Source organism: Erinaceus europaeus, chromosome 7 (genome assembly GCF_950295315.1).
Source record: "Erinaceus europaeus chromosome 7, mEriEur2.1, whole genome shotgun sequence".
NCBI classification, from domain to species: domain Eukaryota; kingdom Metazoa; phylum Chordata; class Mammalia; order Eulipotyphla; family Erinaceidae; genus Erinaceus; species Erinaceus europaeus.
Genome location: NC_080168.1, coordinates 116,558,751 through 116,844,949, shown reverse-complemented (window position 1 = coordinate 116,844,949; position 286,199 = coordinate 116,558,751). Strand labels below are relative to the sequence as shown.

Below are 286,199 nucleotides of genomic sequence, written 5' to 3'. Positions count from 1 at the left end.
CGGACTTCCCGCTGGGCAGGCGAGAATTCTACCACTGAAGATAGAGTGGGTCTGGGAGTGCGGCAAGAGCCAGATCTTTCCAGTCTTGTGGTGTATTGAGATGCTGGTAAAAGCTCCTTAAGACGGACTTGGTCCATGGAGAATGCATACCGCTTGCCTGAGTGTTCCAGATTCTTTAGTCTTTAGAGGAATATGGCTGCCACGGCTGAGGGTTTTGTTTAGAAGGGACCAAGTTTACCGGGAAGGTGTGGATTTGGTCCGATGGCATGGGAGAGGGAGCTACAGAAGTGGAAAGTGCCGTAGAAACTGCTGTAGTGGCCACAGGGTAGACTGAATGCATATCTATGGGGACGGAGCTCCCGGGGTGGACTGCACATGGTTTAAAGTCCTTAAATGCTGAAAAAATATCCTTTAGCTCTCGTATCTCAGCCACTAGGTCCCTTAATGATGATGTATCAGCAGGGGGCAGGGTCAGGGACAAGGAAGCCTCAGGCAGAGCTGAAACCGCGGCACTTGAAATGAGGCTAACAGAACCAGGAAACCTAATTTTGTTTGGCTTTGCTTGGTTTCAAATGGGTTAGGCAGCCAGATGTGGCAAGTGTCTGCCTTAGTGAGCCATGCTGCTCACCCTTGCTATCAAAGATTGGCCTGCAGACCAGCGGCCTCACATCAGCAGGGAGCTTGTTTGAAATGCAGAATTTCGGGAGCTGGTAAGATGGCTTTCCTGGATGCACCTGATTTGTCCAACATGAAACCAGGTCTGAGCTCTGACCCACAACACTAGAGAAAGCATTGATGTTGTGCTGTCTTTCTCTCTCTCTCTCTGTTTATCTAAAAAACCAGCTCAGAGTGGTGAAACTCTGGAAACAGAAGAGAAGTAGTGCAGAACCTCAGGCCCCTCTCAGATGTACTGAATCAGAATCTTCACTTGAACCAGATCCCAAGGTGACTTGTTTGCAGTTGAAGCCTGAGGAGCACTAGTCCAAGGCAGTGCTGTTTCAATCTTGACAGCACAATTGAATTACTTGGAGAGTATCTAAAACTGCCAGTGCAGTGAGTGTACCCCCAGATAAGTCCAAATTTGGGAAGAGGGAAGGGTGGCACCCAAGTGGTCCTGTTTGTTAAGTCCCTCCAGTTGGTTCTGTTGAATACCCAAGATTTAGGATGGGTACTTTCAAGCCACCCACTGGGTCACACTCTGGTGGCTGAGTCCCCACCCCCACCCCAGCACATACACAGACACCCACGATGAAGGGTCAGTAATGTTCATATCAGACTCAGAATCCTGGGCCTGGCTGACTGGAAAGCCAAAGGGTCATTCATCTTCATTAAGTGTAAGAATTGGCTGAGGCTTATGTTTGTTTCCAGTGCCCAAGTGAGATGTTCATTAGTGTTTGACAAAACACATCCAAATGCCACACCACCAAAGGGGATGGAATCAACCCGGCAGACTGAAGGTTGGAGAGGCTGATTCACTTCCTCACTCTGGGCCCTGGATAACCCTGGCAGCCCCATGAAGGGAGCTATTCTTCCCGTCCGGGGGGAGGTGGCTGGCCATTCCAATGCTACTAGTCTACAGCTGCTCTCACCCCTGCCCCAGGGTGCATAACAGCAAATTTCAGGGGGTCACCAGGGCCAAAGAGGAGAAAAGGTAGGTTTTCTTGAAGACTTGAACTCTCTCAATGCATGAATCTGAACAAGGGCTTCACAGTCATTTTCTAAAGTTGAATGACATTTGTGGAGATGAAGCTTTGCCTCCAAGCCTGCAAGTGTTTGGAAAAATCTTGTGTGAAGTCAGGCCCTAAGGAGCCAAGAGCAGTGAGGTGTCCCATGAGATGGTTGTGCAGCTTCTGGTGCATCGTGGAATGTCCAGAGCCTCACCAAGGAGCAGCACCTTTGACTTGGGTGAGCTGGAGATAGAAGAGACTCACTCAGTCAACAAGTTCCCCAGCTGCTTGATTGTCCACTGGTCTGGCATGTCTGACCACAGGCTACCTTCAGTTTTGTGTGCACAACTCTTCTCATGAGTCCCACACCAACCCCAGGAGACCTAGGCAGGACAAGGGCATCCACAGGAAGGTGATAGGCCCCCTTGAGGGAAGGAGGGAGAAAGGACCAGTGCAAGGACGTCCCAGATCAGGCGCCTCTGCTGTTCTCCCATCTCCTTACACTTTACCCCACTTGCACCTCCAGCCAAGCCCATTCCCACTCCTGTGGTTAATCAAGTGTCTTGCAGACATTTTCTTCCTTAGAAAATGTCCACAGCTAACAGGTCCCTGGGTCACAAGTCATGTCTGAAAGAGGGTTTGTGTATTCAGACTGGTCATGGGACATTTTCTCAGGGAAAATTGGGCAAATAGAGGGAGGATCCAACTTTTCCAAACTAGAGATGGGGAATGTCCTGTATAGAGGATTTGTATTTTAACTTAGGAGATGATGAATTGTCACATTGAATATTTAGAGTTTTACCTTAAACACTCAGTTACTTTAATGAATTGATTTTACCTCTTCTCGTAAGAATGTAGCTTCGAAGTTACAATTTAACCGTTAAGTTAATGTTTACCAAACTTGAAACACGCATATTAAACATATAGTTTATAACACACAGGAGGAGAAAAACTTGTAAATAAGACATATCATTTCAAATGCGAATTTAGATCTACTGTCATAGTTGAACCATCTTTACTCACACAGTTTAATACTAAACATTTCATATTTATATCAAGACTTAAAAAAGAAATCAAAAAGGGGAATGAACAATTTTTGGACTGTTTCTGGACATCTCCAGAAACCATGGCTGCATCCAGCCATTTTTTTTTATAAAGTCAGTTAACTTTCAGAGTACTCTGAACACAATGGGTCGTACAAAAATTTTGGTCACTCAACTCACTCAATTTTTTTTTCACTCACTCACTCACAAAACACAACTGGCCAGTCATAGCATAAGACATTTGGGGGAGGGGGGAGTTCTCTGAATTATATATATATATATATATATATATATATATATATATATATATATATATTTTTTTTTTTTTTTTATTCTGCCATGCTGTATTATGGATCCTGGGGTGCATCCTGCAGCCAGTCCTCTTGCAGCCAGTCTTCTTGCAGTGTTTCTTGTTCTTCAGGGATATCAGCGCCATCATGTGGGTATTGCCAGACATGGCAGGCAGGAACCCAAACAGGCTTGGAGTAATTTTGTGGAAAAATGCATGTGAAACCCCTCCCCATAGTCAACAGGGGGTCAGGTCCTTTCCAAATTTTATCAAGTGGGTCTTTCCATTTGACTTTAATAGCTGGGAGGGTGGGTGGTGTTTGCCAATGAAGAATAATAGGAGGTTGGTCTGAGTTTTTGTAAATATTAAAGAGATTTAATGTAGTTAAGGCTTTTGCCAGCTGGATATTGGGGGGTACATTTCCCCTTTTTCTTTATTTAATTGAGCCTTAAGAGTTTGATGGGCCCTCTCAACAATGCCTTGTCCCTGTGGATTATACGGAATGCCTGTAGTATGAGTAATGTTCCAGAGGGAACAAAAATCTTTAAATTGTTTGCTTGTAAAAGCAGGTCCATCATCCGTTTTAAGTTGAAGAGGTAAGCCCATTACAACAAAACAGGAGAGCATATGGCTTATAAGCTTTTTTGAGTTTTCTCCAGTCTGAGCTGTAGCCCACATAAACTTAGAGAAGGTATGAATTGAGACGAACACATATTTTTGTTTGCCAAAGTTGGGTATGTGGGTAACATCAATTTGCCAAAGAGCGTTGGCTTTTAAACCTCGAGGATTAACCCCCAGAGTTTGAATAGCAGGTGTTTTGATTAGACCTGCACAGGAGGAACCTGTAGCAAGAATACGTTTTAACTGTGGCAGAGGAATATCAGGAAATCGAGCTCGAAGACTTTTAAGATTAACATGGGTTAGGGAATGAAAGTCAGCAGGATTAGAGACAGAGGCTAGGAGAATTCCTGTGGAGGCAAGGTGGTCGGCTGCAGCATTCCCTTTGGACAGGGGACCAGGAAGAGGGCTGTGGGAACATAGGTGCTAAACATACAGTGGTTGGGTTCGAGAACAGAGCATAGAGGCAATTTGAATTAAAAGAGGAGAAAGTGGGTTGTCATCAATTCTTACATAAGATCGAGCAAGCCATGGAAGTAAGTTAACAGTATACACACTGTCAAAAAAAAAGGTTGAAGGATCCTGGTACAACTTTTAATGCAAGGAAAACAGCATAAAGTTCTTTGTACTGAGGGGAATTATCAGGAAGTTCAGTAAAGAGAGGTTTGGGGTATTGCTGGTCTGGATAATATATAAGGGCAGCAGCTCCCTTTTTTCCACCATCAGTGAACACTGTAGGAGCAGAGGGGATGGGATCTCGAGAGAAAAGTTTAGGTACTAGTAGAGGCAACAGAGGTAAAGAAGCTATCAAATTATTAGAGGGAAAATGATTATCTAATTGTCCTGGAAAACCCATTAAACTTATGGCAAAACGAGAATGGTGGCGTATGAGCCATTCTGTATCTGTGAGAGAAAAGGGAAGAATGATTGAATCTGGTTCCCTTCCTAAGACCTGAACCGATCTGTTTCTTCCTTGGCAAACCATAAATGCTAAGGCATCAATCTTGGTAAGGAGTCTTGGAGCTCCACCTACTGGCGTATGAAGCCATTGGAGAACACCATGTTTCTGCCACAATGCCCCCACTACCTTGGGTTGGAGTTAAAGATTAGAAGATTTACTGGAGAGGAGGGGGAGAACCGAACGAGGTGCATGTCCTGGAGAGCCTGGTTAACTTTTTCCAGTGCCAAGGAGGCTTCGGGGGTTAACATATGCTTTGAGGAGGGCTTTTTGTTTCCTTTTAACAGATCAAACAGTGGTTACAGGCAGCTCGTAGGCAGATAAAGATACTGCCTAAGCCAATTCAAATTTCCAAGAAAACTTTGTAAAGAAGCAAGAGTGAGATTAGAAGGAAAAGTAACACAAGGTTTTAAAGGACGAATCTGTGTTAGGGAAATCTCTGAGCCTAAGAAAGATATTGGAGGAATTAGCTGTATTTTCTCAGGAGCTACATTAAATCCACTTCTCTTTAAGGCAGGGATTAGAAAATCACGTAAAAAAAATCACGTAGAAAATCAGGCAGAGAGATCTGTATCTAATTCTCCCCATATTAACATGTCATCCATATAATGAAAAACCTTAAGGCCCTTATGAATATATGGAAAAAGGGCAGATTTAACAGCCTCGACAAATAGTAGGACTATTAGCCATGCCCTGGGGCAGTACCACCCATTCAAATCTATCGGCAGGGCTGGCATTATTAATAGAAGGAACAGAGAAAGCAAAACGTTTACAATCTTGTGGGTGTAAGGGAATAGAGAAAAAACAATCCTGTATATCAATAGCTATGATTGGAATTCCTGTGGGAAATGTGGAAGCAAGAGGCAAACCCCTTTGGGGGGAGCCCCAAACCTGCATGGTTTTATTAACTGCACGAAGATCTTGGAGGAGGCGCCATTTTCCTGAGCGCTTTTTAATCACAAAGACTGGAGTATTCCATGGGCTCCGAGAATGACGAATTTGTCCCAAAGATAACTGCTCTTGGATGAGTACTTTTTAAATTTCTAGCTTCTCCCTAGGCAAAGGCCACTGTTCCACCCAGACAGGCTCATTAGAAAGCCAATCTAAGTGGGGAGTTCTGTTATGAACAGTGGCAGTTAGTATTGGGGGTGCTGGTTGGGTCTAGCAGTCTCACAGGAGTGAGTGTGGTGTCCTGCAGAGGTGTCTGAGGATATTACTACATCTAAAGATTCCAGCAAGTCTCTTCCCAATAAATTGGTGCTTATATCAGCTATTAAAGGCTGAAATCGTCCGGTAGTCCCTTCTGGATCTTCCCACACAAGGGAATCTCATGTGCAGAAAGCCTGAGTCAATCCTCCAACACCATGTAAGCGTGGTCCTGGGAGGAGTTCCCAACTCTGGGGAACCTCTGCTTGTCTTAATATTGTCTTATCTGCTCCCATGTCAATCAAACACTTAAAAGGAATATTACCAATCTTTACTGTCATAGTTGGGTGACCCCTTTCTAAAACAGGGGTGGTCCATAAAATCTCAGGCTCCGAATTCGAGCTGTTCTCTTGCTCCAGCCGGTTATTTCTATGCTGGAAGTTCCCACATACCGCGGGTTCCTCCTTCTGCTCACCCTCTGTTATTGTTACTTGGCGTGGTGGGTGTAGCGACGGATTGGGTCCCAAGCTGGGCTTCTGTTTGTGGAAGAAGGGCACAGCACCAAGCGGGTGACCTGCTTCTTTCCCTCTTGGGGGTGGGGCTAAGGGAAGCCCCACACCTAGTTTAAATCCCTGTTTACATTTGGCAGAGGCGTGCCGTTCCTATGGAACCTTGACCAACAATTTCTCCTCCAGTGAAATCCTTTCTGGCATCTGGGACAAGGCATTCATGGTCTCTGATTCCCTGTCTGGAGGCGGGGTTGCCCTGACTGGAGGCGGGGTCTCCCTGACTGGAGGCGGGGTCGCGGTCTATTTTCTGGACATTGGTTACGCCAATGCCCTTGGCGACCGCACTGAAAGCAAGCCCCTTTTTGCTTATGTAAGGTAGCTGCATAGGCCTGTAACATAGGTCCTTGAAAAGAGCTTGATCTGAGATCCTGTGTAGCTATAATCCAAGTATCTGGGTGTTCGTTTTTAAGAGTGATACAAGCCTGTCGAAAATGCGGAAGCATTCCATCCCAGACTATGGATTGCAGGAGGAGAAAACGAGCATCAGGATTATAAATCTTCCTTTCCAAACTCGACTGGACCCTGGCAATGAATTTAGCGAGGGATTCATCAGGTTCTTGTTGAAGGGAGAGAATTGGGGCTGAGGCCGCTCCCATGGGTGGTGTTCATCGCTCCCATGCTTTTAATGAACACAGGCATACCTGATCAGAATACCCCAGTGGAAACTTGGCTTCCACCTGTTGAATCCCTGTTTCTAAATTGGCCTGTTCCAAACAATGCATCGAAATTCCCCTCTGGCTGATTTTGAATATTTTTCCGCAATTGTTGTAAACATTCGTCGTGAAAGAATGCCTCCCATTGCAGGAAGAGGGAGCCTGGGAGTGTAGTGCAAGTTACATCCCTCCAAGCTTGGGGGGTATTAAGGTTCTGAAGCAGGCCTTGTAAAATGGACCTGGTCCATGGGACATAAACACCGTCATCCTTGATAGCCTGGCGTAGTTCCTTCAGGTCTGTGGCGGAATATAGATACCAGGCCTGAGGTTTTTGTAAGCAGAAGCCAGGGGGAGCTGGCATACTATCCAACACCTATTTTATTTTTTTATTGGGGAAATCAGTGGTTTACAGTCTACAGTAAATACAGTAGTTGGTACATGTGTAACATTTCTCAGTTTTCTGCATAACATTCTAACCCCCCACCTAGGTCCTCTGCCATTATGTTCTAGGACATGAATACTCCCTACCCTGTGAGTCCTTTACTTTGGTGCCATACACCAATATGCATTATTTTTAAGACTTATTTATTCATGGTAGAGAGAGAACCAGAGCATTACTATGGGACATAATGCTGGGGACCAAACTCAGGACATGATTTTTTTTAAAAATATTTATTTATTTATTCCCTTTTGTTGCCCTAGCTGTTTTATTGTTGTAGTTATTATTGTTGTTGTTATTGATTTCATTGTTGTTGGGTAGGACAGAGAGAAATGGAGAGAGGAGGGGAAGACAGAGAGGGGGGAAAGAAAGATAGACAACTGCTTCACCGCCTGTGAAGCGACTCCCCTGCAGGTGGAGAGCCGGGGGCTCAAACCGGGATCCTTACGCGGGTCCTTGCACTTTGCACCAGGTGCACTTAACCCGCTGTGCTACTGCCCGACTCCTGACATCATGATTTTAAGTCCTGTACTTGGGCCACTGCACCATCTTCGGGTCAGCAGCTACTTGTACTTTGATCAGAACTGGGGCCTCCACTCCATGACACCTCCTTCTCAGTAAACTTCACATGCAAAGTTCTGTTTTTCTGAAGAAGCAGAGAGTTCCAGAAAGTTGGAAACATGACTTATGGGATAACAGCCCATTCATACAGTTGTTGCAATACTTGAAAATCAGTGAACTTGTAGAAGTGATTCTTCAATAAAGGACTGTAAAGATAGAAGGAGGAAGAGGAGAATGAGAATAAGACTTTGGGGGGCTGGGTGGTGGTGCACCTGTTAGAGTGCACACATTACAGTGCACAAGGACCTAGGTTCAAGCCCCCCGGTTCCCACCTGCAGGGGGGAAGCTTCACAATTGGTGTAATAGGTCTGCTGGTGTAACTATGTCCCTCTTCTTCTCTGTTTCCCCCTTCCCTCTCAGTATATGGCTGTCTTTCTATCAAATAAATAAGGATAATAAAAAAGAGGGGAGAGGATTGCTGTGGACAATCATTATTGAATTGTTGATTTTGCATGAGATAGCAGGAGCTATCAGGGACACCTGCCAAACATGGGCCAGCTTGCCAGTTCAGCACTCTCTTTGCCCACACTACATGGGAAGCTAGGAAGCCTCTCTGTCCCTTCCAAAGCCTGGCAGACTGTGTCTCCAAAAGACAGTTGTTCCTTTGATCAAGTGTCACTACACGTGGCTCTTCCTTTCAGCCTGCACTCAAGGCACAGAGCACAGCCCTCAGTCCACGGAGGAAGCGAGCGACAGCGGCTGAGCTCAGAGGGTGTTTTCTCTGCGCTAGCTGCAGCATGCGGTCGTTCATGGAGTGGTTGCATGGTGGCAACTCATTCAAGAACAGACTTCCACTTCTTTTGGATCCCTCTCTGCCTTTTCTACTGCTTTCTGTGCCAGTCTCCCACCACCTGCAGCCCACCAACTTTTCAGCTGGGACTAAGATCCTGTCTTTTTCTCCTAGGCTCTTCACTGCACAACTGGGTGATGCACAACTTCATCAGAGGGGCGATGTGTTCCCTGTGGGTTCTGGTGGGCTCTGTCTTTTTTCCCCCCCTCTTTTGTTGCCATTGTTATTGTAGCCTTGTTGTGGTTATTATTGTTGATGTTGATGTCATCATTGTTGGATAGAACAGAGAGAAATGGAGAGTGGAAGGGAAGACAGAGAGAAGGAGAGAAAGATAGATGCCTGCAGACCTGCTTCACCACTTGTGAAGCGACTCCCCTGCAGGTGGGGAACCGGGAGCTCAAACCGGGATCCTTCCACTGGTTCTTGTGCTTCACGCCATGTGCGCTTAACTGCCTGCGCTACTACCCGACTCCCGGGCTCTGTCTTTATCTCTCGAGTCAAAAGTGCTCCACTCAGGGAAAAGGCTTGGAAACATAAGTTTGTGGAGATTAGTTTGATGGAGTGCTCTTTACTTGTTGCTTCTATCCATCCATCTATCTTTCCTTCCTCCCTTCCTTCCTTCCTTCCTTCCTTCCTTTCATTTTTTTTTTCCTCTCCCTCACCACCAAGGTTATTGCTAGGGATCAGTGACGCTGTTGGGATGCATTGGATCGACCTTCTCGTGGTGCATCCCGTGAGGACCCATTCATTGGGGAAACTGACGATCCTTCCTAGCCGACTGAATCCACATGGATCCCAGTCACTTTCAAAGCCAGCAACAAGCAGCTCCTGACAGCTTTCAACCTGACACTGTTGACTGGCTACGGAAGAAGGGCAAACGCTGGAATAAGAAGTGTCTGATGATCCCATTGCAGCTGGTAGCCTCTTTTTCTTTTCTTTCCTCTAGATATATAGAGGGTAAGAAACAGAGAGAGAGAGACAGAAAGGGAGAGATACTGTAGCAGACTGCTTTATTACAGACTTCAACCAGTAGTGAAGCTTCTGGCACACACACACACCTTCACACGCCAGCCACACCCATGAGGTTGCCTTGGTCCTTGTGCATGGTAACAGGTTTGCTTTGCCTGATGAGCCGCCTCCCAGCCTCTCAGTGTGGTTCTGATTTCTATTTTTTCATTAACTAAGACTGAGGTGTGTGTGTGTGTGTGTTTCCTAGAAATGCTCCATGTTCTTTGTCTTTTTATTTTTTTAAATAAGCATTTTTTAAATGTTTATTTATTATTGGATAGAGACAGAGAGAAATTGAGAGGGGAGAGGGAGATAGGAAGAGAAACAGAGAGACACCTGCAGCTCTACTTCACCACTTGTGAAGCTTGCCCCCTGCAGGTGGGGACCAGGGGCTTGAACCTGGGTCCTTAGGCACTGTCATGTGTGAGCTTCACCAGGTGCACCATCACTCGACCCCCGTCCATTTTTCTATTTTGTTCACTCTGTTTTTATTTAAATGTCATTTGGGTAGTGGCACACCTGGTTGAGGACACATATTACATTGCACAAGGATCCGGGTCTGAGGCCTCAGTCTCCTCCTGTAAGAAGAAGCTTTTCTAGTGGTGAAGCAGGGCTGCAGGTGTCTCTCTGTCTCTCTCCCTATCGCCCCATCACTCTCAATTTCTGGTGGTTTCTATCCAATAAATAAAGATAATAATTTTGTAATTAATAGTATTTTTTGCATTACGTATTAGATTAACTGTATATGTTCTCTTTATGCAATTCAGACCATGTATGCACTAAGAGTTGCCATCACTTCCAACCAATCTGACATTTTGTTTTTTGACTTTGCTTATGGTGATTTTTTTTTTTTTTTTTTTACTATCCAAAGACTTATTCTTTTTCACTATGTGTGCTTAGCCCAATGCGCCACCACCCGGCCCCAACTTTTTCTTTTTCATGGTAAAAATTATCATTATTATGGGGCCAGGTGACCTAGTTGAGCGCACATGTTACAGTACGCAAGGACCTGGGTTCGAGCCCCCCACCCCCACTTGCAGGAGGAAAGCTTCACAAGTGGTGAAGCAGGGCTGCAGGTGTCTCTCTGTCTCTCTCCCTCTCTATCACCCTCTTCCCTCTCGATTTCTGACTGTCTCTATCCAAATAAATAAATAACGATTTAAAAATTATCTATGTTTTATTCTCACAGTTTCCTTGAGTTCTTTTAGGATTTAATTTTCAGATTTAGAAGTTGGACCCACATGTGATTTATTTCATCTTGAAGTCTGAAGAATGGATCTGATTTCACTCCTCCCTGCAAATGTCTGACAAGTTGTTTCCAAACATGTAATGAAAAGTTTCCCTTCCCTCTCTGCATGAAATGCCATCTTTGCTCTTATGAATTCCTGTCTGTCTGTCTGCCTATCTCAGTACTTCCTCTTATGCCCCCCCCCAATGATGTAGGCAACTAGAGTTGCTCTCTCTTTCTCCTAAGCTGCATATTGCTCTTGACTACAGCTCATTGGGTGAGATGGAGAGGAGGTGGGGGGATTGCAAACAGCCCGGGATGTTGACATCAGAAACCTTCTAAGCGGCTCCAAAGAACTCCACATCTAAAACTACTGCCATCCATCCCATCCCTCCTCTCAAAAGAAAAACAAGAGAGAACAAAGAAGTTCGATCCTTCACTTTAAAATCTCTTTGTTTGCCTGACCTAGAGTGAACCCCCTCTCCTCTGTGCACTCTTGGGGTGCCTTTCCTTCCCCGTACAACATGGGGAGCTGGGGAGACCTTGAAGTCAAAGCTTTCATCTCCAGCTTCCTCCCTGGCTTCCAGCTCCAAGCCCTGGACTTGACAGCCCAGTGTAAACTGAGCTGGTCCTTATCTTAAAGACATTACAACAGGCCCTAAACAAACATATTAGCAGCCACTCAGAAGCCTAACTAATGTGAGCTAATAAACAAGTCCCCAGGAGGGGAAATGCAGAGGAGGGGTTTCTCCTTTCTTCCAGGGCCCAGAGCACATGCACTCAAGATACAACTATTATCAATGAGACAAGAAAGTAGCTCTCAGTTGGAGCAATTTAGCAGCTTCAAGCTATCAAAAGGAATGTCTTCCTCTTGGAGCTGGAAGGGATCCCATATTATCAGAAGGTCCGTCTTTATTTTTTGTCATTGCAGGGATTTCATCACTCTGGTCCATCTTTTTCAGATAGAGCAGTGAAGGTAGATAGGTAATGGTTATGCAAAGAGACTCTCATGCCTGAGGCTCTGAAATCCCAGATTTAATCCCCCCCCCACACACACACACACATATACCACCACCATAAACCAGAGCTGATAAGTGCTGATAAGGAGGGGTAGGGAGTGGAGGGGAGAGGGGCTGGGTGGTTCACACTTGTATGATCGCACATGTTACAATGCACAAGGACCGGGTTTGAGCCCTCAGTCCACACCTGCAGGGAAAAAGCTTTGCGAGTGGTGAAGCAGGGCTGCAGGTATAATTCTGTCTCTCTCCCTCTCTATCACCCCTTCTTTCTCAATTTCTGGCTGTCTCTAGACAATAAATAAATAAATATAATTTTTGAAAAATTTAAGAAAGGAGAAGGATACAAGCCAATGGACCACAAAAAAGGGCAGGAACAGCTATTCTCAATCTGACACAATAGACCTTAAGATAAATAAAATTGGGAGTCGGGCAGTAGCACGGCGGGTTAAGCACAGGTGGTGCAAAGCACAAGGATCGGCATAAGGATCCTGGTTCGAGCCGCCGGCTTCCCACCTGCAGGGGAGTCGCTTCACAGGCGGTAAAGCAGGTCTGCAGGTGTCTGTCTTTCTCTCCCCCTCTCTGTCTTCCCCTCCTCTCTCCATTTCTCTCTGTCTTATCCAACAACAATGACATCAATAACAACAACAATGACTACAACAATAAAACAACAAGGGCAACAAAAGGGAATAAATAAATAAATATTAAGTAAACAAATTTTAAAAGATAGGGATGGACATTACCTAATGCTCAGAGGATCAGTCAACCAAGAGGACTTCATGATTATTCACGTCTACACACCTAAGGAAAGGTCACTTAAATACATCAGCATCTACTGAGAGAGTGACAGCAATATGTTAACAGCAACACAGTAACAGTAGGGGATTGCAACACCTTTTGGATGTCAGACCAGAAACTATCAAATACTTAGAGGAAAATATTGGCAGAACTCTTTCTCATCTAAATTTTAAAGACATCTTCAATGAAACGAATCCAATTAAAAAAAAAAAAAAGTTGAACAATAAACACAAAGCAGAACTTGGACTGCATCTGGTGTATTGCACCAAAGTAAAGGACTCTGGGGTGGGGGGGGTTCAGGTCCTGGAACTACATTATGTTAATAGGTAAACAAAATCATAAATAAATCATTTTAAACAAATACATTAAATTTCTATATATCTATGGACAAAAGGATATGATTATTTTTTTATTATTTTTATTTTATTTTATTATTTTTTTTCTTGCCTCCAGGGTTATTGTTGGGGCTCAGTGCCTGTACCACAAATCCACTGCTTCTGGAGGCTATTTTCCCCCCTTTTGTTGCCCGTGTTGTTTTATCACTGTTGTGGTTATTGATGTTGTTTTTGTTGTTGGATAGGACAGAGAGAAATGGAGAGGGGAGGGGAAGACAGAGAGGGGGAGAGAAAGATAGACACCTGCAGACCTGCTTCACCACTCATGAAGCAACACCCCCCCCCCACAGGTGGGGAGCTGGGGGCTCAAACCAGGATCCTTACGCCGGTCCTTGCACTGTGTGCCATGTGCACTTAACCCACTGCGCTACTGCCCAACCCCCAAAAGAATGTGATTCTAGACTTTGACTCAAAATATCCCTGTGAGAAGACAAGGAGTGAGTGCATGGGGTATGTGTAGTGGACATGACTTGAGGGGGTTAGGCAGTAGTGCACTGGGTTTAGAGCTCATAGTGAGAAGCACAAGGGCTCATGCAAGTATCTTGGTTCAAGCCCCCCATTCCCACCTGCAGGGGGGTCACTTCACAACGGTGAAGCAGGTCTGCAGATGTCTATTTTTTCTCCCCCCAGCCCCTTGTCTTCCCTGCCTCTCTCAATTTCTCTGTGTCCTATCCAACAACAACAATAGCAGCAACAATGGGAAAACATGGCCGCCAGGAGCAGTGTATTCACAGAGCAGGCACCGAGCCCTGTGATAACCCTGGAGACAAATAAATAAATAAAGTTTAAAATACTAAAAGAGAAAGAGAGAAATGACTGGAGGTGAACTGTGTAAGTCAATAATTAAAGGCAGTGACTGGTGCTTGGGAATTCATGATCTCCTCTCATGCGATGCCTGGAAAGAAGAAAAGAGGAAGAGAGGGAGGGGAAAAGAGAGGAAGTCGTTGATACAGATGATATTGAGGAAGCAAGGGAGGGAAAGAGAGGAAGTCATTGATACAGATGATATTGAGGAAGCAAGGGAGGGGAAAAGAGAGGAAGTCGTTGATACAGATGATATTGAGGAAGCAAGGGAGGGAAAGAGAGGAAGTCATTGATACAGATGATATTGAGGAAGCAAGGGAGGGGAAAAGAGAGGAAGTCGTTGATACAGATGATATTGAGGAAGCAAGGGAGGGGAAAAGAGAGGAAGTCGTTGATACAGATGATATTGAGGAAGCAAGGGAGGGGAAAAGAGAGGAAGTCGTTGATACAGATGATATTGAGGAAGCAAGGGAGGGAAAGAGAGGAAGTCATTGATACAGATGATATTGAGGAAGCAAGGGAGGGAAAAGAGAGGAAGTCATTGATACAGATGATATTGAAAGAACCAGAAAGTAGGTGCCTCCACCTCACACCGGTCACTTTCCAGGAATAACTCCACCCAGTGGGTTCACTCTTGGGAACCTGGAAGAGGTGTAGGTGCAGAAGCATGGTGTCCCTCCACACTCATGTCCGCCCTCTGTGCCCAACGTCCTTCAGTGAGAGGCACCAGAGTCTGTTCGGCCATCTTTGAGCAGCTGCCTCCTCTCGGCTGAGCTCCTTCCTTCACCCCCGTGGCAGGCTTCCTGGGGGACAGGGATCGGTCATCCAAGGCCCTTGGTCCTGCACACCTCCCCCCCACCTCCACCCCCACCATAGGCTTTGGAGCCTGGGGAGTTTGAGCCAGTCTGTGCTTACAAGGGACTGTGGCCGCACCGTTTGGATGAGCTTGAGGTAGCGGCTTCACAAATTCCAAGCTCTGCTCCCAAAGCAAACCTGCCCACCCCAGGTGGCTGCACCCTTCTGATCCCCTCCAACTAGCTCTGCAGACAGCCAAGCCGAGGCTTTGAAAACCAGCTAGTGTTAGAGTTGTGAAAGCACCAGTGTTTGCAATGTTTGCCCAACAGAGGAGCATATTTCTCCCTTCCAAAGGCAGACTCCGAAGATGCTCCTTGGAGTTTTCTTCAGACTTTCCACGGGAAACATAAATAAGGAAGAGAAATGACTTTAGATGCTGAGACCTGAAGTGGAATTTTAACCCCGAAGGAACGGTTTGGAACAAACATTCTCTGTCTCTCACCGAAGCCTTCAAGGGCCTGGCTCCACATTGCCCTCCTCTGAGCAGCCTTCCTAGCTGAGGCAAAGGCAGGGCAGGATCTGACTCCTGTCCAGATCCTCACCGCCATCTCACCGACAGCTAGTGTTTGGACACATCCATCACTGAGGCTCCTGAAGCCAATATGTCACCTTTCTATCTTTCTTGACTGTGTGAGAATGGAGAAAACCTGGGTGCTCCACGCACAGAAACTAAGCACCACTGTGAGTCAGATGTTAAGTCAGAGCTTGATGTGTGGGGCAGGCATCCCACCGAGCCCGCGGCCAGCATGAGACCAGCCCCCGCTTCTTGGGCTCCGTCTTGGAAGGAGAAGGGCATCCCGACTCTGTGCTCTGCCCTCAGGGAGCTACTGGCTGTTTGAAAGCTCAAGTTAGAGAGGCCATAAAGCAGTGTCCGGTGGGGACGGGGTAGGGGGTGTTGACTCGCCTGGTAGAATATCTGCTTTATTATGTGTCTGGAGGGTCCCACGTTAGAGCACGGCATCACATGGAGGCACCAAGACACAAGAGAAAGCTCCACGGTGGAGCTGGTGTTGTGGTGTCCCTCCCCATCGCTCTCTCTCCCCCTTCCTCCCTCCCTCTTTCTTTCAGAAATAAGATAGAAGACAGCCTGGAGGGAGGCTGGGCGGTGAAGCACTCTAATAAGTGCACATATCACCATGTGCAAGGATCTGGGGTCGAGCCCCTGCTCCACACCAGCAGGGAAGATGCTTCAGCTTTCTCTCTCTCTCTCTCTCTCTCTCTCTCCTCCAGGGTTATTGCTGGGTCTTGGTGCCTGCACTACGAATCCACTGCTCCTGTGGACATTTTTCTGTTTATTGGATAGGACAGAGAGACATCGAGAGAGGAGGGAGAGACAGAGAGGGAGAGAGAAAGACAGACACCTGCAGACCTGCTTCATCACTTGTGAAGCGACTCCCCTGCAGGTGGGGAGCCAGGGACTCGGGTTAGGATCCAAACTGGGATCCTTGCATGGATCCTTGAGATTCCTACTATGTGTACTTAACCCAGTGCACCAACAGCCCGGCTCCCATGTCTATCTTTCTCTCTACCTTCCCCTCCCCTCTCAATAACGACATCAATAACAACAACAATAATCACTACAACAACAATAAAAAAAAACGGGGGCCAGGTGGTGGCGCACCTGGTTGAGCGCACATGTTACAGTGAGCAAGGACCGAGGTTCAAGCCCCCAGCCCCCACCTGCAGGGGGGAAGCTTCACAAGTGGTGAAGCAGGGCTGCAGGTGTCTCTCTGTCTCTCTGTCACCCTCTTCACTCTAGATTTCTGTTTGTCTCTATCCAATAAATAAAGATATTTAAAATTAAAAAAAAAACAACAAGGGCAACAAAAAGGGAAAATAAATAAATATTTTTTAAAAAGCCTTACAATACTGGCACCTGCCTTCCATGGTGACTGTGAGGGTGAAGTAAGATAAACATGTCCAGTGGAGAAACAATTACAGAAGCCAGACCCTCCACCTTCTGCACCCCATGATGATCCTGGGTCCATCCTCCTAGAGGAATAAAGAATAGGAAAGCTTTCAATGGAGGGGTGGGGACACGGAACTCTGGTGGTGGGACTTGTGTGGAATTGTACCCCTCTTTTTTTGTATATATTTATTTTCCCTTTTGTTGCCCTTGTTGTTTTTCCTTGTTGCTGTAGTTATTATTGTTGTCGTTGGATAGGACAGAGAGAAATGCGGGGGGAGGAGACAGAGAGGGGGAGAGAAAGACAGACACCTGCAGACCTGCTTCACCGCCTGTGAAGCGACGCCCCTGCAGGTGGGGAGCCGGGGTTCGAACCGGGATCCTTATGCCGGTCCTTGCGCTTTGCGCCACATGCGCTTAACATGCGCTTAACCTGCTGCGCTACAGCCCGACTCCCAATTGTACCCCTCTTATCCTATGGTCTTGTCGATATTTTTATTTTATAAATTTAAAAAATATATAAAAAGAACTCAGCACAGGACCTTAGTCACAATGCAGCCAACTGCAGTGATTCTAATCGTGGTAAATAGAGAGACCCAGAGGACAGGCAGGGGATGGGTGGAGGGGGTTACTGGTCCCAGGGCGCCTGGAAGAACCTATCTCCCTCCCCAGACGGACGGGCTGGGCTGTTTATAAAGAAACCATCCATAAAAGTTACTGGAAGCAGCAACTGCAGCAGGTCCCTGGCTGCTGGGCGCTCAACAGGGCCTCATTGACCTCACCTCGCTCAGGCGGCCCCCAGCCCCCTGCTCAGCCCCGCCCACCAGGGTCCCCTGCTGGGTCTGGTTTACAGAGGCCGCTCACTGCCTGGCCCCCTCCTCTCTCTAACTCCTAACTCCGAATGAGTTCTGACTCGCCTTTTCCAAATGCACAACTCTTTGAATGAGGTCACCTCGGTGGAGGGGGAGTGCGGAGGTCTGGGGGGTGAGCTTCGGTGTAGCCTAGATTAATATTCCCATTTCTCATTCTCATCCTTCTTCTTCTTTTTTTAAAAAATATTTATTATGTATTTTTTGTTGCCCTGGTTTCATTGCTGTAGTTATTATTGTTGTTGTTATTGATGTCGTCATTGTTGGATAGGACAGAGAGAAATGGAGAGAGGAGGGGAAGACAGAGAGGGGGAGAGAAAGATAGACACCTGCAGACCTGCTTCACTGCCTGTGAAGTGACTCCTCTGCAGGTGGGGAGCCGAGTCTTGAACTGTGATCCTTATGCTGGTCCTTGTGCTTTGCCCCAAGTGCGCTAAACCCGCTGCACTACCCCTGGCTCCCTCCTCCTCCTCCTTCTTTTTCTTCTTCCTTCTTCACCTTCACCCTGTTCTCATTCTTCTTTTTGTTTTTTATTTATTTTTAAGAGGTTGTTCGTTTGTTTTTACCAGAGCACTACTCAACTCTGGTTTATGGTAGTGTGTGTGTGGGGGGATTGAACCTGGGACTTTGGAGCCTCAGGTTTGAGAGTCTCTTTGTATAACCATTATGCTATCTCCCCCGCCCCCATTCTTCTATTTAGAGATTGATCTATTATAAAAGAGAAAGGGAGCACAGCTCATCTCAGGCATAAAGTGACACACGGGGTTGAATCTGTAGCTTCTGGGGCTTCGGCTATGCAGTGCCCCTTTTATTTATTTATTTATTTATTTTAATAGCTATGTATTTATTTTCTCATGTTTAAATGTGCATTGGAGGAAAAAGTGGGCTACCCATTTCATATGATAGAGTTTTCGGTCCAAGTAAATGAGTGAAACAAGAGGAGAGCTATTAAACCAGTGCTAGTTAAGGTGGTCCTCGGGAAAAGCAGACGTGGACACAATATGCACCCCACCTCCACCCTCACTAAGGCTTCCTGGGCTAGACAGTCCGAAGGACGATGTTCTGGCCTGAGCTGGATGGTCCTGCCTCGGGCAGGCCAAGGAGCTCCAGGGTCGCCCAGGTCGGTCCCCGCCCTCCCTCTCAGCAGCTGGCTGTCCTCAAATGCTGCCGTCAGCACATCTCACGCCATGCCTATGTCCCCGTCACCCGCACTGCTCCATCCATCTTCTTGGCCTCTGCCCCCATGCCCAAAGTGCTCAGCACCTGAACACCTGGGCCCCTTCCGTAGTCTCCACTCTGCTCACACTGAGCTGCCCACCATGTCCAGGCCTGCCCTGCTCCTGCTGCAGGTGAGGTCGCCGAGGCCACTGAGCATTCGCCATCACTCAGGAATCCTGATCGTAGCATGATCATCTGCCAGCTGTGTGTCCAGAAGCCAGTCTCTTACTCTCTCTGGTATCTAGCTGCCTCATCAGGAATGAGGGGTGAAGACAGCAGCCTCTGCCTCCCCCCCAGGTTCGTGGGGAGAACCGCAGTGAGCTCCTGACATAGCCTCAGGAAGGAAGCAACAAGTCAGCTATAAAGACCGCGTCTTCCTTGACAGAGTCTAGTTCTTTCTAAGAGCAGCCTTTTGATACTGGTCATACAAGGCATTGTAGGACAAAATCTTGTTGTACAAGTTGAAAGAAAGATAGGAGCCAGAGCGTCCCTCTGGCACATGCGATGCTGGAGATCAAACTGGGAACCACTGGCACCCAGGTCCCACACTCAGCCGCTCTGGTGTGTCTCTTCTCCACACATCACTCTTGAGCAGAGAAGCTAGTCAGTCCTGAGAAGCACCACCTTCCTGGGTCTAGGAGACCTTTAGAGTCTTGACAACATCTATTCCTGAGCCTTTCTGGGCCCAGTGACTTCAGGCTTCTACTTTTTCTTCCTCTTTTGGCCTCCAGGGTTATCACTGGGGCATGGTGCCCGCACTACAAATCCACAGCTCCCGGAGGCCTTTTTTTTTTTTCCTTCATTTTACTGGATATGACAGAGAGAAATTTAGAGAGAAGGAGGAGTCAGAGAGGGAGAGAGGAGAGATAGAGACATCTGCCACTAGGAGTATGGACCGACCAGTCAACGCCCATGTTCAGCGAGGAAGCAATTACAGAAGCCAGACGTTCTACCTTCTGCAATGACCCTGGGTCCATGCTCCCAGAGGGATAGAGAATGGGAAAGCTATCGGGGGAGGGGGTGGGATATGGAGATTGGGCGGTGGGAATTGTGTGGAGTTGTACCCCTCCTACCCTATGGTTTTGTTAATTAATCCTTTCTTAAGTAAAAAAATAAATAAATAAAATAAATAAATAAATATATTATAAAAAAAAAAAAAAAGCAAAATGGTAGGTACCATGGGAGAGAAGAGATAAAACAGACTTTAAGAGCACAGACTTACAGGTAGTAGTGGTACATAAATCTACAAGATTTAATGTATAGTATAGGTATTGTAGACAGTAGTAGAGACTTACTGAGAGATTAGTTATTAGTTACCTTCAAAAAAAAAAAAAAGAGACATCTGCCAACCTGCTTCGCTGCTTGTGAAGTGTTCCCCTGCAGGTGAGGAGCAGGGGCTTGAACCCAGGTCTTGCTCAAGTCCTTGCGCTTCGCATTGCGTGCTCTTGCCTGGGTGTCCCACCACCTGGCCCTGGGGACCTCAGGTTTCCAGGGCTTTTTGTAGAGCTGCACCTTTTCCCTTCAAGTTTGGCCTAAGAGCTACAATCTTTCCAGGAGTGACCCAGGTCCTGTGGAGGTGGCACATAAGTTCTCCCCACCCCCACCCCCAGGAGGTGAGTGTGGGTCAGAGCTGATGGAGGGAGACTCACATGACCATCTTCTCTGAATTCTGGCCACACCACCCTCCCTTACCTCCACCATACACAGACTAGAGAGAACCCACCCACACACAAGAGCCAGCGTCTCCTGTGCTAGGGTGCTTCGTGAGCCTTGCTCAAGGGACTACAAAGACAGCTCCACAGCCCAGCAGTCAGGAAGAACTTTCAGACACCCAGCCACCCTGCAGCAGACCTGGAGCTAGCCGCCTGCCCCCTCCCCCCCCCAGCCCTCAGCCTTTCTTGAAAGAAACGTTATACTCCTGGGCCCTCCCCGCTGCCACATCCCCTTCCTCCCACAGAGACAGGTCCCCAGGCCGCAACACAGCAGCCTCTCTGTGAGCAAACTCCAGCCATGCACGGCTTTGTTCACAACCCTCATTAGCAGAGACAGAAAAGCTGAGGCGGCTGGGAGCAGCATTCCAGGTGTCAGTTGAGAGGGGCCGCGGGAGGAAAAAGGCCATGAAGCCAGACTGAGGTCAGCCCCTTGCAGAGTGAAAAGAATTTACTGGGGCCTGGAGGGGGGCTGGGGAGTGAACTGTGGAGTTAAAAGGGGTGCCCAGTGCCCAAGCTGGGGAGGGAAGGTCGTGGGTCCTAGAAGGACTCCTAGCTTCTCCTGCCTGGTCCTGGGACTCCTGGACGCCAGCTTCCATTATGCAACTTTTAATTAATTTCTATTTATTGGATAAAGACAGCCAGAAATCAAGAGGGAAGGGAGAAACAGAGGAGAGAGACAGAGTGACAACTGTAGCCCTGCTTCACCATTTGCAAAGCTTCCCCTCTTCATGTAGGGGCCAGGGATTCGAACCTGGGTCCTTACGCATTGTAATGTGCACTCAACCAGGTGCACCACCACCCGGCCCCCATTATGCAACTTCTTGAGGTGAGGGTGGGGGTGGGAGTCCAGTCGACACTGAAGCCTCAGAGCCCAGCAAGTGCTGAGCACATGTAGGCATGCAACAAACATATGATGAATGAATGAATGAGTGAATGAATGAATGAATGAGTGAGTGAATGAATGCTTAGTCTATCCCCAGGAAAAGCAGCTATGGTTAAACTTCCTGACTGTTAGGAGCTCTTAGTAATGCAACAGACGTTAATGTTGCCAGCTCTATTTTATTTGTATGTTTATTGATTTTTGCAGAGCCAGGGCCTTGAATGTGTGTGATTTCATTACTCCAGAGCTGCTTTTTCTTTTCTTTTCTTTTCTTTTTTTTTTTTGCCTCCAGGGTTATTGCTGGGGCTCGGTGCCTGCACCATGAGGCCATTTTTTCCCCTTTTGTTGCCCTTGTTGTTGCAGCCTTGTTGTGGTTATTATTGTTGTTGATGATGTCATCTGTTGTTGGATAGGACAGAGAGAAATTGAGAAAGGAGGGGAAGACAGAGAGGAGGGGAGAGAAAGATAAGACACCTACAGACCTGCTTCACCGCCTGTGAAGCGACTTCCCTGAAGGTGGGGAGCCGGGGGCTCGAACGGGGGATTCCCTACGCCAGTCCCTGCACTTCGCACCACATGCACTCAACCCACTGTGCTACTGCCCGACCCCCAAGGGCTGCTTTTTTCATTGTATATGGGGGGGGGGGCAGAGAGAGGGAGGGTGAGACCACAATACCAGAGCAACTTCCAGGGCCATAACACCTTCCATGTGATGCTGGGATCGGAAGCTGGGCTGCATTCGTGGCAAGACACGTGCCCTACCTGGTAAGCTATCTCTCTGTCTCTCCAGGCTCCATTTTAAAGAGAAGGAAATATAGATCCCAGCATGGGTTGTTTAGGGGATAGCTCTGGCTCTTGAAGAACTCTCCTGTGGGTCAGGTATAAATGCCCGTAGTTAAGCACACACATTACAATGTGCAAGGACCCAGGTTCAAGCCCCTGGTTCCCACCTGCAGGGGAAAAACCTTCATGAGTGCTGAAGCAGGGCTGCAGGTATCTCTCTGTCTCTTTCCCTCTCTATCTCCTCCTCCTTTTTCAAGTTCTTGCTGTCTCTGCCCCATAATAAATAAAAAGAAAATTTTTAAAAAGAAATTGTTAAGAAGAAGAGGAAGAGGTAGGAGAAGGTGGAGAAGAACTCTCCTGAACTCTGCCTGATGATACTTGGAACTTCTGGACAGAGACACATTCCTTCATTCCACAATTAGTCATCAAAGGACTGAGTGGTAGGGCTCAGGCAGGCCTCCTGAAAGGTAATTAGCGTGAACATCTGGATTCCTTGTCCAAGAGGGTGGGGACCGCTCTGCCCAGGGAAGCTGAGGACAGTGCCGGGCTGTGTGGACGTCTCTGGCTTCAGGGATCCACTGTCTGCCCTCTTGGGCAGGGACTCACTGGGCTGTGTATTTTCGTCCTGCCCTACAGGGAAGACACATGATTTATGAAGCTTTCCTCATCCGAACCTCCCTCATAAAGGACCTTTGAGAACATAGCAGCCCAGTTATAAAACACCTTCCTTTCTGGGGATCTGTCCATGTTAGACAGTGGTGCTGTCCACTGCTGCTGGCTCTCAAGGACCAGGAAGTGTATGAGCCCCACTCTGGTCTGCAATGGTGGGGACCCCAGGAAAAAATGAAGGGGATGTGCAGTGACCCCCACCCCTGCTCAGACTTCCTGCGCTCTGCACACTCTCAGCTGGAACTTGACTCGAGAAATCTCTGCCTCCCCAGCTCGGATGCACTTGACTTCCAAGGCCCATATTTCTCCCAGAAAAGTCACGCCACCTCCCTGGGTCTCTGTTTCTCACCTACCAAGTCAGAGTCACAAGGCCTGTCTCTTGAGTCTCTCTTATAATGCATGTGGGAACCCTTACAGGTGGGAAGGTCTTTGAGAGAGAGGGAGTCCTCTGCCTGCCCTCTTTACAGTTGTCTTGCTTTCTGAGAGCATTAACACTAGGCACATAGCAGTGCTATCATCTAGTCTGATTCCAAGTGCTCACGTGTTGAGAACAGAAGTCATATAAGAAACTTTCAAGGTAACTCTCCTCACCTGCTTTGTCCTGTGTGCAATCAGGGTTTGAACCCAAGCTCTCACTGCACTGGAGGATGGTTTGGTGCTATAGTGTCTTTCCCTCTCCCTGTGTCTTGTTTGTTTGTTTGTTTGTTTGTTTACCAGAGCACTGCTCAGCTCTGGATTACAGTGGTTCAGGGGATTGAACCTGGGACTTTGGTGCTTCAGGCATGAAAGTCTTTTTGCATAACCATTATGCTATCTCCTCATCCTGCTGTCTTTCTTTCCTTCTTTTTTTTTTTGCCCCCAGGATTATTGCTGGGGTTCAGTGCCTGCACTATGAATCCACTGCTCCTGGAGGCCGTTTTTCCCATTTTGTTGCCCTTATTATTATTACTGTTGTCATCAGATAGGACAGAGAGAAATCGAGAGAGGAGAGGAGACAGAGGAAAAGACAGACATCTGCAGACCTGCTTCACTGCCCATGAAGTGACACCCCTGCAGGTGGGGAGCCGGGGGCTCGAACTGGGATCCTTACTCCAGGATCCTTACGCCGGACCTTACACTTTGCACCATGTGAGCTTAACCTGCCTGGTGACTCCCATCCTGCTGTCTTTCTTAGGCCTCTTGGAATACATTGGGTAACAACAGGGAAATTTAACATGATGTCTGTTATAGATTTAATTTCATTTTTATATTTTTTAAAATCAGGTTTACCAAGATGAAGTTTATGTGGGGGTTGTAGTGTTATGTGGAAAACAGAGGAATGTTTGTACAGAGGAATGCATGTACAAAATATTGTCTTTACTGTCAAATGTAAATCATTAACCCCCCCCAATAAAGGGAAAAATTAATTAAAAAAAGATGAAGCTTACACACATTAAAATTTAGGCGAATTCACTTTTGCCTTTCTCTTTCTTCCTTTCTTTTTCTCACCAGAGCACTTCTAAGCTCTGGTTTATGGTGGTGCAAGGGATTGAACCAGAGACTTTGAAACCTCAGGTGTGAGCGTTTCTTTGCATAACCATTCTGCTATCTCGACCCACCACCCTCTGCCTATGTCTCTATCTGAAAGAAGTCAACTCAGAGAGGTGGAGTCCCAGCAATGACAAAAGAAGAAAAAGAAGGAATAGAAGGGTAAAAAGAAGAGGAGGGGGAAGGGAAAAGAGGGAGAGGAGAAAAAGGAGAGGAAAGCAGAGGAGAGGAGAGGAGAGGAGAGGGAAGGGGAGGGGAGGGGAAGGGAAGGGAGGGGAGGGGAGGGGAGGGGAGGGGAGGAGAGGAGAGGAAAGCAGAGGAGAGAAGAGGAGAGGAGAGGAAAGCAGAGGAGAGGAGAGGAGAGGGAAGGGGAGGGGAGGGGAAAGGAGGGGAGGGGAGGGGAGGGGAGGGGAGGAGAGGAAAGCAGAGGAGAGAAGAGGAGAGGAGAGGAAAGCAGAGGAGAGAAGAGGAGAGGAGAGGAAAGCAGAGGAGAGGAGAGGAGAGGGAAGGGGAGGGGAGGGGAAAGGAGGGGAGGGGAGGAGAGGAAAGCAGAGGAGAGGAGAGGAGAGGAAAGCAGAGGAGAGGAGAGGAGAGGAGAGGAGAGGAGAGGGGAGGGGAGGGGAGGGGAGGAGAGGAGAGGGGAGGAGAGGAGAGGAAAGCAGAGGAGAGGAGAGGAGAGGAGAGGAGAGGGGAGGGGAGGGGAGGGGAGGGGAGGGGAGGAGAGGAGAGGAGAGGAAAGCAGAGGAGAGAAGAGGAGAGGAGAGGAGAGGAGAGGAGAGGAGAGGAGAGGAGAGGAAAGCAGAGGAGAGGAGAGGAAAGCAGAGGAGAGGAGAGGAAAGCAGAGGAGAGGAGAGGAGAGGAGAGGAGGGGAGAGGAGAGGAGAGGAAAAGCTTGAGCTCACTACGATTCTCCCCTACAGATGCAGAAACTGAGACCCTGACCCAGATCTTTAGGTGGTACCCTAAAGTTCCAGCTCTGTCCCCTCCACTCCTTGGGGGCCAGCCTCAGAGGACCTCTGTCTCCTTCCCAGGTGCCCCTTCCTCCAGCCCAGACCTCCAGGCCTCTCCCCAGCCCGCAGCCTCTGCCGGCCCTCTGGGTCAGTGGGCGTCCCTGTGTCGGTCCAGCCTGGCTGGGCCCCTCTCCAGGAAAGGAACTGAAGGGTGTGAAGGACTGGTGTGTGTGACTTTGTTTATTTTCTCTGAAGGATCCTGCCTGGGCCCTGCTATAAAAATAGCCTGGAAATCTCATCTCTGAGGGGGAGAAAGAGGCTTTTGTATCCTGACAAGCGGCTGTAAGGCCTCCCTGCACCTCCCCTCAGCCCCTCGCTTCAAGGAGGAGGTGGCTGGTGGGGGGGCCTGGGGGGCTGGAGGGGCAGGGCTGAAGAGCTGCTGCTGGAGGGCAGTGGGGGTGGGGAGCAGGGGCAAGGAGTGGGAGGTGGTGGGGCAGCCTGTAGTGTATACCTCTGAGCCTCTCCCTCCTTGTTCACAGGAAGATCTCCGGGAGGAGTGAGGGAAGAGAGAAAAAAGGAGAAATTAACAAGAGATGAAAACCAACACAGATGCACTGCATACAGGAGACAAAGAGGCCTGGGGACAAGGAGAGGTGGGGTGTGGGAGGAGAGAAAAAAGTCAAGGGAGAAAGAATGGCGGGGGGGGGGGGCTCAAAGGGTCAGAAAGAGACTGTGGCCATATTTACAGAGGTGCTAAGGATTTGGTCTCAATTCCCAGAGCCCTCACTCCCCCCCCCCACCCCTCCCCACACACACACACAGGGTCAGAACTGTCCTTGGGAACCTCATCTCATTCCTGCTTGGCCATGCCGCTCAGCTCTGGCTCAGGCTCAGGCTCAGGCTCACCCGGGACCAGGCGTGAAGACACAAGTCCCATGCAACATTCCTTCCCCAATGCAAGAAGTGCATTTGCCCAAGTGGAGGCATGTGAGCACCTAGTGTCAAGTCTCAGTTGTACCACCTTTCAGCTGGGTGGCCTTCTACAAGTCACTAGAAGTCTTCTAGCCTGGTACCAAACCTACAAACTACAAATGATATGCAGTCCTCCCCATCTGCGGCCACTGGGCGGGCCGTGGACAAGTATTCAAATGAGTTGTCCGAGTTGTGTGTCATCAGCAAGACAGGGGGCTGATGGTGACCTAGAAGCCCCTAGGGGTCTTAGTAGCCAGAACTACTCATGTCACCTGATCATGGCGGGAGAGGCTGTCTCTGCTGTCACAAGAGGGTCCAAGAAAAACCTACACAGAAGGGCTGGGGAGACAGCATAGTGGTCATGCAAAAGACTGTCATGCCTGAGGCTGTGAGGTCCCAGGTTCAATCCCCAGCACCACCATAAGCCAGAGCTGAGCAGTGCTCGGGTCTCTCTGTCTCTGTCTTTCTCTGTATCCCTCTCATAATATGAAATAGTAACAAGATGGCTTTTCATCAGCAGGACTCGGGATCTACGCAAATAGAATCAGAGGCTGGTGGAGCGCATACCACTGAATACTTGACTCTCCTCTGGAAGAGAAAGTTTCCATCTCCTGGGATGACGCATGGGGAGGCACAGTGTGACAAAACACCTCCCCTGAGGCTCAGAATCCGAGGGACACAGATCAAAGGGGAGACTGGAACCAGGATCCAGGATTCAAGCAACTTTGGAAGACAAGAGGTAAAGTGGAGAGACTGGGAAGGACACTCTGCTCTGGGAACAAGGAGCCAGGCAGCACAGCCTGCTGAAGCCAAGAGAGGGTCAGGGCACTTCTGCAGCCATGGTCAGCAGCAGGCCTTAGGGGCTGGGCAGTGGGGCACTGGGTAGGGTGCACACTTCAGCATGAACAAGGGCCTGGGTTCAAGTCCTTGGTCCCCATCTGCAAGGGGAAAGCTTCATGAGTGGCGAAGAAGCACTGTAGGTGTCTCTCTTCCTCTCAGTCCTATCAAATGAAAGAAGGGGTAGAGAGAAAGAGAAAAAGGGGAAACATGGACATCAGGAGTGGCGGTTTGTCCTGCAGCCACCGAGCTCCAGTGACAGCCCTAGTGATAATTAAAAGAAAAAAAATGAAAAGGAAAGGAAAAAGAAAACAGGGGGGCCAGGTGGTAGCACACTGGGTTAAGGGCACAAGGTGCAAAGCACAAGGATGGTGTAAGGACCTGGGTTCAAGCCCCCGGCTCCCCACCTCCAGGGAGGTCACGTCACAAATGGTGAAGCAGGTCTGCAGGTGTCTGTCTTTCTCTCCCCCTCTCTGTCTTCCCCTCCTCTCTTCCTCTCTGTCCTATCCAACAACAACAATGACGGAAATAATAATGACAACAACAAGGGCAACAAAATGGGAAAAATGGCCTCTAGGAGCAGTGGATTCGTAGTGCAGGCACCGAGCCCCAGAAATAGCCCTGGAGGCAAAAGAAAGAAAGAAAGAAAGAAAGAAAGAAAGAAAGAAAGAAAGAAAGAAAGAAAGAAAACATTTTAAAAAATTAATTAAAAAAATGAATGCATATAGTTCACACCTACTGTGTGTCAGACACTGCTCTGCTCTCCTGAGCTTTGGCCTTGACACGGGTCCTCTGCAGAGGACATGAGGCTGCCTCCCCCAGTGCCTGGCTCCCACCACCACCACCACAGGGTGGTTCACCTTCAGTCTGGGTAGCATGGACTGTAGTCCCAGTGCCAAGAATAGATCTCAGCTTTGCTCAGGGTCACCGCATTGCTTGTGCCAGAGTCACCCCTGGAGGTGGGGCCCTGCATAGGTCTGTTTCCCTGGAGTGTTAGCAGGTGTTGTGAGCAGGTGTGAGGCCTGGCACCATGGGGAGCCATTGCAGGGTCTGAGGTCAGACTGAGTCGGCATGTCCAGAAGCAAAGCCTTCACAGAGAATAAGCTGAAGGGGGTCAGGTGGTAGCAGCAGCGCAGCGGGTTAAGCGCACGTGATGCAAAGCGCAAGGTCCGGATTCTTGTAAGAATCCTGGTTCGACCCCCGGCTCCCCACCTGCAGGGGTGTCGATTCACAGGTGGTGAAGCAGATCTGCTGGTGTCTGTCTTTCTCTCCCCCTCTGTCTCCCCCCCTCTCTCCATTTCTCTCTGCCCTATCCAACAATAACGGCAGCAATAACAACAACAATAATAATAACAACAACGATAACAAGTGAACAAAATGGCCTCCAGGAGCCCTGGAGATAGAAGAAGAAGAAGAAGAAGAAGAAGAAGGAGAAGGGGAAGGGGAAGGGGAAGGGGAAGGGGAAGGGGAAGGGGAAAAGAAAGGAGAAGGGGAAGGGGAAGAGAAAGGGGAAGAGGAAGGGGAAGAGAAAGGGGAAGAGGAAGGAGAAGGGGAAGGGGAAGAGAAAGGGGAAGAGAAAGGGGAAGAGAAAGGGGAAGGAGATGGGGAAGGGGAAGAGGAAGGGGAAAAGGAAGGAGAAGGGGGAGGGGAAGAGAAAAGGGAAGGGGAAGGTAATGGGGAAGGGGAAGGAGATGGGGAAGAGGAAGGGGAAGAGGAAGGGGAAGAGAAAGGGGAAGAGGAAGGGGAAGGGGAAGGGAATGGGGAAGGGGAAGGAGATGGGGAAGAGGAAGGGGAAGAGGAAGGGGAAGAGAAAGGGGAAGAGGAAGGGGAAGGGGAAGGGAATGGGGAAGGGGAAGAAGCTCTGACAAAGCAAGTTTAACTCCTGCATGACCTTAGAGGTTTTGATCCATTATGACTGAAACAGTTTAGATGAGTGTGTGTGTGTGTGTGTGTGTGTGTGTGTGTGTGTGTCTTGTCACTGAAATTATCTAGACTAATGGAGCCTATGAGGCCCAGGGAAGTTGAGGAACTTGTCCAAAGTCAGGTGAGACGCACAATAAGTGGTGGAACTGGGGTTCAAATGAAAGCTGTGAGGATTCAGTGCCGACACGCTTGCAACAGCATCAAGGAAACCAGCACAGGGGGCTGGGCGGTGGTGCGCTGGGTTAAGCATTCCTAGTAAAGCTCAAGGACATGCTCAAGAATCCTGGTTCGAGCCCCCAGCTCCCCACCTACAGGGGGATCATTTCACAAGCAGTGAAGCAGGTCTGCAGGTGTCTGTCTTTCTCTCTCCCTGTCTTCCCCTCCTCTCTCAATCTCTCTCTGTCCTATCCAAAAAGACATATAACTAACTGATGGCCGCCAGGAGCAATGGATTCTAGTGCTGGCACCGATCCCCAGCGATAAACTTGGAGGCAAATGAATTAATCGTCAGGGCTGCAGCTTGTGGCCTTTACCTGACATGACCTACTCTGTGAGCCTCACGTCACCTCACTGTGCACCCCGAGGTCAGCTTTGGTGTGTGTATGGGGCATCCACCGGTATCTCTGCTTTCTTTACACCTGAGAGGATTGAGCTGAGCCACGTTACGTAACATCTTGCCTTCACATGGCTCTTGAGAATTTTTTTTCCTCTCTTTTTTATATATTTGTTTTCCCTTTTGTTGCTCTTGTTGTTTTATCGTTGTTGTGGTTATTATTATTATTGTTGTTGCTGTCGTTGGATAGGACAGAGAGAAATGGAGAGAGGAGGGGAAGACAGAGAGTGAGAGAGAAAGACAGACACCTGCAGACCTGCTTCACTGCCTGTGAAGCAACTCCCCTGCAGGTGGGGAGCCGGGGGCTCCAGCGGGGATCCTTACGCCAGTCCTTGCGCTTTGCGCCACCTGCGCTTAACCCGCTGCACTACCGCCTGACTCCCGGCTCTTGAGAATTAAAGTGCAATTTGTATCCGGGTCTCTGCCACTGGGATGCTGGATCTTCTCTCTAGCCTGGTGGGCTGGAGTTGCCCACGAATAACTCAACCACTCAGGCTGAGTCACTCCTGTCAGGGTGAACTGATTTCCAATGGTCGTCTCCAGCCCAGTCCTGGAGGAAACGACAAGTAGGTGAGCATTAAAGGGAGATGGGAGGCCAGTTGAAGCTCACATGGTTAGGTACACCATTTCTTTTGTTCCAGCTACGGTGGAGCAGTCTAGGCTCTCTGGCTAAGTGACCAGCTGGGCTCAGAGGGAAGTCTCTCCTCTGCCTGGGCCTCAGTCTCCCCACCTGCACATTGGTTGGGGAAGGACCAGGTGAGGGCTGAGCTTTCTACCAGCTCTCACATTCTAGAATTCTGGAATTCCCGGTGGCAGTGCTCCAGGCCCCAGGGTCTGGCCAGGAGAACAGAGAGGCGGCTGTTTGGCCAGCTGAGAACAGTGGGGCTTATTGAGCTCTGGGTCCCTGAAAAAGAAACAGCCGCATGGTGCACACAGATAAATTCATCTGTGGGCCTGGGTAAGTGAAAAAATGCAGTGCTGGAGGGCCATCCAAGGAGAGCCAGCTTGCAATTAGAAGGCTCCCACGTGTGTGCAGGCGACGGAAACGGCACACCAGGCTGCATTCTGCCCCACCAGATGGAGGACAGGCCCCACCAGCACCCCAGGGGCCAACAAACCCTACCTGGTTGGGCTCTAGAATGTAGATCCTACTTCCCCTAGGCCTGGCAGGGTCATGTTTGTAATGAGCAGTGGGATTCCTTTTGGAAATGTGCCTTAAATTACACTGAGTACTTATGCCCCTTGTTCAGATAACCAACACGTGATGTATTCAATGTTTCAGAACTACAGAGACCACCCACATGAAGCAGGGAGGCCCGAATGAGACTGAAGAAGCTCAGAGTATCCTTCCCTGGGTATCTCTGGGTTAGGCCAGTGCTAAGAGAGTTAGAGAGGAGGGTAGGCTGTCATCATTAAGCTCTAGAGGACTCTCCCTTGTCCCTTGCTGTCATGATGACTAAAGTTGACGCAGGGACTGTTTTCAACATGCTTTGACATCTGCAATGCCATTCAACATTCATTCCATTCCACTGAGGCAGGGCATTGGACAAAATAGTGCTCATCTAGGCAGGAGAAACTAAGGGCCTTCGGGGGCCCAAGCAGCGGAGTACCAAGTTGAGCCCACACAGTACCTTGCACAAGGACGTGGGTTTAAGTCCTTGGACACCATCTACAGTGGGGAAGATTCGTGAGCAGTGAAGCAGTGCTGCTAATGTCTCTCTGCCTATCTTTCTTTCCTGTCTCAAATTCCCTCTGTCTAAATAAGTAAACCAAGGAATGAAGGAGAACAAAGGGAAAAAGAGAGAGAGAGAAAGAGAGAAGGGATCCTCAGTTAGTGGATGGTTAACTTGGCCCTAAATACTGTGCCCTTTTCCTAAGGCACTTTGATATTTTATTTATTTATTTATTAGGTAGATACAGAGAGAAATTTAGAGGGGAGGGGAAATAGCGAAAGACAGAGTCACCTGCAGCCCTACTTCACCACTCATGAAGCTTTCCCCCTGCAGGTAGGGACCAGGAGCATGAATCTGGGTCCTTGCACACCGTAATGTGGGCACTTAACTAGGTGTGCCACTGCCTGGCCCCAAGGTACCTCAGGCTTATTTCTGTTCATATGTCTCACAGTGCAAAGACTGAAGTCCATAGGGGCTAAATAAATTGCTTGGGGACCTACTTAATATATATATGATATGGCAGAGGAAATAGCATAATGATTATGCAAAGAGACTCTCATGCCTGAAGCTCTGAAATCCCAGGTTCAATCCCCCCTACTACCATAAGCCAGAGCTGATCAGTGCTCTGGTAAAGGGGGAGAGGGAGATAAGCAGAACATCACTCTAGTACATGCAATGCCAGGGACTGAACTTGGGGCTTCATTAAGTGCAATATTTTAGCCACTGCACCACTGCCTAGGTTACAAAGGACGTACTGTTTAAAACTGGCACTGCTGTGACTTGAACCCAGCCTTTTAATAGCCCTCCCTCTTCTGACGGGAGAAACTGCTTTCATCCTATTATTTGCTGAGATTGCATTCATTTCCCTCCTCAGTAAAGGGAAGGCTTTGCAAAGCCCACAACAGGGTCTCAAGGAGGTAACTGTTCAAGGTTAACTTAGGAGGATCCAGGACGAGGTAAACAAGACTGTAAAAGGCAAGTCGAGAGCCCAGGTTCAGACCCCAGAGCCGCCCTGCATGTGGTGGCAAGGGGTTAATGGTGCTGAGGTAAAGTGCTCTCCAGGCTGCGTGTGCTGAGCTGCACGTCTCACTCTGCTCTGTGTGTGGGTCTGCAGGACCAGGCTCACAGGCTAGCCCGGGAGAGAGGTACCGCAGTGTCCCGGGATGAATGGGCCTCTGTCCTCAAAGCTGTGTGAGCCTCTGTGTACAGGTCCCATTAGCTCGCTCTCAGCCACACATAGCCAGGGGAGGAGAGGCCGAGGGGAGTCCGCCACACATTCCTGCTTTTGGAATGAAGTGCAAGGCTCAGAAGGAAAACTAAATATGAAGCACACTGTGTGACAGCAGAGTGGGGTGTGGCTGGGAGGTGGGAGGCCGAAACTTTAAGAGCACTCTTTTCGACTCATAACAGTATTTCCTATCTTGTGCCTGCAGGCAGGGAAAGTGTACAATATTTATTTTGTTTCTGTTGCAAATGTGTCTTACATTGGTTATCATAGGGGAAGACAAGTGACTTGTTTAAAGTTGTATTTGGTATTCTTTTCAGATTTCTGTATTTTAAAAATATTGAGATTAAAAGAACATTATTTTGGTTCTGATTTATTTTTTAGCATTTGGTGTAAATTTTGCTCATTTTTGTTTGAAAGTACAAATGTTGAGAATTGTATAAAAATGTGTCTTTGGAAGAAAAGAATTGAATTCTATTTACAAAAAAAAATCTAAATATGCTCCTATCAGAACTTTTTTTATTATTATTTTTTAGCTTATTATTAAACCAGGACACTACTCAGCTCTGAGCTATGATGGTGCCAGGATTGAATCTGGGACTTAGAGCCTCAGGGGCAAACGCTAGAAGAAGAAGAGCCTCAGGAATGGGAATCTTTTTTTTTTTTTTCTTGAGGTTTTGTATATATGTGTGTGTGTGTGATTTAATAATAACTAACAAGACTGTTATCAATAATAACTATTAATAATAAATAACTAACAACCCTATTATCAATAGCAGCACAATTGGATACAGTTCCCCCACCAAAGTTCCATGTCCCCTCCCCTCCACTGGAAGCTTCCCTATCCTTTATCCCTCTGGGAGTATGGACCAAAAAAGAATGGAAGTCTTTTTTTTATATATATATTTATTTTATTTATTTATTCCCTTTTGTTGCCCTTGTTGTTTTATTGTTGCAGTTATTATTGTTGTTGTCGTTGTTGGATAGGACAGAGAGAAATGGAGAGAGGGAGGGGAAGACAGAGAGGAGGAGAGAAAGATAGACACCTGCAGACCCGCTTCACTGCCTGTGAAGCAAGTCCCCTGCAGGTGGGGAGCCAGGGTTCGAACCGGGATCCTTATGCCGGTCCTTGTGCTTTGCGCCACCTGCACTTAGCCCGCTGCACTACAGCCCGACTCCCAAGAATGGAAGTCTTTTGCATAACCACTATGCTATCTCCCTGGCCCCACAGAAGATTGTTTTGTTTCATTTTATTTTCACTGTCACAAGGATAATTGTCGGAGCTCGGTACCCACACTACCAATCCACTGCTCCCAGTGGCCATTTTTCTTTTTTCTTTTCTTTTTTCTAATTTTTACTAGATAGGACAGAGAAATTAAGAGAGGAGGGGGAATAGGGACCAAGTGGTGGTGCACCTGGTTAAGTGCACGTATTACAATGCACAAGGATCCAGGTTCAAGCCCCCTGGTCCCCACCCGCAGAGGGAAACACTTGAGTGGTGAAGAAGGGCTGCAGGTGTCTCTTCTCCCTATCTCCCCTCCCCTCTCAACGTCTCTACCCAATATTAAACAAATAAAAATATATTTAAGGGGCCGGACAGTGGCACAGCAGATTAACAGCATATAGTGCAGAGTTCAAGGATCCCAGTTTGAGACCCCAGGTCCCCACCTGTAGGGGCTTGAACCCGGGTCCTTGCATATGGTGGTATGTGCGTTTAACAGCGTGTGCCACTGCCTGGCCCCACAGAAGAAAGTTTTATATCAGACTCGTTTGTTAATAGACTGCACACACCCACCCTATCAAAACTTTCTCAACCCTATTATCAAATCCCCACTATCCATCTGAATGCTTCTGGGGAGAGAATCTTAGCTAACATCCCAGAACAGACTTTGGAGAGCTGACCCTAGTGGTTTCTGTGACCGTTTCTCATGCCGCAGACTTCTAACTTCTGTCTGGATGTGACTTCTCTTTCCCATGCCACTGGTGGCTCCCAGGATGTGCGCTCGAGCCTCTCTCCCCCTCACTGAACAGGCCTCACCTGCACTGTGATGTGTGTGATGGACAGCCTGGGCTCTCACCCTGTCCTGGGCCCCATGATCCTGCTCGCCCCCTCGACTCTTTTCTGAGTCGCTGTTGCCCTTGGCTGTGGGTTGTTTAGTGGAGCGGCTACTGTCTGGGAGTAACCCAGAGCTCAGGGCACAGGGTGACGCTGGTCCAAACTTGCTATTTTTTTTTTCACCAGAGGAGCCAAGCCACAGTGATGGGCTCAGCAGCCTGGCTGGGTGCCTTCCTCACCCCTTCTACCACCATCCTGGCTTCCAGCTCCCTTTCTGGCAGTGTTCCAGGGGCCTCTGGTTCAGGACTTGGAGCTACCCATTGGGAGACCTCCTTTGTTGAAGTCTGGTTTGAGAAGAGAAGGGAGGTCTGGGTTCTGAGGAAGAAACTGAGGTGCAGAGATAGCCTGGGGACCGATGGGTAGGCACCCAGAGACCAGTGATAGTCACGTGTCCAGCCCTCCCCCCCCCCACTGCCTGCAACAGAGCAGACCCTAAAAGGGTGAGTGAGTGGACAGCTGAATGGATGAGTGATAGATGGGTGGGTAAATGGGGTAATGAAATGAGTGAAGATGTGGGGGTAGATGGCATAATGATTATGCAAACAGACTCTCATGCCTGAAGCGCCATAGTCCCAGGTTCAATCCCACCACACCACCATAAGCCAGAGCTGAATAGTGCTCTGGTATACAGTGCAAAAGAAAATTAAAAATAAAATGAATGAGTGAAAACACTTAAAATCTAAGCAGACAGTCCATATACTGGCTCCTTGGTCCAAATGCAGTGAAGAAGGGAGAAGAGGTCCAGCTCTACTGGTAGTCATCCTGTCCCTTCTTCTTCTTCTAGCGTTTGCCCTTCTTCCGTAGCCAGTCAACAGCGTCAGGTTGAAAGCTGTCAGGAGCTGCTTGTTGCAGGCTTTGAAAGTGACTGGGATCCATGTGGATTCAGTCGGCTAGGAAGGATCGTCAGTTTCCCCAATGAATGGGTCCTCACGGGATGCACCACGAGAAGGTTGATCCAATGCATCCTGTCCCTGCGTCTGAGGGAACCCTCTCAGCCCAGCCCCCTTATGATGTGCCTTTTAGACTTCCAGGAAGTCTGGGGATCCATGAACCTGGCCTACTCTCTGTCCTCATGTCTGTTCCTCGAGCCACCTTTTGCAAAGGCTTTTGTCCACTAGCAAAGGTGTTCCTTAGCTGGGAAAACAACCACAAGTCAGGGAGATAAGCAGGGAGAGCTGAGGGGCAGGTGGGGAAGAGGGGTTGCCCTGGAATACGTCCCTGAGACTAAACCTTCTAGGCCAGGAAATGGAGAGAGAACTTTCCAGCACCTGTCACAGGGTCCTGACACGCACTAGGCACTTAGTATTTACAGAATGAACAAAACACGGCCATGTCTCCCTTCTGGTTGATACCCTAAAGTCTCTTTTTCAAGGGGTACCTAGTATTCTGAAAACCGAGACTTGGGCGGAAGTGCAGCGGGTTAAGTGCATGTGGCGCAAAGCGCAAGGTCAGGCAGAAGGATCCCGGTTGGAGCCCCCGGCTCCCCACATGCAGGGGAGTCGCTTCACAAGCAGTAAAACAGGTCTGCAGGTGTCTATCTTTCTCTCCCCCTCTATCTTCCCCTCCTCTCTCCATTTCTCTCTGTCCTATCCAACAATGACATCAGTAACAACAACAATAGTAACTACAACAATAAAACAAGGGCAACAAAAGGGAATAAATAAATCAATATTAAAAAAAAATTCTTAAAACCTCTGAATCACAAAGGACTGTCCTCTGGGGGGCTTGTAGAATGAATCAGGGACATCAAGTCTGGGGGGTGGAGTGTCAGTGTCCGCACCTCCGCTTGACTCTCCTCAGTGTACATACCTCCACCTCACTCTCACTGTCCTCCACCCCCACTGTCTGTGGTTACCCTTCCTCTCCTTCTCCAGGCCTTAACACAAGATGTTGTGTGAACGTCTACACATGTGCATGTGCACATGGCTACAGGATCTGACTCCTGCTCAAACCCTTGACTGGGGGCATAGAGTGGACGAGGATGTGTGTGGGGGGGCAGTCCTTCAGTTGGGGAGGAAGCTTGACTGACGAGATGGCTAGATCCCCATCACTATGGGGGCTCGCAGAGACACCATTCAGGCATCTTTCTCCCCGACAGGATGTGGTAAACTTCTCTGGTGCTGAGAGTTTGGAGGAAGGAGACTCTCAGTGTGCCTCGTGGGGCCTCACTGCCGGAAAGCGCTCTTGGTACCTGCTCTCTCGTCCCTGCTATAGTGTGCCTCGAAAGAGCTCAGGCTGAGCAGGCAGAATAGTTCACTTGGACAGTGTGTTGCTTCATCATGTGAACCAGGTTCAAACCCGGCCCCCACCACATGAAGGAGACTTGGGTGTTGTGGTCTCTTTCACTCTCTTTCTGCCTTCTCTGTATCTAATCACACACACACACACACACACACACACTCCCATGCAAGCGTTCATGTCCCAAGTTTCATCCATGGTCAAAGCTACATTAGATCTACTGATAAAAAGCCTGAGCTCCGAGGCCCCAACACGCTGGCTGCTAGTCTGATTAGAGGCAGAGCAGAGCTGTTGGCTCAGGGAAGGCAAGGAAAAGCCTTGTGAGCCAAGGGAAAAACAATTAAGAGTAATTATCATCAAGAGAGGCCCCGAGGGAGGGCTAAGAGTGGGAAAGGGCATCTGTTTAAAAGGGATATTTAAGTGGCGGCCTGATTTGGAGAGAGGGTCCTGCCCCCTCCACCTCTGCCCCCAGTTTAAAGCAAGTTCCACCTCTCCAGGGGCTCTGTGCATGGAGGAGTGAGGGAGGGCACAGTGCTAAGCATTCCTGAGATTCTTAACTGGTCCCAATGGTGAGGTAGAGGAGAAAATATCACTAGACAGGGACAAAGCATGGGACACAGAGGCCGAGAGATGAAACAGTGTGGAGGCAGCTCTTACACACGTCGGCAGGTCTGCTGTTCGCCACCATATCCACCCAGTCCTTAGACTTCTTCCGGGGCTGAGCCAGAAGTTGCCAAGGAAAATCGTGCAGAGTTGGGGAAAAGAGTGGGAGGTCATAAGATAAAGGACAAGGGCAATGGGTAGCCCTGGGAGGGGTAAGAAGGAATCTGGACAAGTTAAAGAGGAACTGGGGGCGGGGGTAGACAGCATAATGGTTATGCAAAAAGACTCTCCTGCCTGAGGCTCCAAAGTCTCAGGTTCAATCCCCCGCACCACCATAAACCAGAGCTGAGCAGTGCTCTGGTGTCTCTCTCTGTGTGTCTCTCTCTCTGAATCTCTCTCAAAAAATAAAGTATTAAAAAAAAAAAAAAAAGAGGAACTGGGCACATAAATAGACAGGCCCTGCCATTCCCTTAACCCTCCAACCCAAGGGACAGAGAAGGGCCTCGGTCTTGAGCATGGACTCTGCACACCTCATGCACTGTTCTCTCTTCGGCTTTGCACCGGCAGAGCCCCTGTGGAGATGGCACCGCCTTGTTGAAGCAGATGATCCGAGAGCTCTTCAGGGCTTTGGGGACATACACTCTTGACTCAGATGCTTGTTGTTGTTTTTTTTAATTTATTTTTATTATCTTTATTGGATAGAGATAGCCAGAAGTTAAGGAGGGGGAGCTAGAGAGAGAGAAAGAGAGACACCTGCAGCCCTGCTTCACCACTCGCAAAGCTTTCCCCCTGTAGGTGGGAACCAGAGGCTCGAACCTGGATCCTTGTGCATACACAGTAAAATGTGCACTCAACCAGGTGCAGATGCTTGTTTCTATCATGGACAATCTGCAAGACTCTCTAGGCTCTTCCTTTTCTCAGCTGAGAAATGAGGATAACCCAGCACTGGAGAGAGCTCACCTGGTGCAGTGCGCACATTAGCAGGCTGAAGCCCTTGGCTACCACGTGGGGGCACCATGCGAAGGGGGAGCTTCATGAGCGGTGGCGGAGCAGCACTGTGCTGTCTCTCCATCCCTGTCTCTTACCATCTATCTTAAACAACAAAAAAAAGGGCCGGGTGGTGGCGCACCTGGTTGAGCACATGTATTACAATGTGCAAGGACCTGGGTTCGAGGCCCCGGTCCCCACCTGCAGGGGGAAAGCTTTACAAGAGGTGAAGCAGGGCTGCAAGTGTCTCTCTGTGTCTCTCCCTCTGTCTCCCCCCTCCCTCTTGATTTCTGGCTGTCTCTAGCCTATAAATAAAGATAATAATAATAATTTTAAAAAGTCCACTGGGAGGCATGAAATGAATCCTGGGGGGTAGGGTGGAGGGTAGAGAGGATGCACACTTGAGAAAAGGAGTCAAGATAAACTGTCTGAAACATAAAGCTGAAACCAAGAGCCTCCACAGATGCTGGCTGTCATCAGCATCATTGGGGAATGACAGCTGCTGACTGTTCGGTGGCTGATGACTTTGCAGCCAGAGACCCAGGGTAGGGTGTGCGGTCAACCAGAGTGAGGGCCTTCACGGCGTGCAGGTTGTCAAAAGTGAAAGGGAAGCACAACTCTAAGACGAATGGCGGCTCATTCACACACACACACATACACACACACCGGCAATTCTCTGCCACTGTGCTAGGCACCTGGGATGCAGAAGGGACAGACAGGCGTGTCATGAGCAGACAGATCAGCAGTGTGTAGTTAGAGGCTAGGTGCTGCGGAGAAACAGTGAAGATGTGAGAACCAAGGTGGGATGATGTCGGCTTGCAGAGCCAGAGCCAGAGCCAGGAGGCTATCTGGGGACAGCCCTTCAGACAGGAAGTAGCAAGCAGAACTGATGAAGCAAGCAAGGGTGCCTTGTTAGACATACAACCAGCCAGTGCGGAGGGGTGAGGGTTTCATTGGTGAGGAGGGCTGGCCAGACAGGGCCTTAGTGGGACACAAGTACACAAGCCATTTCCCAGGGTTCGAGAGCAGTAGATATGAGGAACACAGCCCTCCTAAAAAGCACAAAACTTTCCCCTTTCTCTTAACATCTTGCAGCACCCAACAACAGACCAAGTATTCAGGGGTTATTGGGCAACAGGTCAACTCTCCCATTCTGAGGATGACTTCTCCCCATTTGGTGACAGACCTAGATATGGGCAAGCACTTTTAACTACATTCAAGAATCATAAAAGAAAGTGGTTCGGGAGCCGGGCGGTGGCGAGGCGGGTTAAGCACACGTGGTGCAAAGCCAAGGACCGGCGTAAGGATCCGGGTTTGAGCCCCCGGCTCCCCACCTGCATGGGAATCGCTTCACAGGTGGTGAAGCAGGTCTGCAGGTGTCTGTCTTTCTCTCCCTCTCTCTCTGTCTTCCCCTCCCCTCTCCATTTCTCTCTGTCCTATCCAACAACAACAACATTAACAACAATAATAACTACAACAACAATAAAAACGAGGGCAAAAAGGAAATAAAAGAAAGTGGTTCAAGGGGAGTCAGGCAGTAGCACAGCGGGTTAAGCGAAGGTGGCACAAATTACAAGGACTGGCGGAAGGATGCCGGTTTGAGCCCCCCGGCTCCCCAACTGCAGGGGAGTCGCTTCACAAGCGGTGAAGCAGGTCTGCAGGTGTCTTTCTCTCCGCCTCTCTGTCTTCCCCTCCTCTCTCCATTTCTCTCTGTCCTATCCAACAACAACATCAACAACAATAATAACTACAACAAAACAAGGGCAACAAAAGGGAATATTCTTTAAAAAAAAAAAAGTGGTTCAAAGATTTCCCTCCTCGTGTTCAAGTGGCTGAAAATTTCTAATCATGCTGAGAAAAAAATGTTAGAAGGGGCTGGGTGGTGGCGCAACTGGTTGAGTGCACATTACAATGTGCAAGGACCTGGGTTCAAGCCCTTGGTCTCCACCTACAAGAGTAAAAGCTTTACAAGTGGTGAAGCAGGGCTGTAGATGTCTCTCTCTTTTTTAAAAAAACTTTTTTATTGGACAGAGACAGCCAGAAATTGAGAGGGAAGGGGGAGATAGAGAGGGAGAGAGGGAGAGAGACACCTGCAGCTCTGCATCACCAGCTGCTAGGCTTTCCCCCTGCAGGTGGGGACCGGGGGTTTGAATCTGGGTCTTTGTGCACTGTGACAGGTGTGCTCAACCAGGTGCGCCACCACCCAGCCCCTTTGTCTCTATCACCCCCTTCCCTCTTGATTTTTGGCTGTCTCTATCAAATAAATTAATTAATTAAATTTAATTAAAAAAGAGAGAAAAACGTTAGAATTCAAGAATGTCCTGAAGGCTTCAAGGGGCTCTTTTAACTCAGCAGAGACAAAAGTCACCAACATTAGGGGAGATTTTTCAAGAAGTTAAGTGCTTGCTTAGTTTTTATTCTCTGGAGTGTGAGTTTTACAAGAACACTCTTCTGAGGTTAGACTGTGAGGGGGAAGGGTTGTAAGGGGCAGAGACAAGGGGTGCTGTTAACAGCGTGGGTTGGAAGCCTTGACTGGTGTGTTTGGCTCAGGAAGGCTCTCTGGCGGGCTCCACAGACGGGTCTGGTTTTAACAAGTGCCAGGGAGCCACATTTGCATGTTATTTGCGTTCCAGCTTCAATTCCAGGTATGTGGAATGAAATGAATGAATGAACAGTATTCAAACTCCTGGTTAAGGAGTGGACTCAGGAATCCGGACCACACTGAGGACCCAATCACTGGTCCAGCTTGGATCAGGAGACATACAGACAGACAGAGACAGAACAAACAGTCAGAGACAGAGACAGTTTTAGAGATACAAACACCAGCGTTCTTTTACCAGGGAATTTCCAGTGAAAGCAAAAAAGATAAATAAATAAAATTAAAAAAAAGGAAAATCCCACAGAATTTATTTTGAATATATAAAAGTTTTAAAGCGAGGGAGAGTCACACAGACTGATAAAGGCAGTATCTCCTGTCGGCTACTTTCACTTTTGCCTCTCTCTCTCTCTCTCTCTCTCGCTCTATCAACCATCCAGCTTTAACAGGATCATCTGCTATGAGGCTGCCAGAAGGAAGATTTATCTAGAAAGATAAGTGCAGTTTTTGGTGTCTGCCTGACCTCCCCAACTAGACAGTAAGGTCCTTGAGGACAGGTGACTCTTAGTGCCTTGGTCAAAGCCCCTTTTCATTCCATCTTTCAGGGCCCTCGAAACTAGTGCCTAAGCACCTAGTCTAAGAAAGGGGCTTGAAGAGACATCCTACGTGGTAACCGCCCCCCCCCCCCCCAGGAACATAGCTCTGGTTTGGGGACTAGACAGAGTCCTAAAGGGCAAGGCAGATGGAAAGGGAGCGGTCTCGACTAAGAATGTGCAATATAACTGGAAATAAAAAGGCTAGAAAAGAACTGTATGCTGCAGAAAGATATTCAGGTAGAAAAAAAACCCAGAATTTAATTAGTCTCTCAGGGATAGAGACCACCATAGGGCAGGTTTCTGCCTGCTGAAGGAGACATTTTTTTAGAGGTAGGCACTTTTTTAGAGGGGCACTAGGTTTGGTTAAGTGCTCGCTCATGAGTGGTGCCCCCTTCTCACGGTTAAGGGGTGGACTCCCAGGGATCCCGACCACATTGAGGACCCAATTGCTGGTTCAGCCCTGTAATGCTGACTTTTTAAATGTCTGATCCAATTATCCATGCTCCTCCCTGGCAGACTAGAGAGAAGCAGCTCACATTGCTGAGCCATAATTAATCAGTGCTTTAGTGGTGATAAGGTCAGTCCATTCCTGCTGTGAAAAATATTTCAAGCAATGGTCCAGAAGATGGCGCAGTGGATAAAGCACTGGACTCAAAAGCATGAGGTCTTGAGTTCAATCCCTAGCAGCACATGTACCAGAGTGATGTCTGGTTCTTTATCTTTCTTTCTCATTAATAAAGAATGTATTCTTGGGGGTGGGGGTGGGGGTAGATACCATAAAGTTTATGCAGAGAGACACTCATGCCTGAGGCTCCAAAGTCCCAGGTTCAAAGTCCCCCACACCACTATAAGCCAGGGCTGTGCAGTGTTCTGTGTGTGTATTTTTTAAAAAATACACAGAAAAAAAAAAAAGTAGAAAAGAAGAAAAAAAAAGTAGAACCTGAAATGGAATTGGTGTATCGCACCAAAGTAAAAGTCTCTGGGGTGGGTGGGTGCGGAGAATACAGGTCCATGAAGGATGATGACATAGTGGGGGTTGTATTGTTAAATGGGAAACTGGGAAATGTTATGCATGTACAAACTATTATATTTACTGTTGAATATAAAACATTAATTCCCCAATAAAGAAAAAAAGTAAAATAAATAAATAAATAAGAAAAAAAAAGAAAAATATTATAAGCACTATAAGGACTTCTATTAGTTTCTAAAAGCTTCAGATGTCCAGAGATTTTAAATTTGTGATCAGGGAGGGCGACAGGATGAGCGTGCGTGCTCTGCTGGTAGTTGTGAATGGAATCAGTGAATCGAACAAGTGTGCCAGCAGACTGACGGTGCTGGGCCCCTCTGCATGTCTCTCTCCTGCCTGCATTCCCTCCCCAGCACCTGAGCTCTCTCCATCGGCAGTTGGGGTGGGGGTGGGGCTACCCCTTGGTTTAAAGTGGAGAAAAGCCAGCAGTATGATGTCTTATTTGGACAAGATTCTGACGAAGCTGGGGATTAATCCTAAGACCAAATCAGTGTTAACATTTTTCTTAGAATTTTTTTTTTTTTTTTGTATTTTCTACTTCCAGGGTTTTCACTGAGGCTTTGTGCCTACACTATTCCACTACTCCTGGGAAACTTTTTGTTTCCCCCTAGATAGAGGGTGAGAGGCAGAGGGAGAAAGGGGTGATGCCACAGCACTGTTCCACTGTTCATGAAGCTTTCCTTCCCCGCACGGTGGTCCCATGTGGCACTGGGCCGATCTGGGCCTGGTCACGTGCGAGCTCTAAGTCCTTGCCCTTAAACTTTTGAATCTCCACCATGACCCACTTCTATTCCAAGCAATGTCACGGCCCTCAATTTTTCAAAATCCTAAACTGACAAACCTGGACCATCTAGTCTACTCACAGCTGCAACTATTCCCCCCCCCCCCCCCCCCACTGACAGGCTGGCCAGTCTGCTCTAACATTTCCCCAAGGCTTGTCTTCTAGTTCCTCTCCCACAGACTTGTGGCAAGCAGCACAACTCCACATGGCCGCTAAGTGGTAGTCAGCACGGTAATGGTAGTTACAAGCTCTTGATAGAAAGGTCAGAATTCAGCATGGATGAAATAAGGATGGCTACTGGTGCTGAGCCTGACTTTTTCTTTCCAAAAGTTGCTTTTTGGCACTCACTGCAGTTTAGTTCCTGGGTAGAGAACTATGCCAACTTTTGCAGACGCTCAGCATGTACATTGGCATCAACAGGGTCCTTAGCCTTAAGAACTTAACCTTCAGGAGTCGGGCGGTAGCGCAGCAGGTTGAGTGCACGTGGCGCAAAGCACAAGGATCAGTGTAAAGATCCCGGTTTAAGGCCCTGGCTTCCCACCTGCAGGGGAGTCGCTTCACAGGTAGTGAAGCAGGTCTGCAGGTGTCTGTCTTTCTCCCCATCTTTCCCTCCTCTCTCCATTTCTGTCCTATCCAACAACGACATCAATAACAACTACAACAATAAAACAAGGGCAACAAAAGGGAATAAGTAAATAAATATTTTTAAAAAATCTTTAAAATAGAACTTAACCCTCCTGGATCTGTGAAGTCAGAGCTAAAGCATATTATCCTACCTTACCTTGATCCAAGTGACAGTAGTTTCTCTTATTCTGGCAAGACTTATTGGACACCAGGAAGGATAGCACAAAAAAACAGGAACAGATGGGAGTTGGCGGTAGCGCAGCAGCTTAAGTACAGGTGGCGCAAAGCACAAGGACCGGCTCAAAGATCCCAGTTCGAGCCCCTGGCTGCCCACTTGCAGGGGAGTCGTTTCACAAGGTGTGAAGCAAGTCTGCAAGTGTCTAGCTTTCTCTTCCCCTCTGTCTTCCCCTCCTCTCTTCATTTCTGTCCTATCCAACATCAATAACAACAGTAATAACTACAACAAAACAAGGACAACAAAACGGAATAAAGATGAAAAAAAATAGGAACAGATACCAAACCAAGCTTTTTATTTTGGGTTCAGGATTGTAATCAGGGTCTCCTCACAAGAGCCATGTGCTCGCCACTGAACTGCATCCCCAACCCAGCCTTTGGGGTTCAGCCAACCCCCCCAACTCAAAAGCAGCCTTTTTTTTTTTGCCTCAAGGGTTATTGCTGGGGCTCAGTGCCTATACTATGAATCCACTGCTCCTGGAGGCCATTTTTTTTTCCTTTTGTTGCCCTTGTTCATCCTTGCTGTTTAATTATTGTTATCACTGTCATTGTTGTTGGATAGGACAGAAATTGAGATGGGGGAGACAGGGGGGAGGGAAAGAGACACCTACAGACTTGCAGGTGGGGAGCTGGGGGCTCGAACCAGGATCTTTGAGCCAGTCCTTGTGCTTCACACCACATGGACTTAACCCACTGCGCTACCGCCCGCCCCTTCCCAGCAGGGCCTTTTATGGATCAGGTGTGACAAGGTGGTAACTGAGACTATGGGGTGGGATGGGAGGCTATGCTCAAGATTATCCATTCCCACGTGGGACCCCTAAAACTTGGGGCCACTACTCATTATGAGGTGCAGTGGGGCAAAGATAATAGAAGAGGCTAGAACTCTTAGACGCACCCCAAACAGGGCTTCTCTTGGGAGCAACTGTGGATTCTAGGTGACAGATTAGAGAGAACTAGCCTCTGTACCTCTCACTCCATGCGGTCTCAAGGCGGCGGCTAAGGCCTATCAGGTTTTCTCTGGCCAGGAAGCAGGAGTGATTGTAGAGCCGTGTGGTTTCCGCTGAAGACTCTATCTGGCACGAGAGCTTATCATCTCTCAAGTGTTCCCTTTTTTAGCAGAGGGAGGTGATCACGAGCACTCAGCACAGGGGAGAGAAGCTAGGAGAGCAATGGGCTTACTTAGTTTAAAGCAGATTAGAGGTACTGGTAATATGCCCTTGGTCATGGAAAGCAGGAGGTCAGTCCCCCCCTCCCCCACCCAAACCCTTCCTTTAAGGAAGGACAGAGTCCCTAGAGGCTCATCTGCTGCTGGTGGCTAGCTCTCGAGATAGGGAGAGTGCCCCACAATTCTAAGTATATCTTGTTCCCATTGAACCATACTAGGCCATATTCTATGTCTTACTTTGGGCTACTCCTACCCTGTGGAGTAGTTTTAAGAACCTTACCGCCTACTTTGCAAAAACTTCATTGGTCAAAAAGGGGAGGGGGTCAAGTTCAGACAAGCTAAACGATTTCTTAAATATATTTTTTCAAAGTGCTTTTGTTGCATGTCTCATTTTCTGCTGTACATGGCAATAAATATTTGTTGCTTTGGTCTGTACAAAAGATTTGTGAGGCAGGTAAGACAGGTGTTGTCTAAAAAGACATACAATACATACAAAGAACTACAGTGTTCTGAGTTCCCTAGACAACAGCAAGAGACTCTGGAGAATCCAGGTCTTTGAGCCACAGTCCACATCTAGACCACACCGTGCCACCTTGCAAGCTGTCACTGAAGAACACTGGCACTGACTGGCTGTTCAGAAGTCCTACACTGAGGCTGCAGTCAGTTTTCAAGGAGAGATGTGAAGGGTTCCGGGAACACATACATAGAAAGCTATTTATTTCCTATAGAAAATGCCCCCACCCTCCCACCCCACTCCCCCAAAAAAGAAGAAAGAAAAAGTAAAGAAAAGAAGAAAACAAAAGGTGAATTTCCCTTTGAAGTCAGGCAGTTATGAAAAAGGTAGGGCATCTAGTTGCTGGAGTGGAAACAGTAACATTCAGGTAACAATGGGGTATTTAAAAAAAATAGTTTTCTTTTCAAATTGTAACCTGTGGTAAAACATAGAAAAATGTACTAAACAAGCTTGGTATAAAACAGAGTAAAATTGTCAAATAAGTCCAGGGGAAAAAGCACAATGCTGGAAAGGGTGGGGTACAGGGGAGAAAAGGTTTCATACAAAACTATCTATTGCAATACAGAAAAAAGTATAAAATGTTCCTACTTTGGAACTTAAGTACAAAATGACACTGGCATTGGATTATTTCACTATCTAGCTCAAGGAGCTCTTAGGTAGGAAGGAGGAGGGGAGATGCTAGAAAAGACAAAAGGAATAGAAGATTTTAAATCTCAAGTTCATCAGTCCAAATTCCACCCGTTTTCCAGTTGAAAAAATAATCACCTCCCTCTGTAACCTCTACCCCTAAGTCCAAGTTCATCCAGGCCTCAAAATACTCTGTGAGGAAGTCCACAAACACCCGACACATAGGGGCTGGGATCTGTGTGTGCTAGAGTTAATTTTGGAAAATGAAAATAAATCTACAGGCTAAAAACATGAACACATTCAGTCTAAAGGAAAAAAGTATATTCCTGTGAAATATATATATGTGTATATATATATGTATATATATATATATTAAATTCTCTGTGGTTAGAAACACATTTAAACTAACTAGCCACAGACCAAACGAGACCTGCATTCATCCAATACTAGAATTTTATGCTAGAGACTGAGGTCCTTCTTCTTGGTCAGAACCTAGGCAGCAGCCCCATGAACCTGCTCCATGGGTGGGGTTTCCCTATATAGTGTGTTGTGAGCACAGGCAAACCCTCACTGTTAAAGAAAGGGCTGCCTAGGACTTTGGGGTCCACCCAAGGCTCATGTGTCATGCCTCAGGATGGGAGAAAGCCACAGATGACATGACAGCCTTGTAGAGCAGCAGATGAATTTCACACAGGGCGCGTATAAGTAGGAAAAGTCCTGGGGCAGAGGCCAAAGCCTCTGTTTAAGTCCAGTTTATAGTCACTTTACTGACTATATATCTTGAAAATCGTGTGTGTGTGTGTGTGTGTGTGTGTGTGTGTATGCTGGTGGTTTTTATCTTTATCTTTTGCCCAGGCCCTTTCCTGTCTCCTTAGTAAGGCCTAACAACATGAGTTTATATGAAACCAAAAATCCTTCTAAGCTTCTCTCAGTACTCTAATTAGGGACTGAGCGAGGCTGGAGCCCTTGGAAAACAAGATGGCAGAACTGAAGAAGTGAAAAAGCAGTCTTTCTCTTCAGCTTAGGGATGTCCCTCACCCCTTTCACAGCACCAAAATTTCTTTGCAAAAATAGTATCTGAGATACAAAAGGAAAGGCAGATGTGCTTGTGAATGCATCTCGCCAGGGCCTGGTCCAGAATCAAGCGCTTTACAAGAACAGAGGACTGGGAGAAGCTGTTTCCAAGGTCTCTGGCTACAGGTGACAAAGAGCTGGTCCCCCACTAGGTTCACGTCTGTTGGTCGAGTCAGTCTTCACAAGAGCTTTCTGTGGAGGATCTCCCACGCCATCCGCTTCCGGAAGTACGGCATGTGTTGCTGTAGGACAAAGAAACATCCTTAACTGTCATTTCTTTTACCCAGGCCAAATATTCTTCTCTTCCTCACTGGCCTTTTCAAAGTTTTCAACTAAAACAGCCTTGGTCGCAGTTCTGGTATTCCAAATTTGTTCATTCTTGATTACATGTGATATATACATATATATATATATATATATAATCTTTACCCTTTTTTAGGGTGTTTTTCCTCTAAATGTTTATCTTTATTACTGGATAGAGACAGAAAGAAATTAAGAGGAGAGTGGAAGACAGAGAAGGAAAGAAACAGAGACACCTGCAGCCTTGCTTCACCACTCATGAAGCTTTCCCTCTGCAAGTGGGGAACAGAGGCTTGGACCTGGGACCTTGTACACTGTAATGTGTGCGCTTAACCAAGTGTGCCACCCCCTATCCCCGGGTGAGAGATTTTCCAATGCTGTGACCTTAGCAGTTTCACTGGCGCTGCCTCACAAATGTCTTCAAAGCTTTGAGAAAGGCGCCTATCAGACCATTTAAGCCGACAGTTTATGTCAGACTTTGTTTTTTGATTTCTCTTCTTTTTTAATTATCTTTATTTATTGGATAGAGACAGTCAGAAATCGAGAAGGCAGGGGGAGACAGAGAGGGAGAGAGACACCTGCAGCCCTGCTTCACCACTTGTGAAGCTTTTCCCCTGCAGGTGGGGACCAAAGGCTCGAACCCGGGTTCTTGCGCACTGTAGCATGTGCACTCAACCATAAGAGCCACCGCCCAGCCCGTGTCAAATTTTTTAAATGCGATCTGAGGCCTGAAAATAAAAAAAAACCTCACTTTTTAGGGAAAGAGAGGAACTACAAGAGTCAGTTCGATCCAAGAGCTTTGGGAGGAAAATCTAGAACGGCCGCTACATAGGAAGCCCTAAGTGCAAGGTGCAGGTGATCACCATCTCTAGGCTCAATCTACTCCTAGTCTCTGAAGGAGCACGTGGACAGAAGTAGCCAATCACAAACGAAGACAAGACTTAGCAGCTACATCAAATGAGGAGAAGCAGCGGAAGAAGGAAGAAGGCAGCAAAGCGTGTGACCCCTTGCAAAGCCTGACTATTAACCATAAAAAGGAGGATTTGCTCTGAATCGAATTGTATTTCTGACTAGAATCTGAGGTAGGGAGGTGGGAGAGACAGGCAGAGAAGGTGGCTGTGCTATTGGCTGCAATAAGAGATGTACAGTAACCCTGAGTGCATGCTGCCACTACTCAGGGTGGCCAGTATAACTGCCAGTACAGGTTGGAACAGTCCCTTAGGCAGAACAAAGGCTGATACGGGCTGTCTGGAAACAGAGTTCGCAGACTTCTCACCTGTGTGAAGTTGATTGGTCTGTCTTTGGTAATACAGTCAGCGTATTTGCAGGCAAACATTCCACAGTCACTTCCATTCATCTGCTGTGGAATTTCCTGAAAGACCAAATCCAAAAGGTGACATCTTCCAACTCCCATCTTTTTATTAGGAAGAACCAAAAAAAAAAAAAGTAAATTTTATACTTTCCTATAAACAGATGACCCTGACCTCTCACTCAGAAGGAAAAAAGAAAAAAGAAAAAAAAAAACATCTCAGCCAGGCCTATCCATAAGATATTCATCATATCAGGAAACTGTATTAGATGGCCATGGCACCCACAGGAGCTGAACAATTAGCAAACACTCCCATAGGAGTGACAAGTTTCAGCAAAACTGTTGAGATATTTATTTGTTTTTGTGGTGCAGGTGCCTTCAGCAAGAGAAATTTCATCACTTTGAAGCTGCTTTTTTTCTATCTATTTCTTTGAGATAGAGGGAAATGGGGGACCAGGCAGTGGTACACTTGGCTGAGCACACATATAACCATGCACAGGATCTGGGCTCAAGCTTCCACTTCCCACCTAAAGGGGTGAAGCTTCATGAGTGGTGAAGCAGGTCTACAGGTGTCTCTCCTCTCCCCTCTCTATCTTTTCTTCCTCTCTCAATGTCTATTTGTCCTATTAAATATAATAATAAAAAATAATAACAACAGTAAAATAAAGTGGGGGGGGGGGCAAAAGGCCACAGTACCAGAGTTTCCCCCAGTGTCCCACGTGGCAGGCTCAAGCCTATGCCATATGCATGTTAAGGCATGTGCTTGACCAGTCAGCTGCCTTCTGGCCCCCAAATAGCCAGGTATTCAGAAAATCTGGTTCTACCTGAGTTGTACAATATCACCACCCCAGGCCCCAGCCCCAAGCAAGCTGAAATTAGGCCAGTGAGAGTGACAGAAGGCCTCTGGGAACTAGTCAAATCTTCTCCTTCCCAAATGCCCCAGTTTCTCAGAATTTCCATCTCATCCAGATGAAATGTACCTGACTTTTCTTGCTGAAGAGCTGCCAGCCATTGGTGTCAAACTCTTTCCTTTTCTTGTCAATACTTTCTTGTTTTAGGTATTGCCTGGAAGTATTAGGAGAATGAGACACAGACCATGAGGAACACTAGTGATAGCCACCACTCCAAGAATGGAGACGACAATCTTCAGGAAGGGTTTTGCTTCTGTACTTCTGAAGAAAACACTTTATCATAGGGAATCTGTGGACTGATGAATTGCCTTTGGAGTTCCCACAATTCACACCCTACTGACTAAGAATAACATGACTTCTGTGTCCACACCCAGGCCACTTCTACCCCGTTCCCACAAGTCTTGAATCTTTTCCTTGAATAATATAGCCCTTTAGAAATCAGTCTAAAGGAAGATGTGTTTCCAACGGTATCAAGGCTTTTATTTACTACCTTTAGTCTGTGCGGAATGTCAACTGGAATCAACCATTTGCTGAGTATGTACTTTAGCTTCTCTAGAAATTTAGGTGCAAGCTCTTTACCATTTTGAAACCTACTTCCCCCTGGCTGGTACAGTGAGGAATAAGCAGGTTGCAAAGGCAAACAGATGGAGTCCAAAGAGATTCCAGATAAGTCACTAACTAGTAGGGCCTGGGAATCAAAGTTACTTCTTTTTTTAAAAGAAATTTATTTATTCATTCATTCATTCATTTATTCATCCCCTTTTGTTGCCCTTGTTTTATTGTTGTTGTTATTGATGTCGTCATTGTTAGATAGGACAGAGAGAAATGGAGAGAGGAGGGGAAAACAGGGGAAGAGAAAGATAGACACCTGCAGACCTGCTTCACCACTTGTGAAGCGACTCCCCTGCAGGTGGGGGGATCCGGGGGCTCGAACCGGGATCCTTATGCCGGTCCTTTGTGTACTTTGCGCCATGTGTACTTAACCCACTGCGCTAACACCCAACTCTCTCAAAGTTACTTCTATGCATCTAGTGTCCTCACTGGAAAAATTAAGAGGCTGCATCAGATGAGCTCTCCGTAGCTACACGTGCACATGAAGTCTGCCGGGCTAGCACGGGCGGGAGACAGACGACCAGGGACTCATGGCTGAGCTGGGAAGCAGTATCTCTTTATTCATGTGGAACGCAGTTCAATCTAAGCTAAGCTATATTCACAATCCTGTCCTTATATATATACTCGCCAAGTAGGGTGGAAACAGGATGTGACGTAGAGAGGGTGGGGCAAAAAGACATGGTGAACCAGTGGGGATTAAACCAATGCCCTGCAGCCAGGGTGGTGCTTAGTTACCAGTGGTTATGTAAATAGAATACAGTGTTAAGCAGGGGGGTTAAACCAATGAAACAGAAGGGGTCTCAGTAGCAGACCAACAAAGTCTGTATATAGTGGACGAAGATAGCGATTGTCTCCATTTGGCCATATTTTTGGTGTTACCATAGGATTCTTACATTTACTTCCTTAGACATAAAATACCCATTCTTATTTAACATGAAGATTTCCTCTATCACTCTACCAAAGGTATAAAAGAACCGAGTTCACTAGCTTGACAACTGCAACATATAGCTAACACGAAACTTCAGTTCTTAATTCCCTACTTACAAGAGGATCCTGCAGGCTTCATTGTTTAGCCCGCCCATAGAGTCGTAATAGGTAATAGTCTTCTTTCTGAAGTCCACAACCTGAAAACGGAAAACACTGAAATTCACAACATAAAGTTAACTTTTTTTTTTTTTTAATTTTTAATGTTTCCCTCCCCCTGGTACTTGGATCCTTTTGCCAGATTTCCTGTGCCATTATGACGAGTTTGACAAATCCTTTGCACTATTCTAGTTTGATTTGCAGACAAAAGAGGTGGAATATTTATATACAACGGGGCCAGGTGGTGATGCATCTGGTTGAGCGCACATATTACAATATGCAAGAACCTGGTTTCAAGCCCCCAGTCCCCACCTGCAGGGGTGAGCTTTACAAGTGGTGAAGTAGTGCTGCAGGTGTCTCTCTGCCTCTCCCCCTCTCTATCTCCCCCTTCTTCTCAATTTCTAGCTGCTTCTATCCAATAAAGATAATAAATTTTTTTAAAACAATATATATTTTTTAATTTATTTATTCCGGGGGTCGGGTGGTGGCACAGTGGGTTAAGCGCATGTGGCGCAAAGCGCAAGGACCTGCGTTAAGGATCCTGGTTCGAGACCCCGGCTCCCCACCTGCAGGGGAGTCGCTTCACAGGCGGTGAAGCAGGTCTGCAGGTGTCTGTCTTTCTCTCCCCTTCTCTGTCTTCCCCTCCTCTCTCCATTTCTCTCTGTCCTGTCCAACAATGAATAACATCAACAATGGCAATAATAATAACCACAACAAGGCTACAATAAGGGCAACAAAAGGGGGGAAAATGGCCTCCAGGAGCGGTGGATTCATGGTGCAGGCAATGAGCCCAGCAATAGCCCTGGAGGGAAAAAAAATTATTTATTCCCTTTTGTTGCCCTTGTTGTTTTATTGTTGTAGTTATTCTTGTTGCCGTCGTTGTTGGATAGGACAGAGAGAAATGGAGAGAGGAGGGGAAGACAGAGAGGGGGAGAGAAAGACAGACACCTGCAGACCTGCTTCACCACCTGTGAAGAGACTCCCCTGCAGGTGGGGAGCTGGGTCCTTACGCTTTGTGGCACCTGCTCTTTTTTTCTTTTTCCTCCTCCAGGGTTATTGCTGGGCTCGGTGCCGGCACCATGAATCCACCGCTCCTGGAGGCCATTTTTTCCCCCTTTTGTTGCCCTTGTTGTAGCTTCGTTGTGGTTATTATTATTGCCCTTGTTGATGCAATTCGTTGTTGGATAGGACAGAGAGAAATGGAGAGAGGAGGGGAAGACAGAGAAGGGGAGAGAAAGATAGACACCTGCAGACAAGCTTCACCGCCTGTGAAGCGACTCCCCTGCAGGTGGGGAGCCGGGGGCTCGAACCAGGATCCTTAACGCCGGTCCCTGCGCTTTGCGCCACATGCGCTTAACCCACTGCGCCACCGCCCGACCCCCGTGGCACCTGCTCTTAACCCACTGCACTACCGCCCAACTCCCTAAAACAATATTTTTTAAAACAACTATGCTGAGGGTTGACTGACTGCTGGCCGATCAGCTGTGCTGAAGCTTTTTTCTAGTGCCCAGGTTTTGTCTGCGACGCAGGGGTCAGGGAAGTCACAACACACTCATCAGAGAAGGTGAACTGCGCAAGGCCTCCAAGTGGAGATCAGGTTTGAGCCTGGGTTGCACGCACAGCAGAGCAGCACTGTCTCCAAATGAGTGGGTGGGGGTTGGGTTTTTTTTCTTCTTTCTTTTCTTTACCTAGAAATTTTGTCTCTGTACTTTTCACAGAATAGACTGTGAAATAATTTTCATAAGTTTATGACTACACTAACCTAGTGGGTCCACACTCTCAGGAGCCATAAAGATTTTAAAAATTACAAGTATGCAACGCAAGTCATGATTAGGCAGAAAATAACAGTCATAGACTCTGAGTGGGCAGCATCATTCTTTTGGTGTCTGGAGATCGTTTACCTGACAGGATGCAAACTTCACCAAGTACCAAGTCCAGGTTCAAGCCCCATACCACCTGGGCGTACCAGGACACTAAGGGACACTCCATGGATGGTAGAGCAGTGCTGTGGTGTCTTGCCCTCCCTCTCTCTCTCCTTTCCATCTATTGGGCTGTCAGGAAAGTCATGACACATTCTTTGCACAGAATAACTATGTTCTGACTTTTCCGACAACCCAACAGAACAGAAAGGGAAAAAAAAAAAATCCTTTCTTCAAAGTCTAAGTATCTCCCACTCTCGACAAGCAGTTCATTATCTAATGTCTAGCCAATTAAACAATACTTTCAATTTTCAGTGAATGAATAATTAACATATTCTCTATATTTAACGATTTTGAAAATTTTATTAAAAACAAACAAACAAACAAACGTGAGGTACTCACAGCAAGACACCAATGCACTCCCAGGTGGATGGGCACCAGGAGGATGTCAACAGAAAACACATCCGCTTTCTTTGTCCAACGCTTCACCGCCTGGTAACCAGCTGTTTTTAACTTAGTGAAAAAAAAGGTGTTGAATGCGTGCACACTCGGCAGCCCCTTCTCTTTGCTTCGCTCCATCAGCATATTCATGTAGAAGTTGATGATCTGTAGGAAGAAATTAAATATATCTATTAGAATACTTGATTTTTCAAAATGTGTGTTTAAAGGAAGAGCAGTCACTGTATTACACAACATATATTATTATTTCCTGATGAAATAAATTAGAACGTCAATAACCAACAGCTGCAAACCCTTGTAGCAAATTTTGACTAGAAGGGGAAGAGAGTTGAAGTAGCTATGAATACAGATAAGAGAGAAAAAAGTCATTGGTCATCACCAAAGTGCGCTGGAACCTCACCTCTCCAGAGCCCTACCCCACTAGAGAAAGACAGACACAGGCTGGGGGTGTGGATTGACCTGACAATGCCCATGTCCAATGCAGAAGCAATTACAGAAGCCAGAATGTCCACCTTCTGCTCCCCATGAAGACTCTTGGTTCATACTCTCAGAGGGATAAAGAGTAGGAAAGTTTCCAGTGGAGAGGACGGGACACGAAACTCTGGTGGTGGGAACTGTGTGCAATTATACCCGTTACCTTACAATCTTGTTAATCATTATTAAATCACTAATAAAAAAATTTTAAAGGGGCCAGATGGTGGCGCACCTGGGTAAGTGTACACATTAGTTCAAGTTCCTGGTCCCTACCTGCAGACGGAAAGCTTCTCAAGTGGTGAAGCAGGGCTGCAGGTGTCTCTCTCTATCTCTCTCCCTCTCTATCTCCTACTCTTCTCAATTTCTGGCTGTCTTTATCCAATAAATAAAGATACAAAAAATTAAAATAATGATTTAAGAAACAAAACTGGAGGATGAGGGGCGCGAAGGTGAGCCTTAAAGAGAAAAGGAAAAGCAGAGCAAGCACTTTAACAGGGCACAACTGAAGTTACCTGACTGTTTGAGAATTACCATCTGAGCAATTTAAATAGTTTGTGAGCTCTCAGTCCGTTCTGGTGGAAACTTAAGTTTTCTTTAAAAAAGTGGGGGCACCTGTTTGTCTTTGCAGTCCTGTCTGGATGTGGGGTATTTGTTTACGTTTTGTTTCTTTGTGATTTCATTTAAAGAGTTGCTAGGCTAAAGCTAAGAAAAGTTTCTTTGGGGGTGAGGGGGCCTCTCTTATATAGGAAAAATATAGGAAATTCTGCTCCATGGCTAAAGACTGCCTTTTCAGCCTAGTAATCCACATTCAGAGGCAAAATGTTTAGATGATCTCAAGTAAGACTGAGTAACAGAATAAACCAGCAACTATACTAGGGGGGAAAAAATCTAAACAAGAGTGGGTTCGCATGTCACCTTTATAAAGACAGGCATCGATGTATTATAAAAGGGAGTCGGGCTGTAGTGCAGCGGGCTAAGCGCAGGTGGCGCAAAGCACAAGGACCAGCATAAGGATCCCGGTTCGAACCCCGGCTCCCCACCTGCAGGGGAGTCGCTTCACAGGCGGTGAAGCAGGTCTGCAGGTGTCTGTCTTTCTCTCCTCCTCTCTGTCTTCCCCTCCCTCTCTCCATTTCTCTCTGTCCTACCCAACAATGACAACAACAATAATAACTACAACAATAAAACAACAAGGGCAACAAAAGGGAATAAATAAAATTAAAAAAAAAAAGAATAGAAAACGATGTATTATAATAACCCACACAAGACTTGCAAAAAAAAGTCACAGATCTCACTGTTGCTGGTTCTATCTATGTATTCCATAGTGAAAGAAGTTAAAATGCTGGCTATAAGATATATGTGGTTCTTTCTGAAATGAAAGGATGAAATATGTATGAATGGATCATATAAATGAATGAACATGGAGTCCCACAAATGGAACAAGGAGTTCTCTGATAGCTCTTTAAGTCGAGGACGCCTAGGCACTGTGCCGGCAGTTACTGAGTACTTACTTTATGCAGCCAGCTGTGGCCAGTCTGTCAACTGCATGAAATGAATGGGCTGATTCACAGCTTGCAAATATGACTAAGAAAACAGGCACATTTTTCAGAATGTTTTTTGGGGATCGGGGCAAATATTTACACACGAGGATGCCAGAGTGGTGAGCTACTGCTGAACAGTAGGCAACTACATTCTGGGTAGGCAACAGGGAATACTGCCAGGAACACACTGGAGCATGGTCTAGACTGGAGAAAGGGCCTATAGAGGAGGCAGCCGAAGCAGCTGCATGAAAGCCGTATTTGCCATGAGATGGAGTTCTGACAGTTGAAGGAGGCTTGGACTGAAGAAAGACACTGTTCTCTGCCTCTCTGAAAAAACTTAGCAACAGGCAAGTAGGTCCAGAGGTTTGGGGTTATGGCCAATTCTTGGCCCAGTGTGTTGCCCAGTAGATAACTAGAGCTCAGTTACCTTAAATAATGATTCAAGACGATTTGTAATGAGTAAGGTTTAGAAGATAAGATAATTGGGTATAGTTCCACACTGCACCTAAGACCGAAGGTCTGTGCCCCCACCCACCCAACATCAAATCTAGATTTTCAATCTGTGTCCCCGAGGACAACGCTTCTAAGGCTTATTGTGCAGGTAGTCTGGAATGCTGGCAGGTCTGCTCAGCAAGCAGATTTCTCAAGTGAGAAGACACTGGTTTCTCTGGCATACTACCCACAAGATTAAGCATGTTATGATGACTTCAACCCAAGGGGTAAAATGAGTAGGAGGATGAACTGCTAGTCACTGTAAGCCAAACCTACCACAGGGCAGACAGGAACTCAACAGAAAGTGGAAGGAATTAGCCAAAGACCATCAAGCATATGAAAAGCATGCAGAGATGATCCCTAAGACCCACCAGAGGGTTATCACCTCTGGGGTCACCACCCTGAAGTGAAAAAGGATATAAAAGAGTGTCATGTTAAAAAAAAAAAAAAATCTAAAAAATCCCATTTTTTCAAGAGGAAAGAGTCCAGGCTGGACTTAAATGTCCTGGGTTGTTTGGGTTTCCATTTCATTTTATTTTATGACAGTGAAATACAGAGTTAAAGACCAACCCAGGTGAACAGAAACAAAAATCTAACAGTCTCACAACTAGTGTTGTACCTGCTTTCTTTAAGAGTCTTTCTCCTGCCATCTGGGGGTATGGACCAGCGTTCTTTTGCGAGTGCAGAAGGACGGAGTTCTGGAGAAGATGACCAGAGAGCTCTGAACTCCAATTCCAGCAAGACCCCAAGACACAGAGAGAAGAGGAGAAAAGGACATTTGGGAATAGCAATGGGTGTAGGTGTGACTTAGAAAGGAAGGAAAGGGAGTGGGGCGGTAGCGCAGCAAGTTAAGCCCAGGTGGTGCAAAGCATAAGGACCAGCGTAAGGATCCCGGTTGGAGCCCCTAGCTCCCCACCTACAGGGGAGTCACTTCACAGGCGGTGAAGCAGGACTGTAGGTCTCTATCTTGCTCTCCCCGTCTTCCCTTCCTCTCTCCATTTCTCTCTGTCCTATCCAACAACGACATCAATAACAACAATAATTACTACAACAATAAAACAAGGACAACAAAAGGGAATAAATAAATATTAAAAAAAAAAGGAAGGCAGGGCCATAGGAAAAAAAATGGGCAAATAAATATAGACAGACAGAGTAATAGTCAACCCATACCTGTGACTTTGGGAGAACTACTGCAGTTCCCAGTGGAGGGAATGGTGACACAGAACTCTGGTGGGTGGTGGGAACAGTGTGGAACCATACCCTTGTTGACTCATAATTAACCCCCACACACACACCACACATACCCTCTATTGATTTCTAAACACACACACACACACACACACACGCACACACACACTATTGATTTCTGCCTGAAACAAGGCTTCCTCACTGAGAAACAGCCTCTCCGTAATCAGCTCACTAATCAGTTTTAAGGGTGGTCTGTGTTCTTTTTCATTTTCCCAGTATTCCAGCAGGAGGGCACTTGGTGCTTCAGTGTTTTCTTTATAAATTAAATCTGAAACCTTTTCATTTTCATGTGTTTGTTTGTTGGGTTTTTTATTTTAAATTTTTGATTTTGTTTTAAAGGGGGGTGCAGATGCTACAGCACCAAAGCTTCCTTCAATGTGGTGGGGACAAGACTCACACCTGGCTGGGCGCGTGCCAAAGCTGCACTGCATCCAAGTGGGTGACCCACTCCAGGTGACAGCATCCTTGTCTTTAAAGTAGTGAGGACGAAGTGCCAGTCACTTTATACATGAGAGTTCTAAACACAACCTCTAAAACTGACAGAAAACACAAAGAACAGAGAAATGATTACTAAAGAAAAAGGACTAAAGATGGGGAGACACATAATGGTTATGCAAAGAGACTCTTATGCCTGAGACTCCAAAATTTCAGGTTCAATCCTCTGCACCACCATAAGCCAGAGCTAAGCAATGCTCTAGAAAAATAAATAAATAAATAAATAGAAATTTAAAAAAAGAAAGAAAAAGTACTAAAGAACTACTTGCAAACAAAGAGAAAAAATGCACAAATTAAGAAACTGAGTTCAAATGCCTAAAGATTAGCTACTAATAGAATGTTAGCTTCTCAAAGACAGTAATTTTAAGATCCTAAAAAATGTGGTATTTTGAAAATAACGCTTTTTAAATATATGAATTTGCACCTGCTTTCAAGGTTAACATTATTCTTAATTCAGAAGAGAAGCGCTCCTTACAAAAGTTATGGGCAGATGGGGTAGAGAGGAGACATGGAATATTTCCTCCCCCTCATCTCTTCTAAATAACAATTTCCATTAACGTCGCTTGCTAAAAATCCAGTTTATGCCCAGGAAATGGAAATTCGGCACCGATGAATGCTGCCTCTGTGAAGAACTTTTACTAAGGTGATTCAAGTCAACGGCGAAGCGAGAGCAAGTTCATATCCTACTCACTGCTGCCCCCTAGAAGATCCAGCATCACTGGCAACACAATCGTTTAAAAATCTCTCTCCCAGGAGTCGGGCAGTTGCGCAGCAGGTAAAGCGCTTGTGGTGACAAACACAAGGAACCGCATAAGGATTCCAGTTCGAGCCCCCGGCTCCCCACCTGCAGAGGAGTCACTTCACAGGTGGTGAAGCAGGTCTGCAGGTGTCTGTCTTTCTCTTCCTTTCTCTGTCTTCCCCTTCTCTCTCCATTTCTCTCTGTCCTACCCAACAACGAGGACATCAATAACAATAATAACTACAACAAGAAAACAAGGGCAACAAAAAGGGAATAAATTAATATTTTTTAAAAATCATTTTTAAAAAAATCTCTCTCCCCTTCTCATTTTGCAAGAGCAGGAAATAAATAGCAAGAGACCACTGAATAATGTCTCCAAGTTAGAAAAGAAAGGCTTTGATTGGTAGGTACTTCTGACTATCCTCTCATGAACTCCTTTTCCCACCCTGCGACTTGATCCAACATCCTATTATCACAAGTCTGAGCAGGATAAAACAAAAGCTGTTTCCCCCAAAGCAAAGGCAGTACCTAACCACACCTTTTTTAAAAACTATTTTTGGTCAAGATATTACTCAGAAAGTGATGAACTTCAGAAATTTAAACTGACTAGTGACAAAGAGAATCAGGTCAGCTCAGTTCAGCCCAGAGAAAATCAGCAGGGTGGGCATAACATATCCTTTCAAATTCTTGACATCTGACCCTAAAATAAGACCCAGACAGATTAAGAGAAGACTCAGTGTTTGAGTCTGAATCCTGGCTCTGGTACTTACTGAGTCACCTTGAAAGTTTTAAAATCTCTCTATGTCTTGCTTCTTAACCTACCAAATGGATACCACACAACTACAGTATCTGGTGACAAGCACAGGACTAGAATACAGAAGCTGCTTAGAATCCTGTTCAACATGAGGTAAGTTATGTTCAATGGATGTTAGTATTATTTGAAAGGTTTTAAGTATACAAATGCAAGATGTAGGCGTCTAGAACAGACTGTGTTTACTGTATACTGAGTGTCTAAAAAAAGGCAGGCGCTTAGGAAAGACACACAACTCAGTTTTCTTTACTTTATTTCTGAAAGGGGGGGGAGGAGAAGAAAAGGGCCCCTTGGGTTTAGGAATAGGACAGGTCTGTGATCCAGGAGATGGTGCAGTGGATAAGACACTGGACTCTCAAGCATGAAGTCCTGAGTTCAATCCCTGGCAGCACATGTACCAGAGTGATGTCTGATTCCTTCTCTCTCTCCACCTATCTTTCTCACTAATAAATAAATATTTTTTTAAAAAAAGGAATAGAACAGGTTGATTTAAAGACTGTAGTACAGGGAGTCGGGCTGTAGCGCAGCGGGTTAAGCGCAGGTGGAGCAAAGCACAAGGACCGGCATAAGGATCCCGGTTTGAACCCTGGCTCCCCACCTGCAGGGGAGTCGCTTCACAGGTGGTGAAGCAGGTCTGCAGGTGTCTATCTCTCCTCCTCTCTGTCTTCCCCTCCTCTCTCCATTTCTCTCTGTCCTATCCAACAACAACAACAACAATAATAACTACAACAATAAAAGAACAAGGGCAACAAAAGGGAATAATAAAAAAAAAAGACTGTAGTACAATTCATCTACTGAAAATAACTGGAAATCTGGGAAACTGAGTGCCACAACTTTCCCATTAATTCAAATATTTAGCAGCCTTTAAAATGTCTGTTTTTAAAAAATATATATTTTATTTATTTATTAATGAGAATGATAGGAGAAGAGAAAGAACCAGTCATCATTCTGGTACACATGCTGGCAGGGATCGAACTCAGAACCTCATGCTTGAGAGTTCAGTGCTTTATCCACTGCGCCACTAAGATGTGTTGAGAAACATATCACAGACAGATTTAAGACTATTTTAGAAAGCTCATCATTCATAACCTAAGTGGCCAAGAATGACTAGGTAGAGAAATGGATTCCTACATGTAACTGTCAAAATATTCGTCCTGCATGCTGCAAAATAGTACACAAAAATTAAGCATCTGCATAGATGGTGCTGACTTCAACTAAATGCCTTAGAGAGAATGAGAAGACCAATGAGTCAGTGTCCTCTCCCTCAGTGTCCTAAGCTTCAGTACAGAAAAATACAGACTCAGTAGCATTAAGACTTGTAAGACATACAAAAATCACCAGGGGTGTTTGTTTAAAACATTTATGTCTACCACACTTCCTTGTGCTCCTTTAGGAGAACAGCGGCCTGGAAGGGCCAATTCAGATGCAGATGATCCAAGGCCACACTTTGAAAATATAAACATAAAAAAAAGACGATGCTTTCAGCTTTCACTGAATGTTCACTAACTACATGAGCATAAAAGTAAATGGCGGTCACCTCATCATTGAGCCAGTTCAGATGGTTGAGAGTCTGGATATCCTTGCGTGTAATGGTCAAGCGGAACGCTTCACTCAGAACTTCGTCTTGATTCCCATTGCGAAACACGTTCTTTATTTCTTTCTCCATTTCCTAGGGAACCAGAATATGTGAGAAATCAAGCATTTATGGCTTGAGACACACAGGACTTGGCCTCAAGTTCCATGTAATCCTATATATCACTAATCAACTATTTCCTGAGTAGTGCTCTGGAAAAAAAAAAATGAAGTATGAATTAAAAAAAAAAAAAGTAGTGAGGTTAAGTAAAGATATTATCTGTAAGACATGTTTTCCTAGATCTTTCTCTTTTTAATGTGAAACACGGAATCTTCCACAACTACTATTAACGTGTTATACTCAGTGACTATATGAAAGTTTGTCTAATAGCAAAATTAAGGAGTAACTTTAAAATGTTCAATTTTAATGTACTTTCCAGATTTTTATGTTATTATTCAAAGAGAAGTAAGCTATAGCTTACTATCTGACACCATACTACACACACATATTAAAGAAAAAATGCTCCCGGTTCGAGCCCCTGGATCCCCACCTGCAGGGGAGTCGCTTCACAAGCAGTGAAGCAGGTCTGCTGGCGTCTGTCTTTCTCTCCCCCTCTGTCTTCCCCTCCTCTCTCCATTTCTCTGTCCTACCCAACAACAATGACATCAATAACAATAATAACTACAACGATAAAACAAGGGCAACAAAAGGGAATAAGTAAATAAATAAATATAAAAAAATATAAACTGAGTAGTGCCCTATTCCTCCACATCATTAATAAATAAACCTTTTTTTTAAATGCAAGTGAAATAAAACAAATTTATTACTTGCTTGTTCCCTAAAGTGAGTTACTCTACCAGGCCCCCAAATCTTCTTTCTAAAACAATACTTGCTGCAGCCCAGAAGGTGGCGCCATAAGTAAAGCACTGGACTCAGGCCTGAGGTTCCAGATCTGATTCTTTCCCCCTCTCCCCCAGCAACCTCTTGCACTTATTCATTAATAAGTATATCTCTGTAAGAATAATAAAAGAGTGGGGTAGATAGCATAATGGTTATGCAAAGAGACCCTCACACCTGAGGCTCCAAAGCCTGAGACTCAATCTCCCACACCACCATGAGCCAGAGCCGAGCAGTGCTCTGGAAAAAATGAGTTAATAGTAAAACACTTGCTAGCGTAGGAATTTATAGTACATAACTTACCTCTGTGATTTCAGGAAATTCATCTCCACTAGCACTCAGCTTGTGACCTTTTTTCTCTGCTTCCCGGCTGATTGTGACAGGGATCTCTTTCTCAAGAGGAACACGAAGATGCAGTTCCACGGAATCATGTACTGAATGCTCCTGTTCCTGCAATCTCTGAAAGGCATTTCAGACAAGTGGGATAAGTGGGACAAATAAACCTACTACCTTATATCACTGAATCCTACCGGTCAGAGTCCAAGGCCCTCTGTTACTTACCAAACAATACTATGCTACCACTCAATCTAGCCACTCACTAGCTTTGATCCCACATCCAGACCATCTTCCACAGCAATTTCAACTTGGATGTGTTTATTTATCATTTCATTCCAATTCATCTTACCTGATTTTGAAGCTGCAATGCCAGTGCTTTCTGCTCTTCAATCTGGCGTAATCTTTCTCGTGCTCGAGAATCATAAACACTAGTTCTAAGAAATAAAAAGGAATATGACACAAAGGCTGATCACCCTCTCAGCACTGAGCACTAAACACAAAACTCTTACATGTGAAGTCTAAAATCTAGGGGAGCGGAGACGATTCACTCAGTAGAGTGCACGCTTTACCATCCATCATGACTTGGACTCAAGGCCCCTCTATCTACCACAGGAGGTGCAGTAGTGCCTCAGTGCTCCTCCTCCCCATCTCTCACTCTGTTTTGAAAAGAAAAAGAAAGAGAAAGAGAAAAAGAAAAAGGAATCCAATTGAAGCAAGGAATTGTGTGGGTGCAGAATCCCAGCTACAGCCATGGTGGAGGAAAAAAAGAAGGAAGAAAGGGAAGGAGGGACGGAGGGAAAAGGGAAAAAAAGAGAAAGCCTAAAACCCTTAAACCATAATTTATCACCATGCTTAAATTCGAAGACACAACAATGTGGTTTTAAGAAAAGCCTGTGATTTTTCAATGAAATGATGAGAAGTAGGAGTCTGCTACTAAAAGTGGACAGATGACTGTGTGTAGTTGTAAATGTGTAGTCTTTTTTTCAAATGTGTTTCTAAGATTATGGAGAAAGTGAAGTTTCATTCTAGAAATTCAAAAATGAGACTGAAATCCAAAGGGAAGAATGCAAAATAGCACTGTGAATTTAATTCAAATTTGTACTTGTGATTAAAAAAAAAAAATGGGTTTGTTTTTCCTTTAAAAAAAAAATCAATGGAGTGAAGGCTGGGAGTGTATAGAACCTTGGTGCGGGGTGTGACGACTTCTGTGAGTCATGTGTGGGCATAAAAGTATACTTGCGACCTGATAGTTTTGTTGTAAAACAAAGTTAAATCTCTCTCTCTCTCTCTCTCTCTCTCACACACACACACACACACACACACACGCACACACGCGCGCGAATGCAAAACCAACGGAATTGCAGAGGCAGCTCAACAAAGGATCACAAGCCTTGTAGGCATGAGACACTAGGATTGCTCCTTAATACCAAATAAAGTGTGGAAGAGTGTTCTGGTCTCGGTCTCTCTCTCTCTCTCATAAAACAAGCATATAAACACTTCCAAAAAACGCAATATGGGGGTTTCAGATAGTCTTAAAACTGGAGACTAAAGCAATGGCACCTACTTCCTTCTAGATTAACAGCCAGTTCTGAAACACAACTCCATTTAGCTTTAGCAACTGCAAAACTTAGATCTCAGCATAAAAACATTCCAACTAAAAGGAATTACATATAATTAATTGAAAACAATATATAATATTTATATAGTTAATTAAAACATATATATATATATTTTTTTTTCCTTTTAAATTGACTTTTACTGGAGTTGAAGATAGCCCACCCATTACAGTGCACACATTACCATGTGTAAGGCCCCAGGTTCCAGCCTGGTGCCACAGAAGAGCACCAAAGCCCCAGAGGAATCTCCATGTAATAGTACAATGATGTGGTGTCTCATATGAAATAGAAAGAATTAAAAAGCTGGTTTGGGCCTGGTGGATTCATGCATGTGTGAGGCCTAGCAACACACACACACACACACACACACACAAACACACACACCACTAATTTGTAATGAGGAAGTGTTGTTTTACAAGATTGTTGTCTCAACAACAATTAATTAAGGGTATAATTTTGCATCTCCCGAAAATATACACTGGTACCTTTGCCTGTTACCAAAAAGCCCTCTCCCTCCAACACAGGGTACTGGGCCCCTAACTCTCTTAATAACATCAGATCAGCAAGTCTAAGCTAAGGGTTCATATCATATGTGTCACTCTACGCCCTTAACTTTGTTTCTTAAATTCCACATGAGTGAAATCACCAGGTATTTGTCTTTCTCCTTTTGTTTCACTTAGTGTGATGCCCTCCACCCCCAACTAGTTCCATCAATTATAACTGAATTTTATCTTGGATGGAGCTTGAAGAAATCATGTTAAGTGAGATATGTCAGAAACAAAAGGATGAATATGGGATGGTTTCACTCATAAAAAGAAGTTGAAAAACAAGATCAGGGGCTGGGTGTTAGCACACCTGGTTAAGCACATGTTACGACAACCAAGATCAGAAGGGAAAACACAAAGCAGAACTTGGACTGGAGTTGGATATTGCACCAAAGTAAAGACTCTGGGGTAGGAGGGAGGGTTCAGGTCCTGGAACACGATGGCAGAGAAGGACCTAGTGGGGGCTGAATGGAAATGTGGAAAGCTGGGAAATATTGCACATGTACAAACTACTGTATTTTACTGTGGACTGTGAACTATTAATCTGTCTGGCTGAGCTTCACTGACGGGAGACAGATGACCCGGGACTCATGGCTGAGCTGTACGCAGTAGCTCTTTATTCATGCAGGACGCAGCACAATCTAAGCCGAGCTAAGCTAAACTAAACTAACTAAAAACTATAATCTTGTCCTTATAAATATACTAGCCCAGTAGAGTGGGAACAGGATGTGACGCAGAGAGGGTGGAGAGAAAAGTGACTGGTGAAAATCAGAGTGTGACAAGGAGAGGGGGCGGAGCAAAAACATATCATGAACCAGTGGGTATTGAACCAATGCCCTGGAGGGAGGGTGGTACTTGTTAACAGCGGTTATGTAAATAGAATAGTGTTAAGCAGGGGGGATTTAAACCAAATGAAACAGAAGGGGTTTTTAAAAGCATACCAACATTAATCTCCCAATAAAGAAATTAAAAAAAAAAAATCCAACAACTTGTAAAATGGATAAAAGCTTAAAACTTGAATCAGACGTAAGCTAGTTAGGAAGGGTAAATAATTACTGTTGGGCATTACGCCAGGTGCCCTGCTCCATAGCTGATGCTGTGGTCTATCTACATAATCACTGTTTTGCCTGAGACCCGGCCTGCCTGCAGGGCATTGGCTTATCCCATTGGGTAGAACTTTGCAACAGCGGCTGTGGAAGCTCTCTACCTTCGAGCTCTTTTCTTTTCCCCAGCCCCTTCCCTAGCCATTTCCTTCTCCCACTTGCCAATTCAAAAGATATAAAGGCGCTGTCTCTGATCAATAAAGGCATTGCATTGCGTTCCCGCCCCCCACGAGTTCCTGCTCTCTCTCCCTCGACGCCAGCTGGGCAGATTATGATTTCAAGTTGGTGAAAATTAATTAATGGAGACAGGTAAATGAGACCAAAACAATTACTTACAGTTCTTTGATCCACAGTTCTGCTTGGAAAAAATTGGGACTGGGAAGAAAAAGAAAAATGTAGTCAGTGAGCAGAAGGTTTATGAGAAAATTCAAAATTATTCTCACCGATAAAATCAATCATTTACATAGCTTACAAGGAAGTTTTACAACAATCAAATAAATCAAAGTTAACTAAATTACACAAAATAATCATGCTTAGGGACTAAAGGAAAACAAATTACTTGTATACATATTAGTTCAAAAGATGGCCCAAATTTCAACAGAAAAGCCTAAGTTTGGCATAATAGCTTACTCGCACAAGACAAGACTCTCTCCTTCTCTTTATCCCTTCCTTCTCAATTTTTCTCTTATCAAATTAAAGGGTTTTTTAAATTATTATTATTTCTTTATTGGGGGCTTTGTGGTGTGGTAGCACACCTGGTTGAATGCACATGTTCCAATGTGCAAATGCCCAGGTCTGAGCCCCTGGTCTCCACCTACAGGGGAAAAGCTGTGCAAGTGGTGAAGCAGTGCTGCAGGTAGGTGTCTCTTTCTCTCTCCTACTCTATCAGCCCATTTCTCTTGATTTCTGGCTACTTCTCCCATCCAAGTACTAACCGGGCCCGACCAACCCTGCTTAGCTTCCGAGGTCAGACGAGATCGGGCATATTCAGGGTGGTATGGCCGTAGACGGTTTCTGGCTACTTCCATCCAATGAAGATATTAAAAATTAAAAGAAAAAAGAAAAACTTCTAAAGTGCAACTTTACCACAGTGACATGAAGCTTGAAAAAGGCAAGATCAGAACGTAAGCATGATTCCAAAAAATGGTATGTAGAATAAAGAATTCAAATTAGAGAGGCCAAGCAGTGGCGTAGCAGGTTAAGCACACATGGTGCAGAGCGCAAGGACTGGTGTTAAGGATCCCGGTTCGAGTCCCCAGCTCCCCACCTTCAGGGGATTTGCTTCAAGGCAGTGTCTATCATTCCCTCCCCCTCTGTCTTCCCCTCTTCACTTCTTTCTGTCTTATCCAACAACGACAGCACTGACAACAATAATAATAACTACAATGACGATAAACAACAAGGGCAACAAAAGGGAAAATAAAGTAAAATATTTGAATATATATATATATATATATATATATATATATATATATATATATATGAATTCAAGTTAGTGCTGGGGAGACAGCATAATGATTATGCAAAAAAAACTTTCATGCCCGAGGCTCCAAAGTCCCAGGTTCAATTTCCAGCACCACCATAAGCCAGAGCTGAGTGGTGCTCTGATCTCTCTGTATCTTTCTCTCTGTACTTCTTTTTTATTAAAATAAGAAATAGGGGTCAGGTGGTGGCGCACCTGGTTAAGCACTCACATTATCGTGCGCTAGGACCCAGGTTCAAGCCCCTGGTCCCCCCCCACCTGCAGGGGGAAAGCTTTATGAGTGGTGAAGCAGAGCTGTAGGTGTCTGTCTGTCTCTCTCCCTATCTGTCCTTCCTTTCTCAATTTCTCTGTCTCTATCCAATAATAAATTTTAAAAATTTAAATAACAAATAAAGTATATTTTTAAAAAAGAATTCTAATTGTAATGCCTCCCTGAGAAACTATGTAATTTCTAAAATTATTTAGAGTTCAGAACACACAGGACAAGTGCAAAGATGCAGAAAAACTTAGATGAGAAAAACAACTTATGGTCAGGGATAGATAGCATAATGGTTATACAAAGAGACTTTCATGCCTGTGGCTCCAAAGCCCCAGGTTCAATCCCCCACACCACCATATGCCAGAGCTGATTAGTGCTTTGGTTTAAAAAAAAAAATTAATATCATTCTAGTAACTGAATTGTCATGGCTCTGTAGGCAGGACAGAGCAAAAACTAGAAACAAACTAAGCAGTAACCTACTGGACTGCAGAAGTTCTTCAAGTTCCCTAGAGATCACAACTAGATAAGAGATTTAAAAGAAACAGACTACTGCCAGGGCTAAGCTGATATGGTGCTTACAAAGCAGGCAACATGAACATGGAATATGAAGGAAAGTGCGTAGCTTACTGATAGGTGTCCAGCAGAGAGCAGAGACATGAGGGTCCCAAACTTCTACCTGGTTCCTTCTCTCACCTCCAACACATCTTGCCCAAATGTAACCTCATTAAAGAACTGGCCTGATAACCCTCAGAGAGATAATGACACCGCCCTAAGCGGTCCGCAAATACCCAGCTTTATTTTTCTTCACGGTATTCGTCACTAGGCCTCTGTTTACTGGTTCACTATGTGCCCCTCCCACTCATTACAATCACAAGTCTGAGCTACTTTAGAGCAAGACATTTATTCTGCTCTGCCAATCCAACACCTGGACAAGTGCTCACAATCAACACCTCTAAAGAGACAGTTCGCAGCAGGAAGTGAGTCTATGAAGGAAGTGCTTTGTGACCTGTTAGGGGCTTGATGTCTGTCTGATAAGCCACCCCTGAGGAAGTTTAGTGAGGAGTCAGTCAGATATGCATTTTGGAAAAATCGTACCAGTAATAGAGTGGAAGACAGACAGACAAAAGAACAAGGCAGAAAAAGGGGTTGGGAGACATGGAAGATGAAAATGAAGAACAAAATTGAGTGGGGAGGGGTACCTGGGTATTTACTGATTAAAAAGAAAAAAAAGGAGAAGGAACGAAGGAAGGAAGGAAGGAAGGAAGGAAGGAAGGAAGGAAGGAAGGAAGGGAGGGAGGGAGGGAGGGAGGATAGTGAAGGGAAACAACCAGAAGGATGAACACTGGATGATCTTATTTGTAGATGAGACTCAAAAATAAAGCAAGTGAAAATACAGGATAAACTATGAAATGTTAATTAAAAGATCAGAAAGTTACTGATAACTCAACACACAAGAGAGAGCTGTGTATCTCTCAGTGAAGAAATTCTTTAACAAGAGGGAAAACAAAGCTTACCTGGGAGTTGGAGTCTGGGAATCTTTCACTGTGAGTAAAATCACCGAGTCTGAGCCTAGACAAACACACGTGTTTCATTATTAATCTAACTGCACAGTCTGCCTTCGAGATGGCTGTCGTTTAAGCCCCCACATTCTGTTATACTCTACCCCCCACCTTGTAAGGCAGCCACACTCCGAAACCCAGGTCTACATGCCCCTTAGCGTCTAGCCCTCATCATGCGTGTTGCTGCTTTTTGTTTCTGGGGAACCACATGTCAAGATTTCTCACAAGTCGTTGGTTCCTGAATAACCCTGATAATAGAAGAAAGAAAGAGAGGTGCAAGGGGATCCCAGGTGAAGGGGAAAGGAAATGAAGGGCTGTGGAGAGAAGGCAAAAAGAGAAAAAGAAACAGCTACAGGAGAAACAAACAACAAACTCGAAAAAGGACCACGTTTTTACCGTTCTGTCATTTAAGCTGCGGTGAGAGAGGAAGGAATCATGTCACCTTGCAGCACGACGGGGAGACCTGCACAACAGCTCACGTGGGCAGTGCGCTGCGTCGAGCCCCGCCCCCACCACACTGGGGGACACGGGTGCTATGGTCTCTCTTCACATCCCTCTGCCTGTCTCTAAAGACCACAATAACAGCATCAGAATCTCACTTAGGATCGTTCTAAAACGCCAATGGCAAGGCTGAGGAAGATAGCAGGAGGCTCCAAGTCTCAGGAAACACGAAAGGGAAAGGGAAGGACTGTTCAGTGCAGCCTGTATGCCCCATGTTAGCTGCACCGACCACAGAATGTATGTTTCTGCGTTCAAAGGCTCGTTTCATTTTGATAGTTCTCAGTAAATCAACTCAGTTTCATGAAAATGTGTGATCAACAATTTTAATCGGGGGGGGGGGGGCAAACAATTTTAATCCTTAGGTGAAAATTTTAAGGAATATATTGTTTTTAAATCAAATGGCCCGAGAAGGGTTAGAAGAGAGCCTTAAGACTCTTCTTGTTGAAACACCTACTCAGGTGGCGCAGTAGATAAAGCATTGGATTGTCAAGCATGAGGTCCCAAGCTTGATCCCCAGCAGCACATGTACCAGAGTGATGTCTGGTTCTTTCTCTCCTCTCTCATGAATAAATAAATTCTTTTTTAAAAATTTTATTTATTTATTTATTTATTCCCTTTTGTTGCCCCTGTTGTTTGATTATTGTTATTATTGTTGTCATCATCGTTGTTGAATAGAACAGAGAAATGGCGAGAGAGGAGGGGAAGACAGAGAGTGGGAGAGAAAGACAGACACCTGAAGACCTGCTTCACCGCCTGTGAAGCGACTCCCCTGCAAGTAGGGAGCCGGGGGCTCGAACCAGGATCCTTAAGCCAGTCCTTGTGCTTCTCACCACGTGCGCTTAACCCTTTGTGCTACCGCCAGACTCCCCAATAAATAAATTCTTAAAAAAAAAAACACCTACTCAGAAATTTGTTTTCAGTTATAAGCCTAAACACAACCCAGAAGCATGATTATAACACATATCTACAGAAGGGGAGAACTAAGCAAACAAAAGTACCATAGCAAATGCTGAATTAGTGTGAATGCTAAGAAACTGACTATTTTGGTTGGTTCAAACTAGCTAGAGCGCTGCTTCCATGCCGCTGGGGAAAGCTGAGTCAGCAGGGCACCAGAGAGCTCCGTGCCCCAGGCCCCAGGCCCCAGGCCCGGCAGCAGGGACTGAGAGGGGCTCTGGCTCTCTCATATGCAGTGAAGACAACTCTCAACACCATCAGGGTTTCTGTTACTCCAGGTCAACTTTTTTTTTTTTTTTTTCCAGACAGAAAGTGACAACAGAGAAGGGGTTGTCTGGTGGCGCACCTGGTGAGCACACATGCTACAATGCTTAAGGACCCGGATGCGAGCCCCAAATCCCCACCTGCAGGGGGAAAGCTTTGCAAGTGGTGAAGCAGGGCTGCAGCTGTCTCTGTCCCTCTCCTTCTCTCCCTCCTTTCTTGATTTTTCTGTCCTATTGAATAAAAATTTAAAAAATTAATTATTAAAAGGGGGAGAGAGGTGCTCCAAGCACTGCGAATCCCCTGTTGCAGTGGGAGTCAGGTTCACACCTGGGCTGTGCGCATGGCAAAGGGACTCTCACTAGCCCAAGAATACTTTTTGCAGCGGGTGGGGGCTACCAGGGTTATTAGGACTCAGTGCTCAAAGGATTCCACCACTACTGGTGGCCATTTTCTTCCCTCTAGATAAGAGGGTGAGAGACGGACAGAGATGCCACACCACCGCTGCACTGCTCATGAAGCTTAAGACTGTACTCATGCTCCTTAGCAGCGGCCAAGGACAGGACCCTGGGTCCTCCTGCACGGTAGGTAATGTGTGGGCTCTACTAGGTAAGCCACCTCCTGGCCTCCAAAATAAATCCTGACGAAAGGAAACTGCCTCTCAAGCTTGCTGACAACTAGTATAAAATGCACAGGCCTATTGTCCATGGTTTATATGTACTACCTGGCTACGTTCTTTCAATGAGTCTTCTAAACTCCCAGTACTCGTTCTCATTGCAAAGTACTAGAAACAGAGCGAGCACTGAAATACCCAGGCTGAATACTCTGAGTCCAGGCTCTGCTCAGGATGTTAACCTTTTAAACAAAACAAATACTGCATCAAATGATTTGCATCTCCACATGAGAAACTACTGTAAGCTACCTGTAGGTTTAGTTTACTACAGGCATGGCTGACCGCGAGAGTTAAGGCTTTAACAAAGATGCCTTACTTGTTAATTATGTTATATGTGTATCAGAACCTTGCCTGAATTCACACTGATCCAACAGACAATTAGTGGCTGTCAAGGTTGGACCATTTGGAGGAACACCATTTTTTTTTTTATTGTTGTTGTAGTTATTATTGTTCTCTTTAATGCTGTTGATGTTGGATATGATAGAGAAATGAAGAGAGGAGGGGAAGAGAAAGAGGGGGAGAAAAGAGAGACACCTGCAGACCTGCTTCACCACCAGTGATGCGACTCCCTTGCAGGTGGGGAGCTGGGGTCTCGAACCGGGATCCTTACACCGGTCCTTGCACTTTGTGCCACCTGTGCTTAACCCGCTGTGCTACCGCCCGACTCCCTACAAGACCATTTTTACCTTCAGATGGTGTATTCGAAGCCGGTAAGTTATCTGGTTGACTTGTTAGAGAGTGGGAATGCTGGGACTGACGGAGAGGATCAGAATCTTTGGATGTAAACACAGCAGCAGCATCGGGGGTGCCAGACGCTAAGGAGAACACACTATGACACAGCTGCTCGCTGGCAGTCACAATGCTGGCAGATCCAGACGATGAAGTGTCAGAGCCGGTGAGCTGAGCGGCACAAGAATTTCCATTTTTAAACAGGGGCTCTTTCAAAGTAGTTTTACCCACACTAAGACATCGAGACCTAGCAGGAGAAGAACACAGTGTTAGTATCAAATAAGATGTAGAATTAAACTGATGTGAAATATGTGTCTCCTGACTCACAGGTGTAAAGGGAAATGCGTTGTGGGCTTGGCTACAGCAAACTGCTTCCCGGTGACCATCTGGAGCAGCTGTCTGTAAATTTCTTTTTCTTCTTCTTGAACGGTCTGTGAAAGAAAAAAGAAAAACTTAATATGGTGGATACATACGGTGGAATAATATTCAGCTGTCAGAAAAGCTGCAATCTTGACTTCTATTGCACTGTAGAAGAAACTGAAGGGAGTAGTCTGGGAGGTGGCACAATGGATAAAACACTGGACTTTCAAGCATGAGGTCCTGCGTTCAATCACTGTCAGCACATGTACCAGAGTGATGTCTGGTTCTTTTTCTCTTTCCTATCTTTCTCATTAATAAGTAAAATATTTTAAAAAAGAAATATACTTATTAAAAAAGAAAAGAAAAGAGTGGTCTGGGAGGTGGCAAAATGGATAAAGCACTGTACACTCAAGCATGAGGTCCTGAGTTCGGTCCCTGGCAGCGCATGTACCAGAGTGATGTCTGGTTCTTTCTCTCTCCTCCTGTCTTTCTCATAAATAAATAAAATCTTTTAAAAAAGAAAAGAAACTGAAGGGAAATGCACAATTTCCCAGCAGGAAACAATCAGAAGGATAAATACTAAACGATCTTATTTGTAGGTGAGACTCAAAAACAAAGCAAGTGAAAATACAGGATAAACTATGAGCTTTTATTATTTCAATAGATCTAAGATCTCAAAGGTGTGGGGGGGGTGCAGAAGTGGAATGAAAAGTCTTGGGGACTCAGTGCCCTATGGTGGAGAGAGATGACAACTTGGGCGTAGTGTGAAGACTGCTGACACCTACCTTGGGGAGATGTAAAACAACACCCATGTGGCAATAACAATCTTATAAAGAAACATTTCCTCTATAAAGTGATTTGGGAAAAACAAAGCAACAAAAAGCATCCACACATGTCCAGTGAGGCAACTGTTCCTCAGAGTAGCATCTAGACTCTAGAAACTCAGCCAGAGCTCAGGCAGTTCCTCAAGTTAACTATGAATTGTAGCTCACTAAGGATGTTCTAGTCAATCATAAAGTAAATAGAAGAATTGATTCAATCCCAGATACTATCTTTTGGATGAATGTGGGCTGTATATGTAAGGAAAGGTGCAAAGACACTATAGGATATGAGGCCAGAAGGACAGCAGAGGAATTGTCCCCACCAGTGTTCTCACACGAGTCCTCTGATCCCCGTGGACACCCCTTCCATGCTTAGAGGGTGACAGGCTGGGAGAAAGTGAGAAGCAGAACGCTACAGTGCTGGTCCACTGTTCCTGATGCTCCCTGGGCAGGTGCTCCCACATGAGGGGTAACCAAGGGCTAAGTGTGAACACTACTAGGTGAGCTACCTCCCATGTACCTGCTCCAGAATTACTTGTTTATTTGTTTATTTATTTTTGCTTCCAGGGTTATCTCTGGGACTCAGTGCCTACATTACAAATCCACTGCTCCTGGAGGCTATTTTTTTTCCTTTTTGTTGCCCTTATTATTGCTGTCATTGTTGGATAAGACAGAGAAAAATCAAGAGAGGAGGGGAAGACAGAGAGAGGGAGAGAAAACAGAAGAAAATTAAATAAAAATAAATTACTAGGAGCAGATCCACTGTACAGGTACCAACCCCAGGGATCATCCTGGTAGCAAAAAACAAATTAAATTAAATGTTGCTCAGTAAGTTGCAGGTGTGGGGGGGCAGCACATAATTGAACAGACACTACTCCTATTGTTACCTGTTACTCCTGTTGTTGACATGCTTCTTGTCACTAGTGCTTTTTCTCTCCCCAACAGAAACCCATCAGCTTTATAATGTGTTACCCAGCAGACCTTCTGCAATCATGGGAACACTATACCCGGCTATGTTCAGTGTGCAAGCCATGACTCAAACGGTTAATGAGTGATTAGTGTGACTAAGGAACTAAGTTGTTTTCTGGTATTTTCTTTGAATTCGTTCAGTCTTCCTTCTTTAATGTAAGTAAATAGTCTTCATGAGTGATTCTTGCAATTCTACAGAAAGTAGTTTTTCTTCCAGTTGGTAAATTCCTACCCATAAAACTTTATAATGGGGAGAGTGGAGTCTTATATGCTCATCTGAGTTATCAGTAATATCTAAGACTAAACAGCTAAGCAACTTATTCAACGCTGTTTGGTCCATTAGTTTCATAAGATATGGACTGTCCAAGTTTCTGTAGTGTAGGTGGCCTGCCTTTCTTCCTTTTAGTAAAGAATTCCTTGGGAGTCGGGCAGTAGCGCAGTGGGTTAAGCTCAAGGACTGGAGGAAGGATCCCGGTTCGAGGCCCCGGCTCCCCACCTGCAAGGGAGTTGCTTCACAGGCGGTGAAGCAGGTCTGCAGGTGTCTGTCTTTCTCTCCTCTCTGTCTTCCCCTCCTCTTTCCATTTCTCTCTGTCCAACAACAACTACAACAATAAAACAAGGGCAACAAAAGGGAATAAATAAATAAAAATAAATATTAAATATATATATGTAAAAAAAAGAAGAAGAAGAAAGAATTCCTTATTTATGAGAAGGAGGAGAGAATTCAGATCGTCACCCTATCACATGCAGGGTCGGGGATTAAACTGAGGCCAGTGACTTAGCCACTGTGTGACATGCTTCTCATAGCAGAACAAGACCAAAAAGTAACTGATAAAAATTCCTGCACTGCTCACAGGACAGACTCGATCTTTGACATCTTTACTGTAAAAGGAAGGAGAACTCCAGCTACATGTCCTCCCATACACAGCCTATAGTCTGTAGCACTGTCTGGAAGGGAAAAGCTACTCAGTCAATGTCCTCAGGCTGTCAGTGGAGGCAAAAGGAGAAAGAGCAAGAAATTTCTGGGGGTGAATGGTCTAAAGGATACTGATGATCCCAGAGCAGCCACATGGGCAAGTGAGAATTGGGAGACTTTTTTTTTTTAATTTTTTTAAACCAGAGCACTGTTCAGCTCTGGCTTATGGTTGTGCAGGGGACTGAACCTGTGACTCTGGAGCCTCAGGCATGAGAGTCTGTTTGCATAACCATTATGCTATCTACCCACTACCGAGGTAGGCTTTTATTAAGTTTTGTCTTCTTGCCTACCAACTGCCTAGGCTCCAACAGAAACACAAGTCCAAGGTGGCTCTGTGGTGCAATGGATAGTGCATTGGACTTCTAGTGACAAAAACAAACATAAGTCTTGCAACTACAATAATTTAAAAAATTAGGAGGCCCGACAATGACACGCTGGGTTACGTGCACATAGTACTAAGCACAAGGATCCTGGTTCGAGCCCCCTGCTCCCCACCGACGGGGGGGGGGGGGGGGGCACTTCACAGGCGGTTAAGTAGGTCTGCAGGTATCTATCTTTCTCTCTCCCTATCTTCCCCATCTCTCTCAATTTCTCTCTGTCCTATCCAAAAAAAATTTTTTTAAATGACGGCAAGAGCAGTGGATTCATAGTGTAGGCACCGAGCCCAGCAATAACCCTGGAGGCAAAATAATAATAATAATTTAAAAAATCATAACATACCTATATAAGAACTAAGACACAGGAGCCAGGAGGTGCCACACCCAGTTGAGTACACATGCTACAATGAGCAAGGACCTGGGTTCAAGCCCCCGTCCTTGCCTGTAGGGGGACGCTTCAGAAGTGGTGAAGCAGTGCTGCAGGTTGGTCTCTCTCTTTCTCCCTGTCTCTATCCAAAATAAACACATGAGTATATTTTAAAGAAGTGATCATTAATACCTATCTGGCACTAAATTCAACAGTGCAACATGATATAGTGGGAAACAAACCTCGGCTGGGGAGGTGGTCAGTGGCAGAGCAGACTCCCAAGGATAAGGTCCCGAGTTTAGTTCCTGCTCCCACATGTTCTTTCCCTCTCTCGCTCTCATTAATAAATGCATGTTTGTTTTTAAGAAAAGTAAATCTTGTGGTCCAGAAGGTGATACAGTGAATAAAACACGAGACTGGTGCATGAGGTCCCAAGTTCAATCCCCAGCACCACATGGACCAGAGTGATGTCTGGTCCTTTCTCTCTCTCCTCCTATCTTTCTCATGAATAAATAAAATCTAAAAGAAAAGGGGAAAGGAAGGAAGGAAGGAAGGAAGGAAGGAAGGAAGGAAGGAAGGAAAATCTTTTCAGAACTGGCACTAAACTCTTATGCAAATTCTGAATATTTTAGATTTAAAACACATTTAATTTTTTGTTATCTTTATTTATTTATTGGATAGACAGCCAGAAATTGAGAGCAGGGGGAGAGGGAGAGAGAGAGAGGGAGAGAGAGGGAGAGAGAGAGAGGGAGAGAGAGACCTGCAGCCCTGCTTCACCACTCACAAAGCTTTCCCCCTGCAGGTGGGGACCAGGAGCTCGAACCCAGGTCCTTGCTCACTGTAACATGTGTGCTCAACCAGGCGCACCACCTTGTTCAATACAAATTTAAAGTAGCCAAGTGTATGTATGTGTACGTACACACACACACACACGTATCATAATAGCTATGCAAAAGACTATTATATAACAGAAAATACACCAGACTAGATTCCTGCAGGACATCTGGGTTACAGGCTGGCCATTTATTCATTTATTTACTAGCTGTGAAACCTCTGACCTTGATTTTCCAAATCTGTAAATGAGTATTACCTCAGCTCTACCTATTTTACGGAGTTAAAGAATTAAAATTAATACATGAGGAGAGCCGGGGACATAGCATTGTGGTGATGCAAACAGACTCTTAAGCCTCTTAAGCCTGAGACACTGAAAGTCCCAACACAATGAACCAGAGCTGAGCAGTGCTCTGGTAAAATAATAATGATGACGATGGTAATAGTAATAATAATATATGTATGGCTGGACAGTGTGCTGCTTTGCCACATGCGACCCCGGCTCCAGACCAGCCCCATGTGAAGGAAACTTGGATGCTGTGGACTCTTTTTTCTTTTTCTTTTAAGGCTTCCGATTTCTATTACGATTATCACATTTCCTTTTCTTTTTATTATTTTTTTAATATTATTTATTCCCTTTTGTTGCCCTCACTGTTTTATTACTGCAGTTATTATCATTGTTGTTACTGATGTCGTCGTTGTTGGATAGGACAGAGAGAAATGGAGAGAGGAGGGGAAGACAGAGAGGGGGAGATAAAGAGACACCTGCAGACCTGCTTCACCTCCTGTGAAGTGACCCCCCTGCAGGTGGGGAGCCGGGGCTCGAACTGGGATCCCTATGCCGGTCCTTGCGCTTTGCACCATGTGCACTTAACCTGCTGCGCTACCGCCCACTCCCTACATTTTCTTCTCTTTATTTATTTTAATAAGAGAGAGGGAGAGAGATCAGAGCACTGCTTAGCTCTGGAGTATGTTGGTGTGGGAGATGCAACTGAGAACCCGGAACCTCAGGCAGGAAAGTCTCTTTGCAGAACCATTATGCTGTCTCCTCAACCTCTGTGATCTCTTTCTTTCTCTCTCCATTTATCTATCTAGAAAAATAAAAATAAAAACGGTGTCTATATAAATGTACATGTTACTGTTCCTTTCTGTCTTCATAGCAGCCAGTATAAAGCTGGTAAGATGTGTGGTGCTTAATGGAAAGGGCATGAATCAGCTTATTTCCTCTAGCATGACTTAGGCTACTTTGTATTTCTTTAGGCTTATGGAATGACTATAGCGACCCAAGTGCCAGTCAACATCTCTTTAGAGAAAAGCCTATGGTCCGAAAGGCTGATTCACAGTGCTGTGAATATTGAACTAATGCATTTTCTTTCACTTATCTCTTTTTTATTGCCCCCCAGGGTCATCACTGGGACTTGGTGCCTACAAGATGAACCCACCACTGCTGGCGGCCATTTTTTTTTTCTTTCTTTTTTGTTCTTTATTTAATAAAGCAGAGAGAAACTGAAAGGGAGAGGGGAATTGGGGAATTAAAGATACCTGTAGTACTTGCTCCACAACTCCAAAAGCTTCCTTCCCCCTGCAGGTAGGAAGCTGGGGCTAAAATCCTGGTCCTTGCAAATGACGACGTGTGGGCCAGGTGCACCACCAGCCTCCCCCCCCATTTTCTTTCATATTACGGAGGAAGAATTGCTCCTAGTCAGAATGAAGTTCAAGTAATTTTAGTAAATCTGATAAGTTTAACAGTTTTGCCGCATGAAACACAGAATCCTAAAAGAAAATGAGACGGTTTAATATAGTAGTGGCCATTCTGGTAACTCTAAAGATTAAATAGTTGTCCAACAGAAATAGAAGATTTAAAAAAAAAGTCCTGCTGGATAATTTTTTTTTGAAATTATTTTTACTAGATAGAGATAACCAGAGATTGAGAGGGGTGGGGGGGAGGGAGGGGGGGAGGGTGGGTTAGCAGGGGCTCGAACCTAGGTCCTTGCACCCTATAATGTATGCACTTAACCAGGTATGCTACCACCTGGCCCCGACAAATATTTTTCTCTTCTTTTCTTTTTAAGATTTTATTTGTTTATGAGAAAGATAGGAGGAGAGAGAAAGAACCAGACATCACTCTGGCACATGTGCTGCCAGGGGTCAAACTCTGGACCTGATGCTTGAGAGTCCAAAGCTTTACCACTGCTCCACCTCCCTGACCACCAAATAGTTCTTTAGAACAGGTGATAGTAATCAAAAATAATCAATAAAGAAAAAAGCACACAAACTGTTCAGTAAATACAATGGCTAATAAGCATGTAAGTCAAAGGGAACAACTGGTATAATGTAGGATTAGATCCTAGTCTTTAGTCGCTTTACATTTGTTTGTTTGTTTGCTGGTTTTCAGAGACGGACCTGAACACGACTCCAGCCTATTTTCCACGCGGCTCCAGGACCGCAAGGCCCCACGGTTACAGATCTCAGGCTCCACCACCGCGACTGGCGACCTGGAGTCACCTCCCCAACGGCTAGCAGCTTTTATTACAGGTTTCCTTACCTCTTCTGCTGTGCTAACATGTCGCCTCTGAGTTTTCTTGGGACTCAAATGGTTTCGACGAAAAGAACCACTCCATGACGGACTTGGAATAGGTTTAATAGGGAACGACTTTTCATATGCAGACGCGTGGCAGTGATGGTTGGACTTTCCCATAAATGTGTTTGACAATCCACTGAAAAAGTTTTTCAAAGAAAATAGTATGTGAGAAAATCTCGCCTAGTGAGTATTTTAACACTCTTAATAACAAAAACACAGCATACTGGGGGAACATACAGGGAATGATACACGGGTTGTGGTGTCAGGTTCTCATGATGGAATCTTTATGTCTGGAAAATCATGCAATTATCAATCATACAGAACTGCACTTCTCAGAACCACAATCTCTAAACTCCATCTATCAGAAATCATATAGTTGTGTGGTATGACAGTTTCACGTCAGACTTTTTAAATTTTCCTTCTGCCTACAGAGTTATCTCTGGGGCTCGGTGCCTGACACTACGAATCCACTGCTCCTGGAGGCTATGTTTTCCTTTTTGTTGCCCTTGTTGTTTATTGTTGTTGCCGTTATTGTTGTAATTCTTGCTATCACTGTCATTGTTGGGATAGGACAGAGAGAAATCGAGAGAGATGGGGAAGACAAAGAAGGGGAAAGACAGATACCTGCAGACCTGCTTCACTACTCGTGAAGCAACCCCCCGGGGGGCTTGAACCGGGATCCTTATGCTGGCCCTTTGCACCATGTGTGCTGTATCCGCCGCACACCACTCAGCCACCCACATTAGACCTCTGAAGGCCTGGGTCCTGGGCATGCCAACACACATATTTCTAGTTACTCAAGGAAGCCCCTCTCCCTAACTCTGTGGAGGAACTGTTTAAGATTAAATATAAAAGACAGAAAAAGTTGAAGGCTCTCAACTAAACTGTTCAGTTGAAGACTAAACTTTGAAAGTGCCTGAAAGGCCAACGAAGAGCTCCCATTCATTCCTCATTAAAAACAACCAGAGGAGACTGTATTGGACTATATCATTCTGTGCATTCTCCTGGGCTCTCTCTTCTAGCCTAGACTCACCTCCTCTTGTCTCTTTCTGTGTGAAAAGACCGGCAAAGCCCCAGAAAAAATAACAAAGAATGAAAAATGAGGACAATAACTGTCAGGAATGCTGGCGCAAGCAAGCGCCCAAGCCCACGTTGATTATTAGAAAAGAAATGCCATCAGGTAGTTTCCATCAATACCACAAAACTTAGCATTAATTAACCTGAAAAACGAAAGCATCTCACAACAGTAGAATTTTAAAAGTCATATACTGTTTTAAAAATATTTTACTGTCATCTGGGAGGTGGCGCAGTGGATAAAGCATCAGACTCTCAAGCGTGAGGTCCTGAGTTCAATCCCCGGCAGCACAGGTACCAGAGTGATGAATAAAAAATTTAGAAATGGGAGTCGGGCGGTGGCGCAGTGGGTTAAGCGCACGTGGCGCAAAGCGCAGGGACCGGCGTAAGGATCCCGGTTCGAGCCCCCGGCTCCCCACCTGCAGGGGAGTTGCTTCACAGGCGGTGAAGCAGGTCTGCAGGTGTCTATCTTTCTCTCCCCTCTCTCTCTGTCTTCCCTTCCTCTCTCCATTTCTCTTTGTCCTATCCAACAACAAAGCAACGTCAACAATGGCAATAATAACCACAACTAGGCTACAACAACAAGGGCAACCAAAGGGGGAAAAATGGCCTCCAGGAGCGGTGGATTCATGGTGCAGGCACCGAGCCCAGCAATAACCCTGGAGGAAAAAAAATAATAATAAAATAAATTTTAAAAAATTTAGAAATTTACTAATATTATTGTATTAAAACAAAGTACTGAAGGAAAAAAATTCTAGGCCAAATTTATATCTGACGTTAATAATAATCAGTTTAAGTGTGGTGAAGGAATAGCTAGAACTTTTGAAGTTAAGTAGGACAGAGTTCTTTGTGACTAGTGTCTAGAAAGTATCAGATCTAGCAAGGTAAGACCATGCGGTACAGATCCACTTTGGCTTAATCAGATCTCTGCTCATGTAAGAGTCTGTAAAATGTGCTAGTTTCTTTACTCAAGTTCAGAAATAATGATCACTTTAAGATTTCTATCAGCACTTTCCATGAGGTGGTGCAGTAGATACTGGACTTTCAAGCTTGAGGTTCTGAGTTCAACTCCCAGCTTCGTATGTGCTTCCATCAAAAACTCTCTTACGGTAAGAGTTAGCTGTCACCAAAATTCAGTGCCAAGTAGGTCAAGAGTTGAAAGACAGAAATAGATGTACCCATCTCTCTATGGTTTAAGGTTCAAAACCAGTAATCTCTTTTACAATGTAGCTGCCTTGTAACTTTTTTTTTAACCAGAGCAGTGCTCAGCTCTGGCTTGTGATGGTACAGGACACTGAACCTGGGACTTCAAAGTCTCAGGCATGAGAGTCTCTTTGTATAACCATTATGTTCTCTCCCTCACCCCATAACTGTGTTTGTCTGCTTATAACTGAGGAGGAACTTAAAAAATGAACAACCGGGAGTAGGGCGGTAGTGCAGAGGGTTAAAAACAAGTGGTGCAAAGTGCAAGAACCAGCATAAGGATCCCGGTTTGAGCCCCGGGATCCCCACCTGCAGGGGAGTCACTTCACAGGCAGTGAAGCAGGTCTGCAGGTGTCTGTCTTTCTCTCCCTCTCTGTCTTCCCCTCCTCTCTCCATTTCTCTCTGTCCTACCCAACAATGACAACAATGACTACAACAATAAAACAACAAGGGCAACAAAAGGGAATAAATATTTTTTAAAAAAAAAATGAACAACCTACCTTGAGGTCTTTCGAGTTTCCAGGTAAAGACTTCGGCTATTTCTGGATTTTTGTAAAGTTGAACCTGACACAGGAGTGGAATTTCTCCACTGGCCATTTGCACTCTGGCCGAAGGATCGTAGGTCTCCTGAGCCAAGGAAACTGTCTGAGGAAGGGTTGTCTAAAAGAATAAAAGCTTGAATCAATCAAACAAATACCTCGAGCTGCTTCTCCACATGAGTGCAAGAATATTCAACACAGTACTTCCAAAGAAATGTGGCTTGTCACCATGCCTCTCATATAAAATAGATCCCATTCTCAACTGCCGGCAAAATCTGCAGTGAGGGAACGTCTACAAACTATAATTGATTCAGCCATACTAACCTGAAAAGTGATGAGGAGCTGAATCCTGCCACAGCCATGTGCCTTATGTGCATCAATGTGACTCCGTGGTGTCCACCAAAAGTCAACATTTTACCCCAACTATATCTTGCAAGCACTCCCAGGCCTGGGCCTGAAAGAAGGTAGGCCAGACCAGTAAGAAAGCAGGTGGAGGGCCAAGAAGTATCGTAATTCAAATGAACAACAATTATTGCTTAATAAGCAGCCGGTGCCACTAGTTTTTAATTACCATGTTTATGACTTAAGGGTTCTTAGAGAAGGAGATAAGCTAACCGCTGCTTATTCTTGGGGGGTAATGGAAGGCATGACCCCTATGCATCTGGTCCTGGAATCGCTTTCAGTCAATGCCGTAGCAGACAGACGCATCAACACGCAAATGGTCGCTACTTCAATCAGGTAAGTGAGGACTGATCGCTTATTATTTGGATTTTACGGTTTATAACTTCCAAGCTGGGAAACAAAAGTCTCTGGAAGCTTCAGCTAAGAGTAGAGTAATTACTAGACCCACTTGCACCTTCAGCAGGATTAGACAACTCAAAGAGCGTGTTTAGGTGGTAGGCTACGGAACTCTGAAACATCAATGGGAAAGCAAGAATGATAATTCTCTACTTCCTGAATTTTTCTATTAGGTTGACATTCTGAAGACTCTATTTCAAAGTATCTCAATAAAGAGCCTTACACAACATTATATACTTGAGCTACTTAATGTCATTTTTGGTATGCTGTCAAAAAGTAAGGGAGTTGATCAAATGGTGTTGGAAAAAAATGGGTTGAAACATGCAGAAGAATGAAACTGAACCACTAAATTTCACCAAATACAAAAGTAAATTCCAAGTGGATCAAGGACTTCAATGTTAGACCAGAAACTATCAGATTCTTAAAGGAAAATATTGGCAAAACTCTTTTCCTCATAAATTTTAAAGACATCTTCAACGAAATGAATCCAATTACAAAGAAGACTAAGGCAAATATAAACCTATGGGACTACATCAAATTAAAAAGCTTCTGCACATCAAAAGAAACCAATACCCAAACCAAGAGACCCCTCACAGAATGGGAGAAGATCTTTACGTGACATACATCAGACAAGAGGCTAATAACCAGAATATATAAAGATCTCGGCAAACTCAACAACAAGAAAACAAATAACCCCATCCAAAAATGGGGGGAAGGACATGGACAGAATATTCACCACAGAAGAGATCCAAAAGGCTGAGAAACACATGAAAAAATACTCCAAGTCTTTGATTGTCAGAGAAATGCAAATCAAGACAACAAGAGATACCACTTCATTCCTGTGAGAATGTCAGAAAAGGTAGCAGCAGCAAATGCTGGAGAGGTTGTGGGGCCAAAGGAACCCTCCTGCACTGCTGGTGAGAATGTAAATGGGTCCAACCTCTGTGGAGAACAGTCTGGAGAACTCTCAGAAGGCTAGAAATGGACCTACTCTATGATCCTACAATTCCTCTCCTGAGAATATATCCTAAGGAACCCAACACACACATCCAAAAAGATCTGTGTATACGTATGTTCTTAGCAGCACAATTTGTAATAGCCAAAACCTGGAAGCAATCCAGGTGTCCAACAACAGATGAGTGCCTGAGCAAGTTGTGGTATAAATACACAATGGAATACTACTCAGCTATAAAAAATGGTGTCTTGACCGTTTCAGCTGATCTTGGACGGACCTTGAAAAATTCCTGTTAAGTGAAGTAAGTCAGAAACAGAAGGATGAATATGGGATGATCTCACTCTTAGGCAGAAGTTGAAAAACAAGGTCAGAAGAGAGAACACAAGTAGAACCTGAACTGGAATTGGCGTATTGCACCAAAGTAAAAGACTCTGGGGTAGGTGTGGGGGAGGGGGGTACAGGGCCAAGAAGGATGACAGAGGGCCTAGTGGGGGTTGTATTGTTATATGGAAAACTGGGAAACGCTATGCATGTATGTACAAACTATTGTATTTACTGTCGAATGTAAAACATTAATTCCTCAATAAAGGAATTAAAAAAAAAAAAAGTAAAGGAGTTGATAATTTATGTTTGTACTTTCTTTTAGTCAATCAGGATTACCAGGACTTATGGTGAACTAAAGAGGAGAAAGAAGTGGCCAGGAGTAATAGTCCTACCGCTGGCTTACCAGTGGGTGCACATAATCTAGCATCTAAATTGAGTTCACTTTCCAAGAAACTATAATCAGGCCCAGGTGGTGGCGCAGCTGGTTGAGCACATGTTACAATGCATAAAGACCCAGGTTCAAGCCCCATCCCCACCTGCAGGGGGAAAAGCTTCACAAGTGGTGAAGCAGTGCTGTAGGTGTCTGTCTCTTTCCCCTCACCTCCCCAATTCCTGGCTCTCTATCCAATAAATAAATAAAAATAATTTTTTAAAAAAGAAACTATTATCTTTTTTTTTCCTTTATACCTATGAGTAGCACCTACCACTATTAAAGATAGAAATAGGATGCTAATGAAAAGGAATCTCACTAAAGGACCAGAGAATTGCTATCTTTACATGCAAAGTAGTAACTGAAAATCATTCTCCCACACATATGGCTAGTATTTGACTAGAGACATCTAATAAGAGATGAAGATGACAAAATGTCTACTTTTCTCTCTATCTTCCCCATCTCTCAATTTCTCTCTGCACCAGCAATCAAAAGAAAAAAAGTGGTTGCTGGGAGTAGTGGATTTGTAGCACTGGCACCAAGCCCCATAGCTAACCCTGGTGGCAATAAAAAAAAAGTCTGGGGGCAGGGATGGCATAGCATAATGGTTATGCAAACAGACTCTTATGCCTGAGGCTCTAAAGTCCCAGGTTCAATCCTCCGCACCACCATAAACCAGACCTCAGCAACGCTCTGGAAAAAGTAATAATGGTAAGTCTGAGCATAACTTAAGTTACTTAAGCAAAAGTGTTGTAATTTTCTACAAGTCTGACATACAGAGGACCTCAGTTCTAAAGTTTTGGGCTTACCTATATTTATTTTCATCTAGGTGGAGGAGAGGCTATGGGGGGCGGGGGCGAAGCATAAGATGAAGGCAGGGGAGGGATAAACTGGGGACCCGCGTCTAGTCCAATCAAGAGGTCAAGGCTCATGATGACTCACCACAGAAATCAATGTGGGGATTACAGGGAAAAAAATATATAAGACGGAGGGAGCTTGTAAAGACAGAACTCTAGGACTTGTAAATAACTGGAATGAGTATGGCAAAGAGATGAAGTATTTTAAAGTACAAGAAAAAAAATTATTTGAAGAAAATATAAGAAAAAAGGACCCTGGTCTGGGAGGTGGTGCAGTGGATAAAGCATTAGACTTTCAAGCATGAGGTCCTGAGTTCAATTCCCAGCAGCACGTGTACCAGAGTGATGCCTGGTTCTTTCCCTCTCATCCTATCTTTCTCATAAATAAATAAATTAAATATTTAAAAAGAAAAGAAAAAAGTGTACAAGAACTAGAATAGAACTGGCACAGGAGAGCGCACACTCTGCCACATGTGAGGACCTGGATTTGAGCCCCTGGCCACCACGCGGGAACACCACACCAAGGGACCTTGGGAGAGCAGTGAACAGTGAGGCGGTATCTCTCCTTGTCGCCCTCCCTGTCTTTTGCCCCTTCTATCTGGAAGAAGAAAAAATTGTCTGTTGGGAATGATAGAGCTACAATGACAAGAAGACCCAGCAAAGCCATGACAGCAAAGAGAAAAGGAGAGAGAGAGGAACAAAAGAAGGAAAAAGGAAAAAGTATACAGACCAGGGTCTGGGTGTTGGTCCACAGGAGTTAGGTCAAGTCTTTGGTCCCTAGTGTGTGTGTGTGTGTGGGGGGGGGGGGGGGGGTAGAAGTTACACAAGCACTCAAACAGTGCTGTGGGCCTCTCTCTTTCTATCCCCCTTCCCTTTCAATTTCTCTATCTATTTAAAAGAAAAAAAAAAAAAAAGGAATGAAAGGAAAAAGAATAAAGAATATAGACCCAGGGACCTGGTGGTGGCACACCTGGCTGAACACACACATTACCTTGTGCAAGGATGCAGGTTCAAGCCCCTGGTCCCCACCTGCACGGGGAAGTTTCCCCAGTGGTAAGGCAGTGCTGGTCTCACTCTCTCTACTCCCCCTACCATCTTGATCTCTCTGTCCTATCACACACAGAGGGGAAAGAACAAGGATATAGACGCTTGGTATTCACAGATTTGAATCTCTTGATTGTTACTGCACAACCCTGAAGGTCTGCCACGTGGCACTGGTTTGTTGAGGGACTAGATGTAACTTAGCGGAAACTTTGCTCTGGGCTATAATTCACAGCATTGATCTAGTCGGTCAGCATCCCCATTTCTGGGCTATAATTCACAGCATTGATCTAGTCAGTCGGCTTCCCCATTTCTGGGCTATAATTCACAGCATTGATCTAGTCGGTCGGCGTCCCCATTTCTGTGCTATAATTCACAGCATTGATCTAGTCGGCCGGCGTCCCCATTTCTGGGCTATAATCCACAGCATTGATCTAGTCGGCCGGCATCCCCATTTCTGGACTATGATTCACAGCATTGATCTAGTCAGTCGGCGTCCCCATTTCTGGGCTATAATCCACAGCACTGATCTAGTCAGTCGGCGTCCCCATTTCTGGGCTATAATCCACAGCACTGATCTAGTCGGCCGGCGTCCCCATTTCTGGACTATGATTCACAGCATTGATCTAGTCAGTCGGCGTCCCCATTTCTGGGCTATAATCCACAGCATTGATCTAGTCGGCCGGCATCCCCATTTCTGGGCTATAATTCACAGCATTGATCTAGTCAGTCGGCGTCCCCCTTTCTGGGCTATAATCCACAGCATTGATCTAGTCGGCCGGCATCCCCATTTCTGGGCTATAATTCACAGCATTGATCTAGTCAGTCGGCGTCCCCATTTCTGGGCTATAATCCACAGCATTGATCTAGTCGGCCGGCATCCCCATTTCTGGGCTATAATTCACAGCATTGATCTAGTCAGTCGGCGTCCCCATTTCTGGGCTATAATCCACAGCATTGATCTAGTCGGCCGGCATCCCCATTTCTGGGCTATAATTCACAGCATTGATCTAGTCGGTCAGCATCCCCCTTTCTGGGCTATAATCCACAGCATTGATCTAGTCGGCCGGCATCCCCATTTCTGGGCTATAATTCACAGCATTGATCTAGTCGGTCGGCGTCCCCATTTCTGGGCTATAATCCACAGCACTGATCTAGTCAGTCGGCATCCCCATTTCTGGACTATGATTCACAGCACTGATCTAGTCGGCCGGCGTCCCCATTTCAACAGGCTTTCAATGCCGCCCTTATTTCCTAGTCACCATCATACACAAAACTGTTATGAAGCTTGTTTCATTTTCTTCTAACAAGTCACCTTTGAATGAGAGAGAAACTTCGATGGGACCGGGCGGCACACCTGGCTAAGCACACATACAATACACAAGGACCCAGGTTCAAGCCCCTGGTTCGCACTTTCAAAGACAGTTTCACAAGTGGTGAAGCAGGGTTGCAGGTGTCTTTTTCCCAACTCTACCTCCTCCTTCCCTCTCTCGATTTCTCTGTCTCTATCCAGTAAATAAATAAGATACTAAAACAAACATAAAAAAGGGGGGCAGGTGGTGGTGCAACTTGTTAAGAGCACAGAATATAGAGCATAAGGACCCAGGTTCAAGCCCCTGGTCTCCACCAGCAGAGGGAAAGCTTCAAGAGCAGTGAAGCAGGGCTGCAGGTGTCTCTCTGTCTCCCCCTTCCTCACAATTTCTGGCTGTCTCTATCCAAAAAATAAAAATAAAGCTATTAAAAATATTTTAAAAAGAAAAAGCAATTTTAACTTAAGACTGATATGGGGCTTAACTTGTGGTATGAGGAAAAACAGAAAAAAAAAATGTAACTCTCAAGAATTATATAGCGGGGGTCGGACTGTAGCACAGTGGGTTAAGCACACATGGCAAGAAACTTGAGGACTGGCAGAAGGATCCCGATTCGAGCCCCCGGCTCCCCACCTGCAGGGGGGGTTTGCTTCACAGGCGGTGAAGCAGGTCTGCAGGTGTCTATCTTTCTCTCCACCTCTCTGTCTTCCCCTTTCTCCATTTCTCTCTGTCCTATCTGGCAAAAACATCATAACAACAATAATAATAACCACAACAACGATAAAAAACAAGTGCAAAAAAAAAGGAAAATAAATAAAATAAAATAAAATATTCTTTAAAAAAATTATATAGCTAGGTAAAAGGTCAAGAGTCTGGTTAAACATTGCTGTTGTCAAGAACATGTGGGTCTGAGATGCTCACAGAACACTTGTGATATCAAGGGTCTACTAAAACTCTGAAGAAAAGTTCTATCTACACATATACGTTTTTATTTTTTATTTTATTATTTTTATTATTATTACTATTATTTTGCCTCTAGGGTTATTGCTGGGGCTCGGTGCCTGCACCACAGATCCACTGCTCCTGGAGGCCATTATTTTTCCCCCCCGTTTGTTGCCCTCATTGTTCAGCGTTGTTGTGGTGTACACAGACCATTTTTAAGTCATGCTATTGGCAATAGCTGACAAGGAAGGACAGAGTAAGGGCAACCTAAATCATGGGAAACACTGAACTAGACTATGGTCGGGCCCAAAACAGTCCTAAAGCACAGGCCCTGGGGTCTGAGATCGTAGAGCAATGACCTGATGTGAGCAATGACCTGATATGACCTGATATGCAATGACCTGATATGCACTGTGTGGTGCTTCCAAGCATGATTGGAAGTGACACACTGTGATCAGACACATTGGTAGCTGTAGCAAAGTGTATAAATATGTATTTAAAAGACAAATAAAGACAAAACATAAACAACTTCATGTCAGGTTATTTTGCCAAATAAGTTAACTCAGGCCAGATCAGGTCCTGCTATAAAATGAATTGAGAAAAAATTGGTTTTCAGAGCTCTTTTGATTTTGGAATTGCACATGAGATTAGGAATGTGCATATTAATTTCAAAGAGATTAGATAATAGCAGAAAATCATCACTAAAACAGTAATATGCAGATGAAAAAGTACATATAGAGGGCTGGGTGCTGGCACACTGGGCTGAGTGCACACGTTGCCATGCACCAGGACCAGAGTTCAAGCCCCTGCTCCCGTTCACAAGTGAAGCATGACTGAAGGAGTTTCTCTGTCTCTCCCTTCCCTCTCAATTCCTCTCTGTCCTAATACAAAAGGAAAAAAACACCAAGTGAAAAAAAAACTGGACTCAGAGGGACTCAGAGGGCCAAGGTCCTCAACTCCATCTCCAGTATCACTTATGTTAGACTGGCGCTCTGGTTCATTTTTCTCCTTCCTCTCTCTCTCCCTCCCTCTCTCTTTCTCTCTCTCTCTCTCCGTCTCTCCTTTCCCCCTACCCCTTCTCTTCTATAAATAAATAAATAAATATTTTTTAAATTAAAAAATAAAGAATAAAGAATATATGTACTGGATCATACAATGTACATAAAGTAAATATTAGGTTGTCAAGAAAGTCCTGGTGTGTTTTTCTATGCAAAAATGCATCATAACTGTTCCAACAACCCAATATATATAGACAAAAATGAGAAGTAATTCAGCTGGGGAGACAATATAATGCTTATGCCAAAAAAACAAACAAACAAAAAAAACCCTTCTTTCCTGGGGTTCAGTCACTGAACTCACACATCACCAAGAGGCTGAAGGCCCCAACTCCCACCAGCAGGGGGGAAGCTTCATGAGCAGTGAAGCAGAGTTGTGTCTTTCTCTCTCTCCCTCTCCTCTCAATTTGTCTTCCTATTTAATAATAATAATAATAATAATAATAGTAAAAATCACACCTATGACTCTGAGGCCCCAGGTTCAATCCCTGACGCCACAGAAGTCAGACCTGAGCAGTGTTCTGGTTAAAAAAAAAGAGAAAAAAGGTCACAGAATTAAGTAAAGAGTTGTGCTATAGTTAAAAGAGTATGAGTATAAATTTCTGTATAAAATTATTTATTATTAAGCAATTATAAAGTATTTTGTCAAATACTAAAGCAGCATATGAAATTGTAACACAGCCTAAGTTCAAACAGAAATGGTCACTATCTGATCACATAATCCACTGAGCTATCCTATCCTTCCTCTAAGATCAATCAAACCAAATTTTAGGCTCTCTGCTCATCAGAAAAGCTGTTTCAACAATAACAGTGGTAGAGCTAGACAGAACAAACTGACCTGCCCGTATAAATCATGCATATACTATGTACCAGCAACTCCCCACCCTGGGAAAGGAAGCCCAGGTACCCAGGGTGAAGTACCACCCACCTCAATGCCATTTAAATGTAACATAAATCAAAAAGAGCATCACACTAATGTCTTTTTAGGGGAGGAGACCTCATCTTGCTGACAGAGCGTCCCGATGAAGCCAAATAACAACAATATCTGCATTTCAAATTTATTCTCTCAACTTATAAAATCTCACTGGGGAAGGTTCAGGGGCACTGCGGGTATTCTCATACTTGTAGTTAAGGTGAGAGGTTAAAGAATGAAGAATGAAAAAATATAAGGCCACAACAATCTTCCCGGATCATACTATCAGGAAGCTAAGCACAAAAATACTCTTACTTCCCCCAAGATAGAGGCAGAAGACCATTGGAAGCTCAAACCTTAGGGAAGGCATAGATGAAAAGTCAGTGAGGCCAGAGCTAGGCATAGCCTGGAGAATGCAGATTTCTGTCAGGGATCACAAGTGGGCGAGGCAAGCCCTTCAATATGCAGGCATGGCTGTGGCAGGTACCAGATAGAAACATGTCACTAACATTTCCTGCCCTGATGAGGGACAAGCATGAGTAGGAAATTCTCAAGATTCATAGATTCAAGCAGAATAAAAACAGTAACTAGCTCTATGCCTTAAATCATACAAAATAAATATCCTTTACATCACATACACATAAACAAACAAAAAAAAGTCAAACAAATTGTTTTTTACAACAGTAGAATGAACAAGTGGGAGGATGGGTTCCAATGAAACTTATTCACTAGAAAATTAACATGTGGGGCCGGTGGTGGCACACTTGATTAAGCGCACCTTTCACAATGCACAAGGACCCAAGTTCAAGCCTCCGGTCCCCACCTGCAGAGGGAAAGCTTCACAAGTGGTGAGACAGTGCTACAGGTGTCTCTCTGTCTCTCTTCCTCTCTATCTCCCCCATTCTCTTCCCTCTCAACTTCTGACTGTCTCTATCAAATAAATAAATTAATTAAAGCACTTAAAAAATCATTTTTAAAAAAAGAAAATTAACATGTGGTTGAGACTAGGTAAGAATGAGAGCACAAAGACAGACATAATGATGTTTTAGTGGAGAAAATAGCATTTGCTTTGATGATGTTTTGACTTTTAGAGATGGCAAACACAATTTTCCAGAGGAAACCTAGAGACGGCATCAAGGGCCAGACTCCAAGTAGTGCCGTACCTGAGTAGTAGTTTGGATGGGAAGCCGTACTTCTCGTGGCACATGTAAAAGGTGTGTCCGAATTGCCTCGCCTGGAAGGCGAAATCTAGATGAAGAGAAGATTTTTCTTACATTGCATTTTATAATAAAATGTAACAAAAATTTACACCGGAAAATAGCTCTTCAAACAAGTCTCTATTTAGGGATTCAATATAATCAACTATATTTAATTAAACTGCAAACTGTAGTAAGACAGAAAAAACCAGACAGTTGGAAGAAATGACCGAGTCTTCAAAAGGAAAAAATGGGGAAAAAAAAAACCAAAATAACAATTCTCTAGGTATTCTAAGGAATTCAAAGAACACTCCTTAGACGGCAAGTCTGCACTGACTGTACAAAGCAAGCTGTACCACATACACAGAGGCCACCAAAATGTACCTGGCTTTGACTCTACATATTTATACATTTCCCCCTCCCAGCTATTTCATGCTCAAAACTTTGAAGACGCTATTTTAAAAGGAACCTGACCTCTGTGTTGGTAATTGTAATATTCCCAGCAACAATAAAGCTTTCTACAAGGTACTGTTTTCAAAGAGTTCATACGATAGATAGCCTGGCTGTTGGCTTTAATATATAGATAACAGAATTCCAGTGGTCCAGGAGGTGGCGCAGTGGATAAAGCACTGGACTCTCAAGCATGAGGTCCCGAGTTCAGTCTCCGACAGCACATGTGCCAGAGTGATGTCAGGTTCTTTCTCTCTCCTCCTCCTATCCCTCTCATTAATAAATAATAATAATAATAACATTTTTTTAAAAGGAAGGCAGAAAGGAAGAGAGAGGGGAAGGAACGAAGGAAGGAAGGAAGGAAGGAGGAAAGAAAGGAGAAAACAGAATTCCAAATACTAGAATCACTTCTTCTAAAGAGTTTATACATATGGGGCCAGGCGGTGGCGCACCTGGTCAAACACACACATCACTGTGCACAGAACCCAGGTTCAAGCCCCTGGTCCTCACCTACAAGGGGAAAACTTCACAAGTGAAGCAGGGCTGCAGGTGTCTCTCTGTCTCTCGCACTCTCAATTTCCACTTCCCCTCTTGATTTCTGGCTGTCTCTATCCAATAATAAATAAATAAATAAATATATTTAACAAAAAAAGCGTTTACATATATGCTTGCAATTTCGAGTGTATACCACATCGGGTGAAAACTTAAGCCAAGAATAACTCGCTGATTAAGGACAGAAAAACATTCCTAACCTGGTGGTCAGAAAGTTGAAGCTGGTCCTTTGGAAAACCCATCTGTGACAGAAGATGGGGCTTGAACATGGAGTTGTGGTTCATTAAAGTCACTTCTCCAGCATCCATCCTCATTCTATCAGCAATATCATCTGGGAAAAGAGACAAGATTAGTTCAAACCACGCAGTTCTTCATGATTGCCTCCTCGTCAAAAGACCTTTTCCCCTGATGTTTCCCCAGGGCCACCTCTACAGTCAAGTAAAACCTCTCCCATATAACTAGATATTGGCAAAAAAAAAAAAAAAAAAGGGAGTCGGGCGGTAGCAGCGGTAGCACAGCAGGTTAAGCACATGTGGCATAAAGCGCAAGGACCGGCGTAAGGATCCAAGTTTAAGCCCCCCACTCCCCACCTGCAGGGGAGTCGCTTCACAGGCGGTGAAGCAGGTCTGCAGGTGTCTATCTTTCTCTCCCCCTCTGTCTTCCCCTCCTCTCTCCATTTCTCTCTGTCCTATCCAACAATGACATCAATAACAACTACAACAATAAAACAAGGATACCAAAGGCAATAAATAAATTTTTAAAAAAATTTTAAGATGTCATTTTCAAAAATGTGCAGAAATTGGCTCATATGGAATTAAGAATTTTAAACAGTTCACAACTTGTACAAGTATTTTTTTAAAACCTTGTTTATTATTTTATTTTTTTGCTGTTATTAATTTTTGTTACCAGAGCACTGTTTGGCTCTGGCTTATGGTGGTGTGTGGAGGGGGGGATTAAACCTGGGACTTTGGAGCCTCATGTTTATGGGTTCATTTGAATAACCATTATGCTATCTACCCTCTGCCCAAATTATTTTTTTTAAGGAATCCTTGTAAAGTGATAGTAAAAAATAAATGAGGGCCAGGGAAACAGCCTAAAATTTATGCAAAAGACTTTCTTGCCTCAGTCTCCAAAACCCCAGATTCCACCCCAGCAGCATAATCCAGAGCTGAGTAGTATTTTTGTCTCTCATTAAATAAATATTTTAAAATATTACTCATATTTTTTTTAAAAAAAATATATATATACACACACACACACACACACACACACACACAACAAATCCACTGTTCCTGGCAGCCGGGCTGGACAGAGAGAAATTGAGAGGGGAGAGATGGGGAGGGGGAGAGAACAGATACCTGCAGACCTGTTTCATTGCTTGTGAAGCATTCCCCCTGCAGGTGAAGAGTAAGGGCTTGAATCCAGATCTTTGTGCGGGTCCTTGCACTTAGTACTATGTGCACTTAACCTGCTGTGCCACCGCCCAGTCCCAAAAATTATGATATTTTCATTATTTATCACAAGGTCCTGTATACAGAACTTGTTTGCTATTGTGTATTTGGCTGTTCAAAGAACGTTATAGACACTGTGGTGATCAAAAGGCAATTACTGGTACAGAGCACACTACGTAACTAAGCTCAAGAGGCCCCTTATTAAAGGGCAACACAGATCTGTAGCAGTAGCACACAGGCCCCACACAGAGAAGCCCCAGACTTGATCCTCAATGATCCCCAGCACCAACAGCCAGAGGTGAGTGGTGCTCTGGTCAAAATAACAAAACAGGATTAAAAAAAAAAAAAAGTAAGTTAGAAAGCCCCATTCTTTGACTCCAGCTTAGCTCATCAGAGTAACTAAAAGGAAAAAGGAATGAAGAACTATGCCATAGTCTTACCCATGTCAGGTCTCTTCACATCACTGACCTTAGTCAAGATACACAATTCTGGAAAAGAGTACAGAAAATAGAAATGTTACATACTGAATTATGTACTTCATCTAATTAAACAGGAAGCTACTCAAAAGTGCCATCTGTGTGCCTAGTGAAGCAGTAACGAAAGTTGGATGAAAGGATGGGAACTAAACCCAGCCTGAGGGAGTTCCAACACCCCTGCAACCCGTGTTTTCTAGTAATTACCAACTCCCTGCAGAATCGCAGAATAGTACAGCAAGTGGGGAGACTCTCTGGAGACTAAGTTATCTGCATATGCTCATAAAGTGAGTGACTTAACTGATTACAGCCTAGAAATCTTTCCCAATCTGTTGCTCTCCTACTTTATATAAGCAAATGACAGATCTTGTATCACCAGCGGCCCAGAGGTGACACAGTGGATAAAGCATTGGACTCTCAAGCATGAGGTCCCAAGTTCAGATCATCTGAGTCACATGTACCAGAGTGACACTCTGGCTCTCTCTCTCTCTCTCTCTCACTGATCAGCTAAGTAATAATAATAAAAGACTTATCTTCCGGGGCCAGGAGACAGCTCACACTTGCCATGCACAAGGAAGTGGCTCTGAACCCCCAGCCACCACCTGAGAGCACCGTGCACCAGGGGAAGTTTCTTCTCTCTCCCTGTCTCTCAACTCACTATGGTGGAGGGAAGAAAAAGTCTTCTGAGAACAGTGGAATCATGCAGGTACAAAGACTTGCGGAAGGCCTATCAGTAAGTACATTAATAAATTAAACTCAGGTTTTGACATATCTTACCAATGACCAATAAAGCTATTGATAAGGCTTTATCTAGGACTTTTACCCTCATGTTCAAAATACCACTGATCAAAGTCTATTTGCCTATATGAGAAATGACTTTCTTCTTAAGGTTTTGTTGCTTTAACATTGTTTTATAAAATTTTAAGATATAAGGTCACACCTACATAGCATGTGTATAACTCACTGTACCCACCCCAAGTTCATGGCCCAACCCCTTCCCTCTGATAAACACCAGTTTTCTCAGAATCTCAAAGTTTACTTTCTTTTTTTTTTGCGAGATCATTGGCTTTAGTTAGCTATAGTTCATATATAAATGAAACCACTGGACAGTTGTTTTTCACCTCTCATCTCATTCAGCATTACCACCTCTGGTTTCATCCAGAATATGTCACTCTAGGGATGTTGGTTCTTGGATTTCTACCCAAAGCAAAATGAGGTAGCACTCATTTCAGACTTATCACCATTTTAAACAAGTTTCGGGGAAACAGATATTATATGTATCATTTTAGGTTTTATTAATGTTAAACCACCTTTTCCCTCACTAGTATTTATTACTTATAAACACTTTATCAGTTTCTATTGATTATGTTACTTCTAAAGTGTGAATAGGATGGGGCCAGGTGGTAGTGCACCTGGTTAAGAGCACACATTACAATGCCCAATGACCTAGGTTCAAGTCCCTGCTCCCCACATGCAAGGATGGTGAAGCTGGGCTGCAGGTGTCTCTCTGTCTCTCCAACTACCCCCCCCCAATTTCTCTCTATCCAATAAATGAAATGAAATGTGGGTAGGTCTCCTACATCCAAGGAAATATATTTTTGTTTCTTTGTTGAGCCTGTCTTAAAAACACTCAACTTAGGGACTGTTTCCAAGGTAGACTTTAGTTTTGAAATTTGTATTTTTGTGTATTTACCATAATTTGTATCTAGTTTCAAACTGCCTTGGTATAGCTCACTTATTTTTCAAAATCATTACCAGTGATTGACCACTGGTTCACCAAATTGTAGTGTCTCAAAGCTGACTCCACACCTACACATATGCCCACTGCACCTCCACCAAGTTTCCTGCGACTCGCCTGATAACCCCCACAGGTGGAATTACTTTCTCCTTTGATGTAGTCCATCTTCCCAGAAAAAGCCTGCAGGGAACGAGCTTAATAAAGATACACCTGCAGGGGTCAGGTGGTGGTGCACCTGGTTGAGCCTGTGTTACAATGCTCAAAGACCCAGGTTTAAGCCCCCTCCCTGTCTGCACTTGTGGAGGGGGGAGCTTCACGAGTGGTGAAGCAGTGCTGTAGGTGTCTATCTTTCACTATCTCCTCTTTCCCTCAATTTCTGGCTGTCTCTATCCAACAAATAAATAAAGATAACAAAAAAAATGTTTTAACAAAATACACATGCATCTTGGTAGACTAGGGATGGTAATAGTTACATATTTTATAGTCTTTTTTTAAAAAAAATTTATATTTATTTTCCCTTTTGTCGCCCTTGTGTTTTGATTGTTGTTGTACTTATTGTTATTGATGTCGTCGTTGTTAGATAGGACAGAGAGAAATGCAGAGAAGAGGGGAAGGGGAAGACAGAGAGGGGAAGAGAAAGATAGACACCTGCAGACCTGCTTCACCACCTGTGAAGCGAGGCCTCTGCAGGTGGGGAGCCGGGAGTTTGAACAGGGATCCTTACACCGGTCCTTGCGCTTTGCGCCTCGTGCGCTTACGCCGCTGCATTATCACCTGACTCCCTATAATCTTATTATCATAGATACTACGTAAAGAGTATTTCATCGGGAATCGGGCGGTGGTGCAGCGAGTTAAGCGCACGAGGCGCAAAGCGCAAGCACCGGCGTAAGGATGCCGTTCGAGCCCCCGGCTCCCGACCTGCAGGGGAGTCGCTTCACAAGCGGTGAAGCAGGTCTGCAGGTGTCTGTCTTTCTCTCCCCGTTTTCCCCCTCCTCTCTCTTTTTCTCTGTCCTATCCAACTACAATGACATCAATAACAACAATAACTACACTAAAACAACAAGGGCAACAAAAGGGAAAATTTTTAGAAAAAGAGTATTTCATCAACTATATTGCATATCAAGACTTAATGGTCAGAGGTATTATTGTGCTCACAATTACTAAGCACACACACAAAAAGACTGACATTTAAAGAAACTACCATGATCATAAAAAGGCATCCAACTAAATGGGAAAAAATATTTTGCCAACCACATACCTGACAAGGAGTCAACAACCCAGCTGTACTAAGAATCTACAATGGGGGGGGGGGGTGCTATAGTCAGTGTTAGGTCTGTCAGTGCGAGATCCCCAGTTTGATCCTCAGAAGCAAATATGCCAGAATGATGCTGATTCTCTCTCTCACTCTCAACTAAATTTTTAAAAGAACTCATATAAATCAACATCAAAACCACAACTGGATTTTAAAACTGGGCAATGAACCTTGAGTATAGACACTTCTCCTACAATGATACACAGATGGCCAGGGGGCATGAGAAGATGTCCATCATCTCTTATTATGGAAAGGTAAGCCACACCACACCACACCATACCACAGTGAGGTGTCATCTCATACCAGTGGCAGTGGCTAGTTAGAGAGAGAGAGAGAGAAAGAGAGAGAGAAATGTTGTGGAGAGGACATGCTGAAAGGGAAAGGAAACTCTTGTAAACTACTGGTGGGGATGTGTACAGCCACCATAAAAAACTGTATGAAGATTCCTCAAAAATACTGAAATAGAAATCCTGAGGGTTAAGAGATAGCTCAGCCAGTAGGGTGCACACTTTACCAGTCTTGAGGCCTGAGTCCAGGCCTCCCCACATCTCATATGAGCATGGATAACATCAGAGGAGCTCCATGGATTGTTGGAGGAATGCTGTAATGTTTCTAGTTGTCTCTAAGAAAGCACAATGAGCAAAACTGACCTAGGGAAGGCCACAGAGCAGTGGTATCAACACCCAACACCCATGCAAAGTTCTGCACCACATTAAAGAAAGTGTCCACAGTCATCTAGTTACCCCACTGCCAAGTATTTAGTCCAGAAACGCAACAGTAATGCAAAGAGGTATCACTCTGTGTCTATCACAGCACTGTCACAATAGTCAAGAGCTGGAAACAATGTTAAGTACCAAGCAGTAGATGTTTAGCTGAAGTTGTGGTACATGCACACAGTGAATATTATTTAGCTTCTCCCCCCCTCCCTTTCTCTCTCTTTCCTTTTTTGGGGGTGGTCATCTCTGAGGCTACACCACTCCAGGCTGATTTCTGCAGAAACAGAGACCATACCACTGGAGTGTGCACTGATGTGGTGAGGGCGAGGGTCGAACCTGGGTTGCACAAGTGACTAAGCCGCACACTACCCAAGTGAACTAGTGAGTTTTCTTTTCTTTCTTCTTTCTCTTTTAACCAGAGCACTGCTCAGGTCTCCTCTATGGTGGTGAGGATATGAACCTGGGACTTCAGAGCCTCAGGCATGAGTCTCTTTGCATACCTATTATCCTATTTACCCGTGCCCAACTAGTGAGTTTTCTAGGCAAAAATGTGTCAGGACAGTTCCAACAACCCAATATTTAGACAGTCCCACTATTTAGCTTTTTGTTTAAGATTTTATTTATTAATGAGAAAGATAGGAGAGATAGAACCAGACATCAATCTGTCATACGTGCTGCTGGGGATCAAACTCAGGACCTCATGCTTGAGAGTCCAGTGCTTTATCCACTGTGCCACCTCCCGGACCATATTAATTAGCTTTAAAAAGACTAGATCCTCCCATCTAGAACAACACAGATCTAAAGGGCACTATGCTTTGTGGAATAAGCCAGAGAAGTAAGACAAACATTGTGGGGCCGGGTGGTGGCGCACCTGGCTGAGTGCATGTTACAATATACAAGGACCCAGGTGCAACCCTTGGGTCTCCACCTGCAGGGGGAAAGTGAAGCAGGGCTGAAGGTGTCTCTGTCTTTCTTCCTCTCCCCCCCCCCCATTTCTAACTGCCTCTATCTAATAAAAATAATTTTAAAAAAAGACAAATACTGTATTGTCTCTCATGTGTACTGTGAAAAAGAAACAAAATATGTGAACCAGATAAAAAATAAAATACTTTAGTTGAGCATATTTTTCTGGATTTCAGATCAAAGTAAATATCCCCTCAATCAGTGAAGCTGTGTCTTTTTCACCTTTTACTCTTCAGACCATTTTCATTACTGCCATGACCAATCTTTTTTTTTTTTTTTTTTCAAAAATGTTATTTATTTATTAGTGAAAAAGATAGGAGAGAGAGAAAGCCAGACTTCACTCTGGTACATGTGCTGCCAAGGGTTGAACTCAGGACCTCATGCTTAAGAGGTCAAGGCTTTTTCCACTGTGCCACTCCCGGACCATATGACCGCCTTTTTAGCTCCGGAGTCGAGTGGCTTTGCAGGAAAGACACACAGGCATGGTCTCATCCCTCCCACTGTCCTTTTCACTCAGAATAGGGGCAACACCACAGCACCACAGTGGACTTGCGTGCTATGACGCTATGGTGACAGGGCTTGAACCAGGAGCCCTACCTGGTGAGTTATTCCTCCAGCCCCAAGAAAAATGACAATTCAAAAGCCTGGTTCCCAGAATTCAAATTCTCTGCATTGAGACAGATGTAAAGAGAGAAGCTAGAAAGAAATCAAAGAATTTTAGAGGTTATAACCAGAGAGGTTACATGTCTCAATTCCCACAGGTGACAAGCAGAAATAAACAAACAAGTAAATCCTGGCTCCTTGACTCCCAAGGGCAGAAGCAGGAACTGAGCGTGGGGATGCACTCAGCACAGCAAGCATGCTAACAGTGCCCGAGGCCTGGGGTCAGGCCGCCAGTCACCACCTGCAATGGGGGGGGGGGGGTGGTGGCTTCATAAGTGCTCACGCAATGTTGCAAGTTTCTCTTAGCTCCTATCCACCTTCCCCTTCCCTCAATTTCTCAGTCTATGCAAAAATAAACAAAATGTAGAAAAATAAGTAAATAAAAGTACTGAAAAAATAAGGCAGAAAAAATTTCACATCTCTTAACACATTTTCATTTAAAGATTCCTAACACCTTGTAAAGTCAACATAATTCCTAGCTAGCTCTACTGGGAATCTACTGGGTTTTTGGAAAAGTCATGATCTATTTCTCTGTTTTTCATAGGCGAAAAGCCAAGACTTTCCCGAGAGCCCAATATAGTGACTTAGAATTTTAATAACTTTAAACGTCAGCACACTCAGCTATGTTTATGGTGTTTCCTTCTTACCACTTGCAGTACATTGGGGGAAGGGATATTTTACCACAAAATTCAACATGAAATGTTAAACATCACCAAATTCTTAGAGGCACGGCATTCTTCCATTTAAGGAATACAGTCTAATAATTCATTTACTCGATCACTTCGGTGACTTGATTCACTGGAAAAGCACAAGCAGTTACAAGTACTCAGATGAAGTCATGGTAATGGTTGAATTGGGAAGGAAAAAGGTAGCAAAGTCCTTGCTGAAGCAGAATGTAGCGCATGTAGTAAAAGACATCTGTGAGGTTACATGCAAGCCAAGTGGTTCTGTAAGAGAATGTTTAGAAGGGCCAGGTGTGGCGCACCTAGTTGAGTGCACAAGTTACAATGTGCAAGGACCCGGGTCCAAGCCCCTGGTCCCCACCTGCAGGGGGAAAGCTTCACAAGTGGTGAAGCAGGGCTGCAGGTGTCTCTCTTGTTTCTCTATCTCCCCATTCTTCTTGATTTCTGGATGTCTCTATCCAATCAATAAAGAAAGTAAGATAAAAAATAAATGCATTTTAAAAGGAGGATGTTTGGTCCGGGAGGTGGCCTAGTGCATAAGGCATTGGATTCACAAGCATGAGGTCCTGAGTTCAATCCCTGGCAGCACATGTACAGAGTGATGTCTGGTTCTCTCTCTCTCCTATCATTTCTCATGAATCAGTAATATATATATATGAAAATAAATATAAAAAAATTTTTAAGAGCATGTTTACAGTTATGATGAAAACTACCTAGAAAATATACACTGAGAAGCACTGTATAATTTGCTTTATACGGGACCAAAATGTAGGCAGAATAACTGGTGATGTAAGAAAGGGGAGATAACACCAATCCAGCACAACAGACTTTCATGCCGGAGACACCAAAGGTCCTAAGCTCCAGCCCTAGCACCATCCGCCAGAGTTGAGCAGCTCTGGTAAAAATAAATAAAGAGGACTGAAGTGAGGGATGGATCCTCCTTCTCTGAACTCTGGAAAACTGTATTTTTCACATGTCTCTCAATTAAACTCTTAAGACCTTCACCACTAAATACTCAACCTTTCCCACACATGAAGGTCTGCTGTGCACCAACACACACAGTGGACGGACTGGGGATACAGAGCTGAGTAAGAGCTGGTCTCTCCTGCTGAGCAGCTGTCTTGTGCGGGAGGTCAGACCCAAGAAAAGACAGTCAAGACAGCAAGACGATGGCTGCAGACACGGGTAGGTGGAGTGGGAGTCACCAGCACCAGAAAGGGAAGGGCTTCCAAAACAGTCAAGAGTTACATCACCTGACTCTCAAGTGGCAGAACCTGTTTTTTCATTCATTTTCTCTCTCTAGATTTGATTCCTCAGACAGGTGACAGGAAGAGGAACTTTACAGAGGAATTAGAATCAGGTGAAAACAAACAAAAATGAATGAGGCACTTGAAGATAAAAACGAATTAAGCTTCTATAATGAGACAGGGAGGAGAGTGGGAGCGGGGTCTAGAATTTCTGACATTGGAATGTTAAAGACACGCTAAAGGTTGCGTAGTCGTTACAAAAATCAAGAGCGTCTGTATTTCAACACGGGTCCTTAACACGAAACTATGGGTGTGGGCGAGCACCTGGGTAAGCATAAATGTTAACAATGCACGAGGGCCCCGGGTTCAAGCCCCGGCCCCTAAAGCTTTGCAAGTGGTGCGGCAGGGGTACAGGTGTCTCTTCCCTTCTGTCTCCCCTTCCCTCTTGATATGACTGTCTCTCTTCAACAAATAAGATAATACATCTTTGTTTAAAAAAAGAATAAGGATTCTGAACATGATACCGTCTACTCCACCATGAATATCCAATTGGAGCAAGGACCCTAGGACCAGATGGAGTTATTGACCTTGTCCACTGAAAGCACCAGCTCGCATGTCTCAGGCTCCAGGGGCTGCAGGTTCAATCCCTGGCACCACCTCATGCCAGAGCTGCACGGCGCTCCAGTCCCCACCCCCCTCATCTGCTCACATTCTCTCTCACAATAACTGATAAGTATATGCTTCTTTAAAAACAAAGAAAGGGGAGTCGGGAGGTAGCGCAGCGGGTTAAGCCCAGGTGGCGCCAAACTCAAGGACCGGCAAAAGGATCCCGGTTCGAGCCCCGGCTCCCCACCTGCAGGGGAGTCGCTTCACGGGCGGTGAAGCAGGTCTGTAGGTGTCTATCTTTCTCTCCTCCTCTCTGTCTTCCCCTCCTCTCTCCATTTCTCTCTGTCCTATCCAACAACAATGACATCGATAGTAACTACAACAATAAAACAACAAAGGCAACAAAAGGGGAATAATAAATAAAATTTAAAAAATAAAAATAAAAAAAAAAAAACAAAGAAAGAGGGAATCAGGAGGTAGCTCAGCGGGAAGCACACATAGCGCAAAGCGCAACAACCGGCATAAAGATCCCGGTTCGAGCCCCCGGCTCCCACCTGCAGGGGAGTCACTTCACAGGTGGTGAAGTAGGTCTGCAGGTGTCTTTCTCTCCCCCTCTCTGTCTTCCCTCCTCTCTCCATTTCTCTCTGTCCTATCCAACAACAGCGACATCAAATTAACAACAATAATAACTACAACAATAAAACAAGGGCAACAAAAGGGAATAAATAAATATTAAAAAAAAAAAAAAAGAAAGAAATCTTTTGGGGTCAGGCGGTGGCACATCTGGCTAAGCGCACACACTACAGTGCACAAGGACCCGGGTTCAAACCCCTGGTTCCCCCATCTGCAGGAGGAAAATATCACGAGTGGAGCAGGACTGCAGATGTCTCTCTGTCTCCCCGTCTTCTCTCAATTTCTCTATCCAATACTGAACAAACAGAAACTAAAAAATAAAATTAAAATAAGGGGCCGGGCGGAGGTGTACCTGGTTGAACACACATGCTACAAAAAAATAAACATAAAAATCGCCGGTGGGGGGGTATAGATAGCATGATGTTTATGCAAACAGACTCTCGTGCCTCAGGCTCCAAAGCCCCGGGTTCAATCCCCCACATCACCTCCATAAGCCAGAGCTGAGCAGTGCTCTGGTCTAAAAAAAAAAAAAAAAAAAAAATCCCACCAAGTCAAGCAGCTGGCCAGCGGTCTATATATGTTTACAAAAAAAAAAAAGGGGGGGGGGTTCTAAGGGGAAAAAATGTTTCACAAGAACCAGCACGACGTCACATAAAATGCCTGCCAAGTACAATGACTGACGGGGCTGACCTGAGAGTGATACAGGAGCTGTACCGCCGACCAGATAAGCCGGGGGACGGACACACAGACACACACACTGCCGGCGCGGCGACCGCGAGGAGTCCGGTCGGGTCCTTCCCGGGGCAGCGCCGGTGCCGACAACCTGCAGGCGGCGATGCGACAGGTGAGCGGGCCCGGGGGCGCCCCGGAGCCATCGGCTCCCCCCGGACACCAGACCCGCTTCTGGCGGGAAAGTCCCGAGCTCCCCGCCGGCCCCGTCCTCCCCCCGCGCGGCGCCCGCCTCCCCGCCGCCCCGGAGGCCGCGGCCCCAAGGCGCCTCCCCGGGGGCCCCGCTAACAGCCGCCCGCCACGCCGCGGCCGGCCGACTGCGAGGGGCGGCGACCCGGGGACCCGGGGGCGGGACCCGGCGCGAAGCGTCGTCCCCGCCGCCGCCGCCGCCGCCGCCGCCGCCGCCGCCGCCGCCCCGCGCAGCCCCGGCTCCCTCGGCCCGGCCCGTCCAGCCTCCCCGGCCAGGCTCCCTCCATCCTCACCCCTCCCCCAGCTTCCCGCCGCCACTTACCGAACCGGAACCGGCTGCTCTGCGAATGAGTTTCCGGCCGGGCGCGGAAAGCAAAACCCGGGAACAGCCGCGAACCGGAACTACCTCCCGCAACACCGGAAGAGCTCCTGGGGAGGCGGCGGGTGGGCAGAGGGGGTGGGGCGGGAGGTCAAAGAGCAGAGTTGAGGCCCCGCGGAAACGCCTGCGCAGTGTGACGAGGCCTGAGAAGCCAAGGGAGCAGCCGAGGCTGTAGTCATAATTCATTTCTTCCCCTACTGTGGGCTTTTTATATTTGTTTCCTCCTTCTGGTTGCCGGAACACTGTTAGTGCCTTCCGTCCTTCCTCTTTTTCTGTTCCCTCAACTCCCCTTCCCCGCCGACTTGTGGTTCCGCTTGGCGACTTTTTCACTCCTGATGCGGTTTCCATGGCAGTTGTTCCGCGGTTGGCCTTGGGCGTGTGGGAACCTGGGAAAAACCCTGGATAGATAGCTGGGAAATCCCTCCATAGATAGATGCCAAGCCCGAGAGCTAAATCTGGAGTCAGCTATATTGTGTGTTTCATTGATACTCACGGAAAGTTAGTTTTCGTAGAAGTTACTGGAAATAATTTAGTTTAACAGGTACCAAGAAATGTAATCACTTCCCCCAAAGTTGTAACGTTGCAGCCCTGCAAACAATGTGGCATCCATCTTGATTGCTATTGGGAGAGAGGAAAGGAAAAAAATTAAAATAAGCATCTTAGGTACATTCTGGAAACATATAGAAGCTCCCAGAAATCTGGAGAGATTAAAAAAAGAAGAAAAAAGCCGGGGGCGGGGGGGCAGATAGCATAATGGTTATGCAAAGAGACTCATGCCTGAGGCTCCAAAGCCCCAAATTCAATCCCCCACGACGACGACCACCACCACCACCATCACCATAAGCCAGAGCTGAGCAGTGCTCTGGTAAAGAGAAAGAAGGAAGGGAGAAAGAGAGAGAGAGAAAGAAAGAAAACTATGGGGGGGTGGACCAGAGATCTGCTTTTTCTGAGTAGAAATGAGAAAGGCAGCCTCACCTTACCGCGAGAACTCCATGGCCCTGGTGGTAGTGTTCCTGGGACTGAACTCATTACCCTGTAGTTAGTGTGATACTTTTTTTTAAAATATTTATTTATTCCCTTTTTGTTGCCATTGTTGTTTTTTTATTGTTGCAGTTATTATTGTCGTCGTTGGATAGGACAGAGAGAAATGGAGAGAGGAGGGGAAGACAGAGAGGAGGAGAGAAAGACACCTGCAGACCTGCTTCACCACCTGTGAAGCGACTCCCCTGCAGGTGGGGAGCCGGGGTTCGAACCGGGATCCTTATGCCGGTGCTTGTGCTTTGCGCCACCTGCGCTTAACCCGCTGCGCTACAGCCCGACTCTCAGTGTGATACTTTTAAGAAGAAAGTAAGGGAGAGGGAAGGTGTTTGTTGAACAGTGTGCCAAGCACCTCAGCTTGATCCTCTGGACCGGGCTTGGAGAAAGGCTTCTGAGTAGGGTAGGCTCTCTAGGGCCATTGAGCTCAGTCCTGCAGAGAAGAGGTCTCTCTGTAGGAGTCCTGCCTTTTAGATCCTCTCAGCAGTTGGGAAAAGAAGATGCTTTGCCTAGGCCAACCTCTTGCCTGACAAGTGCAAAAATAGAGGCTTTTTTCCCCCCCCAGAGCTCTGTTCAGCCATGGCTTATGGTGGTGGGGATTAAACCTGAGGACTTTGGAGCCTCAAGCATGAGAGTCCCTTTGCATAACCATTATGCTATCTTCCCCTGCCCAAAATAGATGCTTTTTTTAAAAAAAAATTCATTTTCCCTTTATGTTGCCCTTGTTGTTTTATTGTTGTAGTTATTGTTGTTGTTACTGATGTTGTCGTCGTTGGATAGGACAGAGAGAAATAGAGAGAGGAGGGGAAGACAGAGAGGGGGAGAGAAAGACAGACACCTGCAGACCTGCTTCACCGCCTGTGAAGCGACTCCCCTGCAGGTGGCAAAACAGATGCTTTATATATCACTTCCTGCTGTTGAGTCCTACGGATCTATTAGTACTGAAAACACCTGGTCCTTGTCAGTTTTGTCCATCTTCATCTTTCCAAAGAACTCTTCACTGCAGATTAAACTTTTGTCTCTATTTCTAGGAGGCAGCCATGCGTAGAGAGGAATTTCATCTGGAGTTTTTCATGTGCGTGAATATCTCTCGCCAGGTAGTCAGGCCTCCTCAGGTAACAGGTACCTCCTGATCAAACTCTAGAATGGGCTATGTTGTAAGGTGCCTCCCTGCAGTGTGCTAGACTTCACTAACATAAATACAGGCTTTGGAGGGTCAGGTGACTTTGTTTGCTCCTTTCCCACTATGAGAAAGTGTCACTGAGTCATACCTCCATTGTGCAAGTATCAGGTGAGACCTGGGTCTAGTGTGGGGGAGTAGGAAGATGAGGACTAAGAAATTAAGGAAGATTTGCAGCCTATGAGCTGATAGTTGATTTCTTTGCACTTGGGTAATTATTTTGACCTTTTTAGACTCTCTGGGAGTCCTCTTGCCATTGTGATTGAGACTCCAAAACCTGTAAGAAAGGTCCCAAAGAAAAACCCCAGTCTCAAAATGTCTAACTGCATGTTCTGTCCACCCCTGCCATATATGTCCAACAATTAGAATCTCTTTGAATTAATGTAATTTTTAGGAAGAGTGATCACTTCTCTAATTCTTTTACTTGATTTATGAAAAAAAAAAAAAAAAGATCTTGGATAGTTGGAAGCCATAGAGAAAATTAAAGAGAATAAGGAGTGTTCCCTTCCCTGAGCCCCTTCTTGAGGGTGACATAAAGATATCATTTCTCAGCTGAGGAAGCTTCAACTTCCAGCACGCTCACACAGAAGCCACCACCAGAGACAGAAGCCTCGGAGAACGTAGAAACTGCAGATGACCAAAACGCCACAGATGGCATACCTATTTTGGAAACCGGTGAGGCATGCAATTAATTAACCGAGGGGGAAGGCTATGGAAAGGAGTATTGAGAAATTTGTGCATAAGTTCTACATTAAAGTAATACTTATCAAGCTTCAAACAGGAGTTAAGACACAACAGGGAGAAACTGTTTATGTGAGAGAGGAGATCATCTGGGAATCTGTAGGATGAGGGAGATTTCTCTCTGAATAATTTGATTTGGGTTGCCAGGAACCCGAACAACTAGAGGCAAAAAAAGAAGTTGATTTAGTTCATAGTAGAGGGGGAGGGTGGGCCGAGAGGGAACACATGCCTTTCCGTGTGTGCCATCCAGGTTTGGGCCTCAGCACCATGCAGGAGATGCTTTGGCCCCAAGGGAAACACCAAAGGTGTTATGTGTCCCCCATCTATTTCTGTATCTGAATACAAAGGCCCAAGGGGTGAGGCGGTAATACAGGTGGTTAAGTGTACATGGCACACAGCACAAGGACCCCCATAAGGATTGGGTTCGAGCCCCCACACACACCTTCAGGAGGGTGGCTCCACAAGTGGTGAAGCAGGTCTGCAGGTGTCTGTCTTTCTCTCCCCGTCTCTGTCTTCCCCTCCTCTCTCCATTTCTCTCTGTCCTATCCAACAACAACAATAATAACAATGATAAGCAACAATAGCAACAAAAGGGAAAAAATTAAAGTTTAAAAAAACAGGTAAGTATACCTGCTCATGAGACATACATTATATAAGATATATGTTACATAAGATTGAGAATTCTCAATTTAAACATATCTTTTCATTTGTTTTAGCCAGAGCACTGCTCAGCTCTGGCTTATGGTGGTGTGGGGGATTGAACTTGGGGCTTTGGAGCCTCAGGCTTGAGAGTCTTTTTGTATAACCATTATGCTATCTACTCCCTAAACATATTTATTTTAAAGTTCAACAGAAACATTAAGTTTTCACTGTGTGCCTAGTAATTACTAGAAATGACAGAGAGACTATACTATTTATGTAAAACATAGCTTTGTCATTGTTTCAGTAGTTTATCATTTGAAAATGCCTTGATGGTTATTTTTTTTAAAGATTTTATTTATTTATGAGAAAGATAAGAGGAGAGAGAAAGAACCAGACATAACTCTGGCACATGTGCTGCTGGGGATCGAACTCGGGACCTCATGCTTGAAAGTCCAAAGCTTTATCACTGTGCCACCTCCTGGACCACTATTTTTTTTCCCTTTTGTTGCCCTTGTTTGTTTGTTTTTTGCATTGTTGTACTTATTGTTGTTGTTATTGATGTTGTTGTTGGATAGAACAGAGAGAAATGGAGAGAGGAGGGGAAGACAGAGAGAGGGAGAGAAAGACACCTGCAGACCTGCTTCATTGCCTGTAAAGCGACTCCCCTTGCAGGTGGGGAGCCGGGGGCTCGAACCGGTATCCTTACACCAGTACTTGTGCTTTACTCCACGTGCGCTTAACCCGCTGCGCCACCGTCTGACTCCCTTTTTTAAAATTTTAAAAATATTTTTATATTACAGAATTACATGTTGACAGGGGTTTGAATCCACACCATTCCCACCACCAGAGTTCTGAATCTTCACTCTCCTCACTGCAATCCAGCACAGTTCCCCTAAAGTTGTAGACATGGGTCAACCATCTTCTCTACAACTATCTGTCCACATTTATACATAGTTGCCCCTTCTTTTTCTAATTCACTCCTCTCTTTCCCTCTAAACCATTCATGACATCATAACTACCTCCATATGTCCTTCTCCTTTTCCTTCTCTCTGGGTGCTGATGGAGCTGGAGTGCAGAGCCCTCTTATCTTCATCCTATCACTTCTTCCCTGCTGGGAGCATGGATCAAGGTTGTTTATGGGGAGCAGAAGGTAAGAGTTCTGGCTTTTGTAGCTGCTTCTCTGCTAGGATGGGTGTTGATAGGTAGATCCATACCCCCAGCTTGTTTCCATATTTCCCTAGTGGACCAGAGCTCTGGAGAGGCGAGGTTCAAGGACACATTGGTGAGGTTGTATCCCCAGAGAAACTGGTGTGGAGTTATGGTAACATCTGTAACTTGATGTCTGGAAGGTGACATAACCAGATTTGAAGAGTTACTTTGGCGGTTATTTAATCCAGTTCTTTATGTTTTCAGGAGGAATTAGAGTCGAAAGAGATTTTCCTTAAGAAGCTAGTAAATCCAGATGGGGGAAATAGCATAATGGTTATGCAAAAGACTTTCATGCCCGAGCCTCCCAAATCTCAGATTCAATCTCCCCCACCACCACCACCACCACAAGCCAGAGCTAAGCAGTGCTCTGTTTAAAAATAGTAAGTGGTCTCAGAGGTGGCACAGTGGATAAAGCTTTGGACTCTCAAGCATGCAGTCCCAGTTTAATCCCAGGCAGCACATGGACCAGAATGATGTCTGATTCTTTCTCTCTCTCCTATCTTTCTCATTAATAAATAAAATAGTAGAAAAGTAATAATGGGGCTGAGGAGACAGCATAATGGTTCTGAAAAAAACTTTCATGCCTGAGACTCTAAAGTCCCAGGTTCAATCCCAAGCACCACCATAAGCCAGAGTCGAGCAATGCTCTGATTTCCGTATCCTTCTTCCTATATCTCTTTCTCTCATTAATAATAATTTCATTGATTTAATTTAATTATTCACACCTGTGAAATATGAACCAGTTTTTTAAATTTAGTAATATTTTGTACATTTACTATTTGAAGTCATTATAGTAAGTTCAGTAGGAAATGAAAAAAAACTAGACACGTCATTCCCCAAAAGCTAATGGTCAGGAAAGGGAAAAATACAACAGTATCTAAAGTTAAGAGCTTGCTGTCTCTGTTCAAAATACTGAATTTCAAAAGTATGTAGGGTAGGGGAGAGTTGAGTGCTTATGCCGAGACACCCACTGAGCTCTCTTCAGCATGGGCACTAAACTCTGACTTAGTCTCATTCGTATACCCAAAGTTAATCAGACTCTCAAGAAAATTTACCTACAGGGGGGCCAGGCAGTGGCGCACCTGGTTAAGCTCACACATTACAATGCCCAAGGGTCTGGGTTCAAGCCCCTGGTCCCCACCTGCAGGGGGAAAGCTTCATGAGTGGTGAAACAGGTCTGCAGGTGTCTTATCTTTCTTTCCCCCTGTCTTCCCCTCCAATCTCAATTTCTTTCTGTCCTAGCAACAACAACAACAGCAATAACAACAGCAATAACAACAAGGGAAACAAAAGGGAAAAAATAGACTCTAGGAACAGGTATTCATAGTGTATACATTGAGTCCCAACAATAACCCTGGAGGCAAAAAAGAGAGAGAGAGAGAGAGAGAGAGAGAGATCGAAGCAATGTTACATATGGCAACAGACTTGTGTCCCTTAAACAAACTTGCTTTGCCCGTGCATAAAAAACTATTAGGTGGGAGCTGGGCAGTAGTGCAGCGCGTTAAGCGCACGTGACTCAAAGTGCAAGGACTGGCTTAAGGATTCTGGTTTGAGCCTGCAGCTCCCCACCTACAAGGGAGTCGCTTCACAAGTGGTGAAGCAGATCTGCAGGTGTCTATCTTTCCTCCTCTCTGTCTTCCCCTCCTCTCTCTATTTCTCTCTGTCCTATCGAATAAAAACAACATCAGTAACAAAAACAATAAAACAACAAGGGCAACAAAAGGGAAAATAAATAAATAATTTTTTTTTTTAAAAAGCTGTTAGGGGAGTCGGGCGGTAGCGCAGCGGGTTAAGCACGTGGCACAAAGCGCAAGGACTGGTGTAAGGATCCCAGTTCGAGCCCCCGGCCCGGCTCCCCACCTGCAGGGGAGTCGCTTCACAGGCAGTGAAGCAGGTCTGCAGGTGTCTGTCTTTCTCTCCCCCTCTCTGTCTTCCCCTCCTCTCTCCATTTCTCTCTGTCCTATCCAACAACAACAATGATAATAACTACAACAATAAAACAACAAGGGCAACAAAAGGGAATAAGTAAATTAAAAAAAAAAAGCTGTTAGGTACAGAAATAAGCCAGACTGGTGAGTTTATCTATCCTACAGCTTCCTAACTTATACAGATATCATTTCTTTCTTTCCTCTCCCCCTCTCTATATATTATAAAAAGGAAACATTGGCAAAACCATAGGACAAGAGCGGTACAACTCCACACAGTTCCCACCACCATAACTCTGTATTCCATCCCTTCCCCTGATAGCTTTCCTATTCTCTATCTCTCTGGGAGTATGGAGCCAAGGTCATTGTAGGATGCAGAAGGTGGAAGGTCTGGCTTCTGTAATTGCTTCCCCGCTGAACATGGGCGTTGACTGGTCGGTCCATACTCCCAGCCTGCCTCTCTCTTGTCCTAGTGGAGAAGGCGTCTGGGGAAGTGGAGCTCCAGGACACATTGGTGGGGTTGTCTTTCCAGGGAAGTCTGGATGGCATCATGTCAGCATCTGGAACCTGGAGGCTGAAAAAAGAGTTAACATATAAAGCCAAACAAATTGTTGACTAATCATGAACCTAAAGGCTGGAACAGTGCAGATGAAGAGTTGGAGGGGTCTCCATTCTGTAGAGAGCTAGTAGGCCTATTTTAGTTATATTCCAAAGGGGCTGTGGCTATACTAGTTTTTTTTTCTTTCTTTTTTTTCTTTTCTCTGACCCTGAAATCTGATATGCAGGTGGATCCAAGTTATTGTCTGGGGAGATGATGTCATGGCTGGAAAAAGAACCAGAAAGCTGGATCAGGGAAGAGAGTAGCTCCCAAATATGGGAAAGGTGTATTAAATATTGTTGCATATAAACCCCATCGATTTGATCTGATCTGGGGTTCATATTCAACTTAGGAGCCTATGTGACCTCTGCATCCCTGTAGATCTGAGCTCACATTCTGTGGTCATGAGTAGGAACATTCCAAGCTGCCCCAATATCAGGGCCCATCTTCCTCAGGTGGAGCATACAGTGTGTTGTCCAGCCTCCCTTCAGAGGATGGAACAGTCTCTACCATTGTTGATCCAAGTTGAGGGCATCCAAGTTGGTCCTATGGGGGTCCACAAAGGGGACTATTGTGTTGTTCCTGATAGAGATGACCGGTAACAAAGGAGAGAGGGGTTTATTCGAGGTCTAGGCCCATCATGTCTGTTTGGGAGTCTCAGGACTCCCCGAATAGGGCCCCAGCATATGGGGTGGCCTGATAATGACTAAAGAGTCATTGTTAAAGTTTGCCGGTCTCTTGCCCTTATTCAGCTTTTGCAGTCCTTGCTTTGATAAGGTTAGCTTTGGAATGAGTAGGAATGAGTAATAGGAAGTAGGTGAGGAGGGTATCTAAGTCTAAGTAGACACTATTTCATTATGAACTTCAGACTGACTCACTGCAGACTATTGTGTACTTTTGCTTTCAGGTATATATTTTGTCCTAATTTATGGATACATGTGAACATATGCTCTATCTCATGGGGCCAGGTCTATATCTAGGTTTTGGGACTTTGTTAGAAAGTGAACCACCTGGAATGGAATTAGAGAAAACAATGAAAGGCAAGGTCTCACCTGAGTAATGAGGCTAAAGGATTGACGTTGCACACCTGATGTCTCTGGACACAATCTGAAATGAAGTGTCCTGAGGTGGTACTCATTGCGTTGATTAGGCTGGGATCAGCAGATGCAGTATTATTTGGTATGAATTGAGAGAAGCATGCAGGAAAGTGAGCCCCACCCTAGAGGCTCCAGGACTGGGGGAAATATAGACTCTCTAGAGGAAGTGGGAGATTCCTGCTGTCATGGGGTTTAAGAAGGCAATAGATAGTTATTGCTATAATCACATTATTTGCAGTTGGGTTAACTTTGAAATATCCCTTTGTTAGGATTTGCTGTATCATGGACAACATCACCATAATTTATGTCCTTTGACATTATTTGTATATAGCTGTGCCACCAGTTGCTTCTGTTCTCCCTGGTCTAAGCTTTTAAGAGAGTTAACATACTGAAGACTCAGCCTGTGGTCTGTACATTAAAAAATTTGAGACATTCAATCAATTTTCCCCTCTCATATTAATTAAATAGTCATTTATATGACTACAAATTAATAGGGGTGTACATAAACACCATTCCCACAACCAAAAGACTGTGTCCCATCCCTCCCCCCCACCCATGAAGCCAAACCTCGGCCCTCACCCTCAACCCAGGGTTTTTACTTTGGTGCCCTACTCCAAATTCAGTCAAATCCTGCTTTTAGTTTCCCTTTCTGTTCTTCTTTCTCAACCTCTGTTTATGAGTGGCATCATCCCATATTCATCTTTATCTTTCTGACTCAGCTCACTTAACATAATTCCTTCTAGCTCCATCCAAGATGGGTCAGAGAAGGTGAGTTCATTGTTCTTTTTTTTTTAATATTTATTTATTTATTTCCTTTTTTTATTAGTTGCCCTTTTTCCTTTATTGTTGTAGTTATTGTTGTTGTTGATGTCATCATTGTTGTTAGGACAGAGAGAAATGAAGAGAGGAGGGGAAGACAGGGAGGGGGAGAGAAAGATAGACACCTGCAGACCTGTTTCACTGCCTGTGTAGCGACTCCCCTGCAGGTGGGGAGCCAGGGGCTTGAACCAGGATCCTTACACCGGTCCTTGCACTTTGCGCCACATGCGCTTAACCCGCTGTGCTACCGCCTGACTCCCGAGTTCATTGTTCTTAATAGCTGCATAGTATTCCATTGCGTATATATACCACAGCTTTCTCAGCCACTCATCTGTTGTTGGGCACCTGGTTGGCTTCCAGGTTTTAGCTATTACAAATTGTGCTGCTATGAACATAGATGTGCACATATATTTTTGGTTGGGTGTTATGGAGTCCTTGGGGTATATCCCCAAGAGAGGAATTACTGGGTCATATGGAAGGTCTATGTCTAGTCTTGTGAGAGTTCTCCAGACTGCTGTCCAGAGAGGCTGGACCAATTTACATTCCCACCAGCAGTGCAGAAGGGTTCCTCTGTCCCCACAGCCTCTCCAGCATTTGTTGCTGCTGTCCTTTTTGATGTATGCCATTCTCACAGGGGTGAGGTGGTATCTCAGTGTTGTCTTTATTTGCATTTCTCTGACAGTCAGCGACCTGGAGCAGTTTTTCACGTGTTTGTTGGCCTTTTGTTCACTCTGGAGTGAATGTTCTGTTCATATCCCGGCCCCTATATGATTGATTTCCATTTGCTTTTGTTGCTGTTGTTTGAACCAGAGCACCACTCAGCTTTAATGGCGGTGCCGGGGACTGACGCTGAGTCTTCTTGCATACAAGTCCTGTGCACTACCACTGCTCTGTTTTCCTGACCCATTGGGGAGTTATTTGAAAGTCTTGGATTAATTCATAAGCACATTGCAAACTCCGAGAAAATAACTGAAAAAAATAAACAAGCAATAAATAAATAAATAAAACCTTACAAATATGCAAAGAAAGGTGAAAAAGAGAAATGTTAGTTAAAATCACCGAAGGCACATAAGAGTAGAAGACAAAGGTGAAAACAGAACAAGGACAATAGAAAGCATTAATGAGGGAGTCAGGCAGTAGTGCAGAGGGTTAAGTGCACGTGGTGCAAAGCACAAGAACAGGCTTAAGGATCCCAGTTCAAGCCCCCGGCTCCCCACCTTCAGGGGAGTCGCTTCACAAGCGGTGAAGCAGGTCTACAGGTGTCTGTCTTTCTCTCCCCCTCTGTCTTCCCTTCCTCTCTCCATTTCTCGTCCTATCCTACAACAACGACATCAATAATAACTACAACAATAAAAGAACAAGGGCAACAAAAGTATATCAATAAATATTTTTTAAACATTTTTTAAAAGGGAGTCGGGCTGTAGCATAGCAGGTTAAGCGCAGGTGGCACAAAGCACAAGGACCGGCATGAGGATTCCGGTTCGAGCCCCGACTCCCCACCTGCAGGGGAGTCACTTCATAAGCGGTGAAGCAGGTCTGCAGGTGTCTATCTTTCTCTCCCCCTCTCTGTCTTCCCCACCTCTCTCCATTTCTCTCTGTCCTATCCAACAACTACGACCACAATAATAACTACAACAATAAAACAACAAGGGCAACAAAAGGAAATAAATAAATAAATAAAATAAAATATTAAAAAAGAAACCATTAATGAGGCCCAGGAGGTGATTCAGAGGATAAAGCACTGGACTCTCAAACATGAAGTCCCAAGTTCAATCCCTATAACTGCACATGCCAGAGTGATACTCTAGTTCTCCACCCCCAGAAATAAATAAGTCTTCTTAAAAGAAGAAAGCAGGGAGTTGGGCAGTAGTGTAGCGGGTTAAGAGCATGTGGCGCAAAGTGCAAGGACCAGCCTAATGATCCCAGATCAAGCCCCCGGCTTCCCACCTGCAGGGGGAGTCGCTTCACAGGTGGTGAAGCAGGTCTGCAGGTGTCTATCTTTCTCTCCCCCTCTCTGTCTTCTCCTCCTCTCTCCATTTCTCTCTGTCCTATCCAACAATGATGACATCAAGAACAACAATAATAACTACAACAATAAAACAATAAGGGCAATGAAAGGGAAAATAAATAGTTAAAAAAAAAAAGAAGAAAGCATTATTGGATGTGATGTATACTAATATAACTGTTTAATAAAACGCATTGAATCTCAGTGGCTTAAATCAATGCTTTATATCCATTAAAAGGCAAATTGTCAGTGAATCAAAATGCATGATCATAGATGGGGAGACCATGCAGTGGCAATACACCAGACTTTCACTCCTGAGACTGGCTCAATATCAGGCGCCGTCATGAGCCAGAGCTGAGCAGTGATCTTGTCTCTCTTTCAATAAAATAAATAAAGCAAAACCAAAAAACATAATGCAACTATATGTTGTCAACAAGAAAACAACTTTATCTCAAAATTTATTATTTATTCAAAGTCTGTGTTCTTTTTAATATTTTATTTATTGGATAGAGGCAGAGAGAAACCAAGAATCTTCTGTGAAGCTTTTCCCCTGTAGGTGGTGACCAGGGACTTGAACCCTGGTCCCTAAGCACTGTAGCACGTGCATTTAACAAGGTTTGCTACCGCCCTGCCACTTATTATTTATTCAATGAAAGAATGAGACCAGAGATTGCTCCATCAAATGTGTTGCCAGGATCAAGCCTGCATCCTCATTCATGCAAGGAATGTACTCCCACCTACTGAGTCACCTCCCCAACCATAGGCTTACATATAAGAACACATACAGGGGCCAGGTGGTGGCGCACCTGGTTGAGCGCACTTGTTACAATTCACAAGAACTCAGGTTCAAGCCCCTGGTCCCCACCTGCAGAGGGAAAGCTTCCCAAGTGGTGAAGCAGGACTACAGGTCTCTCTCTTATCTCCCTCTTCCCTCTCAATTTCTGGCTGTCTCTATCCAATAAGTAAATAAAGATAATTAAAAAAAAAAGAACACATACAAATTAAAAGCAAACCCATGGATAAAACATAGATTAAGGGCTAACCAAAAGAAAGCAGGATTGAGGGTGGAGGTATAATGATTATGTAAAGAGACTTTCATGCCTGAGGCTCTCAAGTCCCAGGTTCAATCCCCTACACCACCATAAGCCAGAGCTGAGCAGTGCTGTGGTAAAAAAAAAAAAAAAAAAAAAAAAGCAGGAGTGACTATATTCATTTGAGACAGAAAAAACAAAGTTACTAGAGATAAAGAAAGATATATGATTTAAAAAAGTCAGTTTTGGGAGAGGGAGATAGCATAATGGTTCTGCAAAGAGACTTAAAAAAAAATTGTAGTATTTTCCCTTTTGTTGCCCTTGTTGTTTTATTGTTGTAGTTTTTATTATTGTTGTCATTAATGTCATCATTGTTAGATATGACAGAAAAATGGAGAGAGGAGGAGAAGACAGAGAGGGGAAAGAAAGACAGATACCTGCAGACCAGCTTTGCCTGTGAAGCGACTCCCCTGCAGGAGGCTCAAACCGGGATCCTTATGCTGGTCCTTGTGCTTGTTGCCATATGCGCTTAACCCGCTGCGCTACCGACTGACTTCCTCTCTCCCTTTCTATCTCCTCTTACCCTCTTGATTTCTGACTGTCTCTATCCAATAAATGAAGATAATAATAGGGAGTCGGGTGACCTGCTTTATCTCTTGGTCAGGAGTCAGTGATTAAGCTAAGAAGCCTATTGATAGTTTAAAAGCCCTCAGGCTCCCATAACCTACAGGGAAGGAAAAAAAAAAAAAGAGACTTTTAAACCACTGAGCTCCAACTCAGGGATTAAAATAACTGTTAACTTCCACCACTGTGAACCCTTTAATTAACTTACTTAGACACAAGTCAATCCAGACAATAGTGATCAATAATTTGAAAAGTACTGATAAAGGGAACTCATAACATAATATATAAAATGGTTAAAACAACAAGAAAAAATATTGGAGAATCGAACCAGGACAAGAGTACGGCTAAAAGTCCTCCAGAGGGTGAAGCACAAAATAATGAGTTCAACATCCAAACATTAGCTAAGGAAATAATAACAGGAGTGAGTAAAGCATTTGAAAAAATTGTAATCAGAAATGCAGGAACAACAAATGAGAATATGGAAGAAAATACTAATTATCTCATGGTTATTAGAGAGCTGAAAGCTGAAATAGCTGAGCTAAGAATGCAACTAGCTGAACAAGCTAAAACAGTATCAGAGCAAGGCAACAAAATAGATGAACTCCAGAAAACAGTAGAGGGCAGAGAGAATAGAATCTATGAGGCTGAAGACAGAATTAGCAAGATTGAGGATGAATTAGAGACAACTAAAAAAGAAGTAAGAGATCTCAAAAAGAGATTAAGAGATGCTGAAAACAACAACATGGTCCTATGGGATGACTTCAAAAGAAACAATATACGCATTATTGGCATACCAGAGGAAGAAAGAGAAGGAGAGGAAGAAAGCATTTTCCAGGCCATAGTAGCTGAAAACTTCTCTAGTCTAGACAACATCAAAGACATAAAAATTCAAGAAGCCCAGAGGGTCCCAAACAGAATTAACCCAGACCTAAAGACACCAAGACATGTCATACTTAGAATGGAAAGGAATAAGAATGAAGAAAGGATCCTGAAGGCTGCAAGAGAAAAACAGTCACCTACAAAGGAAAACCCATAAGATTAGCAGCAGACTTCTCCATACAAATACTACAGGCCAGAAGAGAATGGCAAGATATCTATCGAGTGCTCAATGAGAAAGGCTTTCAACCAAGAATACTATATCCTGCTAGACTGTCATTCAGACTAGATGGAGGCATCAAAACCTTCTCAGACAAGCAACAGTTGAAGGAATCAACCATCACCAAGCCTGCCCTGAAAGAAGTTCTGAAAGGTCTTCTATAAACAATCAGACTACCACAAATAGGACATATATCAAAACACTCTAAAACTCTACAAGAATGGTGTTAAAATATCTTCAATCTTTGATATCAATAAATGTCAATGGCCTAAATTCACCTATTAAAAGACACAGAATAGGAAGATGGGTCAGAAAACACAACCCAACAATATGCTGTCTACAGGAAACCCACCTAACTCAACAAGACAAACACAGACTTAAAGTGAAAGGATGGAAAACTATCATACAAGCCAATGGCCCACAAAAAAGGGCAGGAACAGCTATTCTCATATCTGACATGATAGACTTGAAAACAGATAAGATTAAAAAAGATAGGAATGGACACTACTTAATGCTCAGAGGATCAGTCAATCAAGAGGACTTAACAATTATTAACATCTATGCACCCAATGAGAAGCCATCTAAATACATCAAACTTCTACTGAAAGAGCTACAGCAATATATTAACAGCAACACAATCATAGTAGGGGACTTCAACACCCCACTCTCTCAACTTGACAGATCATCAAGGCAGAAAATCAATAAAGACATAATGGAGCTAAATGAAGAGATAGATAAACTAGAACTATTGGACATTTTCAGAGTCATTCATCCCTAGAAACTGGAATACACATTTTACTCAAATCCACATGGGTCATTCTCAAGGATAGACCATATATTAGGCCACAAAGACAGCATCAGCCAATTCAAGAGCACTGAAATCATCCCAAGCATCTTCTCAGACCACAGTGGAATTAAACTAACACTTAACAATCAACAAAAGATTAGTAACAGTGCCAAAATGTGGAAGCTCAACAGGACACTTCTTAACAACTTCTGGGTCAAAAAGGAAATCAAGGAAAAAATCAAAATGTTTCGAGACTTCAATGAAAATGAAGACACAAGCTATCAAAATATTTGGGACACAGCTAAAGCAGTCCTAAGAGGGAAGTTCATAGCTATACAAGCACACATTAGGAAACAAGAAAAAGCACAAATAAACAGCCTGATTGCACATCTTAAAAAAAAATAAACAGCCTGATTGCACATCTTAAAGACCTAGAAGAAGAACAACAAAGGAACCCTAAAGCAACCAGAAGGACAGGAATCACTAAAGTTAGGGCAGAAATAAATAACATTGAGAATAGGAAAACCATACAAAAGGTCAACGAAAGTAAATGTTAGTTCTTCGAAAGAGTAAACAAAATCCACAAACCTTTAGCCAGACTCACAAAACAAAAAAGGGAGAAGACCCAAATAAATCGGATAGTAAATGAAAGAGGAGATATCACAACAGACACTGCAGAAATTCAACATATCATGCGAGGCTTCTATGAACAACTATATGCCACCAAGCTAGAGAACCTGGAAGAAATGGACGATTTTCTAGATACCTACCAACTTCCAAAACTAAGTAAAGAGGAAGTGGATAACATGAACAGGCCCATCACAGCTAATGAAATTGAAGCAGTTATCAAAAATCTCCCCAAAAATAAAAGTCCTGGACCAGATGGTTTTACAAATGAATTCTACAAAACCTTCAAAGAAGAACTAATACCTCTACTTTTAAAAGTCTTCCAGAAGATTGAAGACACTGGAATACTCCCTGCCAGCTTCTATGAAGCTAACATCACCCTGATACCAAAAGCAGACAGGGACACAACCAAAAAAGAAAACTACAGACCAATATCTCTGATGAACATAGATGCGAAAATATTGAACAAAATTCTAGCCAACCGGATACAGCAGTATATCAAAAAGATTGTTCATCATGACCAAGTGGGGTTTATCCCAGGCATGCAAGGTTGGTTTAATAAAAGTAAATCAATCAAAGTGATCCACCACATCAACAAAAGCAAGACCAAAAACCACATGCTCATATCAATAGATGCAGAGAAAGCCTTTGACAAAATACAACATCCCTTTATGATCAAAACACTACAAAAAAATGGGAATAGATGGAAAATTCCTGAAGATAGTGGAGTCTATCTATAGCAAACCTACAGCCAACATCATACTCAATGGTGAAAAACTGGAAGCATTTCCACTCAGATCAGGTACTAGACAGGGCTGCCCACTATCACCATTACTATTCAACATAGTGTTGGAAGTTCTTGCCATAGCAATCAGGCAGGAGCAAGGAATTAAAGGCATACAGATTGGAAGAGAAGAAGTCAAACTCTCCTTATTTGCAGATGACATGATAGTATACATGGAAAAGCCTAAGGACTCCAGCAAGAAGCTTTTGGAAATCATCAGGCAATACAGTAAAGTGTCAGGCTACAAAATTAACATTCTAAAGTCAGTGGCATTCCTCTATGCAAACACTAAGTTAGAAGAAATTGAAATCCAGAAATCAATTCCTTTTACTATAGCAACAAAAACAATAAAATATCTAGGAGTAAACCCAACCAAAGATTGAAAGACTTGTATACTGAAAATTATGAGTCACTACTCAAAGAAATTGAAAAAGACACAAAGAAGTGGAAAGATATTCCATGTTCATGGGTTGGAAGAATTAACATCATCAAAATGAATATATTACCCAGAGCCATCTACAAATTTAATGCTATCCCCATCAAGATCCCAAGCACATTTTTAGGAGAATAGAACAAATGCTACAAATGTTTATCTGGAACCAGAAAAGACCTAGAATTGTCAAAACAATCTTGAGAAAAAAGAACAGAACTGGAGGCATCACACTCCCAGATCTCAAACTGTATTATAGGGCCATTGTCATCAAAACTGCTTGGTAATGGAACATGAATAGGCACACTGACCAGTGGAATAGAATTGAGAGCCCAGAAATGAGGCCCCACACGTATGGACATCTAATCTTTGACAAAGGGGCCCAGACTATTCAATGGGGAAAGCAGAGTCTCTTTAACAAGTGGTGTTGGAAACAATGGGTTGAAACATGCAGAAGACTGAAACTGAATCACTGTATTTCACCGAATACAAAAGTAAACTCCAAGTGGATCAAGGACTTGGATGTTAGACCACAAACTATCAAATACTTAGAGGAAAATATTGGCAGAACTCTTTTCTGCATAAATTTTAAAGACTTCTTCAATGAAACAAATCCAATTACAAAGAAGACTAAGGCAAGTATAAACCTATGGGACTACATCAAATTAAAAAGCTTCTTCACAGCAAAAGAAACCACTACCCAAACCAAGAGACCCCTCACAGAATGGGAGAAGATCTTTACATGCCATACATCAGATAAGAGTTTAATAACCAACATATATAAAGAGCTTGCCAGACTCAACAACAAGACAACAAATAACCCCATCCAAAAATGGGGGGGGGAGGACTAGGACAGAATATTCACCACAGAAGAGATCCAAAAGGCCAAGAAACACATGAAAAAATGCTCCAAGTCTCTGATTGTCAGAGAAATGCAAATCAAGACAACAATGAGATATCACTTCACTCCTGTGAGAATGTCATACATCAGAAAAGGTAACAGCAGCAAATGCTGGAGAGGGTGTGGGGTCAAAGGAACCCTCCTGCACTGCTGGTGGGAATGTCAATGGGTCCAACCTCTGTGGAGAATAGTCTGGAAAACTCTCAGAAGGCTAGAAATGGACCTACCCTATGACCCCGGAATTCCTCTCCTGGGGATATATCCTAAGGAACTCAACACATCCATCCAAAAAGATCTGTATACACATATGTTCTTGGCAGCACAATTTGTAGTAGCCAAAACCTGGAAGCAACCCAGGTGTCCAACAACAGATGAGTGGCTGAGCAAGTTGTGGTATATATACACAATGGAATACTACTCAGCTATAAAAAATGGTGACTTCACTGTTTTCAGCCAATCTTGGATGGACCTTGAAAAAAATCATGTTGAGTGAAATAAGTCAGAAACAGAAGGATGAATATGGGATGATCTCACTCTCAGGCAGAAGTTGAAAAACAAGATCAGAAAAGAAAACACAAGTAAAACCTGAAATGGAATTGGGATATTGCACCCAAGTAAAAGACTCTGGGGTGGGTGGGTGGGTGGGTGGGGAGAATACAGGCTCATGAAGGATGATAAATGACATAGTGGGGGTTGTATTGTTAAATGGGAAACTGGGGAATGTTATGCGTGTACCAACTATTGTATTTACTGTTGAATGTAAAACATTAATTCCCCAATAAAGAAATAAATTTAAAAAAATAATAATAGGGAGTCGGGCTGTAGCACAGCGGGTTAAGTGCAGGTGGCGCAAAGCACAAGGACCAGCATAAGGATCCCGGTTCGAACCCCGGCTCCCCACCTGCAGGGGAGTCGCTTCACAGGTGGTGAAGCAGATCTGCAGGTGTCTATCTTTCTCTCCTCCTCTCTGTCTTCCCCTCCTCTCTCCATTTCTCTCTGTCCTATCCAACAACGACAACAACAATAATAACTACAACAATAAAACAACAAGGGCAACAAAAGGGAATAAATAAATAAAATAAATATTAAATAATAATAATAAATAAATAAAAAGGAGAAAAAAATAAAGGCTGGAATAGTTCAGATGATGAGTTGGGGCAGGGGGTGTTTCTGTTTTATTGATAGTTGGTAGTCCTATTTTAGTTATATTCCAAAGGGCCTGTGGCTATACTAGTTTTTAGAGCCTGAAATCTGATACACAGGTGGATTCGGGTTATTGTCTGGGGAGATGATGTCATGGCTGGAAAAAGAACCAAAAGGTTGGATCAGAGAAGAGAGTAGCTCCCAAATATGGGAAAGGGGTATAAATGTTGTTGACTGTAAACCCCATCAATTTGATCTGATCTGGGGCCCATATTCAGCTTAGGAGCCCATGTGACCTCTGCATCCCTGTAGCTCTGAGCTCACATTCTGTGGTCATGAGTAGGAACGTTCCAAGCTGCCCCAGTTTCAGAACCCGTCTCCCTCAGGTGCAGCCTCTCTTTGGAGGATGGAACATTCTGTACCATTGTTGATCCAAGTTGAGGGCAAGGGGACCCACAAAGGGATCTATTGTGTTGTTTCTGATAGAGATGACCAATAACAATGGAGAGAGGGATTTATTCGAGGTCTAGGCCCATCATGTCTGTTTGGGAATCTCAGGACTCCCCATCTAGGGCCCCAGCTGACTAGTATTTCTATAACTATCTCTCTCTCTCTCTTTTCCCCCATTTTTTTCTATGGTTCTGCCTTCTCTTTCTTAAGTCACACCTGCACCTATTACTATTTCTGAATGTCTTTCTTTTTTATTTTCTCTCTCTTGGTCCTGATGGAACTGGGTTTCAGAGCCCTTTAGCCATCTTCCCCTAACATTTCTTCCCCTCTGGGAGTATGGACCAAAATTCTTTTTTGAGTGCAGAAGGTAGGAGTTTCAGGAGACTAGGGAGAATCCTAGGGTTCCCTGACTTGGATCCCAGCTGATGGGGTGGCCTGGCAGTGTGCGCAAGGAGGCTACCATTCGATGAGCCAGTCTCTTGCCCGTCTCCATCTTTTGTTGTCCCCTTTATCTGATGAGCTTGGTATTCTCTTAGCTGTTAAAGCACTGAGTGTCATTTGTTGTATCCAGATTGGTCTATAGGGTGCGACCTCAAGTTGGGGAAGAAATACACCTAGAATTTCAGTGGGCTCAAAGTTAGCCTTGAGTTTTCTTGCATTTCCTTGTTTGATGATTACTGTATGGCTGTTTTACTGATGTAGTTACTAGTTGATGAACATTTGGACTTCCGCTTTCTGTTCATTATGAGCACTGTTGCTGTGGACATCTGTGTCCAACACTTGTATGCAGACACATCATTTAATTTACCTTGGATATACAGACACGAGTGCAATTGGCAGTCATATGCTGACTCTATGTTAACATTTTCAGGAACTTTCAAAGTGTCTTACATTGAGGCTGAAGCATTTAACATTCTTACCAATAATATATAAGGATTCAAATTTCACCATAATTCTCCAGTATTGGTTCTTTTTAAATTTCTTTTTATTTCTCTTCATTTCTATTTTTTCCTTTTTGTCATAACCAACGTTTCACCCTTGAGCTGATTTTTTTCAGACAGAGACAGGAGCAGGTACTGTGGGAGAAAGGGAAAGACTCCACATCACTGGGACTTCTCCCAGTGTGGTAGGAACCAGGCTCCCACTCAGGCTGCATCCAAGCCAAAGCAGGTACACTATAAGGTGAGCTGTCTTGCTGTCACTTATCTTTCTCTCTCCTTAATATTGTGTCTAATCTTTATGCCTTTTCCACAACGTCATATAGTTGTACTCATACTGTGTCTAGCCTTTTCAGACTGACTTCTTTTACTAAGTAAATTGTCCAGATGTCCCCTCTTCCGAGCCCAATCAATTCATTTAATGTAATTCCAGCCAAGGTTTCTTCCATGTCTTTTTGTGGCTTGCTAGGGTCATTTCTTTTGTTGCTGAATAACCCCCATTCTGGGGCCTGTCTTTTCACTTTTGGATATAACATTTGCAACATACAAGTTAATGTTGTCAACCAAGTGGCCCTTATCTCCCAGCCTGACTGTTTCTCATCCTTGCATTATTATTTGTTAGGCAAAGGGTACAGGGACAGGCACTCAGGTAAGCAAGAGAGTTATAGAAAGAGTGGGTTGAGGGCAGGGGGGAGATAGCATAATGGTCATGCAAACACTGTCATGCCTGAGGTTTCAAAGTCGCATGTTCAATCCCCCCATACCACCATAAGCCAAAGCTGACCAGTGGGGTACCAAATGCCCCCCCCCATTAGAAAGAAAGAAAGGAAGGGAGGAAGGAAGGAAGGAAGGTAGATAGATGAACATGGAGAGGTTCTGAAGCCTAGCGAGTGTGGCGCAGAGGAAGGAGTAAAGGAGATCAGAATAAAGGAGGCACCTCTTGCTCTGGACCGTCCTCATTCAGGTGCCAACTCCAGCGGGAGGATCCTGTTTGTTCTGTAAACTGACAGGTACAGACTGAGCTGTATCAGAATCCACTCCCCACTCCCAACTGCAGGCTTGAGACTGGCTCTCATGGCAGGGGTTCGGGCCATTTGGTACCTCCCCTGCCATTCCAAACTAGCTTTTCTATAATATTCTCTGAGAATGGACATTTTTTAATAAATATTTAAAAAAATACTTGTTTATTCACTTTTGTTGCCCCCTTTTTAAAAATATTTATTTTATTTATTTATTCCCTTTTGTTGCCCTTGTTGTTTTATTGTTGTAGTTATTATTGTTGTTGTCGGATAGGACAGAGAGAAATGGAGAGAGGAGGGGAAGACAGAGAGGAGGAGAGAAAGATAGACACCTGCAGACCTGCTTCACCGCCTGTGAAGCGACTCCCCTGCAGGTGGGGAGCCGGGGTTCGAACCGGGATTCTTATGCCGGTCCTTGTGCTTTGCGCCACCTGCGCTTAACCCACTGCGCTACAGCCTGACTCCCTTGCTGCCCCTTTTTATTGTTGTTGTAGTTATTGTTGTCGTTATTAGATAGGACAGAGAGAAATGGAGCGGGGAGGGGAAGACAGAGGGGGAGAAAAAGACACCTGCAAAAGACCAGCTTCACTGCCTATGAAGCCACTCCCCTGCAGGTGGGGAGCGGGGCGGGGGGTGGCTAGAACCGGGATCCTTAGGCTGGTCCTTGTGCTTTGTGCCACCTGTGCTTAACCCGCTACTAAAGTACTGATCAGCTCTGGTTTATGGTGGTGCAGGGGATTGAACCTGGGACTTCAGGGCCTCAGGCATGAGAGTGTCTTTGCATGGCCATTATGCTATCTACCCCCATCCTGAGAAGGGAAATTTTGAAACCCCTCTATGGAAAAATGTCAGAGTTGGATATCCCTCAAAGGGAGGGATTCATTTATCTTCTCATCTCTGGGCACCAATGGCAAGCCGGGCAGGCAGGCTTCCTACTGAGTGTTCCTTGAGGGAGCGATGGAGATGGAGGCTGGGGGCGGCCTGCCGAGATGTTGGCTGCCTGGGGTCTGTGCAGCCGCGGCTCCGCAGGAGTCGTCTCTGCACACAGGAGGAACAACTAATTCACTTCCCACTCCCACTGAACAGGAGGGCAGCCAGCAGCGGGGACCCAGCCACGTCTGGGGCGTGAACCCGGACTCAGCCGCCTTCTGCGGAGGTGGAGAAGGAGGGGAGCAAGGCGAGCTGGAAGGGCGGAGCCTCGGGCCGCATCCGCCGGGAGCTGGGCCGCCTCTCCCCCGCCCGGCGCCTCCACCTGGCTCCTCCCCGTGCTCCCTAAGCTCCCCTCCCCCTCCCCAAGGACAGTCGCGAGGGAGCCCGGGCGGAGCGGCTGAGACTCGATCACAAGGCCAGAAGGGAGCTTGGCTAGAGCAGGGGGCGAGCCGAAGGCCAGGTGGGGAGATAGGGGGTGAACTGGGCGTCCAGTGGGGGTGGGGGTGCGGGGCCAGGAGGGAGGGGGCGGGCATCTGAAGCCCGAGCCCGGAGGGGGGATGGGAAGGGCGGCCGGGGGGCTGCCGGTAGCCGCTGGGCCCCTCGTGGGCGGGAAGGGGCAGCCCGATCGCGCCGGGATCAATGGATGGTGCTCAGACCTCGCTGCCCTTGGCGGCCCGACTCTAACCCTGGCCCGCAGCCAGTTCTCATCAGGGTGCGCGTGATGCTACCTCTCCGGGCTTTCTCCCTCTCGCGTGTTTATCTACACACGTGTGATTTTACACGTGTGATTTTTACATGTCGATTCCAGGTTGCGTCTGTTTCTGCCCTGTGGGTGTAGCTCTAAAGGTCGCCTGCTATGAATCTGCGTGCTTTTCTGCTTCTGTAACTATCTCAGAGATGCAGGAGAAGCAAGCATGTGAGCTCCTTTTTTGTGTGTGTGTGCAGCTGGGCACATGGAATCGTCCCCTTGTTGTGGAACATTCTTTTCCCTCACGGAAGCCAGTAGGGGTGGAAGATCGCTTTATGGACTTCTACCCAGTGATGAGCTCCCTGAGTGAATGAGTAGAGAAAACGGGGCGGGGGGGGGGGTTTGCACGCTCCTGTTTTTGTTTTTTTCTTTTAAAAATCTTGCCATTTGTACCACTTGGATTTTCTCTTTTGAGATAGGCAGAAATGTGGGCATGAGCACTGAAGTTAAATAGTCGGGCGTCTATCTGCATGCGTTAGAAGTCGAATATGGAGCTATAGCTGTATGCTAGCACATTAAAACTCTTCAACATGGTTTGGCGTATTTTGTCTAATCAGTTTGTAGTTCTTTCAACAGGTATATACCTATCTCCTGTAATGTGCTAAGTTTCACTAGGCTATGGGAAAGTTTTAAAAAGGAACGTTGGGTAGGGAAGATAGCATAGTGGCTATGCCTCATGTCTCAGGCTCCAAAGGCCCGGATTCAATCCCCTGCACCATCAGCCTAAACTGATCAGTGCTCTGGAAAAAAAAAAAAAAAAAGAAAAGAAAAACAAAAAACATTGACTCTTCCTGCAGGAATTTTCAGTCCACTTAGGACTATGATTTTACCAATCATCTAGCTCAAGGATCAGTCAATTTTTCTGTAAAGGGCAAGCTAGTAAGTGTGGTAGCCTTTGCAGTCTGTCTATTCTCTGTTGCAAGAATCTGTGCTGTTATTATAACACAGAAGTAGCTGTAAGCATTATGTGAAAGAATGAGAGTGGTGTGGACATTAACATGCTAACTGGATGTAATTTTCATGTCATAACTTTTTTTCCCCCCTCCCAACAGTTTAGAACAGGCCCAAGAGATGCTCAGCAGTGGAGCGCAGGACTTGCATGCATGAGTTCCCAGTGTCCACTTCCCCACCCCCATCCTTACCCTACCCTGTTTACACTAAATCTGAGTACTGCATTGGTCTCTCTCATAATAAATAAATGCATCTGTTTTAAAAATGTAAGAAGCTTTTTTGGTTTGCTGCCATTAAAAAGCATGACTAAGATGAGGTTTGGTCTATAGGCTGTAGTTTGCTGTTCCTGACTTAGTACAATCTTCTTCTCGATACATAAAAAGCAATTAAAATACCATTAGAAGGTAGTGACTAAACGCTAAACGACTGACCCAATTCCAGACACTGGGTGATTAGAAGAGGTCAGAAAGGAAGCCTTCACTGACCTGTGGTTATCAGTGAAAGTTTAATAGGCTTACTAGGGGCAGAGCTAGTCTTAAATTATGGAGTGAAGCAGAGTGGTCTGTGGCAATGCTCAGGGTGGGCTTCTAGATAAAGTACAGTCTGATCACCAGTGAGGAAGAATGCAAAATGTCCAGGGGATGGTGAGCACCTTTGCTCATGGGGCAGAGAGTTAAATAATGGGTAAAGATTCTATTATGGAAGCTTGGAAATTAGACCCAAGAAATTTCACTTTATCTGTCAGCAGAGTATATCCAGTATGTGAATCTATGTCTCTTAGTACTGTGTACACCACTAAAAAAAAGGGAAAAGAAAAAAAAAACGTGTTTGTGTACGTATATTTTTATGTCTCCATGTATGATTTTTTTCTTCCTAATTTTTATTAGATAGGACAGAGAGAAATTGAGGAGGGGATGATAGAGGGAGAGGAAGATAGACACTTGCAGACCTGCTTCACCTCTCGTGAAGCAGCCCTGCTGCAGGTGGGGAGTGGGGTGTGGGGGCTTAAGCCCATGTCCTTCTGGTTTGTAATATGTGTGCTTAACCTGGTGCGCCACCACCTGGCCCCTCAGTGTGTGTATGTATTCGGTCTGTGCATGGATTTGAGTGTTTATGTAACCACTGTGATGCTAGCAGCCATCTGCTATCAGATTAACAACCAAAACATGAACTGTACATAAAGGTCTCCACCGGCTCCTGTTGATGTAAAGGAATTCTCTTTGCACTATGGTCTTAGGACTCTGACTTCCATGGTGGTTTACTCTGTTTCTGTATAGCGTGAAGAAGAGAAACAGGAGACAGAGACTGGCTGTTATATAGGCAGGCAGTTCAAGTGGAAAGAGGCAGTGAAGACAGAAAAGAAGCTTAGGGCAAAGGAAGAAAATAAGGGAGCACAGGGCCTAGTAACATTCTGATTCTGGGAGTCAGAAGGTAAATTGAAAAATACTAGATTTGTGGGCCCAGGAGATAGCTTAGTGTTAGAGCACAGAATCTGTTTGCCTGAGAGATGCCCCCGGGGCCCTAGGCTCAGTCCCCTGTACCACCAAATGCCAGATCTGAGTGGTGGTGGTGTTTCTTTCTCTTTCATAAAAATAAATAATCTTGCAAGTCAGGCGGTAACGCAGTGGATTAATCGCACGTGGCAAAAGGACCGGCGTAAGGATCCTGGTTCGAGCCCCTGGCTCCCCACCTGCAGGGGGGTTGCTTCACAGGCAGTGAAGCAGGTCTGCAAGTGTCTGTCTTTCTTTCCCCCTCTGTCTTCCTCTTCTCTCTCCATTTCTCTGTCCTATCCAACAACAACATCAGTAACAACAACAACAACAAGAAAAAAACAAGGGCAACAAAAGGGAAAATAAATTAAAAAAAATAATAATCTTAAAAAAAACCAAACAAACGGGGTTGGAGATAGTTCACTTGGTAGGGTTTGTGCCCTGCTGTGCCTATGGCCCAGGCTCGAGCCCAAGAGCCGTATGTTATATGTTAGTGCCATTGTACGGGGGGGGGGGGGGGGGGGAGATCTGGCATGATCCTGCCTCTCTCTTTCTCTTCTCTTTCTCTCTGAAATAAAAAGAGTGAGAAAGTCAGCCTGGTAGTGGTAAAAGTATGTGTATGTCTGACCCCAGTACCATACACAGACAAATAAAATGGAACAAGTTTTTGTCTGTCTAAGTGCAAAGGATGATTCCAGTGGCATTTTACATACTTTCTCTCTAAAGTAGGGAGAGATAAGCCATTAGAAGCATGAAGGTGTTCACGCATCATGTATATACTTGTTGGTTATATATGGCAGTGATTTTGTGTTGCTCTTGCCACTTGACGGTATGCAGTCGAGAAGCATGGTCAAGAGAAGCCCAGAGGTAGAGTCTGGGAGGGATGGGAACAACTAGGGAAAGGCACTATCCATTCCCGAGTCTGACACTGAGAACGTGGTCGAGCCTTTCTGACCTCAAGCTTGAGTCCCAACTGAGGCCAGTGCTGTAACGCCCACCCCTCCCTCACCTGACCGTAACCCAGCCTACCCTTTCCTTTCTTCTTGCCTTTGGCAGTTCTCAGCCGGTGCCCAGGCCTTATCTCAGTCTTTCCCTGGGCAGCTTTATTAAGAAGGGAGGAGCTCTTGAGGCAAACTTAGCTTTCCTCCTCCTTTCTCATTTATGTTCAGTCCCTGGCTCTTCTCCTTGACCTTCGCTTAGTCTCTAAATAGGCCCCAATTGGAGCAAGGATCGGATAGAGATTAGTCAGGACTTCTGCAGTGCTGGGATACATTACTGTGACATTTCAACTCGTCAGTCTGTGGGAGTGTGACTTCCTTCTGGAAGAAGTCCAAGGCTCTCGGTCAGCAAGGCTGAGACTCAGTAGGCGAGCCTGACTGAAGTGGCTCTAACCAGTCTGACAGAGCCGTTTCCTGAGCTGGGGGCACCTCAGTCCCGCTGTATTTTAACTCGCTGTTACTTTGAATTCTAGATTGGATCATGACCCATGAAGAGCACCATGCTGCCAGGACCCTGGGGATTGGCAAAGCCATCGCCGTGTTAACCTCTGGTGGAGATGCCCAAGGTAAGGAGGGTCCTGCTTGGGGAGGAGACAAAAACATGGTTGATAGGCTGTGGCGAGTGACTTGACTCAACTAGCCTGTAGGGTAGAACTATGCTTACTGCGCCAACACTGGACTTTCCTGCAAATGTCTGTCAGGGATAAGTCCCCATGTGCTTTTGGATTTTATTTGCTCTAGTTTTATATACTTTGACCTGCAAAATTTCTATCCAAATTTATTTGAAGACTTAGGATAAGTTTGACCTTCTGGTACTTACAAGACTGATTTTTCTCAAGCAGCATTGGAAAGGCAGAGACTAAAGTAGTCAAATTGTTACCAAGGGAGATGGATTCCAAGTACCTTGGAAAGAGGGGAAGTGAGGAGAGCCAGGGTGCCTTTGGTGGGTTCATTGTTACGCTGCCGTCTGCAGAGGCCCTACCCTGACCAGGGCCGGGCACCTCCCTCTTTCAGCGCCTTCCTTCTCTGAGGCGGGCACGGTCGGGCTTCACTCTGGTTTCTCAGGCCTTTCAGGGCAGTGTAAGTAAAGCCAGAGAGAACCAGCTGGGTCCAAGAAACCTGTAAGTCAGAAAAATGAAGTTCATGGAAAATGATGTGGAAGATAGAGCATGTGGGAATTATTTCCTTTGACGGTCTAGCGTATTATAGTCTGTGGTATGACGGAGACAGGTAGAATCTACGAAAACAACACTAAAACATGGAGACAGTGATGGGGAAAAGGGGAGAGATGCCAGCTAGCTTCTGGTTTCCTGTGCTGAGGCTCTGGGACTTTCTATACTAAGTGCCCACTTGGTGCAGGTCTCTATCCTAAATCTTGTAAAGAATTGACTTTCAGGGAGTCGGAGGGAGCGCAGCGGGTTAAGCGCAGGTGGCGCGAAGCGCAAGGACCAGCGTAAGGATCCCAATTCAAGCTCCTGGCTCCCCACCTGCAGGAGAGTCTCTTCACAGGTGGTGAAGTAGGTCTGCAGGTGTCTATCTTTCTCTCCCCCTCTCTGTCTTCCCCTCCTCTCTCCATTTCTCTCTGTCCTATCCAACAACTACAACAATAAAAACAACAAGGGCAACACAAAGGAAATAAATAAATATTTTTTAAAAATCTTAAAAAAAGAAAAGAATTGACTTTCTTTGGAAGCTTACAGTTTCACGAGGAAAGGTACCATACAGTACTAGAATTCTCACATAAGGCCTATGCATAAAAACAATCCAGTTGTGCTCTAACCAAGGAGAACCCACTTACATAATAAAGTAGTGGGCTCTGGTTGAATCGATCAGATTCCAAGAAGCTGAACTTGTCATTCAAGTAAAGTGCTTGGAATGGTGCCTGGCACACAGCTAGTACACAGCTAATGTATTACTTATAAAAAAAACCAGTAGTGGAGTGTCTGTTGTGTACCAGGCAGGATGGCAGGCATGATGAATGCATTGCTGAAAAGGACACGCTTTGCTGCTGCTCTTATGAAAAGGTTCATAAGTAAAGCTAGATTTTACATATATTTTAAAGCTAATGTTTATTGCATTGTAGTTCTAATTTATATTCTGATCAGAGAGCTTGCTAGAGTGAGGAAACTGAAGAAGGAGGCCATGGAGGCCTGACTTTATGAATAGTGGCCGAATTAGAATGCAGAGCCCTGCGCGAAGTTGTAGAAACTGCTGACCTAGCTCCCATTATTTCCTCTTCTCTTCTGAAGAGAATGAACACCAAGGCTGAATTCTTTAACATGGACTGTGCTACTCCAAAACCCCTAGTAAGAAGGCCTGTGGAACTGGGTTGTCAGATTAGAGAAAGCAAGAACCTGCCAAAAGAAAAAAGACCCAAGGAGGCACTATCTAGCTGTGAAACTAGGAGACAGAAGCGGCCTCTGCGGAGAGAAAGAGGTGAGGGGGAGGAGGAGGAGACAACAGAAACTTCGATTCAGTTTGCGTCTCAGAGCAATAGAGTCTTTTCAGCTTCTGCTCCCTCTTGTTCTAAAAATGACCCTGTTTTCAGGGAAGAACTATCCTCTGTGAACACGAGCTGTTGATAAGCTCATTTCTGGAGGATGCCGCTGGGTCAGGGCCTTTGGACTCTGTGGTCGCTACCGTTACTCAGGGAAACAGCCCACTCCCACCTGTAGGCCACACAGCATTGCTGGTGCATGTCAGTAGGGACGGGTGGTAGAGGCTGACATTTGACGGGCGGAAGCAAATAGCTCAGTCGAGCCGAGCGGCCCCAGATGCGTGAACAGCTCAAATATAGAAGCAGTCTACTCAGAGATAACGTGAATGGTCTCTTTTTCTCCCCCAGGAGAGAGCACAGAAAGGTTTTGCCCTTAGAGGCTACGGATCCCATGGGAAAGGAAGGTTGGGCTCAGCTCTGCTCAGAAAGGCCACAGTTCTATCATTCCTTGCTTTAGCAAAGCCAGTAATCTTTTACAGTAGCAGAGTAACTAAGCATCAGATCAAAGCAGCCTGAGTTCAGAAGCCAAGCTCTCCAACATGCTGGGCTGGCTAGATACTGAGTTCTAACTCCCTTTCCAGGCTGGGAATAGCCCAGCCAAACGAAACCACCATTGCGTTTGGCTGTTTGAAGTCAGCTTGTTCTGTTGGGAAAAGATCTCAGTCATAGGCTCTAATTCTCTTGTCTTCAGACTGTAGTTCATTCCAAATGCAGTTTATCTTTATCCTGTTTTTAAAGATTTACAAGAACAGGGACCCTGTTACTCTGCTGCACTGCTACTCCAGGGCTCATACTTCTTTTTTTTCCCGTTACATAACCATTAGAAAGTGCAGTTCACAGGAGTCGGACGGTGGCGCAGCGGGTTAAGTGCATGTGGCGCAAAGCGCAAGGACCGGCGTGAGGATCCTGGTTCAAGCTCCCAGCTCCCCACCTGCAGGGGAGTCACTTCACAGGCGGTGAAGCAGCTCTGCAGGTGTCTTTCTCTCCTCTTCTCTGTCTTCCCCTCCTCTCTCCATTTCTCTCTGTCCTATCTAACAACATCGACATCAGTAACAACAACAGTAGTAACTACAAAAACAATGGAAACCAACAAGGGCAACAAGAGGGAAAATAAATAAATATAAAAAAAAATTTAAAGAGAAAAAAAAAAGAAAGTGCAGTTCATATCCAGCAAACAGTCATGTTGGAATTAAGGAATTAAGAAGAATCTTTTTTTTCTTTTAATTGAAGTACTGTTGGTTTATAAGACTGTGCTTTGGGGGTACTGCATCACAGTGCTTCCTATGGGGCCGTATAACACTCCCCAGCAGTGCTAGTCCCCTTGCTTTAGAGTTCACGGGGCCTCCCACACCCTTTCAGCTCTTTCCCTTCCATCTTGGTAACTTCAGTTCTGTGGCTAGAAGTCAAGGGTTTCTTTTTGCTTGACTTTGTTCCCTTGCTTTGATTCTTTGTATCTCACGTTTGAGTGCAGTCACCTGACCTGTCTCTTTCTCTTTCTGGCTTATTTAGTCGAGCAGGATACCCCTCAGTTCCAACTGTGTTGCTTCACAGGGCATCATCTCATCTTTTCTCACAGCCGAGTAATGCTTCACTGCGTGTCTGTCCCACACTCATCAGTCTGTCACTGGGCGTTTGAGCTTGCTTCCATACCTTGACTGCTGCGTCTAGACGTGCAGTGGACATGGGAGTGCATATACCTTTTGTGTTCTTTGGATAGATGCCTAGGAGTGGGACTGCTAGATCAAAGTTCATTTGAGATAGAAAGAAACTTACTATTTAAAAAAAAAAAAAAAGTGGCCAAGTCATTTATTCATTCACACCCCCCCCATATCTTGTCTTATGTAAGCCCATCAGTTTTCTCCCCAGTCTCTCCTCCTGACAGACTGTAATTGGAGACTCCAATGTTCGTGCTTATGTGTTCTCCTGAGGCCCTCCTGACTGTACCCAGAATACCCCCTGTGGTGCCTGTAATCTTACCCTTCATGTTGCTTCTAATAAGTCAGACAGCTGCTTATTGAGGTTTATTTTAAGCAACATGGACCAGCTAAGTAGAGCTTGGCCAGGCTGACATGGGGCTAGAATAGGCCAGTGAGATTAGATAGGAGAGCCCAAAGACTTGTATAAATTAACTACACACCTCAGTTTATGATTTCAGGTGAACTAGGGGTTTGAAACACAATTACAAAGGCACACAGGGGCAGCAGGAGGTGGGGTGGGGGAGGAAGGGAATGGCTGCTAAAACTTGGCTCCTAAGGAACTAGTCACATTAGAGGCAGGAGGGATGACCTCTGGAGGTTCGCGTAGTGCTCACATGAGACAGGAAAGGAAGAAGACTGTTCACACTTAAAATCATTTAAGTAATTTTTTTCTGCAGGTGTCTGCCTGTCTCTCTCTGTCTTCCCTCCCACTCTCAATTTCTCTCTGTCTCTATCCAGTAATAAATAAATACAAATATTTTTTCAAAAGACATATTTTTAAAAAGGCAGGAAAGAGCATTCCAGCCTATACATCTTGGGGGAATAATGCATGTCCCTTACTTTTTAGGATAACAAGTTCAGCAGCTAGCGAGCTGGCACAGAAGAGCGCATGACTTGCAAGCACGAAGTCCTGAGCCTGACCCCTATGTCACATACGCCAGAATAGCGCTCTGCTCTGTCCTCTATCACAAATAAATACATTTTGGGCAATAGAGTACAGATTTGTGCTCCAGAGTGGCACATGTCCAGTAGACAGTCACTTGGACCTTTTGAAAGTCTAGGAAATTAGTAATCAAACACTAGTTTTATATCTCTCCTGGTCTTAACTGGGTTAATTTAGTCATCTTTCCTAAAACACTTGTGACTTTGCACTGATGGAATTATTCTTTTTTATTTTTTAAAATTTTTTATTTAAGAAAGGATTAGTGAACAAAAACATAAGGTAGGAGGGGTACAACTCCACACAATTCCCACCACCCAATCCCCATAACCCACCCCCTCCCATGGTAGCTTTCCCATTCTCTAGCCCTCTGGGAGCATGGACCCAGGGTCATTGAGGGTTGCAGAAGGTAGAAGGTCTGGCTTCTGTAATTGCTTCCCCGCTGAACATGGGCATTGACTGGTCGGTCCATACTCCCAGTCTGCCTCTCTCTTTCCCTAGTAAGGTGTGTCTCTGGGGAAGCTGAGCTCCATGACACATTGGTGGGGTCTTCAATCCAGGGAAGCCTAGCCAGCATCCTGGTGGCATCTGGAACCTGGTGATTGAAAAGAGAGTTAACATATGAAACCAAACAATTTGTTGAGCAATCATGGATCCCAAGCTTGGAATAGTGGAGAGGAAGTGTTAGGGAGGTACTCACTGCAAACTCTAGTGTACTTCTGCTTTCAGGTATATATTTTGCAGTAGTTTATGGATACGTGTGCACATAAGCTCTCTCTCACAGAAACTGGTGTATATCTAGATTATGGGACTTTGTTAGAAAGTGAACTACCTGAGATGAAATTAGAGTGTACTATAAAAGGAAAGGTCTCACCCGAGTAATGAAGTTGAAGAGTTGTCATTCCACACGTGAAGTCTCTGGATACAGTCTGAGGTGAAGCATGTTGAGGTGGCAATCGTTGCTTTGGTTAGGTTGTGATCGGCGGATGCAATATTATTTGGTTTGGATTGGGAGAAATCCAAATTTTCCCATACGGGAAAGTGGGCCCTATCCAAGGGTTCCAGGACTGGGGGAATTAGGGGCTCTATAGTGAAGATGTGAGGTTCCTGCTGTCTTAGGGTTCAAAAAGACAATCGATAGTTAATATTATCATCACATTATTTGTTAATTGGGTTAACTTTGAAAAGTCCCTTTGTTATGGTTTGCTGTACAGTGATGGAATTATTCTTTTCATTCACACAGTTTTCTTAAAATGTCTTCTTTTGGGGGGGGCAGGGTGGTAGCATAATGATTATACAGAGCTTCTTTTTTTTTTAGACCTAAGTTTTTTTTGTTTGGTTAGTTATTACCATAGCACTGCTAAGCTTTGGCTTATGATGGTCTGGGGATTGAATATGGGACCTTGGAGACGCAAGCATGAGAGTCTTTGCATAAGCTTTATGTTGTCTTCCCTTAAAACTTCTTTTTTCTATTTCTTTTCTTTTTTTTTTTCTTTCCTTTTTACCATGCTTGAAAGTCCTTTTTGCATAACTATTATGCTATCTACCCCCACCCAAGTTTTGGATTTTTACAATTTTATTTCATGCCAAGTAATTTGGGACTATATGCAATGGTGTGTATTAGGTTTTAGTCTGGTACTGAAAAATATTTTTAATCTTTGGCTTCTCTAATGTTCACTAGTAAATGATATTCCTCCAGGCAGGGTTACATATGAGTAGATGCTAGATTGTGTTAAGGGGTATTGAAGAGATTGTAGCTAAAATAACTCACCAGCAGTCTGACCCATCATGGTGTTAAGATTCTCTGAGTGGGAGTCGGGCAGTAGCGCAGCGGGTTAAGTCTAGGTGGCACAAAGTGCAGGGACCGGCGCAAGGATCCCGGCTGGAGCCCCCGGCTCCCCACTTGCAGGAGAGTCGCTTCACAGGCGGTGAAGCAGGTCTGCAGGTGTCTTTCTCTCCCCCTCTCTGTCTTCCCCATCTCTCTCCATTTCTCTCTCCTATCCAACAACAGTAATAACTACAACAACAAAAACTACAAGGGCAACAAAATGGAATAAGTAAATAAATATTATTTAAAAAAAATATTCTCTGAGCAAGAGGCCACATGGTGGCCTTCCTGGTTGAGCGCGCAAGTTAAGATTCTCTGAGCGTGACCACGAGCCCCGTGTCACATTATAGGGTAGAACTGAATTATCAGAAATGTCCCCCCGCAGTAGCATTATTTTAATAGTGATTCAGTAATAGATCATAAGATTTATAGTTCCACATTGTATCTCACCAAGTTCTCTGACTGACTGCCTACCCCCCACCCAGAGTTCTCGAAGTCTTAAAGACACTTTGGCTACTTTTTTTTCCCCCCAAATTAATATGTTTCAGTTTTCTATATTCCACATAATGAACAAAACTGTTGGGGACTGTCTTTTACCTCCTCACTTCCAGTGCCGTCCACTTGGTCCCAGAGGCCACAATAACATGTTTTCAATAGGTGTGTTATCATAACACAGATCTGTTCTCACTCCCAGCACATCTTATGTTGTGACAGACTGACTCCTTCGCCTTGATCTTGGCAGAGAGAACTAGGGATAATACCTCTTTAAGGAAAAGAAGAAAGACTTTGTCTAAGTCCTAGTTATTTCTCCCTCCCACTATAAACACAGTGGTTTACAGCATAAATTTTAAGTCCTTCCTACAAGGGTTAGATTGTCCTATAGAGGGTCACATAGAACCCTCTTTCTGCCTGTACACTTAGTCACGGCCTCTGCTGACAGTTCGGGGGGGTGTCCAGAGGATCTTAGCTGTGACGTACTTTGGAACATACATGGACTCCAGTGACAGTACAACTCTGTGTGGGTGTGCAGACGAGGAAGCCCTCCCACCATGGACACCCCAAGCACACCCCTGAACAGGTGCTGACTGCTCGGGTCACTGAGTCTCAGAGATCACGGCTGTTATCGTCAGGCCTGTCCAAACTGGATGTCTAGGTCCAGTGCAGAAGGCAAGAAAAAGCCTAGAGCCATTAAGATTAGGAAGATGCACACGGAAATCAGTGACACTGGGTTAGGCAGGAGTCGCGTGGTGGTGCAGCGGGTTAAGCACACGTGGCGCAAAACACAAAGACCAGTGTAAGGATCCCGGTGCGAGCCCTCAGCTCCTCACCTGCAGGGGAGTCGCTTCACAAGTGATGAAGCAGGTCTGCAGGTATCTGTCTTTCTCTCCACTTCTCTGTCTTCCCCTCCTCTCTCCACTTCTCTCTGTCCTATCCAACAACAACGACATCAGTAACCACAACAAGGGCAACAAAAGGGAAAATAAAGAAATACATATGAAAAAAAAACCAAAAACATTGGTTTAGGCTTGTTAGGACTTAGATTCAGATGTGAGCTTTCCAATAGTACTCATTCTATGACCTTCACCTCTTCTTATTTCTCTTTTTATTTCAGAGAGAGAGAGAGATGGGGAAGGCACACCAAAGCCCCAGAGCTTCCCCTCTATGTCACGGCTCCCGTGTGGCACTTGGCTTGGAACCTCAAGCATGAGGTCCTAGGTTTGAGCCCCGGCATCACATGTGCAGAGTGATACTCTGGTGCACATGCTCCTCCCCCCCCCCATAAGTAGATAAGTGAATATTTAAGTAAAGCAAGGACCGGCGTAAGGATCTTGGTTCGAGCCCCCGGCTCCCCACCTGCAGGGAGTCGCGTCTCAAGCGGTGAAGCAGGTTTGCAGGTGTCTATCTTTCTCTCCCCCTCTCTATCTTCCCCTCCTCTCTCCATCTCTCTGTCCTATCCAACAACAGTTATATCAGTAACAACAACAATAATAACTACAACAATAAAACAACAAGGGCAACAAAAAGGAATAAACAAATAAATATTAAAAAATAAGTAAAGTAATACTACCCCATTATATGCTGAGCACCACTTTTTGGCAGAGTAATGGGAGAAGTAGATTCCTGTGTCTTGATCCTGGCAACCTCAGAATAAGCATTCAAGATTAGTATTCTCCAAGGAATTCTTGACAAAGAGTGGTTTTAGTGAAGCCTGTGTGTGTGTGTGTGTGTGTGTGTGTGTGTGTGTGTGTGTGTGTGTGTATGTGTGTGGAGAGAGAGAGAGAGAGAGAAAGGAGAGGTGATGGGGGCACCCAGAGCTCTATGCCTTAATTCGGTGTTGGTATGAGAAGCAAGAACGTGAATGAGAAGAGTATTGTAGGGGCTGGGTGGTGGCACACCTGGCTAAGCACATGCATTACCATGCACAAGGACCCATGTTCAAGCCTCTGATCTCCACCTGCAGGGACAAAGCTTCACCAGTGGTGAAATAGTGCTCCAAGTGACTCTCTCTCTCTCTCTCTCTCTCTTTTTCTCCCTCTCTTTCTCTCTCTCAATTTCTGTCTGTTATATTAAATCAAATGAAGTTTTTTTAAAAAAATTAAATATTAAAAAAGGTATTCTAGACTCAGATACAAACCTAAGAAGGAGATCGTCTAGCCTAGAGTCTGCTTCTCTCAGAAGTAACCTCTCTTTGACGTTTCTTCACACCTTGCAGGTATGAATGCTGCTGTCAGGGCTGTGGTTCGAGTTGGTATCTTTACTGGAGCCCGTGTATTTTTTGTCCATGAGGTTAGTTTTCTGGATTTTTTCTTTTCTTTTCTAATTTCTGCATAACCTGTTCACCCACCTCACCCCATACTTTACCTCCCAATTACAAAATTTTGGCTGATTTGTCCCATCTGCAGGAATAATGGCTTTGCCAGTCTTACTCGAGTAATGATGGTGGGACTTAACGGCTATATAGACTAAGTTCTCAATTTTTCTGTTTAATTTAAAGGAGGATTTACTTAACACAGAAAAAAAGGTGAAAAGAGTTAGTATTTCGTACAAAACTCAGTCTGTCTAGTGGTGAGGCCTCCAGAGAGGTGAAGCTCACCTTTCTCTTCTTATCTCTAGCTCATGAAATAATTTTTTTTTCCTTAAAGAAGGTATTGAAAAAAATTGACATTTCTGGCCTAGAAAGATAGCTTAGCGCTAACTTGTGTGTCTAAGGTTCCAGAGGCCCCTGATTCAGAGATGACCAGTGCTCTGGTCTCCCTCTGCCATATCCTTCTCCAAGCCTTCTCTCATATAAATAAATCTTTTGAAAAATATTTCATTTATATTTTTTCCTTAAAGACTATTCTTTTAAAAATTTTTATTCAATTTGATAGGACAGAGAGAAATTTAGAGGATAAGGGGGTAGAGATGGGGAGAGAGAGACACAAACCTGTAGCATTGCTTCCCTAATTGTGAAGCTTTTCCCCTGGAGGGTGGGGGCTGAGGGCTTGAACCTGGGCTCTTGCGCATGGTAACATGTGCACTTAACCAGGTGCACCATCACTTGGTCCCTAATTTATTTTTAAAGAAGGAGAAATAGAGAGAGATAGGGGCCAGAGCACCACTCAGCTCTGGTTTACGGTGGTTCTGGGCATTGAACCTGAGACCTTTGGTGCCTCAGGCATGAGAGTCTTTTTGTAAAACCATTATGCTGTCTCCTCAGCCCTAAAAATCTTAAGTAAAGTTCAAAAACATCACCTTCCTTGGACTATTAAATATGATAGTCCCATAAGTATCCTGGAATTAGTAATGGCAGGAGGTGACTAGAGGGCATCTTCCCAGGAATCCTGTCTTAATATTAGACTTTAAGGGACAGTCTTGCAGAGGTTGAACAGTAATCACATGTCCCACAGGGTTACCAAGGCCTGGTGGATGGTGGAGATCACATCAAGGAAGCCACCTGGGAGAGTGTGTCCATGATGCTTCAGCTGGTATGTCCTAGAGGACTCCTGTCCTGTACTTGTCCCGCCCTTGTCTCATCTTCCTGTGGTTTGGGCTCACGGTTTTCCTTATTCCTAACCATGCAGATTTATGGACAGGGATTCAGTGATTTACCTTTATCCTATGCATTTGAAACCACCATCCTTGTTTCCTGGGGGTGGGATGAGGGGTGTGATCACAGGACAGTTTGTTCTGGATAGAAAGGTCAGAGGAATTTGGAGACCTGGCATGGAAGCAGGTCCTGCTGAGGTCACTGGGGAGGTCTGGCCCTGAAAATAACCTTATCGGAGGCTGGGGCTGGGGCCAGAAGGAGAGTTGACATCTGCCGGTTCTCATGTGATGGTGATCAAGTGACCTGAAACTAGACTATTTAAGAGAAAGGAACCAGGAGAGCCTTTCAGAGTTAAAACCAAAACAAACCAGCAAAAAGCCCTAGCAAAACCGAACTTTCCCCAGTGATGCCCACAGCCTCTTTTTCTCCTCTCTGTATGTGGCTATGCAGCTGTCATCTCATTTACTACAGTCCACACATTACATTTGTATCCTCATTCTTTCCTCTAAAAACCTGGGGGAAGAGACAGTAAATGCAGGGCTCGTATCAGTAGATGTCCTGTAAATGTGGTGCCTGCCATAAAGTGACCTGAGGATGAGCACCATCAGTAGCCCCAAAGTTAGAGGTGCCCGGAGCTCACACAGTTAGTGAACATTCTAGGAGAGGTACACTTACCTCTCCTGGGATAGCTGTTAGCTCCTGGGAATTTAAGCCTCTCTGTATCCAGTCTCTCTGGGTATTGTGGTTCCTTCTGCTAGTACCATAAGACCCTAGTTGTAAAGGAGGAAGGATTGGCAGTGCCTGGCTATGATTAGAAACCACACAGTAGGCCAGGCGGTGGTGCATCTGGTTAAGCACACACATTATAGTGCGCAAGGACCCAGGTTCGAGCCCCCGGTCCCCACCTGCAGGGGGAAAGCTTCACGAGTGGTAAAGCAGGGCTGCAGGTGTCTCTCTGACTCCCTCTCTGTCTCCCCTCCCTTCTCAGTTTCTCTCTGTCTTTATCCAGTAATAAGTAAAAATTAAAAAAAGAAAAAGAAGAAGTAACCACACTGTATTTGAGAGTGAAAAATACTACCAGGCACTTTGGATGAACTCGATCGTTTGGACACAATGCAATGTCAGGCCACCAGCAAGAATTTCTAAAGACGGAAGTCTTTATTCCTTTTTATGTTTCTAAAGTTATGAAAGATGAATGGAGATCATTTAAAAAGCCTAACAAACACTTAGATGTTCAAAGGAGAGAAAAAAAGAATGCTACAAGCGTGTGTGCATTCCCTTGTTCTCTTTGAGGATAATAGTTTGATGACTGCACATTCAGTGAAGTGAGCTGATCTCAGTCTAATGTGTAGCTGTAACCCAGGGTGGGAAACTTTTTTTCCTGCCAAGGGCCATTTAGCTATTCGTAAAATCATTCGCTGGCCACACAAAATGGTCAACTTAAAAATTAGCATTTACTGTTGCTAAGAAAAAAAGCAAGCTCCGGTTGCCTTGGCAGCGCCAGACCACATATGACCCATGGAGCACACAGTAACCACCCCTGGCCCGTAGCAGATGACGTGAGATGTCTCAGCCAGCATCACTTCCTGAATGGACAGGTGCCCTTTAAGGATGGGAGGAGCTTTCTTGGGAGTCACGTGGTTCTGTCAGTTCATCAGTTTGGGAATAGGGGACTTCTTAGCATGCCGAGTCCGTATTTGGCTGTGTGTCTGGGGAAGCTGATTACTACCTCTTCCCAAAGGGAGGCACAGTGATTGGAAGTGCCCGGTGCAAGGACTTTCGAGAACGAGAAGGAAGACTCCAAGCTGCCCACAACTTGGTTAAGCGTGGGATCACCAATTTGTGTGTCATTGGGGGCGACGGCAGCCTTACTGGGGCTGACACCTTCCGTTCTGAGTGGAGTGACTTGTTGAACGACCTCCAGAAAGCAGGTAAGACATTGTTCTCGTTGAGCACATGTGGCGCGAAGCGCAAGGACCGGCAAAGGATCCCAGTTCGAGTCCCCGGCTCCCCACCTGCAGGGGAGTCGCTTCACAGGCGGTGAAGCAGGTCTGCAGGTGTCTTTCTTTCTCTCCCCCTCTCTGTCTTGCCCATCTCTCTCCATTTCTGTCTGTCCTATCTAAATGTCTGTCCTATCTGTGACGACATCAGTAACAACAACAATAATAACTAGAACAACAATAAAAAACAAGGGCAACAAAAGGGAAAATAAATAAAACTAAAAGAAAGAAAGACAGTGCTCTCATCAGGATTGCTGTGGGTATTTTAGTTCCCACTGTGGGAAGTCATGCCCATACATGGAGAGGCAGTCTTTGACCTCCTGTTTCAGCCATTGCTTGTCATTCCCACTGGCTGCAGCTCCTTCTCTCTGTGGGAACCTGCTCTTTACTCAGGCCACGCATCTCACCCAGAGGTCCCTGGTTTCCTTCCCGTTGTCAGGTAAGATCACAGCCGAGGAGGCTACAAAATCCAGCTACCTGAACATCGTGGGCCTGGTTGGCTCCATTGACAATGACTTTTGCGGCACTGATATGACCATTGGCACTGACTCTGCCCTGCACCGGATCATAGAGATTGTGGATGCCATCACTACCACTGCTCAGAGGTAAGGCAGCTTGGGGGGCGAGGGGAAGGTAGCGTAGGAGTTTGGCGAGTGGGCAGGGCTAGAGAGGATTAAGGGTTTGCGCAGTGGAGACTATAATGCTTAGCGTCTTGGGCTCAGTCAGAACATTAATGGGAACTAGGAGACCCAAAGCAGTGTGAGTGGTGCTGCTGCTTCAACGCCCGAAGATTTGCATCTTGCCACTGCCTCGTCCTCGGTGTGAACATGTCTCTCAGAGGCATCTAATGCCTGTGGGGCCTCAGAAATTGTCAGTGTCTGAGACAAGTCCAGGGACCCCCAGCCCCGAGTTGCCCTTTTAAACTAGCCCATTTAAACGGTACAGGCCACTACCACTCCTGCTCACACGTAGGGGACCCGGGGAAGCAGTACAGGAGGGTGAGAGTGAAATTTACTCCAGGCCAGTCCTAGAGGATTCTCTCTCTCTCTCTCTCTTTTTTAACCACCAAGGTTATCTCTGGGGTTTGAGGATCGTTTTCTTCTTCCTCTTCTTCTCCATCTCTTAGAGAGAAATTAAGAGTGGCAGGGGAGATAGAGAGGAGAGAGGCAGAGAGATGCCTGCAGCCCTGCTTCACCACTTGTGAAGCTTCCCCCCTGCAGGTGCCTGGCAATGTGTGTGCTTAACCAAGTGCGCCACCACCTGGCCCCCCCTCTTCCCTTTTTACCCCTCTCCAGGTAAGCTTTTGCAGGCCTGAAAAGGCCTAACAGCATACTTGCTTATGTCAGAGGGCTTACATAGTCTGGGCATCTGCTGTGGCTGGATCCAGGCCAAAGGGATCCTTGACTGTAAGTCTTCTGTCTGTTCCTTGCAGCCACCAGAGGACTTTTGTGTTAGAAGTGATGGGCCGGCACTGTGGGTAAGACCCCTTGTGTCATTTCTTCCTGTGTACCCACAGCAGCCCTTTCCTCGTCCCCAGAGAGTTCTGACGGTCATCCCAGCTCAGGGAGCCTCTCAGTGTGTACGTGCTCCTGGGCCCCTCTTCCGCCCTCCTTGGGATGTCCTGCGTACACCTGCACATACACTCTGTGTGCACCCAACAGGAGAGGACAGAGAGCGCCCTGGGGTGGGGGCTCACTGACTGAAGGTGAGCATGAGCAGGTGTTCTCGAAGGACAGATTCTCACTGAGAACCTGGCTCTGCGGTGCGCTCGCCTTCTGCACCGCACAGATGAAACAAGGTGCTCAGACCTGTGAGCAGCGTGGTGGTGGGGTGAACTTGCCGGGGGCAGGGGAGGCTGTGTGGACAGTGCAGCACCTCAAGTGATGCTGCTGGTTCTCCTCTTAGCTACCTGGCCCTCGTTACCTCCCTGTCCTGTGGGGCTGACTGGGTTTTTATTCCTGAGTGCCCACCCGACGATGACTGGGAAGAACATCTTTGTCGCCGGCTCAGTGAGGTACCGATGTTTCATTTTGCTCTTCACGAGAACCAAACCCCTCACCCTGCGTCCCGCTGAGGATCCGTTTCCCTGCTCGCTGGTTTTGCTGCTCCACTGACCACACTCTCTCTCTCCGTTTTGACTAGACAAGGACCCGGGGTTCTCGTCTCAACATCATCATCGTGGCTGAGGGTGCCATTGACAAGAACGGGAAGCCCATCACATCCGAAGACATTAAGAATGTTAGTCTGAGGGCTTGGGGAGATAGTTCAGCAGAGGGGTGTAGGGCAGGCAGGCTGGAGGCCCCTGGTTTGATCCCCAGCACCACATGTGCCAGGGCTCTCTAATAAAATTAAGTATACAGGTTAAAACTGAATTAATACAGGGGGTCAGGCAGTAGTGCAGCCGGTTAAGTGCCCATGGTGCAAAGTGCAGAGACCGGCGTAAGGATCCCGGTTCCAGCCCCTGACTCCTCACATGCAGGGGAGTCGCTTCACAGGTGGTGAAGCAGGTCTGCAGGTGTCTATCTTTCTCTCCCCCTCTCTGTCTTCCCCTCCTCTCTCCATTTCTCTCAGTCCTATACAACAACAACAACTGCAATGACAATAATAACAAGGGCAACAAAATGGGAAAAATGACCTCCAGGAGCAGTGGATTCACAGTGCAGTCACCGAGCCCCAGCAATAACCCTGGAGGCAAAACAAACAAACAGACAAACAGAGTTAGTGTGGATGAAGCCAGCTAGGCCCTCATTAGCATACCTGACCCTAACCCTACTCCCTGGTGATTTCTGCATCTTTCCCTTGGCTCCTTCTGCATGCCTTCGCCAAGTGGCCTGCCCCTGACTTTCAATACAAGGCCTCCTTTTCATGAGAAGAGTTAAGTTGTTTATGCTTCATTTTGGTCTTGCTTCTTTTCCATTCTTGACTCTGTTTATCCTCTTCTCTGTCCCTTTAGCTGGTGGTGAAGCGTCTGGGATATGACACCCGGGTCACTGTCTTGGGGCATGTGCAGCGGGGCGGGACACCGTCAGCCTTTGACCGAATCCTGGTAAGTCACAGGGCTCTGAGGTGCTCACGCCTTTCCTTGCTGGCCTTCCCTGACAGGACTGCACTTCACTAGCACAGGGACTTAAACCAGTGGCCATGCCACCCTCATCCCTCGTCCCTGGATTGCAGTGACCCAATTCAAGAGTTCTTCTCTGTTGCAGAAAATGATAGAAAAGCATATGTTAAAAAAAAGAAAAAGAAAACTGTATGTTTCCTAGTGGTAGGGCCTAATACCTCAGACACTGAGCTTGGATCCTCTTACCCTACTTTCTGTGGAAGAAGTGAACAATATCCTTCTTTGTTTTTCGATAAGAAGAGTCATAGTAATCCCCTTAATTACCACCATGAACATGTTTTCCTGGAGCTAGGTAGACTTCCTGATAGCATGAAGACAAGAAAGTCCTCCAGCATGCGATGAAATATGGCCAGGGAGATAAAACACAGTAAGCTCTTGGCAGAGGTTCTTAAGTGTGGAACCCAAGCCTGTGATTTAGAAAGGGCCTAGCCAGGATCTGGAGGCTTGGACCAAACTGTTTGTTCTCTGGACCCTGCAGGGCAGCAGGATGGGTGTGGAAGCAGTGATGGCTCTTTTGGAGGGAACCCCAGACACACCAGCCTGTGTGGTGAGCCTGTCTGGGAACCAGGCTGTGCGTCTGCCCCTCATGGAGTGTGTCCAGGTGGTAAGTCCTGCCCCCAGCCTCCGCTGCTGACAGCCCAGCGCCTTTCTCTAGAGCTGGGGCCTGTGGGAATGAAGCTGACCTCCATTGGTGCGTGAAGCAGGAGCAGGTGGGCAGGCGGTGCAGTGTGGTAAGAGACACGTGGGCAGGATGCGGTGAGCCTCGAGCAGCAGGCCCTTCGTGTCTCTAGGCTTCAGTGAGTCCCTCTGTGAGCGTTCCTTACCTGGATGGGAGACCACATCCTACCTGCTTCTTAATTTTTTAAAATTGTAACCAGGGTTATCTCGGGCTGGGTGCTGCACGAGGAATCCACCAGTCCTGACGGTCTTTTTTTTTTTTTTCCTCTTCTTCCCTTTCTTGATAAGATGGATAGGACAGAGAGAAATGGAGAGGTGTTGGGGAGGTGTGGAGCGATACCCTAACTGCCCTCTACACGACAGTGCTGAGAAGTTTTTTCTTATGTTGTCTCTAAGTTTTCACCTAGATCTCCTCACTCTTATTTTTTGAAGATTTCTATTATTATTACTATTGTTAGTAATGAGAGCAAATGAGAGAACTGGAGCATCACTGTGGCATATGTGTTGCCAAGGCCTAATCTAGGACTTCGAGCTTGTGAGGCCAATGCTTTATCTACTGTGCTGCCTCCAGGCCACTCATTCTGGTTTTTAAATTAAATTTGTCAATCAGAAGTCACAAAGAGGGCAGGGGTAGACAGCATAATGGTTATGCAAACAGTCATGCCTGAGGCTTCAAAATCTCAGGTTCAGTCCCCTGCACCACCATAAGCCAGAGCTGAGCCATGCTCTGTTAAAAAGAGAGAGAGAGATATGAAGCTTCACTGCTTATAACTTCTCCCTTGCAGGTGGGGACCTTGCATATGGGTCCTGAGCCCAGGTCCTTGCACACAGTAGTCATGCGACTAGGTGCTCCACTGCTCCACCCCCCCACCCCCCGATCCAGTTTCTCATGAGATCCAACTTTAAAGTTTGAGGAGATACAATTCCCTTTGGCCCTGTGTGTGTTGGAAGAGAAACAGGTCTCTCCACACTGTATTAAAAGCAGGAGTATTGTTACTATCTGGCTGAGAAGCTTATATATTGTTATCATTCCCCTGTGAACATGTTTCTCTGAGTCAACAAGCTTACTGGCACCCACCTCGAGAGTTGTTAGAAGGACTGAAGGGAAGATCAGCAACGAGTCTGAAGCAGTGCCTGGGACAGTCAGTACCCAGGAAGTGCTGGCGCTCACTGGCAGGAAGCAAGTCCTCCTTTGGTACCTACCCCACCTGGCCAGAAGTTCGGGTGTCTGGCTTGATTTTCATGCCTGGTCTGAATCAGCTCAGGGCTGACTCCCCACCCCCGGCCTGCTTCATTGTGAGACCTGGGAGCCCAGTGATGTAAAGCCAAGACAAGTTCCAGACGTTCTTGTGACTTTATCTCTACAAGCCCAACAGCCAAAGCCCTGACTAAGCAGAAATCAGTAGCTGGGAAACCGGGGAGGGACCAAGCTGCCTTCCTGAGAGGTTATCTGCGCCCTCACTCCCCAGGGTGGCGGTTGCTTTGAGGCCTGGGCCTAGGTGTGGAATAGAGCAGATGCTGTTTTGCCTGCGAGTGTCCCTCCATCCTGCCAGTACTCAATAGAATGTTGAGTCATGTGGTTTGGGAGGTGGCTCAGTGGATAAAGCATCGGACTCTCAAGCATGAAGTCCTGAGTTCAGTTCCCAGCAGCACATGTACCAGAGTGATGTCTGATTCTCTCTCTCTCTCTCTCCTTTCTCATGAATAAGTTAATTAAAAAAAAAAAGAATGCTGAATAAATAAATAATAAAGACGATTCCTCCCTGAAGGTTGGGGTCGAGTGAGGGTGAGCAGGGTCTCACCTCATCAGGGAACGGACTCTGACTTGTGCAGACCTCTGTGCTGCTTTGTTTTTTCCTTTATTTTAAAGAAGATTTTATTTATGAGAAAGGAAGAGAGAGGGAGAGTAGACATCACTCTGGTACATGTGCTGCTGGGGATTGAACTCGGGACCTCATGCTTGACAGTCTAATGCTTATCTACTGCGCCACCTCCCAGACCACTATTTTATTTTTCTTTTCTTTTCTTTTCTTTTTTAATATTTATTTCCTTTTGTTGCCCTTGTTTTATTGTTGTAGTTATTATTGTTGTTGTTACTGATGTCGTCGTTGTTGGATAGGACAGAGAGAAATGGAAAGAGGAGGGGAAGACAGAGAGGAGGAGAGAAAGACAGACACCTGCAGACCTGCTTCACTGCCTGAGAAGCGACTTCCCTGCAGGTGGGAAGCTGGGGCTCAAAGCGCGATCTTTACACTGTTCCTTGCACTTTGTGCCACCTATGCTTAACCCGCTATGCTACTGCCCGACTCCCCCCCTTTTTTCTTAAGAATTTATTTATTTATTTATTCATGAGAGAGATAGAAGGAGAGAAAGAACCAGACATCACCCTGGTACATGTGCTGCTGGGGATTGAACTCGGGACCTCATGCTTGAGAATCCAGTACTTTATCCACTGTGCCACCTCCCGGACCACGTATTTTCTTTTTCTTATATTTAATAGGACAGACAGAAATTGAGAGGGAAGGAGAAAATAAGAGAGAGAGACACACACACATACAGAGACAGAGACACAGAGACCTGCTTCACCACTTGTGAAGGGTCCCCCTGCAGGTGGGGACCAGGAGCCTAAACAAATTTGCCACGACCTAGCTCTTTGACCTCTGCCCTGGCGTCCTGATTGTTCTCTGTTCCTCCTCAGACCAAAGATGTGACCAAGGCCATGCATGAAAAGAAGTTTGATGAAGCCATGAAACTGAGAGGCCGGTGAGGAAATAACCAGACACCTCTCACCACACACACACACACACACACAAATCAGATGGTGAAAATGAAGTCAAAAGTCCACATCCCAGGCCCCATCCCTAAGCTTCTGTCTCTTCTTGTTTCTTTACCAGTTTCTTTCCTAAGAGAATTACACGTGAGGTGCCCAGGAGACTCAGTTCACCCCAGGGATGCCCTCCCCTCCTTGGCATTAGCCCTTATTACTTATCACACTTATTTCTGTGTGTGGACCCTGGCTAGACAGATGTTTTCTTCAGGCAAGGGGTGGTCTCTTGTGCAGAACACAGTGTCTAGGAGAAGAGTTTTGTGGAGTGTTTGATGAATTAGAGGACCCTGTGCAGCCCCCGACCCATTCCTGTCCAGTTTTGTCCTTGGAAGCTTGCCCTTTGGAAATTCGTGCGGAGAGCAAACCTTTGGGTCAGACCCCCTTTGGCTGCTGACCTGGGCGATGGCCTGAAGACATTTTTTCTCTCTCTCCCTTCACAGGAGCTTCATGAACAACTGGGAGGTATACAAGCTTCTGGCTCATGTCAGACCCCCGGTATCTAAGGTACTGACAAGTCACTCTCTGCCTTAACCTCGGCTTCGCTTTGTGAAGTGCTTCTCCTAGTCCACACCACCTCCAGCCTTGCTGACTTCTCTGTCCCACTGTACTCTTCAGAGCTGAGTCCTTGAGTCTACCAGGATATTATTATTTTTTATCAGAACACTGCTCAACTCTGGCTTATGGTGGTGCGGGGGATTGAACCTGGGACTCTGGAGCCTTAGGAAATTTTTCTTTTAGCCATCCTGCTTACCAGCCCCATGCCTTTAGTGTGCCCTGGGTGTCTCCAAGCCAAGGCCCCTGTCTAATTCAGCACTGAGTCGTATTCAGGGAGTGGGGAGGAGCACTTCAGTAGTACTTCCTGTGGGAAAATCTGCCTTCTTCATGGGAATATTAGTTCTAAAAAACGAATGAATGTCACAAGTTCCTGGATTGCTTATGAACTGGACGCATTTCTGGATCTTTGCCTCAGTGTGTTTATCAAGCACGAGGCCCAAAGTCCTTATTTTGGGAGACACTGCTTTGAAGGCCCTTTATTTATTGTAAATTGGTGTCAGAAACCGGGGACTGCAGCTTTGTTGAGGGCTCTGTAATGAAGACTTGTGCCCGCATGGTCTTTCGATAGCAGCTGTGCTGACATTCCCTGAGCGAGGGCAGCTGGTCCTGGATGCAAGACCTGAAGGGACTCGGGGCCCAGCTTCCCTACTGACCTGCCCTCCTGCGCATGCCCAGTCCTCAATCCCACTGTCAAGTCCGTTCCCTCTCTGCCTCTTTCTTCAAAGACCGCTTCACACACCGTGGCTGTGATGAACGTGGGGGCCCCGGCTGCAGGGATGAATGCCGCCGTGCGCTCCACCGTGAGGATCGGCCTCATCCAGGGCAACCGGGTGCTGGTGGTGCACGATGGCTTCGAGGGCCTGGCCAAGGGTCAGGTATGGCACTGAGGAAGGAGAGCACCCGCTCTGGGGCCAGAGGGCAGTGTGGGAGGGTCGGGGAAGCAGGGCTCACCTCTCCATTCTCTTGCCCCACCCGTCTCTACTTTTCCCTCTTCTCTCAGACTGACAAAGCAGATGGTTGATTTCAGGGCAGTAGGATTAGGCAGGAGCCACTCAAGTCAGCCCTTGGCAACCTGTCGCTTAAGTCTCTGTCCTGAAGCTCGGCACAGTGCCCGCTGTTCTGCCGATGCTTAAGTGTTCCTCTCCCAACCAGCCGGGTTGGAAAGTAGAACTCAAGCGACATCAGTCCCACACAGGCTCCTAGCGCTTTGGCTGCCGTGCCAGCTTGTGCCACCTTTCCCTACAGATCGAAGAAGCAGGCTGGAGCTATGTTGGGGGCTGGACTGGCCAAGGCGGTTCTAAGCTTGGCACCAAAAGGTACGTGGCATTGGAAGAACACCAGCTTCCAGAGACTCCTGAGCCGGTTTGTCTGCCACGGCCCAGGCCTGCTAGGCCATCAGTCCAGGCTCAGTGAGAGCAGACGTGCCCATCCAAGCAGCTTTCAGCAACTCGGGCAATCTGGGGCCCAGTGTATCTTTGCACGGGAGCGAGAGGAGAGGGAGGGAGGGTGGGCACTGAGGGAGGAGGGCAGGTCAGAAACTTGTAAGCGGTGTGCCTTCTAGTGCTGGCTTTTCTCACTCTGTTTTGCTGTCTCTCCCTTAAATCCCTCCCCTCCCACCACCCCTGGCCTCTGCCAACTAGGACTCTCCCCAAGAAGAACTTGGAGCAGATCAGCGCAAACATCACTAAGTTTAACATTCAGGGGCTGATCATCATTGGGGGCTTTGAGGTAAGCAAGTCCTGCCATCCCGTGCTCTCTTCTCCTCGTCTTTCTCTGCCCTCTGTCTCTCTTCATCCCTCACCCCGTCTCCTCAGGCTTACACCGGGGGCCTAGAGCTGATGGAGGGCAGGAAGCAGTTTGACGAGCTCTGCATCCCGTTTGTGGTCATTCCTGCTACGGTCTCCAACAACGTCCCGGGCTCCGATTTCAGCATCGGGGCTGACACAGCCCTGAATACCATCTGCACGGTGAGTGCCCGTCGCTTCCCCTGTCCCCACCAGGCTTAGAGCCGCTGCACTAGGTGTGACTAGAAAGTGGGCTGCTTCCTCCCCACCCCCACATCAGCCAGGCGACATTTAAGTGATAAAGTCAATTCAAGCCTAGGCATTGACATAGACTTGCTTTAATCACCTGTTCCACTCCCTTCACGAGCGCTCTGACTTTGAGAGTCTGCGTGCCAAGTGTTCTTTCATTTCTTGGGTCACCCATCTTAACCAAGCCACAGAAAGGGCAGGTACGACTCCCTGCCCAGGAGAGAAGCTGGGTTGTGTGGTTGGCGAGGGCTCTGCTGACCTGGGGAGGGTGTGCGTCACTGTTTCCAGAGCTGGACTATGGCACGCGTGGCTGGGTGACAGGAATGCGGCCTCTGACCCTTCTGTCTCTGCAGACCTGTGACCGCATCAAGCAGTCTGCGGCAGGCACCAAGCGTCGAGTGTTCATCATCGAGACCATGGGTGGCTACTGTGGCTACCTGGCCACCATGGCGGGCCTGGCAGCTGGGGCCGATGCCGCCTACATTTTTGAAGAACCCTTCACCATTCGGGACCTGCAGGTAGGCGGCTCCTTAGAGCCTGCTGCATAGCTCTTTGTTGTTGTGCACGGGCCGCGGAGAAGAGAGAGGGGGTCCAGAGGGAAGAGGAAACACAAATCTTTATTTGCACTGGCACCTCAGAGTTGGGTGCTAGAGAGGCAGGTTGGGCCACGTGGAGGTAGCGAAAATGGCCACCTCACGCAGTAACCTTTCCTGCGTCTGAACACCGGAGTGAAGTGCTGGCGAGAGAGCGAGGTGCGGAAGAAGAAGGGCTTTTATAGGAGTAGTTTTCGCGAGAATGGGAGGGGGGAGGAGTAACCATAGCACTCCAGGATAGGATGATAACTCTTGTGAGAATGGGAAGGGGGAGGAGTAACCAAAGCACTCCAAATATCCCGGGGATATAGACAGTGCCCTGAGGGCACAACATGGCTGAACAGGCACTCCGAGAATGTCCCAACTCTCGTAGCCTGAGGGGACCTGCTTTTCTGTAGAGAGTGAGCTTTGGAGTCTGTGAATCTGTTTCTTCAGGTCGTGCCAGGTCACATCATTGGTTTCCGGGGGTGTGTTGTAGTCATTCCATCTTGTGGGCAATGTCAGAGAACAGGGGTCCAAATGGATTTCCAGGAATTCCATTTGAGTAGATGCTTTTTCATGTGAAAACTTGACAGCTGAAATTCACTTACTTGTCAAACAAAACTTGTAGCAGATTAGAAGTTTACTATAATTGATAACTCCATTATAATTGGAAGTCCTTTCTAGTATGATTTTAAGGTTGTTTAACATGGCAGATGTGACTGCATCGGCACAATTTCCCAGCAGCTCTCTGTCCCAGTCTGTCCTTTGGTGTCCCCACAGTGACCTCAGCTGTGAGAGCGCAAAATGAGGACAGTTGATGGATGTGTGGAGTTCTGCAGGGACGCTAAAAAGGACCACAGGCAGGCATTTCCCAGCGCAGCTCCCCACGTGTGAACGTGGCTCCCAGAGTGTGCGCTGAAAAGCTAGGTGCTGCCAAGCACTTCCTGTGCGTTTTTGCATTTTATTTCCATAAAATACATGCAAGGGAGTTATTATTTTACTTTATATTTATTTATTTATTTATTTTTACCAGAGCACTGCTCTGACTTATGGTGGTGCAGGGGATTGAACCTGGAATTCTGGAACCTCAGGCATGAGTGTCTCATTGCTATCTACCCTTCCTGGGAGTTCTCTCTTTATCACAGGTGAAGAAGGGCTGGAGATGCTGACGAAGCCTTTCTAAACTCTTCAGATGTGGCTGACTGAAACACTTGATGGCATTTCCTTATACCACGCAGCCCCTTCTGGTTCTCCTTGTTGCCCAACAGACGCTTTGCATTCCTGTGTGTGTGTGTGTGTGTGAGAGAGAGAGAGAGAGAGAGAGAGAGAGACCGAGACCAGGGCACTACTATTTATGATGTTCTATTTGTTCCTGTCTTTCTTGTCTTTATATGGTGCTGAGAATCGGGTCTAAGACCTCACATATGCAAAGCACGCACTCTGCCACTGAGCCACCCCTCCCCAGCCCCCATTACATTTTTTAAAACACTTTTTAAATTATCTTTACTGGATAGAGACGGCCAGAAACTGAGAGGGAAGGGGGTGATAGGAAGGAGAGAGACAGAGACACCTGCAGACCCGCTTCACCACTCGCAGGTGAAGCTTTCCCCCTGCAGGTGGGGACTGGGGGCCCGACCCCGGGTCCTTGTGCACTGTAATATTGGTGCTCAGCCAGGTGTGCCACCACCCGGCCCTCCCGTTCCATTTTTGAGGGTACATTCTTTCACCTCCAGGGACCCATAGGACTCTTATTTTCCAAAATTCCCTTTCATTGAGAAAAAGGGAGGGGGAGGGAAACAAACAAACAAACAGCCACAAAGCAGAGGCTCCATCAGGCAGAGGGATGCTCGAATCCAGGAATTCAGCCGGCCCTTCCCCAGAGTGGAGGATGGGGTTTTCTGCCTTCACCCCAACTCAAAGCCCGTGTGAAGGAATTGGTTCCTCCCAGGTGAAACACACACACACACACACACACACACACACACACACACACACTTAATGGGGGTCGGGTGGTAGCGCAGTGGGATAAGTGCACATGGTGCAAAGCGCACAGACCAGCATAAGGATCCTGGTTTGAGCACCCGGCTCCCCACCTGCAGGGGAGTCACTTCACAAGCGGTGAAGCAGGTCTGCAGGTGTCTATCTTTCTCTCCCCCTCTCTGTCTTCCCCTCCTCTCTCCATTTCTCTTGTCTTATCCAACAATGACGACATCAATAATAACAATAAGACCTACAACAATGACAATAAAAGGGAATAAGTAAATAAATATAAAAAAATAGCCGCCAGGAGCAGTGGATTTGTGGTGCAGGCACCAAGCTCCAGCAATAACCCTGGAGGCAAAAAATAAATAACTAAATAAAGACCAACAGTCAGAAAAGCCAATCCTCTGAGTAAAAGAACCAGAAACCACTGGAAAGGAAGATGAGGAGTAGTGGAACTGTGCTGAGTTATCACAGCTATTTCTACCTTTTCCTCTTCCGGTTCTGTCTCATTGGGAGGCTGCCTTTTTTTTTTTTCCCTCCAGGGTTATTGCTGGGGTTTGTTGCCTGCTGCACTGAGTCCACTGCTCCTGGCAGCCATATTTCCCCATTGTTGGCATTGCTGTAATTGTTATTGTTGTTGCCTGCTGTTGTTGGATAGGACAGAGAGGAATCAAGAGAGGAGGGGAGGACAGAGGGGGAGAGAAAGACAGACACCTGCAGACCTGCTTCACCACCTGTGAAGCGACTCCCCTGCAGGTGGGGAGCCGGGACTCGGGATCCTTACTCCAGTCCTTATGCTTCGCATCATGTGCACTTAGCATGCTATGCTACCACCTGGCCCCGGGAGGCTTCCTTTAAATCAGTATGCAGTTCAGTTGCTGTATTGTAAACAACTCTATCCCATGCCCCTGTCCCTCCTGGAGGGGTCTGGTGGGAAGGAAGAGACCTGTGTACTTGGCCAGGCCTGTCCACCTTGGGCGAAGCTCAGGACCTACTGTTTGCTTTCCAGGCGAATGTCGAACATCTGGTGCAGAAGATGAAAACAACTGTGAAAAGGGGCCTGGTGTTAAGGTACCTCAATCACAGTCTGCTCCTGAGTGAAGAGAAGGAATAGCTGGGCCTTGGCCCTACCACGGCTGGGAAACCCCTGAGGAATCTGGACACAGAGGGAGGGAAGTTGAACCTCGGGAGGAAATAGAAAGGGGAAGAATGCAGCCTACAAAGGCAGTAGGGGAGGGAGGGGTGGGGAAACCAGAGCCACAGGCTTTTGGTCTCTACCCGGCAGGAATGAGAAATGCAATGAGAACTACACCACTGATTTCATTTTCAACCTGTACTCTGAGGAGGGAAAGGGCATCTTCGACAGCAGGAAGAATGTGCTTGGCCACATGCAGCAGGTAGGGAAGACACCCACTCAGCAGATCACAGCCGTGTCTGTCAGCAGGTAGCCACACCGCAGCGTCTGTTGAGGCCCCCGTGGGCCTGCAGCCACATCACGTCTCAGGAGATTGCGGGCCCGTCCTCTCCCCTTGGGCTAGGGTTTCTTGGTATCGGTCCAGCTGCCAGCTGGGGCAGGGTAGTTGTGGGTGACTATTCTTGTGTGTTGGGCGGTGGCTTAACAGCATCCCTGGACTCTGCCCACGACACGCCTACAGCACCTTTGTCCTGAGTTGTAACAGCTAAAAAACAACAACAAAAAAAATGTCTCTAGATAATGCCAGATGTTCCCTTGGGTGGTAAACTCATGCCTAGTTGAGAATCACTGATTCAGGTGCAGAGAAAAGGGTCCAGAGAGGAAAAAGAATTTCAAGGCGGAGGGGCTACTCGTGGCACTCGGGTGGGAATCAGTGCAGCGGCCTTCCCGCCACGCTGCGTGCTGGTGATAAGGGCCTGTTGAGTGGATGCAGGCACCGTGCCATCTCGTGTTCCTTCTCCACCAACTGGGCCTTTCAGGGAAAGGAATTTCTCTCTCTGTTCATGTTCAGTCCCCACCTAGTTCGGTCTCAAGCATAGGTAGTTTCCCAGCCCCAGCTTACCCAGTTGATGTTACCTCAGTATTGTCCTTTGACCTTTCTTTACACAGGAACTCCTAAAACCTTAGTCAGAACTTACTGGCGCCACCTGCAGGGGAGTCGCTTCACAGGCCGTGAAGCAGGTCTGCAGATGTCTGTCTTTCTCTCCCCCTCTCTGTCTTCTCCCCATTTCTCTCTGTCCTATCCAACAATGATGACATCAATAACAACAGCAATAAAAAGGGCAACAAAAGGGAAAATAAATAAGTTAATTATTTAAAAAAAAAGAACTTCCCAACCCCTGCAAAAGTGGGGTGTTACTGACCTTAGTGTTGAAAGACCTATTTTTCTGGTTTGCCTTTTTGCCCATTTTTATATATTATCCTGAGGTGCTACCAAGAGCATCTAGATTGAGTCACAAAGAACACTTCCATGTCATGGATGTGGTGACTGCCAAGAGCTGCGAAGCACTGACTGAGTAGCCAGTAACACTAGACGTAAACCAATAGCCTGTGTCATCTCTGGAGCTTTTGAGAAGAGAGTTGCGAGACCAGGCTTCCCCTTTAACTACTGTGTCCCAGAGGACTGCTCAGCTCTGACTTCTGCTGGTATTGGGGATTGAACCTACAACTAACTAACTACTCCTCAGGCTTGAAAGTTGCATAAACCACTGTGCTTACCTGGCAAATGAACAAACATTGCTGGGCCACTCACACGGGTTCTTAGGATTTTCTTTCAGACTTTTGTTTCTTGCTATAATCCTGCAGCACGCACCCCCTTTCCTTCCCCCTCTCTTTTTCCTCTGTGTATTCAGATACCTCTGCCACTTCATTTACGTTCTACCTTGTGCAATTTTTGTGGTTCTTTTTTAGGGTGGGAGCCCAACCCCATTTGACAGGAATTTTGCCACAAAGATGGGTGCAAAAGCCATGAATTGGATGTCAGGGAAAATCAAAGAGAGCTACCGTAATGGTAGGTGGGGTCAGGAGGGGAGCCCACTTCATGGAAGCTGCTTCCCTACCACAGAAGCTGACTGGCTGTGCCTCGATTGCAGGGCGGATCTTCGCTAATACCCCAGACTCAGGCTGTGTGCTGGGCATGCGGAAGAGGGCCCTGGTCTTTCAACCCGTGACTGAACTGAAGGACCAGACAGATTTTGAGTAAGTGCATTCACTTCCTGGAGCGGTCCCCTGCCAGGTAGTTTCAAGGTCTACTTTTGCCAAGTTGTCCAACTTACTTCAGTTCTTACCTCTGAGAACTAAAATACTAGTCATCTCACCTACGTCAGTTCTGATACCTGTGCCCCGAGTCCAGCCTCGTCTCCCATTTCTCCCATTAGACTTTTCGAGAAGGTGACTGGGGTGCCCAAGTACGAAGTCACTAACTGCCTCGCTCCTCTGTAGGCACCGCATCCCCAAGGAACAGTGGTGGCTGAAGCTGAGGCCCATCCTCAAAATCCTAGCCAAATACGAGATTGACCTGGACACCTCAGAGCACGCCCACCTGGAGCACATCAACCGGAAGCGCTCTGGAGAAGCGCCCGTCTAGCTCCTCAGAGTGAGGGGAGAGGTCAGCTCCCCCGGAGACCGGTGTCCGTATGTCCTCCAGTGTTTAGCTGATCTGCACCAGGTTTCCTTTGGTTCTGTGGCTGCAGCCGTGTTGGGCAGTGAGTGGGAGCTCCTTTTAGGTAAAATTTATCAGGACTTTTACCCCGGCTTCCTGTCACACAAGGCTGGAGGCTTCTCCAGTGCCACTGCTGGGTTCCAGTTACTCGGTTAGAAGTTTCTAAAAGTAAGCTTTATTTATTTCTGTGTGGTAACAAAGTCTTGATTCCCTACTACTTTTACGACAGTGACAACAACTACACTAATAAATGCCAACTGGTCACTGCTTTTAGGTCTCACATTATTTGGCTTCACAAGTGGAAAGTAATACTCTCAGGGCCAGGCGGTTGCACACCCGGTTAAGCACCCACATTACAGTGCACAAAGGCCCAGGTTCAAGCCCCTGGTCCCCTCCTGCAGGGGGAAAGCTTCATGCATGGTGAAGCAGAGCTGCAGCTGTCTCTGTTCCTCTCCCTCTCTATCTCCCCCCTCAATTTCTCTGTCTCTAGCCAATAATAAATAAATATATTTTAAAAAAGAAAATTTTGTTTAAAAAGTAGTAGTAGTAGAAGAAGCAGCAGCTAATACTCTGAGCCTTAATCACAAGACTCCACCAGATAGCATACCACACCTAGGAATTACAGCCCCTGTGACCACCTGTGTGTTTGTCTCTGTCTCTTGGGTTATTTCTCAGCACCATCTCTGGGCTGTACATACAGGTTGCCAGCACATCCCCTTGCCTCCACTGCAGGACACCCCTTTGATTATGTATAAAGTTGAATTTTGCTTCTTAGTCTTACACCCATTAGCCAGAGTTGATTCTCCTGTCATTAATTCCATGATCTTCACTCCTCAGTCTCACTGACAACCAGGGTCTCTCCCCTTCCAACTTTCGCCTTGCATTCCTCCTTCCTGAATAAAGCCTGACCAGTCCTAGACCTGGGCTGGCGGTAGGTTGAGAGACTGCTTTGGAAAACTGTCGCTTTTTATTTAGCTCAGTTTATTTTTGGTTCATAGTAATGGCTTCTTTAAACTTTCTCATTAGCTAGGCACCCATGTAGTCCAGTTGGTCTGCAGTTGGGACTACAGATTAGAACCCAAATTGAGAGCACTAGTGATTCTGCTATGGCAGACAGACAGAAAGCACCCTGCTCTCCTCAGTCCCACAGGGTGGCTTCAGAACTGAGCTGAGGGATCAGGAGATAGCTAACGGAGGGGTCAGGAGACGGCTGAGCACACATGCCACCAGACACGAAGACAGAGGGGATGCCCTCTCAATGCCAGGTGCACAGCTAGCCTTCTAGAACCAGATGTTAGCTCTTGACGCAGATGTACACACTCCTCCCAGCCTAAGTTTGGAATTTCCTGCCTTGCTTCATGAAGCAGGGAAGGGGTTCAAACGTTGACAAAGAACATTAGAGATTTGCTTTGATTACCTCACTTTCTCTGGCTATCCAAAGTCTCGCTGTTAGACCTTAAAAATAGTTCTCAGCAGTGACTAAGGGCTTTTCAGAGTCCAGATGAAAGAAACCAAAACGCATACTCTTTGTAATGGAAAAGAGAAATCAACTACCAAGGACCATTATTACTAACCCTCAAGCTGCCCTTTGGGGAGTGGTGATTTCGCACCTTTAACATGAGGATACTTGGGTCCATGCTCCCTGAGGGATAAAGAACAGGAAAGCTTCCAGTGGAGGGAATGGGATATGGAACTCTGTTGGTGGGAATTGTGTGGAATTGTACCCCTCCTATCCTATGGTCTTGTCAATCATTATTAAATCAATTAAAAAAAAATTTTTTTTTTAAAGATGAGGGTACTGGGGCTGAGGGTGATTAAATAATGTGTGGAAAAAGTAGGAGAGATTCCCAAACTTGCTTTTAGATCAGTTTATTTTTTCTTTTTTCAAGTGAGCAAAAAACACCAACAGCAAAAAGACAAAGGCAAACATTTTCTCAAGTGAGCCGTGTCAACAGACTCCATTCATATTTATGTGCGACTCCCAGTCAGATTCTTAAAGATTTGGTAAATTTGCACATAGGTCAGCTGAGATCAATAACCACTGGATCTAGTTTAGGAACATAGGTGAAAAGGCAGAGTGCTGCTGACTAAGTACTTTCAGCTAAGCACTGGGTAGGTGAGCCATGTCAACAACTCTTCCCGTGCCCGCCCTCCCTCCAAGCCCAGTCTCTTCACCAGGGCCATGCAGATCAGTAAAAAGGAAAGGTTTGAAAACAACCCAAAGAAACACAACTCCAAGCTTTCAGCAGCAGGAGCTTCCAATGAGGAACGGAGACCGGTGGGAAGAGGCAGCCCTGCCCATGCCCTCCCCTGCTGCAGTGCACCCCTTTGGGCTACAAAGACTGCACCAGAAGCCCAGCTGGGCCAACCAGCTTCCAGGAAGAGGAGTCAGATTAGAAGAGAAGTTCTTAGGCCTACTTAAGAGTCTACCTCGGCAAGGCAGCAAGGAATCTTTCTGGAATGAAGCTGTTGAGCTACTGTAACCTGAGAGCCCACACACGGAAGAGGCAGACTCCTGTCTGCTTTGAAGAGAGGGGGACTGTCCCTTCTGAATGCCCCAGGACGTGGCATGCTAGGGGCGCATCCAGCCTGATTCTGAACATGCCATCTGGGTTGGGAGTAGTTTGATCTTGAGCTGGGGTTTTTCTTTTGACTTCTTCGTAAATTCATCAGAACACTTCCAGAGGGAATCTTCTGAAATGTTGATCATGTCTCCAGAGGAAAACCAAACACAAGTCTTTTTAAATATTCTTCATCTTCCTAGAGAAATACACAGTTTAACTTTTTCCCTAAGGGGTGGGGGTGGGGGGTGGTGCCTATTTTGTCCAATGCTAATACAAACGGCTAAGTAAGCAACAGACAAAAAAAAAAAAGTGAGGAATTTTGTTTGGTTGCTTGGTTTGGGGAGGGGAGGTGGTATGGAGTTGGTCACTGTTGTGACATGTCACCTTGAACTATGAACTACACGATAGGAAGGACTGCTTTTCCTGTTCTCCAAGACACAGACAGCGCTGCAGGGGGGGCTCTCACCCAGAGTTGCCTGCAGGGTGGTGCTGAGGTCTCCTCCAGGCTACTCGAGGAGCAGCAGGTACTCCTTCAGAGAGGCTGGCAGCGGAAGGCCCTTCACCGCCTCTGGTAGGAACTGGAGCCCCAGGCTTCGGCGCACAGCATAGCGAGAGAGAGTTTTGAGAGTCCCTGGGGCTGAGCACAGAACAGTCAGTTTTTCACAAAGCTGCTGGTCTCTGGCCACTTCTCTTGGCATGATGCCATTTCTCCTTAATTCAAAGTGTCCAACAGCTCTGTGGAGGAGCTCAAAGCAAGAGTCCTCTTTCTCTGTTCCAAGTCCTCTGACTAGCAGAGCCACCAGGCGGGAGATGGGTGTCTGGCCTTTTAGGTTGATGACTCTGACCTCTGCGCCGTAATCAAGAAGTATGCTGACACTCTCAAGGTTCCCCTTCATGGCAGCCCAGCTGAGCGGGGTATCGTTATTGTAATCCAGGGCGTTGACAGAGGCCCCGCTCTCCAGCAGGGCCCGCACACACTCGGCATTGTTCTTAAAGGCTGCCCAGTGAAGGGGGGTGTCTCGGTTGCCATCCAGTGCATTGGGGTTTGCACCGTACTCCAGCAGGACCTCCACACAAGCCTCATCTTTCTCAGCTGCATAGTGAAGGGCCGTTCGGTTGTAGCCATCCAGGGCATTCACCTGTAAAGATGAGGAACTCTATTACAGTAGACAGACTACTGAAAAGTCAGGCCAGCAGAGCAGCGTGTGTGTGTGTGTGTGTGTGTGTGTGTGTGTGTGTGTTTGTGTGTGTCCACTGCCTTTGTTAAAGGAATGAATGTCCAGAACAAGAAGGGGAGCAGACAATTCCCAGGGGGTGTTGGTGACTAAGGAAGAGGATGTGACAAGAGCAGCTTAGGAGCAGAAAGGGAAAGACCTGTCCCCACTCAAGCAGTGTGACAGCTTGTGCACTGACTAGCTGGCCTGCACCACTGAGGCTTTGATCCTACTGACTGCAGTAGCATATGCCACAGGGCAGGGGATAAGAAGGAGGTGATGCTGTCTAAGACCTGGTAACTACATTCACAGGAAAGCGGCCTGAATATGCCCACAGGGTAAAGGCTGTGGATCACTTGACTTCTCCCAGCTTACTCTGCAGTCTGAATAGTGGCGACCAGACTGAAAAATACCGAGGCCAAAGCTCTGTTCTGTGTCCTTCAACCACAGAGAAGCTTCATTTGTTATTCCAAGTCAGCCCCCTCTCCTTACTTCTCTTTTTTTTGTTTTAGTCTTCAGGGTTATTGCTGGCACAAGTATTAGGTGCCTGCACTATGAATCCACTGCTCCTGGAGGCTAGTTTTTCCCTTTTGTTGCCCTGGTTGTTTATCGTTGTTATTATCATTCTTATTGCTGTTGTTGTTGGGTAGGACAGAGAGAAATGGAGAGAGGAGGGGAAGACAGAGAAAGGAAGAGAAAGACACCTGCAGACCTGCTTCACCGCTTGTGAAGTGACCCCCCTGCAGGTAGGGAGCCGGGGGCTCGAACTGGGATCCTTGCGCCAGTCTTTGTGCCATGTGTGCTTAAACTGCTGCGCTACCACCTGGCCCCCTCCGTCTCTTTTAAAAAATGTATTTATTGTTGAGTAGAGATGAAGAGAAATTGAGAGGGGAGGGGGAGATAGAATCATATTATTCATGAAGCTGTCCCCCTGCAGGTGGGGACTGGGGGCTTGAACCTGGATCCTTGGGCACTGTAATGTGTGCGCTTAGCCAGGTGTGCCACCACCTAGTCCCCCTCTTTCTTGCTATGTGTGTATACTATATATTATACAGCTGTAGGTTCTGTGGCTTCACTAGAGAATATGGATGAAAGCTTGTGGGAGGGCAAGGGACACAGCACAATGGTTCTGCAGAAGACTCATGGCTGAGGCTCTGAGACCCGAGGTTCAATCCGCCATAACCCACAGCTGAGCAGTGGTCTGGTGAAAAGAAAAAAAAACCCACAAGCTTGTGGGGAAAAAAGCAACACTCCCAGTGCTGGAGAAAACGTTGACTTGCTAAAAGGCAGCAATGCCTATAGGTTTGTAAGACTACAAAGACTTCAAAGCCCAAATCTGTAAACAGCATAGCTGCTTCCCCAGAGAAACGCAGTGTGGTAAAGAGGAGCTGAAACACTTCACTGAGTTCAACTTAAAGTTGCTGAACTCCAACGCCCCCCATGATATTTTCACTTCCATCACTGACATTAACCTCTGGGTTTGACGTCAGGGTTGCTCAAAAACGTTTGGAGTAGGTAAGACAAGTGGAGGACAACAAGGCTGTGGGGTGAGGGCGCTGAGGGCCGGCTCTTTTGGGCCGAGTATTGGGGCCAGCGCACGGGTTCATGGCACGTCTGACTCAAATTAGTATCGTAATTTATACACCTGCAAGCTGGCTCACAAATAGTAAGAACTTCTAATTTATGTAACAACCACTCACTTAGCAATTATTACACGCTAGTGTAAACACAGCGTGATCTTTTATTTATTTTTATTTTTCAAAAAAATTTTTTTAATCGCCACCAGGGTTACTGCGGAGGTTTGATGCCAACACCACTGCTCCTGGTAACTATTTTTTCTTTTCCTTTTTCTTTCTATCAATATTTTATTTGATAGGACAGATAAATTGAAGGGGAGGGGCTGAAAGAGAGGAAGAAAGACACCTACAGATGGGCTTCACGGCTTGTGAAGTGTACCCCCACTACTTGAACCTGGGTCCTTGAGCAACGTGATGTGTATAGTCGACCAGGACCCCCATACCTCATAATATTATAAGAAGACAGCAGGGGGTCAGCGGGTTAAGCGCATGTGGCGCAAAGCTCAGGGACCCGCGTAAGAATCCCGGTTCAAGCCCCCAGCTCCCCACCTGCAGGGGAGTCGCTTCACAGGCGGTGAAGCAGGTCTGCAGGTGTCTGTCTTTCTCTCCCCCTCTCTGTCTTCCCTTCCTCTCTCCATTTCTCTCTGTCCTATCCAATAACGAACGACATCAACAATGGCAATAATAATAACCACAACGAGGCTACAACAAGGGCAACAAAAGGGGGAAAAATGGCCTTCAGGAGCGGTGGATTCATGGTGCAGGCACCGAGCCCAGCAATAACTGGAGGAAAAAAAAAAAGAAGACAGCACTAGGGCCAGGTGGTGGTGCACCTGATTCAGTGCACATGTTATCACGTGCAAGGACCCTGGTCAAGCTGCCGTTCTCCACCTGGCAGTGAAACGGGGCTGCAGGTATCTCTCTGTCTCTCTTCTTCTCTATCATCCCCTTCCTTCTCTGTCTATCCAATGAAGAAGAAGAAGGAGAAGACGGCATGATCACTCCTCACCCCATTATAGAGACTTTCTACTGAGGCAAATAAAGGTTAAGTAATGTATTCAATGCCACATAGCTGGAAGTTACAGAGCCAGAATTCAAAGTCACAGTCTGAATTTTAAACAGGATCAAATTTAAAATCATTTACAATATGCAGCAAGCACCCTGTTAATATCAACATAACTTTATCTATTCTTAAGACAAATCTCTTTTAAGGCATTAGAAGAAGACAGGCACAAGATCTAATAAAATAGAAAATAAACTAGTGAACTGAAAGAGTGTCAGTGGCCCAATTCAGAGGAATTATGGTATTCAATTCAGTGCTTTATGGTATTTATCTTACAGTGGTGGTGGCGTGAGAAGTATGTGTCTGACAGCAGTCTCAAATGATTTAGATTTCATCAAAGCCCAAGGGCCTCTGGGTAGTCAATAGTTAGTGACAGGACTTAATGGAAATACGAACAACTGTGGAAGGAAGGGTGGAGAGAGAAGAGAGATAGATTTCCTCTTCCTGAAGCCACGGACAGCTTAGGTGGAGAGAAAGGCAAAGGGAGGGAATTCTCAGGGTCGTTTTACACATTGACCATCATGTTTTCCTTTGGAATTGGCTATGCCGGTCTTACCATGAGCTAGAAAAGAGAAAGATGAAGAGACAGACAACTGTAAGAAAACGGAGCTGAAGTTTGACCCACGGATGTGAAAATGGTAATGCCATTACCTCAGCCCCTTTCTCCAGCAGTAACTCCACACAGTCGGCATCTGACACCATGCAGGCACAGTGCAGGGGTTTCAGTGTGCCATGGGTACAGTTCACATCTGCTCCCTGAGGGCGGAAGGAAACCAGTCAGTGTGCTCAGCTCTGGCTCACGGAGGAGGAGGCCATACCAACTAAGTGTGAGGAAGAGGGTCTGGCGCTGAGTATAGTTATAAACATACTGCCAGCACACTATCGGTGCAGGTGCTCTGGCCATTAACTGTGTAATGTTGTAACTTAATATCCAAATCAAAGGGATATATATATATATATATATATATACACACATATATATATCTTGTTTCCAGGGTTATTGCTGAAGCTAGGAACCCACTGCTCCTGGCAGCCATTTTTTGTTGTTGCTGGACAGGACAGAGAGAAATCGAAAGAGGAAGGGGAGAGAAAGACAGACACCTGCAGACCTGCTTCACCGCTTGTGAAGCGGCCCCCCTGGAGGTGGGGAGCTGGGGGCTCCAACCGGGATCCTTATGCTGGTCCTTGTGCCATATGCACTTAACCCGTTGTGGTACCACCCAACCCCCAATTACCCAATTTCTAAGGCCACCGGAAGGGAAGCAAGTCAGTCCGAGTGAAGCCAGGAGATCTGGCATGTTCCTTTTGCCATTTAGCAGATGCCTGTTCAAGAGCAGTAAAGGGCGCCTGACATTTCTTTTTCTCTAAACATTTCCAAAGCAGCCTCAGCATCAGAATGCCCTGCCACCCAGCAGCTGCTGCCACTTCCCTTTCGAATCTAATAAAGGATGTGCAGGTCCCAGTCAAGACCAGCGCTGCTGAGTGACTCAGCGGCAGGGCTGGAATTAGAATGTGACAAAGTCTCGACTGCTAAGGCTTCTGATACCACTTTTGCTTAGAATAAGTTAAACCTGTATGACTTCTTGTCACAGCTTGATATACAACTCTTAAGTGCCTCAGAGCTCCAGGCTATAAGTATGGATTCTACAGCTGCTTAAAAGATTACAGAGAAGTCATGATCTGGCTATGTTTTCTAGTTGTTAAAAGTTCCCATCTGGGAGTCGGGCAGTAGTGTAGCGGGTGCGCGTGGTGCAAAGCACAAGGACCAGAGTAAGGATCCTGGTTTGAGCCCCCAGCTCCTCACCTACAGGGGGGTCCTTTCACAGGTGGTGAAGCAGGTCTACAGGTGTCTGTCTCTCTCTCCCCCTCTCTGTCTTCCCCTCCTCTCTCCATTTCTCTCTGTCCTATCCAACAATGATGATATCAATAATAATAACTACAACAATAAAAACAAGGGCAACAAAAGGGAAAAAAAAAAAAAGGACAGAAGACGGCTAATATCTTCCAAGTAATTCCTGGAGCCCAGAAGGATTTGAGAATCACTTCTGCTTTCTAGCCTCCTCCTTCCCTTAGTACAGTGTGTGCAGAAGACTTGGAGCTTCCTGAATTCCATCCGGACCGTGTCCTAACAGATTTTACAAAGAAAACAAGAACTGGGTTACCTAGACCCTACATCTTGAAGAAGAAAACTATCAGATACACAAGTGGAAGGCAGAAGGGAAGAGCAGCACAGCAAACTCGAATACCTATGTACTGAAAACATCTGAGCAGCCATGGTAAAACATTTAACAAGATTAGATGTGCTGAGTCAAAGCAGCGAGTCTGCAGTCTTATTAGGCTTCCCCAGGACTGTCCCCACTTACAGCCAAAGGACTCCACGGCGAACACTCACCCCTCTGATGAGGTCCTCTACGTTATCATGTGGGAAGGAGCGGATGGCAGCAATGGTCCGGATTAGGCGCTCCGAGAGAGAGTACTTGCTCTGGATGCTCTGCATAATATACCACATACTGGAACTCATCAAGGCGCAGAGGATGTGCACATGCTCCAGTCTGCCTGCAACAAACACGTTTTAGGTGCTGGGCATCCTGCTGTTAGGGCTCAGAGTTATGATGAGGCCTTCCCATACCGACAGCAGGTGTCAGGATCAGTGATTAGCTAGTTCTCTTCTTTCTTGACCATAAAGAAACAGGGAGCTGAGTAAAACTGGGAACAAATCTTCTGATATTTAGAAGCTTGGTTCTCTTTGACCTTGTCAAACCAGTTCCCCCGGAGGCCCCGAGAACCGAGAAGCTCTGTGTGGTTTATAAACAAGATGTGAGGCAAAGGGACTTTTATCATCATCACCATCATCATTATTATTGTTGCTGTTATTCTCGCCACTACGGTCACTCCCGCCATCACTATTGGCACTGCGCATTCATCATTCTCAACAGACATTTTTCCTTTTTTTTTTTTTTTTCCTCTTCTCCTTTTCTATTTTATTTGATAGGACACAGAGAGAAATTGAGATGGGAGGGGAAGATAGAGAGAGAGAAAGACACCTTTAGGCCTGACCCCCTGCGTGTTGGGAGCAGGCTCTCAAACCTTGAGCATGGTAGTGTGTGTATTCAACCACGTGTGCCACCACCCAGCCTCCGCCAAGGGAATTTTTATTTTTTCATTTTTTGAAATTTCTTTATCGGGGGGATTAATGGCTTACAGTTGACAGTAGAATACAATAGTCTGTACATGCATAACACTTCCCAGTTTTCCACATAACAATACAACCCCCACTAGGTCCTCCTCTGCTATCATGCTCCAAGGGAATTTTTTAAAGGCTGAAAAAGCCACAAAACATTCTTTCTCTCCTCTGAATTTTGTGGTTCATATTCTAGCACTGCCTTTAGGCTGGTTCTTGCATTTCACCTTGCAGTACAGTTAAGTTCAAACTCTTTCTCCATCTACTCTGGAATCAGCTGAAGTCAGCTGAAGTCAGGTCTGTGTCCTCTAGTTTCCTGCCCATGTAACAGATCATAGTGTCGCAGACTATCATAAAAGCAGGTCTTTAATAAACAGTGATTGTTTGATTAATCAGTGGGGGTGGTTGTTACCTATGAGAAGGTAAAGAAGAAACAAAACTAAGGAGCAAATGACACCTATGTTAGTTTAAAAGGTCTTCAGTCAGGGCTGGGGAGGTGGTTAAGCCAATGAGCATCTGCCTGACATGTGTCCAGGTCTGGGTTTGATCCCCGGCATCACATGAGAACACCAAAGACAAAATAAAAATAAGTTGGAACTCTGGGTGGTGGAATAGCACTTTGAACACTCTGTAGTATACAAAACAAAACAAAAAAACATCAAATAGGGCTGGGGAAGCCGCTTAGCAGTTGTACCCATGAGTAAGGCCCCGAGTTCAGTTTCTGGCACTGTATTAAAAAGTGTCTCTAGGAAGGGAAAATTAAAAATGGAAATGTTTTAGGTAATATTCTAAAACATGGGAGGAATACAAAAATATATTTACTATGGAGTCATCTATGTAAAATTAGGAAAAAAAACACTAAAAAACAAACAAAACCTCAGCGCTCTCACCTGTGGCGTCTGCTTGTAGTTAGAAGCAAACAGATTTAAGAACGCAAAGTCGGGCTGGGGTGGCTTACCTATTACAGTGCGTACGGTTCAAGCCCCCAGCCCCCACCCGCAGGAGAAAGAGCTGCAGTTGTCTCTCTCTCCCTTCCCTCTCAACTTGTTTCTATCCAAGATAAATTTAAAAAAAAATTATTTATTAATGAGCGAGATAGGAGGAGAGAGAGAAAGAACCAGACATCACTCTGGTACATGTGCTGCCCGGGATTGAACTCGGGACCTCACAGCTTGAGAGTTCAATACTTTATCCACTGTGCCACCTCCCAGGCCACAATTAAAAAAATTTAAAACATATAAAATTGATTTAAAAATTTAATGAATGGTTGTTCATAACAGTTGAGACACAGATTCAGACAATGTATGTTAAACTACAAGGCAGAACTACAACGTTTAAAGCCAACTATATATTTTTTTATAATTGCTACCCTAAAACCCCTTTTCCCATTTTTTAATATTTATTTCCTTTTGTTGCCCTTGTTGTTTTATTGTTGTAGTTATTGTTGTTGTTCTAGATGTCGTTGTTGTTGGATGAGACAGAGAGAAATGGAGAGGAGGGGAAGAAAGAGAGGGGAAGAGAAAGATAAGACACCTGCAGACCTGCTTCACCACCTGTGAAGCGACTCCCCTGCAGGTGGGGAGCCGGGGGCTCGAACTGGGATCCTTCTGCAGGTCCTTGCGCTTCCTACCGTGTGCACTTAACCCGCTGCTTACTTTATTTTTAAGATTATATTTATTAGAAAGATAGGAGAGACAAAGAACCAGACATCACTCTGGTACATGTGCTGCCGGGTATTGAACTCGGGACCTCATGCTTGAGAGCCCAATGCTTTATCCACTGCACCACCTCCCGGGTCACGGTTTATTTTATTTTAATGAGAGAGATACAGAGAGAAAGACCAGAGCACTGCTCACCTCTGGCTTATGGTGGTGCTGAGGATTGAACCTGGAACCCTGGAGCCTCAGGCAAGACAGTCCTTTAACCATAACCATTATGCTGTCTTCCCAGCCCCAAATTAAATATTCTCTGTTATTGTGAATGATTCAGTTTAGACACTTGATTATATTGCTTTCTGAAAACTTCTGAAGAACTGGCCTCTGTTTTAATCTTTGTAACAGCCAGTGGGCTTAATATATTTTAGTGTTGCAAGAAAAAAAAAAAAAGGCAGAGAGATTAGAGTGAGCAATTCCAAGAATGTGGGACAGCAGCATCTAAAGTAAAAACAAAACAAAAAACCCCCCAAACAAAAACACAACTTAGCTTGAAAGGTTTTGCTGACTGTGTGGGGCACTGACAGTCTGCAGCATCTAGAGCCCAGGCGCCCCTGGCTGCGCGCAAGGACCCGGGTTCAAGCCCCCGCTCCCCACTTGCAGAGCCAAAGCTTCGCGAGCGGTGAAGCCGGGCTGCAGGCGTCTCTGTCTCTCCCGCTCGTTACCCAACAAGAAAGAAATAACATCAAAAGAAGAACCTGCACCCCGTGTCGGGTGGGTCTCTAGTCTGGAGACCCCTTCCCCCGTTTTCTCTCCCTCCCTTTGCGCACAGAGAAGTCGGGCAAAGGGAGTCGGGCGGTGGGGCAGCGGGTTAAGCGCACGTGGCGCAAAGCGCAGGGACCGGCGTCAGGATCCGGGTTCGAGCCCCCGGCTCCCCACCTGCAGGGGGGGGTCGCTTCACAAGCAGTGAAGCAGGTCTGCAGGTGTCTGTCTTTCTCTCCCCTTCTCTGTCTTGCCCTCCTCTCTCCATTTCTCTCTGTCCTATCCAACAACGACGACATAAACAATAATAATAACTACAACAACAATAAAGGACAACAAGGGCAACAAAAGGGAAATTACACTAAAAAAAAAAAGCCAAGCGGCCACGTGGACAGCGCGCCGACCCCCTGCACCTGCTGGTGGGGGAGGGCTGGGGGCAGCGACGGGGTCGGGGGCACCCGGGGGAGCGCGGGAGGGGGCGTCCCCGTCCCCGGCGGGGGTCCCGGGAGCAGGATCCGCAAGGCGGGGAGGCGGGGAGGCGGGGAGCCCCGGAGGAGCACCAACCCCCCGCCCCGATCTGGACCCAAGGCCCAGAAGCCAGTCGCAGCTCAAGGGCTGGCGGAGCCCGAACGGGGAGTGGGGGGAGCGTTACGGGGCGTGCAGCCTGTGCCCCGCTTAGCGGCCCCGCTCCCGGCGCCCCCCGAGCGAGGGCTGCACTCACTGAAACGCCGCCGGGCTGAGCGGGGTCGCGAAAGCCGCTGTCAAGGCGTGACCCGGAAGCACAAGTCGTCTCCAGCAGGCCCCTCTGTTTACACGATGCGGAGAGCGCTAGGATGGGCGCCTGCGCACTGCCGAGCGGCTGTCTGCCGGCCGCGCCTGCGCAGACCCGTGAAGCGCCCGGAGCCTGGGCGGGTCCAGGTAACCGGCTGTTTTCTCGCCTCGCCCAGAGGCTGTGCCCTGCGGTCAAGGCGCCTGGGTTCTCTGCATTGGGCAATGGTCTTGGAAAAAAAATGTCACCTCTCTATAAAAAGTTGAAAGCTGAGAGAGAAACTACATGTTACCACATCTTGTACTCAACCTTCCAACTCCATTTTTAATGTATTTTATGTCTTTTTTTTTTTTTTGGTTCTTCATATTTTGATTATGCATGATCTTCTAAGTTGTTCCGCTTTTAAAATTCTTTTTAAAGATATTTTATTTATTTATTTATTTATTAATGAGAAAGCTAAGAGAGAAAGAACCAGACATCAGTCTGGTACATGTGCTGCTGGGGCTGAACGTAGGACCTCCTTCTTGAGAGTTCAATACTTTATCCACTGTGCCACCTCCCAGCCCACATTGTTTCTGCTTTTTAAAAACATACTACATCTAGGGGGTCGGCGGTAGCGCAGTGGGTTGAGTGCACCTGGCGCAAGGCTCAAGAACCCAAGAAAGGATCCGGCGTCAGGATCCCGGTTCGAGCCCCCGGCTCCCCACCTGCAGGGGAGTCGCTTCACAGGCGGTGAAGCAGGTCTGCAGGTGTCTTTCTCTCCCCCTCTCTGTCTTGCCCTCCTCTCTCCATTTCTCTCTGTCCTATCCAACAACAAACGACATCAACAACGATAGCCACAACAAGGCTACAACAACAAGGGAACAAAAGGGGAAAAAAATGGCCTCCAGGAACAGTGGGTTCCTAGTGCAGGCACTGAGCCCAGCGATAACCCTGGAGGCAAAAAAAAAAAAAAAATACTGCATCTCTTAAGATTTTTCAATCATCATTCTGTCTTTTTCCCCCTGCCCATTCCAGTTCTGTTCTCAGGAATTGTTCATTAGATGGTGTCGATTGACAGTACAGCTAGTTCTCCTATTTTCAGACCTTGGCATCAACTTGAACTGGAAATGTGATCATGTTGTTTTGCTTGTAAGGACTGCTGCTGTTACTGTTCAACATGCTTTAGTATCCCGTCTGCATGGGTAGATGTCATCAAGGTGTCCCAGTTTACAAATCTGAGTGTAAACCTTGCAGCTACATAAGCCACAGAGATCTGTGTGGCTCTTACTGGAATGACAAAACCCATTTCTCCACCTACTGGCTCCAAACCTCTTCTGACCGACATGCTCTATAATTTAGTGATAGTGTGCTGGGGGACAGTATTCCACCACGAAACCTCTCGAAAATGTACAAAAGCTAAGCAATGCTCTAGAAAAATAAATAAATAAATAAAAATTAAAAAAAAAGAAAGAAAAAGGACTAAAGAGAGAACTACTTGCAAACAAAGAGAAAAAATGCACAAATTAAGAAACTGAATTAGGTAAAATGAGTTACAAAAGCTCTTTTGCAACAGTTTTTGGGCCTCTGGCCCAAACTTACTACTTATTACTTATTACTTCCTCTGTGAAAAGACGTCATCTTCTTCAGGGGCTGTTTGGCTGAATGTTGATGGTAAAGTCCCCTTGACACCCTTTCTAAAGAAAGATGACAAGTGAGAAGACACACATCTTTTTATGTCACTAAAAAATAATGGATGTTTGAGACACCTTATGAACAATGGAGTGTGGGGAATCAGTCAAAAAAGCAAAGTTGTGTGTGTGTGTGTGTGTGTGGAAAGACCCAGGGGCCGAGTGGTGGCGCACCTGGTTGAGTGCGTGTATTACAATGCGCAAGGATGCAGGTTCAAGCCCCCGGTCCCCATCTTTAGGGGGAAAGCTTTGCAAATGGTGAAGCAGTGCTGCAGGTGTCTGTCTGTCTCTCTCCCTCTCTGTAACTCCCTTCCCTCTTGATTTCTGGCTGTCCTTATCCAATAAATAAAGATTAAAAAAATTTTTTTAAAAAGACCCAAGTGGTAAACTAACTGGGAAAAGTAACTTTCTTTTTTTGAAAAGTAACTTTCTTTTACTAGTTTAATAATATATTTTCTCTTAATATTTATTTTTTTCTAGTATATTCCATATTTAAGAAGCAATGTAACATATGCAGACCCCATAGGGACTCAGCTCTCAGTTGATAGCAGTAGCTGTAAGTTACCCCACTTGCCAGAACCATTTCATTATTTATTTCTCCTTTTTCTGTCTTTTTTTTTCTTTATTGAGGGACTAATGGTTTACAGTCAACAGCAAAATACAGTAGTTTATACATGTGTAACATGTCTCAGGTTTTCACTTAACAATTCAACCCCTCCTCTGCCATCATGTTCCAGGACCTGAACCCTCGCCCTCACCCCAGAGTCTTTTACTTTGGTGCGATATGCCAACTCCAGTCCAAGTTCTGCTTTGTGTTTTCTTATTTTTCAACTTTTTTTATTATTAGTGATTTAATAATGGTCAACAAGATTGTGGGATAAAAGGGCTACAATTCACAGAGTTCCCACCACCAGAGCGCCATATTCCCTTCCCTCCACTGGAAGTGTCCCCATTTCTTCATCCTTCTGGGAGGATGGACCAAAGATCTCTATGGGGTGCAGAATGTAGGAGGTCTGGCTTCTGTAATTGCCTTTCAACTGGACACAATTTCATTATTCTAGATAGATAAATCTCAAGTTTGCTGACCCGTGTAAAAAATGAGTGATAACACCTACCCAAGGATTAATTTCAAAAAGCTTAAGACACACTTGTGAAAAGTGGCTTTCCAAGCTGACTTAATATCAGTTCTCCTCAGTATCATGTATGTTTTAAATGTCCTTTTTTAAAATTTGTGTTTTTTTTTTTATTATCTTTATTTATTTGCTATAGAGACAGCCAGAAATCAAGAGGGAAGGGGGAGAGAGAGAGACCGACAACACTGCTTTACCGTTCGCAAAGCTTTCCCCCTGCAGGTGGGGACCAGGGGCTCAAACCTGGGTCCTTGTGAAGTGTAACATGTGTGCTAAACCAGGTCCACTACCACCTGGCCCTGTTTGAATTTTCTGAGGTTTACTGAATGGCTAATGGATGCAGTGACATTGCGCATGCCTTGAGGCAGAGGCTTTGAGTTCTCCTCCTGCTCGACCATAGCCCCGCCCCGTCCCGCCCCACCTCTATACACTACATCCTCTGGACAGATGCAGACTGGAGTGAGCAAGAATGAACTGACCTCCCAGAGACAAGAATAGTGCCTCGATGCCCTCTCCTCTAATCCTGAGATCGACTTCAGAGACAGATGGAAAAGAGTTTTGGGACCAGAACAAAAGGAATGGGGGAATTGTTTAGAGAACTAATCTACTGTAAACCTCATGAAACTTTTTATCCATTTAACCCTTGTACTAAACAAAGTAACTCAGCAGAGAAAAGAGCGTATGAGTGCATGGTAGGAGTGATTTCCTAAGACGTGTCCTTAGGACTGAACTAGGACTCCTTTCAGAAACTGCTCAGAAGCAGACAAGCTCTCAGTAGACAAAGTCTACTTGTTTTCTTTACTTTTTAATGTTCTCCAGGACTCAAGGAAGTTTATATGCCCTCTTCCAAAAAAAAAAAAAAAAAGCTTTTTAGAATTATTTTATTTTTGGTCATATAGGATTCCAGTGACTTTCATTGTCAGAATAATTATGAAAATATTTTGAGTCTCCATAGAAAAAAATTATCAGAGGTACTTGTGGGGGGGACTGCATCAAAAGTTAATGGTGATATTTATACACATGATACTATTTCTCTTTTTTGCCGCCAGGGTTATGGCTGGGGCTGGGTGCCTGCACTTACCAACCCACTGCTGCTGGAGGCCATTTTTTTTTTTTTTGCCGTTATTGTTATCATCGCTGCTGTTGTTGCATAGGACAGAGAGAAATGGAAAGAGGAAGAGAAGACGGGGAGAAAAAGACAGACACCTGCAGACCTGCTTCACAGTGAGGCGACCCCTCTGTAGGTGGGGAGCTGGGGGATCAAACTGAGATCCTTACGCTGGTCCTTGCGCTTTGCACCATGTGCACTTAACCCGCTGCACTACCACCCAAGCTGCTACTTAATAGTATTTTTCCAAAGACGTGGACAATTGCATGGTGACTACATTATCTAGCAAGCCAAGTCTTAGTAGACTAAAGGTAGGAGGGATGGATGATTTTAAGATTGTCCAAGGGAGGGGAATTGTTGTGTGTGTGTGTGTGTGTGTGTGTGTGTTGGGGAGGGAGCGCCAGGTAGTGTCACATCTAGTTAAGCGCACACATTATAATGTGGAAGGACCTGGGTTCAAGACCCTGGTCCCGTCTATAGGGAGAAAGCTTCATGAGTGGTGAAGCAGAGCTGCAGGTGTCTCTTTGTCTTTCTCCCTCTATCTTCCCTTCCCCTCTCAGCTTCTCTCTGTCTCTATCCAATAATAAATAAAAATATTTAAAAAACAGCAAAGTTTTAAAGAGAGAGAGAGACCACAGTACAGAAGATTCCTTCATGGAGTCGGGCTGTAGCGCAGCGGGTTAAGTGCAGGTGGTGCAAAGCACAAGGACTGGCATAAGGATCCCGGTTCGAACCCGGCTCCCCACCTACAGGGGAGTCCCTTCACAGGCGGTCTGCAGGTGTCTTTCTCTCCTCCTCTCTGTCTTCCCCTCCTCTCTCCATTTCTCTCTGTCCTATCCAACAACGACTATAACAATAAAACAACAAGGGCAACAAAAGGGAATAAATAAATAAAATAAATATTTAAAAAAAAAAAAAGAAGATTCCTTCAATGCTGTGGAGTTTGGCCTTGGGGCAGTGAACATGGTAAAGCCACATATTATCCAAGTGAACTATTTTGCGGCCCCTGAAGGAGGAAAATTAACAGGAAAAAAAACATGGGCATCCAGACAGATCTGGAGAGTCCTCCTAGAAAAGAAAAGATTGAATTCTTTGAATCTATTTCAGGGGATCCAGAAGCAAATTATAGTCAATTGCACAGGCTCCAGCTATTTTAGTCGGAGTATGTCTCCCCCTGGCGGACAAATAGAGTAATTGCTCCTTCAGGCTTCTTGACCTGTGTAAATGTTTTTCTTCATTCATTGGGCGGACCACTCGGTCATTAATCTGTATATCCATTTAGTTATTCACTCTCCTAGTCACTTAACATTTATTAAATCTCATTGCTGTGATGCTTGTTATGACAGATATTTAGGACCCAGGAGAAAATAAGATACGCTCTGTCAGCCCCCAGGAAAATGATTCATTATGAGAAACGTGGGGCGCTAAGCCACCGGCATGCCTGAAGTCGCAATAGTGGAGCCTTCTATAGAGGGGAAGGGTGGAAGGTAACATGGTCATTTGACAGAAGACCTCCGTCAAACTGGAAGATCAAGGGAAATGTCCCCGGACACAGACCTGAACACAAACAGATTACTAGATCAGGTGTGAAGGCTGTCCGGAGAGTGGGTCTTTTTATTACTGAAGAAAGCGTATTCAGAGCCACAAGAGGGAAGAGTTTAGGAAGCTGGAAGATGGCAGAACAGTGAGGAGGCGAGGGATACAGGTTGAGGCTGTGAATGCCAAGATGTCCCAGACTGGCCCGGTCTTGGAGTACGTGTTCATAAAGGCCCACTGGAGGTGGTGGGAGGACAGCACAGTGGTTATGCAAAATGACTTTCAAGCCTGCGGCCTCAAAGGACATGGGTTCAATCCCCAGCACTGCCATAAGCCAGAGATGAGCAGTACTGTGTTCCTTCTTTCTGGATCTCTGTCATTATATATGGGCCTTAGATCAGATGGATGATATGAATGGTATTTATATATTTTCCTCATGTTTGGGAGCTGCTCTCTGCCCTAATCCAGCTTTCTAGCCCTATTCTAAACCCTGACACCACCTTCCCAGACAATATTTTTAGTTTACTTGCATTTTAGCTATGAGGCTCAGGTAAAAATTACTAAAATCTTGGGGCCCCTTAGAGCACACCTAAAATAGACTTCCTAGCTTCTTCCCGCATGAAGACCCCTGATTTCATCTGTTCTACTGCTATCTTTGGGTTCCCATTTATTAGACAAATTGTCCTGCTTTCTGTCTTACTGCCTTTCAGCCACCAAGCTGCAGATGCTACTATGTCACCATCCTGATTTATCTGGGAAGACTCACCAATGTGTCCTGGAACCTCACCTCTGCAAAGCCCCACCCAACTAGGGAAAGACAGGGATGCATTGGATCGACCTTCCCGTGGTGCATCCCGTGAGGACCCATTCATTGGGGAAACTGACGATCCTTCCTAGCCGACTGAATCCACATGGATCCCAGTCACTTTCAAAGCCAGCAACAAGCAGCAACCTGACGCTGTTGACTGGCTACGGAAGAAGGGCAAACGCTAGAAGAAAGAGGGAAAGACAGAAACAGACTGGGGGTGTGGATTGACGTGCGAATGCCCGTGTCCAGCAGAGAAGCTATTACAGAAGCCAGAACTCACACCTTCTGCATCCCCAAAATAATTCTGGTCCAGACTCCCAGAGAGATAAAGAATAGGGAAGTTTCTAATGGAGGGGATGGGACAAGGAACTCTGGTGGCGGGAACTGTGTAGAATTATCTTACAGTCTTGTTAATAATGACTAAATCACTAATATAAATAACAGAAAATTTAAAAAAGTAAGATAACTGTTATTAAATCACTAATACAAATTTAAAATATATTTTAAAATCCTTGAAAAAAAAGAACAGAAAACTTGAGGCTGGGTTGGGGAGCATTGGAATACACACATTACAAGGGCCCGGGTTCAAGCACCCAGTCCTCACCTGCAACAGGGAAGGGTCTCAAGTGGTAAACAGTATTGCAGGTCTCTCTCTCTCTCCCTCTCTCTCTCTCTCTCTTTGCCTCAGTTTTTTTCTCCCCAGAGCATCATCTCTGCAGGGGGATTGAACCTGGGACTTTGGAGCCTCAGGCACGAGAGTCCTCTTTGTATAACCCTTATGCTGTTTACCCTCACTTCTCTCTCTGTCTCTATATCCCCTTTACTTCTCAATTTCTCTGTCTCTATACAAAATGAATGAATAAATAAAATATCTTTTAAAATACCTTATAATTTTTTCTACATTTCATGCAAGAGACATGACCATGCTTGTGCTTCTAAAGAGTCATTATGGGGGCTGGGAGATGGCTCGCTCGGTAGGGTGCACGCCTCACCTAGAGCCTTGACACCGCATGACTGCAACTGCACCAAGAGCAGCTCTGGGGCTGTGGTGTTTCTGTCTGTCCATCTGTCTGTCTGTCTGGAATTAAAAAGAAACTGAAGTGTTACCTCAGGAGCAGTGAAGTTACACATATGTAAGATACTGACACTGCCAAAAATGTAAAAATTACAACTTTTATTTGTTTACTAATTTTTTTAATTACATTCCAAAGAAAAATGAACAGTAAGAGCGACAAGGTGTGGAATAAACATCGGGAAAACGGCATCGGAGCGACCAAGGCAAGAAAGCCTGGGACCTGGGCCGCTCTAGGCAAAGCAGGGAGTGGGCCTGACGGGACCAAGCTGGAGATGAAGGGACACATTTGTCAGAGATGACTCCTAGATTTCTTGTGAAGCCCTGGATAAACCCAGGAAGCGAGGAGGCCTTGGCTGCTGCACTACACCCAGCTGAGTGCAGACCTGAGTGCAGAAGCTTAATCCCGGCTGCAGGAAGGGGCTTCATGAGTGGTGAAGCAGTATTGCAACTCTCTCTCTCTCTCTCTCTCTCTCTCTCTCCCCCTCTCTCTTCCTTTCCCTCCCTCCCTCTCTTTCCCTCTCTTTCCCTCTCCCTCCCTCCCTCTCTCCCTTCCTCTCCCTCTCTCTCTCCTTCTCTCTCCCTCCCTCTCCCCCTCTCTCCCTCTCCCTCCTTCCCTCTCTCTCCCTCCCTCTCCCTCTCCCTCTCTCTCCCTCCCTCCCTCTCTCTCTCCCTCCCTGTCCCTCCCTCTCTCTCCCTCCCTCTCTCTCCCTCCTTCCCTCTCTCTCCCTCCCTCCCTCTCTCTCTCCCTCCCTGTCCCTCCCTCTCTCTCCCTCCCTCTCTCTCCCTCCTTCCCTCTCTCTCCCTCCCTCTCCCCCTCTCCCTCCTCCTTCCCTCTCTCTCCCTCTCTCCCTCCCTCTCCCCCTCTCTTTCTCCCTCTCCCTCTCTCCCTCCCTCTCCCTCTCTCTCCCTCTCTCCCTCCCTCTCCCCCTCTCTTTCTCCCTCTCCCTCTCTCCCTCCCTCTCCCTCTCTCTCCCTCTCTCTTTCCCTCCCTCTCCCTCCCTCCCTCCCTCTCTTTCCCTCCCCCTCCCTCTCTCTCTCCCTCCCTCCCCCTCCCTCTCTCCCTCCCTCTCCCTCTCTCTCACCTCATCTCACCTCATCTCATTTTCTAAGTCAGAACACTACTCAGCTCTGGCTTATGGTGGTGCTAGGAACTTCAGGCTAATTCCTGAATGAACCTCTCAACCTCATCACCTTTTCTCTGTTTTCAAGCTGGGCACAGCACAAGCTGGTTGGTTACCTGACTCCACCAGGTGCTGACAATAAAGGTGAGAATCAGAACCCACCAAGGTTTCCACTGCAGATACTAGAATGCAGAAGTGAGACTTCACCACTTGCGGGGGGAGGGGGCGGGGGGCTCCTCTCTTTTCTTTCTTTCCCTTTCTTTCTTTCTTTCCTTCTTCCTCTAGGGTTATCTCTGGGGCTTGGCTCTGGCACTATGAATCCACTGAGCCTGGAGGCCATTTTTTTTGTTTTGTTTTGTATTGTTTTTATTGGCTAGGACAGAGGCAAATTGAGAGGGGAAGGAAAGATAGGAAGAGAGAAAGAGAGACAGAAAGAGAATCACGGGGTCGGGTGGTGGCACACCTGGTTGAATGTACATGTTATAGTGAGCAAGGACCCAGGTTCGAGTCTCCAGTCCCCACCTGCAGGGGGGAAGCTTCACGAGTGGTGAAGCAGGGCTGCAGGTGTCTCTCTGTCTCTCTCCCTGCCTATCACCCCCTTCCCTCTCAATTTCTGGCTGTTTAATTAAACAAATAAAGATTTAATTAAAAAAAAAAGGAGAGTCACCTGCTTCATGGCTTGTGAAGCAGCCCTCCTGCAGATGGGGAGCCAGGGGCTCATACCAGGATCCTTGCGTGCCTCCTTGTGCTTCGTGCTTGACCAGACAGGTGTGCTGCTACTGTCCCTATCTCTCTTTCATTCTTTTGCCTGTGAGTTTCTTATTTCATCCCCTCCTCTTTTTGTGCCCAGGAAATCTCTCCTGATATACTGGCTTCTAGGGGTTACTTTGCATTCTCTCTGGACAAGCTCTGGACCCTACTTCTAAACTCTAGCAACATGTTGACAGGCTCATTTGAGCAGCTCTCTCTCGTTTTCTGTCCTCTTTCCCTCTCAATTTCTCTCTGCCCTATCAGATAAATAAATAAAACTAAAAAGAATCAACGAGTCTGCTACTATATGCTATACACTGTGTTTGGCACTAAATATTGAAAGTTTAAAAACTTATTATTGAGAGAGAAGAGGAGGGAGGCAGGGAGAGAGAGAGAGAGAGAGAGAGAGAGAGAGAGAGAGACAGACACCACTCTGGCACATGCAATACCAGGGACTGAACTCTCGATCTCATGCTTGAGGATCCAGTGCTTTATCTCCTGTGCCCCTCCCTAGGTTGCTAGGTTCTGGAAATTAAAGGGGAAAAAAAAATGAAGACACTGCAGGGTTCTTGTTTGCAAGGGACTTGGGCTAGTGGAAGACAATGACCCTATCAATGAACTGTTTAAATACAGTGAAGTTATGCAAGAAAGAACAATATCTAGTAGGATCCCAGAAACAAAACACTTTAGTACAACCTAGAGGAATTCAGAGAGTACCTTTTAGAAGAGATTATGGGAGTCGGGCGGTGGGGTGGAGCAGCGGGTTAAGCACAGGTGGTGCTAAGCATAAGGACCAGTATAAGGATCCCAGTTTGAGCCCCTGGCTCCCCACCTGCAGGGGAGTCCCTTCACAAGAGGTGAAGCAGGTCTGCAGGTGTCTGTCTTTCTCTCCCCCTCTCTGTCTTCCCCTCCTCTCTTTATTTCTCTCTGTCCTACCCAACAACAATGACATCAATAACCACAACAATGTTAAACAACAAGGGCAACAAAAGGGAAAATAAATATAAAAAAAATTATAAAATTTAAAAAAAAAATTTAAAAAAGAAGAGATTGTAACTGAGTAAAGTCTTGATGGATTGGAAGGGGGAATAAAGAAAGATATTTGTTGTTCAAAGGGGGCTGGAGGAATGGAGGTGGTGCTGTGAATACGGTGCTGAAAGTGGAAGCATAAGGCCCGGAGTTTAATCTCTGTTGCCCCATATGCCAGAGATACTCTCTAGTCCCTTCTCTCCTCCAGTGCTCCTTCACTTTCTCTCATGAACAATTAAAATCTTAAAAAAAAAAAGCAAAGAATAAAGTATTGCCTCACTTAGATGAAACTTTCTGTAGAAATTAATTAAAAACAGGTGGAGGATACTTCTAAAACTTTCCCCAAATTATTCAACATGAGTTTGAAATATGGTTAAATGTAAAAAAATAAAAAACAAAACAAAAGAGAAATAGAAAAGTATTTTCTTAAAACACCATCAAGCAGAGGGGCCTATCATCGGATAGGGCGTGGGACTTAAGTGAGACAGTCACGACGTGGCGAAGCTCTGGTGCTGGGATGTCTCTCCCTCTCCCTGAAGTAAGGAGAATGCAAGAGCCAGCCTGGGAGCAGTGAGACTGCACATGCAGGAGGCCCTCATGCCACAAAAACAAACAACAAACAAACACATAAAGTATCCTGCTTACCTGCATCTTACTTACAGAGTTTCATGGGAAGACACTGGCAGCATTCTTACTAACGTCTGAAACAAAGCAAGGGTGTCCGCTATTACTATAATATCTAACTTGGTGTTGGAAATGTTTGCTCTGTAGCATTGCTGTAGAGATACCAGATGTATAATTGTATAGAATATGATAGTGTGTGTAGAAATGGGAAAACTTTTGGGAATCAATGGGGAAATTATTGTAGACAGGAAAACCTTGCAGTGTCAAAGATGCATGGAAGTCAGTTAGTGACACAGAACAATGAGCGTGAAGGGGAAGAGCAAAGCTGCTTGGCTGTTCTCCGTGCTGAGAAAATTCAGTCCATCTTAGCTCTCAGAGCCCTACCCCACTAGGGAAAGACAGAGATAGCAGAGGATGTGGATTGACCTGTCAATGTCCATGTCCAACGTAGCGATAATTGTGGAAGTCAGAACTATTTCCTTCTGGATCCCCCACAATAATTTTGGTCCATACTTCTGGGGGGGGGAGGGTATTAGGGGAATATGGACCTGGAATCTTTCTTTTTAAAAAATATTTATTTATTTATTTATTTATTCCCTTTTGTTGTCCTTGTTGTTTTATTGTTGTTGTTATTGATGTCGTCGTCGTTGTTGGCTAGGACAGAGAGAAATGGAGAGAGGAGGGGAAGACAGAGAGGGGGAGAGAAAGATAGACACCTGCAGACCTGCTTCACCACCTGTGAAGATCCCCTGCAGGTGGGGAGCCAGGATCCTTAAGCCAGTCCTTGCGCTTTGCGCCACGTGCACTTAACCCACTGTGCTACCGCCCGAGTCCCAAAATCTTTCTTTTTATCCCATCACTGAAAGGGAAGAGAATCTGGCAAACTCCAGAGGAAGTCAGGCACTGTTTCGCTTATCTGAGAGGGAAGAGGGAAAAGGAAGGACACCTGGAAATAGTGATAGGTGTAGGTGGACTTAGAAAAGAAGTGAAGGCATGGCCATAGAAGTGAATACAAATGGGTAAAAATATAGATAGATAGATAGATATAGATAGATACAGATATATAGTCAGCCCGTATCTGTGACCTTGGGAGAACCATTATAGTTTTTGCCAGAGGGGAATGTGGACACAGAACTTTGGTGGTGGAATGGCATGGAATTATACGCCTATTATTTTATCTTATAAATCACTAATAAAAATTAATAAAGAGGAAATTCAGTTCATGTGACAGACAAAACCCACAACTGTCTGAGTATCCTCCGCTTCTCAGTTTTTCTTTTCTAAGAAGACCTCTGTCTTTGACAGCTGGAGTTCCTAGTTTCTGTAGATCAAGGGCATGAAGAACTAAATCAAAGGATAGGAGTTTCATTTTGCAGAAGAAAGAGTACAGTCCAAAAGGGGAGGAAGTGGAATGAAAGAGCAAAGATTAGACTTGAGAGAAAGTCTGAAGCATTTGGGGAGAAAAGAGTTGCAGAAATAGTTAAGCTATAATGCATAAGATAAGGAGGGACAGAGACCCCTAATGTGTTTTATTCTGTATTAGCTAAAGTTTCCCTAGAGACAATAATAAAAATCTGGGGGAGTCGGGCTGTAGCGCAGCACGTTAAGAGCACGTGGCTCAAAGCACAAGGACCAGCGTTAGGATCCCAGTTCGAGCCCCCGGCTCCCCAACTGCAGGGGAGTCACTTCACAAGCGGTAAAGCAAGTTTGAAGGTGTCTTTCTCTGTCTTCCCCTCCTCTCACCATTTCTCTCTGTCCTAACAACATCAATAACAACAATAATAACCACCACAACAATAAAAAACCAAAAAGGCCAACAAAAGGGAAAATTAAAAACAAATTAAAATCTCAGTTGCTTTTAAATTCCTTCGAGCTGTTAGCTGTGTTTTTTAAAAATATGGTATCAGGGGAGTCAGGCAGTAGCGCAGGTGGTTAAGCGTAGGTGGTGCAAAGTGCAAGGACTGGCTTAAGGATCCCGGTTCGAGCCTCCGGCTCCCCACATGCAGGGGAGTTACTTCACAGGTGGTGAAGCAGGTCTGCAGGTGTCTATCTTTCTCCCCCTCTGTCTTCCTCTCCTCTCTCCATTTCTCTCTGTCCTATTCAACAATGACAACAACAATAATAACTACAACAATAAAATAACAAGGACAACAAAAAGGAATAAATTAATAAATGAATAATTTAAAAATATGATGTCAGGTTGAGTTGAACCACCAGGCACTGAGTTTATTAAAAGTTGCATTTGGGTAGTGTTGTCTGGAATTTTAGAGCAAAGGTGAGGCAGTACCTTGATTTGGTCATCATTATAGATAGGAGTGAGAACATCTTTGATTGTTGGATGTGTAGTGCCAAAGTACAACAGCTATATACAGCAGAGGCTGGAGAGAAACTAGATGCAAGGTAGAGGGAAATGGCAGGGGTTAGCAAGAATCTTCATTTCCGGTGGAATGCATGCTTGGCATTGGGTATTCCAGCAGAGACCTCTAGCTATGCAGTGTGGAGGCTCTTGTTGACTGGTGAGACTCAGATGAAGGAAGAGAACAACCAAGGTGATGCCCTGAGGATCAGAGAAAGGCTGGAGATAGGAGCGTATAGCCATTTCCCCTTGCTACTTGTGTGTGAATATGCTTAGGACATGGTCAGAGTACCCAGTCATCTCCCCCTGCTGGACAATCAATCCACAAATAAGCCCTAGAATGCTGACATCAGGACACTAGACCCTAGGATACCAACTGGGTCTCTGCTTTGCTTTTTGTATCAGTGTTTTTAAAAAATATTTATTCCCTTTTGTTGCCCTTATTTTATTGTTGTAGTTATTATTGTTGTTGTTATTGATGTCATTGTCTGATAGGACAGAGAGAAATGGAGAGAGGAGGGGAAGACAGAGGGGGAGAGAAAGACATCTGCAGACCTGCTTCACCACTTGTGAAGTGACACCCCTGCAGGTGGGGAGCCCGGGGCTTGAACCGGGATCCTTACATCGGTCCTTGCACTTTGTGCCACGTGCACTTAACCCTCTGTGCTACCAGCCGACTGACTCCCCAGTGTTATTTTTTTATCCTCTCTGAAGTCAGGTCTTTCTATTTTCCTTGTTTCAAGACTTACTGAGATGATATGGTTCTGAGTCAAATGCACCTGTCTCCCCCTGATACTTCAATGCCTACTACTGACCCCCTTCCCCAAATCCCATCCCTCCTTGGCTCTCAGATGCCTAACCTGGAACTTGACTGGATCAGCTTCACCCTTCGATGTTTCCCATGTTCTTCCATGCTTCTCCAATAATTCCCCTCCCTCTAGGCTCAGACCCCCTGTACTCTTAGCAGACTTCATGGCCAGTCCCTCTGGGTAGCACGATGTCATCTTATGCTGAAAGCCTTGACATACACTGTACCCTAAACAATAGTGACAGATGGCCCGTATGATGGCACAGCCCAGCTCCTACTGGCTGAGGAAGGTTGTGTTTAATGTAAGGCTAAGTTTTGATGGGAGGCCCTTGACTCACCCTTGTAAGTATGAGTCAGAGACCTACCTGAAGGGTGAAGGAGCTGGTACAATAAAATGTCATGTGAAAGTGCTGCTTGTCAAGAGATATGAACTAAGAGACCCAAGCACACAGCCTGGAAGCTATCCCAGCCTTCTGTGGCTACAGCAAGACTTTCCTGAAAAGGATGATCAGCAAGGTTTGAATTTACTGGTCCTGAGAACCTCTGTTAGGATCTGAGCAGAAACTTACACTGTGTAAGCTCAGCTGTCTTAAGTGTGTGTCTTGTTTCTGTTCCAGGTTTTCTTCCTTCCTCTTCCTTCCTCTTTCTTTCTTTCTTTCTTCTTTCTTTCTTTCTGTAAATGTTAGCCTACTTCAGTGTGCAAACTATGGGGCACGCGGTAGAGACAGAAGTGCTTTCACTTCATGTTGAGAGTGCCATAACAAATTGCAGAAGGAAGAAAGGAAGGGAGGAAAGAAGCAGACAACTAGAATTGTTTTCGAACTATGGTGGTAGCTGTGGTGTGAAGCTATACTCCTGTAATCTTAAGTCTTGTAAGCCATTGTTAAATTATTAATAAAATCGTATTAAAAACTGATTGTTTTTAGGAAAAGACAATAATGCAAAGATTTTAATTTGTTCTTATATCTGTTTGGGGAAAGTATATGTCTAATGACTGCATAAGACGTTATTAAAATTTTTGCCACCAGGGCTTTGCTGGGGCTCTGTGCCTACAGCTCCATTACCCCCAGTGAATGGCCTCCTCCTCCTTATCTTTGTCTAGAGGGTGAGAGACAGAGAAGAAGAGAGAGGCAAAGAGATAACATAGAACCATGCAATTCCCAGGAAACTTCCCCTTGGCTAGGTGCACCCATGTGCTGGCTGGGGGTTTTCAGTTGGGTGTTTTTCCCGGTGGGCTACTCCTACCGTCCTCTATCACATCACTAGTGCCTTCGATTATTTAAACTGTTGACCAGTTAGGTCTATTTTATTTCCCCACTTAGGTCTACTTTAAGAGTGGCAAGACAGACTTAGACCCCACAGTGCTACTGATATTCCCTGGGCCAGTCCCGGGCTCCCCAGGGAGAATATCCAACCAGGGAACCTTCCACACCTCTGCTCCCCTGGAAATCAGTACACAGAGCACCCACCCATCCTTATCTTGTCCCTCTCTTGAAGTGATTGATACCTTTGCCTGGGCTCTCCAGACTTATTCATTTCTTCCTGTGAGCCTCGTCATTTCTGTTTTCTGACCCTTTGACATCTTCCGTGTGCCAGGCTCCTTATGAAGCACTACCTTACTTCCCAGGTGCTGTCTGTCTCTCCATCTGTAATGTTAGTAAAACAGACTCCCCTCCCCCATCCTCCCCCTTGCCACACCCCTCAGGCAGGGAGAGGAATTGTCACAAAGGCTGAGACTGGGTGTGAAGCTGTCTATACAAGGGTACCCAGTCCTCACAGGTCGTCCTCTCATCCACCCTTTCCACACCACCGTGAAGAATCCCCTACCCCCATTTCCCACTTGTGAGTTGGCCAAAAGCGTTCATTTAAAATATTATAGATTCTCTTTTCTAACTTCCCTAAGAGATCCGGAAAATGATGGACTCTGAGAATTAGATAGCGGCAGAAACAAAACTGAATTCAGCCTTCCTGAAATCCCCTACTAGGGTCGGGCGGGAGAGTTTTGGATTAGGGGGTGGGGGGCGAAGTGGTTCCTGTGAATGCCCATTCGACAGATGCGCGGAGCGAGCGGCTGCTAAGACTTCCTCCGTGCTATGCTGGGGATTCCGTGGGGAAGGCGCTGCAGACAGTTCTGTCCCGGTGGAACTTTCGCTGCTAACAGTTAAGCTCTGCCTCATCTTGGCGTGTGTGTGTGTGTGTGTGTGTGTGTGTGTGTGTGTGTGTGTATGTGGAGGGGGGACCCTAGCAGGACAGTTGGGTTTCAAGGAAGGGAATTATTTTAATTTGTTTATTTAAGTTCTCAGCTCCCGAGCTTTCTGCGGCCAGAGGTCTGATTTACTGCAGAAGCCGAGGAGAGGGGAACCCCCTGGCGCGCCCTCCGCAGACTCTGCGGGGCTCCAGGCTGCGCTGCGCCCGGCCCGGGTCTGGGGCGCCGAGCTCGGCCGGCCTGGCCTCCGCTCCCTGCGGGGACCGAGCAGCAGAACCGCGCTCCGGAAGGCGCGCGCAGGCGGCCGCAGAGCCCAGGCCGGTCTCTCGGGTACCCGCGAGGGGCTCGGGGCAGCGGGCAGCCCGCTCTGCGGACCCGGGGACTCCCGCAGCACAAGGCTCGTTGCCTCTCGGCGCTGTGGCCGCACGCGCTCCCCCGCCGCAGCCAGGCCACTGCAGCCGCCCCCCACCCCGAGGAGCCCCCTCCCCAAGCTCAGACTCCACGGCCTCACAGCAGCTCCCAGCTCAGCTCGGCCACTGCAGCGCTCCCTAGGCCGCCTCCTCCCCAAGCTCAGACTCCACGGCCCCAGCCGCAGCCGGGCCACTGCGGCGACCCCCCTCCAGCCCCCTCCCTTCTAGCTGAGACTCCACCGCCCCACTGCGGCTGCGGGGCGACTCCGGGATCTTCCCCACTTCCCGGTTGCCATGGAGACACACGTCACCGACGTGCCTTGCGTCGCCTTGGAAACAGAGGAGCATCCTCAGCGCGCCGGGGAGACCCGCCCCTGCCGCTCGCACCGCACTCGCGGGCTCGGCGGGCGCGTCCAGGGCGCGGGGAAGTCCCCGACCCGGCCCCGCGACCCTCTGCCCCGCGAGCCGAGCGCCGCTGTCAGCCCGGGACCCGACGGCCGCCGTGGGCGCGGAGCCCCTCCGGCGGGGCGAGCACGGAAGGCGGCGGCCCCGCACCGGCTCCGCGGGCTCGTCCCGCCCGCCGTCCCTCCGCCCCGCCGGGGCTCGGCGCGCACGTCGGCCGCCCGCCCCTCCCGGGAGCCGCCCCCCTCCCGGAGGCCGGGCCGGGACTCTGGACCCGACCCAGAGCCGCCGCCCGCTTCTGCCACCCCATGGAGGACGGTCTGCTGGAGCTCAGGACCAAGGACGGCGGCGACATGCCCGCGCCCAGGGAGGTGGCCGGCGTGCCCGCCGTGGGGGACGTGCTCGCCGGGGAGTACAACGGCGGCATGAAGGAGCTCATGGAGCACCTCAAGGCGCAGCTGCAGGCCCTGTTTGAGGACGTGCGGGCCATGCGGGGCGCCCTGGACGAGCAGGCCTCGCACATCCAGGTGCTGTCGGACGACGTGTGCGCCAACCAGCGGGCCATCGTCTCCATGTGCCAGATCATGACCAGCGCGCCCCGCCAGGGCGGCCTGGGTGTGGCCGCCAAGGGGGTCTTCCCCGGAGCCCCGCAAGACCCCGAGCCCCCTTCGCCCGGCCTCGGGGACGGCGCCCTGCTGGGGGGCGATCCCGAGGAGGAGGACGAGGACGAGGAGGCGGAGGAGGAGGAAGAGGAGGAAGGGGAGGAGGAGGAAGACAAGGAGCTGCCCAGCCCCACCACACCCACCCGGCACCGTGAGCGCCCCGAGAGCCCCCGTGCGGGGCTGTGTGCGGGGGACGGGCCACTTGTGGAGCCCCTCGACCTGCCCGACATCACCCTGCTGCAGCTGGAGGGCGAGGCTGCCCTGTGAGGGGGACTCCGGGGGACACGAGACTCCCTGGTTGGCTGGGGGCTTCCGAGTGAGTGCATGGCACCCGGGGACTGGCCGGCGGCGCGGTGCGGCAGACTGGACTTCTAGCTGCGGCGAGTCAGACAGAGAGACAGACAGACAAGACAGACTCGATCCCCTACCCCCCCCCCCCCCCACACACACACCCAGCCAGCCACCAGGAAGGGTCTATAAGGGCGAAGGACCTCTGGGAGCATCGAGAATCCTTTCTGCCTAATGGAGCGAGAGACTTAGCCCTCAGCCACCGAAAAGGTGAGGTTTCCCCTAGAGGAACCGCCCAGCTCCGGACTTGCAATCCCCCTTCCCCTGCCCTCTCCACCCCACTCCCATCCGCAGCCCACAGGAGCACTCCCTGAATTGTGTAAATAAAATTCTGCTTTTTTTTTCTTTCTATTCTGAATACAAAAAGACAGTGGCAAATAATCTCTAAAGATTTACCCAGGCATTAAAGAATTGCGGTTACTCTTTTCTGGCAACAGAAAAAAAAAATGTACCCTTCTGCTGAAACCCGAGCTTTCGGTGCTCTGCAGAAGCCTCTCTCTTCCTGACCTCTGCGGCTGCTGATTGGTAAAGGAAGCTTTGAGGAGGGGACTGCAGCCTTAGGAAGCTGGGTGAATGGGGTTCCGACCCCCCCCACCCCCACCCCTACCCCCACCCCCACCCCTCCACCCCCGGCTGGGAGGAGCTGGCTATGAATGTGCATGAGGATGTAATAGCTCAACATCTAGGATTCTGCCTTGTCACTGACTTCATCTGGGGCTTAAAGAACAAAGAGCCCAGTTCTCAGGCAGAGACTTGGGGGTGCTCAGCCCAGATCTAGGGGACCTTTAAGAGACTCTTGGGGAGGAGAGAGACACAGCCCTCAAACTGTCTCTCTCTTGGTTACTACACTCGCTTAACTTCAGTTTATCTCTTCCTGTCAATATGTCCCAGCCGGCTGCCTCTCGGTGTTGCCTCCATAATGTCTTGTGTGTGTTATGTGTGTTGACTTGTGTAGTAGTGTGTGAGCCCTGAGGGGCAGGGCTTGTGGCTCTGGTGTTAGTTTCAGGGGATTCCAGACCCTTCTGTGAGTCCTAGGCTATCATGGCGCTTTCTCCTCACCTTCCTGCTTCTCCCTCACCCCCTAACCCCAAACCAGGGCATGAAGCATGTGGCTGTCCTGAGGTTAACTGACGTGCCTCCCTCTTGCCTCCTCAAGTGGTGACTTTGTGTGCCCTTCTGCCTCCTCTGTGTATTCCCTCTCAATGCTTTCCTTGCTGTTAACCTAATAAAGAGGCGTCATCTCCCCTCCTTGCTGACTGGTGCTAGTGGAGGTCAGGGTGGGGCTCCTGGGCGCACTGCATGGACCAGGGCTAGCGGGACGCAGCAACCTTGCTTCCTCTCCTCTCCTCGCCAGTTCTGCGTTCATTGTTCTTCTCTGATGTGGACAGGCATTGCAAACTCTTGCTTTTTCTTTCCTCCTGGACCTTGATCTCAAGCTAGACTGGGAATAGGAGAGGGTACGTGCTGAGACTTATGAACTAAGAAAGGATTTTAGTAGCCTAAAAGCATCAGCTCTTCAAGAGACTCCCCCCTATTACCCCTCCCCCCACACACCTTGGGTGAAGCAGCTGGTCCTGGGAGTTGAAGCTCAGATCTAAGCCCTGCAGTGGTGGGCATGACACCTTTTCTATGGGAGGGGTAGGGAGGGGGGGACTCTTCTTGTGGCGGGATTGCTTGGGATCTCAGGGAGTAGAGTGACACATCACAAAGGAGATCACAATAACTGACTCAGGCCTCTAGTGGAGTATGCTGTATGGTAAGTATGGTACGGCGTTCCCCAGGGAGCTTAGACTCTCCTCAGTTCTAGGCTGCTCACTTGGCTACTGGAAATTAACCAAGGTTGCCCTGAACAAAGTGTGTGTGTGTGGTTACTAGGTCTACAGAGAGGCAGGAAGAGCCCTGAAGTCACAGCTCTGTTCCCAATACTGAATGATGCTTAAAACTTGGTTTCCTACTTGAGATTTTTTTTTCTACATATGTCAAATGAGGTAAAAATGTGTTGTTCTGGCCTAGGGAGACAGCATAATGGTTATGCAAAAAGACTTTCATGCCTGTGGCTTCAAGGTTCCAGGCTCAATTCCCAGCACTCCCCTGAGCCAGTTCTGTACAGTCCTCTGGTGAGAAAAAAAAAAAGTTATTGATCCATCCTTAAGAATAACTTGTGTAAATGTTGGTTTCCTTAGGGTTCTCTCAGGTTGAGGGCATTGCTGGTGTCTGGCACTCCTGGGACAAAAAAAGAAGAAGAAGAAGAAACACCTGGGAAAGGTTTTATCTATTTAGAGGACTCCTGCCTCAGGATAGAATTACATAAAAGAGGGAGTAAGGCAGTAGCACAGAGGGTTAAGCGCATGTGGCGCAAAGTACAAGGACTGGCACAAGGCTCTTCATCTGCAGGGGAGTCGCTTCACAGGTGTTGAAGCGGGTCTGTAGGTGTCCATCTTTCTCTCCCCCTCTCTGTCTTCCCCTCCTGTCTCCACTTCTCTCTATCCTATCCAACAACGATGACATCAATAACTACAATAGAACAACAAGGGCAACAAAAGGGAATGAATAAATAAATAAAAATTTTAAAAAAAGAATTACATAAAAGAGGCTGATGAGATTTCCAAGCTGAGCTGGGCCTTTTTTCCCTGTCATGCAGTTACGAGGCATAAAGGTGCAGCCAGTCCTGAACACACAGGGTGACTAGAGGGAGACTTGGCTGATATAATGGTGGAGGGATGTGTGCTTGGGCTGTGGCTGGGGAGAGGTGTCCTTGAGGGCTGGAGGATGCCCTCCTGCTGTGTTTACAACACTCAGCACTAATAATAGCAATGGCAGCTGTTACTGAGCACTAGTTGTGTGCCAAGCACTGCACCCAGTGTTATGTCCCTCCAGCCAGTTACGTTGGCACGATTTCACTTCACAGTTCAAGAGACCCCAAGACTTGTTCAAGGTCACACAGCTAGTATCTGGCAGAATCAGAACTTAACCCCGTTTCTTCTGATTTTCAAGGACTCTAGATGGGAGCCGCTCTGCTAATGGTTCTATTTGACTTCCTTATTTCCCCCAAAGTCTAAGAGGCCTGAAATGGAAACACATTCATCTTATTCACTTTTCATTTAAAATTTTTTTTATATTTATTTATTTTCCCTTTTGTTGTGTTTGTTTTTTATTGTTGTAGTTATTGATGTCATCATTGTTAGATAGGACAGAGAGAAATGGAGAGAGGATGGGAAGAGAAAGACACCTGCAGACCTGCGTCACCGCCTGTGAAGCGAATTGCTTGCAGGTGGAGAGCCGGGGGCTGGAACCGGGATCCTTACACTGGTCCTTACACTTGGCACCCTGTGCGCTTAACCTGCTGCGCTACCGCCTGACTCCCTCACTTTTAATTTTTTTTGGCGTCAAAACAAGAAGTGGTGGTTCAGGTTTTGGTCAGTGCCCTTTTCAGAGTCCAGTGGTGGATAATACAATAATAGCACCAAGAAGATGACCATCTGGGCCTGCTCCTGGAGAGGAAGAAGCAGCCCTAGTTACGTAGCTTCCAACACAGCTCCACTCTGTTCCCGTTCCTGTTCCCTGTACATACAGTTGACACCAATGCCAAGGCAGTTTAGCTCTTGAACCTCTGTGGAGACCTTTCACATTTGCCCCCACTTCATTCCCCTTCCTACTCCTCTGTCCTAAATGAATCTTCACTTCCTTCACCTAGGGCCTCCTGGACATTCTCTAACTATTCTCAAACCATCTCAATTCCAGACAAAATAAAAAGAAAAAAAACCAAAACTTCCTCCCGAATCACACTTTTCTCAGCTTGCTTCAGTCACCTGCACCAACATCACCTCCTTCCTTCCTCCCCATTCCTGCTCTTTTCTTTTTCTTTTTTTCTTTGGAATATTCCTGTTGCGTGAGCTGCAGCTGAAATTCCTATCCTGAAATGCCTGGACAGAGGTCACTGCTAAATTCCAGGGGGACGCAGCCCTGGAAAGTGAATGTGAAAATCACGTAAGTACATATGAGTTCTAGAGCAGGGGAGAGGCCATTGCAGTATTTATAATATCCTGCATGTGCCATACTAAACTATTGACTTAAAAACGAGCATTTAATGTTGTGATGAAAAAAAAGCTCCGAGTGGTCCAGGAGATGACACAGTGGATAAAGCAGTAGACTCTCAAGCATGAGGTCCTGAGTTCAATCCCCGGCAGTACATGTACCAGAGTGATGTCTGGTTCTTTCTCTTTCCTCCTTTCTCATTAATCAAAAAATATTTTAAAAAAAACTCCTAGGCTTAACTGAATTTTGAGTCCCACCTGCAGTTACCTTGGCAAAGCCAGAGTGAACGATTTTACTCTCAGGCCAGACATCTCCACCCTGTTTTAGAGAGGAGATCCACTGATTCAACTTAATTTCTTATTAAGTTGAGAGGGAGAGAGAAAGAGCAAACACAAAGCACTGACCTATTTGTTTTCTATCTCCGTTGTTCCCATATGGTTCTGGGGATCAAACTCAGTTGCCTCAAACATGCAACAAGGACACACTACTGCCCAGCCACCTCCCTGTCCCCATTAACTTGATTCTTAAAGGTTAGGAATTATGTAAAGATGTAAGAATTACTGAGCTAAAAGATAAGAAGACTTCTTTTCTGGGACTTCCTGAGTAGTTCCCACTAAGGAATGAAAATCATCACAAGTCTGATTATTTACTACCTCTGACAAATTCAAATCATATTAGTAACCATCACATGACCAATACCTTTTTTATTATTTATTCCCTTTTGTTGCCCTTGTTGTTTTCTTGTTGATGTTATTGATGTCGTCATTGTTGGACAGGAGAGAGAAATGGAAAGAGGAGGGGAAGACAGAGAGGGGGAGAGAAAGACAGACACCTGCAGACTTCCTTCACCGTTTGTGAAGAGACTTCTCAGCAGGTGGGGAGCCGGAAGCTTGAACAGGGATGGATACCTGAGCAGGTCCTTGCGCTTTGCGCCACCTGCTCTTAACCCACTGCGCTACCGCCCAGCTCTCAACACATGATCGATACCTTTTCTGTTCTTACTTCCACGAATTTGAGTACTTGATGTTCGCTAGAGCACTACTGGTATTTGGGGGTGAGGATAGTGTCCCCTCAGTGACATTATCCCGTCCTTTATGTTGGGGACAATACAACACTGTGTGGAACTTAGGCAACACTTTCAATCTCTGGTGTTCCTGATCAATCGTTGGTCTAAAGGAAACCTCTGAGGCTTAGCTCTCAACCTCAAAATGAAATCGCCTCAACAACTTTGTAGAACTAAGCTAACATTTTACACATGGCACAACTGAAACACGATGTAAAGAAACGATTATTTCTCAGAGACATGCAAGCTGGCCCCCAACATAAACTATACAGTGCCTCTGTGGCCTTGGTATCACCAAATTAAAGTTTCTGACTCACAAAATAGTTCACCTTGAAGTTTTCCAAGAATGCCAGTGTCGGGGATAATTATTTCCTAAATATATTTAAGTCTGTATTTCTTTCTTTTTGCCACTAGAGAGAGAGAGAGAAGGACTGAGACCGGCAGCACTGTCCCACCACTCAAGAAGCTGCCCTGACCCCTGCAGGTGGAGACCAGACACTTGAACCTGGGTCCTCACTTATGGTAGTGTGTGTACCTTATGGGCTGAGCCACCATCTGGCCACTAAGACTATATTTCCTGAAGACACAAAGCTGTTTTTGACAAGGTGGGCTTTCCTAAGCATCTTCACCCCATTGGCACGCCTAGGAAAAGAAAGTCAGCCACAAGATTCTGCTACGGTAGGAAATGATATAGATAACTAAAAAGGACTACAGGGGACTGGGCGGTGGTGTAGCAGGTTAAGCGCACATAGTATGAAGCACAAGGATCTGCGCAGGATACCGGTTCGAGCCCCGGCTCCCCACCTGCACGGGCGTCATTTCACAAACAGTGAAGCAGGTCTGCAGGTGTCTATCTTTTTCTTCCCCCTCCCCTCTCAATTTCTCTCTGTCCTATCCTTTAGAGAAAAAGTGACCTCCAGGAGTAGTAGATTTGTAGCGCTGACACCGAGCCCCAGCGATAACTATGGAAGAAAAAAAAAGGGGGGGCATCCTTGATCTTTTATCTCAGCTACTTCAAACCCCCAGTTTCTAGATGGTCCTCAGAAGGTTGAATTCCCTAAAAGAAGCTTTCTTTCTGCTTGGGAGCACTGTACTTAGAAGTAAACTTTGCGGGGAGTCGGACTGTAGCACAGCGGGTTAAGCGCAGGTGGCGCAAAGCACAAGGACCGGCATAAGGATCCCGGTTCGAACCCCGGCTCCCCACCTGCAGGGGAGTCGCTTCACAGGCGGTGAAGCAGGTCTGCAGGTGTCTAGCTTTCTCTCCTCTCTGTCTTCCCCTCCTCTCTCCATTTCTCTCTGTCCTATCCAACAATGACAACAACAATAATAACTACAACACTAAAACAACAAGGGCAACAAAAGGGAATAAATAAATAAACTATTTTTTTAAAAAGTGTTTAAAAAAAAAGTAAACTTTGCTCTTTAAATAATGATGCCCCCTAGCGAGGAACTGGGGCTACTACAAAGGGGAAGCTGGAGTGAATTCGTGACTGGAATGCCTGGTGGCAGGGGTAGAAGGGGAGACTGAATAAATAGAAGGTATTTGAAGAATATAAAAACCAGCTGCAATAAACTCCTAACTGGACTCCCTTGGCCTCTCTCACGCATAATCTTGAAGATTAATCTTACTAACCCACAGCTCTGAACATTCATTCTGCTCTGAGATCTGGAGCATGTGCCCAGAACTTCCTGAAATAAGTATAAAATTGGGGTGGGGGGGTAGAAGGAAAGGATGAAAGTTCTTCCCAATAAGTCTCTGGCACACTTCCAGCCGTGTATTTCATTTCCCACATACATTTATTCTTTTAGGCAGCACAGGTGGAAACCCATGTCACCCAGCCAGGAGGAAATGATTTCTAGGGCTTTGATTCTCAGCTTGGTTACCTGCTGAATGAGTGGATCGGAGGAGTTTCCCCACTGACTATCTCCCTCCCACCCCCTATTTATTTCTTTACTTATTTATTTATTGCCACCAGGGTTATTGCTGGGGTTCAGTGCCAGCACTATAAATCCACCACTCCAAATGGCCTCCCCCCTCCCATTTTATTGGATAGAAGAGAAAGCAATTGAGAGAGGAGGGGGAGACAGAGAGGTAGAGAGAAAGAGAGACACCTGCAGACGTACGTGCTCCACTGCTTGTGAAGTGTGCCCCTGCAGGTGTGGGTCTGGGGCTTGAATCCAGGTCCTTGAACATGGTAATATGTCCACCCACCACCTGGCTCCCTAGCCTCAACCCCTCTCCCCCACCCCTCCAACCCTTGATCCTAGTCCTCTTAGTTGTTCCCCTCAAGTGCAGTCAGGGACAAATTTGTCCTCCAGAAAGGACTTTTGCTACCTTGGTCACCTATCCAATTTCTCATGGAGTGTCCAGCAAGATTAGGCTCTCTTCTCCCACCATTTCTTTCTTTCTTTTAAAAATATCTTATTTATTTACACAAGACAGAGAGGGAGAGAGAACCAGAGCATCGTGCTGGCACATGGGATGTGGGGGACTGAACTCAGAACCTCAAGCTCCCAATGGGATGTGGGGGACTGAACTCAGAACCTCAAGCTTCCAAGTCCAGCGTCCTACTCAGTGCCCCAGCTCCTGAGTGCTCACTTTTTCTTTCTAACTCTTACACTAACCTTCTATGGGAAATTCTCAGAAATAGTATGTAAGATGTTTATTTATTTATTTATTTATTTATTTATTTACTTACTTACTTAGGAAGAACCAGAACACTGCTTTGGCATATTCAGCGCTGGAGATCAAACCCTGGGTTGCACGAGAGCAAGTCCTGAGCCCCAACTCTGTGCCACCTATCCCACCACGTAAAACTTTTTGATCATAAACTTGGGCTTTTATTTCTAAGACTAGGGTTTGTAGATCTCATTAAATTCCTTCTCTGGGGGGCTGGACAGTAGCGTCCCAGGTTAAGTACAGGTGGCGCAAAGCTCAAGGGCCTGCGTAAGGATCCCGATTCAAGCCCCCGGCTCCCCATCTGCAGGGAGGTTGCTTCACAAGTGGTGAAGCAGTTGCAGGTGTCTATCTTTCTCTTCCCCTCTGTCTTCCCCTCTTCTCTCCATTTCTCTTTGTCCTATCCAACAACGACTACAGCAATGACAACAACAATAACAACAACAATGATAAACAACAAGGACAACAGAAAGGGAAAAAAGGCCTCCAGGAGCAGTGGATTTGTAGTGCAGGCACTGAGTCCCAGTGATAACCTTGGAGGCAAAAAAGAAAAAGAAAAAGAAAAAACTTGCTCCTCCTACAGTGTGGCCCCTCTCAAAAAAAAAAAAAATTCCTTCTCCTACGCTCCTCATTTTACCGGAGAGATAATGGTTTACCCATGGGAAAAATTTCTCATCTCCTCATGGTAGGTGTCTGCAAAGCACTCTCACCCCCAATGTAGGTCCCTTCCCATCATTCTTAATGTGGTCTGTGAAGCCAAGAGTCAACACACACTCCTTAGAACAGTTCACTCCTCATTCCTCAGAAATGAGGAAGAATTTCTGAAGAGTGATCTGACTTGTTGCTCCCTATTGTGATTCTCATTTCATCCTGTCTCTTCCAGTTGAAATCCTACCTGTTCCTTAAGACCTTTCTTTCTTTCTTTCTTTCTTTCTTTCTTTCTTTCTTTCTTTCTTTCTTTCTTTCTTTCTTTCTTTTTTCTTTTTGTCTCCAGGATTATCGTTGGGGCTCAGTGCCTGCACTACGAATCCACTGCTCCTGGCGGCCATTTTTTTTTTTTTTGGATGAGAGAAGTTGAGAGAGGAGGGGGAGATAAAGAGAAGGAGAAAGATAGACACCTGCAGACCTGCTTCACCACTTGTGAGGTGACCCCCCAGAGGTGGGTGAGGAGCTGGAGGTTCGAACAGGGATGCAGGTTCTTGTCTTTGTACTATGTGCACTTAACCCGATGCACTATCGCCCGGCTCCCCTTAAGACTTTTATCAAATGCTGCTTCCTACATGGAATATTTCCTTTTTTTTTCTTAAAGATTTTATTTATTCATGAGAAATGATAGGAGAGAGAGAAAGAACCAGATGCCACTCTGGTACATGTGCTGCTGGGGATTGAACTCAGGACCTCATGCTTGAGAGGCCAATGCCCTATCCGGTGTGCCACCTCCTGGACCACCATGGGAATCTTTTTTTTTCTTTAAATGTTCTTTTCTGATAAAAGAAGCAACTACAGAAGTTTTTATTTGTTGAAAGTAACCAGTGCTATAGATGCAAAACAAACAAAATCCTCCCCATACTATTTTAAAACATTTAACTTGATTTTCATTAGAATGTTGTCACAATACATCCAAAAATAAACCCCCAAAACTAAGACCCAGATTATATATATATATATATATATACATATATATATATGTATGTATAAATATATACAAAAAGCAATGCATACAATTACTGAGCTTCATCTTCTGGAAAAGAATGCGAAGTTAGTCTTTGTTCATAAGAAGCAATTACAATCTGAAGGCACTTCATATTTGCCTCTTTTGCCAACACCAACTCTACCTCATCTGAATCCTTCCACTTCAGGAGAAACATTAATTCTCCACTGCTGTCGGCGGCACCAATCATCCGTTCAGGATCAAGGCCTCTGGCAAAGCCTCTTGGTTTATCAGCAGCATCTCTTTTCTTCTTTGATTCGCTACCATCAGATTCACTGTCAGATAAAGATTTTCTTTTTGTACCATCTTTTTCTTTACCGGCCTTTTGAGAATTAAGAAATGCTTCAATCAACTCTGGATAGTCTAAATTTTCTTCAGGTTCCCAAGGATTGTCTGCATCTGTAAATCCCTTCCACTTCAGGAAATACTCCACCTTCCCATTAACTACACATCGGTCCAGTACTTTTTGCACTACAAATTCCTCAGGCTCAGCCTCTTCAGCTTTTTTACTCTTTCCATTCTGTCTCTTTCCCGTTTTTTGCAATGTAGTTTTATTGGAGGCCATTTTTAATTGCAGACTTGAAGAGCTCTCATTCACCGCTTCTGAGCTGCTCCGCATCCCAGGTCTCGGGAATCTTTTCTAATATAGTCTCTTCCTCCCTTCAGTGTCCAACATCTTTTTTTTGTACCTCTTTTTGGGACAATCATATATTTACTTCACAACTATTATTCTCTCTCTCTCTTTTTCCTTTTTTCATTTTTATCAAGAGATTATTGGTGTACAGTGTAGTTACTGAACATCTATTATTCTTTATGTGTTTGTGCTATTCCACAATATTCCACCTTTTAGAGTATGCATGTCTTGAGAACTGGAAGTTTTTCTATTTTTAAAAAAGATATTATTTATTTAAAAAGAGGAGGAGGGCGTTCAGGTGGTAGCACACCTGGTTAAGCGCACACATTATAGCGCACAAGGACCCAGGTTCAAGTCCCTGGTCCCTACCTGCAGGGGGAAAGCTTCACGAGTGGTGAAGCAAAGTTGCAGGTGTCTGTCTGTCTCTCTCCCTCCCTATCTCCTCCTCACCTCTCAATTCTTCTGTCTCTATCGAGTAACAAATAAAATTTTTTTTAAAAGAAAAGAGGAGGAGGTCCCTCAACTTGGATCAACAGTGGTAGAGAATGTTCTATCCTCCGAAGGGAGGATGGACAACATACTCTATGCTCCACCTGAGGAAGATGGGTCCTGATACTGGGGCAGCTTGGAACGTTCCTACTGATGACCACAGAATGTGAGCTCAGATCTACAGGGATGCTGAGGTCACATAGACTCCTAAGCTGAATATGGGCCCCAGATCACATCAAATCGATGGGGTTTACAGTCAACAACATTTATACCCTGTCCCCATATTAGGGAGCTACTCTCTTCCCTGATCCAGCTTTCTGGTCCTTCTTCCAGCCATGACATCATCTACCCCGACAATAACTTGGATCCGCCTGCATATCAGATTTCAGGCTCAGCGGAAAAAAGAAAAAGAAAAAACAAAAACCTAGTATAGCCACAAGCCCGTTGGAATATAACTAAAATATGCCTACTAGCTATCTACAAAGTGGAGACCCTCCCAACTCTTCATCTGCACTATGCCAGCCTTTAGGTCCATGATTGTTCAACAATTTGTTTGGCTTTGTATGTTAACTCTCTTTTCAGCCACCAGGTTCCCAGATGCTAGCAGGATGCCAACCAGACTTCCCTGGACAGACAACCCCACCAATATGTCCTGGAGCTCTGCTTCCCCAGAGCCCTTCCCCACTAGGGAAAGAGAGAGACAGGCTGGGAGTATGGATCGACCAGTCAACACCCATGTTCAGCGGGGAAACAATTACAGAAGCTAGACCTTCAATCTTCTGTATCCCACAATGACCTTGGGTCCATACTCCCAGAGGGATAAAGAATAGGAAAGCTATCAGGGGATGGGATGGGATATAGAGATCTGGTAGTGGGAATTGTGTGGAGTTGTACCCCTCTTATCCTATGGTTTAGTCAATGTTTCCTTTTTATAAATTAAAAATTTAAAAAAATAATAAAAAAGGAGAAGGTGGAAGAAGTGATAAAGGAGGAGGAAACACCAGAACACTGCTCAGCTCTGGCAAAAGGTGGTGCTCCGGATTGAACTTGCCACTTCTGGGACTCCAGCCATGCAGGTTGGTATAGTGTTAGGGTAAGCTACCTCCCTGGGCCGTTTTTCTCATTTTCATTTCCTCTGAAGTATCTACCTCGAATTGACTGACGTTCAGGCGCCATCAATTGTGCGGTACGTCATCCTTTCAGGCATCATTAAGAAAGAAAAACAATTAGTATGCCTTCTTATAACTCACTTTAAAGCTTCATTCTTATTCAATGGGTTCATTTAGACCTACTTCCTACTTAGAATCTCTACTTTTTATATTGTCACTGCACATACAAATGTAACTGAGAATCGTAATGATATAATAATAATTTCTTTTTGACTCACAGTTGTTGCTGTCTATATTTTTCCATGCTTTTATATTCTCTGACTTGTTCTGAGTATTACTTAAGCAGAATTTTAGATTTTTTTCTTATTGTTTCTTTTCTTTTCTTTTTTTTGAACCTTTACTTTAGCAGCTAGACACATCCAGAGATTGAGAGAAAAGGGGAATATATAGAGAGAAAGTGAAAGAGAGACTCCTGCAGCTCTGCTTCACCACTTGCGAAAGCTTTCCCCTTGCAGATGGGGCCTGGAGACTTGAACCTGGGTCCCTGCACACTGTAATATGTACACTCAACTAGAGAGAGAGAGAGAGACCACAACACTAGACCTCCCCTAGTGCTGCAGCATTGCCACCTGCCGCTGCACTTGTGGCAAGGTCCACATCCGACCAGGTGAGCTAGTTTTTGACTTTGAAGCAGCATTTCTCAAAAAGAAAGCTTCACTGTTTTTTTTTTGTCCCCGCCCCCTGCGGATTTCTTCTCGGTCACAAGACCTATAGCTTAATTTTTATTTAATTCTTTGTATATTGTCACCAGGGTAGTAGCTGGAACTTGGTGTCTATGTAACAACTGCACTACACTACTTATATAGGCATTGTTCCCCTTTCTGATAGAGACAGAGAGAAGCACAGAGCGGGACAGAAAGAGGACACTTTCAGTATTGTTCAGGAAGTCAACCACCTGCAGGTGGAGATGGCTGCAGGGGTCTTGAACCTGAGTCCTCCTGCATGGTAATGTGTGCACTCTACTGGGTGTGCCATCACCAAGCCCCTGGGCCTGTGCTCTTTAAGATTTAAAGGTTCAGGGAATCGGGCTGTAGTGCAGCGGGCTAAGCGCAGGTGGCGCAAAGCACAAGGACCAGCATAAGGATCCCGGTTCGAACCCCGGCTCCCCACCTGCAGGGGAGTCGCTTCACAGGCGGTGAAGCAGGTCTGCAGGTGTCTATCTTTCTCTCCTCCTCTCTGTCTTCCCCTCTCTCTCTCCATTTCTCTCTGTCCTATCCAACAACGACAACAACAATAATAACTACAACAATAAAACAAGGGCAACAAAAGGGAATAAATAAATAAAATAAATATAAAAAAAAAGATTTAAAGGTTTTTTTTTTTCCCTCCAGGGTTATCGCTGGAGCTCAGTGCCTGCACTACGAGTGCACTGCTCCTGGAGGCCATTTTTTCCCCATTTTATTGCCCTTGTTGTATTTGTTGTTATTGTTGTCATTGCTGTTTTGTCAATGTTGTTGATTAGGACAGAGAGAAATGGAGAGAGGAGGGGAATACAGAGAAAGGGAGATAAAGATAGACACCTGCAGACCTGCTTCACCGCTTGTGGAGCGACCCCTCCTGCAGGAGGGGAGCCAGGGGCTCCAACTGGGATCCTTACACTGGTCCTTGAGCTTGGTGCCATGTGTGCTTAACCTGGGGCGCTACCGCCTGCCCCCCCCCCTTTTTATCTTGCCAGAAGGTGTTCAGATAACAACCAGGATTATTACTCCTTCAAGTACCTGTGTCATGGCTGCTGCTTGGCCAATAGTAATTGTAAAATGTCACAGCTTACAAGACATTTCTCATATCAAAGCTGCTAAAACACTGAAAAAAGTGTCTGGAATAAATGAAGTCAGCAGCAGTAAAGGGCCTTTCTCTAAGCAGGAGATGTTATCATTTCTTAGACTTTTGAAGAATGTTATTGCTGAAAGGAACCTTAGTGATAATTAGGCACAAAACCACTTCACATGTGACTCAGACATGTGGAAAGACTGAATGTGTTTCTTCTAAACCTGATGAAATTTGACCCAATTTCTGATTCCCCAAGCCTGGCCAGTCCACCGTATTCCATACACTATCTGACAGTTTATTTTCCTTCTTAACTTTATTTACTTAAACTTAAATTTTTGTATTTTTTAAATTTATTTGACAGAGACAGAAATCAAGAGGGAAGGGAGTGGCAGAGAGGGAGACAGAGAGACACCTGCAGCACTGCTATACCACTAGCAAAGCTTTCCCTTGTAAGTGGGACTGGGGTTTGAACCCTAGTCCTTGTGCATTGTAACATGTGCTCTCAACCAGGTGCAACACCATCTGGCCCCCGTTGAGTTTATTTTCCTTCTAACCCCCTCTGTGCTCACTCCTCTGAGTTCATTCAAATCGTATCAGCCTGACTCTACTAACTTCGGACCTAAACACTGTCCTTTTGCTGTTTCAATTAGAGATATAATTCTACTATTTAAACTTTTTTATTGTTATTGCAGACATGAAAAAAAAAAAGGAAGAGTATGGGTCTAATGTGTGTTTGGGCATGGATGGTTGACCCCCCCGGAAACTCGTCTATCAGACTCCCCTTGGCATGCCAGAACTCCCCTTGGCATGCCAGCCTTGTGATCAAGCAAGATGTGTCCTATCAGCCTCGCTGCATCACCCCACCCCTCTTCCCTCTGGTGGGTTTCACCTTCTTTAAATTTCTATTTCCCATTCCTGCATCACCATCCATACCTTCTTATTGCCTTGCTCTCTTTTCCCTTAAAAGGAGATATTGGTCTCATTGGCCAGCCTGGCTACTTCCCCTGCATAGATACCCCTTTATAAACTTGGAACTGAGACAATAAAGTGTTCTGTCCACCGCCATGGTACCCTGAGGGTTTGTCCTACCGTCCACTGCCAAGGTACGCTGAAAGACTGCACAGCGAGCTTACCCCTGCCACTGCTGGACCGAGGTTCCCCGCTCTCTGTCTAGGCTCTGGTGGCCAACAGACGGGGCGGTGACATGGGAGCTGGGCTGGCTCAGTCCCTTGAGGAACCCGACAGAAGAGGGTGTGATCATAGGGCAATTCTATTGAGTTTAAACCTCTTACCAGCTCCCCTGCCCTCTATTTACTATTTGTCTGCCTTAGTTTGACAAAATGATTTCTCTTATTTTGAGAAAACTTTCTCTCACATTAATCCTCTGGACAGAGGAAATTTTACTTTATTTTTAAAAAATATTTTGTTTATTAATGAGAAAGATAGGAGGAGAGAGAAAGAACCAGGTATTACCCTGGTACATGTGCTGCTGTGGCTTAAACTCAGGACCTCATGCTTAAAAGTTCAGTGCTTTATCCACTGAGCTATCTCCCAGACCACGAAAATTTTGTTGGGATACTGTGCAGATGTGGTAGAACATTGGCAGGGCCCACAAAACATTATATTTCCATGCAAGTTTTATTTATAGATATCCACCATGTTGCCCCCTCAGGGTATCACCCATTCCCATGAGAGCTGAAACCCTAGCAACAATTGCTATGGAAGCTTTCTACCTTCCCAGAGTGCCTTGTTCTCCCCATCCCCTTTCCTAGTCAATCCTGTCCCGACTTGCCACTTCTGGAATTTCTCCCATAAAAGCCCTCCTGCTTCTGCCTTTCTCTCTCTTGCTTCTCTCTCTCTTTCTTTCTTTCTTTCTTTCTTTCTTTCTTTCTTTCTTTCTTTCTCTCTCTCTCTCTCTCTTTCTTTCTTTCTTTCTTTCTTTTTATTTCTTTATTGGGGAATTAATGCTTTACATTCAACAGTAAATACAATAGTTTGTACATGCATAACATTCCCCAGTTTCCCATATAACAATACAACCCCCACTAGGTCCTCTTTCAGCCTTCATGGACCTGGATTCTCCCCACCCACCCCGCCACCCCCAGAGTCTTTTACTTTGGTGCGATATGCCAATTCCATTTCAGGTTCGACTTGTGTTTTCTTTTCTGATCTTGTTTTTCAACTTCTGCCTGAGAGTGAGATCATCCCATATTCATCCTTCTGTTTCTGACTTATTTCACTTACCATGAATTTTTCAAGGTCCATCCAAGATCGGCCGAAAACAGTGAAGTCACCATTTTTTACAGCTGAGTAGTATTCCATTGTGTATATAGACCACAACTTGCTCAGCCACTCATCTGTTGTTGGACACCTGGGTTGCTTCCAGGTTTTGGCTATTACAAATTGTGCTGCCAAGAACATGTGTGTTCACAGATCTTTTTGGATGAATGTGTTGGGTTCCTTAGGATATATCCCCAGGAGAGGAATTGCAGGGTCATAGGGTAGGTCCATTTCTAGCCTTCTGAGAGTTCTCCAGACTGTTCTCCACAGAGGTTGGACCAATTGACATTCCCACCAGCAGTGTAGGAGGGTTCCTTTGACCCCACACCCTCTTCAGCATTTGTTGCTGTTATCTTTTCTGATGTCTGACATTCTCACAGGAGTGAAGTGATATCTCATTGTTGTCTTGATTTGCATTTCTCTGACAATCAGAGACTTGGAGCAATTTTTCATGTGTTTCTCGGCCTTCTGGATCTCTTCTGTGGTGAATATTCTGTCCAAGTCCTCCCCCTATTTTTGGATGGGGTTATTTGTTGTCTTGTTGTTGAGTTTGGCAAGCTCTTTATATAAGTTGGTTACTAAACTCTTATCTAATGTATGGCATGTAAAGATCTTCTCCCATTCTGTAAGGGGTCTTTTGGTTTGGGTAGTGGTTTCTTTTGCTGTGAAGAAGCTTTTTAATTTGATGTAGTCCCATAGGTTTATACTTGCCTTATTCTTCTTTGTAATTGGATTCGTTTCATTGAAGATGTCTTTAAAATTTATGCAGAAAAGAGTTCTGCCAATATTTTCCTCTAAGTATTTGATAGTTTGTGGTCTAACACCCAAGTCCTTGATCCACTTGGAATTTACTTTTGTATTTGGTGAAATACAGTGATTCAGTTTCATTCTTCTGCATGTTTCAACCCATTGTTTCCAGCACCATTTGTTGAAGAGACTCTGCTTTCCCCATTGAATAGTCTGGGCCCCTTTGTCAAAGATTAGATGTCCATAGGTGTGGGGCTTCACCTCTCTCTTGCTTTTTTTCTCTGTTTGGTGACCCAGAGAAGAGCTGTTAGGCATAGTGGGAGGCAGCCATTTTGCTAGCTCCATGTGGCCTGTACCACTCCGCTCTCTCCCATTTCTGGGGTGCCCACGTGAATAAAGGTTTGTGTTCCCGTTCCACTCCAGTCTCTTCTCTCTCTCTCCCCCACAACACAACCCAAAATAATTTACTTTACTTCTACACCAAGTACTATTTAAAAAGTATGGACTCCTCTAAGGGGACTGCCAGTGAATAAATATTAATTATATCATTGCAGATAATTAAAGATATTTAGGGAAGACATGCTAAACCTCACAGTTAATGGCAGTAGTAAGTCCAAAGCATTGCTCCTGAGAGTTGTAGATTAGTAGAAGCCCCTCTCTTAACCTGCTATAAGTCATGAAAATGTGCTCAGGGAGTCTTACAGTGGTTTATCAACTTTGAGAAGAAAAAAGGAAGTTTGACTCCTTTCAGAGCAGGTGAACAAGTCTATATGTATGATGGCAAAAGGCATCCAAGAAAGAAACCATGACTGAGTCAACCTGCCAGAAAATATTTACCAGCTGGCTAATGTTTCTTATGGAAGTTGCAAGGCACTAGGACAGATTCCAAGAAGCCATGGTCTCTGTTCTTATATTGTTCACAGTCTAATGACAAGGGAAGGATTTGTTTTTGGATTGGCAAAGAGTGCTTCTCAGAAGATGGATGGGAAAATTTGTTTTTTGTGATCAATGTCAGTTGAATTGAAAGCACTATGGTTTTAAAATGGGGTTGGTGTGTATGTGTTAGAACATGATCAAAATAAAGAAGATAAAAGGGAAAAAAATACTGGAGTCGTCAAAGCATGCCATTAGAAGAAAAACACAAGCAGAGACACCTTCTCTGCCGGGCTAGTGTGGAGGTGCCTCTTCCTGGGCGTGTACTCTCTGGGTTGGAGAGAACTCGACCAGAGCCATCCTGGGCTGCTACTCACTCAGCGGACCGGGAGAGATGATTCAAACTCGTGGCAGAGTGGCAATGCAATGTCTTTATTGATCAGAAAGCAATGCTTTTAAAGACCAGACCCAGAAGTGACAAATTAGAACCAGAAATGGCTAGGAAAGGGGCAGAGAAAGTCAAAAGGCCGCTGGGAAGGTAGAAACTTTGTTAGCAACTGTTGCAAGGGTTTTAACTGGTGGGATTAATGATACCCTGGAGGCAGGGAGGGTTTTGAAAGGTAGATCAAAGGAATGGAATGGGTGGGGATCTTTCAAGCAAAACAATGATTATGTAGATAGGCCATAGTATCAGCAATGCAGGGTGGAGTAGGGGGAGCTGGCTTAACAATTTCCCGACACTTCACCTTCCCACAATTATCTGGACAAAGTAAATAGAAAGGGGTTGAAAACAAAAGGATTAATGGCCTTCACACTAATTCAGAAAATACAGGTAACTTACAAATAGAATCTGATATTTTATACAAAGAGGACAGTAAAAATCTCTGATTTAAGTAGGACAAGATTTACATGTGGACGTGACAGAATGGTGTGATGCCTTGTTTCAGAGAGACAGAACTAGGTTTTGATATCCTACTGTTAAGAAATTACCCATCATATGGTCCATATGAAGTATGTCTAGGAACAAGGTTGTGAGAGATGCAGCCTCTTTGCTGTGATTATGGAGAATGTTCCTTTCCCTCAGAATTTGCACATTTGATACAGGAAAAGAAGGGCAGAGAAGGAAAGAGGAAAAGATGTAAAGAGACAAAAGATAGCAAAAGGAATAAAATAAAAGCAAAGTCAGGACAGAAGGAAATTCAGAGGGGCAGTGGAGATTGCATAATAGTTACGCAACGAGACTCATATATCTGAGGCTCTGAAGTCCCAGGTTCAGTTCTGTGCACCATCACAAGCCAGAGCTGAGCACTGGTAAAAAGAAGGAGGAGGAAGGGGGAATTCAAAGTAGTATTTTACATCAAGTATATAGAGTCTTGCCTGGGACTTTATATCCTTTGCAGTGGTGACAAGAAAGGATGGTCTGGGAGTTAATGTAGCAGGTAGAACAAATGCCTTACCATATGTGAGGTCTTAGGTTTGACCCCTAGCACTACATGATAACACCAAGTACAACACCAAGGAAACTCAGTGTGGTGAGTGACACCAGGGAGGAGCAATAGACCAAGTGTTAACACAACATTGTGGATGTGGATAAAAACAGTGCTTAGTGAAAAACAACAGAATAAGACCTATAATTCAGAAGAACATTTAAAAGTACATGACTATGAAAAAAAATCACTGCTCTGTGAGAACATGTTTAAATAGAAATATATAAAGTCAAACTCATTAGAATGGCCTATTGTGTGCAATTGAGAATGTAAACAAAGAATAAAGATAGAAGAAATAAACACATAGCACCAGAGAGTCTTTCCATTGAGGGAACAATGGTGGTGTGGCATGAACTGAGGAACACAACTCAATCCTTTAATGGCTAACAGCAGCAGCAGCAGCAACAACAAACTAAACAACAGGAAAATATAAACAGCAACATCTTAAACATGTACAAACTAGCACATGGAAGAGGGCAAGTTAGTAGAAATATTGACAGGAAAACGAGGTTTTTTTTTTTTTTCCAAAGAAGTAAAATCAACTAATAAATCTGATGCTCAAAGGTTCTGTTAACAGCTGGAGGAGAGGACGTAATGTTTTTTGGGTGCAGTGATTTAAATGTTTAAAACATCTTAATCCTTATTAAAGTAGGTGTTGTTTTGAGTGAGCCCTTTTGGATGCCAAGAAGTAGAAACCCACTGTAATAGTTTTGAAGGGGAAGAAAGGGAGTTTAATATAGGATACAAGGTTATTTCACAAAACTCAGTAGCAAAAATACAGCTGGGTTTTCCAAGACTGACTAAAACCAGAGAAGCCATTATCTCGAGATCTTTTTCTGGATACCTGACCTTTCATTTCCGTTGTCCTCTGCCCTCTAACTTATTCTATATGCCTTCCAACTTTCTTCTGCACACGACAGAAAACAACCGCTATTTCAGTCCAGAAATACTATACTTATTGTACACCAATTCTAAATTCTAAAGAAAAGGACCCAATCCACCTTGGCTGCATTATTAGTGGTGATGCTAAAAGATGGATGGGTATTCTATGGTACTAACTTGGTTGCTGGGGGCCCATCCCTGAGACAGGAGAAGGTTCCCAGAGAATGGGTTGTTCACCATACAGACACTCTGAAATCTCTGCCACAGCTAATAGGAGAAACGTTTGTCAAATATCCAAATGGCACACAGCTTCGCCTAACTTCAAAATCCTAATTCCTTTCCACCATATCATCTGTGAATGTTTTCGTTTGAGGAAACCATTTCTATTACCTTCAGTATAAAGAGAATGGTTTCGTAAGGAAACTCAGAGGACACTGCACTGTTTCAAAGAGTTAAGAGCAGCTCAACAGTTACCCAATTAGGTACAGGGGTTATCAACTGAAAAAAAAAAATACTAGGTTAAAGCTCCGTGGAGGAGATTGGGAACTAGAATATGTGGTTAGTCAAGAGATTTCTATTCAATCTTCCTCCAGCCTTGCCGGGTCCCATCTCATCCACTCCTCCGCCAAACGGGGGCGAGGCACTTCCTCAGCTTCACTGGAACGGAGGGTATCCCAGACCCAGAATTCCCCATCACCGTGGTGGGCGGATGACAGCCGAGTTTCCCAGAATAACTCGTGTTTCCCTGAGGTTGCCAGCTTAGGTTGTCAGATGTGGCGCGGGCGGGGTGGCCAAGGGGAAGGTGTTCATTGGTGGCCAAGGGGAAGGTGCTCATTGGTTGCGGTGGCGGTGATCCGAGAAGCTGGTGCAGACTGATTGGCTGCAGGCTCGGCGCGGGGACCACGCCCACGTCTTCTAGCAGCTGTAATTGGGTCAGGGTCCCGCAGCCTCATGGGAATTTTGGACCAAAATCATGCAGTGGAATATGGTCGCAACCTGCAATTCCGAGGATGCGCATCGTTGGGCCATATCCAGGGGACCGGCCGGGCTGAGATAAAGGGGGGGTGGTGGTGGTGGATAGAATTCCCGGGTTCTTCTTCTTTTTTTAGTTTCAGCCTTTGGGATGGTGGAGCCTAGAGACTAGTCGCCTAGTAGCACCACTGGGCTTGACAGGGCATCCAGAAATGGGAGTGGGCGTGCATGTCAGTGTGGCTTCTGGTTACTGCACTGTCAAGTTTCCAGGTTCCCTGGGGGGTGGGTTTCATGGGCTTCCGGAGCCCCCAGCCCCCTGCAAAGGCTGCGGCCAGAGATTGAAGACCTAACACTTGGGTGCCCCCTAGCGTCGGCTTCCAGCGGGTGCCCTGGACTCCCGGGAGCCCATGACCTTAGGCTGCTTTTTTTTGTTGTTGTTTGTTTGTTTGTTTAAGGATCCGAGACCCTTCTGATTCTCTGGGGGGGATTTCCTGTTGCTTGGCTTCTAGGACTCTCTCTTTCCCCAACCCCATTTTCCACCGCACGTTCACTGTTTAGAAAGCCTGTTCCTGAAAAACAAGATTAGAAAAGAAAACACAAGTCAAACCTGAAATGGAATTGGAGTATTACACCAAAGTAAAAGACTCTGGGGTGGGTGGGTGGGTGGGGAGAATACAGGTCCATGAAAAATGATGAATGAAATAGTGGGGGTTGTATTGTTAAATGGGTATCTGGGGAATGTTATGCATGTAAAAAAAAAAGAAGTAGAAACGCAAAGCAGAAATTGACTGAGTTTGGAGTATGGCACCAAAGTAAGAAAGCAGAAGTACACTAGAGTTTGCAGTGAGTACCTCCCTAATACTTCCTCTCCACTTTTCCAAGCTTTGGGTCCATGATTGCTCAACAATTTGTTTGGCTTTGTATGTTAACTCTCTTTTCAGTCACCAGGTTCCAGGTGTCATCAGGATGCCGGCCAGACTTCCCTGGATTGAAGACCCCACCAATATGTCCTGGAGCTCAGCTTCCCCAGAGACCCACCCTACTAGGGAAAGAGAGAGGCAGACTGGGAGTATGGACCGACCAGTCAACACCCATGTTCAGCGGGGAAGCAATTACAGAAGCCAGACCTTCTACCTTCTGCAACCCACAATGACCCTGGGTCCATGCTCCCAGAGGGATAGAGAATGGGAAAGCTATCGGGGGAGGGGGTGGGATATGGAGATTGGGCGGTGGGAATTGTGTGGAGTTGTACCCCTCCTACCCTATGGTTTTGTTAATTAATCCTTTCTTAAATAAAAAAAAATAAAAATAAAAAAAAAAAGAAAAGAAAGCCTGTTCCATTCTTCAGGACATTGGCTGGGTTACTTCCTTAGACTGCAGGCTCAACTGGTGCCAGAGTTAGAACTAAAGGCTATGCCAGATATAAAACTGAGACTTATGGAGGTCGCGTGACTAGCTCAAAATGAACACCATATCTGAAATCGGCATAGCCTTTAAAAGTAAGAAATTATGGGAGTCGGGCGGTAGCGCAGTGGGTGCAGGTGGCGCAAAGCACAAGGACCCGTGTAAGGATCCCGAATCGAGCCCCGCCTCCCCAACTGCAGGGTTAGGGGAGTCGCTTCACAGGCGGTGAAGCAGGTCTGCAGGTGTCAATCTTTCTCTCCCCCTCTCTGTCTTCTCCTCCTCTCTCCATTTCTCTCTGTCCTATCCAACAACGACATCAATAACAACAATAACTACAACAATAAAACAAGGGCAACAAAAAGGGAATAAATAAATATATTTTTAAAAATATTTATTTCCTTTTTGTTGCCCTTGCTGTTTTTGTTATTGTAGTTATTATTGTTGGTGTCGTCATTGTTGGATAGGACAGAAAGAAATGAAGAGGGGAGGGGAGGATAGAGAGGGGAAGAGAAAGACACCTGCAGACTTGCTTCCCCGTCTGTGAAGTGACTCCCCTGCAGGTGGGGAGCCGGGGGCTTGAACCAGGAACCTTATGCTGGTCCTTGTGCTTTGTGCCATGTGCGCTTAACGCTGCACTACCGCCCGACTCCCATAAATAAATATATTTTTTAAAAGGCTATGTCGATTTCAGATACGGTGTTCATTTTGAGCTAGTCATGCGACCTCTATAAGCTTCAGTTTTATATCTCAAAAAAAAAAAAATGGAGGCAGTGTTAGTACTTAAAAGGTTTTGTGAAGGGGGTCGGGCGGTGGCGCAGTGGGTTAAGCGCATGTGGCGCTAAGCGCAATGACCGGCGTAAGGATCCCGGTTCGAGCCCCCGGCTCCCCACCTGCAGGGGAGTCGCTTCACAGGCGGTGAAGTAGGTCTGCAGGTGTCTATCTTTCTCTCCCCCTCTCTGTCTTCCCCTCCTCTCTCCATTTCTCTCTGTTCTATCCAACAACGAACAGCATCAACAATGGCAATAATAAAAAAAAAAAAAAAAAAAAAAACACAACGAGGCTACAACAACAAGGGCAACAAAAAAAGGGGGGAAAAATGGCCTCCAGGAGCGGTGGATTCATGGTGCAGGCACCCAGAAATAACCCTGGAGGGAAAAGTAAAAAAAAAAAAAAAAAAAAAGGTTTTGTGAAAATTAAATGTAAATCTGTTAGGACAAAGTGCTTAATAAATACGAGCTGGTGTTACTATCTGCTCTCCTGAATATTTTGTTTAGGCATCTTTCAATATTTGCCTTTTGTATCCTTGGTCTTATTCGTCTTATCTGCTTTAGTAGATTTTGAACGAAAAAGCAGGAACTGTGTTATTTCTATTGTCAGCATCCAACAGTGCAGAGGACATGTGAAGCTAGGAAATCCTTTCTCGGGAAACAGAAAACACTTTTTTTGTTTCTCTTACCAGAGCTCTGCTCAGCTCTGGTTTATGATGGTGGTGCAGGGGATTGAACCTGGGACTTTGGAGCCTCAGGTGTGAGAGTCTGTTTGCATAACCATTGTGCTATCTACCTTCCGCCCCAGAAAACACTCTTTACTCAATTTTTTCCTTCTGTTTTTCTTCCTTACAGAGAAGAATCCCCCAAATGTGATGAAATTGAGAGCTCAAGGAGATGAAGCACTTTTTTTTTTTTTGGATCTTCCGAAGTGACTAAGAAGGTCCATTCTCCTTGATTCAGTTTCTTCTGGATTATAGTTCTCTGGTCTCCCACCTCCCCACAACTGTTTCCTTTTAAAGACCATTTACTTTAGAAAGCTTCTAATTGTCCCCAAAAGAATTTTGGTCCATACTTCCAGAGGGATAAACAATAGGAAAGTTTCCTATGGAGAGCATGGGACACAGAACTCTGGTGGTGGTAAATGTATGGAATATACCCCTATTACAATTATACCCCTTAAAATCTTGTAAGTCAATATTAAATCACTAATAAAAACAAAACAGAAACTTCTAATTGCAAATTCTATGCCTCTTTGAAATGTATATCTCTTTATGTAAAAGCCCAATTTTAAGACCCAGGTAATATCTTTTTATGAGCCATCCTTTGGGAATAGAATAACCAAGGAATTAGTCCCAGGGAGGCTAGGAGCACCTTGTTCCAAGTTGTGAAGCTGTCATCTGTAAGATTACTTTTCCTTTGAGCAAATCACTTAACCTCTATAAGCCTCAACTTTTTTGTACACTAATTACCAAATAGAAGTGGCCTAAGATCCCCTCTGCCATAGCTCTGATATACTCTCCAGTCTCGTGTCAGCAGAGCTGAGTTCATTTCACATTATAACAGTCCCAGTCACTTCACAGGTGGTGTAGCAGGTCTACAGGTTTCTATCTTTCTCTCCCCCTCTCTATCTTCCCCTCCTCTCTCCGTCTCTCTCTGTCCTATCCAACAACAGCAACAACAATGACAATAATAATAACCACAACAATGATAAAACAACAACGACAACAAAGGGGGAAAAATGGTCTCCAGGAGCAGTGGATTCGTGATGCAGCCGCATAGCCCCGGCAATAACCCTAGAGGCAAAAAAAAAAAACAAAGATATTTATCCACAAATTAAAAAAATAATAAAAACTTTTAAAAAAGTCAAGAGTTTTCTGGAGCATAGGTATTGCTTTTTTTTTTTTTTTAAGATTTTATTTATTAAAGAGAATCACAGGAGGAGAGAGAAAGAGCCAGACATCACTCTGGTACAAGTGAGGCTAGGGATTGAACTCAAGACCTCATGCTTGCGAGTCCACTGCTTTATCCACTGCGCCACTATATGTATATACACACAGGATGTAGAAAGAACATCCTAGCTGAGATGCATTCATCTTCTGCAGGTGACACTGGTAAATGAAGAGCAGGCTTACCTCCCCTTTCCCATCTGCTATGGAAAGACAATGATTAAGAAGATGCCATGTTTAAAAAAGGAAGAGCAGAGAATGTAACACCTCATTAAGGAGTCACCCCGTTTGATTAAGGAGAGGAGCGAGAGGAAACCAAAATATTGGGTTAACTTTTGCATTGGTGGAGGTAGTGTGGTGGTAACAGGAATGAAATAGGTCTTTTTAAGGATGAGGAGGTAGGGAGTCTGGCAGTAGTGCAGCTGATAATGCGCAGGTGGTGCAAACTGTAAGGACCGGCGTAAGGATCCCGGTTCAAGCCCCCGGCTCCCCGCCTGTAGGGGAATCACTTCACAGGCAGTGAAGCAGGTCTGCAGGTGTCTGTCTTTCTCTCCCCCTCTGTCTTCCCCTCCTCTCTCCATTTCTCTCTGTCCTATCCAATGACTACGACCTCAAGAACAACAATAATAACTACAACAATAAAACAACAAGGGCAACAAAAGGCAAAAATAAATAAGTATTAAAAAATAAAAAAAAAATCAGATTCGACTTCCGGAGGCAGAGCTACGAGCAGCAGATCGCTTTCTCTCCTCTCCTCTCCTCTTCTCTCCCGGATCAACTAGGAATACCAAATGAGACCACCTGGGACTGAAATAAGACAGGACTAGAATGACCACAGGAACCCAATAAATAATCGGTGAGTACAAACACGTGTGGCTAGTGACAGAGAGGAGAGAGGAGCCTAAGGAAAGATTAAGTGACTGCTAACAGTTCAGCAGTTTATCAGTTAAGACACCACCTCCAGTCTGCTCTACCAAGAGGGGACAGCTTAGGGACTCCCCAGAGACTCACCAAGTGCAACTCTGGGTCTCCATTGCTACTACCCTCAGAATCTGGAGCAGCGACGGGGAGGGACACCAGGGGACAGAGATCTAACCAGGAAACTCAGGAGAAGACCTATACCTTGGTGGCATAGCTGAGGGGCTGTGAAAGTCTCTTTGCATAACCACTGGATTATCTCTGCCACACCTTGCTTTATCTCTTGGTCAGGAGTCAGTGATTAAGCTAAGAAGCCTATTGATAGTTTAAAAGCCCTCAGGCTCCCATAACCTACAGGGAAGAAAAAAAAAAGAGGCTTTTAAACCACTGAGCTCCAACTCAGGGATTGAAACAACTGTTAATTTCCACCACTGTAAACCCTTTAATTAACTTACTTAGACACAAGTCAATCCAGGCAATACTGATCAATAATTTGAAAAGTACTGATAAAGGGAACTCATAACATAATATATAAAATGGTTAAAACAACAAGAAAAAATATTGGAGAATCGAACCAGGACAAGAGTCCAGCTAAGAGTCCTCCAGAGGGTGAAGCACAAAATAACGAGTTCAACATCCAAACATTAGCTAAGGAAATAATAACAGGAGTGAGTAAAGAATTTGAAAAAATTGTAATAAGAAATACAGAACAACAAATGAGAATATGGAAGAAAATACTAATTATCTCATGGTTATTAGAGAGCTGAAAGCTGAAATCGCTGAGCTAAGAATGCAACTAGCTGAACAAGCTAAAACAGTATCAGAACAGGGCAACAAAATAGATGAACTCCAGAAAACAGTAGAGGGCAGAGAGACTAGAATAAATGAGGCTGAAGACAGAATTGGCAAGATTGAGGATGAATTAAAGACAACTAAAAAAGAAGTAAGAGATATCAAAAAGAGATTAAGAGATGCTGAAAACAACAACAGAGTCCTATGGGATGACTTAAAAAGAAACAATACATGCATTATTGGCATATCAGAGGAAGAAAGAGGAGGAGAGGAAGAAAGCATTTTCCAGGCCATACTAGCTGAAAACTTCCCTAGTCTAGACAACATCAAAGACATAAAGATTCAAGAAGCCCAGAGGGTCCCAAACAGAATTAACCCAGACCTAAAGACACCAAGACATATCATACTTAGAATGGACAGGAATAAGGATAAAGAAAGGATCCTGAAGGCTGCAAGAGAAAAACAGTCACCTACAAAGGAAAACCCATAAGATTAGCAGCAGACTTCTCCATACAAACACTACAGGCCAGAAGAGAATGGCAAGATATCTATCGAGTGCTCAATGAGAAAGGCTTTCAACCAAGAATACTATATCCTGATAGACTGTCATTCAGACTAGATGGAGGCATCAAAACCTTCTCAGACAAGCAACAGTTGAAGGAATCAACCATCACCAAGCCTGCCCTGAACGAAGTTCTGAAAGGTCTTCTATAAACAATCAGAACACCACAAATAGGCCATATATCAAAACACTCTAAAACTCTACAAGAATGGCATTAAAATATCTTCAATCTTTGATATCAATAAATGTCAATGGCCTGAATTCACCTATTAAAAGACACAGAGTAGGAAGATGGATCAGAACACACAATCCAACAATATGCAGTCTACAGGAAACCCACCTAACTCAACAAGACAAACACAGACTTAAAGTGAAAGGATGGAAAACTATCATACAAGCCAATGGCCCACAAAAAATGGCAGGAACAGCTATTCTCATATCTGACATGATAGACTTGAAAACAGATAAGATTAAAAAAGATAGGAATGGACACTGTTTAATGCTCAGAGGATCAGTCAATCAAGAGGACTTAACAATTATTAACATCTATGCACCCAATGAGAAGCCATCTAAATACATCAAACTTCTACTGAAAGAGCTACAGCAATATATTAACAGCAACACAATCATAGTAGGGGACTTCAACACCCCACTCTCTCAACTTGACAGACCATCCAGGCAGAAAATCAATAAAGACATAAGGGAGCTAAATGAAGAGATAGATAAACTAGAACTATTGGACATTTTCAGAGTCATTCATCCCAAGAAACTGGAATACACATTTTACTCAAATCCACATGGGTTATTCTCAAGGATAGACCATATGTTAGGCCACAAAGACAGCATCAGCCAATTCAAGAGCACTGAAATCATCCCAAGCATCTTCTCAGACCATAGTGGAATTAAACTAACACTTAACAATCAACAAAAGATTAGTAACAGTGCCAAAATGTGGAAGCTCAACAGGACACTTCTTAACAACTTCTGGGTCAAAGAGGAAATAAAAGAAGAAATCAAAATGTTTTGAGAGTTCAGTGAAAATGAAGACACAAGCTATCAAAATATTTGGGACACAGCTAAAGCAGTCCTAAGAGGGAAGTTCATAGCTATACAAGCACACATTAGGAAACAAGAAAAAGCAAAAATAAACAGCCTGATTGCACATCTTAAAGACCTAGAAGAAGAACAACAAAGGAACCCTAAAGCAACCAGAAGGTCAGATATCACTAAAGTAAGGGCAGAAATAAATAACATTGAGAATAGGAAAACCATACAAAAGATCAACGAAAGTAAATGTTGGTTCTTCGAAAGAGTGAACAAAATCGACAAACCTTTAGCCAGACTCACAAAACAAAAAAGGGAGAAGACCCAAATAAATTGGATACTAAATGAAAGAGGAGATATCATAACAGACACCGCAGAAATTCAACGTATCATGCGAGGCTTCTATGAACAACTATATGCCACCAAGCTAGAGAACCTGGAAGAAATGGACGATTTCCTATATACCTACCAACTCCCAAAACTAAGTAAAGAGGAAGTGGATAACAGGAACAGGCCCATCACAGCTAATGAAATTGAAACAGTTATCAAAAATCTCCCCAAAGATAAAAGTCCAGGATCAGATGGTTTTACAACTGAATTCTACAAAACCTTTAAAGAAGAACTACTACCTCTACTTTTAAAAGTCTTCCAGAAGATTGAAGACACTGGAATACTCCCTGCCAGCTTCTATGAAGCTAACATCACCCTGATACCAAAAGCAGACAGGGACACAACCAAAAAAGAAAACTACAGACCAATATCTCTGATGAACATAGATGCGAAAATATTGAACAAAATTCTAGCCAACCAGATATAGCAGTATACTAAAAAGATTGTTCATCATGACCAAGTGGGGTTTATCCCAGGCATGCAAGGTTGGTTTAATATATGTAAATCAATCAATGTGATCCACCACATCAACAAAAGCAAGACCAAAAACCACATATCAATAGTTGCAGAGAGCCTTTGACAAAATACAACATCCCTTTATGATCAAAACACTACAAAAAAATGGGAATAGATGGAAAATTCCTGAAGATAGTGAAGTCTATATATAGCAAACCTACAGCCAACATCATACTCAATGGTGAAAAACTGGAAGCATTTCCCCTCAGATCAGGTACTAGACAGGGATGCCCACTATCACCATTACTATTCAACACAGTGTTGGAAGTTCTTGCCATAGCAATCAGGCAGGAGCAAGGAATTAAAGGGATACAAATTGAAGAGAAGAAGTCAAACTCTCCTTATTTGCAGATGACATGATAGTATACATGGAAAAACCTAAGGACTCCAGCAAGAAGCTTTTGGAAATCATCAGGCAATACAGTAAGGTGTCAGGCTACAAAATTAACATTCAAAAGTCAGTGGCATTCCTCTATGAAAACACTAACTTAGAAGAAATTGAAATCCAGAAATCAATTTCTTTTACTATAGCAACAAAAACAATAAAATATCTAGGAGTAAATCTAACCAAGGAAGTGAAAGACTTGTATACTGAAAATTATGAGTCACTACTCAAAGAAATTGAAAAAGACACAAAGAAGTGGAAAGATATTCCATGTTCATGGGTTGGAAGAATTAACATCATCAAAATGAATATATTACCCAGAGCCATCTACAAATTTAATGCTATCCCCATCAAGATCTCAAGCACATTTTTTAGGAGAATAGAACAAATGTCACAAATGTTTATCTGGAACCAGAAAAGACCTAGAATTGCCAAAACAATCTTGAGAAAAAAGAACAGAACTGGAGGCATCACACTCCCAGATCTCAAACTGTATTATAGGGCCATTGTCATCAAAACTGCTTGGTACTGGAACATGAATAGACACAATGACCAGTGGAATAGAATTGAGAACCCAGAAATGAGGCCCCAAAACTATGGACATCTAATCTTTGACAAAGGGGGCCAGACTATTCAATGGGGAAAGCAGAGTCTCTTCAACAAATGGTGTTGGAAACAATGGGTTGAAACATGCAGAAGACTGAAACTGAATCACTGTATTTCACCAAATACAAAAGTAAATTCCAAGTGGATTAAGGACTTGGATGTTAGACCACAAACTATCAAATACTTAGAGGAAAATATTGGCAGAACTCTTTTCCGCATAAATTTTAAAGACATTTTCAATGAAACGAATCCAATAACAAAGAAGATTAAGGCAATTATAAACCTATAGGGCTACATCAAATTAAAAAGCTTCTTCACAGCAAAAGAAACCACTACCCAAACCATGAGACCCCTCACAGAATGGGAGAAGATCTTTACATGCCATACATCAGACAAGAGTTTAATAACCAACGTATATAAAGAGCTTGCCAAACTCAACAACAAGACAACAAATAACCCCATCCAAAAATGGGGGGAGGACTTGGACAGAATATTCACCACAGAAGAGATCCAAAAGGCCGAGAAACACATGAAAAAATGCTCCACATTTTAAAAGTAGAGGTATTAGTTCTTCTTTGAAAGTTTTGTAGAATTCATTTGTAAAACCATCTGGTCAGAAGAGATCCAAAAGGCCGAGAAACACATGAAAAAATGCTCCAAGTCTCTGATTGTCAGAGAAATGCAAATCAAGACAACAATGATATATCACTTCACTCCTGTGAGAATGTCACACATCAGAAAAGGTAACAGCAGCAAATGCTGGAGAGGGTGTGGGGTCAAAGGAACCCTCCTACACTGCTGGTGGGAATGTCAGTTGGTCCAACCTCTGTGGAGAACAGTCTGGAGAACTCTCAGAAGGCTAGAAATGGACCTACCCTATGACCCTGCAATTCCTCTCCTGGGGATATATCCTAAGGAACCCAACACATCCATCCAAAAAGATCTGTGTACACATATGTTCTTGGCAGCACAATTTGTAATAGCCAAAACCTGGAAGCAACCCAGGTGTCCAACAACAGATGAGTGGCTGAGCAAGTTGTGGTCTATATACACAATGGAATACTACTCAGCTGTAAAAAATGGTGACTTCACTGTTTTCAGCCGATCTTGGATGGACCTTGAAAAAATCATGTTGAGTGAAATAAGTCAGAAACAGAAGGATGAATATGGGATGATCTCAATCTCAGGCCGAAGTTGAAAAACAAGATTAGAAAAGAAAACACAAGTCGAACATGAAATGGAATTGGAGTATTGCACCCAAGTAAAAGACTCTGGGGTGGGTGGGGGGTGGGGAGAATACAGGTCCATGAAAGATGATGAATGACATAGTGGGGGTTGTATTGTTAAATGGGAATCTGGGGAATGTTATGCATGTACAAACTATTGTATTTACTGTTGAATGTAAAGCATTAATTCCCCAATAAAGAAATAAATTATTAAAAAAAATGCTCCAAGTCTCTGATTGTCAGAGATCAAGATAACAATGAGATATCACTTCACTCCTTTCAGAATGTCAGACATCAGAAAAGGTAACAGAAGCAAATGCTGGAGAGGGTGTGGGGTCAAAGGAACCCTCCTATACTGCTGGTGGGGATGTCAATTGGTCCAACCTCTGTGGAGAACAGTCTGGAGAACTCTCAGAAGGCTAGAAATGAACCTACCCCATGACCCTGCAATTCCTCTCCTGGGGATATATCCTAAGGAACCCAACACATCCATCCAAAAAGATCTGTGTACACATATGTTCTTGGCAGCACAATTTGTAATAGCCAAAACCTGGAAGCAACCCAGGTGTCCAACAACAAATGAGTGGCTGAGCAAGTTGTGATGTATATATACACAAGGGAATGCTACTCAGCTGTAAAAAATGGTGACTTCACCGTTTTCAGCCGATCTTGGATGGACCTTGAAAAAATCATGTTGAGTGAAATAAGTCAGAAACAGAAGGATGAATATGGGATGGTCTCACTCTCAGGCAGAAGTTGAAAAACAAGATCAGAAAAGAAAACACAAGTAGAACCTGAAATGGATTTGGCGTATCACACCAAAGTAAAAGACTCTAGGGTGGGTGGGTGGGGACAATACAGGTGCATGAAGGATGATAAATGACATAGTGGGGGTTGTATTGTTAAATGGGAAACTGGGGAATGTTATGCATGTACAGACTATTGTATTTACTGTTGAATATAAAACATTAATTCCCCAATAATGAAATAAATTTAAAAAAATAAAAAAATAAAATAAAAACCAGAATGAGGAGGTAAAGTGGAATAGGATTTGAGTTGGAATGAAATGAAAGATAGTTGAGAAAAAAGGGAGGTAGCAGGGAGAAGGGAGTTGATTTAAGGTAGAGATAACAGGGTAGGTTAGTATCCTGTAGACAGAGGAGCATGCTAGAGGCACTCACTAGTTGGATCAGAGGGCATTCCAACCATACATTACATAAGAAAATCAGAGTTAGGAGAAGGCAGTGTTGGCATTTTTTTTTTTGCCTTCAGGCTTATTGATGGGGCTCAGTACCTGTACGACCAATCCATTGCTCCTGGTGGCCTTTTTTTTTTTTTTTCTCCCATTGTTGCTGCTGCTGTTGTTGGATTGGACAGAAAGTAATTGAGAGAGGAGGTGAAAGACAGAAGGGGAGAGAAAGATAGACACCTGCAGACCTGCTTCACCGCTTATGAAGTGACTTCCTTACAGGTGGGGAGCCGGGGGCTCAAACTGGGATCCTTGTGCCGGTCCCTGCATTACTGCCTGACACCCAGTGTTGGCAATTTTAACATCACAAGTTCCCCTTCACTGGCTAGTAGAGGCTAAGAAGGTGAAGTTCAGACTGCTTATCTTTAGTTTTACCTTCTCTTCATTTTCCAACTAAAATTCTTTTTACTTGTCAAAATTGTTTTAACATTGGTTTGCAATATTATAAAATTACAGGGGTATAACTTTGTACTTCTATGTGTGTTCATAATTCTTCAGGCTTACCGACAAAGCGCTACTGTCTTCTAGCTATCAAAAGCAAAACAAAACCCGAAACGCCTCTCTGTCTGATTCTCATACCTTACTCTTTCCCTTCCTTAATCACCAGTTGTTTTTTTTTTTAACCAAGTAGCTGACTTTTCTTAATGTCAACACTTGCCTAATCACCTCCACCATTTTTTTTTTTGTAAATTATCCTCCTTTTTCACACAAGAACACAATGGATGAGGAAAGTTCCAGCAAGTGAAAGTAGGATGTTAAAGAAAGACAAAACCCAACAAATTGAAAGAGGTTTACTTCTCAATGTATATGTAACATTCAGGCGGGGGGGGGGGAGCTGGAGTAGCACCTCAAACTAATATACAAGGATAAGAAACAAAGAAGCTAAGCTCACTTAAGTATTTAGTGAATCCTATAATGAGAGTGTAGAGGAAAATAATTCAAATTCTCTTAGGGAAAGACCAAGTGAAAATGATGCTTGAAATGAAGTCAGAGAGATGAACATCAGAATTCTATGTCAAAGGAACTTCCAGACATGCTCCTAGTGCTGAGAAAGCTAGGGGTTGCCCTTTGGGACCTCTGGGTGCAGGTGTTATGCCAGTCAGGGCTCAGGAGGGAGCTTCCCTCCCAGAAGCCTTCCTGCTAGACAGACTCTGCCTGGGCCAGGCCTGCCCTCCCAAGGGCCCTCACCATGGCCCCCTTCATCTCTCTGTTCCTAAAACTGTAGATGATGGGGTTGCACATGGGGGTGACGATAGTGTAGAGCAGGGAGAAAGGCTTGTCTTTGTCAGGCCCGTGCGTGCTGCGGGGGTTCATGTAGGAGAACATGGCTGAGGTGTAGAAAAAGATGACCACGGTGAGGTGGGAGGCACACGTGGAGAAGGTCTTCCCTCGACCCGAGGAGGAGGCTCTGCCAAGGATGGAGGCCAGGATGAGGGCATAGGAGATGATGATGAGCGCCATGGGGCTGAGCAGCACCACTATGGCATCAGCGAAGATCATCTTCATGATGAACTGGTGGTCTCCACAGGACAGAGCGATGACTATGGTGGCCTCACAGAAGAAGTTTTCTATATGGTTGTCTCTGCAGAAAGGATTCCGGAATGATACATACTCAAGAAAGATGCCATTGATCATGCCAAAGACCCAGGCAGTACTCACCAGCCTCACACAGACCTGCCGGCTCATGATCTGGGCATAATTGAGCGGGTGGCAGATGGCAACATACTGGTCATAGGCCATGAAGGCCAGGAGGATGCACTCCGCCACCCCCACACAGAAGACCAGGTACATCTGGGTCAGGCAGGCGGCAAAGGAGACGGTGTGGTTCTTGGTCACCAGGTGGATCAGCATCTGGGGGATGGTGGTGGTGATGAAGCAGACATCCAGGAAGGACAGGTGGCCGAGGAAGAAGTACATGGGGCTGTTGAGCCTGGGGTCTGTCCACGTGATGAAGATGATGAGGCCATTCATGGCCATGGCGAGGCTGTAGAGGGCCAGGAAGAGGGCAAAGAGCAAGGCCCGGGTGGAAGGGGAGCTGTGTTCAAAGCCTACCAGGACGAACTCTGTGATGGTGCTGCTGTTCCTGAGGTCTGCAGCTCTGGGCCTATTTGAGAGGGAAGGACAGGAAAAGCATAGTAAGAAACAGCTGTAGGCTACTTTAAGGAGCCACTCGGGCTGAAGTCTAGCTATCAATATTGTATGATTAGCCACTAACCAGAATGCACTTAGGGGTTAAAAATTATAAATAGTTCCTTCTGTGAGGAACCATTCCAGATAAGGGAAAGCTTAAGGATAAGAAAAACAGGATGTTGGAGGAGAGAGAATGGTGGCTATTAGCTTATAGAAGATCATATTTAAGTTTCTCATGAGAAATATTTGAGGATGTTATTTTCTAGAAGAAAAAAATGCAGGCTGAGGAGACAGCATAATGGTTATGTAAAAGACTTTCATGTTTGAGGCTCTGAGGGCCCAGGTTCAACCCCCACACCACCATAAGCCAGAGTTGACCAGTGACCTGGTTAAAAAAAAAAGAAAAAATGCTTCATATTTATTTATGAAATGATAAATGGACTGCAGTTGCAGAGAAAATGGAAACATTCTAGCTTTTAGGTTGGTCCCATAGGAGAGATTTGCATAGCTCTGGACTCGGTTAATACTTAGCTCTTCCCAGTCCTCCTACATCTTCCCGGACTCACTATGTCAGTGATCACTGCTGTGGCATTAACAGCCCATTGCTTGCCTAACACGAGACAATTTCCCTGCCATAGTTTGGAATTCAGGGCTATAAATCAGTGGGTGGAAAAGAAGTACCCATCTCTATGAGAAAAGGGAAGATTTGAGCAGGACACAAAACCAAACTATCTGGAATGAATCTTCAAAAAACTTGAATCTGCTACTTAGTTTCCAGGGTTCGATATCGATTTTTTAAACTTAATTTAAAAAACTATTTATTCTTTCTTTCTTTCTCTTTCTTTCTTTCTTTCTTTCTTTCTTTCTTTCTTTCTTTCTTTCTTTCTTTCTTTCTTTCTTTCTTTCTTCATTCCCTTTAGTTGCCCTTGCTGTTTTGTTGTTGTAGTCATCATTGTTGGATAGGGCAGAGAAAAATAGTGAGAAGAGGGAAAGACAGAGAGGGGGAAAGAAAGATAGACACCTGCAGACCTGCTTCACCACTTGTGAAGCGACTCCCCTGCAGGTGGGGATCTGGGGGCTCGAACCGGGATCCTTACGCCGGTCCTTGTGCTTTGCACCACCTGCGCTTAACCTGATGTGCTACCACCTGACTCCCTCAATATTGTTTTTTCTTCAGAGAATGAACATTCAGAAGTTTTGTGTTTTTTATTACCTTTAGGAAGTAAGTTTCTATTAATCTCTTTTGCATCTCTTAATTTAATTTGGGGTTAGGCTATATCATGTGTTGTATATGCTGTATAACTCCCTCTTAAATTTCAGCTCTGCTAAAATTTTTACTTTTACTCTATCCCTTCTAGTACCCTCTCCCTCAGCCCCACTTCCAAGTCTCACTCTTTTTTATGTTTTACATTTAAAAATTTTATTAGTGATTTCATATTGATTTGCAAAATTACATATCAACAGGGCTATAATTTCACATTGTTCCCACCAGCAGAGTTCTGAATTCCCAGTCCCTCCACTGCAAGCTGCTGCAGTTCTCCTAAGGTTGCCAACATGGGTTAACGGTCATCACTACAACTATCCATCTGCGTCTGTACAAAATTACCCCATTTTCTTCCAGGTCCTGTCCTCTTTTCTCCTCCAAGCCACTCATGACCCTATTACTACATCCAAATGTTCCTTCTTTTTTCCTCCTCTCACTCTGAGTCCTGATGGAGCTGGATTCAGAGCCCTCTTATTCTCTTCTTCCTATCACTTCTCCACTTCTCCCCCATGAAGAGTATGGATCAAAATTCTTTACGGGGAGCAGAAGGTGGAAGGCCTGGATTCTGTCATTGCTTCTCTGATGAACATGGGTGTTGGCAGGTCGATCCATAAACCCAGCCTGACTCTCTCTTTCCCTAGTGGGATAGTCTTACTCCTTTTTTTTTTTTTTTCCTCCCTTCTCCCATATTCATCCTTTATGGCTGTCTGCACTCATCTACCTCTGCTTGAACTCCTCTTTTCTACATGTCTACAACCTCTCATATCACTTCTTTTAAGTTTAGCAGATACCCTGCTGCTGTTAGTCCTTTTAGCTCAGGATGAGATCTAGGTGGTTTCCAGCAGGTTGTTTCTATCATCTCTATTATTTATTTTGTTTTATTTGATAGAACAGAGAGAAATTGAGAAGGGGGATAGAGAGGAAGAGAGAGATGGAGAGACACCTACAGCATAGGCTCACTGCTTCCCCCATCCCAGGTGGGGGGTGGGGCTTTGAACCGACTCCTTGTGCATGGTAACAGGTGAACTTAGCAAGGTGAGCTACCACCATCATCTCTGTTTTTGGACATTACCCTAGAACTTATACCTCAAACTTGATCAAAGAGGGAATAATGTACTTTTTAATCCAATATGTGAGTTGAGGGCCAGTGGCCAGTTTGGGGTTAAGATCTGCATCTGGAAAAAAAATTCAGTAAGCTTTCACCGACTATAGCCTGGAACTTGTCTAAGAAGAAACTCAAGTCTGACTTAAGAATTACTAGGAGTTACAAGAATATAAATGTTTACCTGTGCACCAAAGTAAAAGACTCGGGGTGGGTGGGTGGGGGGAGAATACAGGTCCTTCAGAGGACCTAGTGGGGGTTGTATTGTTATATGGAAAACTGGCAAATGTTATGCATGTACAAACTATAGTATTTACTGTCAAATGTAAAACATTAATTCCCCAATAAAGAAATAAAAAAAAAGTTGACCTGTGGTTCATTGTACAACAATGAATTCTGTGATTCCTGGCAACTAATGCCTTGTTAGCTACCACTAAGTGTTCATTAGAGGCCAGGAGGAGGTGCAATAGATAAAACGTTGAAGTCTCAAGCATGGAGGCCCACAGTTTTATCCATGACACGCAGCTACCAGATTGATGCTCTGGTTTTCTCCACCACCACCACCACCAGTACTACTACTACTATATATATATATATGAAGAGAAGCAGAAAGGCAAGGAAAGGGAAAGAGATGACAGCACTGATGTTTCCTTCTATGCAGAAGGGGCCCGGCTTGACCCTAGATCATGCACAGGGCAAAGTAGTACACTGTCCACATGACCCATTTTTGCCGGCCTTCTTGTAAATGAATATATCTTTTGCAAAAAAAAAAAAGATTTACTAAGCAACCAAACATGAATCTAAATAAGTGGGCAAGAAAATCATGTCCTACCTCATTCTCCTGCTCTGCAGGCAAAGAGATTACTGGATCTCTGTGGCAAATATCAGAGAAAATCTCATGGTGTCCAGAGAAGAGAGAATTCAGGGAGGACAGTTTGACCTGGTGGGCCACTCTGGAAGAGAAACTGTGTCTGATGAACCTGGTAGTCATTTAACACCTATTCCTTAGTGAAGACTGCTAATTGACATAAGCTCTGTTACATGTGCATAGCAATTTGAACGTAGGATGAAACATTTTATGTCACGCATTCCATTTGTTAACAAATTAATTCTGTACTTTTGAAATCATTTATGTTCTGACTTCAGTATTTAATTTTTTAAAATACTTATTTTGTTTTCCCTTTTGTTGCCCTTGTTGTTTTATTGTTGTAGTTATTATTGTTGTTGTTATTGATGTCATCGTTGTTGGATAGGACAGAGAGAAATGGAGAGGAGGGGAAGACAGAGAGGGGGAGAGAAAGACAGACACCTGCAGACCTGCTTCACTGCTTGTGAAGTGACTCCCCTGCAGGTGGGGAGCCGGGTGCTGGAACTGGATCCTTAACGCCCATCCTTGTGCTTTGCGCCACGTGTGCTGAACCTGCTGAGCTACCACCCGGCCCCCCCTTTTTAAAAAAAATTATTCTATTTATTTATTTTACCTTTTTTTTTACCCTTGTTTTATTTTTGTAGTTATTATTGTTGTTGTTATACATATATATTTTTTGTCTTAGTGACAACTAATTGAATTTCAGCATTTCTACTTGGAAAGTATATGTCCTTGTGGTCTGGGAGGTGGCGCAGTGGATAAAGCATCGGACTCTCAAGCCTGAGGTCCTGAGTTCTATCCCAAGCAGCACATGTACCAGAGTGATGTTTGGTTCTTTCTCTTTCCTCCTATCTTTCTCATTAGTAAATAAATAAAATTTTTAAGAGAGAAGGAAAGTATATGCCCTTTTAATTGGTAATTGAAGAAAATCAATAACTAAATAAGAAAGCATTCAATCTCTTTTAACTGCAGAAAGGGCCCCATTATTATGTAACATGAAATATGCTCTTGCAAACATGGTTTCTGACAAAGAAACTAAGGAAGAGTACTGGTCATCACACATTATTTCTAAGTGCTCTAGAACTAATCTTGAATGGAGGGTCAGGCAGTGGCATACCTGGTTAAGTGCTCACATTAAGGTGCATAAAGACCCAGGTTCAAGCCCCTGGTCCCCACCTGCAGGGGGAAAGCTTCATAGGTGGTGAAGCAGGGCTGCAGGTGTCTCTCTGTCTCTCTCCCTCTCAGTCTCCTCCTCCCCTCTCAATTTCTGTCTGTCTCTATCCAGTAATAAATGCATAAACAAATATATTTTTAAAAGTTCAATAAAGAACTAACCTTGAACCTATAATATGTAATTTTTGTGAAAAAGTCCCTACTACCCAACGCAATTTATAGTGTCAACATGATGTGTATCAAAATTTCAGGGGGCACTTTTCACTTAGAGAAGACCGTCCTTAACTTTGTGTGGAACCATAAAAGACTCGAGTAACTAAAGAAATCTTGAGAATGAAGAGCAAAGCTGGAAGCCCATTCCTTGACTACAAACTCTTATAAAACGGTAGTGATCTGCCCTCAGCAGTTTGTTAACAGCTCTAGCAATGTCTCAGTTTTGGAAAATTATTTGTGTGATAGAGATTCAAAACTTTATAGGCATTTTGAAATAAAAATAGATTGAGTGTTTAAATTAAAAAAATTAAAATGGTAGTAATCAAGAAGTCTAGTACAAGCATAAAAAAAGACAGATTCCTAGAGTGGAGCAGAATAACAGCCCCATAAATGAACCTAGACATTTGATCAGCTAACAATAGGGAAGGGTGGGGAAGGGACCGTCTTCTTAATAATCAAGGGAAGACTGGGCAGCCACCGTAAAAGAAATGAAACAGGCCCACTCTTACATCAATCATACAAATCAATAAATTTTATAAACTACAATGACAACATTAACACAAAATGGGTTGAATATCTGATATAAATCCTGAAGTCATAAAACTTCCTGGAAGAAAATCATAAATAGTAAGCATGACATTGGTCTCAGTGTTAATTTCTCCTCCCTTTTTTTTTTTTTGGGATCTGACAACATAATGGAAGGCAACAAAAGCAAAAATAAACAAGAAGAACTACATAAAATAAAAAGCTTTTGTACAAAAAAAACTTCAGAAACTCTGTACAGCAAAATAAGTTATAAACAAAAGTAAAAGGCAACCTAACCCACTATGAGAGAAAAAAATATAGTTAATTATATTTATTTATTTATTCCCTTTTGTTGTCCTTGTTGTTTTATTGTTGTAGTTATTATTGTTGTCATTGTTGGATAGGACAGAGAGAAATGGAGAGAGGAGGGGAAGACAGAGAGGGGGAGAGAAAGAGAGACACTTGCAGACCTACTTCACTACTTGTGAAGTGACCCCTGCTGGTGGGGATCTGGGGGCTCGAACTGGGATCCTAACGCTGGTCCTTGTGTTTTGCACCACCTGCGCTTAACCCGCTGTGCTACCGCCTGATTCCCAGAGAGAAAATATTTTTTCCCCATGTATCTTATAAAGAGATAGTATCTAAAATATACATACAATCCAATAACAAAAACAAACACTTTTGAATGATTGGATCAACCAGTGGTTACAAAAAGGGAAGGGTAGGAGGTTGGGGATACAGCATAATGGTTACGCAGAATACTTTAATGCCAGAGGCTCTGGGGTTGCAGGTTCAATCTCCAGCACCACTATAAGTCAGAACTGATCAGTTCTCTGGTCTCTCTCTGTACCTTTCTCTCACTAAAAAATAAAATAAAATAAAATAAGTAAATACTTAAATACACAAACACACACACAAAGGGAAAGGGAGTGTGATGAGTAAGTAAGGCCAAAATGAACCATTACATGAATATAATTAGACTTTTAGTGATGAACACATGTTGAGTTGTAATGATAGACGCCTAAAACTTATATAATGTTATAATATTTACTTCAATTGAAAAAAAAAAAGAACAGTTTTGGGAGAGCAAAGTAGCTCACTTGGATAGTTTGATACCTTCTCAGCTGCTCAACTCATATCTGAACCTGGCCTCCACTGAGGATTTGGTGCTGTAGTCTCTCTCCCTCTCTATCTCATTGCTCCTCTAGCTCTATCCTAAAAAGGAAGAAAGGAAGAAACAAAGAGAGAAAGAAAGAAAGGCAGAAAGAAAGAAAGAAAGAAAGAAAGAAAGAAAGAAAGAAAGAAAGAAAAAGGAATAGTCATTTGCTGGAGGAGCAGACACATAGAGATGACCTTAATATGCTACAATCTTCATTAGAACACAACACTAGATAGTGTTAGGGGTGGGAAAAGGTGAGAGAAAACTCAGATTCACAAAGGTTCTTTCTTTCTTTCTTTCTCCTTCCTTCCTTCCTTCCTTCCTTTCTTTCTTTCTTTCTTTCTTTCTTTCTTTCTTTCTTTCTTTCTTTCTTTCTGCCTCCAGGTTTATCACTTGGGCTCAGTGCTGGCACTATGAATCCACTGCTCCTGGTGGCCATTTTTTTTCTATTGGATAGGGGAGAGAGAAATTGAGAGCGGAGGGGGAGATAGAGGGGAAGAGAGAAAGATAGGCACCTGCAGCCCTGCTTTACCACTTGTGAAGCGTCCCCACTGTAGGTGGGGAGCAGGGGATTCATAAAGTTTCTTTTTATGTGAATGAAATCAGAATGTCAGAAAAGTCATGATGCATTTTTACATAGAAAAACATGTCATGACTTTTCCAATGGCCATAATAGAATAACATTCCTGATTCTTTTCTTCATTCACACCGTCTCAGGGGAGGTAGCATTTGGGATGCATTGGATCGACCTTCCCGTGGTGCATCTCATGAGTACCCATTCATTGGGGAAACTGACGATCCTTCCTAGCCGGGCAAACGCTAGAAGAAGGGGAGGTAGCGTGACTTCACGAGCTGTTGATTCAAAGGGAAAACCTAGCATATGTGATCCATTCCTTCCCTCTTGCTTCCACCTTGGAGTGAGGGCCTTTTCCAGTGCAGGCTCTAATCTCTTTGGGGAGACTGTGGTTGTCCCACGCTGCCACTGTAATTCTATGTTAAGAAATCAATTTGCTCCCTCCCTCCTTCTCTCTGTGTCTCTCTATCTCCCTCTTCCTCTCTCCCTCAGCCTAACATGTAAATGTTCTCAATTTTCCTGAATAAAATTTAAAATTCCAAAAGAAAAAAAGAGGAAGAAACCAATTTACTGAAATTTCTGTTTTGTTGTTTGTAAGTTAACCTTTTAGGGTAGAGGTAGATAGCATAATGGTTATGCAAAGAGACTTTCATGCCTGAGGCTTCAAAGTCGCAGGTTCGAGCCCTCGTATCACCACTAGCCAGAGCTGATAAGTACTCTGGTTAAAAAAAAAAAGGCGTAAGTTAACATTTTAGCTTCTATCCAGACTTCCCTGGACAGATGACCTCATCAATGTGTCCTGGAGCTCCGCTTCCTCAGAGCCCCACCCTACTAGAGAAAGAGAGAGGCAGACTGGGAGTATGGACCGACCAGTCAACGCCCATTTTCAGCGGGGAAGCAATTACAGAAGCCAGACCTTCCACCCTCTGCAACCCACAACGACCCTGGATCCATACTCCCAGTGAGATAGAGAATGGGAAGGCTATCAGGGGAGGGGGTGGGATGTGGAGATCGGGTTATGGGAATTGTGCGGAATTGAACCCCTCTTATTCTATGGTTTTGTTAATGTCTCTTTTCTTAAAAAAAAAGGTGTAAGTTAACATTTTAGCTTCTATCTACAGATTATTATTATTATTACTACCTCCAGGGTTATTGCTGAGGCCCGGTGCCTGCATCACAAATCCACTGCTCCTGGAGGCTATTTCCCCCCTTTTAGTTACCCTTGTTGTTTTATCGTTGTTGTGGTTATTATTATTATTGTTGTTATTGATGACATCGTTGTTGGATAGGACAGAGAAAAATGGAGAGAGGAGGGGAAGACAGAGAGGGGGAGAGAAAGACAGACACCTGCAGCTCTGCTTCACCGCTTGTGAAGTGACTCCCCTGCAGGTGGGGAGCCGGGGGCTTGAACCTGGATCCTTATGCGGGTCCTTGTGCTTTGTGACATGTGCGCTTAACCCGCTGCCTTACCACCCGACTCCCATATCTTTTTTTTTGCCTCCAGGGTTATACGAATCCACTGTTCCTGTGGTTATTTTTTTTTGGATAGGACAGAGAGAAGTTGGGAGGGGGAGGAGGGAGAGACAGAGAGGGGGACAGAAAGATAGACACCATCGGACCTGCCTCACTGCTTATGAAGCGACTCCCCTGCGGGGGGGGCGGGGGGGGGCTCAAATCGGGATCTTAGAGCTTCGTACTATGTGCACTTAGCCCGGTATGCTACCACCTGCCCCCCATGTATTTTCTTTTTTAAGTGCTGTGCTGATGACTTAAGACAGTCCATGGCCTCAGAAGAACAGTGAACGAACTCTGCCACTGTCGGCCAGACTGGTAGGAGACAAAGCTCATTTGTCAGGGAAGGATGTGATTCTTGTTAAATTTACTGAAGAGAAACGGCATGCTTGAATATGTTTAACAGTTAGCCACAGTGACTCACTTGCTTTCTCAGCATATGTTACGAGCTGGGTGGTGGTGCAGATGTTTGAGTGCATCTCAAACATTATGCACGAGGATCCGGGTTCAAGTCCCTAGTCCCCACCTATAGGGAGGAAGCTTCTAGAGTAGTGAAGCCGTGCTGCAGATGTCTCTCTCCCCTTCTCCTCTCAATTTCTCTCTGTCTTATGAAATAACAGTAACAATAACATGGAAAAAAAAAGAACTATGTGTTAGGAATGGCGTTTGCTTAAGTTGTCTAGAATGGGTCATTTAAGGTGTAAAAACTTTAGGAGTGGCTCACTTATGAGTTGTAAATGAATTCTCGAGGCATACTTAGGCTACGCAGGTTCTTTCAAAGAGTTTTAGTCTGTGGAGTTTGGCTGTCACGTTGAAGGCCAGCTTTAACATGATCTACTGCTAGTAATGTCAAACTCACACAGCTTGTAGCGACACTTCTCTCTGCCTCTCTGCCTTTCTCTCAAAGCATTTTTCAGCTCTGGCCCTAGGGGTTTAACCTGGGACCGCTGGTGCCTCAGATACGAAAGTTTTTTGCATAACCACTATACTATTCTCAGGCTCCATTTTTTTTCCATGTATAATTAAATCGATTACTTCTTGAATTAAATCCATGATTTCATGACTTTAAAGCAGAAATGTATCATTTTTCTAGTAGGAAACTTTTATGGTTGATCTATTTAACTAGGGTTTATGTACCTCTAGGAGATCAGTAGTTTGTTTCAGTGGATATATACTCAGGCATCTCTGAAATGTTACGTCAAAAGTTGTTTTGACACAAGTAGAACCTGAACTGGAATTGGCGTATTGCACCAAAGTAAAAGACTCTGGCATGGGGGGTGGGGGGAGAATACAGGTCCAAAAAGGATGATAGACGACCTAGTGGGGGTTGTATTGTTATATGGAAAACTGGAAAATTAGTTATGCATGTACAAACTATTGTATTTACTATTGAATGTGAAACATTAATTCCCCAATAAAGAAATTAAAAAAAAAAGTTGTTTTGAGGGAGCCGGGCGGTGGTGCACCTAGTTAAGCACACACATTACAGTGTGCAAGGATCCAGGTTCATTTCCCTGATGCCCACCTGCAGGGGGAGAGCTTCATAAGTGGTGAAGCAGGACTGCAGGTGTCTATTTCTTTCCCTTTCTACCTCCTCCTCCCCTCTCAATTTCTCTCTGTCTCTATTAAATAAATATGTTGTTTTAAGGGTCAGGAGGTAGCTCACCTGCTAAGTCACACACTTTAGCATGCGTGAGGACACTGACTTGAGGGTTTCTGGATACCACGTGGGAAAATGATGAGCAGCAGTGATGACCAGGAACATTTGGGGGCTGGGCGGTAGCACACTGAGTTAAGCACACATATTATCATTCTTGAGGACCTAGGTTTGAGCCCCCCTGCAGGGGGGGATGCTTCAGAAGCAGTGGAGCAAATCTACAGTTGTCTTTCTTTCTCCCTCTCAACTGTCTTCCCTTCTCAATTTCTCTCTGTCTGATCAAGTGTAATAAAAAGGAAAAGAGGGGTCGGGCGGTGGCGCAGTGGGTTAAGCGCACGTGGCGCAAAGCACAAGGACCGGCATAAGGATGCCGATTTGAGCCCCCGGCTCCCCACCTGCAGGAGGGTCACTTCACGGGCGGTGAAGCAGGTCTGCAGGTGTCTGTCTTTCTCTCCCCGTCTCTGTCTTCCCCTCCTCTCTCCATTTCTCTCTGTCCTATCCAACAACAACGACATCAACAATGGTAATAATAATAACCACAACGAGGCTACAACAACAAGGGCAACAAAAGGGGGGAAAAAGTGGCCTCCAGGAGCGGTGGATTCATGGTGCAGGCACTGAGCCCAGCAATAGCCCTGGAGGGGAAAAAAGAAAAAAGAAAGGAAAAGAAAGAAAGAAAGGGAGAAAGGGAGAAAGGGAGATGGTTGCTAGGAGTAGTGGGTTTGTATTGCTGGCACCAGGACTCACTGACAACCCTGGTGGCAATAATAATAATAAAAAACTAAAAAATTAAACTAAAAAAAAACAGGATTGTTTCACGAATGGTGGAAGGGTATTGTGGTGCCTGTCTCTCCCCCTCTTCTGTCTGTCCGTGTCAGAAATTCAGCGGGGAAAAAAAGAAGGTGTATTTCCTAACACTGTTAAGTGCTGGCAACATACTCGCAGTATATGAGGTAAAGTTGAGGGTAAGGATAGTTTACACTGTAATATAATACAACATGGTTAAGAGCCCTAAGAGGGCTTCAGTAAGCAGTAGGGTTCTCTAGAGTTATAAGAATAATTGAAATGTGCACAAAACACACAAACTCTAAGGTGCAATAAATACCTCTGTTAATGACAGACCTGTGGACAGAAGGAAAATTCCGCTGTTCTGCTGCTCATCTGAGACGTTCCTGGTCTGGAAAAGTGCTGGTCCAGTGGCTGTGGCGGCCTCAAGTCAGAAAAACAAATAGCCAAAGAGTTTTACTGCGAAGATGTCATTCACCAAGGTCAGTGCTCCCTTGGTCATCTTGTAAGTTGCTGGGGGAAGGAACCAGAGATAAGCTAGACAGCCTGGCCTTCATATCTGCAGAAATATTCTCTAGAATAGAAAGGAATCTTTGTAAGCCTCGGTTCTTGTGCTGTTCCCACCAACAGATGAAGTCTAACTGCAGGATAATGGATGGCTTTTTGAGATGACACTGACAGATTTCATTCCTCTTCTTTCATATAATTAGATGTCTCTTTTTATACCTGCTAGAATTGTATACCTCTTTCTGTGCATAAAGCCAACTGTATAAAACTGAAACTAAAATATGAGAAGAGTATAACCAAGGGGTTGGGCAGTAGCACAGTGGGTTAAGCTCAGATGGCGCAAACCACAAGGACCGGCATAAAGATACCGGTTTGAGACCCCGGCTCCCCACCTGCAGGGGAGTCGCTTCACAGGCAGTGAAGCAGGTCTGCAGGTGTCTATCTTTCTCTCCTCCCCTCTGCCTTTTCCACCTCTCTCCATTTCTCTCTGTCCTACCCAACAACAATGACATCAATAACAATAATAATAACCACAACAACGATAAAACAACCAGGGCAACAAAAGAGAAAAAATGGCCTCCAGGAGTAGTGGATTCATTGTGCAGGCACCGAGCCCCGGCAATAACCCTGGAGGCAAAAAAAATAATAAAAAAGGGTACAACCAGAGAAATTGGATGTTGTTTCCAAGTTCTGAATCCTCAGCTTGTTCTGAATAATCTCACAGATAAATGTCTCTTTGAGGGAGTCGGGCGGTAGCGCAGCAGGTTAAGCGCACGTGGCGCAAAGCGCAAGGACTGGCAAAAGGATCCCGGTTTGAGCCCCCGGCTCCCCACCTGCAGTGGAGTCACTTCACAGGCGGTGAAGCAGGTCTGCAGGTGTCTATCTTTCTCTCCCCCTCTCTGTCTTCCCCTCCTCTCTCCATTTCTCTCTGTCCTATCCAACAACGACGACATCAATAACAACAACAAATTAAAACAAGAGCAACAAAAGGGAAAATAAATAAATAAATATTAAAATAAAAAAATATATCTTTTTGAATCATTCCATACAGGTCATTGTTTTTCATCTGACAGATTCAGAGAGATTGTTCTTGGAAAAAAGGAATCTTTGAGAATTATCTGAAGAGAGTAAGAATTAAGTCCTGAAAGTCTCCAGATTTGGTGTAAACTTGAAATTATACTAGTTTGGAGAAAGAATTTATGAGGCTGGAAGAAGCTATAAAATGTGATATTTCAGTGGTCCTGGAGGTGGCACAGTGGATAAAGCATCAGACTCTCAAGCATGAGGTCCTGAATTCAGTCCCCGGCAGCACATGTACCAGAGTGATGTCTGGCTCTTTCAGAGTCTCTCCTCCTATGTTTCTCATTAATAAATAAAATCTTTAAAAACAAAAAACAAAAAAATGTGTTATTTCAGTAAACTGAATTCTCTTTGGTCAAATAGATTTCTTTCTTTTTATTGTTGTTGTAGTTATTACTGTTGTTGTTACTGATGTCGTCATTGTTGGATAGGACAGAGAGAAATGGAGAGAGGAGGGGAAGACAGAGAGGGGGAGAGAAAGACACCAGGAGACCTGCTTCACCACCTGTGAAGCGACTCCCTTGCAGGTGGGGAGCCGGGGGCTCGAACCGGGGTCTTTATGCTGGTCCTTGCACTTAGCACCATGTGTGCTTAACCTGCTGCGCTACCGCCCAACTCCCTCAAATAGATTTCTTACATAAGAAATAAGAATACATAAGAAGCAGCATCTTATTATATTACAGGGTATGTGATGGTGATGTAAAGGGTAAACTCACAATGGACTTCAGGCTCTTATCTTTCCTTATTATGGAAGGTAGAAATCCTTGCCACTGAATTTTATAATGAATAGTCAGACGAGACAGATGGTTATAGAAATATTAGTCAACCCATATCTGTGACCTTGGGAAAACTACTGAAGTTTCCAATAGAAGGATTGGGAAGACAGGACTCTGGTGGTGGGAATGGTTTGGAATTATACCCCTGTTATCTTATAATTCTGTAAATCAATATTAAGGCACTAAAAGAATTAAAATAAGCATAAGGATCCCGGTTCAGGTCCTTGGCTCCCCACCTGCAGGAGAGTCGCTTCACAGGCAGTGAAGCAGGTCTGTAGGTGCCTATCTTTCTCTCCTCCTTTCTGTCTTCCCCTCCTCTCTCCATTTCTCTCTGTCCTATCTAACAACAACAACATCAATAACAACAACAATAATAATAACTATAGCAACAATAAAAAATAACAAGGGCAACAAAAAGGAAAATAAAGAAAAAAAAGAATAGCAAAAAAAAGGAATTGACAGACTGGAGATGCCTAATTCCACATGGGCAAATATTTAATAATCTTGAAATGAAATATGTAAATAAAAACCCTTAGATTTATTGAGACTTACTAAGTGAAGTTTTCCCTTGTTTCACAAGGGTGAGAACTAACAGCCAGTTCTTTGGGTATATAAACTCTTCCTACCTTTTTCCACCTCTGAAAAGTCTCCTAATCAAATAAGATTAGATTACTGGCAGATTGCAGGAAGAAGACAAAAACACCCACTCTTCTGATTCCAGCTCACAGAAAATAATCATTTATCTCATGTGCTGATTAATTTCTCCTTGTTAACTAATCATAAAAAACATAAACCTTTTTTCACTACATGAAAAAGCTAACAATTTAGAAATCAGATTAAGAATCCAAAGAATGGTCATCAGTTACATAACATTACAGATTTGGTTTTAATTCTTAGATATCAGTGAGACATGAGTTCTGAATTAGCTCTACAAAAACAGGAGGGTAATCAGGATCTAGAGAAGTCCTTGGTAGGGTGACTCAGGCTATTCATAACCAGGAATAATGTACATATTGCAAGGTAGTTGGGAAGATTTCCATCTATGCAGAGAGAGAAGTAATTATAACTCTTATATCCTAAGTGTCAGAAAGAGACAGACCTATGATGATAGCTTTACCAGAGTGCTAAGAGAAATCAGAAAGACACTATTAGACCAGGGCCCTTCTGCCCAGGCTTCTCTCTGGCACAGCGGCCTCTTTGTGTTTCATTAGACAGAAACACACACCACACACTCATTAAATTCTTAAAAAGTCAGGAAGAAAATTAATGAATTTCCCTTCTGATTTTACATATCATACAGATATGGCACTTTTAAGCATTTGAGAACTTTGGAATCCCATGATTTTCACTAACGTATCTACATGAATATTGAAGAATTTAGAAAGAAAATCATGAAATAGTAACATTTTAGCATATATTACCTAATGAAGTTGTAGAAACAAAAGTAGCAGGTGAGTGCCTGTTTGGATAGATACTTGGTGGACAGAAGTAAAGCCTTAATATGAATCCCTGGAGGCCTCAGCTGGCTACTCTGTTAGAACTGAGCAACTGGGGGCTGGGTGGTGGCTCACCTGGCTGAGCACACGTATTACAGTGCACAAGGACCCGGATTCAAGCCCCCGGTCCCCACCTGCAGGGGGAAAGGTTTGCTAGTGGTTAAGCAGTGATGCAGGTATCTCTCTGTCTCTCTCCCTCTCTCCCTCTCTCCCTCTCTCCCTCTTTATCATCTCCTTCCTTCCTTGATTTCTGGCTGTCTCTATCCAATAAATAAAGATAATAATCATAAAAAAGAACTGAGCAACTTATCCTAATATCTAGCACAAACACTTCAGACATGTTTCTACAGGCCTACTTGTTCCCCTTTCTTTTCTATTTTATGTTTATTGCTTTTTCCCTTAAGAAGATAAGACAGTGAGTGGCTTCTTTGCTCTCCACAGAGCCTTGCAATAACTGGCCCACAAATCACAGAGTTTTGTCTGGGTTGAACTGGAGCAGTGCTGGAGTTTCTGCTTTTACTTTGCATCAGTCTCCTCTTTACCAGTAGAGTCTCTTCCATTTCTCCACATCTGTCTGCTGTCAAGTCGAATCATTGCCAAGTATTATAAAATGCCAAGACTGGGCATGCTCGATTCTTGTGATACCAAAAGGTCATTGCAGTCCACACATGACCCTGCAAGACTCTTCTGGCTCACTTGTATAGATTGGAGACACCATAAATAATTCAACTACTGAAAATAATCTCATTTCACAGCTGAGATTATTATTAGCTGCCAGAGTTATTACTGGAGCTCAGATGCCTGGAGCATGATGACTCCATCACTTCTGGTAGATTTTTTTTTCCTGACAGAGGTAGAAACAGAAAGAGAAAGAGAGGGAAAGAGAGAGGAAGAAAGTCAACTGCAGCACTGCTCCATTGCTCATGAAGCTTCCTCCCCCTGCAGGTGGGGATCATAATTGAGGATAATTGAGGCTCTAATTTCATACTGATATTTCCTCTCAGGATCTCGTAAGACTCGGTCTCTTTCCACTGTCTTTACCCTTTGCTAGACTGAATTCTAAAGTAATATACATATCTACGTCTATAACTATATATATATATATCCAGAGCACTGCTCAGCTCTGGCCTCTGGTGATGTGGGGGACTGGACCTGGGAATTTGGAGTCTCAGGCATGAGAGTCTGTTTGCATAACCATTATTCTATCTACCCTCCACCCTGATTTTACTATTTCTTTAGAAGTTATGATGAAACTGGACTAGACTTGATGCTCCCATTCCTTTGCAAAGACACCTACAGCATGATGAGTTAAACACAGATAAAATTTTAAAAAAAAATCAAAGGCTTACATGCAAATCATTCATAAATATCTTCCTCTGGAAATATTCCCTTGTTACTGTATAACATTGTAAACTATTATTAAATTTCTAACATTAATATTGAAAAAGAAAAATCTCTTCATGTGAATACTGAGGTCCAGGGATGGGTGAATAAGAAATTGGGGAGGAAAAGAGAAAATAAAGGGAATAACTGACACCAGTAAACTGGAGGAAACATCCAGGCGTTCCATGGCCTTGATGACCTGAGCTATGTGGTAGTTAAAATGACTGGACATTTTTAGAGTGACTCTAAAAAGCTGAGAAGTAGGTGAAGGAAGAGGGAGAGAGAAGTACACAGAACGGATAGGAGAGAAAAACTGAAACCAGAGAGTCCTGGACCAAGAATAGGTGATCTCATCACTTTATAGGAAAGCAGTCAGGTATAAAGTCAAGCACAGGCATTTTGGAGCTGGGCATATTTGAAATTCAACAGTGGCACTACTGCTTATATAATGCAGAATTGGCTGGCTGCGCCTTGAGTTGTTTTTTTTTTATCCTACAAAATGGGGATTAACTAGGCAGTATGTAATTAGTAGCTGGCACGCGTCAATGAGAAATAAACATGAATCATGACTGATGATTTGGTTCCCTTTACCTCTGGTTTAATTTTACATATGGAAGAGATATTGTAAAAACTTGGCCTGAAACCACTTGGAAGTCAAACCACCCCTGCAGAAACCTGGAAAGAATTTATCTTAATAGTTCCAGTTTTCCTCTCTCAGTAGGTTTTTTTTCTTTTTTCTTTTCTTTTTTTTTTTCTTTTCTTCTTTTTTTCCTGGAGCATTGCAACTTTAGCTTCTGGTGGTGCAGGGGCAGGTGGGAGGGTCTGTGTCTCTGTGTGTGTGTGGAGTGGGGATGGATTGAACACTGACTTCAGAGCCTCTGGCATGAAAGTCTTTAGCATAAACATTATGTCATCTCCCCCACTAAGTAGGGTCTTTAGATCTAACTCAGCCCACTTCCCTGATATTTTAAATCCTTTATCCTCCCCTGATAGCTTTCCTATTCTTTAGTGAATAAAGTAATATATACTAGGATACATTTTCTGTTACGCCTTTTAAAAATAACTTAATATTTTTCTTTATTGGGGGATTAATGGTTTACAGTCAACAGTAAAGTACATGCACAAAATTTCTCAGTTTTCCACCTTTTCCAGCCCCCACTAGGTCCTCCTCTGCCATCATGATCCAGGACCTGAACCCTCCCCTCGCCTACCGCAGAGTCTTTTCCTTTGGTGCGATACACCAACTCCAGTCCAAGTTCTGCTTTGTGTTTTCACTTCCGTTCTTATTTTTCAACTTCTTTGCAGAACTTTTTTAAATGATGTAAGGAACAAAGGGAAAACAGACGCGTGACACCGTGGTTACTTTGTGCAGCATCCGATGTGATCTGAACACAAGGAAACAATGGTGCCAGGGAGCTTTTGGTGGAGGAGTGAGCAGGGACACTGACCTTGGGCGCTGGCTCGGCCGCACTCCTTTGAGGACATTGGTTGTGCTGATCTTGGGCTTGGAGGAGGGGTCCACAGGCAGAAGTGAAGGTGCAGTGAGTGCCAGCCAACTGCTCATTTATAAGGCTGGGAGTATGGGCTCCCTCTGCCTCTGCCTCTGCCTCTGCCTTCCTCCTCCTCCTCCTTCACCTCTTACACACACACACACACACACACACACACACACACACACACACACACACACACACTTTGGAGCCAACTGTAATAAGACCAAGTGTCTCATCTAGAAGCATGACCGTTCACTGTAACTGGTTCCCTGGGGATTGTCTCAGACCAGTTCATTCCAAGGCTCCTTATGAAGTCATATACATGGCAAGGGGCCCTGCAAGGCCTAGAATCCTTTTACAAGGATTTCTTTTGTTCTCTTGGCCAGATGAATTGATAGATAAGGAGGCCTTGCAAGCACAGCTATTCCTTCAGCTTTAAACACAGGAGTCTTTTAATTCTTATTTATTTATTTTCCCACTAGTTATTGCTGGGGCTTAGCACCTGAACAAGTCTACCCCTCCTGGTGGCTATTTTCCTCCCTCCCTGACCCTCCTCCTCCTCCCCCCCTTTTTTAATAACAGAGGGTGAGAGATTGGGAGAAACAGTGAGAGAGAAGGAGAGACACCTGCATCACTACTTCACTGTTTCTGAAGCTTCCCCCTCGCCTGCAGGTGGGAGCTTGAACCCAGGTCTTTGCACATGGTGATGCACGTGCTCAACCTGGTGAGCCACCACCAGGTCCCTCCACTTTGATTTTGACTCAATTTCTCTTGGGTTTCATGATGTACCGGGTACTAGACTCTTAAATCAGCCTTCATGTCATCATGCCACTCACCACAGCAGTACATATCAGCCAAACTCCCATTCAGTGTAGCCACATACAGTAATAAAGAGAGAGGAAAGCTCTCTCTGATGGTGTAGACACATTTGAGAATTTGTTCCTCTTTTATCTACACTGTCTCTTTATCAAAGTCATGTAGAAGAGGTGGAATGATCCTTTTATTCTCAGCATAACTCAAGAAACATCAGCAATTCTCTCTATTCTTCTGAATCTCCTGTAGCACTTTTAATTCTAAAGAGATAGGACACAAAGTAGAATCTTATATACTCAACTGTTTATTTGCATGTCTTAAAGTTACCTAGTAAAAACAGAGAGAACCTCAGCACCACTCTGAAACTACAATGCAGGGGGTTGAAATTTAGACCACGTGCTTGATACCAGCGACCCAGCTATGCCTGGGTTGTGAATTTACTTATTCACCACAACACATTTAGACTGTTCAAAAGTCTCCTTCTTCCTGTAGGATTTTATCCTGAAGCCTCTAGATTTCCAGGCAAAATCTCTGCCACTGAGATATCGCCCTGGTCTTACTAATTTGTGCTCCCACTCTTTCCTTAACATTCTCAGAAGATGAGAAAAAGCTGCTTCCCTTAACTGACGTTGGCCGAAGACTGAAAGTGGGGTCTGCATGCCTGTCATGACAATGTGGCAGTAACTCTGCTCTCAAGGCACATTTTTTTAAATAAATTTTTGAATTCATTTTCTTTTCTTTTTTTAAAAATAAATTTCTTTATTGGGGGACTAATGTTTTACAGTCGATAGTAAATACACTAGTTTATGCATGCATAACATCTCTCAGTTTTCCATACAATACAACCCCCACTAGGTCCTCTTCATTCCTTTTTTTTTTTTTTTTTCCTCCAGGGTTATTGCCAGGGCTCGTGCCTGTACCAGGAATCCACTGCTCCTGGAGACCATTTTCCCCCCTTTTGTTGCCCTTGTTGTTTTTATCATTGCTGTGGTTATTATTGTTGTTGTTGTTGTCATCGTTGGGTAGGACAGAGAGAAATCGGGAGAGAAGGGGAGACACCTGTAGACCTGCTTCACTGCCTGTAAAGCGACTCCCCTGTAGGTGGGGAACCGGGGGCTCAAACCGTGACCCCTGGGTTGGGCGCAGGTGGCGCAAAGCACAAGGACCGGCTGAAGGATCCCGGTTCGAGCCCCCAGCTCCCCACCTGCAGGGGAGTCGCTTCACAGGTGGTGAAGCAGGTGTGCAGGTGTCTATCTTTCTCTCCTCCTCTTTGTCTTCCCCTCCTCTCTCCATTTCTCTCTGTCCTATCCAACAACAACGAAATCAATCATAACTACAACAATTAAAAAAAAAACAAACGAGGGCAACAAAAGGGAATAAAAAAAAAAAAAAAAAAAAAAAACATGATCCCTATGCCAGTCCTTGCCCTTCGTGCACTTAACCCGTGTGCTACCTACCGCCTGACTCCCGGTCCTCTTCACTCTTTTTGGTGTAATACAAAGACAACATTTAACACATCAAATCTACACTGATGATGAACACTGAACAACCTGCTTTTGCATTTCACACAGCATAAGTGTTGTTGGAATATAGTTCCAATTAGACTTAATTGTGCCTGGAATTTCATGGTCAAGTTGTCCTTCAAATTTAGTGTCAAATCAACAGACTCCAGTACTAGAAAACTGCAGCACCACATATTGGGATTCTTACAGTGGATTTGGTCTTTATTGTCCACAGTAGATAGCTTTACAGAACAACAAAGCAAGAGATCTTTCTCATCACAGAAACCAAGGACACATTCTGTATACAGCCTCAATTAGGCAGATTGAACACTGGGTTCATTGTTTAAAAATTACCTGGTTAGGGAATCCAGCGGGAGCGCAGCAGGTTAAGTGCACATAGCGTAAAGTGCAGGGAGCAGTTAGGATCCTGGTTCAAGCCCCTGGCTCCCCACCTGCAGGGGGGTAGCTTTACAGGTGGTGAAGCAGGTCTGCAGGTGTCTCTCTTCCTCTCTATCTCCCCCTTCTCTCTCAATTTCTCTGTCTCTATCCAATAACAAATAAATAATAAAATAAAAATAAAATAAACAGAATAAACAAAGAAGTTAAAAAAACTACCTGGTTAAAGATGTCTTTATCTTCTATGCTCGAAATAGAGAAGTGTCTAAAAAATTGTATATACTTGAGATGGGATAATTTTCAGACACTACAATAGAATTAACAAGTTATTAAGTACCATATTATAACTGATTGCTGAGTCTTAAAAATATGGACAACAAAAAAAAAAAAAAGAAAAATATGGACAAGATTACTATGACATTGCTTAAAAATTTTTATCGTATCATTTATATGTTGTCTAAAACATTTACATTGCCAAAAATTTCCTACTGTTAGTTTTCAAGTTCTTCAGCCTTTTTCTCATTATTATTATTATTTTGGGATTTTGATGACATTGGTAAATTAAATGAGAAAAACAGGTTGAAACTATAGATGTATCCCCCCTCTAAACACACACACACAACTGTTCCAAGTGATGATATTCATAACAAATTTCCTTCAAAATATTGGGTAGTTCTGACCCTGAGAGGAATGTGAGATTGGTGGGAAGCTGGGATGAATGTCTGCTGGGTAGATGAGGTTTGGTCTGAAGTGAAGAGGAAAAAGGGAGTCCACAGTAGCGACAGATGGAAGGATATCAGTGGGTCGGAAAAAAGTCCCGTCATTTGAGAAAACTGAAGGCATAAGGGTAGACTCAGCTACTGACAAACAGAAGTTTCAGGGAAGATTTTTATCACAACTACGTAGCATGAGAGGGCCAGTAGAAATCCTGTTCACCACTACCAGGTCACCCCATCATCCGGGGGCTCAAGTCAGGGAATCCTGGGATTCCCACATGGATATGATGGGCCTAGACCTCTAACAGATCCTTCTCTCCACCATCACTGGAACAACATCATAAACCCTTTTGTGGCCTTCTATAGGACTGTGCCCTCAATGTAGAACAACAGTGGTAGAAATTGCCCCACTTTCCAAAGGGAGGCTGGGTCAACATAGTCTGCCACTTGAGGAAGACAGGACCTGAAATGAGTGCAGTCTACAATGTTCCTAGCAGTGACCATGGACTGTGAGCTCAGACTGACAGGGATGCAGAGATGACACAGGATAGACATGGGCCCTGGGTCAGATTGATGAGGTTTACAGTTAATGGTGTTTATAGGAGCTACTCTGTCCAGATCCAGCTTTCTAATCCTATTTCCGGCTCTGACACCATCTCTCCAGACGTATCTTTAGCCCACCTGCTTGTCAGCTGTCGGGCTCAGGCAAAAGTCAAATCATGGGCTCCTTGGAATATACCTGAAATAGACTTCCTAGCTTTTTGAAAAACGGAGACCCCAAATCTCATCTGCTATATTCTTATTTTTAGATTCTTGATTATAAAACAATTTTTTCCTGTTTTATAGCTTAATGCTTTTCAGCCACCAAGTTGCAGATGCTACTATGATGCCAACCTGACTTCCCTGGGCAGATGATCCCACCAATGTACTCTGGAACTCCACCATTCCAGAGCCCTGTCTCACTAGGGAAAGATAGAGACAGGCTGGGAGAATGGATTGACCTGTGAATGCCCATGTCCAGTGGAGAAGCAATTACAGAAGCCAGATCTTCCACTTTCTGTACCCCACAATGATCCTGGGTCCATGCTCCCAGAAAGATAAAGCTTAGGGAAACTTCTGATGGAGAGGATGGGATACATAACACTGGTTGTGGAAATTGTATGGAATTGTACCCCTCTTGTCCTACAATCTTGTCAATCATTATTAAATCAATAAAAACAACAACAACAACAACAACAACAAAAAGAAATCCTATTCACAGTCAACTTGAAAATAGTGTTATGGATGGAAACCTGTACTCTATTTTCTTTCTTTTCTTTTTCTTTCTCTTTCCACAGCAATATCATTCATTATCTTTCCAATTCTTCTCTCCCAATAGCTTTTTTAAAAAAGTATTTTATTTCTTTTATTTTTGAGAGAGATGCTTATGGTGGTGCAGGGGATTGAACCTAGGACTTCAGAGCCTCAAGCATGACAAACTTTTTCCATAATCACTATGTTATCTACCCCAACTGTCTCCAAATAGCTTTTTTTCCTAGATCAGGGTTATTCAACTTCAACACTGCTGACCATGTGTCTTAGACAACATCCCTCTTTGTTATCAGGGCCTGTGTATTGTAGGAGGATTAGCAGCATTCCTGCTCTATGCTCCTATCGGTGACAGCCCAAAACATTTCTTCAGATAGTGCCAGATAACCTAGAGGAGAAATCATCCCCAGCTGAAACCCTTGTTGTAGACTATAGATAACAGAATAGGGGCAAGGGCAGCAGAAGATAGAGGTGTGAATAGAGTCTCTGGAGATGTGAGTGTATTAAAAGGAAACAGGTTACACAACATGCATGTAGCCTAGTGGGAAAGTTTATGTAGAAGCGAATACATGTGTAGATTATGATGTTTTTTTCACATTCTTGTGCAGTGCAGATGACAGCTGAAATTTCCTTGACTCTTGGGGATTTAATTTTTTAAAAAATTATTTATTTATTTATTCCCTTTTGTTGCCCTTGTTGTTTTATTGTTGTAGTTATTATTATTATAGATGCGGTTGTTGTTGGATAGGACAGAGAGAAATAGAGAAGGGGAAGACAGAGAGGAGGAGAGAAAGATAGACACCTGCAGACCTGCTTCACCGCCTGTGAAGTGACTCCTCTGAAGGTGGGGAGCCGGGACTCGAACTGGGATCCTTATGCTGGTCCTTGAGCTTTGCGCCACGTGCGCTTAACCTGCTGTGCTACTGACTAACCCTCGAAAATACATTCTTAAGAGAAATTTGGGAGGATCAATCCATACTTGAAGTGAAGCCAAGGAGATCACCATTAAATGTCAATAGAAAGTTCCAGGCATGATCCTAGTGCAAAGGAAGCTAGGAACAGTCTTTGGAGAGTTACCAGGCTCACAGAGCTGGCGGACTAGGGGGGTGGTGGAATCTCCCCTTTCAGAAGCCTTCCTGCTAGACAGACTCTGCCTGGGCCAGGCCTGCCCTCCCAAGGGCCCTCACCATGGCCCCCTTCATCTCTCTGTTCCTAAAACTGTAGATGATGGGGTTGCACATGGGGGTGATGATGGTGTAGAGCAGGGAGAAAGGCTTGTCTTTGTCAGGCCCGTGTGTGCTGCGGGGGTTCATGTAGGAGAACATGGCTGAGGTGTACAGAAGAATGACCACGGTGAGGTGGGAGGCACACGTGGAGAAGGTCTTCCCTCGACCCGAGGAGGAGGCTCTGCCAAGGATGGAGGCCAGGATGAGGGCATAGGAGATTACGATGAGCGCCATGGGGCTGAGCAGCACCACTATGGCATCAGCGAAGATCATCTTCATGATGAACTGGTGGTCTCCACAGGACAGAGCGATGACTATGGGGGCCTCACAGAAGAAGTTTTCTATATGGTTGTCTCTGCAGAAGGGATTCCGGAATGATACATACTCAAGAAAGATGCCATTGATCATGCCAAAGACCCAGGCAGTACTTACCAGCCTCACACAGACCTGCCGGCTCATGATCTGGGCATAGTTGAGCGGGTGGCAGATGGCAACATACCGGTCGTAGGCCATGAAGGCCAGGAGGATGCACTCCGCCACACCCGCACAGAAGACCAGGTACATCTGGGTCAGGCAGGTGGCAAAGGAGACGGTGTGGTTCTTGGTCACCAGGTGGATCAGCATCTGGGGGATGGTGGTGGTGATGAAGCAGACATCCAGGAAGGACAGGTGGCCGAGGAAGAAGTACATGGGGCTGTTGAGCCTGGGGTCTGTCCACGTGATGAAGATGATGAGGCTATTCATGGCCATGGCGAGGCTGTAGAGGGCTAGGAAGAGGGCAAAGAGCAAGGCCCGGGTGGAAGGGGAGCTGTGCTCAAAGCCTACCAGGACGAACTCTGTGATGGTGCTGCTGTTCCTGAGGTCTGCAGCTCTGGACCTATTTGAGAGGGAAGGACAGGAAAAACATGGTTGATATAATCTGTAGACTAACATACTGTGCTAGGTCTAGAGAGCCAGCATTCATTTTTACCTAGTTATTTAATAGTGACGACAAGATTATAAAACAATAGAGGTCCCCATCTGATGGAGTGGCTTGATAGTGACTAAAGAGTCATCACTAGAATATGCCAGTCTCTAAGCAGGGAGTATGGATCGACCTGTCAACGCCCATGTTCAGCAGGGAAACAATTATAGAAGACTGACCTTCCACCTTCTGCACCCCACAATGACCTTGGGTCCATACTCCCAGAGGGTTAAAGAATAAGAAAGCTATCAGGGGAGGGGATGAGATACGGAGTTCTGGTGGTGGGAATTGTGTGGAGTTGTACCCCTCCTTATCCTATGTTTTTGTTAATGTCTCCTTTTAAAATAAGTTTAAAAAATTAAAAAAAGAATAATAAAAGAATATATCCAGTCTCTAACCCTTATTTAGCTTTTGCAGTTCTTACTTTGATAAGGTTAGCTTTGGAGTGAGTGAGGGAAGTGTAATAGCAAGTAGGTGAGGAGGATATCTATGTCTAAGTAGACACTATTTCATTATGAATTTTTATTCTTTAAATTTTTTTTATTGGGGAATTAATGTTTTACATTCAACAGTAAATACAATAGTTTGTACATGCATAACATCCCCCAGTTTCCCATATAACAATACAACCCCCACTAGGTCCTCTGTCATCCTTCATGGACCTGGATTCTCACCACCCACCCACTCCAGAGTATTTTACTTTGGTGTGATACGCCAATTCCATTTCAGGTTCTACTTGTGTTTTCTTTTCTGATCTTGTTTTTCAACTTCTGCCTGAGAGTGAGATCATCCCATATTCATCCTTCTGTTTCTGACTTATTTCACTTCATGAATTTTTCAAGGTCCATCCAAGATCGGCTGAAAACGGTGAAGTCACCATTTCTTTTACAGCTGAGTAGTATTCCGTTGTGTATATATACATCACAACTTGCTCAGCCACTCATCTGTTGTTGGACACCTAGGTTACTTCCAGGTTTTGGCTATTACAAATTGTGCTGCCAAGAACATATGTGTACACAGATCTTTTTGGATGAATGTGTTGGGTTCCTTTGGATATATCCCCAGGAGAGGAATTGCGGGATCATAGGGTAGATCCATTTCTAGCCTTCTGAGAGTTCTCCAGACTGCTCTCCACAGAGGTTGGACCAATTTACATTCCCACTAACAGCGTAGGAGGGTTCCTTTGACCTCACACCCTCTCCAGCATTTGCTTCTGTTCCCTTTTCTGATGTATGACATTCTCATAGGAATGAAGTGGTATCTCATTGTTGTCTTTATTTGCATATCTCTGACAATCAGAGACTTGGAGCATTTTTTCATGTGTTTCTTGGCCTTTTGGATCTCTTCTGTGGTGAATATTCTGTCCATGTCCTCCCCCTATTTTTAGATGGGGTTATTTGTTGTCTTGTTGAGTTTGGCAAGCTTTTAATATAAGTTGATTATTAAACTCTTGTCTGATGTATGGCATGTAAAGATCTTCTCCCATTCTGTGAGGGGTCTCTTGGTTTGGATAGTGGTTTCTTTTGCTGTACAGAAGCTTTCTAATTTTATGTAGTCCCATGGGTTTATACTTGCCTTAGTCTTCTTTGTAATTAGATTCATTTCATTGAAGATGTCTTTAAAATTTATGTGGAAAGAGTTCTGCCAATATTTTCCTCTAAGTATCTGATAGTTTGTGGTCAAACATCCAAGTCCTTGATCCACTTGGAATTTACTTTTGTATTTGTGAAATACAGTGATTCAGTTTCATTCTTCTGCATGTTTCAACTCATGTTTACAACACCATTTGTTGAAGAGACTCTGCTTTCCCCCTTTAATAGTCTGAGCCCCTTTGTCAAAGATTAGATGTCCATAGGTGTGGGGGCTCACTTCTGGGCTCTCAATTCTATTCCACTGGTCAGTGTGTCTATTCATGTTACAGTACCAAGCAGTTTTGATGACAATGGCCCTATAACACAGTTTCCCATTTTTTGTAGTGTTTTGATCATAAAGGGATGTTGGATTTTGTCAAAGGCTTTCTCTGCATCTATTGATATGACCATGTGGTTTTGGTCTTGCTTTTGCTGATATGGTGGATCACATTGATTGATTTACATATATTAAACCAACCTTGCATGCCTGGGATAAACCCCACTTGGTCATGATGAACAATATTTTTAGTATACTGCTGTATCTGGTTGGCTAGAATTTTGTTCAATATTTTCGCATCTATGTTCATCAGAGATATTGGTCTGTAGTTTTCTTTTTTGGTTGGGTCCCTGTCTGCTTTTGCTATCAGAGTGATGTTGGCTTCATAGAAGCTGGAAGGGAGTAGTCCAGTGTCTTCAATCTTCTGGAAGACTTTTAAAAGTAGAGGTATTAGTTCTTCTTTGAAGGTTTTATAGAATTCATTTGTAAAACCATCTGGTCCTGGACTTTTATTTTTGGGAAGATTTTTGATAACTGTTTCAATTTCATTAGCTGTGATGGGCCTGTTTATGTTATCTACTTCCTCTTTACTTAGTTTTGGGAGTTGGTAGGTATATAGGAAATCGTCCATTTCTTCCAGGTTCTGTAGTTTGGTGGCATATAGTTGTTTATAGAAGCCTCACATGATATATTGAATTTCTGCGGTGTCTGTTGTGATATCTCCTCTTTCATTTAGTATCCAATTTATTTGGGTCTTCTCCCTTTTTTTTTTTTTTTGTGTGAGTCTGACTAAAGGTTTGTCGATTTTGTTCACTCTTTCGAAGAACCAACATTTACTTTCGTTGATCTTTAGTATGGTTTTCCTATTTTCAATGTTACTGATTTCTGGCATAACTTTAGTGATTTCCGTCCTTCTGGTTGCTTTAGGGTTCCTTTGTTCTTCTTCTCCTAGGTCTTTAAGATGTACAATCAGCCTGTTTATTTTTGCTTTTTCTTGCTTTCTAATGTATGCTTGTATAGCTATGAACTTCCCTCTTAGTACTGCCTTAGCTGTGTCCCAAATATTTTGATAGCTTGTGTCTTCATTTTCACTGAACTCTCAAAACATTTTGATTTCTTCCTTTATTTCCTCTTTGACCCAGAAGTTGTTAAGAAGTGTACTGTTGAGCTTTCACATTTTGGGACTGTTACTAATCTTTTATTGATTGCCAAGTGTTAATTTAATTCCACTGTGGTCTGTGAAGATGCTTGGGATGATTTCAGTGCTCTTGAATTGGCTGATGCTGTCTTTTTGGCCTAACATATGGTCTATCTTTGAGAATGACCCATGTGGATTTGAGTAAAATGTGTATTCCAGTTTCTTGTGATGAATGACTCTGAAAATGTCCAATAGTTCTAGTTTATCTATCTCTTCATTTAGCTCCATTATGTCTTTATTGATTTTCTGCCTGGATGATCTGTCAAGTTGAGAGAGTGGGGTGTTGAAGTCCCCTACTATGATTGTGTTGCTGTTAATATATTGCTGTAGCTCTTTCGGTAGAAGTTTGATGTATTTAGATGGCTTCTCATTGGGTGCATAGATGTTAATAATTGTTAAGTCCTCTTGATTGACTGATCCTCTGAGCATTAAACAGTGTCCATCCCTATCTTTTTAAATTTTATTTATTTTAAAGTCTATCATGTCAAATATGAGAATAGCTGTTCCTGCCATTTTTTGTGGGCCATTGGCTTGTATGATAGTTTTCCATCCTTTCACTTTCAGTCTGTGTTTGTTTTGTTGAGTTAGGTGAGTTTCCTGTAGACAGCATATTGTTGGGTTGTATTTTCTGATCCATCTTCCTACTCTGTGTCTTTTAATATGTGAATTCAGGCCATTGACATTTATTGATATCAAAGATTGAAGATATTTTAATGCCATTCTGGTAGAGTTTTAGAGTGTTCTGATATATGTCCTATTTATGATGGTCTGACTGTTTATAGGAGACCTTTCAGAACTTCTTTCAGGGCAGGCTTGGTGATAGTTGATTCTTTAAGCTGTTGCTTGTCTGAGAAGGTTTTGATGCCTCCATCTAGTCTGAATGACAGTCTAGCAGGATATAGTATTCTTGGTTGAAAGCCTTTCTCATTGAGCACTCAATAGATATCTTGCCATTCTCTTATGGCCTCTAGTGTTTGTTTGGAGAAGTCTGCTGCTAATCTTATGGGTTTTCCTCTGCAGGTGACTCTTTGTTTTTCTCTTGTAGTCTTCAGGATCCTTTCTTTATCCTTATTCCTTTCCATTTTAAGTATGATATGTCTTGGTGTCTTTAAGTCTGGGTTAATTCTGTTTGGGACCCTCTGGGCTTCTTGAATCTTTATGTCTTTGATGTTGTCTAGACTAGAGAAGTTTTCAGCTATTCTGAAGTTTTCAGAATGCTTTCTTCCTCTCCGTCTCTTTCTTCCTCTGGTAGGCCAATAATGCATATATTGTTTCTTTTGAAGTCATCCCATAGGACTCTGTTGTTGTTTTCCGCATCTCTTAATTTCTTTTTAATATCTCTTACTTCTTTTTTAGTTGTCTCTAATTCATCCTCAGTCTTGCTAATTCTGTCTTCAGCCTCATTGATTCTATTCTCTCTGCCCTCTACTGTTTTCTGGAGTTCATCTATTTTGTTACCCTGTTCTGATAATGTTTTAGCTTGTTCAGCCAGTTGTGTTCTAAGCTCAGCTAGTTCAGCTTTCAGCTCTCTAATAACCTTGAGAAAATTAGTATTTTCTTCCAGAGTCTCATTTGTTGTTCCTGTATTTCTGATTACAGTTCTTTCAAATTCTTTACTCACTCATGTGATTATTTCCTTAGCTAGTGTTTGGATGTTGAATTCATTATTTTGTACTTCACCCTTTGGGGGCTTTTAGGTGGACTCTTGTCCTGGTTCACTTCTCCAATATTTATTCTTGTTGTTTTAACCATTTTATGTATTCTGAGTTCCCTCTCTCAGTACTTTTCAAATTACTGATCACTATTGCCTGGATTGACTTGTGTCTAAGTAAGTTAATTAAAGGGTTTACAGTGGTGGAAATTAACAGTTGTTTCAATAGTATTTTAATCCCTGAGTTGGAGCTCAGTGGTTTAAAAGCCTCTTTTTTTTTTCTTCCCTGTAGGCTATGGGAGCCTGAGGGCTTTTAAACTATAAATAGGCTTCTTAGCTTAATCACTGACTCCTGCCAAGGGATAAAGCAGGGTGTGACAGAGATAATCCAGTGGTTATGCAAAGAGACTTTCACAGCCCCAATGCTACGCCACCGAGGTATAGGTCTTCTCCTGAGTTTCCTGGTTAGATCTCTGTCCCCTGGTGTCACTCCCTGCCGCTGCTCCAGATTCTGAGGGCAGTAGCAATAGAGACTCAGAGTTGCACTTGGTGAGTCTCTGGGGAGTCCTCTCCTCCCTTCAGCTTTCCCCTTGTTGGTGGAGCAGACTGGAGGTGGTGTCTCAACTGATAAACTGCTGGACTGTTAGCAGTCACTTAATCTCTCCTTAGGCCCCTCTCTCCTCTCTGTCACCAGCCACATGTGTTTGTACTCACTGGTGATTTAGTGTGTTCCTGCAGTAGTTCTAGTCCTGTCTTGTTTCAGTCCCAGGTGGTCTCCTTTGGTATTCCTAGTTGATCCGGGAGAGGAGAGGAGAGGAGAGAAAGAGATCTGCTGCTGCTCGTAGCCTTGCCTCTGGAAGTGCCATGAATTTTATTTTTTATTTTGCCTCCTGGGTTATTGCTGGTGTTCGGTGCTTGCACCATGAATCCACTCCTCCTCGAGGCCATTTTTGTTGCCCTGTTGTATTTATTGTTTTGTCATTGCTGTTGTTGTTATTGGATAGAACAGAGAGAAATGGAGAGAGAAGGGGAAGACAGAGAGGGGGAGAGAAAGATAGACACCTGCAGACCTGTTTCACCACTTGTGAAGTGACCCCCCTGCAGGTGGGGAGCCAGGGGCTCAAACCAGTATCTGTATGCCAGTCCTTGTGCTTTGCACCATGTGCGCTTAACCTGCTGCGCTACCTCCCGACCCCTTCACTACGAATTTTATGATGTCCTTTTAGGTCTTTCTACTTGCTTGCTGCATATACTGACTCACTGCAGACTATTGTGCACTTTTGCTTTCAGGTATATATTTTGCCCTAATTTATGGATACAATGTGAACATATGCTCTCTCTCACAGGACATGGTCTATATCTAGGTTTTGGGACTTTGTTAGGAAGTGAACCACCTGAAATGGAATGAAAGAATCCTATGAAAGGGAAGGTCTCACCAAGTAATGAGGCTGAAGGGTTGACATTTCTGCAATTCCCAAACAGACATGATGGGCCTAGACCTTGAATAAATCCCTCTCTCAATTGTTACTGGTTATCTCTACCAGGAATAACACAATAGACCCCTTTGTGGGCCCCCATAGGACCTTGCCCTCAACAAGGATCAACAATGATAGAGAATGTTCCATCCTCTGAAAGGAGGTTGGACAACATACTCTATGCTACATCTGAGGTAGACGGGTTCTGAAATTGGGGCAGCTTGGAACATTCCTACTCATGACCACAGAATGTGAGCTCAGATCTACAGGGATGCAGAGGTCACATAGGCTCCTAAGTTGAATATGGGCCCAAGGTCAGATCAAATTGATGGGGTTTACAGTCAACAACATTTATACACCTTTCCCATATTTGGGAGCTGCTCTATTCCCTGACCTAGTTTTTTGGTCCTTTTTCCAGCCATGATCATCTCGCCAGACAATAACTTGGGTCCACCTGCATATCAGAAAAAAAGGAAAAGAAAGACAAAAAGGAAAAGAAAGAAAAGAAAAAAAAAACCCACTAATATAGTCACGGGCCTTTTGGAACATAACTAAAATAGGCCTACTGACTATCTACAAAACAGAGACCCCCAAATCTTCATCTGAACTATTCCAGCCTTTAGGTTCATGATCAGTCAATTTGTTTGGCTTTGTATGTTAACTCTTCTTTCAGCTACCAGGTTCCAGATGCTATCGTGATGCCAACCAGACTTCCCTGGGCAGATGACCTCACCAATGTGTCCTGGAGCCCTACTTCCCTAGAGCCCCACCCCACCAGGGAAAGATAGATACAGGCCTGGAGTATGGATCAAGCTGTCAACCACATGTTCAGCGGGGAAGCAATTACAGAAGCCAAACTTTCCACCTTCTGCACCCCATAATGTCCCTTGGTCCATGCTCCCAGAGGGATAAAGAATAGGGAAGCTAGCAGGGGGAGGGGATGGGATGTGGAGTTCTGATGGTTGGAATTGTATGGAGTTGTACCCCTTATCCTATGGTTTTTACCAGTGTTTCCTTTTTATAAATTAAAATTATATAAAAAATAAAACATAAAACAAGAGAGGTACAATTTTGCCACCACCAAAGTTGTCTCTCTCTCTCTCCCTCTGTTTTTTGTCTTTTTACTTATTTATCTATTGGCTAGAGAGAGTAATCAGGAAGACACAGGGAGATGGAGGGACAGTGACAGAGACACCTGCAGCACTGCTTCACCACTCGCAAAGCTTTCTCCCTGTGGGTGGGCACTGGGGGCTTGAACCCAGGCCCTTGTGCACCACCACCTGGCTCCAAAGTTGTGAGTGTCTGCTCCCCTCCAACCATTCATTTTGTAGAATTGAAAAGCTGGGTAGGGGTAGATAGCATCATGACTATGCAAACAGATTCTCATGCCTGAGGCTCTGTCAAGTCCCAGGTTCAATCCCCCCCTCCCCATCATAAACCAGAGCTGAACAGTGCTCTGGTAAAAGAACAAAAACAAAAAACAAACAAACGAAAGGAATGAAAAGCTAATAGAGTTCTGTCTATAGCCTATGCTGAATGGGGAAAGGCTTAAAGAGTGCTTGAGTGAAAAAAATAGAGGCTGTCATTTTAAAGAATATTATCATTATTTAATTTTTTATTATCTTTATTTATTGGATGGAAACAGCAAGAAATTGAGAGGGAAGGAGGAGATAGATAGAGAGATACCTGCATCCCTGCTTCACCACTTGCAAAGCTTTCCCCCTGCAGGTGGGGGCCAGGGGCTCGAACCCGGGTCCTTTCGCACTGTAACATATCACTCAACCAGATGCGCCACCACCCGGCCCCTAAGAAAAATTATTTTTTAGAAGGACATGAAAGATAGTTGAGGACATATTTTTCTGAAAAAAAAAAACTGCTCAGTTTTTGTACACCTATTTAAATTTGTATTAATATTTTTATACATGAGAAAGAGAGACTACAAAATCAAAGCACTGTTCAGTTCTAGCATATCAGGTGCTTGGAGTGAGGAATGGTTGAAATTTGAGGAAAAAAAAATACAAGTACTCTAACCTTTATGACTGTTTCTTAGGCAAGAATGGTTTCCATAGCTCTGGCTTCAGTCACGCTCAGCGCTTCCTAGTTAGCCTGTCTCCTCTCTGTCTTCTTCTTCTAGTGATTGCAGCTGTGACATTAACAACAAATGCTCTGCACACAGACAGGGCCTCGTATGAACTCTTAGTGTGAGATACTTTTTCTGCTCTGGTTGGAATTTAAGGCTACACATCATTGGGTGGAAAGGAATGCTATGAGCTAGGCAATCTATCAGAAAGGCCCAAAGAAGACAAATCCCAGACACCAACAACAAATGACACTGGAAGCTTAAACAACTGGGAGAAAGTCTAAGGTTGCCAGATAAAGAGAGGACTACAAAAGTTGGATAAGAGCAAGAGACTGGCTTACTTAATAATGACCTTTTGGTCAATATCACACCACCTCACCATATCTAGAGCCCTAGTCAGGGAATCCTTGAGTTCCCACACAAACATGATGGGCCTAGACCTCTAATGGACCCCTTTGTCCAGCATCAATGCCCACTTTGATCAGGAACTTTGATCACTTTGATCATAAGCTCTCCTTCAGGCCTACCCAGGACCTTGCTCTCATCATAAGGCAGCAATGATAAGGACTTCTCCAGTCTCTGAAGGGAGGCTGGGTCATGCTGTCCTGCCACTAGAGGAAGACTGGTCCTGAAATGAGTGCAGCCTGCTCTGTCTCTAGCTGTGACCATGGACTGTGAGCTCAGACCAGCAGGGACTCAGTGATCACACAGGCTCTGGTGCCAAATATATATATATATAGGCCCTGGGTCAGGCTGGTGAGGTAAATAGTTACTTTTATTCATTTTTTTTTTCAAGAATGGGAGCTCCTTTCTGCCCTAATCCAATTATCTAGCCCTTACCATCCTCTCACACAATAGTTTTGTCCAACTCCATGTTAGCTATCAAACTCAAGCAAAACACTATGATAGTCATGGGCCACTAAGAGTATGCTGAGAATGGGCTTCCTAACTTCTTTGCATTCTGAGATCTCTAGTCTCATCTGCTCTACTCCTACTTTTTTGTTTCCTGTTCATTAATCATTTTGTCCAGCTTTGTATCTTGAAGACCTTCAGCCACCAAGTGGCAGACACTATCATAAGTCCATCCTGACTTCCCTGAGCAGATAACCTCACCAACTTGTCTTGGAACCTCACAGCTTCACAGCCCTACCCTACTAGGGAAAGATAGAAACAAGCTGGGGGTATGGATCAATGTCCATTGGCGAAGCAGTTACAGAAGCCAGATCTGCCATCTTCTGCACCCCAAAACCAGTTTTGATCCATACTCCCAGTGGGGAAGAAATGACAGGGGGAGGATGGCCAGAGGTCTCTGATCTCCAACTCCATAAGGAGAGAAAGGAAAAGGGGAGGGATATTTGGATGTAATAACAGGTGTATCTGCGACTTAGGAAGAAAAAAAAAAGGAACCCCCCAAAAGAGGCTAAATACATACAAATATAGACAGAGGGTTATAGAAAACATAATAGACCTATATCTGCAGCCTTAGGAGAACTGCTGTAGCTTACAATGGAGGGATTGGGGATCCAGAACTCTGGTGGTGGGAATGGTGCAGAGTTATACTCTGTTATCTTCCAATTTTGTAAATCAATATTAAATCACTAATACAAATAAAAATTCAAATAAAAAGAAGGAAGGAAGGAAGGAAGGAAAGAAGGAAGGAAGGAAGGAAAGCTATGAGGAGGACACAGATCCAAACTACCTGGAATGGACCTTCAGAAAGCTTTAATATGTCCCTTTTCTTCCAAGAGTGTGTCTGTTTTTGTCTTCTTTTGTTTTTGTTCTTCATCAGTAAATGAAGTTTCAGAATTCTGCTTTTATTGTACTACTATAATGTTAGGAAGTTATAATCTATATATTAAGTTTCTCTTGTACATTTATTTAGTTTTTTATTGCCACCAGGGCTTGGTGTCAGCACTACAAATCCATCATTCCATTGGCCATTTTTCCTTCCCCCTTTTTAAATTTTATTGGGTAGGACAGAAGAGGTTGAGAGAGGAGGGGATGTAGAGATGGAGGAAAAAACTATAGACACCTGCAGACCTGCTTCACTGCTTGTGAAGCATCCCCCTACAGGTGGGGAGCCAGGGGCTCGAACCTGGGTCCTTGTGCAGGGTGATATGTGTGCTTAACTGACTGCGCCACTGCTCGGCCTTTTAATCTTTTTTAAATCTCATTTTGAAATTAGTATATGTCAGATAGATTGCTTTTATTTTCAGAAGCCCGAAGATGTTTGCTACATTCCTACCAACTTAAGTTCCAGTTCTGCTAAAGTCTCTTTTTTAAAGAGAGAGACCGACATCATTTTGGTACATGTGTTGCTGCGGATCGAACTTGGGACCTCATGCTTGAGAGTCCAGCGCTTTATGCACCGTGCCGCCTCCTGGACCACTCTCTCTTCATTGGCTCTTCTCTTGCTCTTTTTCTCCATGTCTAATATACACTTGCTGCCCCTGTCTCTTTCTGCTTCCCCTTATCCTTCTTCTTTTCTCATTTTGGTGATGGATGTTTACTATTTATCTGTCTCTCACTGAACTTCCTTCTCTTCTTCATGTCTTTCTTAGTTTTCTAAGATGCGTGTCATGTTATTGTCACTGTTTTTAGCTCTGGTTTTCCTCTAAGCGATTTCCTGATAGGTTATGGTAGTATTTGGGCCGTAGGTTAATACCCAGAACCTCTTGTTCTTGTTCCTGTTGTTCTTTTTTGTGTGTGTCTGTGTGTGTGTGTGAATATGGATATAACAAGAAAGGACAGGATATACTGTTTAATCTCATATAGGAATTGGAAGCTTGTACCCAAAGGATAGTTTGGAACCAAGGAACATATCTGGGGAAGAGAAGTCAGTGAATTGCATCCCATAGAAGTCTTGTCCAAGTAGAGCTGACGTTAGACCTAAAGAATTACTGGGGGGAGTCGGGTTAAGCGCCCGTAGTGCAAAGCGCAAGGACCAGCATAAGGATCCCAGTTTGAGCCCCTGGCTCCCCACCTGCAGGGGAGGCACTTCACAAGTGGTGAAGCAGGTCTGCAGGTGTCTGTCTTTCTCTCCCCTTCTGTCTTTCTCTCCTCTCTCCATTTCTCTCCGTTCTATCCAACAACAATGACATCAGTAACACCAATAATAACTACAACAATAAAACAAGGGCAACAAAAGGGAATAAATAAATTAATTAAAAAATTACTAGGACGGGGCCGGATGGTTGAGCACACATGTTACAATGCCACGAGGACCTGGGTTCGAGCCCCCATTCACTACCTGCAGGAAGAAAGCGTCACAAGTGGTGAAGTGGGGAGTCAGGCGGTAGCGCAGCGGGTTAACTGCATGTGGCACAAAGCGCAAGGACCCATGGAAAGATCCCGGTTTGAGCCCCTGGCTCCCCACCTGCAGGGGGGTCAATTCACAGGTGGTGAAGCAGGTCTGCAGGTGTCTTTCTCTCCCTCTCTCTGTCTTCCCCTCCTCTCTCCATTTCTCTCTGTCCTATCCAAGAACAACAATAATAACTACAAAAATAAAACAACAAAGGCAACAAAAGGGAATAAATAAATAAATAAATATTAAAAAAAAGACAAGTAGTGAAGCAATGTTGCAGGTCTCTCTCTCTCCCGTCTCCACCTACCCTCTCCATTTCTGGCTGTCTCTATCCAATAAATAAAGATAATAAAAACTGAAAAAAAAAGAGTTACTAGGACCTCAATAATATATGCTTACTTGTGGTTTATTGTACAACAAAGAATTCTGTGACTTTTGGCAACTAGCTCCTTATTATCTGTCATTAAAAGTTAACCCATCAAGCACGTGTCTATATAAATGGGTGACATCTTGAAAGTCACATCCTACCTCATTTTGTTGCTCTGCAAGTAATGATGTTTATTACTGGATCACTGTGGCAAATAATAAAGCCCCGTGGTGTTTGAGGAACTTATCCAGTGAAGTCAGTTTGACCTGGTGAGCCAACCTGGAAGAAAAATTGTGTCCGATGACCATGTTAGTTATCTATCACCTAAACAGTTGTGATGAATGCTCACTTAATTAAGATTACTAAGCTATATGTGCACAGGACTTTGTAGTACAAGACATCACATAATCTACTGATTAATAAACTTATTTTGACTTTGTTTTCAATACTATTCGTTTTGACTTTCTTGTTCTCATGCTTAGCTGATGAATTCTAGCACTGTGATTGGAGAATGGCATGTCTCTTAACTGTTAGCTGAAGAATGTCAGCAAGAAAATAGGAAGATGTTCATCATTATTTTTTAATCTTTTATTATCTTTATTTATTGGATGGAGACAGCCAGAAAAATTGAGAAGGAAAGGGGTGATAGAGAGGGAGAGACACCTGCAGCCTTGCTTCACTACTCGTAAAGCTTTCCCCTTTCAGGTGGGGACTGGAGGCTTGAACCCGGGTCCTTGCACACTATAATGTGTGCACTCAACCAGGTGTGCCACCACCGAGTCCAGTGTTCATCATTCTTTAGATGCAAGGTAACCTCATATCATCCTGGAATGTAATAAAACACGCCCTTGTAAATATTATTTCTGGCAAGAAAATTTTCTAAAATTGGATACAGTATGCTATATGCTAGAGAACTTTTTTTTAGTTTTTATTTTATTTTTGATTATCTTTCCTTATTGGATAGAGAAAGACAGAAATTGAAAGGAGTGGGGAGATAGAGAGGGAGAGAGACAGAGAGATACCTGCAGCCCTGCTTCATCACTCCTGAAGCTTTTCAACCCTGCAAGTGGGAACTGGAGTTTTGTTTGAATTTGGGTCCTTACGCATTGTAACATGTGTGCTCAACCAGGTGTGCCACCACCTGGCCCCCATTTTTTTTTAGTTTTTATTTGTTTTTATCTATTATTTATTTATTTATTTTACCAGAGCAGGTGGTATGGGGGATTGAACCCCTGCAGGTGGGGAGCTGGGGGCTCGAACCAGGATCCTTACTGCTAACATTTTCAGAGAATTGTAAATTAAATTTACGCTGAGATATAATCTTAGACCTGTTAAAAAGACTTGCGAAGAACACAAGAAATCATGGCTGTGGAGGTGATACAGTAGAGAAAGTGTTGGAGACTCAGGCATGAGGTCCTGAGTTCAACCCACGGCAACATATATACCAGGATACTGCTCTTGTTCTATTTCCCTCTCTCTCTTTCTCATAAATAAATAAGCAAGCATGCAAACAAATAAATCTTAACAAGGAAAAAGAAAAGAAAGGCAAGTATTGATGAAGACACAGGGGAAAGGAACCCTTTGGAACTATTCGTAGGAAGGTAAATTGGTGAGTTGACTATCGAATGCATAATGGAGGGAGTTGGATGGTAGCGCAGCGGGTTAAGCGCAGGTGGCACAAAGCACAAGGACCAGCGTAAGGATCCTGGGTTGAGCTCCCGGCTCCCCACCTGCAGGGGAGTCGCTTCACAAGCAGTGAAGCAGGTCTGCAGGTGTCTGTCTTTCTCTCCCCCTCTCTGTCTTCCCCTCCTTTCTCCATTTCTCTCTGTTCTTTCCGACAACAACAGCAATAACAATAATAATAACTACAACAATAAGACAACAAGGGCAACAAAAGGGAATAAATAAATAATTAAAAATTATAAAAAATAAATTAAAATATGAAAGAATTTTGATACATTAATGGGAAGTATGAGTCACAATGATGTCCGGCAGATGACAAGAGGAAAAGATACTACTGGTAGACCAACTTTGAGTTCTCAAAGTGCAGCGCTGGTGAGTTAATGGACAGAAGCTACAAGAGCATGGAGAACAAAGCGTGCTATTGTCAGCTAGACTGGTGGGAAAAAGTCTCATTAATGCAAGACTCCGGCTCTTGTCACACTTACTGAAGAGGGGCAGTGCAAAGGAACAGCACATCTGAGAATGTCCAACAGTTAGCCACAGTGTCTCAGCTGCTTTCCACCAGGCCATGGCCCCAGGAAGCAGCCATAACACAGTTTTGTGTTGTTTATTTAATTAACAAAATATGTTTGTTTTGGGCATGGAGTTGATTCACTTCAGAGGTAAATGAACTCTCCAGTCTTTCACACCGTGTCGGTTATTTTAGAGATTTTGCGTCTCCATATGGCCTGATTTTATCCTGCAGGTCTGAAATAAAATGTGCCTCCAGTAATTTCAAATTTCTCACAGCTTGAAACTTGTTTGTTTGTTTTACTTATACTTAAATTCACTACCTTTTTGGATCAAAAGCATTGCTTCGTGACTTTAAAGCAGAAAAGTATCATTATCTCTGGCAGAAAGCTTTTTTCCCCTAAGCCATTTCTTAAACTTGTGATTAATGGTATTTTTTCTTCTTTTTTTTTACATTTATTTATTTTCCCTTTTGTAGCTCTTGTTTTTTATTGTTGTAATTGATGTCATCGTTGTTAGGACAGAGAGAAATGGGGAGAAGAGGGGGAGGCAGAGAGGGGGAGAGAAAGACAAGACACCTGCAGACCTGCTTCACCGCCTGTGGAGCGACTCCCCTGCAGGTGGGGAGCCAGGGGCTCGAACGGGGATCCTTCGAGCCACGTGCACTTAACCTGCTGCGCTACCCGCTGACTCCCAATTAATGGTATATTTCAAGATTCTAAGATTACAGTGTATAGTGTCACACCACATCTGCCACCAAAGTTCTGTGTGTGCCCCACCCCCAACCACCTTAGTTCTCACACGGGTCTGAAGAGACCAGTTTCTTTATAGTCCCTTTCTTCTTTGTGAGTTCACAGGTTTAGTGCTCCAGATTTCACATATAAGTGAAACCATCCTGCAGTGGTCTTTCACCTCTACTCACTCAACTAGTAGAAAATTTTATGGTTGATATACTTATCCTGGTGTCCATGGATCACTAAGGGATTAATAGGTGTGTCTTAAGCATTTTTGTGAATGTTTGAAGTTGTTTGGGTGAAAACATTTGTCTACAGTTTTTTCAACTTTTCAAAAGCAGCTGAAACCCACAGAGGGTTTACAAACTTACTTTTAGAAATTTGATGTTGCAGAGGCGGGGCGGCAGTGCACCCGGTTAAGCACACATAGTCCTAAGTGTAAGAACCCGTGCAAGGATTTGGGTTCGAGTCCCTGCTTCCCACCTGTAGGATGGAGGCTTCACAAGTGGTGAAAAGGTCTGCAGGCCTCTCTCTCTCTCTTTCTCCCATTCTCTATCTCCCCTTCCTCTTTCAATTTCTCCCAGTTCTATCTAATAAAATGGAAAAAAAATGTCTGCCAGGAGCAGTGGATTTGTAGTGCTAGCACTGAACCCCAGCGATAACCCTAGAGGGGAAAAAAAAAAAGAAAAAAATTTGATGTTGCTATGTTGCTGTGTTACCATAGGGTTCTCTTCATAAGCTGAACATTAAAGTCTTATTTTTTCTCACTGAACTGCTCGTTTCCTTAGAGTTACTGTGCCAGAGTGATGCTCTTTTTCTGCCCGCTCTCTATCATTAATAAATCTTAAAAAAAAAGCACACCAAAAACCTGGGAGTTGGGCGGTAGCGCAGAGGGTTAAGCAAATGTGGCGCAAAGCACAAGGACCAGCTTAAGGATCCAGGTTCAAGCCCCCAGCTCCCCACCTGCAGGGGAGTGGCTTCACAGGCGGTGAGGCAGGTCTGTAGGTGTCTGTTGTTCTCTCCCCCTTTCTGTCTTCCCCTCCCCTCTTCATTTCTCTCTGTCCTATCTAACAAGGACAACAACAATAACTACAACAACAATAAAAACAACAAGGGAAACAAAAGAACAAACAAACAAACAAACAAACAAAACCCCCAAATCATTAAAAAGTAAAGTCAGAGGACAGAGAGCAGCCTGCTTCTTATCAGTGTCTATGGGAAGATCCTCCTCCTAGCCTTGTGTTAATGGTTTTAACTGAGCATTTACATGCAGATCTGGAACCAGAAAGTTCCTTTCTACTCCCCTCTTTCTAGTCTCCCTATTAAACTGCCACTAAGTGCTGATAAATGCTCTTTATTCCCCACTGCTCTCCTACTGACAGCTTACACTCCAAATACAGCTTTGCCCCAAACCTGCTGTAGTTTTGTAAGGCCCCAGATCCAGACCTCGGCGTGCACTATTCCGCTTCTCTTGGCTTTCCCTTGTCCCTCTTCAGATATTTTCTATATGTGAAAACCCCTTCTTTCACTAGGAAAAACTCAGTTTTCACATCCACAGAGAAGTCTTCACTGCTAGAGGAGACACTCAGCAGTGTTGTTTCCTCCTGCAGGTTAGGAGCTTGTCGGCAGTGATGTTACAGCCCAGCGTCCTGCCTGGCACTCTGCCTGACACACAGCAGTTGTTCAATATCTATTTGTTGAATGAATAGCAGAATCCATGGTCATAAACATTCTAACTGTCTACATTACTTGATGTTACTGGTGATGTCAACTTGTTTCTATGAACCTGCTTTCTAATTTGTAAAACTGACTAAAAGAAAATGGATTTACTCAAGCAAAATATTTGCGCATATTTATATAGATCACACAGAACACTTACCTATAATAGAGAAGGAACTCAATACATTTTCATTGACTGCTCCTTTTGTAGGTTACTGGAAACATGGAAAAATATGTATATGTGACACTCATGCTTTTAACTGCCAGTAAACCTCAAAATACCCAAAGTCTTAAAGTCTTGTAGGAAATTCTAACCTGCCCACCCGAACAAATATTTTCTTTCCTTTTCTTTCCTTTCTTTTTTCTTCGCCTCCAGGGTTATTGCCTGGCACTATAAATCCACTGCTCCTGGAGGCTATTTTTTCCCTTTTGCGGCCCTTTGTTGTTTATCATTGTTGTTTTTATTGTCATTGCTGTCATTGTTGTTGGATAGGACATAGAGAAATGGAGAGAGGAGGGGAAGACAGAGAGGGGGAGAGAAAGACAGACACCTGCAGACCTGCTTCACCGCTTGTGAAGCGACTCCCCTGCAGGTGGGGAGTCAGGGGCTCGGTGCCATGTGCACTTAACCTGCTGAACTACCACCTGCAAACCCCCCCCCCCCAAAGTATGTTTTCTAGGCATTTTTAGTGTTGGTAGAGTCTGCAGTGCAGTTAAGGGTAATTGTTGCATTTCACAAGTCAAATATAATTCGGTATGGTTCAGAACGCAAGTCAGGCTTCAGTTAAGTTGTGGAGTATAAGCAACACAATGCAATAATAAACTGGGAAAATGTGCAGACCCCCAAAATATCAGGTATAAGAAAATATCTCTACTAATGATACATTCAAAGAATTTGTTCTTAGAAAAAGGCATTTTTTGAAAATCTTAGAGCAAAAGTTAAGCTCAGTCTTCTGACGGGATACTTTGATAAGCAGAAAGTAGTCATAAAAAGGATTATTTATTTATTTATTGAGAGAGATGCAGAGAGAGAAAGATACAGAGAACACTGCTCATCTCTGGCTTATGGTGTACGAGGGATTGAACCTGGGACTTCAGAGCCTCAGGCATGAGAATCTCTGTATAACCATTATGCTGTCTACCCCACCCCCTTTTTTTTGTAGATAGAATTGTTAACAGATACGTGAGAATCATATAAAGGCAGAATCAGTGATGAATACTAGTTTCTTATCAGAAGACAGAGATGCTTGTTACCAAATTTACAATCAGTGGACAGAATGGAGGCACCAAATTACATAATGGTGGCTAGGTGGTGGCACACCTGGTTAAACACACACACACTATAGTGCGCAAGGACCCAAGTTCAAACCCCTGGTTCTCACCTGCAGGGGGAAAACTTCACGAATGATGAAGCAGGGCTGCAGGTATCTATCTCTCTGTCTCTCTCCCTCTCTATCTCCCCCTACTCTCTCAATCTTTCTGTCTCTATCCAATCATAAATAAATAAATAAAAAGATTTAAAGAAACCAAATTACATAACGGCGACGGAATGATTTTGAAATTAAACACGTAAAATGAAAACTGTCAACTGGCTGCTGCTTGTAGAGTGAAGATTTCCCAAGGAGAATGTAGGATTTATAAGCCTGTCTTCCTTCTACCATCTCTGCAAATTCTAAACAAGTGAAATTAGATTGCAAGCAGCCTTTAGGCAGAAGGCTTCTGACTCCAAGCCACAGAATATACGATCCACCTGAGTGGCTAATACATTTATCTTTATTAGCCAAGAGTGAGAGGACACATTCCTTCTTAATAAAATGTCAGGCTGGCGTGGTGAAGCCCTGACAATGACAAGAAAAAAAAATGGTGGGGAGTGGAGGGAGAGACAATCTAGATGATGAATACACTGAAAGAACCTGAGTTTCATTTCATAGCTGAAGGTCTTGCTGTGCACTGTTCCTCCCTCCATCTTGTAAGATTTATCTCTTCTTATCGTCCCTATCTTTCCTCCAACTGAGTCCTAGAGTGAAGTTGGATCCACCTGCTTTATTAGCTATGACAATGGAAGCAAACTAGCTCTGAAGCTTTTTATCCTTCACACAGTCATCTGAAAAACAAGTGAGAGAAAGTCATATGTAAACATACCTACAGTGACCTTCCTTTGAATACTGAGATTCTGCATGTAGGTCCAGAGATGTATGAAAAAGAAATTGTATGGGGGGGGGGGGTCAGGTGGCAGTGCAGCAGGTTAAGCGCAAGTGGTGGAAAGTGCAAAGTCTGGCACAAGGATCCTGGTTTGAGCCCCGGCTCCCCACCTGCAGGTGGGTCACTTCACAAGCAGTGAAGCAGGTCTTCAGGTATCTATCTTTCTCTCCCCCTCTCTGTCTTCCTCTCCTCTCTCCATTTCTTTCTGTCCTATCTAAGGACGATGATAACAACAATAACTATAATAAGAATAAAAAACAAGGGCAACAAAAGGGAAAATAAATATAAAAATACTAAGAAAAAGGAATTGTAAGGGGGGAGGTAGATAGCATAATGGTGATGCAAAGAGGCTCTCATGTCTGAGGTTCCAAAGTCTCAGGTTCAATCCTTTGTACCACTACAAGCTAGAACTGACCAGTGCTCTGGTGAAAAAAAATAAAGAAAAAGAAATTGGAATGGGGAGGAGGAGAACTTAAAATCAAGGAGAATTAGTAAACATCAGTGCTATGTTCTTGCCTATCTGAACTGCTGTACATTGAAATATCTGAATAATTTAGAAGGCTCTGAAAATTAAACAGAGAAGAGAACAGAGAGACTGGGAGAGAGGGAGAGATACCAAAAGTACAGAAGGGAAAAGCTTAAACAGAGAGAGACTTCTGCCCCCCACCCCCCAAAAAAGATGATTACTTTTCAGGAAGCAGCTGGGCATGGAGGGACTTTAATTTTTAAAAATTTATCTTTATTTATTTATTGGCTAGAGACAGCCAGAAATTGAAGGGCAAAGAGGTGATAGAGAAGGAGAGAGACAGAGAGACACCTGCAGCCTTGCTTCACCCCCTTGCAAAGCTTTCCCCCTGCAGGTGGGGACAGGGGCTCAAACCCAGATCCTTGTGCATGGTAATATGTGTTCTCAGCCAGATGCATCACCACCCAGCCCTGAGGAAGCCTTTTGAGGGAGAGATTTTGAAGTCTTGCATACTTGAAATCGGGCCACTATCACTATATTATAGAGGAGCTGGCTGCAGGTCAAGTTATTTCTTCTACAAAATGAGGGATAAAATAATATATAATTAGTAGCTGGCACAGATTAATGAGAAATAAGCATCAGCTGTGGTTGGTAATTTCTGTCCTTCTCCCTGTGGTTCACTTCACATAAGGAAGGGATATTGGAAAGTCTTGGCTTGCCACCACTTGGAAGTCAAGCCACCCTAGCAGAAATACGGAGAGAGGAGAGGATCATCCTTGCTAATTCACCTTAGTGATTCCTAATTCTCTCTCTCAGAGGGTCACATCTAATTCGGTGCTCCCTCATACTGACATATTTTAAGTCCCCCTTCTCTTGTCAAATGAAAATAAAAGTCCCCTGATACATTGTAAAAAATATAGACCACATACTCACATGCTCAGTATAAGCTTCTAAACTGAATCACTTTTTTTTTTTCAGAGAACAAGAAGAAAAATGCCAGCTAAATAGGAAATGCTGACATGTACAAGCATAAAGAGGAAAGTTGAGGGGCCAGGTGGTGGCACACCTGGTTGAGTGCACATGTTATAATGTGCAAGGACCCAGGCTTGAGCCCCTGGTCCCCACCTGCAGGTGGTGAAGCAGGACTGCAGGTGTCTCTCTTTCTCTCCTTTTTCTGACTCCCCCTTCCTTTTGATTTCTGGCTGTCTCTATCCAATAAATAAGTATATAAAAAGATTTAAAAAATTAAAAAAAGAGGGGGGTCAGGCTGTAGCACAGTGGGTTAAGCGCACGTGGCACCAAGAGCAAGGACCAGCATAAGGATCCCCATTGGAGCTCCTGGATCTTCACCTGCAGGAGAGTCGCTTCATAGTAGGTGAAGCAGGTCTGCAGGTGTCTATCTTTCTCTCCCCCTCCTCTCTCCATTTCTCTCTGTCCTGTCCAACAACGGCGACATCAATAATAACTACAACAATAAGGACAATAAATAAAAAAACAACAAGGGCAACAAAAGGGAAGATAAATAAATAAGTACAAAAAAATTAAAAAGTGGAAAGTTGAGGGGGCTTTGCAGTAGTGTAGCAGGTTAAGTGCACATGGCACAAAGCTCAAGGATCCACGCAAGCATGTGGTTCAAGTCCCTGGCTCCCCACCTGCAGGGGAGTTGCTTCACAGGCAGTAAAGCAGGTCTGCAGGTATCTTTCTTTCCCCTCTCTGTCTTCCCCTCCTCTCTCCATTTCTCTCTGTCCTATCCAACAATGACCACTGCAATGACAACAATAACAATAACAACAACGGCAACAAAATGGAAAGATAGCCTTCAGGTGCAGAGGATTCCTAGTGTAGGCACTGAGCCCCAGTGATAACCCTGGAGGCAAAAAAAAAAAAAAAAAAAAGAGGAAAGTTGAACAATAAAATGAGAAAAAACAGTTATATATATATGCTCTATCCCTGAGGCCAGGCAGTGGCACACCTGGTTAAATACACACATTACAGTGCACAAGGACTGAGGTTCAAGTCCCTGGTCCCCATCTGTGGGGGAAGCTTTACAAGTGGTAGGGCTGCAGGTGTCTGTCTCTCTGTTTCTCTGTCTCCCCTTCACTTCTCAACTTCTCTCTGTTTCTATCCAATAACAAAAAGAAAATAAATAAATAAGAAATATTTCAGATACACTATCCCTTACAATGAAGAAAGCTGCTGAAAACCAAGGCAAGAACCAGAGAGACTGAAATAGAGATCAGAAAAGTGCAAAATTCGAAGCTGGTTGGCATGTGGAAAAAGAAAATAGTTGACCCGTTAGGGGAAGGATGCAGAGAAGTCTCTCGAGACTAAGCGTGGCCCCCAGGGCTATGGGAGGATGCAGGAACCAGGTGCTTGATTGTACCTCCAAATTCTAGGACCTTGATTTTTTGGTTTCTGTCCCTTTCCCCCAGTTGTTGGAACAAACCTCAGCAACCAGGCTGGCCGTGACTCACACTACTGAGTCATCTGTTCCCTAGCCAGAGCCAGGAGGAAAGACGGACTGACTCAGAGCTGGTGGAAACACAAGGAAGATACAGAGAAGCACTAAGCTGAGTGTGGGGAAGCAGTGAGGAAGGCAGCCCACTGGAGGAGCAAGGGAACAAGGGGTGGATGGTTAGCAAGACCTGTGCCGGGCTGGGTGGCGCACCTGGTTGAGCACAAGTGTTACGATGTGCAAAGACCCGGGGTGGAGCCCCGGTCCTCACCTGTAGGGGGGAAAGCTTTACTAGTGGTGAAGCAGGGATGCAGGTGTCTCTCTGTCTCTCTCCCTCTCTATCACTCCCTCCCTCTTGATTTCTGGCTGTCTTTATCCAATAAATAAAGATTAAAAAAAAAAAAAGACCCATGCCAACATGCTCACTCTGGTATGACTTGAACACAGGCGGCTCTGAGGGACCCAGGGAACGTTGGGCTCTGAAGAAAGCAAAGGTGTCAGGGAGCTTTTGGTGGAGGAATGAGCAGGGACACTGACCTTGGGTGCTGGCTCACCAGGCGCACTCCTTTGAGGACGTCGGTTGTGCTGAGCTCGGAGGAGGGGTCCACAGGCAGAAGTGAAGGTGCAGTGAGTTCTGCTACCAACTAGTTGGTCATTTCTAAGGCTGGGAGTATGGGCTCCTTCAGTCTCTGCTTTTCTCTTCCATTCCTTTCACTGTGTGCATGGGCTCTCTCTTTATTTGTCTCAGTCTCTTTATCTCTCTCTCTCAGAAAGGCACAAACTTCTGGTTACTGTTGGAAGCTGACTATAATAAGACCAAATAGCTCTTCTTACATGAACACCGTTCTAACTGGATCCCTGGGGAGCTGTCTCATACCGGTGCACTCCAAGGATCCTGTGAAGTCATGTTCATGGCAAGTGGTCCTGGAAGGCCTGGGGGTCTGGTGTGCAGTGTCACTTCTTTCCCTCCAGCTACAAGTCTGAGAGGCATTTAATTCTTTTTATTTTATTTTATTAATTTATAAGGAAGATAGGAGGAGGAGGAGGAGGAGGAGAGAGAGAGAGAGAGAGAACCAGACATCACTCTGATACATGTGCTGCTGGGGATTGAACTCAGGACCTCATGCTTGAGAGTCCAATGTCTTTTTTTAAAAAATATTTATTTTATTTATTTATTCCCTTTTGTTGCCCTTGTTGTTTTATTGTTGTAGTTATTATTGTTGTTGTCGTTGTTGGATAGGACAGAGAGAAATGGAGAGAGGGAGGGGGAAGACAGAGAGGAGGGAGAAAGACAGACACCTGCAGACCTGCTTCACTGCCTGTGAAGCGACTCCCCTGCAGGTGGGGAGCCGGGATTCGAACAGGGATCCTTATGCCGGTCCTTGTGCTTTGCGCCACCTGCGCTTAGCCCGCTGTGCTACCGCCTGACTCCCGAGAGTCCAATGTCTTATCAACTGTGCCACATCTTGTCAACATATTTTCCAATTTTATTTTGAAATAATTTTGACTGTGGTTTTCTGATGTCCTAGGTACTATTTCTTGTTCACCCAGTTCAATTTTTTTCTTTTCTTCTTCTTCTTCTTATTTTATTTTCCCTTTTGTTGCCCTTGTTGTTATTGATGTCGTCATTGTTAGATAGGACAGAGAGAAATGGAGAGAAGAAGGGAAGATAGAGAGGGGGCGAGAAAGATAGACACCTGCAGACCTGCAGACCTGCTTTACTGCCTGTGAAGCGACTCCCCTGCAGGTGGGGAGCCGGGGCCTCGAACCGAGATCCTTACACCAGTCCTTGCACTTCGTGCCATGTGCACTTAACCTGAAATTTTTAAAAAATATATACTGTCATAGCAATATGTGATGGCTAGCCACCTGTTCTGCATAGTCACCAGACAAGTGTTCTGAGAGGGTTGTGAACAGACAGGCAAAAGCTCTCCCTGATGGAGCAGACAGAGTGATCAGTTGCTTGGCATCTATCTCCTCCTTCTACCTCTTTTTTAAAAATCACAGTTCTTTCTTAAATTTGTTTATTATCTTTATTTACTGGATAGACAGCCAGAAGTTAAGAGGGGCGGGGGAGATAGGGAGATAGGGAGAGAGACAACTGCAGCCCTGCTTCACCACTTGCAGAGTTTTTCCCCTGCTGGTGGGAACCAGGGGCTCAAACCCGCGTCCTCTCTCACTGTAACATATGCGCTCAGTTAGGTGTGCTACCACCCAGCTCCTCTCAATTATTTCTTCTCAAAAGTGGAATAACCTTCCTCTATCCAAAATCTCCCCCAAATTTGACCCAGCATAGAATTATCTGCCATTTAAATTCTATATAGCCCAACGACTTCAGTAATTCTCTTACTTCCTCAACCTTCTTTATTTTTCAAAATACACATTTTAAAGGGGGTTGGGTGGTAGAGCACTCAGTTAAGTGCAAATAGTGAAGTGCAAGGACCCGTACAAGGATGGTGGTTCGAGCTTCCGGCTTCCCACCTGCAAGGGGTCCTTTCATAAGCGGTGGAGCAGGGCTGCAGGTGTCTCTCCCCCCTCCTGCCCCATCTTCCCCTCCTCTCTCAATGACTCTTTGTCCTATCCAGCAACAGCAGCAGCAGCAACAGCAGCAGCAGCAACAACAACAACAATGAAGAAAAAAAAGATGGCCACCAGGAACAACGGATTCATAGTGCAGGCAACAATAACCCTGGAGGTTATGTATATGTGATTTATTTTCTACAGAGATGGAGAAATGTTGAGATGGAAGGGTGAGACAGAGAGGGACACACACACACACACACACCTGCAACACCATTTCATCTCTTATGAAGCTTCCTCTCTGAAGGTGGGGACCAGGGGCTTGAACTCAGGTCCTTATGCCACCACCTGGACCTCTTCCTCAACTTTCTACAGTTTAAAAAAATTTATATTTTGAGGAGTTGGGCAGTAGCACAGCAGTTTAAGCGCACGTGGCACGAAGCACAAGGACTGGCATAAGGATCCCGGTTCGGGCCCCCGGCTCCCCACCTGCTGGCAGTGAAGCAGGTCTGCAGGTATCTATCTTTCTCTCCCCCTCTCTGTCTTCCTCTCTTCTCTCCATTTCTCTCTGTCATATCCAGCAATAATGACACCAATAACAACAATAATAATGACTACAACAATAAAAAATAAAGGCAACAAAAGGGAAAATAAATAAATATAAAAAATTAAAAACTATATTTTATTTATTTATTTTTGGACAGAGACAAGAGAAAAATTGAGAAAGACAGAGAAACACCTGCAGACCTGCTTTGGTCTTATCAAATCTTCTATAGTTGTGGACTTTTTTTTGTGTGTGTGTGATATAACTAAGTTTAGAGGGAACATGATTTTTTTTTTTTGCCTCCAGGATTATTGCTGGTGCTTGGGGCCTGCACTATGAATCCCTTGCTCCTGGAGGCCATTATTTCTCCTTTGCTGCCATTGTTGTTTATCAGTGTTGTTTCTTTTCTTTTTTTTTTTTTTTACATGCATAACATTCCCCAGATTCCCATTTAGCAATACAACCCCCACTATTTCATTCATCATTTTTCATGGACCTGTATTCTCCCCACCCACCCACCCACCCCAGAGTCTTTTACTTTGGTGTAATACTCCAATTCCATTTCAGGTTCGACTTGTGTTTTCTTTTCTAATCTTGTTTTTCAACTTCGGCCTGAGATTGAGATCATCCCATATTCATCCTTCTGATTCTGACTTATTTCACTCAACATGATTTTTTCAAGGTCCATCCCAGTGTTGTTTCTATTATTGTTGTTATTGATGTCGTTGTTGTTGGATAGGACAGAGAGAAATGGAGAGAGGAGGGGAAGAGAAAGAAAAAGAGAGAGGGGGAGAGAAAGACACCTGCAGACCTGCTTCACAGATGTGAAGTGACTGCACTGCAGGTGGGAAGCGGGGGGGGGGGGGGAGGGTGTGAGGGCCTCGAACCGGATCCTTCCGCACTTGGCACCACATGCGTTTAACCTGCTGCGCTACCGCCCCCGGCCCTGGGAACACAATTTTTATGGATAGGCACAAAAACAAAGTTTCAGGATCTTTATAGCCCAATATCTTATCTTTCCTAAAAGATCTTTAAAAAAACTTGTCAAGTATTTTCAAAACTTCTATTTTAATACCATCAACCAATATGCTACATAAGAAGCTTATAAGGTTGGTCACTTCTCTGAAACTCTGGTCCATAGTATTTTATTAACAAATTCCCAAGCCAACCATGATGTGAAATTTTAATTTGGGTTAAAAAAAAATTGTACCAAGGCAGATAGCTCAATGTTAGAACATGAGGTTTTCATGCCTGAGATCTGAGAGGCCCCCATATTAAAACTCTGGCACGAGAAAGATGAGAAGAACGCCCAGCTCTAACATAAGGTGATGCTAGGGGTCAAACCCAGGACCACTGAACACTGGAACCCGAGACATACAAGTTCTGTGTTATAACAAAGAGACACCGCCACAGCAGCAAGAGACTTCCTTTAATGCAGTAGGAGCTGTATCTGAACCTGGATTTGCACACATGGCAAAGCAGCGCTGACAAGCTTTTTTTTAATTATTATTATTACTATTTTTATCACAACATGGAAGTGCAAACAGAAATCCTTTTTACAGTCCACCCCAAAATGGATTTGCAAATGGAATTTGAGATACAGTTTTTTTCTTTTACTCTGAGAACACAAAGCAACAGAGAATGATGAAAGGGGCAGAGAGACAGAAGGAATGAGAGATGCCTGCTGCCCTGCTCTCCACACTATGGGTGGAAACAGGGCTTGAACCTGGGTCCTGGCACATGGAAACTTGTGTGTTTTTCCCGGAATTCTGTATTTTATTTCCTTCTTGGCTTTCTTTCTTTCTTTCTTTTTTTTTTTTTTTTTCATATTTTATCACATTTCTTTCATCGTATTTCTTTCTTTCTTCTGCTTTTTTTTTTTTTTTTGCCTCCAGGGTTATTGCTGGGCTCAGTGCCTGCACTATGAACCCACTGCTTCTGGAGGCCATTTTTTTCCCTACTTTGTTGTTGTCGTTATTGTTATTGTTGCCATTGATGGTGTCGTTGTTGGATAGGATAGAGAGAAATGGAGAGAGGAGGGGAAGACAGAGAGGGGGAGAGAAAGATAGACACCTGCAGACCTCCTTCACTGCCTGTGAAGCGACCCCCCTGCAGGTGGGGAGCTGGGGGCTCCAACCGGGATCCTTACGCCGGGCCTTGCGCTTTGTGCCATATGTGCTTAACCCGCTGCGCTACCGCCTGACCCCCTCATCATATTTCTCATTCTGTTCTTTTAATACATCTTCTTTCTATACTCAGAGTTACGACTGCCATCTTTGGTCGCATTATTCTTGGTTATGAAGGCCTATACATTGTAAGAAGTTCAGCAGCATATCTGGCCTCTATCTGCTAGATTCTTTCTTTTTTACTTTTTGATGCTTTTAATTAATTGATTTGCTATTGGGCAGAGACAGAAGGAAACTGAGAGAGGAAGGTAAAATAGAGAGAGAAAGAGACAGAGAGAGAGATTTGCAGTCTTGCTTCACCACTAGTGAAGCTTTCCCCCTGCAGGTGAGGACCAGGGACTTGAACCTGGGTCCTTGTGCACTATAGTGTGTGTGCTTAACCAAGTACACTATTGTCTGGCCCCATACTAGATTCTTTCACATTTGTGACAACTGAAACAGTTTTTAAGCATTATCAAGGGGACCAGGTGGTGGCAGTATCGGGTTGCGTGCACACATTACAGTGCTCAAGGACCCAGGTTCAAGTCCTTGGTCCCCACCAGCAGGGAGAAAGTTTCACAAGAGGTAAAGGAGGTCTGCAGCGGTCTCTCTTTCTCTCTTCTTCTCTATTTCCCCTTCCTCTCTTGATATCTCTCTGACTCTGCCAAATAAAAAAAAAATAGTCAGATGCCCCAGAGAGGAAATAATCCCCAGCTGAAGTCCTGCTCTAGATTACAGAATAGAGGGAAGGAGGAAGAAGAGAAGTGTGAGCAGAGGGTCTCTGGAAATGTCAGTGTATCGCAGGGAAAACGAAAGGAAGGCAGGAAGGCAGGAAGGCAGGAAGGCAGGAAGGCATTGTCTTCAAGAGAGGTTCTTCATTGACACATGCACATCTAGGGTAGTAGGAGAATTCAGGTGGGAGCAAACACACATGTAGCTCAGTTCAGGTGCTCTTTTTATATTCCTGTGCGACGCAGACAGAATTGACATCTTCTCTGACCCTTGGAGACTTTATAAGAATACGATGGTAAGACTCAACTTGTCATTCTCTCCAATAATTTTTTTTTTTTTGGTATAGGACAGAGAGAAATTGAGAGGGGAGGGGAAGAGAGACAAGGAGAGAGATAGACACCTGCAGACCTGCTTCACCGCTTGTGAGGTGGCTCCCCTCCTGCAGGTGGGGAGCCAGGGTCTTGAACCAGGATCCTTATGTGGGTCATTGTGCTTCCTATTATGTGCGTTTAACCTGGTGCACTACCGCCCGACCCCCTCCAAGAATTTTCTTTGGAATAGTGTATTAATTTTCCGTAAGTCTTCAGGTAAGCTTCTCTGTTTAATCACAGTTGACATTCCAATCATGAAAAAGTGTTACCAAAAGAAGTTTGGGAGGGTCCATCTATACTTGAAATGAAGCCAGACAGATGAATGCTAGAAATGAACCGAAACTTCCAGGTATGATCTCAGTGCAAAGAAACCCATGAGCGCTGTTTCCCGGGACCTCTGGGTGCAGGTGTTATGCCAGTCAGGGCTCAGGAGGGAGCTTCCCTCCCAGAAGCCTTCCTGCTAGACAGACTCTGCCTGGGCCAGGCCTGCCCTCCCAAGGGCCCTCACCATGGCCCCCTTCATCTCTCTGTTCCTAAAACTGTAGATGATGGGGTTGCACATGGGGGTGACGATGGTGTAGAGCAGGGAGAAAGGCTTGTCTTTGTCAGGCCCGTGCGTGCTGCGGGGGTTCATGTAGGAGAACATGGCTGAGGTGTAGAAAAAGATGACCACGGTGAGGTGGGAGGCACATGTGGAGAAGGTCTTCCCTCGACCCGAGGAGGAGGCTCTGCCAAGGATGGAGGCTAGGATGCGGGCATAGGAGATGATGATGAGCGCCATGGGGCTGAGCAGCACCACTATGGCATCAGCGAAGATCACCAGCAGACTAAACTGGGGGTCTCCACAGGACAGAGCGATGACTATGGGGGCCTCACAGAAGAAGTTTTCTATATGGTTGTCTCTACAGAATGGACCTCGGAATGTCATGTAATCTAGTAGGATGCCATTGATCATGCCAAAGACCCAGGCAGTACTCACCAGCCTCACACAGACCTGCCGGCTCATGATCTGGGCATAGTTGAGCGGGTGGCAGATGGCAACATACCGGTCGTAGGCCATGAAGGCCAAGAGGATGCACTCCGCCACACCCACGCCAAAAACCAGGTACATCTGGGTCAGGCAGGCGGCAAAGGAGACGGTGTGGTTCTTGGTCACCAGGTGGATCAGCATCTGGGGGATGGTGGTGGTGATGAAGCAGACATCCAGGAAGGACAGGTGGCCGAGGAAGAAGTACATGGGGCTGTTGAGCCTGGGGTCTGTCCACGTGATGAAGATGATGAGGCCATTCGTGGCCATGGCGAGGCTGTAGAGGGCTAGGAAGAGGGCAAAGAGCAAGGCCCGGGTGGAAGGGGAGCTGTGTTCAAAGCCTACCAGGACGAACTCTGTGATGGTGCTGCTGTTCCTGAGGTCCAAAGTCTGGGTCCTGCTTGGGAGGGGAGACAGGAAAAGCACATGTGATAGAACTATGCACAAGGGGTACTTCCATATATAAAAGCAGATTGGGGGTGGGGGTAGATAGCATAATGGTTATGCAAAGGGACTCTCATGCCTGAGGTTCCAAAGTCCCAGGTTCAATCCCCGCACCCCCATAAGCCACAGCCGAGCAGTGCTCTGGTGTTTCTCTCTGTGTCTCTCTCTGCATCTCTCTCAAAAATAAAATAAATAAAAGACTTTAAAAAAAAAGGGAGTTGGGCGGTAGTGCGGCAGGTTAAGCACATGTGGCGCCAAGTGCAAGGACCAGCATAAGGATCCTGGTTCAAGCCCCCGGCTCCCCACCTGCAGGGGAGTTGCTTCAAAAGCGGTGAAGCAGGTCTGCAGGTGTCTGTCTTTCTCTCCCCCTCTCTGTCTTCCCCTCCTCCCTTCATTTCTCTCTGTCCTATCCAACAATGACAACAGCAACAATAATAACTACAATGAAACAAGGGCAACAATAGGGAATAAATAAATATTTTAAAAAGAAAGGAATACAGTCAAGTTACACTTGCTATCACATTTCTTTAAAAAAAAAAAAGTAGGGAGTGGGGCAGTAGCACAGTGTGTTTAGTGCAAATGGCGCAAAGCACAAGGACCAGTGTAAGGATCCTGGTTCCAGCTCTGGCTCCCCACCTGCAGGGGAGTGGCTTCACAGGCGGTGAAGCAGGTCTGCAGGTGTCTATCTTTCTCTCCCCTTCTCTGTCTTCCCCTCCTCTCTCCATTTCTCTCTGTCCTATCCAACAACAATGACATCAAATAATAACAATAATAACTACAACAATAAACCAACAAGGGCAACAAAAGGGAATACATATTTTTAAAAAACTTTAAAAAATCAGATTGGGCACAGTGATTTTAAAAAGACAGGAATCAGTAAATTCTGCGCGTCAAAAAGAGTATTCCTTGGTACTGAAAATGCCAATGTTGTTCTAGGCGGCAACAAAGGTACCATGTTACGAATAAAGAGAAAGTCCATGTAATAAACCATTGGAGCAACCTTCAAAGGGGAAGATCCCTTTAAATGTTAGTTTGTCCACATAGAAGTCAGCTTATTTTCTGTATTTCCCTAGTGAGCAGAACTTGAGCTGGACTGGAACTTTCAGAGAAAGGAAAGGAAAATAGCTACTGTTACAATAGTCACAATAAAAAAAATAATATACCTGAAAGCTGAAGTACACAAGAGCATGCAGGGAATACCTCCCAGCACTTCATCTGCACTATTACAGCCTTTAGGTCCATGGTTGTTCAACAATTTGTTTGGCTTTGTATGTTAACTCTCTTTTCAGCCACCAGGTTCCAGATGCCAGCAGGATGCTGACCAGACTTCCCTGGACACATGACCCTACCAGTGTGCCCTGGAGCTCCGCTTCCCCAGAGACCCACCCTACTAGGGAAAGAGAGAGGCAGACTGGGAGTATGGACTGACCAGTCAACGTCCATGTTCAGGGGGGAAGCAACTACAGAAGCCAGACCTTCCACCCTCTGCAACCCGCAATGACCCTGAGTCCATGCTCCCAGAGGGATAGAGAATGGGAAAGCTATCAGGGGAGGGGGTGGGATATGGAGATCGGGTTATGGGAATTGTGTGGAACTGTACCTCTCTTATCTTATGGCTTTGTTAAAGTCTCCTTTCTTAAAAAAATTTTTTTTAAGTAAAAAAATAATCATAATAGTCACAATTTTTCTTTCTTTTTTTTTTTTTTTTAAATAGAATACTTCTCAGCTCTGGCTTATGATGGTGTTGGGGACCAAGCCTGGGAGCATGGTTCCTCCGGAATAAAAGTCTGCTGTTCTAATACTGGTACTATATCTCTGGCTCCAAACCTTTCATTCTTAACTACAAAGGGCATTTCTGTCCATTAGGAACACCTGGAGAATATACCCATCCCCTAGAAAGAAATACTGCCAGCATGTCTTTTCAGTCAGCATTCATCTCTACTCTTAAAGGCATTTCAAGCCAACATAAGGTCTGAGAAAAACCTGCTGTGAGGAATTGACTGTGGGGAGGAAGCATATTTTCAGGAAGAAATATAGTAACGGCAGCTGAGTGTAGGCTGGGGGGAGGGGATCAGCTGCAAACTAAACAGGAGAAAGTAAAAAGGGTAAGAGTTCATTTTGATTTGAATAGGGAATTGGGGACAATCGCCCTCTACCTACATTACAACCTAAAATATCAGTCGCATTGTAAATGAGCTCCAGTTATATTTCAGATGTTGTGCTAACTGCCAGGAGTCCAAAATCACACATGAGAATTTCTTCCCCTGGACTCTAAGGTAGTATATTTTTGCAAGCCATTGGATCAGGGGATAAGGAAGGACAGAGGTGATCTGCATGTCATATAAGCAGTAGTAACGCATCCACTGATGAGTGTTTCTAACTCTAGTTTCTGTAGATGGATGCACCCTTTAGAAGAGAAGAGTTGTGGGAAAATGTTGTTTTTCTCTTCACTGCTTTGGTGCTGCTTTTTCAGGAAGGGAGAGAGAGAGTTGGGAAGGCGAGAGAGAGAGAGAGAGAGAGGGAGAGGAGAAGAGGAGAGGAGACAGAGAGAGAGAGAGAAGAGAAGAGGAGAGGAGACAGAGAGAGAGCACTTACTGAATTCCATAGAACAGTACCACCTGCTAGTTCCCCGTGACAGCATATGTGGAGTTAGGAAGGGATGTGTGTGAGGTCACTGTTACAACTCCCCCCCTCAATTGTACAGATAAAATAGATGTGAATAACTTTCAGACCATAGAGAAAAGTAAAATACAGTGAGAAAACTTGGGCAAATAAAACTTACTTTTATTCGGTAATATAATTAACTATTAGTTTAGATAATTGATAGTGGTTGTGTTTAACAGTCATATTTTAAAATTCCTGGTAAGTTAGCAGTTGGGCAATTAAAAAAATTATTTATATAAGACAGGGAGAAATTGAGATGGGGGAGGATGATAGAGAGGGAGAGTGAAAGAGAGACATCTGTGGTCCGGGAGGTGGCGTAGTGGTTAAGGAACTAGACTCTCAAGCATGAGGTCCTGAGTTCAATCCCCGGCAGCACATGTACCTGAGTGATGTCTGGCTCTTTCTCTCTCTCCTCCTATCTTTCTCACTAATAAAATAAAATCTTTAAAAAAAGAAAGAGAGACATCTGTAGTACCGCTTCACTGCTTATGAAATTTCTTCCCTGCAGGGGGCAGGGGCCTTGAACCCAGGTCCTTGAGCGTGGTAATGCATTCACTCAACCAGGTACGCCACCACCCAGCTCCAACAGTTGTGTCGTGAGAGCTGTTATAAACTGTTAGTATTTCGTTGGAATGAAAAAGGAAAGACAGAATGACCATACTTAATAGAAGATAGATTCTAGGAGTAAATTAAATTCCTTCCCCTCTCTTGTCTTTCTGTCCCAACTTACAGGGATGCCAAATTTTTACTTTTTTTTTTAAATCTAAACACCCATTAGGAGGTAATAACATTATAGGAAACACTTCTGTTCCCACTATTCTATGCTCTAAAAATAACCTAAATATCCTTCAGGTGGGAGGGGGCCAGGCGGTTGTGCACCTGATTAAGCACACACATTACAGTGCTCAAGGACCTGGGTTCAAGCCCCCGGCCCCCACTGCAGGGAAAAAGCTTGAGTGGTGAAGCAGGGCTGCAAGTGTCTCTCTGCTTCTTTTCCTCTTTATCTTCCCTCCCTCTCAATTTCTTTCTGTTACTATCCAATAAGAAGTTAAAAAAAATTTAAAATAAAATCTGTGATTTCAAATATTCACTTAAAAGGAAAATAAACAAATACAAAAAAACCAACAATTACAGGGTGTGGACACTTTGATTATACATTATGGTACATACTTAAGTGAGGTGATCTTGTGGACTTCAGATCTTACCTCATTCTGTTGCTTTCACAGGAAATTGTGTTTGTCCCTGAATCATGGAACTAGGGCAGTGAGTGAGACGATTGTTTGGAACTTGAAGATAATCAAGCCCAGGGAAGGTATCTGATGTTGGTGTCTTTTCTGGAAGAGAAGAAGCCTCCTCTTAGATAAATCCATGAAATATCTTAAATTATGCCTGAGGAATTGTCTATTCAGATAAAATTTCTTTACCCACTAACAGAAATTTATCACTTACAAAGCATATGTATTATTCAAATTAACTCTTACAAAAGTTCCAAGAAGCAGAAATTATCTCTTTGACATAGAAAGAAACTGAGACTCAGCAAGCTCAAGTAATTGTTCAAGCTCATACAACTACTGAATGGAAGTCATGAGATATTTATTCATTCCACTCAGATCAGGCCTTTTAAGTGCTTAGAAGTTCTTTCCACTACTATAAGGAGGGAGGTAGCTAGCTTAATGGTTATGCAAAGAGACTCTCATGCCTGTAGCTCCCAAGTCCCAGGTTTTATCTCCTGCACCACCATAAACCAGAGCTGAGCAATGCTCTGCTTAAAAAAAAAAGGAAATCCTTTCCGCTCACTATACCAAAATGCCTCGCGCAGAGACGCCGCTACTTCCTGCAGGTTAGCCCATTAACGAATGTTCCATTAGTCAGCAACACACGCAGAGACACATGATATAATACATTTCCTTATAATCACAGTCCTCATTTTTTGAACTTAATCCATGTGAAGGAATTACTATTAGGGAGAGAAAAGACCTTGGAGATAATTTTGATTAAAAGAATCTTAGGGAGTCGGGCGGTAGCGCGGGTTAAGCGCAGGTGGCGTAAAGCGCAAGGACCAGCAGGGCGGAGGGATTCCGGTTCGAGCCCCCGGCTCCCCACCTGCAGGGGAGTCGCTTCACAGGCGGTGAAGCAGGTCTGCAGGTGTCTGTTTTTCTCTCCCCCTCTCTGTCTTCCCCTCCTCCCTCCATTTCTCTCTGTCCTATCCAACAACGACAAAACTAATAATAACTACAATAATAAAACAATAAGGGCAACAAAAGGGAATAAATAAATATTTTTTAAAATCTTGAGATATAAAGATATACATGCCAAAGGCTTAAAAATATAGGAGGATTAAATTTATGATATATTAACCAAGTATATCATATTTAATATGTTTGCATGTAGCTTGGCTTCACAAAGGATTAATTTTGCCCTTCTTGGGATGACTTTAATTCAGACAGTGAAACAGAGGGAAAGACACAGAGAAGCAGAGGCAGAGGGAGATACTTAACACAACTGAAGCTTCTCCTGGTCCCTATGCGCCTCAGAGGGTGCCAGAGTTCACACCAAGGGCCGTGCACACATCCTGCATTACTAGCTATTTTCTCTGGCCTGAATTGAATAACTCTTAGGTCTACGAACTTCAGACAGCTATATTCTGAGACAATTTTCTTAGATATTAAAATTAAGAGTAGTAAAGATGGACCTCTAAATAACTGGAAACAGAATACTGAAGAAGTTGAACTTCACTAATTACATACAATAAATCATAAATTTAATAAAGGTCATTTTAGGTGAATATATCACTGTGAAAAATTAATCCTTTGATGTACAGGATTGACTCTCGTTGCCTACTTTTTTTCCCTTAGGTCACGGTGGAATAAGTAACTTTTGAGGGGGCTGGGTGGTGGTGCACCTGGTTAAGTGCACATAGTGCTAAGCACAAGGACCTGCGCAAGGATCCCGGTTCGAGCTCCCAGCAAGACCTGCAAGACCTTTTCATTCCCCTATAGATAAGACACTCTAAGAGACAGAGGGAAAACAAGATGAAAAGGTGACCAGTTAGTTACTCCACACAGAGAAAGACCAGTACCTGAATACTAAGACTTTGACTTGCTCTGTAAGAAGGATTTAGAGAAATCATTTACAAGGGTTGTGTGATGGTGCGGGTGAAACTGAGTATCAGATTGTCTCTTTTAAACTGTCTTAATGGCCGGCAGTGTGACACCTAGTGGCATTTTGTTTTTCTGGAAATACCGTGCTGATCATAAATGTAATCAGAAACACCAAGACCGGAAGATGAGATAGTTACATCTAAGAGTACTAGAAAGAACTTGAGAGTTACCTCGTCACTGGCAGAGAGTAATAAGAGATGAAAAGTAACTTTTTTTGAGGCCAAACTACTGCCTGTGGGATTTACATATATGACAGCGTATGTAGTAATAGTTGAAGATCTGAATTTCATCTCAGTGATGCTGCTTACTGAAGGCATCTTGGGATGACTTCTTTCATCTTATTGACTAGTATGAAGAAGAATTAATAATAAAAATAGGGGGCCAGGTGGTAGTGCAGTGAGTTAAGTGCACATGGTGCTAAGCACAAGGACCTGCGTAAGGATCCCAGTTAGAGCCCCCAGCTCCCCACCTGCAGGGGGGTCACTTCACAGGCGGTGAAGCAGGTCTGCAGGTGTCTGTCTTTCTCTCCCCCTCTCTATTGTCCCCTCCTTTCTCGATTTCTCTATGTCCTATCAAACAACAATGTCAGCAATAACAACAGTAGTAATAAGAACAACAAGGGCAACAAAAATGGGGGAAGATGGCCTCCAGGAGCAGTGGATTCATAGTGCAGGCACCGAGCCCCAGCAATAACCCTGGAGGAAAAAAAATAATAATAACAACAAAACAACAACAATAATAATACAGTCAATTTGACTGA

General features: G+C 44.9%; 9 protein-coding genes across 18 annotated transcripts; 3 read left to right on the top strand and 6 right to left on the bottom strand.

Moving 5' to 3' along the window:
* Positions 1-45,959: 45,959 nt before the first annotated feature.
* On the bottom strand, positions 45,960-105,445 carry SENP1 (SUMO specific peptidase 1). Of its 2 annotated transcripts, XM_016185224.2 has the most exons (19): positions 104,811-104,944; positions 100,886-100,984; positions 95,527-95,574; positions 93,836-93,966; positions 92,601-92,685; positions 82,774-82,933; positions 79,961-80,132; positions 73,042-73,145; positions 72,672-72,961; positions 69,552-69,606; positions 66,632-66,670; positions 63,381-63,465; positions 62,999-63,154; positions 61,763-61,894; positions 54,372-54,575; positions 52,012-52,091; positions 50,425-50,509; positions 49,412-49,507; positions 45,960-48,077 (listed from the first exon to the last, which is right to left on the bottom strand). In XM_016185224.2, the coding sequence occupies exons 3-19, from the start codon at positions 95,528-95,530 to the stop codon at positions 48,015-48,017; spliced, it is 1,941 nt and encodes a 646-aa protein (XP_016040710.1). In that variant the 5' UTR covers positions 95,531-95,574; positions 100,886-100,984; positions 104,811-104,944; the 3' UTR covers positions 45,960-48,014. The 2 variants fall into 2 exon arrangements, with proteins under 2 accessions (XP_016040710.1, XP_007516292.1); XM_007516230.3 differs by lacking the exons at positions 100,886-100,984; positions 104,811-104,944 and adding an exon at positions 105,361-105,445.
* On the top strand, positions 104,793-105,592 carry LOC132539355 (basic proline-rich protein-like). The gene is made up of 2 exons (XM_060193535.1): positions 104,793-104,964; positions 105,036-105,592. The coding sequence occupies exons 1-2, from the start codon at positions 104,793-104,795 to the stop codon at positions 105,590-105,592; spliced, it is 729 nt and encodes a 242-aa protein (XP_060049518.1).
* PFKM (phosphofructokinase, muscle) lies at positions 104,845-160,283 on the top strand. 3 transcript variants are annotated; one of them, XM_007516231.3, is made up of 24 exons: positions 107,484-107,574; positions 108,185-108,307; positions 132,089-132,181; positions 141,291-141,364; positions 142,468-142,545; positions 144,349-144,538; positions 145,047-145,212; positions 146,040-146,084; positions 146,513-146,621; positions 146,750-146,845; positions 147,561-147,653; positions 148,207-148,332; positions 151,105-151,169; positions 151,674-151,737; positions 152,514-152,663; positions 153,034-153,104; positions 153,429-153,516; positions 153,603-153,755; positions 154,175-154,339; positions 157,389-157,450; positions 157,665-157,776; positions 159,264-159,363; positions 159,446-159,551; positions 159,795-160,283. In XM_007516231.3, the coding sequence occupies exons 1-24, from the start codon at positions 107,493-107,495 to the stop codon at positions 159,937-159,939; spliced, it is 2,556 nt and encodes an 851-aa protein (XP_007516293.1). In that variant the 5' UTR covers positions 107,484-107,492; the 3' UTR covers positions 159,940-160,283. The 3 variants fall into 3 exon arrangements, with proteins under 3 accessions (XP_060051444.1, XP_007516293.1, XP_016040712.1); XM_060195461.1 differs by lacking the exons at positions 107,484-107,574; positions 108,185-108,307 and adding an exon at positions 104,845-104,964; XM_016185226.2 differs by lacking the exons at positions 107,484-107,574; positions 108,185-108,307 and adding an exon at positions 127,728-127,888.
* A 1,584-nt stretch (positions 160,284-161,867) lies between these two features.
* ASB8 (ankyrin repeat and SOCS box containing 8) lies at positions 161,868-183,702 on the bottom strand. Of its 7 annotated transcripts, none has more exons than XM_060195465.1 (4): positions 183,684-183,702; positions 168,825-168,984; positions 167,084-167,188; positions 161,868-163,717 (listed from the first exon to the last, which is right to left on the bottom strand). In XM_060195465.1, the coding sequence occupies exons 2-4, from the start codon at positions 168,951-168,953 to the stop codon at positions 163,085-163,087; spliced, it is 867 nt and encodes a 288-aa protein (XP_060051448.1). In that variant the 5' UTR covers positions 168,954-168,984; positions 183,684-183,702; the 3' UTR covers positions 161,868-163,084. The 7 variants fall into 7 exon arrangements, with proteins under 7 accessions (XP_060051448.1, XP_060051452.1, XP_060051449.1 ...); XM_060195469.1 differs by having other exon boundaries at positions 183,669-183,687; XM_060195466.1 differs by having other exon boundaries at positions 168,825-168,988; positions 183,669-183,686.
* Positions 183,703-189,992: 6,290 nt separating this feature from the next.
* CCDC184 (coiled-coil domain containing 184) lies at positions 189,993-192,087 on the top strand. The gene has a single exon (XM_060195471.1). The coding sequence runs from the start codon at positions 190,138-190,140 to the stop codon at positions 190,756-190,758; it is 621 nt and encodes a 206-aa protein (XP_060051454.1). The 5' UTR covers positions 189,993-190,137; the 3' UTR covers positions 190,759-192,087.
* An 8,206-nt stretch (positions 192,088-200,293) lies between these two features.
* On the bottom strand, positions 200,294-200,956 carry LOC103107433 (chromobox protein homolog 3-like). The gene has a single exon (XM_060193488.1). The coding sequence runs from the start codon at positions 200,942-200,944 to the stop codon at positions 200,339-200,341; it is 606 nt and encodes a 201-aa protein (XP_060049471.1). The 5' UTR covers positions 200,945-200,956; the 3' UTR covers positions 200,294-200,338.
* A 23,182-nt stretch (positions 200,957-224,138) lies between these two features.
* LOC103107460 (olfactory receptor 10AD1) lies at positions 224,139-228,887 on the bottom strand. The gene is made up of 2 exons (XM_060193487.1): positions 228,765-228,887; positions 224,139-225,540 (listed from the first exon to the last, which is right to left on the bottom strand). The coding sequence occupies exons 1-2, from the start codon at positions 228,767-228,769 to the stop codon at positions 224,577-224,579; spliced, it is 969 nt and encodes a 322-aa protein (XP_060049470.1). The 5' UTR covers positions 228,770-228,887; the 3' UTR covers positions 224,139-224,576.
* A 20,121-nt stretch (positions 228,888-249,008) lies between these two features.
* LOC103107461 (olfactory receptor 10AD1-like) lies at positions 249,009-268,349 on the bottom strand. Its single transcript, XM_060193376.1, has 3 exons — positions 268,224-268,349; positions 266,357-266,472; positions 249,009-249,972 (listed from the first exon to the last, which is right to left on the bottom strand). The coding sequence occupies exons 1-3, from the start codon at positions 268,347-268,349 to the stop codon at positions 249,009-249,011; spliced, it is 1,206 nt and encodes a 401-aa protein (XP_060049359.1).
* A 10,197-nt stretch (positions 268,350-278,546) lies between these two features.
* LOC103107462 (olfactory receptor 10AD1-like) lies at positions 278,547-285,756 on the bottom strand. The gene is made up of 3 exons (XM_060193375.1): positions 285,522-285,756; positions 285,358-285,382; positions 278,547-279,567 (listed from the first exon to the last, which is right to left on the bottom strand). Exons 1-3 carry the CDS (start codon positions 285,754-285,756, stop codon positions 278,604-278,606), a joined length of 1,224 nt encoding a protein of 407 aa, XP_060049358.1. The 3' UTR covers positions 278,547-278,603.
* Between the last annotated feature and the right edge of the window lie 443 nt (positions 285,757-286,199).

Excerpts from the sequence above, each read along its gene's own strand:
- LOC132539355 (XM_060193535.1), top strand. The coding sequence starts at position 104,793 with ATGACTGACGGGGCTGACCTGAGAGTGATACAGGAGCTGTACCGCCGA. Across the intron at positions 104,965-105,035 it reads TGCAGGCGGCGATGCGACAG|TCCCGAGCTCCCCGCCGGCC; the intron begins GTGAGCGGGCCC and ends CTGGCGGGAAAG.
- LOC103107433 (XM_060193488.1), bottom strand. The coding sequence starts at position 200,944 with ATGCGGAGCAGCTCAGAAGCGGTGAATGAGAGCTCTTCAAGTCTGCAA.
- PFKM (XM_007516231.3), top strand. The coding sequence starts at position 107,493 with ATGCGTAGAGAGGAATTTCATCTGGAGTTTTTCATGTGCGTGAATATC. Across the intron at positions 108,308-132,088 it reads CATACCTATTTTGGAAACCG|ATTGGATCATGACCCATGAA; the intron begins GTGAGGCATGCA and ends TTTGAATTCTAG. Across the intron at positions 132,182-141,290 it reads CTCTGGTGGAGATGCCCAAG|GTATGAATGCTGCTGTCAGG; the intron begins GTAAGGAGGGTC and ends CACACCTTGCAG.
- LOC103107461 (XM_060193376.1), bottom strand. The coding sequence starts at position 268,349 with ATGGTAGAAGGAAGACAGGCTTATAAATCCTACATTCTCCTTGGGAAA. Across the intron at positions 266,473-268,223 it reads AATCATTCCGTCGCCGTTAT|AAAATATCTGAAGAGGGACA; the intron begins GTAATTTGGTTT and ends TTTCACATATAG. Across the intron at positions 249,973-266,356 it reads GGCAAAGCTGTATTTGGAGT|GTCCAGAGCTGCAGACCTCA; the intron begins GTAAGCTGTCAG and ends CCTCTCAAATAG.
- CCDC184 (XM_060195471.1), top strand. The coding sequence starts at position 190,138 with ATGGAGGACGGTCTGCTGGAGCTCAGGACCAAGGACGGCGGCGACATG.
- SENP1 (XM_007516230.3), bottom strand. Across the intron at positions 80,133-82,773 it reads GAAACTCGAAAGACCTCAAG|TGGATTGTCAAACACATTTA; the intron begins GTAGGTTGTTCA and ends AAACTTTTTCAG. Across the intron at positions 72,962-73,041 it reads ACGCATTTCCCTTTACACCT|GTCTCGATGTCTTAGTGTGG; the intron begins GTGAGTCAGGAG and ends TTCTCCTGCTAG.
- LOC103107462 (XM_060193375.1), bottom strand. The coding sequence starts at position 285,756 with ATGCCTTCAGTAAGCAGCATCACTGAGATGAAATTCAGATCTTCAACT. Across the intron at positions 285,383-285,521 it reads TTACATTTATGATCAGCACG|AGCAAGTCAAAGTCTTAGTA; the intron begins GTATTTCCAGAA and ends TCCTTCTTACAG. Across the intron at positions 279,568-285,357 it reads GTCAAAGTCTTAGTATTCAG|GACCCAGACTTTGGACCTCA; the intron begins GTACTGGTCTTT and ends CCTCCCAAGCAG.
- ASB8 (XM_060195465.1), bottom strand. The coding sequence starts at position 168,953 with ATGAGTTCCAGTATGTGGTATATTATGCAGAGCATCCAGAGCAAGTAC. Across the intron at positions 167,189-168,824 it reads TAGAGGACCTCATCAGAGGG|GGAGCAGATGTGAACTGTAC; the intron begins GTGAGTGTTCGC and ends TTCCGCCCTCAG. Across the intron at positions 163,718-167,083 it reads TGCTGGAGAAAGGGGCTGAG|GTGAATGCCCTGGATGGCTA; the intron begins GTAATGGCATTA and ends TCATCTTTACAG.